The sequence below is a fragment of the Miniopterus natalensis genome, chromosome 8 (assembly GCF_054644295.1).
Source record: "Miniopterus natalensis isolate mMinNat1 chromosome 8, mMinNat1.hap1, whole genome shotgun sequence".
In the NCBI taxonomy this organism is placed as follows: domain Eukaryota; kingdom Metazoa; phylum Chordata; class Mammalia; order Chiroptera; family Miniopteridae; genus Miniopterus; species Miniopterus natalensis.
Genome location: NC_142088.1, coordinates 22,306,630 through 22,578,102, shown reverse-complemented (window position 1 = coordinate 22,578,102; position 271,473 = coordinate 22,306,630). Strand labels below are relative to the sequence as shown.

Sequence of the window (271,473 nt, the reverse complement as noted above, 5' to 3'; positions counted from 1 at the left end):
TTGCAGGTCTAATTCTGTTTAATCCTTCTAAGACTAAGAGGTTGATGGATCAATTCCCCACTTCACAGAGAAGGACCCAGAATCAAATTTAAATGACTAGGATTTGAAAATCAGACTCTCTGAGCCCAAAGTCTGTGTTTTATGCACCCCTAGCCCCAACTCTGTGCCGCACTCTCCAGGGAGGGCTGCTAGGAGAAGAGAGGGCATGGGGACCAAGGCACAAAGAATAGCCCAATACCGAAAACCCAGGGGACAGAGAAAGTCCTTGCAGAGGGTTAAGGGCTCTCACAGAGCAAAGTGGTTGGCCCTCGGCCGGGTGGCTGCAGAGCCAGGGCAAACACATAGAAGCTCAGAGATGCTACTGTTGTTACAACAGGAAGAGCTTTCGAGCAATTTCACTGCCCACCAGTGGAATGAGTTCCACAAAGATAGTGGGCTTCCTCTGCACCCAGAAGATACGGAAAGCTGTGGAAGGGATCCTCATATTGGAGATTGTGTTAGCTGATCTCTAAGGTCCCCTCTTATTCCAAGCCTGTCTAATAATGACTTTTGAACAGCTGTTGACAGACTATACTTGGAATTACAGTAAGACCCTATTGTTGCAAGAATCCATAGATTCGTTTTATTTTTTAAAAGGGATTTTTTAAAAAGTAGAAATTGTCAAAATTATCTTCTTTAATTAATAGAAAGGTGAATTATGCTTATGCTTTTTTCTTTAATTAATAAATTCACTTATTTAAAAGCTTAAAAAAATTATATATAGGAGAAACAAGATGGCGGCGTAGGTAACAGCTGCACCCGCCGCCTCCACAACCACATCAAAATCAAACTAAAATACAGAACCACCATCACTCAGAGCCTCCAGAGATCTGGCTGAACAGAAGCCCCACAACCAGGGAACTGAAGGAGCATCGAGACCCGGAGGACGGGCGGAGATGCGAGCAGATCGGGGCTGAATCGGAGAAGCGGCGGCCGACACCCGGTGCCACGGTTTAAACCCCGGAGGGAATCTCGGCGGTGGGGGTTTCCTGGAGGAGTGAGGGGTCCCAGCCCCACAGAGGCCCCCAGCCCAGGGCTCCAGGGCTGGGAAGAGACGTCCCCACAACTCCGGGCTGTGAAGCCAGCGGGGACTGTCCCTGAGGGTCACGGAGGCTGCGGGAGCCCCAGCAGCTCCTCCTAAAGGGCCCGGCACGGACTCACTCGGACGCTCCCTCTGAGCCCAGCGCCGGGCAGCAGCCTGAAAGGACCCGGGACACTCGGGGAGGAACTAACCTGCCTGAGATCCGGGCGAGAGGTGGAGGCGCTGCTTTCTCCCGGGCAGAAGGGCTGGCGGAGGCCATGGCTCCTTTGGCGAGTCCTCCCCGCACAGAGCCGCAGGCAGGCGCCATATTTGAATCTACAGCACCTGACTCACACCTTTGGCCCCGCCCCGTGTTTCCCGGAGGCCCCGCCCCTCCCCACCTGCGGCTCATCCGGGCCATTTCCAGGGGCTTTTCTGTGCATGTGGCCTCTCGAGCCTCATGCTTAGGACTTTCCTAAAATCTCTCAAACAAGCAGCAGCGGGCCCCATAGGGCTTGATAAGTGGCCCCAGGCCTGGCATTAGCGGCAGCCTGCATTGGCTCATAGCTTGGCCTCTCCTGGGCACCTCCAAGCCTAGCACAAGGAGCAGCCAACTACGGTTTGCTGTGTAGCTCATGCTGGGTGGCCCTGGGCAAGGCACTGGCACAGGCTGACTTTGCACCTCCCGGGAGGCCCCAGAGACAGTGCACCTAGTGGTCAGACTCGACCATGCTAGATTACAACTCTACCACATCCATGAGTGACACACTCAAAGGGCGCACTTGGTGAACACCAAAGCTCCACTGATGTAAATCCTGCTCCATAGGGGTGTCTCTAGCACAGCAGCTCTCTGGTTGTAGTTGCAGCTGGTCCTCACAGCCGATTGGTCTGGGGGTCAGTTTCTCCCAATGACACCAATAGCAACCAAGGTTCAGCTACAACAGGACAGTGCACACAGCCCACACAGGGGAGCACCTAGAAGGTCCAACTCAGGTGACTGGGGAGGCTAAGCCACTGGACCCTACAGGACACCTACTACACAAAGCTACTCTACCAATTCCAGGAGACATAGCAGCTCTACCTAATACATAGAAGCAAACACCTGGAAGCAACCAAAATGTGGAGGCAAAGAAACACGTCACAAAGGAAAGAACAGAAGAAATCTCTAGAAAAGGAACTAAATGAAATAGAACCAAGCAAGCTAACAGATACAGATTTCAGAATAATGGTTATAAGGATGCTTAAGGATATTAGTAAGAGTACAAGGAAAATAATTGAGAAAATCGATGACATAGTAAAGTACCAATTTGAAAGGAAGGCTACACGAACTGAAATGAAGAATAATTTACAGGGAATCAACAGTAGAGTAGAGGACACTGAGAATCAAATCAGCAATTTGGAACATGAAGAAACAAAAAACACCCAACAGAAGAGCAAAAAGAAAAAATAATCCAGAAGTATGAAGATGGCATAAGGAGCCTCTGGGACAACTTCAAGAGGCCCAACTTTTGTATTATTGGGGTGCCACAAGGAGAGGAAAGAGAGCAAGAAATTGAAAACCTATTTGAAAAAATAATGACAGAAAACTTCCCCTACCTGGTGAAAGAAATAGACTTACAAGTCCAGGAAGCACAGAGGGTCCCAAACAAGAGGAACCCAAAGAGGCCCAAAGCAAGACACATCATAATTAAAATGCCAAAGGTTAAAGACAAAGAGAGAATCTTACAAGCAGCAAGAGAAAAGCAATTAGTTACCGACAAGGGAGGGCCCATACGACTGTCAGCTGATTTCTCAACAGAAACCTTGCAGTAACTCCTTTTCAAGGGCTCAGTAACCACATGTGGCTAGAGACTACCATAACGCACGATGCAGATATACAGCATTTTCATCGTTGAAGAAAGTTCTGTCAAAAAGTGCTGACGAGTGCTAGGAATTTTATGAGTTGGTAATGATATCTTCTAACATTTCTTGATATTTTAAGTGTGCATCTAACACCACCTTGGTGTCATTCTTTAAAAGTGTCACCTTTTTAAAATGAAATCTCTGGGAGCATCCGGTGGAGGTTACCTTTGGGAAGAAAATAAGTCCCTCTGAGCGGTTACATATCTTAGAACCAAAGGTCTTTTCCTGAAGGTTACACTGACACAGAGGATTAACACCTTTTCGTTACTCTTGACACCTTTTGTAAATGAATTCCCAGAGTAGTTTTATTTTAGTCAATCCTGTCTGAAACTATTCACATTCTTTACTCCTAACTCTTCTCTATCCCTAAATAGGTTAACGGCTGTGTAAGACCTGAAGGGCTCACTAATGAATTCATCCAAGTCATCATGCTTGTAAAATTGTGTTTCTATTGTAAGAACTACCATTGGATATTACAATAAAATATTGTGGGAACCCAAAACTGAACCAAAACATAAACTAAACTTAGCCATCTATTCATTAATTCATTCAACAAACATCTAGGCACTAGAAATAAAAATTAACAGTTCCTCCAGGGATCCTATAGTCTAATGGAGAGTTAGATGGAAATAAATACAAGAGCCAAGGACAGCATATCAGTGTGGCCTATCACAGAAGAGACGGCAGTTGAGCCTAATCTTGAAGTGAGAAGATTAGCTCAGGCAGGCAGTCGAGGGGTGAGAACAAGATAGCCCCGTGTGAGGAAAATATAGAACGGACGGGATATATTTGGCTGTAAGGAATTGAAAACCCCAATTCAATGGCTTAATCCATGGGAGTATTATTTCACATAAGAAGCCCAGAAGTACAGGTTGGTTCCAGGACTGATTAACTTACTGGGTCAACATCAGGAGCAACCCAGGTTCTTTCCATCTTCACTTCATCTTCAGTGTCCTTTTGCCTCAGTTCTCAGGATGGTCCCTATATGGTCCCAAGATGCTGCCACGGTTGCAAGCATCACGTGCAGGCACGACGGTGACCAGTTGAAGGAGAGGGTATCTCTTCCTGTGTGTTGCTTTCTCAAAGAAAACCCCTTCTCTTCACATCTGACTGTTCAGACTGTCACACTCCTTCCGCCACTGCTAGCAAGGGAAACTAGCTGGCTGCCTTAGAACGGCCAGGACTTACTCCTGATCTGCAGCTAGAAGCACTTCTGAGGTTCCTGTGCCTGAATAATCAGTTTTCTTTTAACTGAGGAAGAAGTGGAAAATGACAACCCATGGAATCTGCCACAGCAACGAAACAACTTACGGTTCTCTTGGTGTGGGGAGCAGTAGGGGGCGTGGGATGGCTGCAAGGTTTCCTGTCTGGGGGCCTGGATGATGTATTAGATCATTCAGAGTCAGGTAATTAGTTTTGGAGAGAAGGGTATGAGCTTATTTTTAGATATCTCGAGTTTGCCGTGTACATCAGACAATTGGAAGTGCAGGTCTGGGACCAGGAAAAAAGGACTGGCTCTATGTGGGCACCACCTACCTAGTGATGTCCTTGAGGTCCCAAAGATGTGACTGCACAAGAGGGCAAAGGGAAGAAGCCCTTCTCTGTGCTTTCATTGCCTCCTTTGTAAAATGGTGGTGATAATAGTATCTGTCTCATTGAGTTGCTTATGAGGATTAGATGAAGTAATAGAAAGTATTTGAAACAGTGCTTGGCAAGTAAGCACTATAAAAATTAGCTAATCATAGTGGCGTAGTGGTGGTGGTGGTGATGGTAGTACTAGTAGTAGTGATGGTGACTGTGGTGGTGGTGATGGTTGTGGTGGTGGTGGTCATGTGGCAGTAGTAGTGCGAGTCATAGTAAAGTGGAAGAAAAGGAAAAGGAGGGAGGTAAAGGTGCCAAAGCCATGGGGCTCTAGCTAGTGAGGTAAGGCGGGAGCCCAGGGGGACAATAAGAACCCAAGTTAAAGAGTAAAGGAGTTAGATTGCAATTTGGAATGAAGTTGCTATGGGAAAGGTGATAATACCTGGTTCTGGTTCTGGTTCTGATTCTGGCTCTGTCTGTGACCGTGGTTCAGCACAGTGAGCCAGGCTAAAGTTATAAGCGCTTTTATAAAAAAGTGTAGTTGGGCTTTATTAATCTCTTACTCTAATAAACCTTCAAAAATGAAGATTAGTGCTTTAAAATATTTTTTTCCTCTCCAGACAAATTTTAATTCCTACAAGCTTGTATGAAATATAATAATGGCATTGTTGGGTTTTTTTGTCTTCTCTGAGATTTTGTCTCCTGTTTTAGCTTTCTAGGTGTTTTGTCATTTATTATGTTTAAATAATGTCTGAAGAAAGATCTAGGGGATCTGAGGCAGAATACACAAAAAGCAAGCTAATAGCACAAACAGAGCCCATACAGTGACCACAACAGGCCACACATCTCTGGAAAAGACAATTCCCCAAAAGTGTGGCTGGGAAGGAGATAAAAGACCCAAGTTGGGTCATGTGACAGGTGTCACTTGAGTACTGGTACTGGGGCCAGAGATAAAAGCCCACTTCTTCTGGTCACATGACACAGCTTCATTACTCTCCCAGCAGGGGGTTAGAGAGTCTGGATGCCATTTTTTACTTATTTATTTATTTGTGTTTCCCCCCCTTATTCTGTGATAATGAGAAAATGTTTAAACTCCTATCTGTGTGTTTAAACATTTCTCCCTGCTGACAGCAGCAGGGGACCCCTTGATCAACTGTCAGATTGGATCGTGCAATTTTTCTGGAAAGTAAGCAGCATGCTAGCTGGTCGGAAACAATTGTCTGTTTATTGGTAGCTGTTAGCCTAGGAGTGATGGAGCCCTGTGACAGCACTTGTCAAGTGAGGAAAGAAAAACTAGAGTGGAAATACCTGTGAGACACAGCTCTGACAGTAAGGCCTTACTGGTTTTTTATAGAAATGTACTCTAGAAAAGTTAAATTTAAGTGGGCAAAAAAACTTTTCCAGTGTCACCAGCCCCTGGAGATCCTTCTGGCAAAACTGACACAGAATCAAAGGCAGACTCATAGAATACTGGAGCTAGAAGGGTCCTTGAGAGTCACAAAATCCATCCCCCCCTTTTTCACCCTTGGGAACACCTAGGCTTAACCTAACGCCTTGAACTCATCTCACAAATAAGAGGCAAACATAATAACTATCAATATATACAAATGGCCCTGGCCCGGTAGCTCGGTTGGTGGGAGTATCTTCCCAATGCACCAAGGTTATGGGATAGATCCCTGGTCAGGGCATATACAAGAAGCAACCAATGAATGCAAAAGTAAGCGGAACAGCAAATTGATGTTTCTCTCTCCCTCCCCCTCTCTCTTAAGATCAATAATATCATGGTCATATTTGCCTTTCAAATTCATGTGTGAAGATAAATGAGAAAAACTGGTGGAGGCAGTATAACATTTGACCTAAGTGTTCTTAATAATTAGGTTTAATGCTTTATGGATAATGTGATTTTTTTTACATGGTGGCTAAAAAGACACCATCATAGCCTTTCATTGATTAGCCATGTTGTCATCAGGGGAAAAAAATGGCTCCAGTAGAAGTAATATATGTTCATAAGCTATATATAGTCATCAGCTCTTACCTATCTTGAATTAGGCTAAATATGAGGTCCTGATTTGTTGCAGAGTTTGCCTCACTTCTTGATAGCTAGAAAAGTATTTCCAGCTGCTGACTAGGTGCCTTCATCTAGATATTTCTAACAAATATGTTAAGTGCTCCATGTCCGAAGGTCTTCTCCCCCATATCATATGCAAAGCAAAAAAGCTTCTTCATCCCCATTTTGGTTAATAGTATCACCATCCCCCCAGTTGACTGGCCCCCCTCTCCCTAGCTCTGAAATACCTTCTGGTCTGTCCTCTCCTCTCCATCTCCATGCCAGGCAACAGACCTGCTGTTAGCAAAGTGGTTTGCGCCAGCAGCAACAGCATCACCTAGGAAATGGTTAGAAATGCAAATTCTCGGTCCTCACCCCAGACCTACTGAACCAGAAGCTGAGAGCTGGGGCCCCACAAATCTGCATTTTTAGAAAGCCTTCCAGGTGATTCTGATCCACTGCAGTTTGAGAACCACAGCCCTGACAGTGTTCTCCAGGACTTGTCCAGGAGTGACTTTACCAGCCCCCTAGCCACCAGTTCTTCCTCTCTGGAATATTCTCTGTACCAGTAGTTCTCAGCCTTGGCTGCACATTGGACTTACCTGGAGAGGTTTTTGTTTTATAATACCTACACTTGGGCCCCACTCCTGGGAACTCTTGTTCCATTGATCTGGTGCTGCCCTCTGGGATCCCAGAGCACTCTGTTGCTATTACATCATAGTATTGGTCCTATTTCCTTGTAATTATTAGTGACACTTCTTTCTCCTTCACTACAAGTGACTGCATCAGGACCAAGTCAGAAGTATGCTTAGCTTTTTAATTTTATCCCCATTGTCTAGTATAGGTTGGACATTTAGAAGTTGCTCAATAAATGTCGGTTAAGTGACTGAACTGAAAACATAATCAACTCTTGCTTCCTTTTGTTGAGATCAAATATTGGTGACCTTCTGCTTTTCTGCCTAGAATCAGTAAAGCGCACATAGCTCATATTATGTATATGACAAGGAGTCTACTAGACCTTTTTTGTCACTTGCTGGCCTTCATTTTATAATCTTTATATTTATTTATTTATTTATTTATTTATTTATTTATTTATTTATTTTATTTTATTTTAATCCTCACCTGAGGGTATTTTTTCCATTGCTCTTCAGAGAGAGTGGAAGGGAGAGAGAGAGGAACATTGATGTGAGAGAGACACATGGATTGGCTACCTCCCTCACGCACCCGGAACAGGGCCAAGCCTGCAACCAAGCTGTGGGCCCTTGGCCGGAATCAAACCCATAACCCTTCAGTCTGCAGGCCGATGCTCTAACCACCGAGCCAAACTGGCCAGGGCCATTTTTTAATCTTAAAAATAGCATCGATAATATGTACTTTTAGAGTACATGGATTCATTGTAAAACATCCCACAGAGTGCTTGACACGGAGTAGGCATTAAATAAAAATTTTTTACAATAATAAGTAAAAAATGTTGAACTGAGAAGCACATCTGTTCTTACATCTGTCTCCCCCTTCAGAGTGTGGGCTCTTGATAGGCAGAAGCTATCTTCTTTATCTGTGTGATCCCTGGGGCTGGGAACCCAGAGGCATTCATTAATTAATTGAGTCCCTCAGTCAACAGCATTTATTAAGCTAATGAATGCAATGAATAATATTTGGGTTAGAACGATGGCTGGCTGTTTGGGGAGCATAAAGAGACTCACACATTTGCCCATCTTACAAAAGAGAGAATTACAATCTTGGCAGCTGGAAGGTATTTTAGAGCTCCTTATTTACAGGTGAGCAAATGGAGATAACCAACCAAGAAAGTCTTATAACTTCAATATTTAATAAGTAATTTCTGGGTTGCTAATCACTGCTGACCAAGTAGGAATACCAGTCCAGGTTGGTAAAAGTCCACCCTAACAGTGACTTGTTGAGTGAGCAATTTGTAGGACAGCACCTGATTTTTCATGTGGTGAGAAACTGGGAGGTTGAGGAGAATTTTAGGTGGAAAATATCACTGGCTGCACCTTTGAGTCTTATCAATTCCAGATTACATAGTTCCTCTGTTGGAAAATAAAACACTTTTTACCCAATATACATTTAAATTCATGTTACTGTGTCCTTTCAAAGGGCACAATTTGGGTCATTTAACAGGTATTATTCAAGCAACAACAAAGAATGGATAAAAGCATTTAGCAGATATAATCACATAAATAAGCCTCTTTAAAAAATGAATCACCTCAATAGACATGTCCCCCAGACCTGAGTCACTCCCAAAAGGTCTGAAAGCAGTTTTGAGCTGAAATGACTAGACTTAGAAGTCAGGAAGGCTGCTCTGGTGGTGCAAAGGTGATAGCCAGGAGCACTGGTCACAGCTGTGCAGGAGAAAAGTCCAGGAGGCTCTTTGTGCCAAACGCTCAGCACCACTGGGCAGGTGCCCTGATCTCCAGAAAGCATATCGATGTAGGACCCTCCCCTAACCCTGTGTGAAGCCTGAAAGTGGAATTTAGGCCTTGCATTAGTTTTCTAGGGCTGCCATAACAAAGCATCACAGACCTGGTGGCTTAAACCACAGAAATTTATTGTCTCACAGTTTTGGAGGCTGGAAGTCCAAAATCAAGGTGTCACGGGGTTGGTTTCTTTGGAGGCCTCTCCTTAGCTTGCAGATGGCACTTTTTCACTGTGTCCTCATATGGTCATCCCTCAGTTTGCGTCCTAATGTCCTCTTCTTATGAGGGCACCAGTCATATTGGATTAGGATCTACTTATATGAACTCGTTTAACCTTAATTACCTCTTTAAAGGCTCTATCTCCAAATACAGTCACATTCTGAGGTACTGAGGATTAGGACTTTAACATATGAATTTAGGGGGAACACAATTAAACCCATAATAGACCTCTTAGCTGCAAGACTGGCTGCTTACTTCTCTTGTGCAGATGAAAGATAATGAATGAATGAATGAATGAATGAATGAATGAATGAATGAGCGAGTGAATGAATGAATGCTCTAGACCAGCCAGACAGTAAGCTGCAGTGTTAGGTTTTCCTCTGGCTACTCAGGATTTTTCTTAATATCACTATGTAGGAAGGCACTGTTTGAGGGGGGTAGGGAAGAAGGAGGGAGTCCCAGGCAGGAGTAGGGGTCAGCAGGCAACCCCCAGCCCCAGATAACGAGCTGCTCTCCAGCAACACGTGTTAGGAAAAGTGCTTGATCAGAGAATCATCTTGTGGGCTGAGTAGGAACACTAAGTGGTTTTGTCTGTCACCTCCTCCGCCCCCACTGGAATTCAGCCATAATCTGATGGAAACACTTTGCCCACTTTCGGGAGAATTTTCCACTATCAGTAAGGCTGTTTTTCATACTTAGGCTATCACCAAAGGCTTTCAGAGCAGCGATACTGCTCTCCCCTGGAGGCATGTACATCTCAAGGGCAGAGGGATGTGGGGCCAAAAGCCACTCTGTGCAGAATGTTCCATTAATTGAGGTTTTCATTCACATTGAATTACAGCCCCGGTTTCCCGAGCACCGCCTCTGTGCTAGATGCTGCTCCTGCAGCATCTCTCTGTTAGTCCCACATGACAGTCGAGAAAACCGGAGGTGACACAGGACAAATAAGTTGTTGAGCTGGGTTTCAAATTCAGACTCAGTCCATGTGGTTCCAAAGTCCATGCTCGTGCCGTCCTCATGTCACTGTGAAGAGGACCAGCAGGCCTTCAGAAGCAGCTGTGAGAAAGGGCTTAAGTGTCGATTTAGGAGTCGGAGTGCCTGCGTTAGAATCTTGATGCCACAGCTCTGCAGCTGAATGCTTTGGGGCAAGTTATTTAACCTCATTAGGCCTCAATTTCCTCATCCATAAAAATGGGTCTAATAATAGTACCTACCTCTGAGGAGGTTCTAGTGAGGGTTGAGAGGGTCTGACCCACCAAGGATGCTCAATAAATGATAGTTACTAGTATCATATCATCACAAATTCAATCACTGTTATGAATTTGCTCCCACCTAGGATTGAATAGGTGTGTTTCTGGCTGTGTGTACACAGTGTGTTGATGAAGAAAAACAATAGCCACTACTTATTGAGCATCTACTATGTATCACCCAGTAGACTAGGTGCCTTATATACATGACCTTATGTTTTACATATATAACTTTATTCCTCGTAGTCATCCTCTGAGGTAGTTCTTATTATAATTCTTCTACTCAGATGAAGAAAATGAAACTCAGAGAGGTTGAGTGACTTACTTAAGGTCACACAACTGAAAAATGATGGAGCTGAACTTTGGTTTCAGTGCTGACTCTAGAACCTGTGCTTCTAACTACTAAACTACAGTGTCTCTCTGAAGTAATCAACTTATTTTTTAAAAATTCCAAAAGTTGCTACCTTCAACTATATAATCTTTTAAAGAAATCTCTATGAAAGGTGCCAGCTTATCCCATCAATGCTGCCATTGTTCTTACTCTTTGGCCCTCAGAGCTATCCACAGCCCTCATGAGAAAACTAGTCTCGTTCAATTATATCAGCCTCATCTTTTAATCTAAAATGGTATTACTTAACTCGATTATTCACCTTACTCCCCAGACTTTGATCTAAATGAATTTTGGCCGTTGTTAAAAATCAAATCCACCTTTAAAGAATAAATATTTGCCCCATCAAGATACTCCGAAGAATGCACTTAAGTATCTAAAAAGAAACGATTCAGAGTGTTTTTAACAGTACCTTTGGAATAAGTGATTCGTCTTCCAAGGAGACTGCTTTGAAGGGGAGACTCATGTGGGATGCATAAGCTCTGGTATGTTTATTTAAAACATACCTTAAATTTCCTTATATATATTCACAAGGAACTTGCCTGGAAGCCCCAGACACCGAGCTCTGCTAAGACAAGGGAAAATGATCGGGTCACCAAGCCCTTTTCAGTTGTGTCCTGTCTGGATGCTTAAACATTTATTACGTGGATTATAAACATAAGTGAAAGGGCCGCCCCCTACCCCAGCACCTAAACAGAGATACCCCTATACATACACCTTGAACCGGCTCCCTGTTCTGCAATACTGAGTCCTAAACCAGAGAGTCCTGGGCTCTGAAAAGACAAATGAGAGTATTGGCTATAGCTTTTTTGATAGGAAGTCAGCAAATTCTCTCATTCATGGAGCTATCCTGAACTTAAATGCCTCCCCATTGCTAGAAGCCTGGTGTTACTTCTGATCCCGGCTAGTGTTGGATAACTTTTGATAAAATTTCTCCATTTGGTTTTTACATGGCCTGCCATTTGATAATCAATTTAATGTCGGCTGTGTGGGACCATTTCAGTCTCCACCATTTGATGAGCCAGGGTGGCTAACTCAGCCCAAAGACATTCTAACTGGGTTTTGTCATTACATCAGATCCTACTTAAAATCCTCCTTTCAAATTTTCTCAAAGCACAGCCCCTAGACTTTTTGCAGTAGGTATAACTTTGATTTCGTTAAGCTCTGGTCCCTTTTAGTTTTGCCTACACTGCTGCCCAGTTTCTTTCAAAGCTCCCCCCTCCACCATTCTGTGCGTCCCAGATGTTCACGATCCTAAAATATCCCAGATGACAAAATGTATACACATTGTAATTGTCCAAGCCAGTTCATCTCCACTTATGTTGGTCTGGTTCCCATTTGTCTTATCAGTTAAATAGTAAAACTTTGATTAGAATGGTAGGCAGAATAATGGCTCCTCAAAGATGTCCACATCCTAAGCCAGGAAACTGCGAATATGTTATATTACATGACAGAGAAGAATTAAAGTTGCAGATGGAATCAATGCTGCTCATCAGCTGACGCTGAAACAGGGAGTTTATCCTGGATTATCCAGGTAGACCTAATGCTATCACAAGGTCCTTAAAAGTGTAAGAAAGAGGCCAAAGAGGAGGTCAGAGGGATGCAGTACAAAACTGGACCCAACATTGCTGGCTCTGAAGAGGGAGAAGGAAGGTCATGAACTGAAGAGTGTGGGCAGCTTCTAGAAGCTAGAAAGGGCAAGGATACAGACTGTCCCCTAGAGCCTACAAAATGGAAGGCAGTCCTACAGAGGCCTCGATTTTAGCCTAGTGAGACCTACTTCAGAATTATGAACAACAGAATTTAAGATAATAAATCTGTGTTGTCTCAAGCCACTGTATTTCTGATTATGTGAGTTGTTACAGCAGCAAGAGGGAACTAATACAGTTAGCCAAGACCTAAATAACCAGAAAATACAAATCACTGATTTTTTTTCCACATCACTTAGAGAGAAATAACCAAATCTCAAGAAAAGTTTAAATCAACAATTTACTTTCAAGCAAGGTTTTATATTGGGTCTCAGTCTCTTGAAACAGACTCTGATAGGTAAAGTGGGATGGGGGCCACAGGTTTATTGAGAAGTGCTCTGGGGACACACACTAGTAAGAGGTGAGGACCTAGCAAAAGGAGACACTGGCCTTCAATGCAGCTGCATCTGAGGCCTCAGCTGATTCTACAAACAACTCTAGAGCTGGGACAGCCCTTCAAAGTTGTCCCAAATTGAGGCAATAGGATTGAACTTTTGTATCCACAGCATCCATTCTGGGAGGGAGTATAACCTTGGGCCAGGCAGTTCCTGGTGGCTGAGGGCAATGCCCAGCTAGAAACACACTGTGGTTCATCAGCAGCTGATATTCCTAGCCCCTGAGGACCAGGTGGGTTGGCCAGGAAGAGGGATCTGGGCAGGCACTATAGTATTCACACAGTGCAAGCAACCAATATTTCTGGGGTATATCCTGAGAATGACCTACATTCCATCTCATATTGATATGACAGATAAGAAGAACTAGTATTGTTTGGTGTTTCTTGTATAGCAGATGCTACTATGCTTACAGACTCCACAATCATCATCCCTAATCCTAGCAGAGTAACTACTACTAGTTCCACTTTACAGGTGAGAACACTAAGGCTCAGAAGCTCAGAATGGTGAAGTAACTTGTCCTAGGCCACCCAGCTCCTTAAGATGCTTAGTGGGGTTTTGACATCAAAGCCACCTAAGCCGGCCCACTTAATCCCAGTCCACCACCAAGCGCACGGAGCTGGTCCTCAGGAAGCGAATCAGTGTGAATCAACGTTTACAAACATCTTGACACTGCACCATTCTTGGCCCCCAAAGAAAGATAAGATTATATTCGGTAAACTCTGTTTCCTAAATAGGAAAAGGGGCCCGAGAGTGGTTCATAAGATATTAAACAAGGGTCGAAATGAAAAAGAACTTCTGGTGGCCCAGAGGGGTGAGCAGATCAAGGTTTGCACTACACGCTGTAAATCAAAGTTAATTACATTTTTGCTCCACGTTGCACATAGTGAACTGGATCATAATTTTTACGTATGCCTCGGCGTTCGCTTTCCGAATGGAAGCTCCTCGGGGAAAAGCATCAAGACAGTCTACCTTTCCTCGGGTGGCCCCGAGCACCACGTCAGCGCGGGACGGCACGTCATAAATACCGTGTGCTGATTTTCCTCCCTCGCAGTCGCGGCCCAGACCCCGGCTAACGGCCTGTAATGCAGCCTCACTCACTGCAGCCCTCTCCCTGAGGGGTGGGTTTAGAAAATACGACATTCTGAAAAAGGCTGCAAGAGCTCTCTTCTTTAATAAGGATCCTGGTGTCCCGTGATGGATGCTATAAAATCGCAGACCAGCTGGGGTGTTCGTTAGCCATGTGGGCCCATTAACAGTGTCTGGTTCTGTGAAAACCTACATCATATCCTGGAAAGGAGAAGGTGGTCACCGGGGTGCAAAAGCGAAAGCATTTATTATAAATAACATGAGGTGACCCTGGAGTAAACACAGCTGTGCCCTTGTAGTGTCTTGTCAGGGGTGCTCCCTCTGTGAATTAAAGAAATCCGTGTTTTAACAGCCATGCTTTATTCTGCGCACACACCGCAGAAGGCTGCTTTGCCCTCAGACCTCACTCGCTGCATGAAAGGCCTCAGGCCCTGGAATTGAATGGAGCAGAGATGTTTCACCAAAACATGTATTCTCACCCTAGCTGTTTTGCTCAGTGGTTAGAGCACCGGCTGGCGGACTGAAGGGTCCTGGGTTTGATTTCGGCCAGAGGCATGTGCCTCGGTTGCAGGTTCGATCCCCTGCACTGGTCAGGGCATGTGTGGGAGGCAACCAATCAATGTGTCTCTCACATCAATGTTTCTCTCTCTCTCTCTCTCTCAAAAAGTAATGGAAAAAATATCCTTAGGTGAGGATTTAAAAAAACAACAAAAAAAGTATTCTCGCATATTCCAATATTTTCACATGGAAATAAGGATTGGTTCCCATTTGTTCTTAAATGATTTGCACAACATTTCTGGCTCTGCACATTTTGTAGCTGCCCTTCCCATTTCTTGCAGACTCTTCCCACAAAGCCCGTGGCAATCCTCCCCTGCAACTGGGGCCGGTGGAATGAGCATAAGACTATCTAGGAAGGTTGAGGCCTGGCTCTGCCATCTTCTAGTTGTGGGTTTGGGGGCTATTCCTTGAACTCCCTGAGCCTGTGTTTCTCATCCTTAAATTGGAAGAATGAGCTATGCTTCCTGGAATTGTGCTAAATTAGATCAGTAGTCCCCACATTTGGAGGCAGAGTGGGAAGGGAGTAGCAATACAGAGTAAGACTCTTTAAGCTACTGGGGAAAAATTAAAATATATTAATATCATTACATTTATATAATATATTATTAAATACATATTAATAACTATAGTTATTAAATATATAAATCTAAATGCACACAAGGTGTTATATATTATAATGTATTATATATGTATGTGTGTGTTTGTATACATGAAACCCTTGTGTGACTTTGCACGTGTACAGTGAGTACAGCACATACACATAGTTTATAACTGCAAGTATATTGGGATGAGCGGCCAGGGACAGGTATAGCTACAGACTTACACTGCAGTGGGTGGTGGTGACCAGCGGCCATGTGGTGGTTTTCTCACAAGGTTTCCCTCACTTCTCCAACCACTTCCTCCTCATTGGTCAGAATTAAACCCAGAGAAACTGTACCTTTCATTCTTCTCTCTATTTCCTACTAACTGAAATTATTTTCAGTTACAAATTTCCCCTCAACGTTGAAGAGGATTATCCTGAGTCAGAGGGAAGAGACATCCCTAATTAGGTGGGTGGTGTGTCTGTATCCCACACAATTGGATTTTTGTAGAAAAAGCTATCATTGGGATCTAACCAAACTCTTGAAGGTTCTGTTTGCACATGAACTTGGTTGCCTCTCCTCCATTCCAAAAGGAAAGCAAGCAAATGTAAGACCTGCTAAAATAGTGCACTGTCACAAGCTCAGGGCCACCGAGCGTTTATCCATTCACTTCTGTCCCGAGGGCCCACTATGTGTCCGATACCTCGCTAGGCCCCAGGAATGAATAAATCTCCATGACATCACCCCTCCCTTGAGGTGCTCTCAGTGGCGCAGATGGACAAGGCAACAAAGCATGTGTCAAGTGGTGGAACTTATACAGAGTTCTGGGCACAAGTACCCTGCCCAGGGATCCAGAGACGGCTTCCCAGGGGTTTTAGCTTCCTAAGGAGTGAGTTGAATTTTGCCAGAGGAGTAGAGTGGATGGAGCAAGACATTAAGGACAGAGGGAACCTTATCTGTGAAGGCATGGATGTGTGAAATTACACCGAAAGACTAGATGGGGAGGGGCGTTGCACCATTCTGAATGACTAGAGAATAGAAGATATTAGGGGAACTGGCCAGAGAGGATCTAGAAAGTAGGGGACAGCCTGTTAAGAGTGGCATATGTTCTGACTTTATCTTGTAAGCAAAGGAGAGGGATTGAAGGCTTGTAAGTAGGAGACAGGCATCTTCGTGCAGTGGGCTACCCCACTGAGGATCAAACATATATTTTCCCCTTTTTGCATCATTAAAAGTATTGGGGATGGACTAGGACACATTAATCACACCTTAAAATATCAGATCAGTGCTATTGAATGTAAACTGCAATTGAGAAAAAATTAGATCAGCCTGGCCGGGCATGGCTCAGCGGTTGAGCATCGACCTAGAATCCAGGAAATCAAGGTTTGATTCCTGGTCAGGGCACATGCCTGGGTTGCAGACTTGATCCCCAGTGGGGAGCATACAGGAGGCAGCCGATCAATGACTCTCATCATTGATGTTTCTATCTCTCTCTCTCCCTCTCCCTTCCTTTCTCTGAAATCAATAAAGATATATTTTTTTTAAAAGAAAAAAAGAAAAAAATTAGATCGGTGTTTAGTTGTGTTAATTACCATAAGGTCATAGGACACTGTAAGATGTTATTCTCCTGTCTCTATCAGGGTACACACACAAACACACAAACACAGCACTACCTTTAACTTTCACGTTGATCCCAAAACTGGAACCTATTCATTTTATTAATTTTTTTTTAATATAATAGCTTTGTTTTTTAATATCTTTATTGAAATATAATTCACATGCCATTTAATTCACTCATTCAAAGTGTACAATGTAATGGCTTTTGGCATGTTGACACAGTTGTACAATGTTAGAACATTTTCATCACCCCAAAGAAGAAACCTCGCCACCCTTAGCCATTATCCCCCAACTGCCCAACCCCCACAGCCCTAGAAAACCACTAACCTACTTTCTGTCTTTATAGATTTGGTTATTCTGGAAATTTCACATCAATGAAATCATATAATTTGTGATCTTTTGTGACTCGTATCTATTTTCACTTAGTATCATGTTTTTAAGGTTCGCCCATGTATGTATCAGTACTTCATTCCTTTTCATGACTGAATAATATTCCACTGAATAGATGTAGCACATTTTATTTATTTATTCCATCAGTCAATGGACATTTTGGTTTCTACTCTTTTGCTACTATGAACAATGCTACTATAAAAATTCATGTGCAGGTTTTCATGTGAACATATGTTTTTATTTCTCTTGGGTGTGTACCTAGGAATAAATTGCTGGGTCATATGGTACCTCTATGTTTAACATTTTGAAGAACTGCCAGACTGTTTTCCAAAGCAGTGGCACCATTTCATGTTCCCACCAGCAGTGTATGAGAGGAACCCATTCATTTTAATGCCAAATTCTCATTAACTCCTATAGGAATTCCCCTTTGGATGAAGGACTGGCTCCTGGCCCTGAGTCCTGAGGGGAGAAGTGGGAAGTGTTTGCCGTGGCTGCTTTTGCATTCAGCCCTGCTTGGAACCTGTTTTAGAGTCTCGAGGCCACCCCCTTCCTTTCAGGCAGCCTCAACCTCTGGACGGCTGGAATGGAATGCTGATTTTTCTGTTTCTTAGGAGTGTTTTGAGGAAGGAAATTCTTTGTGATCCTTGGAATGGACTAGCCCAATTTCATGGAATCTGTGGTCGTGGTTGCCACAACAAAACAAATAGCTATAATAGTTAAAATTATTGAATGTTAGTCTTGGAAGGGAGAGTAAAGAGACCATCCAGCCCAGGCACCGTAAAGAAGCTGCAGCTCAGAAGGCAGCCGGAACAACTGCAGGCGTGTGGGCTGGTGGAGCTCTGTCCAGGCTCAGGAAAAGGGCTGGGATTGATCAGCGATGTCTGCCCTGGTGACAGGAGGGCATCAGCGTGGCACATATGCTACCTATTTGCCCTCCCTGATTGAAGCCAGACACAGTACAGCTGAGGCTGCAGCCAAGGTCACACAGCTGGTTAATGACAACGTTGGAACCAGAATCAGTTCAATGTGTTTTCCTCCTGTTCCATACTGACCCCGGTTCTGAAAAGGACTTCATAAAGGGACCTCTTTAGGGCCAGGACTAGAGTTACCGAGTCAGCAGGTCAGTTTCTGTCTTGATATGTTCAGACACTCCTCCTCAATGCCTGTGGGAATCACTCCATCAGGGCAGCTAGTTAATGATTATAAAGGCTTGGGAAATGCTAACTAATAAAGAGGGGCCATTCCCACCTTCCGAACCCCCATATCTCCAGCACCCTTTGAAGTCTATAAACTTGCTGCATTTGTACACAGGGAGTGTTAAGGGAGGTGGGTTTGGGCCAAAGAAAAGAAGTTAAGCTCCTTCTGATTTGAAAGGGAACGAATGTATGTGTACTTTCCACTTGAACAAAGAGACAAGAAATTCCATCTTCAAACCCCATTTTCCAGGAAACAGTAAGGACCAAGGTCATTCTTGGGAGAAAAATGATTATTCCACAGGGGAGCAATGAATATTGACTGTAAAAGATAATCGTTTTAAACCCCTCAAATGTATTTGAATGGCATTAGAATGTAAAATATGCCTGAGTTTCATATATTTTTTAAAAATTAAAAAAATATATATATATATGTATATGCCTGAGTTCCTCCTTTTCTACGTCATTAATGAATTTAGTGAGTCACAGTCCCTGTGCCTGAGGGGCACACACTCCAGTAGGGGCTGTGCTTGGTCCCTACCCAGGGGACAGCCACAAACTGTACCACAGCCAGAGGAGAAGCTGTGGTACTGGGAAGGGAAGGTCAGGGCACTCCCAGCTAAAGAAGTTAGGGAGGACCCGGGAGACAGGTAGGTTGTCAAGGGGCAGGGAAGTGGGAGAAAGGCACGCCAAGGCCAGGACGCGTCTCTGAGGCCTCCCAGAGCTGCACAAAGTTGAAGATGCTGAAGCAGAAGGCGGACGTGGAGGAGGGACATGAGAGGAGCAGCACCAGTGAAGCTGGGAGAAGGGACCTCTCTTCCCAGGCCCCTGGTGTAGACCTGGCTCCAGACCCCTTCTGTGGAGAAGACTCCTGGTATTTTCATTAAACTGTAGAAACTAGACTTGATATGCAAGCAGGTGTGTGTGTGTGTGTGTGTGTGTGTGTGTGTGTGTATAAGAGAAAGACAGGCAGAGACAAAGCGACAGAAAGAGAACAATTCATTTATGCGTTCATTCTTTGATGGACATTTGGGTTGTTTTCACTTTGGGACTATTTTGAACAATGCTGCTATGAACCTTTATGCACAAGTTTTCGCGGGACCCTATGTTTTCATTTCTTTAGGATATAGGAATGAAATTGCTGGGTCATGTAGTAATTCTGACATTTTGAGAAGCTGCCAAACTGCCTTTTCATATACCTTTTAAAATCTGAATTAGAAGGCAACTTTAAGCCTTCAAAAGGTATGGCTTCCCTCTATCAGTTGTGCACAGCAATCGGTGCTCCTCCAGGGTTGCGTATTTATTGTACGAAAAGGACGTCTTTATGCCTGCAGTCCAGGGCTGGAGCACCCTGGGCCTCCAGGCTAAGCCTGAGGAAACCCCCATCCTCCTGGGGGATCCCAGTTTAGTGCCTCAGACTCATGGAAGAACAGTTTCCTTCCTGCCTGGCCTAAAATCTTTTCTTGGTTTCACAGAGAGATATAAAATAAGGCCTTAGGTCCTCCCTCCCCCCATACGTTGACCAATGTCTACGAGATCAATTAGGTTGAAGACAACGCCCCAGATAGTTATGGGGTTTCTGAATTCCCATTGCAATACAGGGAAGGAAACACCAAGTGAGACCCTCACCATGACCAGAAGATCTGGGGCATACTTCCTTGACTGGTTTGGTCCTTGTAGCCCAAACTGGGGAGGGCGATGGGATGGAGGAGGTGTCATTGAGCCAGCAGCAGGCCTGGGGTGGGGAATGGCCTGGATTGTAGAGCAGATTGCTCACCCACTATGCCGCAAGCCTAGAGTGGGGAATGGCCTGGATAGGAGAGCAGATTGCCCACCTACTATGCACCAGGTGCTCTAAGTCCTGCTTCTCATTTGTTCCCCATTTTTATAGAGGAAGAAGCCAAGAGCTAGGAAACCAAGAGCTAGGAGATAGGAAACCAAGAGCTCAGATGCCCTGCAGCAGTAGAAGGCAAAACCAAACTGAACACAGTATGTGTCTGAGTCCCCAGACTGTTTTCAGAACCCAGCACCGTTCCTGTGCTCTGGAGACTAGAGACTGCAACAGGAGCTAGGGCCTGGCTCCATTTGCCTGGGCAGTTTTTCAGCGGCTCTCAAACACCAGCACCTGGCCCTGCCCGGCAGTGCGGCTGTCGGCTGTCGCTGCTATTTTGGAGGCAATCATATATTTTTAATGACCTGCAAAATCTCCCTGTGAGAAGGGAGGGAGAGTTGAAATTAGAGCCAAGCAATTTGCATTGCGAATCAAGTTATCTTCCCTCCTGCTCTCCAAGAATATGCAGAAATAAATGCCTTCTAATGAACCCTGTGGGGCTGAGGCTTTGATATGAATTCTGCTTGAGGGGTAAGAGTTCTAGCCAGACTGAGACCCAGCGGGAAGTTGGAGCAGGAGGGCCAGGGCAGGCCCCTTCAGAGGAGGGAGATAGGAAATTGGATTATCTTGCTAGCAGTTGGTGTTTTTCTATCTCTTAGAACCATAGATGAGAGATCCTCCCTCCTTCAGACAAGGGGTGGGGATTCAATTTAGCCCTATTTAACCAGCCAGCTCCTCACCCCACTCCAGCCTCCCATCCTGGCCTCCCTAACCTTCAACCTCCTTTCAGACTTCCTGGACCTACATAGAGCAAGAGTCCCAAAGCCTCTGCCTTTTCCAGAACTAAAGGAGACCTATTAAAGATAGATGATAGATAGATGATAGATTAGATAGATGGATGATAGATTAGATAGATGATAGATAGATAGATAGATAGATAGATAGATAGATAGATAGATAGATAGATAGATAGACAAACTTTCTATCTGAAGTCAGGTAGCCTTTTGTTCTAGCTGCCACCAGGACACCCCCCCACACACACCCTCTCCAGAGTCTGTGTTCATTCAGCACAGTGAGGTGTGTGTCTGCAAGTTTATGCTTGTTGGAATAAGCCGTGTGGGGGCTGGCTGAGTGGTGTGGGTCTGAGGGCATGTGGATGTGGTATTTGTGTGGGCTTGAGACTGTGTGGTAATGATGGTTTGTGTGGACTTGTGAAACAGAGGGGGTGGGGGAGCCTGTTCACAGCCTCCCTCAGGGATCTGGTGGGGATGGGCACAAGCCCAGTTTGGACAAAGGGAATCCACAGAAGATCCAGAACTCCGTGCCAGCTGTGCCTCTCTGCTGCCTCCTTGCCCTAATCTTCCCCTAGAACTGCAAGCACATTCTACTGATCAAAAGTTCTCATCTTCCCCTGCTGGTGCTGCCTGAGAGGAGCCTGGAAGCCCAGCAAAGCCCCTGGTGGAAAAGAGACCTTGCACCATGAGGCAGGGCCTCTCCATAGTTAAGCATGTGGGTGAATCCATTAGACAACCTGATTTCAAACCCCAAATCCACTGATCAGAAAGAATAGAACATTTTCTTCTATCCTTCTATGTCCTCATCTGGAAAACAGGGGTAGTAAAGGACCAATCCTAGTGTGTTGTGGTAAACACTTATGTGCTAATAAATATGACTTATTATTGGGGTGAATGGGTTGGTAACTGCAACCAGTATTGGAATAAGATGATTTATCTTAAGATTCATCTTAAGATGTTCTGAGGACAGCAGGCAGGGGCCTGTGGGTTAGAGCCATATGTAAGTGAATAAAATAACTTAACCCATGGTATAAGGAAGGTCTCTGCTGACCAGTGTGCCTTCAGGATTTCCTTGCTGGTGATAGCACAATGAGCACATGTTTTGGCAATTTGTCTACATCAAGGACCCCAGGGGGTGGGGGGTAATACTGTTACAGGTTAAAAAGAAACATAAGAGTCATATTAATCAAATGCAACTGGGAACACTGATTAGATTCTGACATAAGTGAATCAAATATAAAAAAATTATGGGGCAATCAAGAAAACTTGAATACTGACTGGATTTTAGATAATGCTAAGAAATGATTGTTAATATTTTTAAAGGTGATCATGGTACTGTGGTTATGGTAAAGGCTAGGTAGTCTTTATCTCTTAGGAAATATACTGGCATGTTCATCGGTGACGCATAAAACGCTTTGTGTTTTGTTTACAATGGTGTAGCTGGTAGGAGCAGCTCAGGACGCGGGAGAAACAGATAAAACAAGTTGGCAACACGATGATTCAGGAGGTTCCATTATGGGGTTTTTAAATTTTGTGTGTTTGAATACTTTGAAAATTAAAACATTCAGAAGAAAAAGAAGCTCCCACTGGAGCTGCCACTTGGAGGGTGGTTTCTGCCCTCCCACAGTGTCACGAGGACAAGATGATTCAGGTAGGCCCTTGGACCAACTGGGACAGCACAGCTGAGCCGTGCTTTCTGAGCCCTATAAATCAACAAGAACAGCTGAAGCCATTTAGTAGGAAGCTTGTTAATAAGAAAAATCTGGTTTAAATGGGTCATTTTATTGGGGAGAGGGAGCAGAGGATGATGGAGAACAGGGCCGCCCTGGCAAAGAGGAGGTTTATAACTAGTGCCAAGCTCTCCTTCACAGCAAGGATTGGGTTGTGTTAACTCCATCATCACCTCAAACCTTTTCCAGGAGGCGAACCCAAGGTGGTAGCAGCAGGAGTGGGAGATGAGTCTAGAGAAGGTGCAGGGGAGAGGGCCGGTTGGGTTATCTAGCTCGCCACAGATGCGATAGGCCTCCAAGGGGGCGCTGGGAGACCACCCCTGGATGTAGTATAGACTCTCATGCATGACTCAGGGCAGAAAAGTAAAGGAAAAAGCAATCAACATCACAAGAAGGTTTCGAGCTGAGTAACCTGAGCCAAAGGGAGAAGGAAAGCCTCCTGGAGAGGTGGGACTTCTAAGGGGAATCTTAATGGAAAAGGACCCAGGAGGGACCCTGAGAAATAATAATGTAGCCAGCCAAGGTGAGGACAATTGTGATTCAACTGCAGTGAAAAGTGATTGTCTGATGAGAGGTGCCTTAGAGGGTACCTGATTTAGCTTGCTCAGCCCAGGGCCTAAGAAGATGCCTATAGCTGAGTTCAGGGCTTAGGTAATGACAGGTCAAGGCAACGGACCCTGGAGCAACTATGAACTCAATTTTCTCTCCTTTCTTAATTTGCCAGTAGTGACCCAGGGCTGCTGCAGGAGTCAGGGGAGGAGCACTCAATTTGGAGTAAAAAAAAACACCCAAGTTCTAGTTCCAGATTTGCCATTTCCTGGTGGTAAAACTTTGGGCAGTCATCCCTTGGACTCTCTCAGCCTTAGTTTCCCTATTAGCTAATGGGATGAACAGTACCTGTTTCACAGGGTTGCTGTAGAGGGTATTTGTGCAATAAAAAGTGCATAGAATTTAGGATTGCCCTGGCAGGGTAACTCAGTTGGTTAGAGCATCATCCTGACGTGACAGGGTTGAAGATTCGATCCTGGTTAGGACACATACAAGAAGCAACCAATGATTAAAAAAAAAAAGAAGCTACCAATGAATGCATAAATAAGTGGAACAACAAATCGATGTTTCTCTCTCTCCTCCTCATCAACATCATCATCCTCTCTCTAAAAAAATTAAATAATTTTTTTTAAGTGCCTAGTATTTGGAGACAAGGTACATGGAGGCCCACGCACAGCCTCACCAACTCTGAGCCGTGTGCCTTCAAGCCAATCGGTGCCTGCAAACCTCTATTTCCTCATCTGAAAAATGGGAGAGGAATACCAGCTTAACATGAAGACATCAAGAGAAAATGTAAGTAGTTGGTTTAGCATAGTGCCTAGCACATGGCAAGCACTCAATAATGTTAGCAAGTAGTATCAATGATGTAAAATATCAGAACATAAATGAGGTTAAATGGGGGAATTCACTAAGAATGGCAGAGAGAGAGCACTCTGGGGTGAGAGAAGGAAACGCAGATCCTCCCAGACTTCTGGTCACCTCAGCATTTACTTTCTGTACTTTGTTTTTATCTTTTCACTTGGAGCCTAGGGACTGCCTGATTTTCATGCGGGCACCCTTCTGCTCTGACATGAAGTAGAATCGGTAGTGTCTGTTAGATTAGTCAACACTGTTGATTGATTGAGATCTTTCTCCACAGGGGAAAAATACACAAAAACTACAGCATGAGCCAAGATTTAAGAGAAGAGAAAGGGAGCTTAGAAGTTGGGAAAATAAAGGCAGAATATTGTTGTTTTTAATTCTTTTTTATCATCACCCAAGGATATATTTTCTTAATTGATTTTAGAGAGAGGAAGGGGGGAGGAGAGAGAGAGAAACATCAATGTGAGACAAGTACATGCCCAGACCGGGTATTGAACCGGCAACCTCGGTATGTGCCCTGACCAGGTATCGAGCCTGTGCAACCTTTTGGTGTATGGAATGACGCTCCAACCAACTGAGCCACCAGGCCAAGGCTTGTTGTTTTTAGTTTTTAGTTTAACTGGACAGCTTCAGAAAAATCTTTAGCACAAACACAGTGATTTTTTTTAGCCAAAAATCTTAGCACTGAAGAAAAAAAAAAAAAGCCCGATTTGCATTATCAATATTCATGGGTATATATGGATCTTTAAACAAGGGCGTGCAGACAGTCACCTTTCCCAGAGTTTGTACCTTGTGGTTACGGAAGAGACAGTTATAACACTTCCCTTGCTAAATTAAACCTGGTCCACTTCACCCACATTTGTTCTGGCTCCAGCCACCCAGTAACACCCCGCCCTGCCCTGGTCCAGGCCTCCGCCCTGGCTGGTCCCCAACCCTCCCACAGAGCAGGAGGTGACCCCAGCTGGATCGAGGGATGTTTTCCTTCCCGTCTGCCCCATTGGTCCCCTGATGGTAGACGCCCCAGGTGTGAAACTGCACACCTAAGAGTTGGCCTTCTGCTTTGGGAGGCCTCAAGAGGAAATCAACAGCTCCTCCATTTCCTGTAGATGAAGGATTATGTGATAGAAACAAATCGCACCCTCATTCCTTTACCCAACTAAAGCCACCCCCCCAAGCCCGGTGGCTGAGAGTTAACGAGCAAGTGACATCAAATCAAGCCTGGGCTTAGACCCCAGAATTTAAAAATGAGTCTTTGGACTTCCAGATGTTTGTTTGTCTCCTTCAGGCTCTGTCTCCACACTCCCTTCCTGCCTGAACCTTTTCAGCAGGGATGAGAGGAAGAGAGTGGGCTGAAACCAGACCCCGGTGCAGAAAGGGTTAACTCCCTCCTTGGTAGGAGGGGGGGCTGCCACCCCCTCTCCTGTGCTTGCTGCTTTGTTTCTGTTGCTTTTCTTCCTTCTCTCTCTCTTTCTCTCTGGCTGATTAACAACTTTTTGAATTTGAAGGAGTTCGCTTCCCAACAGCTCTGCTGCTGCCAGCTGGGCACCAGGCTGGGAACATGCACCCTGTTGACATGGGACAGCACGGGCCAGGAGGCCCAAGAGCCTGGAGAGCTTTTCACATGGAGATGAGCTGCCACTAGGCTCCTTCTGCAACTAATCACCACTGCTGCTGAAATACTACTACTTCCGTTACAACCACCAGTGCCCCAAATGAAGAGCAGGCGCTTTGGGGTAACATCAAACACAGATGGTCACTTCCCATTTGGGATCTCCCAGCCCTCCTAGTGAACATCCGAGGGACCCCCAATATGAGTGTAGGGGTAGGTTGCTGCCTCTGTTAGTGGAGTTGGAGCAGCGCTGGGATCTGCCTATTTTCTGCTTAAAACAAGGCTTCCCTGATGAAGATTTTGGGGTGCAGAATGTGGAAAAAAAAGGCTTATGGAAGAGTGAGTGCAAAGAGCACAGGCCTCAGAGTCACCCAGCCTGAGTTTGAGTCTTAGTTTCACCCCTCACAAGCTGTATGACCTTGGACCATTCCTTGCCCTCTCTTAGCCATTTCCTCATCAAAAACCAGAAATATTGATAATATCAGGGTTGTTGTGAGGGCTCAAAGTAATGTAGGCAGGCGGTTAGCACAGTGCCTGGCACTCTGTAGGGGCTCTGTAATGAAAGCATTGCAGTTATGTTGATCTCGGTGTGTCATCCCCTTCACAGACACACCCACCCCAGCTCCATACACACACCACTCCAGACACGCCCAGTGTCCCTAGCAAAGTAACTAGCTTATTATTTATACTTCTCTCCACACTGGCCCTGGATCCTGGAAAACCACATGGAGATCGTAATAATGACAACAACCAACATTTGCATTTCCCTTCCTGGTCTGCAAAGCAAACACCCACATCCTGCTCTTTAATCCTCAGAACTGCCTTGTGGAGTGTTGAGTATCTCTCACTTTGTTGTTGTTGTTGTTGTTATCAGAAGAGAAAGCTCAGGCTCAAAGGAGTTAAGTGGGGTACCCAAGGTCACAAGGTTCACAAATGGCAGATCTGGGACTGAAGTTCAGTGTTCTTCCACTCCAAACTCCTTGTTGCCCAGCACCCTCCTGCAGGAGGCAAGCACCCTCATTCCACCAAAACAACACTTACCACCCACCCCCAGGGCAATCTGTTAGGGAATTAACAAATTTACCTGTGACAATGTAGAAACAGCTGTCAATGGGTTACCCCTCCCAGGCTAAATATATATGTTTGGGTGAAGGTCTTCTGTTGACTAGACCTTGACCCAAAGGATTACTGTAATAGGGACTTTCAGCTCTTAACCCCACGGGGGACTGCCTTTTCCTTCCATGTAGAAGATTTGTCACACCTATAGAGGCTGTGACCACATGAATAAAGGGGAAACATCACACAATTATAAAGTTGTCAGCAATCTTTAACTCAGTAGGAAATAGCCCAGTGATTGGGTTACTGTATCCTAGACTTACTCCCGCCTTCTCACCCAGCTAGATTCAGTCACTGGGCTCTGGCTAAAGGGGGCTAGTTTAAAATTGGGAAGAAGTGGTGAGCTTCTCAATGACATCCATATCTCCTTTGATCTTAACAACACCTGTGAGGTTGTGTGAAACAGGTGCCATTTTCCTCTATATAAATAAGGATGCTGAGAGGTTTAGAGGGCTTTAACTAAGGTGCCCAAGATCCCAGACCAGCACACAGGGGTGTCCAGAGCAGTCTCATTCTTTCAGAATGGTGCTTCTTCCACTCCTTCCTGCAGATCCTGCACTTTCTGAGTTTTTACAAAATAAAGAAACCACAAGTTTTTCCTCCCACAAGACTAGGCACTGGCCAATCCCTGACTCTACAGATGTAACAGTGAATCACGAAGACGGGTAGAACACACAGAGACCACCCTGTCCACCGCCATACTGCATTTGGGTGTGGACCCTGGAACTCCTCTATGATGTGGGTTTGGAAAGGACACAGAGACAACGCCTTCCCAAAATGGAAGCAGTGAGAAGTAAGCCCAGCTGTTTTTGTAGCTGGAGGGGAAGTCAGAGGTTGACCTGGTCATTCTGTCTAAGAATGTGAAAGGTTAATTGTGTCTGTCATTTTCCCTAGGATAAGGCAAGAAATTGTGGGTTTTAGTCATAGTAGAAAGATCCAGGATAGACATTAGAAAGAACTTTCTGACCATGAAGGCCACTAGAAGCTGAAGCAGATTCATGAGACAGGAGAGGAAGCTGCTTCTTTGGAGAACTATAGGAAATAGGTTAGCTGCCGGGTAGAGTAGGGTACCCATCATGGATATGAGGAGCTTGAAGTCTGGGATTACTAGATTTCACTTTGAGCCCCATGACTAAAAACTGCTAGGAGATATCATATAAACAGAAAGTGTAACTACACTTATTTTTAATTGAATAATCATTGCTTCCAATTTGGGATGATTTCAACAATGCTTCTTCTTGTATTTCTATTTTGGCTCTCTAGGGGAAATTTGACGTTTCCTGGTAATTTATAATTTTAACCACAGGTTTCCTGAGGTGGTAAGTTTATATGGAAAAATAGTTCACTCTGAATCTTAAAATTTTTTTCTGTGGTATAATTTGCCATCACACTAAACACACATGTCATTATCTCATAAGCTCATAATTGCTGACTCCTCTAACCCTGACATCTCCAGAACAGGTAGTTCTCCTTCAAAGAACATACCATTGCAATACTAATACAAAACTCAGGTGCCCCTGAATGACAGGTAGAGAAGTTTTTTAAAAATGGAAATGACAGCCAAGAAATGGAGAAATAAAGGATGCTCTGTGATCCTGACCTTGCTGCTTTCTCCTCCTTGGGTTGGAAGGTCCCGTCCTTCATCTATGCTGATGAGGGTGCTAACCTGTATGTACAGGGCATGTGCTCCAGAGCCTTTCTGGAAAGTGATGGGTTTACACAGATCCAGACACACACTTGTCCTCAATTCCTGGTGTTTATGAAATGGCTCCCAGAGGAGCGTGTGGAGACTGGGAGACTAAATCACCTGCCTGCAGGGCTAAACCTGTGGCCATATTTTATCCTGAGCTAGCCAGATAGCAGGAACAATATATAAATGGATTAAATAATCCCTTGAGACTATATTACAGAACAGAGCAATGCTTCCCAAACTTTCCCCCTATACAATGTAGTGATAACACAATAATAATAATCCTGGATAAACAGATGACATTGCTTGCAACCAACTAGGTGGCTCCAGCCACTCCAAGCCTTGGCTAGATGCCCAATGGCTAAAAGGCCAATATTTTGTGTCACTTATCGGGAAGTTCCAAGGTGGAGCAACATGGTTAGGGCAGAGTGGCACCAGATGGGAGAGGGCTCTGAAATTAGATGGCTTGGATTTGAGTCCTGGCTCAGTTACTTATTATGACCTTGGGTCAGTTCCCTTGCCTCGGTTTCCTCGAGATGTAATGGGGCTAATAATAGTACATACTTCGTGGGGCTATTCTCAGTATGAAATTAGTTAATCCATGTAAAGTGCTTAGAAGAGTGTCTGGCAAGTACTGGATAAATGGCACCTGCTGAGGTTACTGCTGTGTTTGCTCCACAGTCCAGGGCCTGCTTCCCTGCAGAGAAGAGCAGGCATAAACAGAACCGTGCTCCAAATCCAGTTAGAAATTAGAGTCGGTTGAGTCATTGCTTTCTCAATCTGGGCCTCTACTCTTCTCTCGCCCCACTTATTTCTCCCCTTCCCTAATGTGTCTGTGGATACCTAAGAGGTAGCAGTAAAAGAGAAAAGAGAATTGACTTGGAAGCAGGAAATTCACATCCCAATCCTGGTCTTTCTACCCACTAGTGATTTGTTGTTTTTTTAACCAGTTCTGTGGAGGGGAATCTGGCCCTCATGCTCCTGAATGAATGAATGATCTGCCCCAGTGCACCTTGGGGTGGGGCTGAAGAGTTCATTTGAATCTACCATGACCTAGATTTCTTTTTTTAATTCAGCAGAATAAATTTTCCCCCTGAAGGAAATCATACTCATGGGAAGGAGGAGGGGAAGGAAGGAAGGAAGGAAGGAAGGAAGGAAGGAAGGAAGGAAGGAAGGAAGGAAGGAAGGAAGGAAGGAAGGGAGGGAGGGAGGGAGGGAGGGAGGGAGGGAGGGAGGAAGGGAGGAAGGAAGGAAGGAAGGAAGGAAGGAAGGAAGGAAGGAAGGAAGGAAGGAAGGAAGGAAGGAAGGAAGGAAGGATTGAGAAGTGGAGGTTGACCAGATGACTACAGAAAGTCATTTTTCTACTGTACTATGTCATGGCTACTTTGTGGTGCCAAATTATATAGTATGGTGTTGGATGTATATGGGAGCTGATACCTAGATCTACAGCATCAATGTCCAGCAAAATTAACACAGAACAAGTTCTTTTCTCTGAATCAAAACACCCTAACACATCCTCACCTGCGGTAAAACATACCTTCAATTGGCCACTATTGCCCTCCCAATAGTTGAATTCTAAATTGGAGCCTTTTTTACCTCAAGAATAAATCTGTAAATATGTCTCCTAGGTAACACCCTGTTAGCTTTATTACTCAAAGCTCTTGAAAATAATAAAACTGCATTTCTTTTTTAAAATAGTAATGCAGTCATCTCACATAGGCCTCCTACTCAATTAGTCTGAATTAGGAAAGCATGTTTCTTTCTGCTCAAATGAGGTCACTGGATAAATACGCACAGATTTATATTCATTCATGAGAAATACATGAAACATACCATTTCCCGGCATCTGGGATTATTCTTTTCTAGCTCTATTTTATTTAGAGGTGGTTACGACACATACATCTTTCTTGTTGTAAAAAATTAATCGCTTAGCCCAAATAGTCACTCAGAAATAACAACCAGAGCAACAACTCAATTTAATCCTGATTCTGACAAGAGCATCTTCCACCTTCAGGGTTTGAAGAGAATTTTCCCTCCTTTTCTCCCTACCATCCTGTCCTCCAGAGAGGATGGCCCTCCGAAGCCATTTCTCTCAGCTCCTGGAGGCCAGCCATACTGCTCTTGCAAAGTCATGCCAGAATGGATGTCCTAACAGAGGGGAGCTGGGCAGAGCTGTGTGGCCTGAAGGATTTGGCAGAGCAAAGTCCCACCAAGCTGGCCCTGTGGTTTCACTCTGTTTTCACTGATATACATGCCCTTCCTCCATGAAACCCAGATCAGGCCTGTTTGAGAAAGACTTTCCTGGAGTTAGGACACCTACCACAGGCTCAAAACCCTGCCAGTCCCATCCAATAAGCAGAATGATGTTTTTGAAGCCTTGCAGAGAGCCCTGACCTGCCTCTCAGGAATGCATGGGCTGGCAGCCTGGAGAAGAGCCAGGTTCAACAACTGGGCATCCTCAGAGGCTTCTTGTGGCGCTGTGGGAGCAGGGAGGGGAGCCTGGGCCAGCAGTGGTGGCATTCATGGACCTGGAGGGGGAGGGGAAAGACAAGATGAAGGCAGCCAGGACTTTATTGCCTGCCACCTTTGACAAATGACGATGGTTAGCACAATGAGTTCACCAGCAAAGAAAACACTCGCAGGGCCGCCATGGGGCCCTTTGAGAGAACCACATCTCATCTCCCCTAGTGGCACAACCATCACCAAGGCAGCCCCTGAGTGTGGCCTGAGCCAATCAGGCTTCCCCAGGGCTTGGTTCCTGTGGTCGGCTGAATAATGGCCCCCAAAGGTACCCCAGCCCTAATCCCTAGAACCTGTGAATGTTATCTTTTATGGCAAAAGGGAAAAAAGGACTTGGCAAATATGATTAAATTGAGGATCTTGAGGTGGGGGATTATCCTGGATTATCTGAGTGGTACTTAAATGTGATCAGAGGTGTCCTTAAAAGACGGAGGCAGAGCCCTAGCCAATTTGGCTCAGTGGCTAGAGCATTGGCCTGCAGACTGAAGGGTCCCGGGTTCGATTTCAGCCAAGGGCATGTACCTCGGTTGCAGGCTCCCGGCCCTGGTCGGGGTACATGCTGGAGGCAACCAATCAATGTGTCTCTCTCACATCGATGTTTCTCTCTCTGAAAAGCAATGAAAAAAAATATCCTTGAGTGAGGATCTAAAAAAAGAAAAAGAAAAGAGGCAGAGGGAGAGTTGACTACAGAAGAGGGGAAGGCAATGTGAGGACTGACGCAGAGATGGGAAGTGATGTTCTTTGACAAGGAGGAAGGAGCCTCAAGTCAAGAAATAAGGCAGCTGCTAGGAGTGAAAATGTCAAGGAAACAGACTCTCCTCTAGGGCCTTGAGAAGGGGCCAGCCCTGCCAACACCTTCACTTTAGCCGAATGAAGCTGATTCCAGACTTCTGGCCTCTAGTATACATTTGTGTTGTTTTAAGCCACTAAATTTGTAGTAATTTGTGTCAGCAGCAATAGAAAACTGAAAAAGTTCTTAAGTATGGGGAATGCCCACTTGCAGGGCCTCCTTTCAGGGCAAAGAGACTCCCCGAAAGACAAAAAAGGAACATCAGGCACATCTGGGCAGATATTTCCACAGCCCGAATACTGTGCATCTTTGGCCAACACTGGGAGTGCTCAGGGCAGGAATGGTTGGAGAGAACTGACATTTACTGAACACCTACTGTGTGCTTCACCGTTCATGTATTATCTTATTTAACCCTCGCAACACCTTGTACGACAGATGTTAGCACTCCGTTTTCTGATGAAGACATTGCACTCAGAGACTTCAGGTCATTTGCCCAAGGTTGAACAGCTGGTCAGCAGCATTTCCCCAGGGGCATGTAATTGTGGCTTCTCCCCTCTCCTGTCCTGTGTACCCCTTCCTTAGGGATCCTCCAAAGTGAGAGATTGGGTGAGGCACTTGCTATGGCTACCATTCCAAGGAGTTCATTCATTCATTCATTCATTCATTCATTCATTCATTCATTCATTCATTCACTTAGCCAGCACCTCCCAAGAGTTAGGTCCTATTTTGTGGGAAAAGGAGCAACCTTCTGCCTCAGGTGACTTACAAGCCAAAAACAGACTTTTACACAACTTATGTTGGCACTTCCCTGTAAAAAGTCCACCACCTCTCAGGCAAGGACAACTGGCACAGAGGATCATGCATATTCTACAACGAGAATTACTTTATTTTACCAAGCAGGAGCAAAAGCTTGGCCTTGTTGGTGATTTGTCCAAACAAAGAGAAGAGGAACTGGGATTCTTCATGCATTGAGGATGCCACTCGTTTGCAATCAGAGAGTTTTCCTGGAGATGTGCATAAGTTTGTATTGGGCCCCACCACTCCTGCACACCAACACTGAGTGTTGGTTAGTGCTTAGCCAGTGTAGGGGTACAGGCTGTGGCCTGAAGCAGTTCTGCTAAACTTGATCCAGGGTTTAGCCTGGACTTATCTCTATAGTATCAGGCTGTATGACAGGTAAGAATAGGGCCTATAGCTTACACCTACATCGGCTGCTCTGTACCTGGGGTGTAACATGCAGGCACTGTTGAGTTCTGACTGGGTGTCCCTCTCTTTATGTTCTCTCCCAGCAACGATGCTGACTTTGTTCTCATTTAGGCTTTTGTTGTTAGTTGTTTCAAAAAGGGATGCTTTCAGTCACAAACAGAAAATCCATTCCAAACTGGCTTAAATAATCAAGGTATTTTATTGACTCCATTTAACTGAAAAGTCTAGAAGTAGGGCTGGCTTCTAGGGAGGCTTGTTCTCAAGCCTCAAATAACGCAACTAACTAGGCCTTTATTTCTCTCTCCATTTCTCAGCTTTGTTTCCTCACCGGGCTCTACCCACATGAGATTCTCTTCTCCATGACCCCCAAGATAGCTGTCAATGCCCCTAACTGAGTCTTGCTGGCCTTGATGGGCAGAGTAGGATGATGTTCCCAATGGGGAAGGCCAGGAGAAGTGTGATGCACTGATGGCTCAGAGCTGATCCCATGCTCCCTTCCTAGCACCGGGGGTGGAATCACCTAAGAGCACACAGCTGATTAGGGGAGGAAGCATGATTTCCCTCAGGAAGTCAGGGATGTTATTAAGAAGACGAAGGAGAAATGGAGAGATACTGGGGAGCCAACCAAAATATGTCTATGAAATGTCTACAAAACTGATAGGGTTTTGTTGTTGTTGTTTTGATCTTAAATGAACAAATTTCTACCCTTCTTAATACTCCCTCGGAGTGAATAATCTTGCAAGGGCTTCCTTAATTGGGTACTTATGATATAACATACTCCTTAACACTCGGGTGAACAGATTTCTTCTTCATTAAGGCTCCAGGGCTTTCAGATGCCAGCTCTTCCCTCTGTTCCCTCTCCGTGCTTCCCCTAAAAGAAGCAGCACTGAAATATTGCCCTTGATTAATCACAGGCCAATTATCTAGTCTGTGGATTATCAGGACTCCTTTTTCTTCCCACATCCTGCCTGCCTTTTAGCCGTCCCCCTGCTCATTAACAAGCCTGAATGAAAAGATAGGGTAAAAAAAAGGAAATAGAACTTCAAATCAGCCAGTTTCGCTTCTTACCAACCCTGGTAAAATTTTTGAGGAGGAAGTTGAAAAGAAATGAGGGCATGAGATTATCTTGAATTTCCATGACTTGTGATAATTTTGTTGATTCCTTCCCCATGCCCATTGCACCTCTACCCCCATCCTCCTTAGAGATACTGAACACAAAGCATATGCCTTAGACAGCCAAGAATTCCAAATGGCTTCACTCTTGTTCTCTCATTTCCCAGGTATCTCAATAATTTTTTAAATCATTTTTTTTTTTAAATCAAGGCAATTATTTTTGAGACCTGTTGAAAGGGTAATAGCTCAGCCCTACTGCCCCAGTTGAGAGCTCAGACCCCCACGTCTCCATTTCCTAATGAATAGGAGTCACATAAGCACAGGAGCCCTTGCTAAATCAGGTAGACAAAGGGAAGAGGGTCAGGAGCACAGTGGGGGTACTGGGCACCCCTCCCTGAAGCCAAAGTGTTTCCATCACCTTCAGTGGGCATCTGATCACCATTTCCACCTACCATCCACATCTACTTGACCCCTTCTAACTCTGATAGGCTGAACAGGAATTGGTGATGAACTCCTAGATTTTTGGTCTCCTTAGCAGAATTCAAGCAAAAAGGATACCTCTTCTATTTTTTAAGGAACATTTGTTCCCCCAACATCTAAAAGCAAGCCATTTCCAATGGGATTTGTCTTTCTCCTGGACACACCTGCTGGAACAGAGACTTCTGATTTGGCTATTAGATAAGAGCAGTGAGGATAGTTATTAGAAAGATCCAGCTCCTTTATACCATAATGTGAAAGTAACTACCCAAGGGCTGTAAATTTAGTAATAAAAATGGAGGAAATGTTTTCAAATCCAAGCCACTAGTCCCACATTCAGCCTGTAAGTCTTAGTAGAAGGCACGGGCTTGGGAGCTTGTCTTAGTTTATTCGAGCTGCAATAATAAAATTGGCTAGGTGTTTTACCAACAACAGAAATTTATTTCCCATAGTTTTGGAGGCTGGGAAGTCCAAGATCAAGGCACGAGCAGATTTGGTGTCTGGTAAGCCCCCTTCTTGGTCAATAGAAGGCTGTCTGTTCATCTGCCCACTATGTCCCCTCATGTGGTGGAAGGGGAAGTTCTCTGGGTCTCTTTCACAAGGGCACTAATCCCATCATGAAGGCTCTACCTTCATGACCTAATCATCATCCTCATGACCTAATCCTCTCCCCAACTCCAAATACCCAAGTGGGGATTAGGTTTCAACAGATGAATTTTGTTGAGACACTCACATTTGGTTTATAGCAGGGCTGGCACCTCCTTTCACTAGCAATGTGGCTTGGCCAAAGTGACCTGCATTTTCATAGACAGAGAGTTAAGTCATGCACTGACAACCTCTCCCAGCAATGTTTAGAAGGGTCATAAGCAACCCACACCCTCAGCATTGTGAGTGGTGGCTGTTATGGAAGCATAAAGCGTTGCAGGACTCAGAAACAGAAAAAAACTGGACTCCTGATCCACCTTTGCACCAACACTGTGGCCAGCTGAGGCAAGTAACAACCTCTCTGAGCATCAGTTTTCCCATCCGTAAATGTGAACCTCAACCATCCTCACAGGGTTGCACTGGGGGTCAGATGCACTATAATGTACACCGATGTGTGCAAACTGCACCCAAAATTGTGATACTGATAATGACAATCATGATGCCTGGGTACATGCCCTCCTTCTAGTGGCCACAACAGTAAGAGAATGAGCTTGGAAGGAGGGCAGAGCCCACGCTGGGGAACCCTTGGAAGCCTTCCCTCATGAGGGTAACTGGCCCTCAAAAATCCAAGTCTCAACTCTGCTCAAACTTCGTTGACTTGACAGCTGCCTCCCATCCCCCCTGAGAGACCTGCCATCTCCCCAGCGCCCATCATTTATAGTTCCCTCTGCCAACTGGGGGCTGACAATATCTGCCTTCGGGTGTATGATTTCACTTGCTTCTCCAGTGTCATTACTGGGCTAATGACCATCAGCAGGCACTATGCTAAGCACTTCATTATTTTTTTAAAAAAATATGTCTTTATTGATTTCAGGGAGAGAGATAGAAACATCAATGATGAGAGAGTCATTGGTCGGCTGCCTCCTGCTCCCCCCTACTGGGGATCGAGCCCGAAACTCAGGCATATGCCGTGACTGGGAATCAGACCATGATCTCCTGGATCATAGGTCGATGCTCAGCTGCTGAGTCACTCTGGCCAGGCTATGCTAAGCACTTTATGTATACAACATTATGTAATCTTTATTTGTAGGTGACAATATAATAAGAGTTGTTGCCCCATTTTTACATGGGAAGAATATGAGGCCCAGAAAAGATTGGTGACTGTAACTTTCCCAAGGTCATGTGGCTATTAAGAGACAGGCTGCAAAACTCCCAGGGCCTGCCTGACTGTGTGCATTCTGACCACTGAACTTGACTGCCTCATCGTTCCCTTTGCCCAGGCTCAAGGGAGGGGCCACAAAAGGCTCAAGAGAGAAGTCAGTCCTGCCTGTACGGGGCCCTAAAGGAAGGTTAGAGCTTCCTTCCTGAATTCTGGCACCTTCTCCTTAGGTTGGCTGGTCTCTGAGCCCCACTATGTTTTATGCAGGACCTCTGGATGAGAACCTACTCCCCTGCCCGCACCCAACAGGTTCACAGACAGACAGAAGCTCAGGAAGGGAACAGATCTTCCTATCAGCCGGGTCTCAGGAATCTGAGGATTAATTGCCCTGCCAGCAGCTTGTTAGAGGCTGTGCTGGCAGATGAGGGGAGCAGCAATAGAATCAGCCAATTAAGCAGCCAATGGTGCTGAACTAAACGTGACCTCGAACTTAATTGTGGATGTTGTTTCTCAGCAGTTTCTCACCAATCTGGGTTTGGGAGAAAGAATGGGATGGTAAGGGGAGGGTGAGTAGCAAGAGGAGGGTCCTGTTGTAGGGGACACATCTGCTCATGACTCCTTTCTTTCTTTCTTAAGGGGACAGCAAGGATTCAGTGGTTTCCAGCACAGGAAAGTTGGGGAGGGGCAGCCAGTCTCTGGCCGTAGCCCAGGAGCAGCAGGAAGGTGACAAGGGGACCTCTCCTTGTCAGTTGAGTGAAATATTTCCGAGTAGACCAGAGATCCAAACCCAGGGCCGTGCCTCTAATAGGGGTTTGGGGACAATGCTAGGGGCAGGAGCCTGCAGGTAGGACAGGAGCCTGGGCTATGTTTTACAGGGAACTTACACACAATTTGAAAACTTCTCCTTCCTCTCTACTCACGTCACCAGCTTCATGATTCAGGAGCCCCTTGCTTCCATCCACACTTTCTAAGTATCTGGAATACCATTTCAGAAAACATGTGAGCCTGGAGAACAGTGGGATTGGGGGCTCCGATGGAGATGGAGACAATAATGTCGCCACACCAATCTGTCTACTTCCCCAGTGGCATCATGGAGGTGCATTGTTCGGATCTCCTCTCAAGAAACAACTTGCCATTCAACTGCAAGGAGTGTGGTGAGCTGACACCGCCACCTGTTAGAGTCTTCAGGCCCCACCTCAGCTCTGAGGCCAAGAGCCCAGGCAGCAACTGAGGGTGGAGGAGTACTAGGGCCTGCTGTCTCTGCCTTTAATGGGTGGTCTTGGCTCCAGAGCTCCCCGCTGGTTGTCTGAGACTGTCAGATCAACATTGCATTCCAAGGCTTTCCCTACCCAATTCTGCTGTCTCTCCCTTTAATCTTTCACTGGCATTACCCCCTGTATCAGGCTGTCTAGGCTGTCATAACAAAACACCACAGACTGGGTGGATTATACAGTTACTTACAGATTTGCAAGCTAGAAGTCCAAGATCAAGGGGCCATCAGAGTTGGTTTCTGGTAAGGGCCCTCTTCCTGGCTTATAGACAGCCACCTTCTCATGTGGCTTTCCTCTGTGCATATGGAGAGTCTCTTTCTCTTCTTAAAAGGACACTAGTCTGATGGGGTCTCATTTAACCTTAATTACCTCCTTAAAGTCCCTATCTTCAAATGTAGTTATGTTGAGGGAAGGAATACAATTCAGTCCTTGACAACCCCCAATAAATTTCTTACATATCTGACTGTCTTAGCATCTGGTTCCCAGAAGAGCCAAACCAACTCAGCCTTCTCCCTAGGGGCATGTCCCACACCTAAAGGGCTGTTCCTTTCTCCCCATTTCTTCCTAGCCTATTCTGAGTCCCCTCCCTGCTTGCTCTTGTCCCAGTTCCAAAGAACAGGCAATGTGTGTCCTAGGGCTCTGCCAACCAGTGCCTCTAACGTCTTCTCCCAGATCTCAGACTCCCACAAAAGCAAATAGGATTCCCAGTCAAAGGAGAAAATGTCACAAGCTGGAGAAAGTGTTTTTACCTCTCAAATGTGAGATTCTGAGTCTGCAAAGACTCCTGAAAAAGCATAGACACATTGATTGAGTGCCTCCAAGATGAGTAAGGTGCCAAAGGTAAAGGGTCTGTAGCCCGCCTTGGGAACAGACAGTCCATTGCAGATGGGGTTAGGTGACACAGAAACATGGAGAATCTGAAGCACCAGGGGCACAACCATGGACAAGAGAACCCAGAGGGAGAGATTAATTCAGCTTGGGAGGATCTCAGAGGACTCCTTCATACAGGCAGCATTGGAGTTGGCCCTGCAAGACAGCAAGGATCAGGTAATATAAGCAGAGAAAGGCGCAGAAATCCAGGGTCAGAAAAATGCAGGAGGATTCAAGGCACAGTGACCAGCTAAGCAACATGGAGTGTATGGTGTTTTGAAGATATGGTTAGAATTATAAGGTATATTTAAATAATAGGGGGATTTGAATGCTAAGGTATTTGGATTGTATTCTGTTGGTACCATGGAGCCATGAAGAGATGTTATTATAGGAGTGATGTGATAAGATCAGAGTTTTAAAAATATAAGCTCTTGACAGTACAAAAATTAGGGATTGGAGATGACCAAAACGGTTAAAGGCTGTTCTAACAGTGAAAGCAAGAATGATAAGGGCCCGACTTGGTCAGAGAAGAGGCCTTAGTAAAGAGGGATAAGACTGGAGATTGACTGCAGAGAATCACTAACAAGATGCACATGGGGCAACAGAAGATATTAGGGTCATGAGTCTGAATGATCTGCAAAATGGCCTTAGAACAGGATTGAGCCAAAGAGGAAAAGTATGGATAGAGTCACACTGAGGCTGAGATGAAAGCAGCTGGGTGTGGAGTTTGGAGTCTGGGAGAGCAATAAATTAAAATACAATTTGGAAGTCATTCCCACTGTTACCTCCACCTTGCAGATTCAGTTGCTGAAAAAAGAGAAAGTGAAAAGAAAAGAGAAGCTAAAGCCAAATCTTGGGATTTACTGACCTCAAAACATGGTGGGGCAGAAGTACTGGAAAGAGTTCCAAGTAGAAGGGGATGGTCAACAATGTCAGCACTATAGAGAAGTCACATCACCAAGGATGAGAATACGGACCACTGAGAGATGCCAAGTGGGGTGGGGGTGGGAGTGGAGTTGGCCTTACAGACACTAGTTACATCGGAGAGCTGCAGGCAGGGGACAGTCTTGCTGGGTTGAGGCAGGAGCTGAAGGCAGGGAAGTGAGGTAGACAGTGCTGCTGACTCCTCTCTCTGAAATCTGTCTAAGAACAAAAGGTGAAAGGCAGTCTTAATTTAAGTAAAACAAGGCCCAAAGAGTGGTTAATCTAAGAATGCAAAAGTTTTTAAATCATTTTATTTGAAAATAATTTCAAACTTGAAGAAAAGTTTCAGGAGCATAAATTAGACATAGAATATCTATCTACTTTTTACTCAGAGTCACCTATTAACATTTTGCCCATGTGCTTCATCATCTGCACTCTCTCATATCTATACATATCTATGTGAATATATATGTTTGCAGATATACATGCATATATATATATATATATATATATATATGTAAAACATTTTCTGAATCTTTTGAGTGTAAATACCTATATCATGGCCCTTTACTCCTAAATCTATCAGTGTGTATTTACTAAGAACAAAAGTATTCTCTTACATAACCACAGTATATTATCAACTTTAGAAATTTAATGTTGATACACCCCTTTCTTCAATGGACCCAGTAATGTCCTTTATAACATTCCCCCCCTCCGCCAACTGGGGGGAACATATAAGTAGGCCTTTCTTCCTGTATTCTCAGCAGCTGTAGCCCCTGGGGGGTGGGGTAGGACCTGGGTTCAGAGAGGTAGTCTCCCCATTAGCATCCACTTAAGCCATGTATCAGTTGCCAAAGGCCCTAATTCCTGAGACCATGAGCAGGATATGGGTCCAATCGTAGAGAGGTAAATTAGGTTGACCTCCATGTCTGCTAAGCTCCTGGCCTGTGTATTAGAAGAATTCCTTTTCATTTCCCTTCTCTGTTTTACAAAAGAAAAAACAAAAAACAACATTTGTCAGTCTTCTAAGGCCTGTTCAGTAGCTTAAACAGTTCTGTGTTCTCTTTGAGCAAAGGATGCATTTCTGAGCCTCTGCTAATATATCCTTGTCAATGAAAATGGATCCTTCATGAAATCTAAAGCCATCTCATGGACTTTAGTATTTGCTTAAATGAGCCTCCTGCTGAAGCCTTTCGTGGGTGATGATATGTTTCTTCTCATTTCCCTACAGTCTCTGGCCCATGAGGGATATATATATAGTTTTTACCCCTTTTGAGGCTGTTTACTTCATGAATTGGCTATTTTTAACTCTGAGACAGAATAAACCTGGTACTTTGGGGTGTTTCTGACCTGAATACTGTTAGTAGGATTATTTGGCAACACAGAAATGTGTCCTTCTTAATACTTGTCCTTGCGAATCTTGGCAATCCCAGTTTCTGACACTGGTATGCTTCTTTTTACCAGATGAAAACTATATATCCCACTGTATTTCCTAATTTGGGTTGGCTGCGAGAACTCCCAGAGCTACACTTGGTACTCAATTACAACAAATACATTGGCATAGATTTTTCTTATATTTTTATCTTCATTTACCATATATATGTATTTATTTTATTTTTCATGTATATATCTCTATGTATAACTATCTTATCTACATATGATTTTACTGTAGATGTGTCTTTAACATTAAACATCCTAAAATCATTTTTGGAAGCAAATGGGGTGTGCCTTAAAAATATATATCTCCTCACAGGACACTTGTCTCATTCTGGCCACTTATTCTACCCATTCCACACAAAAATAAGTCCAAAATATTTTTTCATGCCTATTAGCTACCTCTCCTGGTCCCAACTATAAATGGCCTTGCCACAGGCAATTTGGCTTGGGGCAGGAGCTCTTAGTTAAAATAGAAACTTCTCTCCTTGGATTACATCCTGAGTCCTTGTGTTTATTTAATTTCTTCTGAGAAATTCGAGTCTGATGCTGACAGAAGCCAAAGGGAATGCTAGTCCAGAAGGGCACTACCTTCCCAAGCTGATTTTTGTAAGAGAGGAGAGAAAGCCTGACCTTCTTTAGGGAAGCTGGTGCTCCCCCAGCCACGGCAGAGAAAAGAGAAAGGGTGAGAGGGCAGTTTCCTCACAGGTGACCCTTCTTTATAACAATGTGGATGCCTAACTGATTATTGGCTCAGGCCTAAAGAGTGGAACCAAAAACCAAGGACAGACAGGTCTGTAAGGAATCTTCAAGGCATTTTCCTTGTGACACAGAAAACGTCCTAAAGCAGGGAAGATACTTTCTCTGGTGGTTGGTTTAGAGCCAAGTCTACACTGGCTCTCTGCATGTTTCTAAGAAGAACCAGACAAGGTTTAAAATAGATATGTAGGTGGGGTCATAGAAAATAATAATAGTAATGGAAGACACTTGTATAGACTATCCAAGAGCCAGTTATTGATTCAAGCACTTACAAACACACACACACACATCATCCATGAGGTAGGTACATTATCATTACCCCCATTTTACAGAGGATGAAACTGGGGTTCAGGGAAGGTAAATAACTTGTCCAAGGTTACACAGCTAGTAAAGTGGCAGAGGTGGCTCTTCTGCCCCAGAAGTCTTGCTTCTGAGTTTGTATTCCCTACCCCTCTACTATATTCACCCAGTGGCCAGCACACGACTTTCAGGTGGCCCCTATCCCATGTAAGCCATAGGACACAGACCCCTGAGTCCCAAATAGTATATAATATTGGGCTCCAGCCCCTGAGAATTCCAGAGAAAATTTGTTCACTAAAACTGTGTCAGCCCATTTTCTTATCCATGGGCAGAAATGATATAAAGTATGCTGATTTAGAGTCTAGTTACAAGTCTTTTGAAGAATTTCAGAGACATCACTCTTAAACATTCTACAAGAAAGTGAGAATTTCAATCATTCAGTCAGTCAAAACACATTTATTAGGTGCCTACTGCATCCCACTCACTTTGCTGTGTTCTGGAGAGACGATGACTCAGCCCCAGTGGTCCCTACCCTCAGGACACTGCCAGTCCCGGGACAGGATGCAATGGGGTAGAGAGGGAATAGTGCTTCACCAGGTAAGGGAAAGCCTGATTGGGGTCCCATTCTGCCACTAACCTGCTGTGGACTTCGGTTTCCACAGCTGTAAAGTGGGGGTGGTTCTGGACAATAACTGGAGAGTGCTTCTAGCTCTAAAGTTTTATTCTAAGGGCAGTCGCTGTTAATGCTTTTAACTAACATTTGCAAACATCCTTTTCGCAGCCATTGAGTTAGGATCTGTCACATACATCTCTAATTTTTCAAATAGGTGTCAAGACAAGATGCAGTGAAGAATTAAGAAGGTGATTTTATTCAGGTTATTGCAATAAGGGGAACACTCATTCATGAAAAAATGCATCAAAGGAAAGGAGGGGACCTGAGGTTGTACAGAGGCAGGTAGACCAAGGAGTCAGCTCCAAGTCTTACAGGAGTCATACGAAAGGATTATCTGGGCATATTCAAAGGCAGACGTGGTAGTCCTTTGCAGTTACCCATTTCCAGAACACAAAGGGGAGGGATTTCTGAGTGGTTTTCCAGCAACATAAGGCTAAGGTAAAGTTGAATATTGTCACAGGGGCTACATATTTCTGTGATGTACAAATATATAACCAAGGGGTCTCAAAAACCACAAAATAAACATGAAAAATCTTCCCGAAGTATCAATTTTTACTTGAAATTATGAGGCCAGAATTATTATTTTATAGAAAACAAACACCTAAATAAAAGAATGAAAATATTTATGATTTTACCTATAAAATCTTCTAAGAGATTTCATCCTTGAAATAGGCCCCCCTCTCTCTCAACCACTTGGGTACCTCTGTAGAAAAGTCTGAGCAGCACTGGTCATTTATTCTCTTATTGAATTCTCACAACTCTTTAATAAAACATGCATTTTTTACCAAAGCTTCATGGAAATGATGTTGCTTTGTGTCATGTTTTGTTTCTTCATGTGCCTCCATAACTGTCTTTTTTCTAACCTCAGACTGTTTTTAAAAACAAACTTTCTATTTTGGAATATTACAGACACATTGCAAGGACGGTACAGAGTTTCTGTGTGCCCTTTACCTGTATACCCAGTTTCTGCTAATGATAGTATCTTACAACCATGACATTGGTCAAAACGAGTAAAATTAACATTGGCCATTACTATTAACAAAACGACAGGCTTGATTTCCATTCTACCAGTCTTTCCACTAATACCATTTTACTGTTTCAATATCCTAGCCACAATTCCACCTTGAAGTTGACATAAGTGCCTTTTGATTGACTGAAAGAACCTTTCACGAGGACTACGAAGTGCCAGGCATTGCCCTGTGTCTTGGGAAGTTAATGAAACCAACACTCCTGGGTTTGCAAGCATCTGAAGGACATAGTGGGGGAAGTGGCTTGTTGTCCACTCTGTTCTACACAAGCATGAGGAGTCTTCATTACCTAGAACTGTATATTTGGATCTGGAAACAGGTATGCCAGCTCTGGTACACACCCTCAGGTCATCAAGTAGAGGGGCCTCAGCACTGTCCCCCAACTCCGGGCAGCAATTCTGAGCTCATGATGTGACTTCCATTAGTCTGCGTTGGGCTGCCCCTCTGGAGCCCAGTGATGAAAGGTTAGCACCTTTGAAATCAGATAAAGGGCGTCAAGCCACAGCTGTGTTTGTTTTATAAATTAAAGAACGGAATCATTAAAATGACTGTTTTCCTGAAAATAAAGAGATTAAACAGGTCTCGGTTCTCCCCTGCTGCCTCCCTTGTCTTTTTCCAATTTGTCTCCAAAGGACTCCAACTTCACGTTAAAGAGCAAAGAATTATCTCTGTTTCCATCTTGGGGGCTGGGCAGGCTCCGTAACAATTATAATTCTTATCTGAACCCCCTGGAGGCAAGGGGGTCGCTGAAGCGGAATTCTTTCCAGGGTTAACTGCCATTCAAATGGAAACCGGAGAATAACTGAGCTTGCTCCTATAATGCTGGGGGACCCTCAAGAAGATTCTCAAACTGCCCTATATGGAACCTTTCCCCTAACCCTCTTCTGTGAAAGGTTTGATGCGCATTAAGGATTTAAGATTTGAACACAGAAAAGGGGGAAGAGGAGAAAATAAGCACATGAAAAGTGCTTAGAAAATCACCTGGCACTCAGTAAGTACACAATAAATATTAATTATTTTACTGTACTTAAGATGCCCATGAGAGACACTTGTACTTAATTAGGAAGGCAATGGGAATTTTTAGGGTTTTTTAGGAGGATGGCATGGTTAGATCAGAGTGGCGATCCTCAAGGAACTAACAAACTAGAAAGGTCTTAAGTAACGCACACATAACAAGATAGAAAGTAGTGAACACAGTAAGTATTACTAATTATGCAAAGCCTCTTTACCTGCATGATGTCATTTTATTCTCATGTCAAGCCTACTCGGTAGCCATTATTTTATCCCCAATACACAGATGGAGAAACAGATTAAGAAACTAGTAAAAGTAGAGCTCTGAGCCCAGGTGGTGTCGACGCCTTCTCTTCTCCTACCTCCCAACCCACTCCACACGCAGCTTCATCACAGTAGCGGCCACGTGTGCTGCAGTTGCTGGTGTCTCTCTTCCTACTACACCAGGAGCAGTTGAAGGGCAGAGTCCAGCCTTGGTTGGGTAGCTCAGCTGCTTTGAGCATCATCTCAATACACCAAGGTCATGGGTTCAAGCCCTGTCAGGGTATGGGGCACATATAAGAACCAACTAACGAATTCATAAATAAGTGGAACAACCAATTACTCTCTCCCTTCCTCCCTTCCTCTCTCTCTAAAAATCAATAAATAAAATTTAAAAAAAAAACAAGAGCAGAGTCTTTGTCTTCTCAAAGATGTAACTTGAGGGCTAATACAGAGCCTGACTTGTGTGGATATTTAATAACAAAGATATAAAATAAATACAGGAAAGGACTTGAACCCCAGGCATCCCTGCCTAAGAACTCCTTGTGTCCTTGGTGTGTTTACTAAGCTTCTGTTTCCTCTTCTGGGACAAAGGGTGAACCTGTGGCCTATTTTACCAAAACATCATGGACAATTAGCAATGGGAATGCTAAAATGCTCAGAGAATGCAAAAATGCAGCCAATGAAATTGTGGTCAGTTCCCTGACCTCTGTAATGAAAAAAGATCCTTAATTTTTGAAAATAAAGAGCTTTCCCCTTCAAGCCAGCATGGAAGTTGTTGTACTACATGAGAAAACAAGGAGGCAGCCCAGGAGACGAGACTGAAAATAATAGACATTAAGCCTGATGGTTTCAAGAATCAATCTATAAAGACAGTGCACTGTGAGTCATTCCTGTGAACCATGTGAGACTTAGAGAATTGGGGGAAGCCTCACCCACTGTCCCTCACCCAAAAAAGAAGAAAAAGAAGTGACGCTTGCCATTAAAAATAATAACAACAGCCTGCCCGGGCGTGGCTCAGCGGTTGAGCACCAACCTACGATCCAGGAGGTCTCAGTTCGACTCCTGGTCAGGGCACATGCCCAGGTTGCAGGCTTGACCCCCAGTCGGGGGTGTGCAGGAGGCAGCTGATCAATGACTCTCTTAACATTGATGTTTCAACTGTCTCTCTCCCTCTCCCTTCCCCTCTCTGAAATCAATAAAGATATATTTAAAATAATAATAATAACAACAATAATAAGCCTGTAGCATATGCAGTGAACAAAAGAAAATTACCTCTCCCAATAACATTAACAAAATGGACTTTTACAATTGATATTAAAAATTCTTATGTGAAGAGCCAACACGGAGCCCTTGCTCAATTTCTGGAGCTCCCTCCAGGCTTCTGAATTGTCCATCAAAAAATACCTAAGGAGAAATAAGAGAATGAGGAAAATTACTAGGCCCCTTTGTATGGTTAAAGAGCAGTACAGCCCTACATTTTAAAAGTACTAAATGGGCTCAAAGGGAAAGACCAAGCAGGCCTCAGAGAAGTCCTCAAGGCCAGGCTAAGCTGGGCCAGCATCCCCTAGGGAGCGCGCAGCCTCAGCTACCAGAAGCTGGGTGGAAACAGAGAGTAGGTCCCCTTCATTTCTTTTGTTTCTTTGTTTTAAATATATCTTTGTTGATTTCAGAGAGAGGAAGGGCGGGGAGAGAGAGAGAGAAACATCAATAATGAGAGAGTCACTGACTGGCTGCCTCCTGCACGCCCCGGACTGGGGATCGAGCCTGCAACCCGGGCACGTGCCCTGACCGGGAGTCGAACCATGATCTCCTGGATTCTAGGCTGATATTCAACGCCTGAGCCACACCCGGCTGAGCCCCTTCATTTCTTTCTGCAACACTTGACCCCCCTCCCTGGGGCCTGTATTATTAAATGATGCAGAACTTCTCTTTCCTCTGGAACTGAGCTCAAGCTGGGCGATTTCTGGTTCCCACAGGTGTGTGCAAGTTTGAACCACTCTGGCGGCTGTGAAGGCTTCAGGTGGGGCTTTGGAACGAGAGCAGGGCGGGTGCCTCTCTGCTTGTGCTGTGCCCCAGGAGGTAACCCCCTCTCTAGCTCCCCCAAAGGAAGTAGGCAGTTGAACTAAATGAGGTGGATTTTAGCTGAGCCTTTCACATTTGTTTGCTTCTCACCTATTTTCAAGCTAATGTTTTAATGTCAGCTTTGAAGCGTAACTGACAAATAAAATTGTGAGACATCAGAAGTGAACATCATAGTAATTTGACGTGCATATACATTGTGAAAGGGTTCCCCCACTTGTTAGTTAACACATCCAGCCCTTCCTTCCTTCCTTCCTTCCTTCCTTCCTTCCTTCCTTCCTTCCTTCCTTCCTTCCTTCCTTCCTTCCTTCCTTCCTTCCTCCCTCCCTCCCTCCCTCCCTTCCTTCCTTCCTGGATCCTAGGTCGATGCTCAACTGCTGAGCCACGCCTGGCCAGGAGGACTGTTTTATTTAAAGTAAATCAAAGATAACATGTCATTTCAGCCCTACAGACTTCAATATGCATCTCAAAAAAAAAAAAAAAAAAGCTATTTCTTACAGAACCACAACACTATTATCATGCCCAACAAAATAAACAGTAATTATTTGGTATCCTCTAATACTAAGCCTTTCCCTCTGACTATAGGAAATGATACCTCAGGGTTAGAATAAGAGCTAAAGAGAAGGAAAAGCCCCTCCCGGCCCCTATGCTGTTTGCGGGGGAAGAAATCCTGGCCACAAGCTCATTCCAGAATCTCTGCCTCAATCCACCATCTTTGGTTTTGCAAGGTGGATATTTCCCATAAACAACTGCCTTTTGGTCTTTCACAGATGTGGATCTTCTTCTATCCCCCAGCCCCTAAAGCAGCCTCTAAAACAAAAGCTTGGGCTTTTCAGCTACAAGAGTGTTGTCAAGCCCTGGCCGGTGTTGCTCAGTGGTTAAGAGCGTCGAGGTGCGCACCAAAGGGTCTTGGGTTCGATTCCCAGTCAAGGGCACATACCGGGTTGCAGGTTTGATCCCAGGCCCCAGTTGGGAAATGTGCAGAAGGCAACCAATCGATGTGCCTCTCTCACACGGATGTTTTTCTCTCCCTCTCTCTTTCCCTCCCTCTCCTCCTCCTCCCTCCTTTTCACTCTCTCTAAAAATCAATGGAAAAAATATCCTCTGGTGAGGATCAGAATCATCTGGAAGGCTTGTTGAAATACAGATTCTGGGCCCTAACCCCAGAGTTTCCAGTTCAGCAGGTCTGGGGCAGGATTGAGAATATGCATTGCTAACAAGTTCCCAGATGATAAGGATTCTGCTAGTCCAGGAACCAAACTTAGAGAGCCAATCTAGAGCCTGCACGGCTGCCCTCCACTTAATGCCAGCCTGTGGTTGCAGCAGCACCTTGTGCTGGGAGCCGTCTGTGTGCAGGGAGGGACCTGGGATCTCTTTATTACCCTGAGTTATTCTCACTGCTGGCACACTGGGTCTTGATATATCAGTTCCCACTAACTGGGTTTCTGCTACCTTTTTACCCAGTAACTAGTGCATGGCCTTGCTTGGCCATGACTGGGTTCCTTGCCTTCATTCCTTAAGGGACCAGAATTCTCAACCTCCAACTTCAGTCTCTTCTGGTCGAGTGAGCTCACACCAGGTTCATGACTTGTCCCAGGGCTTGGCTGAGTTTCTCCTGGCCTTTCCAGGCCACCTCCAACAGTTGTGAGGAGACATCCTTTCCTTTTGTCTACCCAGAGCAGCACCTTTTTTGAATTCACACAGAGGTGCTGTGCCAGGCCCTAATCTGGTTGTCTGTCAATTGCTTGCTTCACTCTGATTCTTGGATTCAGCCTGGGCTTTTGAATAATGAGTCCTATCTGCCCCCACCTCCAAACAATTCTCATTTCCCGATCCTTCCCAGTCCCAACCCTTGCCTGAGCCTACGGTGCACGTGCTTTCCAGCTGGCTCCTTCCCAGCCGAGGTCACACTGGGGCTGCCCACCCACGTTTTGTCAAAGCCCAGGTCTGAGCCAGGTGGGCTTCCAGAAAAACCACAGCCCTATCCACCGGCTGGCTGTACAGAGGCCAGAAAGAGCTGAACCAAGCTGTCTTCACCTTATTTGTCCATGAAATGTAAGTACATTCAAGATCTGGACCCCAGAAGTTATTCAAATTAAAGCTGACACGATGGTTCATGAACCAATGGCCTATCCCAAGCAGGTGTGATGGTTCTCCTGAGATCAGGAACCTGCCCCAGGACACATCCTCACCCTAGCAGCACCTACTCTGTTACTCAGAATAGCTGTTGTTCCCAAGTAATCAATGCTGGGCCTTGTTTTCCTCCTTTGTTAGGGGGGTTGGGTCACAGCTGGGGCTCAGAACCCTTCCTACACCAAATCCCCAGTTGGCCAGCCAGTTAGTGAGCCAATGTCAACAGACACATTAACCCCCAGAGGAGGGCTCATGGACAAAAACTAAGAAAGCAGAGGTGATGGGTGGGTGCATCCATCCATCCAACCAGTAAACATTCACTGGGGGCCTACGAAACCAGGGTCTGTTCTAGACACTGGGAGCATCACAGAGAACCAAATAGACAAAACCTTTGTCCTTGTGGGTGTTACATTCTGATGAAGGAGACAGATAATAAACAAGTAAATAAGTGAAAAAATATACAGTAAAATAAGGCCCTAATATAACACTGTATTAGAGTCCAAACAACACAACTGTGTAAAATGTGGGTTATTGGAAGATCAATGAAATGTTAGGGTAACCCACTACCGAGGACAGAAACCAATTGCCAATCAAATGCTCTTTGCTCCAGTTAAAGCAAAGTGAGTGTGCTACTTGAAGGGCCTCCAGTGTAAGTAACGTAAGAAGAAAACACAAAGAAAAAATAATAAAAAGAAATCAGGAAGATATAAAATGTTGGGGGGGAGTGAAAATTTTAAATAGCTTGATTTGTATAATAAGTAGAATGTCTCACTAAGAAAGTAACCTGGAGGTGGGGGCACAACGCCCCCAATACCCACAGAGAAACCCAGAAACGCTGAGCAGCTGGAAGGTGCCAAAAGTGAAAGCGAGGAGAGGGAGTGCCTCTGAAAAGAAGGCAGTGAAAATTCAAGGATTCGGTCTTGAAGGAACCAGGAACAGATCCTCTACTTGATGTATTTTCTGGCATCCCTTCAGATAGAGAAGGAAGGGGACAGTCCAGACAGGTGGAGCAAGACAGATGACTCAGAGGTGAGAAAAACCACCTTGTTTTCAGAGGATAAGGTTTTTCTTGGCTGGGTCTTAGAAGTGCAAGAGTTAAGCTGAGCCAGAGAAAGAAGGACTGGGGAATGAAAAGTGTGAAAAATCAAGATCAGGAAGAATGATTTTAATTTTGGCTAGAGGCCCTCGAATGGCATCGCAGATTAGAGATGGGGAGTGGTATCCACAGCTGCATAAGAAAGCCTGGCAGGAGGCTTCTGCAGTCCTTGTGTGCTGTGAGCACCCTGGCCCAGAGCTGGCTGGGGAGAGGGAGAGGCTAGAGATGGTGGCAGCCTTCGGGGGGGCCCCTTTGTCTCTCTAAAGATGTGTGGGAGGCAGCAAGTGCCAGAGGTTTACTTAACTCTGAAGCAGCTCCCCTGTTGCTGTTTATGCCTCTTCCTTAATGATACGGTGAGCTCATGGCCCCAGAGGTGCCAGGAATGAATTAGCCGTTCGGCTCACTTCAGCATTAGGAGAAACCAAGGAGTGTCCTGCAGTAGGTAGGTCTCAGCTGTATGTCTGGGGACGGCCAGATGACAACACCACATGCATATGGTTCCTGCCCTTCTGAAACCAGCTACCTACCACGCCAGCTCTGATGGCCGAGCAGGAGGTGCAGGGAGGGGATTAGGCCACTGGGAGGGAGAGGCCAGTGGCTGCTCAGACCACCAGGGAATTAAATGTTCCACTCCTCCTTGGAGGAAAATAATCCAGTAGATTCATTTCCTCTTTCTTTTCTTTTCTTTTTTCTTTTCTTCTTTCCTCCTTTCTCTCTCTCTTTCTTCTTTTTTCTTTCTTTCTTTTTACTACCCTTGTTTGCTATGGTCACAGACTCTCCAAGGAGAGATCTTTTAAACTCCCTCTTTCTTTTCTATGTCTTGGCTCCTCCACTAGTACTAAATGACACATGCGAATATCCCATCCCACACAAATCTTCATTCCTAACCAGCTGTCCCTAATCTCCCACTGGCTCTTTCTTAGGGGGTCTCTTGACTCCCCACCTTTCCACAGTAGCCTGTAGAAACCTGCTCCATTGTCCATTTATTCTGAATTTTCCCCTCAGTTTAACCCAAACCCGCTCACGCTACTTGACATCCTGCCTCTCACTGCCTCGCCTCATCCCAGGCTTTCACACAAAGGGGAAGGGAGAGCACGTCAAGTCCATGCATGCCATTTGGTCATGCCAGTCAAGTCCTTATCATCTGGTCACGCCACCTCTTCCAGGCCCCTGCCACTTCCTGGTTCACATGTTCCTCTTTTCCCTGTTATCCTCGGTGACCTCAACTTTCATGTCAATGACCTATCTAGTGCCCTGACCACCCTCTTCTGTGCTCTCCTCCACACTGGTGACCTTTGTTCCACAGTATGGTGGCCACAGCTGGACCACATTTCATGGTTCTGCCTTCCCCAAAGACCTTGAGCATGCTTCTGTCATCTCTTCAAAACCAGGGCTTTCTCACCTGCCAACATTCCCCACTTTCCTCACCCCTCATGAATTGGCTCTTTGTTCCCATTGGTCCTCTCATTTCTTGACCGTTTATAACTCACACAGTCTAATAGCCCCCTTTGGTCTACATTTTCAACACACACACACACACACACACACACACACACACACACACTCACATGCACAGCTTTCTGGGGTCTGCCATGCCCTCTCTTCTAGTCTCCTTCCTCCCATCAGCTAGCACTGCTAAACCAGAAGAAAACACTCTCTATGCAAAACCACTTTCTCTTCCAAAATGATAACAATATCTATTGTGTGCTGTGTATAGGCCAGGATTCTATTCTAAGCACTTTGTATGGATTATCTCATTGAAACCTCCTAATAACCCATGAGATAAGTGCAACTATTACCCCCACTTTACATATAAGTAATCCCAAAGCACAAAATAAAAAGGAGCTTGCCCAAGATCATACAGTGGGAGGCAAGATTGGATTCAAACCTAGAATCTACTGTGCTTTACTGCCACCAACCAATTCTCACCCGCCAAGTTACACAGAACAGGCTTTGGTTTTACTAAGATTTTTACGGCAGTATTCTTGTACCTAGAAAACTTTTGTGATTCATTCTAACTTGTATAGTGCTTCATTCGGTGGAGGCACTCAATAAAGATATGTTGAAAGTATTTAAATTACAAAATTCTGATTTGTGCGTAAAATTTAAGACACTCGAGCTGATGAAGTAAGCTACAAAAGGGAGATAGCTAAAAAGAGGGAGGCTTGGATAAAGGCATAAACATGTATATTTGGGGGGAAAAGGGGGTTTTGTTCTACTTGAATTATCAAACTTTAAAATGTTGATGACGCTGTAATTTATCCTCACTCAGACACAAATTTTCAATGGTTGATGCATTTACATACTTTTTTTTTTTTAAATCAACACTTGGAATAAACAGCCTTACAAATATTATCAGAAATTTCTGCAACTCAGATCCTTACTGTGATCCCAGAAAATGTGGTGTTTTCTGTACCTAAGAACTGATCCCTGGAACAAGAGAGCCAAAGATAAAGAAACCCACTATTAACATAAGCACACAAATCTAGGCGTTGGTGCTGAGGCCAAGAACATCTGAGGACTGTATTGGGATATTGAATGGCTTGTGGTTTACCAGGCAGTCATCATTCTCACTGCCATGCGGAACAATGGCATCATGGCACATGGAAGCTATATCATCCTGCTGAAAAAGAAGACGCTCGGCCACTGCCGGCAAGATAGGCTTTGAATTGGAAAAGGAGATACGTGTCTAGACCTCAGCCTCTATCACAGCCTAATTCCTCCAACATCAAGACAATTGCTCTTAAACAGCAGCTGCCCTGGGCCAGACAGATGACCAGCCTGGCAGTTGCCTGGCACATCTCTCTGAACTGGTCAAAGGCAAAAACCAAAATCGACACAAAAAGAAAACAAACAAAAACCTTCCGATATACTGTAAGGATAAACACAAGAGATATGGGGAATGTTTTGAGAAGTGGCTTATGACCAGTGACTACACAGAGTCAGGGAGGGGAGGGGGAGGGGGAGGGGAGGGGAGGGGGAAGGGGGAGATATCTTTTAGGAGTCAAATATCTGAAGGCAATTAACTAATACAGATGGTCCCCAATATACTATGGTTCGACTTATGCTTTTTTTTTACTTTACTGTGGTGTGAAAGCTATGTGCTGAACACTGTGCTTGCTAAACTATCACCAAGTGTCCATCCCCAGTGCCTGCCACCAGCTATTCCCAAGCCTCATCAGAACAGGGAGAAATTGATGACCTTGTCATTGTAGCATCTCCATCATCCAGCAATTTATTTTAGTTCGATTCTTCAAACATTCTCAGGCCCAGTGTCCTTTCAGCAGTGCACATTAATGGTGAGCACCCATAAAGCCATCCTGTTTTTCACTTTCGGTACTGTATTCAGTAAATTACATGAGATATCCAACACTTTATTATAAATAGGTTTTGTGTTAGATGATTTTGCCCAACTGTGGGCTAATGTAAGCTAATGTTCTGAGCACGTTGATGGCAGGCTAGGCTAAGCTATGATGTAGGTTAGATGTACTAAATGTATTTTGACTTGTGGTATTTTCAGCTTATGATGGGTTCACTGGGACATAACCCCATTGTAAGTCACGGAGCATCTGTACTAACTCAGTGGGTCGGGGCACTATAAACTTGTCTGCTTGGTAGTCAGCAAATGCTTTCCTAAAGGTTAGTGGCAGAATACAGTGGAAAATAAGCCGGAAGGTGGAGAAATATGGGGAGACTGGCTTTCCCACCCATTGCTGAGGAGTGTGGATGCCACAACATTTTTGGCAAGGATCAGACAGCACATATTAAAAAAAAATGCACTTGCCCTTGGTACCAGCAGTCCTACCCTGAGAAATCTAACCTACTGAAATGAAAGCACCTGAGGGTAATAATAGTGTCCAGGGCTATTTATTGCAGTGTGTTTGCATGAGCAAAAAACTGGGAACAACCTGAAGATCTCTCAGTACAGGACTGATTGAATAAATGTGTGATGAGTCTCTGTATCTGCCAGTTTATCATCATCTGTCCCCTTCTTCCTTGGTCACAGAAACTCAATTTCCTTTAGTTATCTATTCCTAGGGTAGGAGACCTGCAGCCCCAGCTCCAGGGAAAAGCCTTATTAGTCTGAAGTGAAGTAGACGTGAAATGGACAGTTCCACCCTGGTCCTACCACTTCCAAGCAGTATGAGTTGGGTGTCCCTCCATCTGCTTGAGCCCCATTTCCTCATCTGAAAAATTGCTCATTTCCACATGGTAAGGTTTTTAAGTGAGATGATGCAAAAGCATTTGACAAACTTCTAAACATTCTACCATTTTAAATGACTGTAGATTTTGAAAAAGTCAGCTTCTGGGTGTGTATGTTACATTGTGTGTCTACCTTCACCTCCAGGCCCGCAGTCACACCTGCACTTCCTCTGCCTCCCCACCCGTCCACCCAATGTTCCTACACTTGAGCAGAGGAGCAGCGGGATAGGTTCCTGGGCTGTGCCTGCTTACTGCTGGCCTTTTTCTACATGGGGCTCTAGCCAACGCTTTGATTAACTTCTTTTTTCTTTGTCAAGGACAACTTACATTTATTTGCCAATGACTGACCAAACATACTTCAAACCTAGTAGAAGTTAACAAGTCTGTCAGGTGAAGCCATTTCGTAACAACAGCTAAAAGTGGTCCATGGAGGGTGGTGTGAGCATCATCTCAAGCTGAGGCCCTGGCTCTGGCCAAACAGCTGGTGGGTGGACCTGGTCCTCTGGCCTTGATGGGAGCCTCCGAGGAACCAGTTCTCATACTTGTGCTTGATGTGTTTCCACAGCTCCCCCTAGCAGATGTGTTCATAGATCGTGTCCACGCCTTGATCAAAGGCACACTGGAAGGACATGGCACCCAGGCGATGGGAAGGGTGAAGGTGGAGGTTCTGCAGATAGCAGGGAGTGCAACCTCCCAGTTGTCAGAGCCACCATGTTTCTCCCTTTGATTAACTTCTAATTGGAAAATTATGTCGGCTGTAGAACCCAGCTGCATTTCCTTAGAAGAAATTTCTCTCAGGTTTTCTTGCTCATGACTCATTACTAAGATATTCCATCCATATCCATTATCTTCCCAAGAAGTAACATTTAAGATTTGCTTTCCACATCCCAGTCATCTCCACATTTGCAGTCACAGATGCTGATTTAATATGAGGAGATGTAAACACTCGCTGGCTTTTCTCCATTTATTCCCATTCTTCCATCATTGTCCTTACCCCCTTACATTGCTATGATCTTCTGCTTTTCTTGACACTCACTTGTCCACACTGCCCTGTGCTCCTTTGGTTTTCTCTGAGCACTCAGTTTTTCTGAAATACAGTTTCCCACACTCTCTCTGTGCAGAAAACTTGCTTGCTTCTTTTTTTAATAGATTATTTTAGAGAGAGAGCTTAACATTGATCTGAGAGAGAAACTTCAATCAGTTGCCTCCCACACTCGCCCTGACTGGGGATTGAACACGAAACCTGGGTATGTGCCCTGAGTGGGAATCGAAGCTGCCACCTTTTGGTGCACGGGATGACAGGCCAACCAACAGAGCCACACCAGCCAGGGCACCTTGCTTGCTTCTTCAATGAGCTAGGAATTAGCAAAATCTGCTCCCAAATTATTTCATTTTATTTTTTCCAAACAGAGATGCCAGTCTAGTGTGTGTCAGGGAGGAAGGGTGTGTGCGCATGCAAGTGTGTATTTTTAAAGATTTAGGAGGTGGGTCACTTGGAGATGAGTTGGTATACCGAGATTGTGGAACCAAACTTCACCCATCTGGTTTTAACAAAAAGTTGTTTTCTCCCAAGAGTAGCTTTGAGGTCTGGACAGAGGAACAACATATGGGGAACAAGTGGAAGTGAGAAAGGAATCCCAGGGGACCTGGAAGAAACACTGGGTAAGGCATAGAGTTAAAGGGACACTGGGTTGTGTAGTAGAGAGCCATTTGGCACTGGTATGTGGGACCTCTAGAACCCCTTCCCCTGCCTGGCTTCACAATCCCTGCACAGCCCAAGGCAGAGGACCTACAAAGAAATGTCGCAGAGAGCACATGGGTGGTGGACTCAGAAAAGCCTAGGTTTGAATTTTGACACTGCCCCTTGCTATGACCTGGAGAAAGTCACCTCTTTGGGCCCCAGTGGCCTCCCCTATGAAGAGAAGGGTGAGGAAAACCGCAGATGGAGGCCTCAGAGGGGTTTGTGGTAGAATAAGGGAAACTCATTCTGCCCTCAGGGAGAAAATATGTCCCATTAAGGGAGAAAGCAAGCAAGCCCTATACAGCAGGTAATAGCTACAGCCCTGCTGTAAGAACTAGCTGGGTGACAGGACCTTTGACAAGTTTGCTCTGATTTTCGTGGGCTCCATTCTAACCATCTGACGTTAGGTTTGTATTTCTCGATGAATGGGCACTTATTTCTTTTTTAAAAAGGAATTTCTTCTTTTGTCACGTGGTAGACATAAGCAAAAGCAAACCATTTGTCTCCATCCACTTTACGGACCGCCTCAACAGCTGCCCTGTGTTACCTGAGGATTTGCATGGTGCCCGGAAAGTTCTGGCACTGCTGGTATCCACGGACTGGTCACTTACCCTCCTCTTGGAGCCTTGTTTATTCACATGAAATAAGATGTTGGAATCAAAAGCTATCTACATTTTCTCCCATCTCAGACATCCACTGATTCTGGCCATCAGTGATAAGCCTTGACCTTATCTCCCAGTACTGAACTCCTCTCCCAGGCCTGCTCTCTCCAAGAGTCTGAGTTAACTGTGATATGTCCTGTAAAACCAAAGTCCCAAGGCTGCAGCCACCATAAGAGAAGACACTACAGGCTGTGCTACTTGTCCAGAAACTCTGCCGATAGGTGGCAAGGCCAGTCCTGTGGTGGTGGTAGGATGTGGATCACCCCTCCCCACCCAAATCTTGTCCCACCTGGGCTCCTCCACTTCTCCATGTGAGGACTGAGTCTTGATTGCTTCCAGGTGGATGAGGCTCCTTCCTGCACACCCCAGTTCCTTATTGTCTACAGACAGGTCCCCATACAATGACATTTGTAAATGTGCCCTGAAGGCAAGGTAATCTTGTATTCTAGAGAGAAAGGAACACCCTCCTCAATGCCTGGGATTGGGGGAGCCAGAACCCTTGTGCTCCTGCTGGCTTCATTATAAACAGGTCCATAGAGACAAAGAGGTCAAGTTCCATGGGAGTCCACACATCCCACTGAAATTCACCACAGGCCTCACTGCAGCCCAGCCCCAGAAGGTAATGGCCCATACCCACTGTGAATACATGATACAAGCTGGGCTGGGTGGGAGGTAAACTTTGGCATCACTGTGTCTTTTAGAGTCACAAAACTTCTAGCAACAGGCAGATACTGGTTGTGGCAAGAAAATGAGAGGAGCACAGTGTTTTCATGGATCACAAGGCAAAGGGGAGATGACACTGCTCTTCTGTTGTACGCTGACAGCTAAACCACCCTATCCCACCACTCCTCAGCTGGTCCCACGCCCTGGGCCTCTGTCCACGGCCCCCTTCTCTTCAATAGTTGCCATTGTTCAGGGAATCTCTTCCTTTTGTTTTTCCATCCATTTGTACCTCGGCTCATTTGTTTTCCATTCTTGGGAGCAATTCATCTGCTCTTGGGCCCCACAATGTCTTTCTCTCCTTGAGTCCTAGACAAGATGCTTGGACAGGTCCATTGTCTTAACAGTAGCCGACTCACGACATTTAGTGAAAGTTGTGTTTTAAAAAGAAAAACCAATAGGGATTCCAGTTTCTATCCATGGTAACTTCTGGGAAGTTTGGGAGTGGTGCTGCTGCTGTGTGGCTTGGCCTTTGTCCTCTTGTCTTCATTTGGACTTCAGAACAAGCCAAGTTCCACAGGGAAATCTGCGGGAATTCCTGTGATGCCAAGACAATGGGCAGAGCTCTTCCCTGTTCTTCTCTGGCCCTCTAAAGGCATTATAACGTTATATATATTGATAGAATGAAGGGCAAAGGGGGTGGGGTCTTCTTTCCATTGCCCTGTGGACAGACAGCCCTTCCTGGCTATTCAAGAAAAGTGGATCAGAGGAAAAAGAGAAAAAGTCAGTGGAGTTCAGTGCAGTGTGGACCCAGGCAGGCCTGTATGTGGGAAGGGCAGAGGCTGGCAAGAAGAAGTTTGTCAAGGACCTGGCCTGGAGGTCCCTAATTGTACAGCATTTTGTCAATTCACTAGGCGACTTTGCCTTGGGTGCGTCAGAGAAATTACTGTTGCTGGGATCATTATGCTTGAAATTATCTCAGTTATTAATACGCCACCAATTGTGGGAGGAGTGGGTGTGTCTAGCCCCATCCATGGGCTCTTTTGCTTCAGGTTTTCCTTTCCCCACAGTGCAGGAGGACTCTCGGTTATCTACAGAACTGTAAAGACGACTAACAGCATCTCTTGTCTCCAACAGAAAGTTGCACAGAATTACTAACAGAAGAAATGAGCACAGTAAGAAGTGGTTGTAAAAGTCTTAAGGGTTGTTGGTTCTTCTTGAGGAATAAAATAAAATAAATCCAGCAAGTAGAGAAAAGACATGGCTCAAACGGGAATCATTCTTTTCCCAAGCCGTGGGTTTTTCAGGCAAAATGTGCTACTGGTAAGAAAAGTATTTCCAAACAGAACTTTAGGACTTCATAGAAAGGGTCAGACCCTCCCCCTTCCACACTAGCCTTGGGGCTCACGACATGTATGTACATGTGCGCACACACACACCCCTCTGCTCTAGCCCCAGTGTCTGCAGCAGACAGGAAATGCCGCCGGCCCCACTGATCTGTAGGGTGGCCGCCGCATTGAGCCAGACTACACAAAGGTGCCTCTTCAACATGGCGGAGACTCAGCACTCTTGGCAGAAACACTTGGCACTGGCAGGAAATCTCAGCAGGGCGGCTTGTTTCCGCTCATCAAACACCAGTAGCTTTCACCAAGAGGAGCAGAAAATGGGAGAAATGTGTCTGATCGCATCCGGGCTGTGTGTCAGCACTCTTCTGAGGCAGAGTTAGCTGGATTCTAGCTTTGAAGAAAAGGTTATTACACTCTTCTTCTGCCCCACAGTATCAGCCAACTCAGAAACAGTTGGCAGGAACTTACCTGAAACTCGGCTGCCTTTTCAATACCTCTGGCACAAACTAGGAGGGTCAATCGTTGAGAAACAGAGACTAGTGACAGAGCTCACCCTCTCCCTGCTAATCACGGGGCTCCCAGTTACTCGGGAGAAATGACTGCCCAGGAGCGAGTTACTTGGGCCTCTCTTGTATCTTCTCTCTGACCATCCCCCCTCTAATAGCTTCCTGTCTGTTTCATTCTTCTTGGTCCCACCAAAGGCTGGGGAGAAGCCGATGTAAACCCTATGCATCAGAATGGCTTGCACCTGCTCAGCAGCTCCAAAAGGAAAACTTTGGTGCATGAGGAGATAAAGTCTGTGAATTACCAATGGATCAAGTATTGGAGGACACCAAAACATCCCCCAACAAGTATTTGTTCCTGTGACCACAACTTTCCCCTTCACAAGAACTACCCTTGACTCCTTTCCTTCCACCACAGGTTTCTGCCCAGACTGAGAAGGGAGTGGTTCCTGGGAAGGTCAGGATTCACATTCCACACTTGGATTCACTCCTACAGGCCCACCTCATACATCCGTCAGTTCAAAAGGGCTTCTTTGGAGAGAATGAAGCCCCACACTCTCCAGAGTGCTGGCTTGGCAGGTCAGAACTCTTAAGAAGAGTGAATTTAAATAGACTGCCAATAAACGTAATGGCTGAAATACACTCATGCGTCCTGAAGCCAAGAAGAGGGATCGCGCAGGGCAAATCAAGACAAGTGATTCAAGATGGTGGTGGAGGGCAGTGCTGACCCTGTTTTATGGCTTATTGTTTGTTTTTTGCTTTTTACTTTCTTACTGAGGTAGAGTATACACATTAAAGGGCACAAATCTTAAGTAGACAGCTTGGTGGGGGTTTTTTTACAGTTGCATTCACACAAGTGCCCTCCCCAACGCAGATCAAGCTATAGAAGATTTCCAGTAGCCCAGGGGGTTCCCTCATGCCCCTTCTAAGTTAACACCAAGCTCCAGAGGAAACTACTCTTCTGGTTCTTTCACCATAGAGAGTTTGCCTGATGGAGGACTCTATATAAAATGGAATCCATACATACTCTTTTGCATCTTTCACTTGATAGTTGGCCTGTGACACTGGTTCATGAGGTTGAATGGAGAGGTGGTTTGGTCTTTTTCATTGTTGAGTTGTATTCTGTCGTATGAAAAGCCTTACTCTATTTTAGTCCCTTCTGGCATGAGTGAGAAAAGAGCAAGAGAAAGCGTTATGGGCTTGGGATTTATGCTGGGCAACCCGGGGATGGAGGCCAGAATCAAGGCCTGTAGAAGAGGAAATGAAAGAAGACTGACCTGAGTCCTCAGGAAGGAGGGAGGGGAGCCAGCAGTGCTGTCTCGGATCATTTGTCCTGGGCACTCCTGCTGAGCAGGGAAGGAAAGTTCCTGCTCGGCCTCTCTCCCAGCCCCCAGGAACAGCTGACTGCTCCTAGGCCATCAAGCCCCTCTCAAAAAGTCAGCTCCCCAAGGGACCAAGGGGGAACCCAGGGTCCCAGAGGCTGCTCCACAGACCAGTGTGAGAAGAGGCCCTTTATTTTATTTGTTTCCCCTGGCTGACTAGCCAAACCAGTCGAGCACGACAGCAGCCTGCCCATTAATGCTGAGTGCCAGCCCCAAGCATCTGTTTCTATTTCTCTCCTGTTTCCCGTGGGTGGTGGGCGGGAGCTCACTACGGCTCCTCTCCCCTTTTTCCTCCTAATCATGATCATTTGTTTTAATAGAATTGAGACTGTGGCTACAAAATCAGGCAGTACCCACACAAAGCCAGAGAGCATTGGCCTTCCCCACATCCCTGGGCCAGCCTAAAGTGAAATTAAAACAGCCCACTCTGCCATTACCCTCTTGCTTGTTTGTTTTGCAGGACTTCTGGCTACTTTTAGAATTTCTTTACTGCCTGAGGAGGCCTCCATATATTTGACCATTCCTCCTCTGGTTTCTAAAGACAAATGCCAAGACCTCGTTTACCCATGCCCAGTGCTTTAAAGGTCTGAAGACCAAAGCACTGACCTCTGCAAGGTGGCCTGGCACATCTGCTCTGGAAAGGAGAAAGCACTCCCTCTGGGTCCTGGTCTCAATGAAAACAGAAAATGTGAAAGGAGCTGATTGCAGAGGTAAAGGAGCACCCACAGTCACCCTATCCACCCTCTTGCTTTTCCTTTTTACTCCAAATCTGAGGGTCCTGAGTGGCCACCCTGCACCCAAACCCCCAGCCAAAACCAAGTTATTGGCCTGGCCCCCTTGTCACTGCCACATGCTGAGTCTGACCCCAGGCCCAGCCTCCAAGCCTCTCTCCTTTGATTCTCTATCCAGCATACCCCCTACACACACACCTTGCCCATAAAGCCAATGCTTTATCCTTGAGCTCAACTTTTCCATTCATTCAGAAGCAGAGTTGCTGCTGGTGACTCACACATGTGAGATCAAGAACAGTCAAGTGTGGAATGCTCGCTGCACTTGGATTTATAAAACCAGAGCCTGTCCTGACTTCGATGTGTAATCCATGTGGCCTTGGGCTCCGTCCTGGTGCTGAGCCTATGTTTCTACATCTGCAAAGCGGGGCTATCAACACCCTTCCAGCTTACTCTCATTACAAACTAATACGTGTTTGTTGTAAATGATTCAAAAACCCTGGCCATGAGGAGTGAGGGTGCATGTGAGGGTGAATCTGTGCCAATCTTAATTGCTGCTTTTTTCTGCCCTGGGTTTAGGGAGCTTCTACCTGCCCAAGGTTTTTCTTCTTTGGGGGTTTGGGCCAAAAGGACACTCCCTGACTATTCAGGAATAATAGTCAAGTTCCCAGGCATCAGGCACTTACTATGTGCCCAGCACTATGCCAAGCGGTTACATCTTCATCTCGTTTAATCCTCATAAAAATTCTTTGAGGTAGGTATGATTAATCCCATTGTATCAAGAAGGAAACAGGCCCATAGAGGCTAAGCCACTTGTCTAAGATCACCCAAGTAGGGAATGGAGTAACCAAAATTTAACTTTAGCGCTACTTCTTTCAATCACCAGGTTATACTGCTTTTATGGGATAAATTGTGTTCCCTCAAAACTTTTATGTTGAAGCTCTAACCCCCAGTCTCTCAGAATATAACTATATTTGGAGATAGAGATTTAAAGAAGTGATTAATTTAAAATAGAGCCATTCGGGTAGATGCTAATCCAATCTGACTAGTGTCTTTATGAGAAGTGGAAGAGACACCAGGGATGTGCACACATAGAGAAAAGGCCATGTGAGGACACACGGAGAAGGTGGCCACCTGCAAGCCAGAGAGAGAGGCCTCAGAAGAAAGCAGACCTGCGGGCACCTCGATCTTGGATTTCCAGTCTCCAAAACTGTCAGAAGATTAATTTCTGTTGCTTAAGCCACCCAGTCTGTAGACTCTTGTTATGACAGCTCTAACAAACTAATATAAGTGCCTCCTACCTTCTTTTGAGAATGGCTTAAAACTTGATCACTACTCCAGCTGGCCACGACTGACCAGCACTCAGAGTAAGAATGAAGAGACCTGGGGAAAGACAGAAAGAATGGAGGAAGGGAGCCAACACTGTCACCCAACCCTTACGCACTGCTACTGTCCTGAGCCATTTTCCTGAGTGTCCCTGGGCCTCAATGTCTCCTTTTCACATCTTTGCTCAGAAGTGTAGTCTCCTCTGAGCCCCCTGACTTCGCTCGATGGAAGAAGACTTCCTGTCAACTAGCCAACAGGACCACAGACACATGTGGTCACTTGGGAGCAAGCAGTGCAAGGGCATCTGTGCTGAGATCAACAATCCTCAATGCAGAGCAGATGGTATGAAGCTCAAGAAAGACGGTGTGAAGAAGAAAGACGGCTCCAGCAGGGCTGCTGTGGGTGCTGGGGAAGCCTCTGGAAGGACAGAGACAAGAGAAGTTATCCCGGGCCCCTGTGAGCAAATAGGTTTCAGAGGTGTCCATGTGGCCCCATTTTCTGCCTTATCAGCCACCCTGGCTTTCTCCCTCCCTCACCCCACTTCCAGGCATTAGTCCCAGGCCCTGCAACTCAGTGACATTTACCCCAACCCAGCCAGGTCAAAAACCAGCACTGTAACCCTCCTCAGGTCCATAGCAACATGGACAATAATGTCAAGACTTTTCTCTCCTTTTACTCCTGAGACCCTGTCCCAGGCCTTTTGTGTAAGTTTCTTTTTGCTACTGCAACAAATTACCACACATTTAGTGGCTTAAACCAACACAAATTTAATATCTTTTTGTTCCGTAGGTCAGAAGTATGACACGGGTCTCACCGGCCTAAAACCAAAGGGAAAGCAGGGTTATGTTCCTTTCAGGCAGCTGCAAAGGAGGATCCATTTCCTCAACTTTTCCAGCTGCCCACATTCCTAGGTTCCTGACAGCTCCCTCCCTCTTCAAAGCCAGCAATGACCAGCGGTCCTTCTTGCATTATGTCACTCTGACTCTGACCCTAGTGCCTCCCTCTTTTACTTTTATGGACCCTTGTGGTTACATCGAGCTCTCCCAGATAATCTAGGATTATGTCTTTATCTTAAAGTCACCTTAATTTCCCCCTGCCATATAACATGTATTCCTGAGTCTGGGAATTAGGACCAGGACATCACTGGGAGGTCATTATTCTGCCTATCACACCCCTGGATTTACTCACTTTCCAGGATTTTTTCTGTGCCCCTCACCAATCCTTCTCTTGCATCTCCCACCTCACTTCCTCTTCATAATAAACCCTATAGCCCAGCCTACCCAAGTGTGGAAACAGCATCTGCAGACTCAGGTGTCTTTCTGGGCCCATTGGGCACTGCCTCCAGGATGCCTGTCCATGTAGCCTGTGGCATCCAGATCCAAGTCCCCTGACTCTGAAACACTGGGAAGGGAGGCTAAATACTGAAGTCACTCTGAGTAGGACGACCACAGACTGATGTGGGAAACGCTGCAGAAATGGGACTGCCAGGCGGCTTTAATCACCCACACGCCTGGGGCACTTACTGCTTTCTAGACCCTGGCGTCTTAGAGGCGCTATTTCATTTGCTCATCACACCACCCCTTCACAATCACCCCAGTTTTGCAGATGAGAAACCTGAGGTACACAGAGCAGAAGTGACCTTGACCTTGCCAAGGTCAAGAGGCTGGCAAGTGGCAGATCCAGCATGTGGATCCAGGATCCGACTCCTAATCCCCAGCTGCATTTCCGATTGGGTGCAGAACATTCTGGGGCCCCCTTTTCCCACCCCTTTTCTCTCACCCCTAATCTTCCCTTCCCCACAGAGCTGCCAGGGGGGTGACTCACATCCATTTCTTTGCCCAATCCCCTCCCCCCAGCCTGGCATGCTATTTCTGGAGGGAAGAATCTGGGGAGGAGCCCAGGAGAGGCTGTTTTCAATTCTAAACTCAAAAGCGGCCAAAGCCAGCACAGGGCCCTGCCCGCCTGGGACTTCCTACGTAATGATGAAGATGGCATTGGTGGTGATGACAGTTGGAGAGGAGCAGGAAGGCTGGAACCTTAGGAACAGGGCAGGACAAACTGAGCAAGACTATCATTTGCTAAATCCTACACCAAAATCTTTGCCAGCTACGAAATTGCTATGCTTATGCCCGGACTTCCATTCCAACTCAAAAGCTCTGAGCAGCCATCCTGGGGTCCTTCAGATCCTGGGTATGACACCACAGGGGACTCAGGCTCCCCACGCTCCCACGGAGCTCCTGACGCCTGGAGCCCGGAGGAAGCCACTTCCAGAAGGCTCCAGGCTGCCTGGAGTCGGAAGCAGAGAGAAGCTGTCTGTTGTCCCCACCCTTTGAACCGGTTTCCAGCTTGTCAAAGCCCCTCGGAATTGCCGGGGTAGGCACAATATAAACATTCATGTAGTTACAGGGTAATAATTACACCTTCCATGTACATAACACCTTTCTTCCCCAGAGCAGCCGGCTTCTCACATTATCTCATTAATCCTCCCGTCCCTGGGAGGCAGGGAGGGCCCAGTGTGATTACCTGAATCTCACTGAGGGAGAGGGCGGGGAGGGGAGGAGGGAGAGAGGGAGAAGATGCTCCCCTGGGGTTACGCACTTAGTCACACAGTTTAGGTTTTAGTCTGTGCTGGGGCCTTGGCCAAAAGTCAGAAAAATGATCATGGTTGCCTTCAGCTGAGTGCCTTAGTGAGACTACACCAGGCAGCCATGAGCATGGGTCCCTCAGTCCTCCAAATGGCCTTATGAGACTAAGATCATTATGGTTCCCATTTCACAGATGAGGAGACTGAGCTCAGATAGGTGCAGCTTCAAGCCGAAGGTGTCAGAGGCAGTATGGCTCCACACACTTTTCTTTCTTCTTCCAGCAGACACCAAACAGCCTCCTCCAGAGTCAAGCCTCCTTCCCAGAGCAGTAATAGGTAAACAAAGGCAGAGCACATTAGGGGGAGGTGGTGATTCCCTCCCCTGGCCCCCAGGGAGGTCAGCACTGTCGCAGGCAGGCAAGAGGCCGAAAAAGCAGCTCATTATGTAGCAGTATGGAATCTATAGAAAAGGCCTAATTCACTGAGGGCTGCTCCCCACCCCCACCCCCTCCAGTCCCATTCCTGTTTCCTGGCTCATCCTTTTGACACAGGGACAATTACTGCTATTCATACCCACCACAAGGCCACCTGCCAGAGGCCCATTCTCATGCACACAGAGCTAAAGATCAGGCACAAAGCAGGCCAATCTGGGTTTTCCACCAGATCTGGGAGTGGACCCTCTGGCATACCCCCTCCCCTGCTCAGTACATTCAGGGTGGCGGGGGCCTCTGCAAACCTCTATCCAGCCCACCCTGGGAGACCCAGTCAAGGAGCCTGATACTGGAGACTCCTTAGGCCTACTCACCCACACATGGCCTCACATTTGTGATAGGGGTTCAGCCTTTAAGAAATGGCCTTTGGAATTACAGCTGGGTGGTAGTCCTGGGCAACCATGTACTTTGAGAATCCCAAGTCCTGGCTCCCCCAAGTCTAGTGCCCTGGAAGTGGCTCTAGAGCCAGCTCATACTGGCTTAAGGAAGCAGTTAAATTTTCAGGAATTTTGTGAGATGGTTGATGTCACATTGATGGCTTGAAACCAGCCATGGTGGGAGAATTTAAACCATGTTAATTGGCAAATACTGCAAATCAGCCCCACCTTCTCCCCAGCCAGTTGTTAAACATTTACCAGCACACCACCGCCTGGGCTCAGAAGCAGCAACCTTCCCAGAGAATCTAGGGCAGTCTGAAAAGCTAAGGCCAAAATTTCACGGAGGCCAAGTAGCGAGTGAGTGGCTTTCTTTATTAAACAGCAACGACTGTTGTTCTTCTTGGTGTTTCTGGGCTTATCTTGCTACCTTAGAGAAATGTTGTCCGGTAAGCCCTTTCTTGAAAAGAGATGTCATTTGGACCCAAAGAATGAATTCTCAGCATGGAGAGCTAGTCCATCCTTGGCTGTCACAATAGCCTGGACACCGAGACACGCCACATGTAAAATCATTGCAAATTGTTGGTGAATTAGACTGAACTGAATTTTTTTCAGTTTACTCTAGTTGATCAACTTATAGGTGTCAGAGACAAAGTTTTATAAAGAGAGGAAGGTTTATTCGCTGCCTTTATCAATCGCTGCCTTTGAATTTGAAATAATAAAATGGCCTTACCCAGCTCAGCCCTGAGAGCCCAGCCAGTGCTGAGACTTCATATGGAACTTCCCAGGGTGCATCGGAGTGACTTTAAGTGGCCTAGCTGATTTTATCAAAGCAACTACAATCTCTTAGTACAGGAAACAGGAGGACAAGAGAGAATCATCCATGGGCCCTTTGAAAATAATTTTCATGGGGAAATGCCTTGGAAGACTGAGGACAGTGACAGCCTCCTGGGGTAGATGCTTTACGCTTGGGTATAAACTAATTAAGAATGTGAACAAACATCAAGCTACTGCCAAAACTACCTCCAAACACTATCAAGTGAATGTTCAAAGCATTACAACTGCTATCTCTTTACAAGGTATTTATTTTACCGCATTCATTCCCAACTCTGAGCCCCCCTTACCCATGCAGACACCTCACTTTCCCGACCCAAAGGTCCCTGCAGCTCCCAAACCCTGTGGCCGGGGGAGGACAGCATCTCGCTTCCACCAGGCTTTTCTAGGACCTGGGCCTGCGTGAGCCTTGTTTCTGGGCTGCACACTTAAACATAGTTCTCTCTTCAAGTGGAAAGGAGGAGGCCTCAATGCCATTCATTCATGCAACAAATATTTATTGATCCATCACCTATCATGTTCTAGACGTGGTTCTAGACATCGAGGATGCAGCAAAGAACAACATGGAGCTGCTCAACCCTGGAGGAGTCTAACGAGTAAACAGAATATTGGGGGCACACCCGGGAGGGCTCCCTACCCCACAGTTGGCACATTGACAAAACTTCCCAGGAAGTGTTGGTTCAGATGTGACCTAAAGTATAAGTAGGAAATATCCAGATCGGGAGTTAGCAAACTTCTTTTGGTGAAGGTCCCAACAGCCCCACGATAGGAAGACAACCCGGGAGTAAATGTTCTAGGCTTTGTGGAATTTAGGGTGTCTGTCGTAACTCTCAGCTTTGCTGGTAGCAGCACAAAAGCAGCCACAGGCTATGTGGACACGAATGAGTATGGCTGTATTCCAGTAGAACTTTATTTATGGACACTGACATTTAAATTCTGTATAATGTTCAGGGTGACAAAATATTCTTGTTTTGATTTTTGTTTACCATTTAAATATGTAGAAATCACTCTTAGTTTGTGATCCAGATTTGGCCACAGGCAGTAGTGTGCTGACCCCTGATGTAGATGATGGGTATTGGTATGAAGGTGGAGAGTGGGGAGAGCTCGGGATTTTCCAGGCAGAGGGGTGGCCTGGAGGTGGCAGAGAAGGAGGTGAGCCCAGGTGGGACCCCGTGAGCCCTGAAAAATAATTTAGACTTTACCCTATGGGTCAGTGATAGGTTTTAAATGGGGTTGTCTTTTGTTAGACAAATATTTATTGAGTGCCTACTGAATGTCAGGCACTATTAAGGGGCTATTCTAGATTGAGTAGCCAGGGAAGGTTTTCTGAAGAGGTGGCATTTGAGCTGAGACCTGAACTACAAGACCAGGTTGATGGGGTGATGTAACCCTAATTCTTACAATTAACTATAAGGAAGGTTGTAAATGCTCCTTTTACAAGTGAGAACATGGAGACTCAGCAAGGTTAAGTAAGTTGCCCAAGGTCACAGAGCTAATAGGTGGCACATAGTCAGTATGTCAGCTGCTCTGGGTTCGATCTCTGTCTCTGGCATTTATGAATAATCTAGCCTCAGAGTCTCCATACACTAATTGTGAGTCCCCTCTTTTTTCCATCAAGAAGCATATCTAGTAAAGCTTGTGAATTCCAAAACTGTGTGTGTTGAGGGCTTACTATGTGCCAGCATTGTTCTAGGTGCTTGGGACAATGAATAAAAAGTGTTTAGGACAGTGAAAAAAAAACTAAGATTCCTACCCTCAGAGGGCTGGAATTTTTCGATAGGGTAGTCAGGGTAAACCTCATTGAGGAAGTGGCATTTGAACAGACTCAAAGGAGATGAGGGAGTTAGGTTCAGGGAACAGCTGGGAGGTCAGTGTGGCTGGAGCAGAATAAGGAATGTTGAAAGTGGTAAGAGATGATATCTGAGAGGTGATATGGGGATGGAGGTGAGGGGGATCGAGAAAGCTCACTTTGGTTTTACTCTAAAGTTTATCTCAAGCCTCAAGCCTCTGGGTTCTGTTGAGGGTCCCTCGAAGCCCCACTGTGAGCGTCAGCCAGGCCTGCCTCTGCACTAAGTAGTCACCCACAGAGAGAGACCGGCACTGGGAAAAGACTGGGAGACTCTTCATCAAATCCCAGACCTGAGAATATGAACTAATGGGACAGTTACCTGCAGCATGAGATGGCCTAGGTTACGCAAAGCTCCTTAACTCTGTAATGGGGTAAATTTAAGGGACACATTGGGTTCAGGAATCATGCAGGAATGTTTCGAAGTTGTTGTTTGTTTGTTTTTCCTTCTAATTCTTGATCTTCTGCAAGACTCACCTGGTTCTAGCCCAATCCTAGGGTGATAAGAATACACTGAGAGGCAGGCTAAGGTCCAGGCTACTCTAGAAGGACCCTGAAGATACCCTCTCCCTTCCAGTTCTTGGTTGGAGAGGGTAGGGATGGGGGTTAGAGGAGAGCAGGAGGAAAGCTTTCAGTCCTATTGCAAATCTAGTTTACTCTGTGTCCAGGCCTTCTGAGTTTTCTCTTTGGGGTGGGTTCGTTTATTTTTATTTTCTTCTACATCTGTTTCTGAGTCCAGTTCCTTTGCCTTGAATAGATGAGTAATGGCCTCAGACTGGGTATGAGGTTAGACTTAGACCTCTGGGCTTCCTAATGGCCTCCCTCAGGCTCCTCCTGTCTCCTATTCCCCCAAAGAAGTCACAGAGGGCCCAAGAGCATGGGCCAGCATAAAGGTGAGGTGTCCCTCATGGAACTGGTCTTGAGACAAATATAGAGACAGCTCTTCTTGACTATCCAACAGCAACAGACTCTTTTATGTGAGTCTCAGAGAATTTCTTCTGTTCTTAAGGAATCTGAAACTAGCAAGGTTCCAGTTGTGCCAAGAAATCCACTTTCTAGTCAAGGAAAATTCTTGGAGCCAAAAGCATGCTCTGCCACCCAGCCCCAACATGTACCACGGGCCACCTGTAAATAAATCCATTGTCTCGTTTGAGCTCAGCGTGAATTCCTGGGCAGTTTAAAATGTTGGTTTGTTTCTTCCTGCTCTTTACAGGCTGGTATTTCATTAGATACATTTCCTTCATTCTTTCCTTGCTACCCCCGACTAAGAATCCTTTACTTTCTGACATTCTCCCTTTTTGCATCTCTGAGCTCCTCACAGGGCTTGTTCTAAGTTACCCCCCACAGAGAATTGTCCAGTAACCAAGTAGCCAGTCCATTTACTGTTCCATTTGTCCCTTAACACTCTAGGAATGTGCTCATTTAATTGAGGTTTTCTGAAAACACCTCTGAGGGGGTATGGAGATGCACAAAGAGACAAAGATAGCTTTTCTTCTTTTTTAAAAAAATTATTTCTAATAGCATAAGTCTTTTCTTTCAACATTTAGGATGCAAAGAAATTGATTCCTAGGGAGAAAGATGACTCTTCTCAAGCCAGCGGGGAAAGATGTCACTTTTTACCTTCTTTGTGTGTTTTTTTATCTGGGGCTTAACTAGACCATCTTCCTTTAGTCTTTCAATAGAAAAGGCTCTTGTTGCAAACACCAGAGACCAGCCCTGCAATGGAGACTCAGGTATAAATAAAACCCAACTGAAGTCTTGATTACCTTAGTCATAGAGCCTCACCAGCAAGTGGGGATGCAGCTGCATTCCCTCAGGACAGGAGTCACTACGCCTAGTATGATGGGGCCAGGCGGTCTAGTGATTAAGGGCATGGGTGCCCTTTCTGCCTGTGCTAGCTTGGGTAGGTTACGTAACATCTCTGTGTCTCAGGTTCCTCATTTGTAAAGTGAGGAAAATAAAAGTAGCCGCCTCTTAGGATTGTTGCAAGGGTTAAATTGGATAAACTATGTAAAGCAATTAAAATTGTGTCTGATGCATAGTAAGCATTAGCTATTTCTTATTATTATCATTGCAGTAATATCTGATAATAGATTAAAAACACATATCTCTCTGATGGGCTGTGCAAAGCAAGGGTTGGGCAAATTTTTCATTTCTTCACACACACACACACACACACACACACACAGGCAGAGTGTGGCCCCAAGTACAGAGCCTTTATAAACCCATCAGTCATGCCCAGGTGCTTGTTTAACCCTAAGTCCTCCCTCTGAGCCCATCCCTTTGCTTCCTGGCACTAAGCTGGCAGCCAGTCCCAGCCCCACATCAAGGTCAGAGAGGAAAGAGATGGCGGACCAGCTGCCTCACCATCTTCACTCCAGGGGAGGTGTGGGGCAGGGAGCGGCAACAGTTGGGACTTTGGCAGGAGGAGTGAAGTCCCCAGCCAAGCAGTGACCAAACAAGCGTGAGACAGCCTTGCCCTCCTCCTGTCACACACAGCCCCAGCACACACCCTCACAACACCTCCCACACACACAGCACTCCCAACACTACATGCCTCCCCAATACACACAACACCGCAACACCACCCAGCACTATACAACATGTTAACACACACACAACACCCCAACAATACAACACATTACACAACACCCCCAACACTACACAACACATACAAACTACCTTCACTACTACACAAACATCACCACACATAGTGCCCCAAAACACATACAATACACCCGAACGCTAGACAGCGCCCCAACACACGACACTGACAAAGCTGTTCTGCTCCCCATTCCGTCCCTCTTGGCCTTTTTCTCTGGGACAGACCCTGGCAGGGAAGCACTCTCAGCTCCCGCCTGTGAGCACGGCTGGCGTGGACGTGAAGGAGGCGCAGGACAGCACGAGACAGTGGAGTCCGAGGCACCGTGTGAACCTGGGTGCCAGCTCTGGAACTTGACAGGGGCCTCATCTCTCTGAGCTTGTTTCCTTGTTTGCATAGAAGATTATTGTCGGGATTAACCAAAATAATAACTAGAACACATTCAACACAGGTGCCTGGTGTGTGGCCCTTTTCCTATAAATGGGAATTGTGTTTGTCACTGGGTATGGTTATTACTGTCGCTGAGCATGGGGCCGGCAAAGGAAAAGGAAGGGATGGTGACAAGTTTCGAGGGGAACCACCGACTGGAGGAAATCTCAGGAAGGAGTCATTACCCTTTGTCCTCTCAGGATGTTTCCACAGTGTCCCCAGGAACTTATATCTGTCATGATCTCCACCTTGGGTCCTTAAAGGGAGCAGTCATTAGCAAAGGTATTAATTAGCATTATATTATCAACCCAGCCACTTATTTGAACAGAAGAAGCCTTGCTTTATAGTCCCACCCTCCTGTCAGCAGGAGACAGACTGGTTGTTTTTCACATGACCAGAGAGCCCCCCTCGTGGCCTCACACATGACCGTCCCCACAGCTGAGCCGTGAGGAGGACCCCGATTCACTCAGCAACGACCGTCCTGCGTTCACACGTTCCCCCGGGTTCTCGCTCCTGGCTACAGCTGCCCCACCTTTCTGACCACGGTCCTTCCCTTTCCAGGATCCCAGGCCCCTTTGAGAATCTGGCGAAAGGGACAAGCTCTTCCTTGCAGCTCTGTTCTGACTGCCTCTGGGCCCCCTTAAGGCTGGTGTTCCGGGGGATGCAGGACACCAGCGCCCGCGTCCTGTCTTGGCCGCTCAGTGCAGCCCGACGGGCCGGAGAGTCCTCCCACCTGGCAGCCCGCACAGAGCCAGCTTGTTTAAGTGCAGCCCCGTGCACCGTGCGGCTTTGCTTAGACCTCCGGATTCTGGCAGTGAACCCAAAGAGGGCCGGGCCGGGCCGGGCCGGGCGGGGGGCATACATTCCTTCCTCCAGCAACAGGGGGGAGTTGCAGGGCTCGGTTGTCTGTCTGCACAATTTTGAGATTTGCTAAACTATCCCACATTTCGGGCGGCGGGGAGAAGCATGGGCAATTCCCTAATATTCTACAGCCAGAGAGGGCTATGTGGTCCTGCCGGGTGGGGAGGGGCGGAGGGAAGCTCTCACCTGTGCCACAGCCAAAGTGGGAGCTCGGTAATAAGAACGAACACGAACCGGACACTCATTCTGTGCTGTGAGCCACGGTAATCATTTAACTGAATCCCTTCAACAACCTATGTGGTAGGAACTACTATTATCCTCATTTTGTGGATAAAGAAACAGGAACACAGAGGTGAAAGAATTTGCCAGGATCCCAGAAGGGAGGAGCTGGGATTTGGCCCCAGGGTGCCTGACCCCCGAGCCCCCCCTGCTACCTCTCCACTGCACCCCCTCTGCTATCCTTTACCTCATCGCTGCTGTTATAGATGTGACAGGGGCCACAGGAGCAAAAATAAACTTTCCCACAGTGCTCACCTCTGGCATCCTCTCCAGCGATGTCACACTCCCAGCAGGTTTGAATCTGGGGAAGGGAAGCAACTGTCGAGCAGGGTTGGTCCTCTGGTCTCTCTTGCCCATGAATTTTGGATCCCCAGAAACAAAAGGCACAAGAGAGGGATAGGTGTTGAGCTCAATGCTAAAGGGCTCTCTTCTCTACCAAAGGAGGGCACCCAGGCGTTTCAGACTTGGAAAAGAGGACCTCACTGTGGCATCTCTCTTCACCCACACCAGCTCCTTAGTAAAGTACTTTGTCATGGCTGCAGGCCAATGCCCTTACTATAACCACAATAGTCAGAATAATAATAGCTGGATCAAGACTCCAAACACATATCCTGGTGACCACCAAAAAGTAACCAGAACACCTCCTCTGAGTTATAGAAATTGAGATAAAGCTTTCTACCCAAGAACCAAAAAATAAGATGCTCTGAGCCTAGGCATTACCATATCCTAAGTCACCTGTTGCTCACAAAGGACCTAACTACAAATTCCTGCCCCAAATCTCTGCTATGAACACACTCCCTAAAGTGCAGGCTATGTACAGAAACCCAATAGTATATTTCACAGTCACATTCCAACCAACAATATCATGGTGTTGAAAACAGGACTATATTTTTGACCCAAATCACACACTTGTAGACATCTAATAATTCTAGCAGCAGCTTCTACATTCACAATGCCAGAGGGCGCCTACGCAGATATTGCAAATAGATTTTATAACCATTCTGAATGGTATTTGAGAACAAAATCCACCTTTGTCACCATACTGGGAACCAGAAGCTACTGAGATACACAACTTGATTTCTTCCTATAGTATCACCATGCTCCTGACACTCCTTTGGTTGACTTTGTCTTGTGAAGGACCCAAGTGGGAGAACAGCTTAGAAGATCAAAATAAAACCTAGAGAACAGCTTTCTTCTACAGATTTGGCAAATGAGACCCACCGAAGTTAAATCACTTAGTATCTTTGTTGGTAAGGTCCCTGTGTTCAGAGACAGAAGCTTGGGTTGAAGTGCTAGTTTTGCCTCTTCAGTATCTCTTATGACCTTGGTGAAGTTACTTACAAGCCTCAGTTTTCTTGTCTGTAAAAGGGGACCATAAGTCCCATCTCACAGAATGGACTACATGGAATCCTATAGCATGTGGAAGTGCTTTATAAAATGTATCTGGCTGTGCAAACAGTGTATTATGAAAGGCACACCTGAGCACACCACTCTTGTTCCTTTCTCTACTGAAAGGATCAGAGAAGCAACGGTGGATGTTGGGAAAGTTTGTGCTAGCTCTCCACTCTCAGGTTCTCTTTTAATTAAGATCCTGTCTTTTCTTTTCCTTAGGATGGGATGAGCCTGGCCTGGCCTTAACAGCCTCCAGACCTGCATATGTCACCGCTGTCAGGGGTGGACAAGACCCAAAAGGAGAAGAGGGAAAAATAAATCTTTTGTTTGTGAAGCTAAACAGCCCAAAATACAGCTAGAAAAGTTCCATAAAGGTTTGACTTTCACCAACACAGAGTGGAAACAAAGCTGAGCCCTCCCCTGGCCATGCCCTCTGACCCCTCTGCCCGGAAGCCCTCTGCTCTCTCAGCCTCTGATCTGGTTTCAGGGTCTTCCTCTGGGGCTGAATGCCTTTGGGGGTTGGGGACGGAGTGTTTTAGCAGCAGCCCCCAGTTCCCAATGGCAGCCGAGGTACTGATTAATATTCAAGAGCAGTGTTTTGTGCCTGCTACAGTTTCTCATGCAAGGTGGGTTTAGAGGGAAGAATATATTACAGAAATGATCCTCCTGCCACCACCTTTGGAAATTCAGGGCTCAGGGTTCAAATCGAATATTTGACAGGATAAGCCCCCTTTCCTTCTGTTTTCTCCCCACCACCCCCTACCCTCACCCTGTATGCATAAAACTCACTCTTCCTGTCTAACAAGGGCCGCTGTGTTTCCTCTGGACTCTGTTCAGTTTGGGTCTGTGTCCACAGATTTTCAGAAAACATCCATAAATCCTTTCAGCCACTATAACACAATTAATGGTAATTCTTTGTTTGTTGTTAAAGTTGCCACTGGCCACAGCCCTGGAGCCGGGAAATGCTTTCTCTTTCCTTCAGAGGCAGCCGTCTGTGTTCAGACAGGGGGCCCTCACTTCCACAAGCTCAGGATGAACTCCAGAGCAGATGGATAGAGTAGCAAGGCTGAGATGATTTCTGTCCATTTGTGAAGGAGGCTATTCCCCCTCTTGCAGCCAGTTCCGGCATAGCTGGAATATTCTATGAGCAGCAATATTCTCATTGGCAGAAGGTGGAGACAGAGAGAGGAGAGGGAGCTGGGAAATAGAGGACTCGGTTTTGAGGCCCATCTTTAAGGTTTTCTCATCAGTAAAACGGGAGAAAGGAGCTTTGCCTTCTCTTCCCCCCAGGAAAGCAGGAAGGATGGAAGGGAATAGTGACTTTGGAGGCACTTGGTGAACAGTCACATGTAGATATGAGCTCCGTAGTCCTGGCTCCCAAGTCTTAAGCCGTTGCAGTGGATGTTGTCAGCGGTGCAGCAATAATAAAACTATGATAATGCAGATTCTGAGACGGACGTGAGGAGAGGCCCCACATCGAGCCCTTCACTTGGATTATCTCATTTAACTCCCATGTTGGTCTTGTGAAATAGGCTTTTTTTCTTATTCCCCTTTATTGGTGAGGAAACAGGCCCAGGAAGGTTGAGTAACTGACTCAACACCACACAAGGTAGTGGTGGAGCCAAACCTTGAACCTGGGTTTTCTGTGTTACCTTAGAAAAACTATTTCGGATCCCCAAACCTCAGTTTCTTCATCTGCAAAAAATTAAGGGGCTGCACAGGATAATCTGCCAGACCCCTCAGGCCTAGGAATACTGGACTGCCATTTCCAACAGTTATACCTGAGACTGTATCCACAGGCCAAGTCCACGCTCCAGGGGGGGCGACCCTTAGTAAATATCTGTGGGGTAGATCAGTTGGTGGCTCCGTCAGTCCAGCCCCACACACCCTCCTGTGTAGGCCCCCCATTGGTTGCCCCTTTCAGGGCCAGCAGAGACCCAGCCTGCGGGGTCCATGCCCAGTGACAGCCAAGCTGCTGCATCGAGAGACCATAGGCTGCAGAGCCAGCCAGATGGACACAGCTTTACCCAGGGGAAATACTCTCCCTGGCACCCAGCCTCCCGGCCCTGTGAGCAAACCCAGAAGAAAAGCCACCCTGCAGCCTGCCGACAGGCATCACCGTGGCAGCTGGCCAGCTGGTGCCCACATCCCTCAATCAGCTCATTCTCCCCGCATCCTCCCTGGGGCGCTGCTCGGCTCCTCTCACGGGGTCCCACGGAAAGGCAAGTGCAGAATGAGGCAGCCCTGCTCTCGATCCAGTCTCCACAAGGCGATTTCAAAGGCTCGACTCTGTGGGAGTTGCTGGGGACGCTCCAAAACCGGAATGGCTTCAGAGCCTCCAGAAAGATTTCCTGTCTCACCTTCACCCCCGCCTCCTGCTCTTCCCAGAATATGAGATGCACGTATTCCGGAAAGCTCCTGCTGACATGTGAGATTACCTTCCGAGCTGCCATAAACATACCAGGAGGGAGAGTCATGCTGTGGTTAGAGAAAGGGAGCTTGGCCACCAACTGACTCCCCTGGTGCAGCCTTCAATGGAGGCCTCTGCAACTCTGCCTCGGTTTCCCCCATGGTAAAAGTGAAGCCCGGTCCAATTTGTGGCCAGTTTCTGGGAGTAGCCCACGAACTCTAATACATATAACCAGGTACATGACCCAGGGTCATGTAGACCTGAATTTTTATAGGATAAAAATGTTTTCTATGTATCAACTCCTGTCTGACACTGCGGTCACGACCAATGAGTGCATGATCTGAGTCCTTGAGATTCAGAATAGAGGAAGCCTTAGTTACCATTTTATTGTGCCTGACCCAACTTAGAGAAATTGATTTTTATTTTTTTTAACCTCAACAGAATAACCTGTTCTCTGCAATAGCTGGTAAATGAACTGCACGTGAAAAATATTGATCCCCATGGGCCCCCAGATCCCACGTATAGAGTGCCAGGGAAATTCAGAGTTTTCATTAACAACCTGAGTGGCTTCCCATCAATTCCCTTCTTCCTCCCACAGGATGCAGAATCTTCTCTCTAAAGACAAAGTACGCTAAAGACTCTAGAATGGTTTTTCACACCTTCTTGCTTCCAGGGAATCCCTATTTCCTTCACTGGTTAAGGGCAGGCAGGGAAAGGGTGTTACCAGGTGGGATCTAAGGATTTACAGGCTGCTCTTCTCTGACAAAGCACCTCTGTGGGTGTGAGGACAGCCAGGGTCTGATAAGCAGGGATAAGCAAGGGAGTCATGTGACCTGTCTGCTTCTTTTGTTTCCACCTGTGAAAAAGGAGACGCCCCCTCAGCTCTTTGGGATGATACAGAAGCCCATGAAATACCAAGGCAAGCGTTTGGGGAGTAAAGATAAAACCCTACTTGAGGATTTCGGGGATATTTTAAAGATGTTTTCCTTTTATAACCTGGGGGGGAGGGTGGATTGTGGTTTATGTCCAGATTTGCCTGGGCATCTGCTGACCTTTATATGGATTTGGTAAAAATAAGTGGTCTTGAAGGCCAGTCACGTTTAACCAGGGGAGGCTGGTCAAGGTGAGTGCCACAGATCTAGAGTTGTGGCAAAAACAAAACTGACAGATTCACTCAGGGCAAGAATCTGTGACCTCAGGCACAGCTGGGCTATGATCAATGGGCTGAGCAGACAATCCCCAGGGTTAAAACTAACAGGTCCCAAGACATATTTAGCCACCACTTAAGCTACTGGATAAGGTCACTTTCCTGCCCAGCCCTAGTACTAGAGCTCTTTAATTTTTTTTAAAACAGATTTTGGCATCTTTCACTAAGTGTGATTTCAGACAGTTTCTTTCTTTTACAATCTAAAAAAAAAAATTTGTTTATATACATTAAAAACCCAAGAACAATGTCCAGCACATTAGTATGTGTGCAGTAAATTCTTATTTTAAAAATAAATTCGTTCAGGCCCTGGCTGGGTAGCTCAGTTGCTTAGAGCATCATCCCAATATGCCAAGGTTATGGGCTTGATCCCTGGTCAGGGCACGTACAAGAATCAACCAACGAATGTATAAATAAGTGAAGCAACAAATCAAATGTTCTCTCTCCCTCTAAAAATCAATAAATTTAAAAAATAAAATGAATTCATTCTCTAGAGTCTAGAGAATACATGGCAGAGAAGTAAGAATGGAAGGTGGGAGATCATGGCAAAGTCCAGATGAGAGCTAATGGTGCCTTGGGCCAAAGTGGAAGCAGTGAAAGGTAAGAAGTGGTGACACATTGGACGCACTCTTAAAGTAGAGCCAACAGGATTTACCAAGAGATTGGAATGAATGAATTAAAACTGCTTTGGTTTCTTTAATCTGCCAACAAATAAGTCAACTAGGCCTCTTTGAGCTGAGAGAAACTTCTGTGGTGGCTTTTTATTTATATATTCATCTTATTAATTTTACCCATTTCTTTGGTCATGGATATTTGATTTATTATGGCAGTAAGTAGAGTTTACTTATAGACCCAAATCAAACTCTCCTTGACCATGTTTCTCACACGCCACGCCCAGGAGTTTGGGATCACACAGATTCATTCTTTAGAAATTCCATTACTGATCTGCTCATTCTGTAGCTACCATGAGATAAGTGGGCCTAGGAATATTTAACTTGTCTAGAAAAACATATTGCTAAACTCGAAGACAACAATGAAAAGGATTAATGGGACTTGTGGGGCAAAGGCTGTGTGATTTTTCTAGCAACAAAAACTATGGGAAAACACTTGGTTTGGTTTTTACAAAAACATTTAAAAAATCTAAACACACGAAGGAAAAATTCTATGAGGTTTCAGAATCTAGGAAAAACAAGCAAAAATAAAACAAAACCCCAAAGCCTCATAACTCAATTACCGATGTCACTGTGAATTATCCTCTTTGTCATTTCTACCCACAGCATAATGACAGACAAATTACATGCCTGAGGTCCCGCTCCAGGCTGAGACCAACACCTCTTTTTCCCCTTTTTCCTAAATCGGACACTACTGAGGCAAAATGGACCTAAAGGAAACTCAGTAAGGATTAAAAAAAAAAAAAATTGTAGGCAGCACAAACAGGCTGTTTGTTGGTTTTACGATAACATGCTTCATCTTGCACTTTATATGAGATGTGCTTGGGTGAGAGTGTCAGGGATTAGAAAGAGATCAGATTTTCCCTGCCTGGAATCATAGAATGACAGACATACAAGAATGTTGAGATTATCTGGTCCAAGATATTTGACAACTGGAATGTCAGACCAGAAGGCAGCTGGAACCCTGGGCTGACGCACACTGCTCAGTGTCAGCTCTGATCTTGTCCAGCTCCCTCATTTCCCAAATGAAGAGCGTGACAGGCAGGGAGATGTAATGATCTCACAGGATCACACAACCAGCTAACGGATGAGTTTGTTCAAAAACCAGTGTTTTTTCTACCACAATACTCTGTCCTTTATTTAAAACTAAACATCAAATATAAATACCAAATAATGAAATACCATGGTCTCCAAATAACTTTAGCTCATGTCCTAAAAAGTTTAGGAGTAAGGCTGACTTCAGGTGAAAGCTCAAGAAAAGGACAGGTTTCTCTCTCCCCACTCTCTTGGGTCAGCTTCTGTGGCTTCTTTCTCAGATGGGCACTTCCCTCATGTGACAATGTGGCCGCTTAAACCTTTAGACCTAACATTATCCCCTCAGGTTAAGACCAGCAAGAAAAAGGGTTCTCTGTGCCCCCCCCCCCCCCGCCCGGAACACCCCCCATCACACATATACTTTCTAGCAAAATCCTCATGATGTCTCATTGGCTGTGGCTGGGTCATATGCCCAAATGATTAGGTCCCTCCCTACCCCCACCACCTCCAAACCTGGGCTGAAAGTGAAGTAATAGTAGTTCCCCCAAGGGCAATTTGGGGATTATAACCAGAAGTGGGGTTAAATATTTGAGAGCCGAAGGCAACAAATGTTACAAATTGTTGTTATAGGTGTGGAGGTTTTGGGACCCTTGTCTGTGCTGATGGGTGTGTGGGCTATTGCAGCAATCTGGGAAGTACTCTGGCATATTTGGTAAAATTAAGTACAGGTAGACCTTACAACACAGCAATTCCACTCCTCAGTATAAATCCCAAATGTATTTCCAAACCCATAATGCCAATTGCAGCATTGTTCATGGTGATGGGAAATTGTCAGCAACCTGAGTGTCCGTACTATGAGACTGAGTATGGAAGAGTGGCAAACACACACCATGGAATATTATGCAGCACTTAAAACTTGGTGCTAAGCAAAAACCAAGCAAACAAACCCAAAAGACAAAGTAAGATATGTAGCAATACCATGTATATAAATAAAAAATAGAGGCTCAGAAATTTAACACTGCAACTTGCCCAACCCCTTCCAGTCACACTTCCGATTCCCTTTTTCTGGATTGTTTTCCCCATGGCACTTACCACCTTCCAACAGACTGATAATTCTCTTGTTTTTATGCTTATAAATTATTGTCTTTTTTCCCCGTTAGCATGTACATTCCATGAGGGCAGTGATCCCTGATGGTTTGTTTGCTAATGCATCTCCCAAATGCCTGGCACATAGCAGGTACTCAATGAATACTTGCTGAATGAACCAATGAACAAGACAAGATGAGACAGTGCTTAAATAAGAGCCGGCCAGGAAGGCTAAGAGGGATGAGGGAGCCAGAGGGGCCCTGCTGCACAGAACATCGCGGACCGAGAACCATGTTGGCGGTTTCTTACTTCCATTCTCTCCCACCTCCCAGTGGCTGGCCTGGCCCTGTGATCAGCCATGCCTGGCTCTTTCAAGACATCAGGTCTTGAAAACATAAACCTGATGACACTATGAGTCCTTGTCCTGGGAGACCAGAAGTCTGAAGGGCTCCTGGTGAATGGCTTTCCCCAAACCCATTTTAGGAAAGGTGTTATCTGGAGTAGTCTGCCCTGGGGTCCATTCAGGCCCCTTAGAAGTGCAGCCAATTTTTTGATTTGGAATTCCCAACTGGTTCACATGCATTAGTAGGTTTAAAACAAAACAAAGACTGGAGTCACTCTAGAAGGCACCTCACCACTAGCACAAGAAATATCTGGGAAGCTTTGGAAAATACAAATTCCCATGCTTAATCCCCCAGGAGAGTCAAAAGATCTTAGGGGGCCCAGGCATTTGGCTTGTTTTGTTTGAACTCCCCAGGTGACTGTGGCCTAGCCAGAACCAGAGCCCCACCCTGGGCTGTCAGAATCCTGGTCAGTCCCCAACAGCCACACAGGCTCTCCCCATGGAGGCAAGAAATCTGTGCTTTCCTCCATCCCCCATCAGGAATGCGGGGGGGGGGGGGGGGGGGGGCGCTTCAGAAGCTGAAGCAGTCAGAACTCTGGGTGGAGGTGGGCAAGCAATGGGCCAAAACACCCCCTCAGCCCTGCTCTAGTATCAGCATTCCAGGCCCACCCACCTGGGCCCTTGGTCACCAGGAGACCTCACGCGTATACACAGGCCCTAACCTGCCCTGAGCCCAGATCCGGAGCTTCCCAAACAGCTCTCTCAGCCTGCTTAGAACAAAGGCGATTGTTCCCCCAGGAATGTACTGCAGGGAGATGTCTGTCCATCCTTTCCCTCTCTGTTACCACCCTGGGAGGGAAGGTGTCCTAAATATGATTGCTCTTGGCTACTTTTTCCTCTCCAACTTGAAAGTCACAAGCTCTTGTGTGTAGTTATTTGTGTACGAATCCCTCCAGCAGTCAGAGGCATATTTTCAATGCTGGAGGCTGAGGTTCGGGCAGATGAGGTGATTTTTTTTTAGATACACATTGGGAGTTGCCGACCTTCCTGTGGGAATCGTCCCATTATTTAAAGGATGGATTGTGCCTGTCCCTGCCCCCACTTGATGAAGCAGTAAATTGTAACAAGAGAACCTGGCTAAACAAGTTTCCGATTCAAAGGTTATCTTGTGGACAAAGAACCCTTTGAATATGGTTTCTGTGTTTGGCTTCTTGTGATGGAGTGGAAAGTTGTTTTCACTGTTACTGGAATTCTTTCCCTTTAGCTTGTCCCGCGGTCACTCACTTCAGGCAGCCTTGGGCCAGATGGGGGCAAGGGGAGGCCACGTGGCCAGGAGAGTGTGGCCAGGCCATTTCCTGCTCATTAACACATGGATATTGATAATATTTCTTTCTAGGAAGCTGCCGCAGAGAAGGGGAGTTGTCCCCTTCGGTCACCACATCATCAATAGGCAGAGGGCCCCTTTCTGGAAGAGCCCATAATCCAAACATGCTTGAGGCTGGTGATTGATAGAAAGCTCCTATTTTAAAAGGATTCCAAATCTAAACAGAATGTGTCTGGTTACTGACAAAATTAAATTACCCTCCGCTGGAGGAACTTCCCCTTCCAGGGAAAACAAAGTTATAGTTATAGATAAAATAGAAACCTGGGCATAAATTCCTAGAGGTTTCTAACAGCAAGCAAGTGTGATTGTTACTTGTATGGGCTTAAATTCATTTTCTGTTTGTCCCCCTTTAATATACGTCATAAATGAGAAGGTACAAAAAACTTTTTGTTGTAGTTGTTGAAGGGTCAAAAGTCCCATAGACTCTTTGGTTAAAAGCACCTGGAGGCCCAGGTTTTACTGAACTCTCTTGTCTCCTCTGGGAAATCTCTCTTTTTTCTCCCTAGAAACATGATAACCCCGCTGCCTGGGAGTGAAGAAAAAGGTAGAAACTTTTCCTGTTCTGTGTCTTCTTTTTCTCAAGGAAAGATTACAGTCAACACGCTGCCTTCTTGGATATTTCTCATCGAAAGGGGCCAATACAGTGAAAGGAAGCAGCTTGTAAGGACTTCAGTTCTCAAAGTGGCCAACGAGGGAGCCCTCCAAGTCAGTCATTTTATTTATTCGATTGTCACAATTCTAGGCTCTGAGAGGGGTATAGGAGTCTTCAAGGGAACTAATCTTTGTAAAGTATGAAAGGGACCCAAGTTTTGCCACCCTAAAACTCCCTTTTGAGATACTGATTTTAAGCCAGTTATTAAGAAACAAAAGACTCAGAAAAAACATTTGACCCTCCCCCTTTCCTGTCTAAGAGATTCAGGCTGAAAGACCTTGGCCAGGAAGGGAATCAGAAAGGCTCCAAGCAGGGGCCTGTTAACCAGTCCCCCCCTTTGTCCTATTGTTTCTGAGTTGCCTGGCAAGAACTGGTCTGCCACCCGTGTTGAGCTCTTCCTTAGCTACCTGTAAGTCCCCTACCTCCTTTGAAATCTCAGACTCCTGCCCCCCCACCTTTTCTCCTTTGTCCATAACAGCATAAAAACCTCAGCTGTCCAGGGTGCTTCGGTGTCTTTTTATAAGGCACCCCCGAATGTACTTTCATATAATCAACTCTGTACATTTTCTCCTGTTAAATCTGTCTCTGTTAATTTGATTATTAGTCCAGCTAGAAGAACTTAGGTGAGAGGAAAAGTACTTTTTTAGCCCCTACAAGTACATTCCCATTTACAACTCACTTTCACCCCCAATAACCCAGCCAGAGACTGAGCGGAAGGAAAAATGGCCTCTAGATTTGAAATGCTCAGAGACTCGCGAGGGAGGTCGGATTGCAGAGGAGAAGCCTCCCGAGAATGGCACAAGGCCTCCGTTAATCCAGGCCTAACCGGCGGAGACATATCAAAAGGGCTGCAGCCGGAGAAGAGAGATCAGTAAGACCCGGGCCCCCAGGTGCTCTCAACCAAAGAGTCTAGAATATCCGATTCTGTGGGTTTGGTTTAAGTGTTTCAGCTGGAAAGGCATCTTCCTCTGAGACCCAAACCTCAACAATGACGCCCCTCTCTTTCTTTTGAAGCCAGTCTCGGATCTCTTCCCTGACAGAGAAACTTTATCTCCCACATCCTCTCGGCTCTTCTTGGTTACATCCAGGACAAGGAGCCGGCGAGTCCAGCTGGACCCTGCCACAGCCCTGTTCGAAGGAGGGATGTGTCATCGGCGTGGGTTTATGTTTGGGGGAAATTTGCTTTTATTTTGCTTTTGATTAATGTGCTAAGATGTTACATTAGAGAAGGCCCCTCTCCCTCCCCTCCTTTTGGGGGCCCCACCAAGCTGGGTGGGTTCTGAGCAGAGCAGCCGAGGCAAATGTGAGCGTGAGCGTTCCCAGGGCTTGGCAGGGCTCGTGGCCGCGCGGCGATGGCTCTTCCATCACACTGTCATCGCGCTGCGGAAAACACCCCGAGCGGCGCAGCTGCGCACCGCTGGCAGCGGAGAGCTGACTGCGAGGGGAGGCCCGGCCGGCCCCTCCTGCCCTTCATGGCCTCCCAGTGATGTCTGCGGGTAGGTGACAGGGTCTTCACTAGCCACAGACCACTGACCCAGCCCTGGGCCGGAATAGGTACTGCTCAGTCGCCATGCTGAGCAACCGTGTGAGGACTTTGATGTGCCCAAGTTACCGTCACTGCCATTTATTACTGTAGTACCAAAGCCACCCATCCCTTGCTATGCTCCCACGCAATCCACCTAGGCCCCCTCACAATCAGATTGCTGTTCCTTAAACACCTCCTGTGTAGAAGCTGTAGAGACCTGACTGTTGGTGTGGCTGTGGTTTTAAAATTCAATTCAGTCCTGGCTGGTGTGGCTCAGTTGGTTGGAGTGTCTGAAAAATTTAATTCAGAATAAATTCAATAAGCACCTATTATCTCCATTTATTTCACACTTAGTGATCTGTGTGCCCAGCAATGGGAATACAACAGTGAAAGAGGCTGGTCTTCAAAGGTTAGTGAAGGAGTGCCCAGGACAGCACTTATTGTTCAATCTTCCTGAAAAATCCCCAGATGTCCTCTCCCCATTTATTTGACTCCCCAGCAAAGAGAAACAACCATAACAGTTGGCTAGAGTATGAAAAAAAGAGTGTGTATAAAGTCAGACATGGGTTCAAATTGCAGCTTTCTTACTTCTTTATTATGAGACATTAAGCTACTTCACATCTCTGAGCCCACTTTCCTCATTTGTAAACGGTGATAACAAACCCTGTCTTCAAAGAGTGCCAGGGAGCAATAGATTCAGCAGCACATACACTAAACTCGGACAGGTACAAAGAAGATTAGCATGGCCCCGCACGAGGCTGACACGCAAATCTGTGAGCCGTTCCATATTTTTAACAGTCTGCAGACAGGGAAAAGGAGGATATTAGAAGATGAAATTCAAGTTAACAATGTGGAAAGATTTCGCTCATTGCAATTAAGAAACAAATGATTGCCCCACTTGAAGATAAAGAAACTGTAAACAGAAGTAGAAGAAGCTGTTGGGAAAGTTTTTTCTGATGGCACATTGCCTCTTTGAATAAATCTTTGTGTCAACTTAAAAAAAGAAAAGAAAAAAGAGTGCTATGAAAATGAACAAACCAACAAGTGCAGATTGCGAAATTTGGTGCCAGACACACATAAAAGCAGACCCTGCCAAATGGTAGCTGCTATTGTGGTTGTGGTGGTTACATATTATTACTATTGCTACGACTGCTGTTATTAAGATTTGTCTTTGTGAGGGAGAGCAGCCTTTTAGAGACAAGTAACATGGGGTAGCTTTGGGAGAGCATCCCTTCTAGGCACTAGCATATCTAAGTTTCAAGTGGGGGCATATTACATTGTAACAACTGGATTTTTCATGGGAGGTGACATTCTTCAGTGACAAAAGCAAATGTTTTATCTTTCTGGAGGAAAAACCCAATTGAGTTGTGTGTGTTTTTTAACTTAAATGTGATCTTAAGTTGATTAGTCCACCCCTGGGGATCAGTCTTCTTCAAAAAAAAAAATTAAGGTGTTCTCCACCTAAACTGTCAAGAAGTTCAAATAAAAGATGATGGATTGGAATACTGCTCTGAGTTCCCACAAAGGAGGGAGGGAGGCATCCCAACGCTTTTTCCTTATTTTTCTTTTAAAGGGTTGGCAAATCATAATTTTAAAAAATTATCATCATCTATAAATGCTTTATAAGTGAATGAGTATTGTTTGGCTTTTTGTTTACCTTTTTTAGTTTAGGGAAGTCAGAGAGTGCTACAAGGGAGAACTGTAACTTTGTGTCTCCCTTTTTCATCACCTTAGACAAGCAGAGAAAATAATTAACTTTCTGAAATCACCCAGAAAAGCAGTCCATTTAGACCAGGTCAATAACTGAGCTTACAGTGGTCAGCTAGCAAAAATATAGAAAAACTAATGTCAATTTGGGTTTTATTGTACAGGAAAGACCTTCATTTATAAAGATAATCTCTAGTTTTGGATTATAAGGCCCAAGAAGATAAACGAAACAAATACCTCATGCATTAAAAAAAAGTCCTTCAACCTACACAATAGCCATAGAGTAGTTTTCATGACATTCTTTTTCAGATTTTGGTATTAAGCCCAATTCACAATTTAAATACATTTTTCTTATTTTTATGTCCAATACATTGAGTATATATGTTTTTCACTGTTTAAATCAGAGTGAAAAGTTTCATCTAAAATTATTTATTTTAGCTCTTTAATTTTGATTCATGTGCCTCTGGAGAATATATCTTTTGTATGATTCTAATTCCAAAAATGAAAGGAAAACAGAGCATGAAATGCTATTGGTTACTGCCTTTAAAAGGTTGTTTGGAGGGGTCACTCCTGAACTTTTTTTTTTTGTAACTCATATTTCAAGTCTTTGATCTTGACAACCCTGAAATACTACCTCACAATTACATCATAACTATGAAATGACTTCTGTTGGCTAGTGAAATGACTTTTCAAAAGTTTCCACTAAATACACAAATATTACAGTGAAAGAATGTCAGAGTATTGCAAATGATTAGTGATGGTATTAAAATTGCCAGTATTGCTATATATTATACCCCTAAGAAATTTAGAATATTTATGGCAAGACCCTCAACTAAATAGTCTGGCTTTTTTTTTTTTTTTTTAAATCCTCACTCAAGGATATTTCTTCCATTGCTTTTAGAGAGAGTGTGGGAGGGAGGGAGGGAGGGAGGGAGGGAGGGAGGGAGGGAGGGAGGGAGGGAGGGAGGGAGAGACATCGATTGGTTGCCTCCCTCACTTGCCCCGACCGGAATTGAACTTGAGACCCTTCAGTCTGCAGGCCGACACTCTAACTACTGACAAAAACAGTCTAGGGCTGGCTCCCTTTTTTTTTACCTTTTTTTTTTTTAGAGAGAGAGAGGAAGGGAGAGGGAGAAAGAGAAACATTGATCAGTTGCCTCCCATATGCACCCCAGCTGAGGATCGAACCTGCAACCCAGGTATGTACCCTGACCAGGAATCAAACCCACCACCTTTTGGTATATGGGCGACGCTCCAACCAACTGAGCCATGCCGGCCAGGGCTTTACTTTTTACTTTTTAAAGTGATTGGTAATTTCTTCTTTTAGTTTTTTTCACGTGCTTTGCTGTTACTAAAAGCCATTTAACTATTGGTTTTTTTACAGTGAGGAAAAATAGCTTTCATACAAGAGTCAGTAGAGCAACTGAACCAAATAATATCTACTATCATCTCAAATATTTAATTAATTCAACAAATATTTACTATACAGTCATATGATACAAATTCAGCTATGTGCATTTGGCCCATCTCTCCCCCACCAAAAAGAGAGAGAGAGGAATAACATTTTCAATAGTTGTGGACACTCCAATCACCCATTCACTTAATGACAGGCCCCAGTGTCAGAGAGATGACAGGAAGGACCTACAGTCGGCTGGTTTTATCTTCCTTTAGTTCCCTCAGAGGTGAGGCTGAATGTAAGGCTAGAGTCTGAAATATATGTGTTTGGGATACATCAGGTCCTCCAAATAAGAACCAGCTGATTCATCTGGTTCCCTACCCAAAACAACAAAACAAAATGGCAATCTGATCCATTATTGGAGAAAAACCTGGCTTTGTTGGACCTACGGAGCGCCCTCCTGTATAATCGTATTTCATTAACCATCGGAGAGATTTTTCAAGGATAATCTTGATTCCAAGCTTTATTTGCCCTACCATTCATGGTAGATGTCCAGGACAATGGCATCAAGTAAGTTGCCCCTGTTGTATACAATGCTGTGTGCTGAAATTACAGGGGATAATTAAGGGGAACATTCCTGGATCACTTAATAGGCATTTTAGAGGTATGAGAACAAGATTATTTATATACACATACATATACACACACACACACACACAACTTGAGAATGAGTCATGTTTTTATAGAGTGGGCCAGTCTTGACCTGTCCTTTTACTAATCTAATAGTTTGTTTAATCTTTACTTTCCTTATTAGGAATTGTGAGCATGTCAAATGATATAAATTTAAAATGTGAGGTAATAAGACAGGATACTTGTTTTTAAATTTCTGTTTTTAGAACTAATTTTTTTTTAAATCCTCACCCAACAATATTTTTTCCATTGCTTTTCAGAGAGAGTAGAAGGAAGAAAGAGAGAGAGAAACATTGATGTGAGAGAGACACACTGACTGGCTGCCTCCCACACGTGCCCTGACCCGGACCGGGGACTGAACTTGCAACTAAGGTACGTGCCCTTGGCCAGAATGGAACCTGGGACCTTTCGTTCTGAGGGCCGATGCTCTAACCACTAAGAAAACTGGCTAGGGTTTTAGAACTAATTTTTGATGGAGTTGTAGACTTTGGTGGTGGTGGTGGTGGTGGCAGCGGCAGTGGTTTTTTAGAACAAGCTAATGATTTAAAAACAGAAGTGTAAACACAGAAAGTTTATTTATTTGCTGACCACTGAGATACATCAGCCAGTGGAAGGCTTTTGTGGGCACCATATATAGTATGTATATACTGTGTACTCAGGTGCCCTAACATCAAGCATTAGCTGCTACATACATGCTGAGTCAGGGAAATTGCCTCCCTGTCCCAAAGAGTCACAGTGGCACCAAATCTGAAATGCATCATGACAAGCGTTTCTCGTAATTGTTTTCATAAAGGATATTTTCAAGAAAATTGAATCCACCTCTTTCTAATTCAGCTGAAGCTCATTCCCTTAAGATGTTACCTTGCCTGAGCTAGCTCTACATTTAAAAATCTTTTTACTAACTTTTTTTAAGATTTCTGTGCAAACAGGTAGTCCTTCAAACACCTGGGGGCCTCCCCAGCCCTCAACTCATGTTTGATTCAAGCTCAGAATGAGCGTTGCTTAATCAATTGGACTCCCCGAGAGGTTGGAAAACATACCACCCCATGATCAGGAGAGCTATGAAGCGAGCGTTGAATTTTCTCACAACTCAAACCTAATCCTTCTCTCCCTCCTTATAGGATCACATGGAAATTGCAAAGGTTACGTGCAGTACCTCATTCAAGCTGACCTCTTCAGCTCAAGGGAAGCAAGGGCAATAAGATAAGGACTGTGACTTTTTTTTTTTTTAGTCTTCACCTGAGGATATTTTTTCCATTGATTTTTAGCGAGGGAGGGAGGGAGGGAGAGAGAGAGAGAGAGAGAAACACCGTTGTGCTACAAACAGGGCTCCAGACATTACGGTTAAGAGTCTTCCCAAGGATATTTGGTGGCCACCAACTCAGGTTGAACTAAAGGAACAGAGTCATTGATAAGCTTTGGAACAAGATTTGGGGTGGGTTCCCCCCCCTTCTCTCATAACATAGAAGCTGATTGTCTGTCCTCTGATATAACAAAGATAAATTGGAATAGGCTCTGGCAAAGGTTTTATTTGATCAACAAACACTGCACAAAGAATAGTTGTATATTTTCCTGCTTTCTTGAGCTCTCTCTTCTGTAGGTTCATCCCTGTCCCAAATTTTCCTTTTTCTCCAGCTCTCCCCACAACTTTCCAAGAGGGAAAAAAAATCTCTAAACAAAAGCTCACCTTTCATAGTATGCTAATTATCAGGTGATAGACGTCAGTGGGGTCAGTTTGCGAGCAAGAAATGTTTAGCCAGAGAGAAAGGGAAATCAGCTTGGGCTGGAATCAGCAGCACACATGCCCTTTCTACTGCTGTTCATTTCTCCTTCACACATCTCTCACCCTAGAGATCCCTCAGGCCTGTATCTCAACTCCGCCCCCCTCGCCCCCCAGGTGCTCAGCTGGGTCCTGGTCTGGCTGTAGATTCCACCCACAGCCTGGAGGGTGTCCTGCCTGAACGGCTCTTCTGCTCTTTACTCAAAGCCCCTTGATGAATGAAAACGTGAAACATCCTCATGCTCCCGGTACTTGAATCCCTCTCTAAATGAGTCCAGCATTAAAAAGTTCAGAGAGTTTTTGAAGGAGAAAAGGGGAAAGGTGAGGGAAAAGACAGGAACTCTCTGTCCAAAAAGGAGGTGATGGTGTGTTATATCAGCAGACCCACAAAGGAAACAGTGGTTCCCCTGAGGATGTGAGTTGTGTTTGCACGGTCCCATCAGACACCTCGGGGATTGTTAATATTGCTGCCACCCTTCTGTCCAGACTTTCCTTGTAACATCCTTCAACATTGCTCTAAGTTTGTGTGATTCTAAATCTCTGTGGCTCCATGGAGAGAAATGAAGTCCAGCTGAAGTAGAAGTAAAATTATTTTCTTGTAGTTTTGCTTTTTAGTGAGTATTGGAAATAAAGGAAGTTGAGGGGGTGAGCTGGGCTCTCTGAAGTATCTTTGGGTTACAAGGGAGGTGGACCTAAGGGTAGCCCACCAGGAAGTCCACTGAAGTAAAAGACAAGGTCGTAGTGCCCACTGGAGTTGCCAGGGAATCCGGCCTGGGTAGCCCAGGTTGGGCCTTGGTAATAAATACCTCAGACACACTGTCGCACACAAGTCAGGGGGGCCTATGTGACATGACCAGAGCTACATGGATACAATGAGACAATAAAGACTGGAGTAAGTGTAGAGGGCTGGTTGATGTTGAAATTTGGGGGGGGGGATCTTTCTTTGAACAAATCAACACCATATTCCTGCCATGGAGATAAGAACAGTGGGGATGAACCAGCCCAAAATAATCTCCAAGGGCGCCAGTCTTTTTGGAGCTATCGCAATCTATCTACAAAGTCTCTGACTTCCCAGTACTTCCCTTCTGCTCCTTACAGTGTAGAGTGACATTGATGTATTAAGCCTAAGTGAATTCAAGTTAATTTAATTTTGAGGATTTCTCAACAGACTTCAGCTCCAGGTTGTCATGATACTGAAGCTGGAAGCCCCGGCCATCCCACAAACGTAAGCCTAGAGGATCAGATGATCACTTCAGGACAAAAAGAAACACTAGGACAGAAACCCCCTTTTTTAGGTAAGGGTAAACAACAGTAAAAAGAGGAAGCAATTTTATTTAACAAATGACTTTATGACCTGTGAGATCTACCCTTCCAGGATCCAGCTGTGGCTCACACTGTTGTGTTCTGGTCCTGGAGAGGTGACCTTGCCTGAGCCCAGGGCCACCGTGGAATCAGAGACAGCTGGGGAAAGGCCTGGCTAAGAGCCTTCAAAGGTAAGTCAAGCGAGTTGGTAAGTTTCCCTAAACAAAGAACACACACATGCACCAGTACTTGATAGAGAACAAATTTCTATAAACATTTCCTTCTGAGCAAAGTTCGAGGCACAGGCCAGCTTTTTCCCATAGCAAAGGAGAGAGATGAATGGAGATGATTACACTCACTGGTTTTCTTTGTGAGGTCAGAATTTTTCACTATTTGCCAGGAGTAATCATGCACATGCACCCTGAGATGGATAAGCCATCTAGTGCAAACACCGCCAAGCTTACAGCTCAGTCTCCTGTTAGAAAAGAAGTCTCTGAAGTTCCCCAGCTCTGAAATAAGTCCTTCTTCCTGTGCCCTCAGACCAGGTTTTTCTGAGAGCAGCCAAGGATGTTTTTAATCCCCTTCAGCTCAAGCCTGCATCTAAAGCGGAAATAGACAGGCTCAGCTCCGAACACAGAAGCTGGAGAACAGACTCCTTACTGGGTATCTGTCTGCCTTCCGTGGGCCCAGTGCCACCTGAGGCCCCAGGGGAAACACAGGAACAGCACCCAGCTCTGGTCCTTGAGAAGGTCATGATGCAGTGGGGAGCCAGGTGCCCAGGCTCTTCTCATGGTAGCTGTTCCTGAATGGGGGCCATGGTTGCTAGGCAGCGGGTCCAGAACAGTTATTCAAGTCGGGAAGTCAAGTCCTGCTTTTAGCTCTGCCCCTTGACATGTGAGATAAGTCACTTGTCTCAGGATCCTCTGCCTACGGTGTAATACATATAATTAGGGAATTACTTAACATCTCCTATAATGAGCTGCAGTTACATATGCCCAGATATATTTTAATGGCTCAAATTAAAAGGGAATATAATTCTGTTCCCAGGTCATCTTGAGTAAAACCCAAGCACCTTTCCCACCGGTCTTACCGGTCATTACTATATTTCTTTGGTGTTCTCCAAAATGCCATTCACAAATTCAGTAAGTACTTGCCGAGAAGAAAAATGAGCAAATGACTCAAGAGCCATTTGGATTTCTTTGAGTCGCTCATCGGCTCTTCACGCTCCAGTGTCTAGTGCTGAGACAGCTACGCCTTTCACCCTCTCATGGTCATCTGCCTGGTGCCCATTCCACCGAGCGATCCTTCCCTACTGGATACAGTCTTGGCTGTTCCTTTATGCAAACCTAAGGTAGGCTAGAAACCTAACATCAGAATTTCAGTATTGAACGCTCTTGAGAATGGTCCAAGTTCAACTGAGATCAGGTCCAGTATCCTGAAGAGATTATGTCTTAGTTCCTGCTGCCTGGACCCCAGGACCTACCCTGGCTCCTGTCCTCTCCGAGCCTGTATTTTCTGCTTTTCCTTTAGTTCTGTGACCTGCCTTCACATTCTTACAATAAATATCTTTTGTGCTTAAATTAACTAGAGTGGCTTCTGTTGCCTGCAACGGAAGTATTCTGACTCCTGCATACATTTTAGAAAAAGTCCAGGTACCTTAACTGGGATAACAAAATACGGAAAGAGAACTTTCCAAACTAAAAGAAGTCTTCAAAATCTAGTCCAACTCTTTTTGTAGGACCCAGAGAAGTGAAGTGACTTGATCAGAATTGTAACACTGGTTGGTGAGAGTCCAGCCTAGAACCCAGGACACCTGGCTCCCTGGCTAGGAGCCTATCTACTTCTTCACTCTGTTTCCTTTCCACAGGTCTCCTCTTCTGAGGTTATGCCTGTGGCTGCTTTCATGCCCAGCAGTAGAGTTGAGTAGTTACAGCAGAGAACGTATAGTTCCCAAAGCCTGAAATATTTACCATCTGGCCCTTTACGGAAAAAGTTTGCCTATGCCTGCCATACGCAATTCATAAATAATATGGCTGTGTTCCAATAAAACTTTATTTAAAGACATTGAAATTTGAATTTTATATAATTTTCAAGTTTCTCAAAATTATTCTTCTTTAATTTTTTTCAGACATTTAAAAAATGTAAAAACCATTCTTAGTTCATGGACTATACAAAAACATGCAGCAGGCTGGATTTGACCTACAGGCTGTAGTCTATTGATCGCTGATTTAAGCCGGGTTTTTGCTAGTTGCAATGAAATACAACAACTGATATAATAAAGTCATCATATATTTATTGATCACCACGCAGTAGATCTGTGCTAATCACCTTGCCCCTTAGGTGAATTATTTCATTTAACCTTCATTAACAATACTATGAGATGGCTTATATTATTATTTGTGTTTTACAGATGAAGAAAGTGAGGCTCAGAGAGATCAAGTAGCGTGCCCAAGGTCACCTAGCTAGCTGGTAATAAAGACCTGAACCCAGGCTGTGCAACTCTGAAGCCCCCCAAAACCTCCAGAGCGTGATTCCAACCCACACTATGATCCCCACTGTCCACCATCTGCCTTCTCCTGTTCCATCCTCACAGACTGGAGGACTCACTGTGTCCCACACCTGTCCCACACCTGTCCCACACCTGTCCTGTGCAGCTTTCCCTGCAATGCTGCTCAGCCCTCTCTCCCAGTTCTTTGAACACCCTAACCACCAACTCTTAGTAACTACTTCAGAACACCCACCGCACCTAATGGCAGGATGACTCACCTTGAGCTTATAGAGGGTTTTGGTTGTCATTTCACTATTTCTGTGTTTGTTCTCTCTCCTCAAGCTATACTATTGGTGTGTGGGTGGGAAATGACTCTTGGGTAGCCCTCAGGGACAAGCACACAAAGGCTCAAAGTCAAAAAACAAACAAAACAAAAAAATTTAGCAAAAGAATAAGATAAAAGGAGATACAGCACAGCTATAAAGAACCAATTAAAAACCAAAACATCGTCACTTTCTATAAATGAGAAAAAATAAAGGCATTAAAAAAACACTGCCCCTCCAAATAAAATAAGCACATCTGGGAAATCTTTGAGGTAATAAAAGTAAAAACAAAGGGACAAGACAAAAATTAAAACAATTATAAATAGAGGAATAGAAATAGAAGATAAAGTGGTGTCGATGCCTGAAAGAGAAGCCTCCTTTCCACCCCAAAAAGTAGAACCAAAAAATACTTGAGGACATAATACAGAACAATTTCGTCAAACTCAAGGAACACTGCAGACTAGAAAGGGTTTACTCAAAACTAATAAACTTTGATATAGACCCATCAACAAGGCTTCAAGAATAAAGAAAGATTTCTTCAAACATCCAAGCAGAAAACCTAGGACCCTACATGGGGGAAATGACGAACTCGGCTTCATCCTTCTAAATAGCAACATTCAACGCCGAAAGGTAATGGAAGAATGCCTTCGAGGGTCGGAGGGAAAGGAAAGGGGCCCCAAGTCTTTCCCACTCATCAAGCAGTCGTTCACATACAGAGAGGTAACAGTCAGACATTGTCAAATATGAAGGAATTTGGGGGATATAGCAATGAGTCCTTTTACTGGGGGGAAAGAGGAGGGACAAAACTACTTGACAATAAGACATAGCCTGCCAAGAAACTGATCAAATTACAGAATTAGTAATGTTTGATAAGAGGACTGGCAGTAAACACTGAATCCAGAGAACTAAATCTCAAGAAATAAATGAATGCAAGTCAGAATGTAGGTGTAAAGCCAAGCAAATGAAAAATAGTAGAAGCATAAAAATTGGGAGCCAGGAAGAAGCATGGGAGCATTAAAACATCTAATCACCTGGCAGGAAGGCAATCAAAACAAAGCAACTTTTCAATTGCTTTTCATCGTCTATTGTTTTTTTCTCAACCTGGGAGTGATCGTTTAGGAGTTAATATATCTTGTCATTTAGGAATTAATATTTGAAGTTCATCAGTTTCACCTGAGTGCCTTTCTTCTGTTAAGTTCAGGTAGAACTAAACCTAATGTCCTAAATTATTTTTAAAATCATGTATAGCCCGGCCGGGCGTGGCTTAGCAGTTAAGCGTCGACCTAGGACGCAGGCGATCAGAGTTCGATTCCAGGTCAGGGCACATGCCCAGGTTGCGGGCTTGATCAATGACTCTCTCATCATTGATGTTTCTATCTCTCTCTCCCTCTCCTTTCTTCTCTCTGAAATCAATAAAGATATATTAAAAATTAAAAAAAATTAAAAAAAATAAAATCATGTATAATATGACACTCTTACTATAAAATTATTTTTGTATTCTCTCTCCCTCTCTCTCTCTCAATCTTCCCATACATATAAAGTGAAGTCTGGAATATATTTACTATGTGTTACTCATTGGTTATTTTTGGATGATAATAGTAGCAATTGGTAATTCTTGCTATGTACTATACTATGTGTCAAGCATTATCTTGTGCTTTCCATGCATCTACATTTTTTAAAAATATATCTTTATTGATTTCAGAGAGAGGAAAGGAGAGGGAGAGAGAGACAGAAACATCAATGAGGAGAGAGTCATTGATCAAGCCCTGGTATGTGCCCTGGCTGGGAATCGAACCCTGATCGCCTGGATCCTAAGTCGATGCTCAACCGCTGAGCCACGCCCGGCCGGGCTACATATTTAATCCTCATAAGATTCCTAAGGGACAGATGCTATCATCACCCCCATTTTACAGGTGGGGAAAAAGGGTGTGAGAATGGCTTCCTATGGTGACAGATAGTAACTGGAAGAGCTGAGAGCCAAACCCAGGGCTTCAGACTCTTTAACTATCCCCTATGTGCTTCCCTGCAAGTGGACAGGTAGGTCAGGTCATATGTTGAATTTTAAATTGATAATTATGTATCATTAAAAAAAATTAGCAACAAAATATAAAAGGAATTTTACTTGCAAAACAGAATAAATACTGCCAGGTATTACATAGGCCAACTGAGCAGAACCTAAAACACACCTCTCCACCCCACCACCACCCCTACCCCACCCCTGCAGTCCTCGACCTCTCCCATTTCTCTCTCCCAACTGCTAATCTAGGAGACTCCTTGGAGGGAGAGGGTAGTGTTCAGAGGACCAACTCCTAACAAACTAGCACAGGCTTTGGAACAATAAGTGGTCTGAAACTGTAATGATTATCATTGCAAAGGGGTGAATTGAAATTCAAAACAGCATACCTGTATTATATTGGCTTTGGGCAAATTAGCTGGAGGAAATTGGCATCCTTAAGGGATCGCCTCTGTGAGAGAAGAAAATGTGTAGTAAACAAAAGGTCGAAGCGTCCCAGGTGTATGCAGTCATGCATCCAGGTTACTGTATCTCTGAACAACTTGCTGGACTGACACGGCTTCATCTGAAATGACACGACTTAACCAGCGTGGTGCACTCTGCCATCCAAGTGCAATAAAATAAGGGTGGTAAAGGGGAGCAGCTCCCGAGAGGGCAGAGGAACAGCTGTTGGTGTCACCTGGGAATGGCGCCCACATATAATTCTCATCTCTTTGACAAGGATTCTAAAGTCCCCCTGTCACTGTCACTCACCCACAAAATTAATGACTAAAGGGGAGAAGGAGAGGAAATGCCTGGCCCCGAAACAGAAAGACAGAGAGAGGGACAGAGCAAGTTAATAAATAAAACAAGAGCCTGAAGGGAAGAGCTGCTTTGTCAGAATATAAATATTTCCCTTCTCCTTTTATCTTTAATGTAGTGTGAGAAGCTTATTAAAGGGAAATGCATCTCTGTCCCTGGAGCCCTGGCACAAGCCTTGTGGGGAGCTGCCTGCACAAACGGCTCGCCTTAGCCCCACACTTAGAAACTCTCCCTGCTGGAAGTGAGCGCAAAGTGCAGAGCAATAAAGGAGGGCTGAGGGAAGAAAGGGAAGCCATTGTGGCCGTGAGGATCCTTATCTTGATGGGCCTGGTGTCATGTTATGTTAATCACTGGGAGATGCTGAGAGACCGGGGATGAGGAATGCCTGTCTGCTCAAAGCCTTGGCTGGAGAGTCGAAGGGAAGCTGGCATTGCTAGACTTTTACTCTGCTCCATTAGGAAGAGCAATATCCAAATTTAGACAAAGGGGAATTTGTCTCCAAGAATAAGACAGACGGAAAAGCTGACAGGGGTGGGGGCCTGTGGGCTTGCGAGTACTCCTCCTCTGAGGTGCCCTCTGTGCCTGCAGACCTCACATCACTAAGAAGATAGCCAGGGTGGGCAGTCCCAACACCCAGCCTTCCTGAGCCCAGAGCCATCACTATTCCAATAGCACAGAAGGTTTCCACCCTCTACATCTCCTCCCTAAAAACCCTAAAAATAGGGTAGGACAGAGCCTGCACACCTATTCAGGCTAGCACAGAGCCTTGCCCGCGGTGGGTGCCCCCCAAGCTTACATGGTATGCTGCTGGGACTGTGCTGGTCTTGTGCACCACTGTATGTGTAGGGCCACGCATGAGGCCTGGCATCCGCGGTTTTGGATGGATAAGTGAACACATGCATTTTATTGGCCATCTTTGCTGCCTCTCCAAAGGACCTCTGGTCTGATTAGGATTTGGACTCCACCAAACTCTGGGGCTACCTCATCTTTGCTGACCACTCTGAGATATTCAGCCACATGGTTACACAAGGATAAGCCATCCATTCATCAAGTGTCATAGTCTAGCCAAAGGTAGGGGTGGGAGAGCCCCCCAAAATGCCAAAGGTGCTTCTCATTCAATCCTTTTGACTGGGCTTTCCCAAGGGAGCTAGTCCCACCCCAAAACATACTCATGCATTTTTATTTCTACAATGTAATGAATGGACAGAACAGACATTTTTTAGTTTTATTTTTTTTAATGTTTTTATTGATTTTAGAGAGAGGGTAAGGGAAGGGCTAGAGAGAGAGAAACATTGATGAGAGAGAAACATCGATCGGCTGCCTCCTGCACGCCCCCTACTGGGGATGAGCCTGCAACCAGGGCATGTGCCCTGACCTGGAATTCAACTGGTGACTTCTTGGTTCATGGGTTGGCTCTCAACCACTGGGCACACCAGCTGGGCAAGGACAGACATTTTTAAAATCTGCATTTCTGGCTCTCTTGACAAGGTACTCATTTATCTCCTAGTACTTAGCAAGGGTTTGTGGCCATTTCAGACTCATTGGGCACACATAATGACTCCCACTGCAGAACCTACTTTGCATCTGCACTGAGGCCCTCCCCATTATGATGTCTTTTCTGGCCTCATCCTCACTAAGTTTGTGCATCTGGTTCCCTTTCCCACTGAACCTCATCTAGGTTGGAATAAGGACACAGTTACGAATCAGAGGGCTCCAGCCATCGCTATTGCACTGTGCTCACCACTTTCAGGACCAGTTACACCTTATGGCAATGCCTGTGTTACAGGGAAGGGTGTAATTCAGGGATGGTGAGCCATCCTTAGCTGCTTCCTAGGGAATTCCTGGCCCATGTTCTAAACATTGCCTCTGAGCTATTTACAGTACCCGATTTAACATTCCGCCTCCTGCGTAAGCCTCGTCCAACCTCCCCTCAACCTTGGTTGCTTTGGGGGCCAGGAATCCTGAGAGGGCCTATTTCCAGTGTTCCCACAAACAGTCTGCAGGAGGAGGAGGTGTGGGGGGAGGATGGCACATGCTTATCTGAGGGGCCTTTGTATGGAAGAGAGATTAAATTTGTACTATGAAGATCAATGGAAGCCTTGGAGAGGCAGATTTCAGTTCAATATCATGAAGGACTTTCTAACAATTAAATCTGTCTGTAAAATGGAATGGGAACCCTTTAAGGAGACCCCTGTCTCCCAGGAGTTCAGGCAGAGGTGAGATCTCTCTCCAGCCAGAGCTGCCCAGTGGCCCATGACACACACCTGAGGTTTGTCAGTGTGATCAAGCAAGGCCACCAGATCTTGGGTCTGTCCACCTGAGTTCAAATCCCAGCCCTGAAACTTCCTAGCTCTGTGATCTTGAGCAAGTTATTTAGCCTCTCTTAGAAATGCAGATAAAAACAAATTAGACTTTCTCGGTAATTGTGAGGGTTGGTTTTTTTGTTTGCTTGTTTGTACTGTTTGTCAAAAGAAGCTGTAGTTTTTAACAATAAGGTAGTGTTCTAAGCCTTTGGATGTGCTAAACTCTTACTGGTTTATAGAAGTCATAAAAGAGAGGCCACCGTTTTTCAGGGGCTACAACATAAAACAGCATTTTGTAATCAATTGTTACTTTACATACATGCATCCACACAAACAATGTGTAGGATTTCCGAAACTGTAATGAGGAAAATTCTTTTAAACCAACAAATTGAGCTGCATAGGGTTAAGAAAGGTAGGAAACAACAACTCATTTATTCAACAAATATTTATTAAGCACCGACCTAGTGCAAAGCCTCTTGGGCAATGTGAATACAGCCTGGATGCAGATGCTGCCTGTCGGGGACTTGCCAGGTAGCAAATAACTGCTTCTGACCCTTCCACTTGTGAAAATGGGCAGTGCTCCCCGGCTCTATAAATGAATAATGCTCTGTAGGTTGAATTGGTTTGTATTCTGAATGAAATGGGCAGGGCAGTAACGTCAAGCACGGTGGAAAATGTACTCCTTCACTTCTCCCCGTTTTCCATTAGAAGTTCAGCTTCCTCGAAACTTGTGATCATGTTGGTAAATTCTATGTGCATGTTGTCTGGGAATGAAAAGTAACTTTTCATTTGTGCTTAGCGCCTGTCTTGGTTCTGAAAGCCCTATGCCTAAAGAGGATATGGGTAAAAATAAACATGGGATGCCCCAAATATCTTTTTCTGTGGGTTGCAGGCACCCAGATTTGGGAAACAAAAGCTTTCTCTTCAGTAGCTCCTGCGGTCTGTAGCAACTTTCAGATATCCATCTCTTCGGCTTATTAATTCATTGGAAACATTTAGATGGAAGCATGACTTTGCCCCCGCCCTGCCATTTCTGAGCATTTTGATTCTCAACTGAGCATAGAGGATGTTGGCAGCCTTTTGAGAAACCAGAAACTTTAGCTCCCATCTGCCTAGACAAAATTGTCTCTTTAAACCATTAAAGAACAATAATAATTACCCTTTACTGTGCATTTACAACATGCCAGGTACTAAGTTCATTGCATTATCTCATTTGATCTTCACAATCCTATGAGGCAGATACTAGTATGATTACCATTTTACAGAAGAGGAAACTGAGGCCCAGGGAAGGTAAGTAGCTCATCCAAAGCCACATAACTAACTAGCTACTAAATGGGATTCAAATCCACAGAGCCTATGTTCTCAACTATTACTCTCAAACTGCATCTCCAAAGAAAGGGGAATCTCTACTATACCAAAAATAAGAGCTTTCAAAATAGTTCATGGAAAAATTACTTTACCATTCTTCCTAGCAGAATGAGGAATATGAGATGGTTTCTAGGAGAGGCCCAGCATTCTATCCACAGCAATCCAGCACTCCGTGAATGTCCTGGCCTTGTGATGTCCTCTTGGACAGTTGGCTACAGAGAAGGTAAACAGAAAGGTTTCCTCATAGAGGCTTCCACAGAAAACATGAGCTCACCCTGTCTGCATTCTGGGGCTTTCTCCAAGCCAGACATACTTAGATGCCTCAGACGCTTAGGAGCAGACTCAACTTCCCTTTTCTTCTTTCCTTACTACAAGTTTTTTTTTTCCCCCTTCTTTTTTTAACCCTCACCCAAGGATATGTTTTCATTGATTTGAGAGAGAGAGAGGAAGGGAGAGAGAAACATCGATCCGTTGCCTGCTATACACGCCCCGACAGGGGTTCAAACTCCAAACCTAGGTATGTGCCCTGACCGGGAATCCAACCTGCAACCTTTTGGTGTAGGGGACGTGCTCCATCCAAGTGAGCCACTCAGCCAGGGCCACAGGTTTTGTTTTGTTTTCTTCAAAGAGAGAACTAGGTTCAAAGTCCTGCTCTTTCCTCGCTATCTGTGTGATTTTGGGTCTCTCTACACTCTTTTGGCTTCCCATCTATAAAATGGGTTCCATAGATAGCAGCCACTTCAAAAGGCTGCTACCAGGCTAAAGATTCAAAGAGTGTGGGTTAAGGTCTGAGTACAATGCCGGCCAGGTAAGCACTCAATAAATGTTAGCTGTTAACACAAATAGTAATGACATGACCAATGTCAGACACTGGAGTCCATCCTTGGCTTTCTCTTAACTGTTCAACTACAACTTCAGTCAGGATATCGTCAACCCTGAGTGCTAACACACAGCAAAACTAATCCGGTCCTCGGAACTAAGGCCTTAAAGCAGTGGGTCCTCTCTGGGAGCTGCGGACCCGCTTTATAAATTTTAGGCTAGGGGAAGAGGAGGAGTGAAGTTTCACAGGTAAACCAAAGCCCCTTTTGGTAGAGTGAGAAGTCTGTCGCCTCTTTTGTTGATCTCTTCTTTAAACGTTTCCTCTCCCCCGCCTTCTGGCTGTTTTCAAAACTCCTCCATTTTGGTAGCAGCTCTTCACAAGTCTGCTGGAGGCCACAGGAACAGGCCAACAACCCTGTCCCCAGCTCAAACAGCCAGCAGGAACAGCCCCAAGTCCCTCCCTCTGCTTCTGGGGTCCAGCTGGCCCCCCAACCCCCCTTCCCTTTTCTTCCTGACAAAGCACAGCTGTGGGGGGTCAGCTCAGGCTGTGGCCCAGGAGAAGAGCAGCCACACGCACCAGCATTCTGTGGGTCTCCCGCGCACAAGCCACCCTAGAGCCATTCGCTTAGCCAGTCGCTCTGATCTTTCACTCTGGAGCTCACACAAGCCATTTCCAGTAGAGGTAAATATACATAAATAAAGTTGGGCCATTTACGTACAAAGCTCTTAGACAAAGCACAGGACCAGGAACCCAAAAGTATGGATTCCAGTTCCAGTTCTTTCTGCGAACCCTTGGATAATTCAATCCACCATCCTGGGCTTTGGCTTTCTTATCTGTAAAATGAAGGTGAAAAATTACTGACATCTGATGTCCTTTCTAAAAAGTAAACCCCCAAATCATTCTCCAACTCAGCCCCTCCTCTTTAAATTACAGGATGGGCTGGCTCCCAGCTCAGTGCCAAACTCCCATTATAATTTGGAGACAAACTCAAGGTCACCACACAAACAAAACAAAACACACACACACAAATTCATTGGTTCATCAAGACTGCAAGCTCCTTGATAGCAGGGACATATTATACTCCCAGTACCTGGAGCAGTGCCTGGCACAGGGTAATCTCTAAATACATTTTTTTAAATAAATAAAGCTCATATGGTTTTATTTCATCCTTTCCAACGTAAGATGTGCTGATTCATTCATTCGTGCCTTCATTCAGTCATTTACTGAGTACCCGCTATCTTAGCCCTCCATCCCACTGCAGTGTAACTACCGAGGATTTGAATAAGCTTCTGTGACTACTTAAAAACAAAGTAACTGGTGACTGAGGAGGGGAATTAAAAGCAAAGAGAGATTCCTCCACATGTTAATGAGTTAGCTAAGAAATAAAGGGCTTCCCTGTCCCCATCCTAGAGACTTCTGATAGCCAGCACTCTCATAAAAGTTGCTTTAACCAGCTTTACACTTCCAAAGCCAAAATTAACACCATGCAACGGAAAGCCTCAAATAAATTCAGGAGGTTAAGGTCCAAGCCAGCGAGGGACTTTGATTTACTATGAAAAGGAAATCTCTAAACCCCCTCTAGCCTCAACCCAGTTCCCCCCACCCTCTCTTAATCACCACTTCAATCCACCACCGGGGACCCTTTAGGGACCCCGCCAGGCTGCTCTGGGCCCAGCCACGCCTCAGCTCCTCCCTCAGGTGAGGCCATTCTCAAATTAAATCACAAAAGAGGGGCAGCCAGTCTGCAATGATCTGTGTTTATTTAGTAAATGGGTTGATTGCCCTCATTTGTGGAGATTAAGAGTTAATTTCCCAATGCAAAGAGAAAAGATTTCTCCTAGGGCAGCCCCAGATAATTAAGAGGGAAAAAATAAAATTCAAATACTGCTCCCTGCACCACCCCTTCCCATCCAGGTTTGGCCTTTCAGTGGCCTTGCCTGCAAGGTAGCCACAGGCCCCAGTTTCAGTGAGGTTCTGACCAAGGGGAGGGAGGATTTGGTAAACAAAAGCTTAAGAATTCTTTAGGCCCCTTTAAACTGACATCTGGCAAATTCGAGAGCCCATAACAGTTTCTCTCTCCCCCCTCTTCTGGCTTTGAAAGGCAAATGTTTTGAGGTTTGTGTTCTCTCCCATTCACAGAGTTTTTAATCAAGTGGAGTCAAACCACTTTGTCTACACCTAAATTGAAGAGCCTGGCTCTAGGGTTTAAAGTGCTATTTTACAATAATAAGGAGGAGGCAGGGAGAGGGAAAGGGAAAGGGAACTAAGTGGAAATCTGAAAGGGAAAAAAAGCGATGGGCAAGTGGCCCTTAAGGGCACACTCAGTGTGCCGCGTGCCCAGCTTTCTGGGCACAGGTGGTAAGCCTCAACCGACCGGCCCTCAGGAACTGGACAGAGACTTGCTTGGCTTTGTGGGTAACTTCCACAGAACGCAAGAAAAAGCCCCAACTGTGGAAAGTCCTGGCCCAGGTGAGGAACCCCCAAATACAGCTGTAGCCTCTCAGAGCAGAGGCAGATCACAAAGCCCAGCTTCCTGGCTTTACAAGGTGAAGAAACAGGCTTAGGGGGGTTAACTGACTTGCCGCAGGCCAAGGGGTTAGTGACAGGACTGAGACCCCGAGAATTCTTTTCATTTCCCTGGCTGTAACTGAAGCCTTTCCTCTGTTTGATCCTCAGGAGAGAGAAATGCACCACATCCATCTCAAAATAAACTTTCATATACTTGGGAAGACCGTTAAATGACTTCATATATTTTTCCAAGTGAAACAACCAAATATTTTCACCTTGTCTTTTCATCAGCTATTTTGGAACCTGACTGCACATTAATGCATGTGGGAGCTTTTAAGCAGATTCTCCAGGGGTGGGGGCTAGGAAGTAGTTTTTTAAAGTAGATTTTCTAAACATGAAATCCTTTCACTACCACCCACCCTTTGAGAATCACCTTTCTAACTTACTTGGGTTACTCTTCCTACTGGTTCCCTCATGCCACTTAATTTATTTCATGCATCCCAAATTTACATTAAAAACAATAGCAGGGCATCACTGACACATTTAGCTGTGGTCTACTGTGATTCCCAGGACTTTTGTTCCCTGCCAGTCTCTCACCATCCTGTATTTCTGTAATTTATGGTTTCTTATTTTCACTGGACTTCAACTGACTGATGAATTGCACAATTTGATTGAACAACTAAACATCTACCTTGTGAAAGGCAAAGAAGAAAAAACAAGGCACAGATCCTACCCTCAAGGACCTTTCAGATGAACAGTCAGAAGAATAGGTGGAGGTAAGGTAAGCACTAAAATACAGGGGGGAATACAAATAATATCACAAGAGCTGTAGATCCTTCAAAGAAAGATGGTGAAGAAAACTGGCATTTGATGAATTCCCACTATGTGCCAGGAACTATGAGATAAATTAGGATTAGGTTTGACTGAGAGGCACAAAAAACAAACAAACAAACAAAACCCACCCTAAAAGAATGTTAGCTCCAACTAGACTTAAGTTTACTTTGATCTCATGTTTGAGAAATCCAGAGAGAGTCCATCCCAGGCTGGAAGGGTTCAGGGACCCTTCTATTTTTTTCCCCTTTCCCAAGATTATCTCATGGTCCACAACAACCTCTGGAGTTCCAGCCATCAGGAGGGTAAGAGGACAGGATGGTACGCTACTCCCCTTGTGTTGCTCAGAACACTACTGTCGACATGCCACTGGCCAGAAGTTAGCAGATGGACATAAGGGAGGCTTTTATATGGAGTCTTTATTCCAAGTGGTCATAGTTCCCGCTAAAGACTGGGGACCCTATTACTATGGAAGAAGAGAAGACCATATATTGGGGGACAACTAGCAGCCTCCACACCACACTAAGGACTTATATGCTTTAGAGCATTTACTTTTCCTAACAACTCAGAAGAAAGAAGTCTCCTGGGTCTTTATAGATAATTCCTATCTTGCAACACTTTTGCAATCACTCAATTGAATCAACTCAATATCAACTGCAATCCTAGGAGTTATCTTTTTAAAATTCTTTATATAAAACATGAGCAAGAGGAAACTGGCTGCAAGGCTGAGCCTTGTTAGTCAACCCTGAATGGATGCCTCTCCTGGGCCGTCACTAGTCCTTGGAGGACAGCCTTCCACAACTGTGGGCCCATCCACCAGGAGAAAGTCAGAAGAGACCTGTGTTTTCACCCTTTTCCAGGCTCCGACACTATGGTTAGTGAGATTCTCTCTAGTTCCCAGGAACAGACAGGCAGTCAGGTGGCTTCATCAATGACCATGGTAGGATTCCAAGGGAAGCAGCTAAGAAACAGCTCTGTGATCTGGTCTTCTTGTCTTCTCCTTTTGAAACAGATGTTCCTTCTCTCCCTCCCTCCCTCCCTCCCTCCCTCCCTCCCTCCCTCCCTCCCTCCCTCCCTCCCTCCCTCCCTCATTCATTCATTCATTCATTCATTCATTCATTCATTCATTCATTCATTCTTCCCACAATGGTCCATTATGAGAGGACTCTGCTCTCCTGTCTACCCATCTACTGCTCCTGTTACCACCATTTCTCTCTGTTCACTGCACTGCCTCATGCCTCGTGCCTCCTCCATGTTCCTGCTAACCTGATTTCTGCTTGTTCCATTCTCACCAAATGTCTCTCAGCTTCTGCCAGTATATTTTACACTCAGGACACCCCCCTCCAAAATGAAAGGATCCCATTGGGTGGCTACTCAATACCCAGAGGGCACACCTGTTGGGCAGGGGTCTCATGCCAGACAAACTCAAGACTGCTTACTTGCCTATTCCTGGCTCAATCATCTGAGGTGAGGTATCATGTGATACAAGGTACAAGGATGGCAATGTCAGTCTGAGGAACTGCTGTGAATAAACTGTGGGAGTAACAGCTGTTACAGTATAGAATAGCCACTGTGAACTTGTTGAGACTCATAAATAAGGTCCCAGACTCAACATCACACCATGCAACCAGACATTTATCCAACTACCCCTCCCTTATTCTCTTACCCGTGCACACACACACACTTCACACACACACACACATACACACACCAAACACCTCATTATCCATCATGGTTCCCATTCCATCCTTCAGTTCAAAATGTAATCAAGTAGAGTCAGGACTTTATGCAAGACTAAAGACATTCAATAAGGCATCAGTGACACAGTGCACTGCTCTGGAACATGAGTCTCTGTCAGTGGTTCTCAAAGCTGACTAATGCAAAAGAATCACCCTGTAAGTTTTAAACATTAAATCCCCAAGTCCAGTGTCAGAGATTCTGACTCCTCATGTCTGTGATGGAACTCAGGCTTCTAAAAATATACTTTTTTAACTCTTCAGGTGATTCTGATGACCATCCAGATTTGGGATCAACAGCTCCGGCTCCTACTTTACTCTTCTAGAAGGTTCCTTGAGGGTTTTCATTACTATTGTCTTGCTCCGGCAGCTTCTGCTGCTAGCTCACTGCTGATATACTGCCAAGTTCCCCAACTGTCCTGGTGGGCAAGAACAGAGCACCCATATATCCTAATCTAGATCCCCATTGGGGCAGTTTCAGCAATGGGAATTAAATTGTTTCCTGGAAATTTAGAAAAAATTAGTGGACATTAGCAAGTGAGTTTGAAACCTAGGTAGGTATTAATATTCATGGGGCCATAACCGATCTGGGCTTAATATCCCAAGCCTAGAAATTCTTATGCTTCTTTAACTTTTGGAATGGTTTTTGATAAGACATAGTAAAGGACAAAAAATAGTGATGTTTACCATGGAGACATCAAATAACAGTGCAGTGTAAAGTGAAAAATGTTATCTAGATCTGGGTTTTAGCCCAGTCTTTACTACTATAAAAAGGAGTTTACACCTGGAACCTCAAAGGGTGGTTATAAAATTAGAGACATCATACCTAAAGCACCTGGTACCTTATAAATGGTAGTTATTTTATTAAAAATATTTAATAGATGCTCAAAATTATCTGGGCATCAAAATTTTTGATACTCAATATAATCTGAAGAGAGTAAATTCAGGAAACCCAGCAGTGTGCTAGGGCCAGCTCTTAGAGGCTTGTGAGAGCTGATTATGTCCATCTTTTCCAAACTCTAAATTCAGTTACTCAGCAATCAGATAGTAGCAATATTTACACCATGGAAACTGGCTAGTGTATATAGATCAGGGTTTTTTTTCCTATAAAGCTGGTCATTAAACAATTACTAGCATACCACTGTAAAAAGTCACAGCTTCAGCAAAAAGCCAGAGCCACAAAATATGCAACTAACTTGGTTTTTTAATTTTATCTTTACGATTGCATCCATATAACCAAACCAGGATTCTGCCTTCATGATGTTTTTGCCCATAGACCACAAGACATTTTGTAAATATTATTCCATTAATTCTCACAACACCCTGGGAGGTTAAGTGACTTGCCTGAGGCAAAACAGGAAATCGATAGCGAAAAGAAGAACTAAACTGGTCTGTACTACCTACCTCTGCCACCCTTCCTAAACATCAGTATCCTACAGACTGGCGTTAAAGGCATTGGTAGCAATTACCAACAGTACTTTTACCCCCCAACCCAAATAGCCAAAGTCTCTTTCTACATGCTCTAGTTCCAATACTCTGTACTTTGAGTATAGATTTCACTTCCCAAAATGTCCCACCCTCTGCACTTGGAGGTTTTTCCCCAGGATTGTGTGTGGTCTTCAATTAATCAAATTCCCCTGCATTCTTTCTCCCTCTAGTCCAATGGCATGTGTTTGAAAAAACAGTTGGCCAGGGTTAGAGTTCTGTTCTGACTCTAACAGAGGCAAGTGACATCATAACCAATCAACATATGTTTTTATTTGTGAACCTTTCTCTGGACTCCCAAAGGGCAGAGACCCAAATGTTGTTTCTCTCTCTGGCCTCATCTCCATAATACTTTGGGAGTGAATGAATAACTCTTATAGTAAACAGTCTCTAAATTGGCTTCCAATGATCCTCACCCTCCAATGGATTTTCATGCCCAAGTGTAGTCCCTACTGCCCCTTGAGTGTGGATAGACCTAGTGACTTGCTTCTAATGAATAAAATATGGCAAAAGTGACAGAAAAGTGTCACTTCCAAGATTAGGTTACAGAAAGACTACAACTTCCATTTTTATTGCTCTCTCTCCCTCATATTCTCCCTCTCTTTCTCTCTCAGAACTTGCTATGGGGGAACGAGGTGACATGTTTTGGGCTTTTTAAAAATATGTTTTTATTGATTTAGAGAGAGGGGAAGGGAGAGGGGGAGAGAGAGAGAGAAACATCCATTGGCTTCCTCTTGTACACACCCTGACTGGGGATGGAGGAAACCTGGGTATGGACCCCAACCAAGAATCCAACCGGCAACCTTTCAGTGCATGCGACAATGCTCAACCAACTGATCCACACCAGCCAGGGCACAAGGTGCCATGTTTTAAGTGGCCTTACGAGAGGCCCACATTGCAAGGAACTGATATCTTTGGCCAACAGCTAGCGAGAACCTGAGGCCTGCCAACAGCCATGTGATGAGTTGGAAATGGATACTCTGAGGCCTGCCAATAGCCACATGAGTGAGTTTGGAAGCAGATCCTCCTTAAATTGAACCCTGAGGTAACTATAGTTCCAACCAACCAACATTCTGATTGCAGTCTTGTGAGGGGCCCCAAGCCAGAGGACCTACTAAGCACATCCAGATTTCTGACACACAGAAACTGTGAAATATTAATGTTTGTTATTTTAAGCTGTTAAATTTGGGAGTGATTAGTTATATGACAACAGATAACTAATGCAATCCTCAGACAACAAAGCAAACAGTCAAACGTTTTCATCATATAAATCTCCTCCACTGGGTGGGGCCTAGCACACCTAACAGGATTTTAGCATGCCCTCCTATTCAATCTAGACATCTCTAATGTTCATAACACTTGAAAGCCTGCTTTAGGGAGAAGACTGTTCCCATTTTGAGAATGATCCAACCCCCAAAACTAAACTGAAAAGAAGTCAGTCAATGGCAACTAGAAATTCCAAGTCCTCTATGTTATGAAGTCACAAGTTATCTGTAAAAGAGAGTCCAGAAAGGGAAGTAGATGCTATGCCACAAGCTGCCCTTTCTGGTCTTGCATGAGTAATTCTTGCAGCTGGAGTTTCACTACAACCACAGGATTGTGGCACCACGAAGGTGGCCATTTTCAAATCTGGCCTGACATCAGAATGTAATTCAACTAGATGAACCTGGGACTTGGCCAAAATAAGTAGCATTTAAATAACTGGGGCACATGAACAGCATCACTTTTCTATGGGACCATATGACTATGATGTGAAGAAATAAAAGCCTTTGTTGTTTTAAAGGGCAGGGACAATTGGAAGTTTTACAGTAGACAGTTACAAAATTTTCCACCCTTAGCTCACCAAAGAAGACACCAGTTAGTGGCTTCAGGAATTGGGTGTGGAAGGTGTTGCTTGGAAAAGAAAATTAAATTGATCCTGGACAGAATGTGAACCAATGTTACTACATTTCTCATAGAGCCTAAAACAGACTATTTAGCCCCTTACACTGTGAACTTACTTTCCTGATCTAACTTATCTCCTTGAAATCATAGCATTATGCTGTATCAGGCAAGGCACGGAAGGCTACCTGACCTTCTCACAAACAGCAAATTCTGATTTTCCAGAATAATTTTGGGATGGGTTTTTTAAAAATCATCTTAAGAACAAAACACTGTCCAATAAATTGGGGTTTGCTTCTCTGTTTTTTTAATACTTATCTGCCTGGGACAGAGCAAGAGGACTCCCATCTGTGATATTTTCCACCTGGGATGGGTTTTCTGCATCTTATGTGTAGATTGTTTTAAAAATATTTCATTTATCTTTTGTATTTTTCAAGGGCTCTCTTTTTTTCTTTCTAAATAATTAGCCTTATTACCCAACATCAGGGAGCTGTCTGGGTCTATAATACAAACAGAAGCTCATCAGCTAAACGGATTTTAGTTGTATTTGAGACACAGCATTTTATCCTGTCGGTTTTCATTTTATTTGATGACAGTGCTTGCAGTTTCTCCCTCAATGAGCAAAGATGACTTAGATCAGGGGCCTGATGAGTAAGCATGAAAATTTGATTTAGAAAAGGAGGATGTCCTGAAGCTCGAGGAGAGACAAAAAGGATTTTCAACCCCCCACCATACACACTTTAAATGACAAAGCAAAGCAGCAGCTTTGTCTTTAAACAGCACCTTTTAGCACAACATCAATGCTCCCCAATGTTAGGTGATAACAATAATACTTTAGAAAGAAAAAGAGGAGCCCTTAAAAAAAAAGTACAAGGACGGAATGAAACATTTTAAAAGCAAGTGTTATTAATCCTGCACATTACCCTGAGGTAGAAACCCCCAAAAGAAATTAAAAATGCGGTCGCGGATGTGAAGGGAAAACGGATGCTTTGGAAAAAAATGACGAGGATTCCTGTTGAGGGACCGACGGAGAATGCGGGCGCCTGACGCCCCACTTTGGCCCAAATGAAAGCCCCCCAGGCCCGTGAACAGGAGTGAGAAACGACCGAGAGCTGTGAAGTGGAAGGAAAGATGCCCAGTAAATTTCAGTAATAGAAAATAAAAGAAAAACAGAGGACGCCAAAGTCTCCCGTGGAAGGGAAGGAACCCCATTAATCGTCTTAGATTTCAGGATCAGTTTTTTCCTTGCTGGAGGAGGCTCACCGCGGGCAGCAGAGGCAAGAACCTCTGCGAACGCGAAACCTGATCAGAAGTCCCTGGGGCTCCAGCGCCTGCAACGGAGGCTGGCAGGAGGTAGGGCTCGGCCCGGAGGAACGTTTTTTAAAGCAAAGGCTTACTCTGTGACGGGGTGGGTGTGTGTGTGTGTGTGTGTGTGTGTGTGTGTGTGTGTGTGTGTGTCTGTGTGTGTCTGTGTGTGTGTCTGTGTGTGTGTCTGTGTGTGTGGGTGTGTGTGTGTGTGTGTGTCTGTGTGTGTGTGTGTCTGTGTGTGTGTGTGTGTGTGGGTGTGTCTGTGTGTCTGTGGGTGTGTGTGTGTGTGTGTCTGTGTGTGTGTGTGTCTGTGTGTGTCTGTGTGTGTCTGTGTGTGTGTCTGTGTGTGTCTGTGTGTCTGTGTCTGTGTGTGTGTCTGTGTGTGTGTGTCTGTGTGTGTGTGTGTGTGTGTGTGTGTGTGTGTGTGTGTGTGTGTGGCAGAGAGAGACAGACAGCGATAGAGAGAGAGAGGGAGGCAGATTTTTCCTTTCTCGACAAGGCACCCTCCTGCAGAGGAATTCCTGGTGCTCCCCGCGGTCCCGGGAGAGGGGGGTGCCCCCCGGGCCGCGGTAACTCCTGACCTCGCCTGGAGTAACCCGAGCGCGCGAGCGCCCAGCGCCTGGAGCAGGGCGAAGATTTGACGGAACAAAAGAACGCTCGCCAATCAGAACACGCTACCGGAGAGCAAGGACAGTCTCTCTGTTTCCAAAAACTCTTTAATTAGCAAATGCCCTGGTTTCTAATAACTCGTGAAAACTTTTCTACCCAGATTCCAAATACAGGATCCAATTATTGCCTCTGCAACTAAGATGGGATCCCGAATGACCACACTCCCGAAGCAGCAGGGAAAGCAGGGCACCTGAAGACTCGCTTTAAACCGCAGTGGTCTTGGGCACTCGGTCTCAGGTCACTTTTATAGCCACTAGCCCCCAACCGCTTCCTCACACCTCACTGCAGCTCCACCAGATCCCTACGCTCTGGGCGGCGCGCGCGGGCGGGTGGCCTGGAGCCGGGGTGCCCCGCTCGCGCCGGTCCCGTAGGAGGGGTCGGCCTTCCCCGCGCCTGGAGCCCCCTCCGCTCGCCTCCTGTTTCTCCTCCGACGCGGCCCCTCCTCCTTTTTTACAACCGCGAGCAGGGGTGAGAGGGGATTGTGGCCTCACGTGTTCGGTTTGGGTTTGGGGAGAGAAAAGCGATCGGCGAGGCGCACCCCCTTTCGCCCTATACCGAACCCTACGTGGAGGAGCCGGCGACCTAAAAGTCCCCGCGAAACCCGGCATTTTCAGACCTAGCGGGGCTCCCTCGGCTCGGGCGCTGCGTTCTTCTCGGCTTCTCCCTGCAAAAGCCTATCCCGATGTGCGTTCAGGAATGAGTATTTTTGTGTACCCGGAAGACGAACAAATCTTTCAAGCAAATTCCCTTTCTGGTGTGTGTAGCCCCCATCCCCAAGCGAATTCAGGGGTAGAAGTTTTTCTTAACTTTTCGCTCCTAGCCCCCTGCCCCTCCCCTCAGGAATCCGCCCAGAGCGTCGCAGACCCCGCCTCTCAGGTTCCCTCGCCGGCCCCTTCCGACTTCCACCCAATCCGGCGGCGGCCACGCAGAAAACAAAGGCCACCATTGGGCAGCCCTGAACCTGAGGGCCCGCCCCCGGAGTGGTTTGTGAATGGGGGGAGGGGAGGGGGCGGGGCGGCCCGGAACCCGGCGAGCCTGACGCTTCTTCTGGTGAGTTGCGCGGCTCCGAGGCGTTACTCTGCGCTCCCTGCGGGCGGGCGGCGGCGGGCGCCGGGACTCACGGGCCAGGGCTGCGCCGGGCCGGAGAGGCCAGGCCCAGGCCGCGGGCACCGGGACCTCGCAGCTTCGGACGCAGTGTAACTGGATTTCGAAAAAGAACTCACTGAGCTTTTGGTTCCAAAGCACCGGTTGAACTCGGAGCGAGAATCAGACGTTCGGCTGAAACTTGGGGCCGAGCTTTTGAGGCTGAAGGAGCGGGGAGTGGAAAAGGAGGCAAAGAAGGAGGTGGCGGCGAGCGGAGCCTCCAGGCGAGGAGGCGGAGCAGCACAGCGGAGGCGGCTGCCTCGGCTCGCAGGCGGCGGCGCCGGGCTCTCGCCCGCGAGGGGCTGGACTTGGTGTGGGGGCGCGCGCGTTGCTGTGCGCCGTGAGTCCAGAGAGTTGGGCAAACTTTCAAGGGTAGTCACTGGAGCTTGTTGCTCCTTGCCGTAGAAAAAGGCGCACCGTTACGTCGCGGCAGGAGGAGAAGGCGGCGCCCCCGGCCCACGCCGACGAGTTTGAGCCCCCGGCGGCCGCGCGACTGCTGGGCGGAGGCGGCGGAGGCGCCCCCGCGGCGCGGGCAACCCAGCTACAGTGCCCCCGGCTCCGCGCCGCCCACGGCCCGGCCCCGGCGCCGGGAGGACTCTCATGCGCCGGGCGCGGTGGCGCCTCCCCGGATCCAAGTCTCCTGCTGCTGCCTCGTCGGGATCCTCCAGCTGAGAGCGCCGCTGCACCCACACCCGGCGATGCGGGGCCCCCGCGCAGATACGCCGCGCTCTCGGGTGGGCCTATGCACCCTGATGCTTGTGCTCCTGGGCGCGCTGCCCGCGGGCGCCGGGGCGCAGCCGTACCACGGTGAAAAGGGTATCTCGGTGCCGGACCACGGCTTCTGCCAGCTCATCTCCATCCCGCTGTGCACGGACATCGCCTACAACCAGACCATCCTGCCCAACCTGCTGGGCCACACCAACCAAGAGGATGCGGGCCTCGAGGTGCACCAGTTCTACCCGCTGGTGAAGGTGCAGTGTTCTCCGGAGCTGCGCTTCTTCCTGTGCTCCATGTACGCACCCGTGTGCACCGTGCTGGATAAGGCCATCCCGCCGTGCCGCTCTCTGTGCGAGCGTGCCCGCCAGGGCTGCGAAGCGCTCATGAACAAGTTCGGCTTCCAGTGGCCGGAGCGGCTGCGCTGCGAGAACTTCCCGGTGCACGGCGCCGGCGAGATCTGCGTGGGCCAGAACACGTCCGACGGCTCCGGGGGTCCGGGCGGCGGTCCCACCCCCTACCCCACCGCGCCCTACATGCCCGACTTGCCCTTCACTGCGCTGCCCCCGGGGGCCGCTGACGGCAGGGGCCGTTCCGCCTTTCCCTTCTCGTGCCCCCGCCAGCTCAAGGTGCCCCCCTACCTGGGCTACCGCTTCCTGGGCGAGCGCGACTGCGGCGCCCCGTGCGAGCCTGGCCGCGCCAACGGCCTCATGTACTTTAAGGAGGAGGAGAGGCGCTTCGCCCGCCTCTGGGTGGGCGTATGGTCGGTGCTTTGCTGCGCCTCCACGCTCTTCACGGTCCTCACCTACCTAGTGGACATGCGGCGCTTCAGCTACCCCGAGCGGCCCATCATCTTCCTGTCGGGCTGCTACTTCATGGTGGCTGTGGCGCACGTGGCCGGCTTCCTGCTAGAGGACCGCGCCGTGTGCGTGGAGCGCTTCTCAGACGACGGCTACCGCACGGTGGCGCAGGGCACCAAGAAGGAGGGGTGCACCATCCTCTTCATGGTCCTCTACTTCTTCGGCATGGCCAGTTCCATCTGGTGGGTCATCCTGTCGCTCACGTGGTTCCTGGCGGCCGGCATGAAGTGGGGCCACGAGGCCATCGAGGCCAACTCGCAGTACTTCCACCTGGCCGCGTGGGCGGTGCCCGCGGTCAAGACCATCACCATCCTGGCCATGGGCCAGGTGGACGGGGACCTGCTCAGCGGGGTGTGCTACGTGGGCCTGTCCAGCGTGGACGCGCTGCGGGGCTTCGTGCTGGCGCCCCTGTTCGTCTACCTCTTCATCGGCACGTCCTTCCTGCTGGCAGGCTTCGTGTCGCTCTTCCGCATCCGCACGATCATGAAGCACGACGGCACCAAGACCGAGAAGCTGGAGAAGCTCATGGTGCGCATCGGCGTCTTCAGCGTGCTCTACACGGTGCCGGCCACCATCGTCCTGGCCTGTTACTTCTACGAGCAGGCCTTCCGCGAGCACTGGGAGCGCACCTGGCTCCTGCAGACCTGCAAGAGCTATGCGGTGCCCTGCCCCCCCGGCCACTTCCCGCCCATGAGCCCCGACTTCACCGTCTTCATGATCAAGTACCTGATGACCATGATCGTGGGCATCACCACCGGCTTCTGGATCTGGTCCGGGAAGACCCTACAGTCGTGGCGCCGCTTCTACCACAGACTCAGCCACAGCAGCAAGGGGGAGACTGCGGTATGAGCCCCGGCCCCTCCCCCTCCCTCCCTCCCCCCCTCCCTGGGGGAACGGCGCCGTAGGGAAAGAACTTTTGCTGGGGGGGGGGGGGGTATTTCTGTAACCTCCTCCCCCTCCAATGAGCAGTGACCTGGAAGCGCGAAGACTGATGTAGACGTGGGACGAGGGGTGGGTTTGGAAAGGAGGCCCGAGTGGGAAGACGGTTTGGACGCAGACACTCTGGCCGACTTGCAGGGTAATGACGATGATTCTAACCGCGATGATGTTTGTCGTGTAAGGTGCGGACCGACGTGGGTCTACGGAGAAGACCGAGCCCAGCAGCGAGTGCTGTGAGCTCCTCCCAGCTCCGGCGGCGCGGGGGCCGAGAGCAGTCCCCCTGCTGCAGGACAGGCGGCCTGTGCTCGCTCCCGCGAGGCCGGGTGAAAGGTACCGCTCTGTCTGCGCCGGCCGCTTTGTTGCAAAAAGGGAGGGCTCCCTGCGGCGCCCTTGTCAAGCGGTGGTCAAACCATAATCTCTTTTCACTGGGGCCAAACTGGAGCCCAGATGGGTTAATTTCCAGGGTCAGACATTACAGTCTGCAGTCTCTCCTCCCCGGCCCCCTCCCGCCTGTGTTTTTGCCCCTACTCCTTTCAAGTCTCGTAAAATAGCGTTTGGAAGTCTTGGGAGGCCTGCCTCCTAGAATCCTAATGTGAGGATGCAAAAGAAATGAAGACAGCGTTTCGAGGTGATGCTAAGGAGAAGAGTAGTAGGTATTTCTGCTCCTTTTTTTTATTTTCTGGGGAAGGCAGGGGAACGAAAGAAGGGAGTTTTATTCTTTTTAATACCCTGAAAAGAAGTGATGACTTGTTGCTTTTCAAAACAGGAATGCATTTTTCCCCTTGTCTTTGTTGTAAGAGACAAAAGAGGAAACAAAAGTGTCTCTCTGTGGAAAGGCATAACTGTGAAGACAGCAAATTTTATAGGCTAAGTAGCGCAAATCTGAGGTTTCTCTTTGGATGTTAATTTGGTTGAGATAAACATTCCTTTTTAAGGAAAAGTGAAAGGCAGTGTGCTTCCATACCCCCACTGGGTCAGAGATTCTGACTTTGCTAAAGGAAATGCAAGGGGTTTTGTTGTTTGTTTTATATCAGTTTAATTCAGAACACATGATCCAATGAAATGGGCTCTGTTAAAATGTTAAAGGAAATCTCTCCCTGCAGTTTTTTTTTCTTCCTATAAACCTGCATTTAGGGTTTCTTTCTATCTTTTTTTCTCCTATTTGAATCCTCCCAGATAAAAGGAAGAGCATAATGTCTTCAGCTTCCATAGTACAGGAAAGTAAAATTTTAAAAGTGAAAAAAAAAACAAAACACAAAACATTTTGTCCTGTTTTCGTAGTCCCATAAATCCATTTATAAAACATCCTATGTATGCTGACCCTGTCTTTGTGTGGCTGGGTGGGGAGGTGACCTACAGAAATGATAGTGAATGAAGAGGACAGTTCACATCATGGGCCCCCCTCTTTTAAGGAAAATCATTAAGAGAAGGTAAACTTCAAAGTAATTCTGTAGTTCTTTGAAATGTGCTGGATGACTTAAATTTATTAATCTTAAATCATGGACTTTTTTTTTTTTCTATAATAGAACTCTGATTCTTTTGCATAATGGTCTGAAGCTGAGCAGAGAATCATGGGAACTAACCTTTACTCCACCTTTGACACCACCCTCCAATCTTACAACACTGTCCTATTTCTCAAAACAGTTTAAAAATGCTGTTTTAAACAGTTTTTAAATCATAGAGGGTACTATCAGGAATACAAGTTACTTTATATAATCTAATGTTCAGTTGAGTGGAGCTGCTTTTTATATTAAAGTTATTGGCCTTGTGTTTCTGAAACCTCCAAAACTATCTCATCTGTCAGATTTTTTAAAACTCCCACCACGCAGTTTTTCGGCATCTTTTGTGTTGTATCTCTTGCATGTGAAATTTGTAAAATAGAGACAAGTGCAGTATGTATATTTTGTAAATCTCCCATTTTTGTAAGAAAATATATATTGTATTTATACATTTTTACTTTGGATTTTTGTTTTGTTTTGCCTTTAAAAGTCTACAAGGAAGCCCCACTTTATCACATGTACAGATCACAAATAAATTTTTTTAAAATACCAAGTGAATGTTTATTTAGTTTGCAGTGCCTATATATCCATAAGCCAAAGAACTAAACATTGTGGTATATGGAAACCAGGTGTAGAGGGACACCATTGGGTGGGTCTCTCAAAGAGGAAGAGGCGATGTACAGGGTGTCCCCAAAAAAATACATACACACTTTGAATAATTATTCTAATGGGTTAAATCTGAAAAGAAAGACATCAATTGTGCTATTAAAGTGTGTACACATTGTTTTATTGAGGTCTCTTTTCCTTGCTTTTTAAAATACAGTGCAATGAATGCCTTAACTGTCCCTTAATTTTTTTTCTGTTCTGCTCCCTGCCCCTCTCCTCACCACCCACCACATACTCCTTTTGGATAACTTATTGAAGGTACAGAATGAGCATCTCTTTTAAAGAGGTGCTGTCTGATCCACGTTTTTACTACCCTTCAGAGGTGAAGTACATATTCGAAAGGGGACTAGAGGATATTTTTGGTCTGCTTTTCTTGGGAAGAATTCAGTGAGAGTTTTTCTTTTGTTTTGTTTAAACTGATTGTGTTTTTGTATCCTGATGAACTTTATCTAAATTGTTAATACTTAAGTCCCTTGGGTTCAGGTGGCTGGGAAAGTCCTTAGACGGTTCCAGATAATAGCAGGGGCCTCCCATGTGGAGCATTCCTAGCTATAAGCTTCATTCTACCTTCTAGATCGACTGAACCAGAGGTCAAGTGATTCCCCGAGGTGGCAGTGAAGGTGGCAATGACTCAGCAGCTCTGGCAGGAATAGACTCCATGCCTAACCCCAGGATGGCCTCAGAAGCCACTGATGCTATTCTTTCCTCTTGTCGGAGAAGCTAACTTTGGAATCAGATTAGACTGAGAAGCCTTCACTATCCAGGCACTTTGATATTAAACAGTCCCTCAGGGAAGTGATAAAGGCATTCTAAATACTTCCAATTCCAAGCCTCACTGGTTGGTTTTTTTTTCCACCTGCCTCTCTTCTTTAATTCAGGTGCCTGTTTCCTGGCTTTTCACAATATAGTTGCCTCATTCACCAGTGGCCCTCGAGACCCAGCAGTAGACTGGATGCTGCTGTTTTCCTTCCCTTCCTCGGCTTTAAGTTTCTGTACTTCTAAAGCTCAAGAGAAACAGTTCTGTTTTTGTTTTAATTAACAGGCTCACACACATGGCTGGTGTGTTTTACAAATACACAGTATGAAAACCAGTGACAGACGGTCCTCACCAGGAGGAGGAAGTCACGCTGCTGCACTCTGCAAAGAGCAGCTTTAAGGTCCTCTTGGGTTTTGAACATCACAATGGGTGTGAGGTCATCTTAACCTGTGAAGATTTGGGCATCAAGGAAGGAAAAAAATAGTGACTTGAAGTCTCTTAAGGTTTATCCAGTTTTTGCTTATAAAATGACACCTTTTAGGTTAAAGCATGCCTTTTCTTAACACCACACTAACATCTCCTGTTAAGAATGTTTGCTTTTAGGTGGAAGGCTCCCGACAGGGTTTTTTGCTCACAAATTAACTGCTAAAGGCACTTAGACCCTTCTGTGGGGAGAGCTGAGTGACTACTCCTATAAATGTGTCCCTTTCCTCTTTTCAGCACTGCCTGGTCCTTCGGGGCTTTCAAAGATTGAAGAGCATTGGTCTTTAGTGAGTGAACAAAGACTGTGTATGAATAAATTACTACCTGCTTTTTTGTAAGCAAAGATAAAAGTGCCCAGTTTAATTCCTTTCATATTGTAGTGTATCCTTATATAGTTGATTATTTTTTTCTAAGTAATTTTTATTTTTAAAACAACTTTACTATTTAATTATATTTGTGTAGAAAAAATATGAAGCCAGAAAAATATAAAGAAAATTAAGATAATCCAGTATACGCCCAAAATACAATAACAAAAGATTCTATTTCTAGTCTTTTTTGTATATTTACAAACACAGCAGCCATGTGTGTGGGCCTGTTAATTAGAATTTTAAAACAAAATTAATACTATAAAATGCTTACATATTCTTTTTGCATTTCATATTATTGAGTAACCAATTCTTTAGGACATTAAATATTATATGAAAACATGATCTTCAGTTGGCTGCTTCACAACCCAATTAGAGCAAAACCATAATTTATCTCAAGTTTTTGGATATTCAAATTGTTTTAAATATTTGCTATTAAAACTAACACTGTGTTAAACATCCTTCTTTACATATAATTCTTTGTATGCATTTCTAATTTTTTAAAGATAAAAAGAGTAGAGTAACCAGTATAAAGGATGTAAGTATTTTTAAATCTTTTGATACATTTTACCGAACCGCTCTCCAGAAAGATTGTACCAATTACAGTGACACCAATAAAGAATCTGAAAGTTCTATTTTGTCTTCATAGTCTTGGCAACATAAGAAACTGAATGTCACCACCCACCTTTTATTGTTATGAATTGAATGGGGGAATGGTGTCTTCTTGTCTTTTTTTGGAAGTGTAGAATTTTCCCACATGTTTACTGGTCATTTGCTTTCCCTGTGTTTTTTGAAGCAGCCCATGTCTTTCAGAAGGCATTTTTCACACTGGCATGGTCTTATCACATGTTCTTCCTTAGCAGGCAAAGGCATGGAAGCTTCTCCACATTTCAAATTAAGCAGGAGTTCCCCAAATGGCTAGAATTAGAAAGTCTTCTTGTCTTCTGGGCAGCCATGCTATTTTAACGTCTTGGTAATGAAACAGAGGACTGGGCTATATTCTTCGGGTTATGGAGGGTTTCTGACCATTCCGCGGACCCTGTATAAGGAATGGTAGTGAGGAGTAAACTCTTGGCTTTATTGGCATTTTCTTTCAGGGTCTTTAAAACCCGGTCTAGTGAAACCACTTCTTCCTGCTCCTTCCAGCAATCATCTGTTGCCATGGTGATACTTGAATAGTCAAGTCCAGCCTCCTTAGCAAGAACCACCTCTGGAACTGTGGTCATGTTGATGACATCTGCTCCCAGGTGCGAAACATGAAGTTTTCTACCCGGGAACTAAAACGAGGTCCTTCAATTGTGAGCATTGTCCCTTTTGAGTGGCACCTGAGTCCTAGCTTCTTAGCAGTCTCTATGAGGACCTCTCTCGTTTTGGGGCAGAACTGCTCAGCCGCTGGAATATGCAATGCTCCTCTGGCACAGGAACGACTCCCATCATAGAAGGTCTAAGGCCTCATGGTGACGCTGTCGATGAGCTGTTGGTCAGCAATGATGATATCTCCAGGCTGCATCTCTTCCCTCCAGGAACCGAAAGCTGTGGTCACTATGACATGAGTACAACCTCCTCCTTCAGAGCCCGATGTCCGCCTGATAGCTGACTTTCGAAGGCATGATGGTATGCCACCGCCCATGCCTCGCAAGGAAGACGCAACCAACGTTCTTTATCTTTCCCAAAATTAAGACATCAGAAGACTTGCCAAATGGAGTATCCACATATTTCTCAGTTCTTCCTTCTGAGATTTCTGGATCCTCCAGGCCTGTTCCACCAATTATCCCAGTCTTCACGGTTGTGGGGATGACACCTGAGACCAGACCTGTGCTGGGAGGAGCCTGCAGGGTGGGCCTGCTGCAGGGCGGAGAAGGGGAGCTGGTCCAGCGAGCAGCCTGTAGTTGATACTTACCTAAGGATTTTAGAAGCTCTGGGATTTTTAAGGAGGCGCATCTAAGCAGAAAATATGTGAGGGAGAGTGTTTGTGAAAGGGCACGTGTAAAGGTTAAGAAAAACATTGGCAGGAGTTTGGTGTTAATCCCTAGATAAGGAACAGAAACACTTGTGAAAATCTTCTGCAGTTTATAAAACAAAATTAGTCTACACAATAACCACACGCAACACCTAATCTCTTAAAGTAGGTGTATGAGAAACCTTGGCAAGAAATAAATGTCCTGTTGATAACGTCTTACTGTTAGAGGAAAAGTAAAAAATTTTTTGAATGTGCTTGATAGAAAATAGTGATATTAGAAATTCTCTGGGTAGAACTATAAGAGTGTAACAGCTGTAGGTTTGAACCCTGTAATTATACTGGGAAATTCTCTTGCAACTCTCCCATCTTTAATTTCACTGAAAAGGCAGGTGGCTATTTATAGATAGTATATTTTTATATATGCATATGTGGATGGTGAATACCAGTCTGCTGGGCTCCAGGAAATCCTAGAAGAGACCAAAAGCACTCCAAAGTGGTCTTAAACAATTTGTGGATCTGTTCTTTTTTTCTCTTATTTCACCATCAGTGGCATTAAACTGATTTCATAGAACTTGGTTCTTCAACTCTATTCAATTTGTGATACTTCTTACACCTGAATCTGTGTTCCTCGCATTTCATACAAAAGTGAACTAGTTAAAAGGGTACCTTTAAAATGTCAGGTCTTGCCGTAGCCAGTTTTGCTCAGTGGTTAGAGCATCAGCCTTGTAGACTGAAGGGTCCCGGGTTTGATTCCAGTCAATTCCAATCAAGGGCATGTACCTCCGTTGCAGGCTCGATCCCCCGGGCCCCAGCCAGCTCTCAAATGGGAGGCAACCAATCGATGTATCTCTCTCACATCAGTGTCTCTCTCTCTCTTTCTCTCTGAAAAGCAATGGAAAAAAATATCCTCCAGTGAGGATTAAAAAAATAAACAAAAAATAATAAAGTGTCAGGTCTTTGGTAAACACACATTGTGCTTCTCATTCCCTTTGGTTGAAAAAAAAAAAAATTCAGTCACTTAGAATTTTCTCAATTAATGCCACAGTCGTAGAAAAAACGAAGTTTGACCAAGACAATAATAATTTATTATAAGTGATCCAGTTCAAGTAGTACTGGCCAAGTGACCACTACATAAAGGTGCTATGCAGGGACTGGAGGGATTACAAATAAAAGTAGGAGACACAGTCCACCTGGAAAACTTGCCACATAGCTCAGGGTAAGGATGGCATCCCCAAGGAGAAATAAACGACTAATTATATTTCTAGACAGAGCTTGGAAAGTGTCATTATAGAGCCCAAAAGCTATTTAGAATAATGTTACTTGACATTTGGTGGCATTTACTGTTTTTAAAAGCCACTTTCACATTCATTATTTGACTTTATCCTCACAATTATTATAACAACCCTATAATGTGGAATAATTCTTATTTTAAAGATGAAGGTCGTTGTCCCTAAACCTCTTTCTGATGACTTTAACAAAATAGAATTGAAGCTATTGTGAGGGACTCAAAAGTGCATTAGCTTGGGGCCTACTTCACTTTGCAGGGAACTTTTAGGGAGCTCAAGTCCACCTCTTCTGCTATTTGGCTTCCTTTGATGCTTTACACCTGCAAACCTCTCTATGCGGCTTAGCCCCGGCATCAGATTCAGTATCGCGTTTAAGAAGTCATCTCTGAGAGATGGACATGTCAGGAGAAAAAGGGGCATTTGGAAGGTGGAGACGAGGTGTGCGGGGAGGTGACAGTGAGGCACTAAGTTCCATACAGTCATGAATGAAAACAGGCTGCTCGAATGATCTGGGTGAGACAACAACCTACTTACTACTACTCACCCTTAGGAAATATCCCCAAACTTCAGCTTGGCCTTGCAGATTCCAGGGGACAATTCAAAGGGAAAAGTATCTTAGGGAAGGTATGGCTGCACAGGGAGTAGGAAATACAGCACCAACAATGAAAGCTTGTATGGCATAACTTAGCACCAGTTACACTTCTAATTTCCAAAGGAAAACAAATGGCATGGAGCATTCAGGTCCAGTTTCCAGGTCTGGGGCAGCTGGGAGAGGACATGGGTGGCAGCTGATCCTTGAGTTGCATGCGGCGAAGAGAACAAGTCCTTGAGCTAAAATCATAAATTATCTTCAGTGCCAACGAATTATTTCTTGAGGACCTAGGACGTGCCAGGGTGCTGTGCTGGGTCCTGGATATCACACACTGGCTTCTGGAATGTGTTTTCCTGAGCCTTAGCCAAAGCTAAGCACATACTCCTCACCCCACTTATTTCTCACATCAGTCTCTCAAGTGGAGAGTGGACCAAAATCACCTTCTTCTGTGTTCGCAAACTACATGTTTTATTGTGCTTTGCTTTATTGCACTTTGCAGACACCACATTTTTTCACAAATTGAAGGTAACACCCTCCACCAGCAAAAAGATTATGACTCGCTGAAGGCTCAGGTGATGGTTAGCATTTTTTAGCAATAAAGTATTTTTAAATTAAAGTAGGTACATAGACATAATGCTATTGCACACTTAATAGATTACATTATAGTGTGAATATAACTCTCATATGTACTGGGAAACCAAAAAAATCATGTGACTCACATCACTGGGATAGATACTTACTTTATTGCAATGGTCTGGAACATAACCCACAGTATCTCTGAGGTATGCCTGTATCTTTCTCTCCATGATCTTAAAGTACTAACAACAAATGGATAGCTATATCTTGATCACATTCTAAAGATGGGAAACCATGAGGCTAAAAGAAGCTTGTTCAGTGCCACAAGTAATCACAGGCCAAGCCCCAATAAAGGACCCACGCAGGTCTCCCAAAGACGCTGGCTGAATCTGGTAATCTTTCCCTCAGAACAGCGCACTTTGAAGATGTGGTATGGCTAGGAGACGGGCCTGAGAGGGACCTGAGAGGGACAAGGGAGTGACGGGTGATTTGGACTAGCTTTGTGAAAGGGAGCGTGATTGTACAAATATGTTGCCAAGGGCAGTGAAGACTGGCTTAGTACTTTGGTGATAATGATCATTATCTTTCTAATTGCTCACATTTTTGAGCACTGACTATATGCTAAGCCCTGGGTACAATATGGCCTAGTAGTTAAGATAATCCACGCAAAGCCCTAACCACGGTACTTGGCATCTAATGAATGATAAATAAACATCAGCATTATTGTTAATATTTAATTATCTCATTTATTCTTCACAGCAACCTTATGAGGTAGGGATCTTCGTCCCCCATTTCAAGTTCTGAAAGGTGAGATGAGAGCAGCAAAACTGGCTATATCCTGTGGCTCTAATCACCATGCTACAAATATTTACTGAGGTCTTAATGTCTTCCATTCTGTTATTCTGATCAATTTAGCCCAGGACTGAAGTAAGAATAACTAAGGAAAAGAATTTACATCAGAACAGAATGGAATTGAGGAGGCATTCTCAGTGCTAGTCCCCAGGAAGTATTTTCACCTTTTCAGTGAGAAGCAGAAAGCTCTCTGCCGTATTAATTTGCCATCAGTACCTCCAGCGTGAGCATGGCATGCATTTGCCAGTGCATTCTTCAAAAGCCAAATGGCTTGATAAAGTCAGAAGAACCCCAGAAAACAAGAACAAATGTTTCAAAGAGAAACCAGCCTCTCAAGTCACAAAGAAGTTTTATTTTACTGTTAGCACAAGTGGCTGACAAAAAGAAGGCTAAAAATTAAACTTTCAAGTTCTTCATTTAGGGTCCACTTTAGGGGAGCTCCCCCCACAAAAGTAGACTCTTAATTCATTTAAGGTGGGAATCTGTGTCACTGTAAGAGTTAAATGAAACAGCAAGGAAATTCAGTTAGTTCATCTTCGATGAGAGGAAAGCAATGTACAATTCCTCCATTCACCCAGCGGTTTGGGACCTACGAGTTGTACAAAATGTTTACTTCAGATAACTAAGTCTCCATTCAGGGCACACCACCCCTCTTATATTTATAACTGCTCTGTGCTGTCTCTCAGGATTGTTCAAATCTGTCTGAGCAGTTGACATGGCTGCAAAAACCTGAACACAATCTCTCCCGTCCAGTCAGAATGCTACCTAACTTGTTTTTTCTTCTTGTTAAATTATAAAACACAATTTTCTGCTAGTCAGGACACCAGGTTTGGACCCTGCTTATGAATAGAAATAGTCAACAGGTTCCACCTCCAAAACAGTTACTGGGTGTGTAAGAGTAAACATTATTGTGTCTCTTAATCCTGGCTATTTGATTAAGAAAATAAAAGAATTCGAGCCAGCATTAGCCTTGTGCATAGAATCAGCCTACAAGAAAAGTCAGAATGGAGCCAGCTTCATTCTCCTCAGGGACACTTCTTTTAACCTCAAGATCTTTCTTACCTGTCACTTCACACCAAGAAAAAGGAAACACAAAGATGAAATGTGTTTTTTAAAAAAATAAGATCAAAGGGAAAACCCAGGAAGGGGAGACTGAGAGAGAGCAAGATAGCAAGAAAAAATTCTGAACACAGCCCTGCTTCTGCGCCACTGACACCTGATTCAGTCATTCCTTTGACAACTATTAGTTGACTTTCCATCATTAATCTCATTCCCTGTATCCCAGAGTTATAATAAGCAGTAACATTGATTGAGGGTTTTGATGTACCAGACACATACGTAGAGTATAGTACCCACTCTCCACATCTTTGCTTGATTCCCTCAACAACTCCCTGAGATAGAAACTATTATCCTCATTTTAAAGACAGAGAAAGCTGAGACACCAAGAGGTAAAAAAACTTGCTCAGGACCCCTTGACTCCCATACTGTAGTGCATCCCTCTTCCTGCTGTTTTCCAACCCTGACTACTGAAGTGTTGGTATCTATAGAATCAACTCTCTCTTTATTTGGAATTATCACTAAAATTGTGATTAGTTCTGGGGGGGAGGGAGGTGAAATACATTGATTCTAAGCCAATGTGTTACTTGTCAACAGGGTATCAGACCCTCCTTTTCCATGATCTCTGTTTAATGACTTCACCCTACTTGACAGAGCATCACAGGAGGATCGTGGCCACCAGTGGGGAAGCTGATAGACTTGTGGAGCCAAAGTGGATTTGGATTTAGCTCATCTCATTGTGTTTTTACATAAAAGGGTTTGCAGGGGAGCTCAATAGGAACACCCCCCCTACCCCCACAGGGCAAATTGACTTCAGAATGTCAGCATCCTAGTCCAGATGACTTAGTCAGTGCATATACTTCCCAAATGTTCACTATGTCCAGTCCTCAAAATCCCCCTGAAGATGAGGGATTTGAGAGATAATAACAGGTTCCCTAAGGGATTTGGGAGTTGTTTGGAAAAGATGAGTTGATGACTCCCTCTAAGCATGAAAACAGTCACCATTGTTATTCCAGTTCGGGGAAATAACTAGAGCTCAGTTTTTGAGTGCATGGTGCTAAGATGGTCAAGGGACACAAGAATGTCTCACAGCCAGCTTGAGCTGTGTCACATCACCTTCAGCCTGAGGTATCCCTTTTCCCTACCTGGGCATCCTGGATAAGCCAGCATGAATGTTGAAAAGCCCACCCATCAGCATTGTTGGAAGAAAAAGGCAAAGCAGGCTCTTTTTATCAGAAAGCCAGTTATTGCAGCTCCCTCTATAGACTTGCCTCAGGGGAAAGGGGCAGTTAGCTACAAGGGAAGCCACGCTCCTACCGCCAGTCAGGGACCGGCTTGCTCTACTGCCTCCCCTGCAGCCCTGTAGGCTGTTGGTGTTTAAGAGGCTTCCTGGACTGCTGGGAGGAGGGCAATGGTTTGAGATCCAACAGCTGGTGCTATATATTTTACTCTGCCAGCAACTTCCATTTATCCTTGGCTCTGTCCTCTCCCTTAACCCCTACAATCAGCTGACCAGCCTGGATTCTAGTTCTTCCCCATGGTCACCATCCCTTACTTACATCACCATAATGGCTCCCTAACTGGTCGCCCTGCCTCCGTTTTGGCCTCTCCTCCAATTCGTCCCCACCCAGTGCCAGAAGGAATCATAGTAAATTCGCTATGGCCAAGTCTCTTCCTTGTTTAAAATACTAAGCACAGCATGCGAGGCCTTCCATAATCTCTACCTGGCTCTCCAGCCTCATTTCCCACCATTCCTGCTCTGATCCGTTTACAGTTGCCTACATACTCATGTATCACAGGAATTCATTTTTTGATGAAAGAAAGAATCTGTAGCTATTTCAACTGCTGAAAGCTAATCGAGCCCCTTATTGGATGCACTCCAGCTCTCTTGCTTTCTGCCAAAATGGACAGGAATGCAGATCCAAAAGAAAATCAGAGTGAAGGCATGGGTTTCTACATCATCATCCTGGGACACTCCTACAGCACCTCAGGACAACTAAAGGAATCCCAAGAAGGAGGAATAGTACTGGACTAAAAAAAATAATAATAATAATAATAATAATAATAATAATAAAGATCATTAAGTACTATTAGTGCCTAGGCAGTGATTTGTCTTATATTTCATTTCTAGTGCTCAGCAGAACATCCAGTACAAAGCAATGCTCAGTGTACTGGGTCAGTTAGTGTGCCCCCCAAATTCATGTCTTTCCCAGAACATCCAAACTTGACCTTATTTGGAAATAGGGTCAGAGGTAGTTAATGTAGTTAAGAAGAGGTCATACTGGAATAAGGTAGGCCTTTAATCTAACATGACTGTTGTCCTTATTTAAAAAGAGAAAGAAAAACAACAGGGAGAATGCCTTGTGATGACAGGTGGGGATTGGAGTTATGTGTCTAAAAGGCAAAAAAACACCAAGCATTGCTGGCAACCACCAGAAGTTAGAAGAGGCAAAGAAGGTTCTCTAAAGGCTCTAATGGACAGAGCCTTTAGAGAGAGAGCATGGTTGACATCTCCAGAACTGTGGAGAATAAATTTCTGTTGTTTTAAGCCACCTAGTTTATGGTAATTTGTTAAAGTAGCCCCAGGAAACTAGTAACCTTAGTGATTATCTGTTGGGTAAATAAATAAAATGAATGAATGAATCACATGTGGGAAATTATTTGGAGCCAAATAAAGTATTAGCAACCTTAGAAATATGATTTATAGGTTATCAGTCAAAATCCATGTCTCCTGCCCCATGACCCCATAACTAGATTAGAGCTGAACATATAGTTAGAACTCTGTACTAGTTTTGCTATAGGCTGGCCATAATACCTCACTACAGCTAGACAACAAAACTAAGAACCCAGAGGTTCTTTCCAAGAAATCATAAGTCCTTTTGGAAACCTGATAGAAACTATGGGCTCAGTCCCCAGAAAAATGGAAGTATGGTCATATATGCCCAAGATTGCAGACAATTTCCTCCTACCTCCCCAAACCCACTGAACCAAGATTAAGAGCTCCTGAATTAGAAGATACAGGTAGAATATTTAGAATTTTTCACCAAATCTTCAGACACACTGAACACAGAAAAGGGCAACAGAGTTGTTTTTCCTTTTTAAATGAGGCCATGTCAAACCACGGAGCCCCCATCATTTGGAATGGGCTTCAGTGGCTCATCTAAGAAGGACTACAGGAGAGCAACCTGGCCTGGAAATGTAGAGACCTGAATTTCAAAGCCAGCTTCCCCGTTTAATTCTTTTGTTCTTTTTCTCTTCTATTCAACTGCAGCCCCAGTAAAACTGTGGATGCTTTTAGGGTCAGAGGACAGGTTAATGAGATAATGCTAGTAAAGCACTTTGCCCCCAGGAGAAGGTTCCTATGTAAACATGAGATATTATTAGACATTATCGAACTTCAGCCTGGCCAGCAGTGACCCAGCCAGTGGTGAGACCTCTTCTTTATCTACTGTTTGGCCAAACTGGGTTTATTCTCTAAGGCAAAGAGTGTGGGAGGTCTCCTGTTGATTGGTGTTGGGGACTCTCTGATAAGTGGACCCTATCGCCCCCCCCCCCCCTTGAGCAGTGCAAACAGATCATTTGACTGCATTTGATTAAAGGCTCTGTTCTGTAGTAGCAGTGAGCCCAAATCTCTCTGTGCATACGCATTAAAGCAATAATCGTTAGGGAATTCTTCCTTTCCCATGTGTATAACGTCAATGTGAATTATTCAGATTTATTGATAGAAAAATAAATCTTACTTCATGTTTGGTGGTTGTGATTTTTTTTATTACCTCTTAAGAATGATTACATAGAATTTGTCCCTTTACTTCTGCTGTTCTTGGCCAGTTTGAAAAAAAGGAGAAAACACATCGGTTTCAGGGACTCTGGTTTTTGAACTTACCAAAAGTAACAAAAAGAAAAGAGTAATTTCTACAGTTACTCAATTGTAAAAATTTAAATGTTTCAAACTAACATTTTGTGCTCTTCCCTCCCCCTCCCCTCAGAAAAACGGCCAAAAAAAGGGGGGGGGGGGGTAGCAGTTGCTTGAGTTCTATGGGAACTTGTGGGTTTGGTTTGTTTTTATTTCAATGGAGCTTTTTTCATCATCAGAATTGACAAGGACATAGCGAACTCAGAGAAACCTAAAATGACAGCAGTAATTTTCATCAACATGAAGATGACGCAGAATCTTAACTCAGACCCCTAAGAAATTTCACTACAAAGGAAAAAGAGTTCACCCTCAATTACCCACTCCTCATGCACACACACTAAGGGTACCTGGCATATGATATGAGCCAGTGCTTCAGCATTTGGTCCAACTGCATTTCAACAAATTTCATCAGTCATACTTTTCAGCTAGAAAGATGACTTCTCAAAGAGATTGTTAAATCCTAACCATGTAGAGTATAAGAATTTTCTCTCCTTCCATCCCCCCTCTCTTTCCTTCCTCCCTCCCTCCTTCCTGTTAAGTACCTAACACTGCTAAGTAAAGGCGAATGACACATTCTACTACCTACAAGATCAGTAGTCAAACTATTGGGATTCCACATATCACAACTTTTAGATGGACAGAGAAGCACCTTGGGAAGGAATGTCCGTCTTTACTATGTGAGAAAGACAGGGACAGTAGAGGGTCAAGAGGAAGACAGTTGATAAGGATGAGTGCCCTTGGAAGGGCCTATTTCAGACAAGTGTGAAAGGTGTAGTTATGATCAACTGTTAACATTCTCACCATTTTACTTCCTCCACTTTTCTCTCCAGTGGATCAAACATGTAACAGTTACTCAGAACCACCTAAGATGACCCCCTCCCCAACCTACGATATATGACCTATGCGTTTGTGCCGGGATACATATATTTATATCACAGGCTAAATTATGAAGGTGTGGTATTCTCCCAGCTCTTTTCCTCTCTGAATAATGTGCCCTAGGAACATTCATGCCTCATTAAAAAGCAGGAAGGATGAATGAAAGAGAACCCCAGTAGGTTTTAGAAAAAAAAAATACATTAAAGTTGTTTAAATACATATTTAACTTTTACTAAAAATATCTCTGATTGCAAGAGAAAATTAATTAAAGTAGACAAAAAGCTTCTAATCAGAATTATGCTATCTGATCGTGTAATTAGACCTGGCTTTTCGGCCATCCTAACAAGTTTATTTGAAAAGGAAGAGAGATCACTGTTTATTGGAATGGCAATAATTTGGGTTTCTTTAATTGACTCCTGGTGTGAATACGCTGATGCCTGCTGTTCTCTAAGAGGCAGCCTGGAAAGTTTCCAGGAAAAGTTCACATTCCAAGGGCAGCTTTGGAATCTACTTTCCATCGCAACCCAAGTCTGCCATTGGGACTTGAATTTGTCCCAACAAAATGCCAGCTTTCAAAGGCAGCCTCAACAAGCAGCAGACACCGCAGCTATGCCAGGGGCTAGATAAGGAGCCCAGCTTTGAACTTGGCCATCAAGATAATGGAGGGCATTTCTGAAATCTTACCTTCACCATGTCCTAAAGCACTAAAAAGCACTAAGGTCACCAAAGGCTGTGACTTCAGAAGCTGACCGGGAGGATTTGGAGACAGCATTAACATTCTGACATGAAATGGGGGGGCGGGGGGGTGGCTGCTGCAATGAAGGGGGAGAGCGGAGTACTAGAGATTCCTCTTCCCAGTGCTCCCAAATGTCCAATGGCAGTGTTGCCAGTTGCTTGCTAAAAATTAGTCCACTCCATAGGAATTTAATAAGAAACAAAGTAAAAATAATCCACAACCCACTTGAAAGCAGGGACACATTTTCCAGTCCCTCACTACTCTAAACTCTAGATTGAAAATACCTAATTTTCTTTATAGGGGAGTTTAGGTAAGAAGGGAGATAGAGATTGGAGGTCCTGAAAGAGGAAGTGGGGATTTCAAAGCCTGGTTTGATCCTGAAGGCCTGACAGTTGACCAACTCTTTATACACAGTCGTAACAGCAGCCCTCCTTCCTCCCTCTGAGAACATCCAGATGCACATAGTGACCACGAACCCCACCGTGTTGGTAGAACGTGGACTAATCACGGTCCTTCCCTGACCCAGTCCCCCTGAACACAACTGATTGCTGTGAGGGTAGGTATCTGACCAAAGCTGGGCCAAGTTGAGCTTTCCTCTGGGAATTGGAACTGGAATTGAAAAGAAGTCAGTCTCTCTTTGGGTCTCTGAGCTGTAGGATGTAAGTCCAGGAGCAAATCTGACGGACCTCAGAAACGAGACGCAGCAATAGCACCCTAATGCCTTCTAGGTTCCCGATTATGCTTGATCGCAAGACGCAGCTCAATATTATCATAATAATATTTTACCATTTTTGCTTAAAAACAAATGAACTCTGTTTAAATAAATAATTAGCATGCTAGAGAGAAACAAGATGGCGGCGTAGGTAACAGCTGCACCCGCCGCCTCCCGCAACCACAGCAAAATTACAACTAAAATACAGAACAACATCACTCAGAACCTCCTGAAATCTGGCTGAACAGAAGCCCCACAACCAGGGAACTGAAGCAGCACCGAGACCGGGAGGAGGGGCGGAGACGCGGGCAGATCGGGGCTGAATCCTAGAGACGGGGCTGTAGGCCCACACCCGGTGCCGCGGGTTAAACCCGGGAGGACATCTCCTCGAGGGAGGTTTCCTGGAGGAGTGAGGGGTCCCAGCCCCACAGCAGGCCCCCAACCCAGGGCTCCAGGGCTGGGAAGAGGCGTCCCCAGAACTCCAGGCTGTGAAACCAGCAGGGACTGTCCCTGAGGGTCGCGGAGGCCGCGGGAGCCCCAGCAGCTCCTCTTACAGGGCCGGCACACAGACTCACTCGGACGCTCCCTCTGCGCCCAGCGCCGGGCAGCAGCCTGAAAGGACCCGGGACACTCGGGGAGGAACTAACCTGCCTGAGATCCGGGCGAGAGGCGGAGGGGCGGCTTCCTGTCAGGGAGAAGGGCTGGCAGAGGCCATGGCTCCTTTGGTGAGCCCTCCCCGCACACAGCCGGCAGGTAGGCGCCATGTTTGAATCTCCAGCACCTGACTCACACCTTTGACCCCGCCCCCTGATTCCCGGAGGCCCCGCCCCTCCCCACCTGCAGCTCATCCAGGCCATTTCCAGTGGCTTTTCTGTGCAAGTGGCCTCTTGAGCCCCAAGCTTAGGACTTTTCTAAAATCTCTCAAACAAACAGCAGTGGGCCCCATACAGCTTGATAAGAGGCCCCAGGCCTGGCACTAGCAGCAGCCTGCATTGGTTCATAGCTTGGCCTCTCCTGGGCACCTCCAAGCCCGGCACAAGTAGCAGCCAACTACAGTTTGCTGTGTAGCTCATGCTGGGTGGCCCTGGGCAAGGCACCAGCACAGGCTGACTTTGCACCTCCAGGGAGGCCCCAGAGACAGTGCACATGGTGGTCAGACTCGACCATTCTGGATTACAACCCGACCACATCCATGAGTGACACACTCAAGGAGCGAACTTGGTGAACACCAAAGCTCCACTGAAGTAAATCCTGCTCCATAGGGGTGTCTCCAGCACAGCAGCTCTTTGGCTGTAGTTGAAGCTGGTCCTCACAGCTGATTGGCCTGGGGGTCAGTTCCTCCCAGTGATGCCAACAGCAACCAAGGCTCAGCTACAACAGGACAGTGCACACAGCCCACACAGGGGAGCACCTAGAAGGCCCAGCTCAGGTGACTGGGAGGCTGAGCCACTGGACCCTACAAAACACCTACTACACAAAACCACTCTACAAATTCCAGGAGACATAGCAGCTCTACCTAACAGATAGAAACAAACACCTGGAAGAAGTCAAAATGTGGAGGCAAAAAAACATGTCACAAAGGAAAGAACAGAAGAAATCTCTAGAAGAGGAACTAAATGAAATAGATCAAGCAAGCTAACAGATACAGAGTTCAGAATTTTGTTTATAAGGATGTTTAAGCATATTATTAGGGAAATAACTGAGAAAATTGATAACATAATAAAGTACCAATTTGAAATGAAGGCTACACGAACTGAAATGAAGAATAATTTACAGGGAATCAACAGCAGAGTAGAGGACGCTGAGAATCAAATCAGCAATTTGGAACATGAGGAAACAAAAAACACCCAACCAGAAGAGTAAAAAGAAAAAAGAATCAACAAATATGAAGATAGTATAAGGAGTCCCTGGGACAACTTCAAAAGGCCCAAAATTCGTATTATTGGGGTGCCAGAAGGGGAAGAAAGAGACCAAGAAATTGAAAACCTATTTGAAAAAATAATGACAGAAAACTTCCCCTACCTGGGGAAAAAATAGACTTACAAGTACAGGAAGTACAGAGGATCCCAAACAAGAGGAACCCAAAGAGGCCCACAGCAAGACACATCATAATTAAAATGCCAAAGGTTAAAGACAAAGAGGGAATCTTAAAAGCAGCAAGAGAAAAGCAGTTAATTACCTACAAGGCAGCACCCATAGGACTGTCAGCTGATTTCTCAGCAGAAAACTTGAAGGTCAGAAGGGAGTGGCAAGAAATATTCAAAGTGATAAAAAACATGGAACTACAACCAAGATCACTCTACCCAGCAAAGCTATCATTTAGAATTGAAGGTCAGATAAAGAGCTTCACAGATAAGAAAAAGCTAAAGGAGTTCATCACCACCAAACCAGCACTACAGGAAATGTTGAAGGGTCTTCTTTAAGAAGAATTTAATGAACAAAAGAATTTGGCAAACTAAATAGATCCAGAGACATTGACACATGCAACAGATGACCATATTTCAGAGGAAAGAGGGAAGGGGGTGGAGGGTGGGAAGAGATTAACCAAAGAAGTTATATGCATATTTGCATAACCCATGGACACAGTCAATAACGGGATGAAGGCCTGTGGAATCGGTGGGAGTGAAGTGGAGGGGGTCAATTGGGGGGGGGGATGGGACACCTGTAATACTTTCAACAATAAAGATAAAGGAAAATAAAATAAATAAAATAATTAGCATGCTAAGGAAAAAATAGGATTTCTTGCTAATCATCCTCTAGATCTGCTTTCTTTTCTCCTCTGTACTTTCCTATAGGCACTCCTTACTGCCTATAATATCTCTTCCCTGGAGAATATCCAATAATGCCAACCTCTAAGACACAGGGGCAACGGGGAAAAGAACGGGAAATAGCAAAGCAAATGAAACAGAAGATTGTGAATGTGTTGAGGACACCTACCTGGCACCTCCACAAGGACTGAGTGTCTACATGGGTCCTCCAAGAAGCAGGCACCAAGGCAGGATTGCATATGGGAGAGATTTATTGGGAAATACACCTGTGAGGGAAGAGGAGGGAGCCCAGGAGGACTGTCAGATGGGGGACAGGTCTGACTGGTGAAGGAGAGGGGGAAGGAAGAAAGTTTAGATGGAAGTATCTTAGACTGTTGTGCAGTTCTAAAAACATTCGACAAGAATGCTAGGGCGTCCTTGGGCAAAAGTCACCCACCAGAGAAGTTCTACAGTGTCTCTCAAGAACAAGCCTGCTTGCCTTCATATTTCTGTCACACTGTCATTGGCTAGGAGCATCCTGTGGGAAGCTCAGCCTCAGGGCAAATGCGGAGATGGATTTCAGAATCTGCAACTGGGGCCCTCAGTCAACTATGCTCCTCACAGCTGGAGACCTGAGAGGTGCTTTTTCATGACCACTAAGGTACCTATTTCTTCAAAGTCCGTTTGAATGCCACCTGCTCCTCTATCCTGATTATACAAGCAGAAGTACTCTCTCCCTCTGAATTCCCATAACATTTTCTTCATCCCTCTCTTAACACAACTTAATACTTTTTATCTTGTATTATTTTCTTGTAATACTTCCTACTCTGTATTGTGTGTGTTGCATGCACCACCCCCAGATACAGCTTGAGCCTGGTGAGACCCTGTTCTGTAAGGGGACTGAGGTGGGGGAGGAGGCTGTTGGTCTTATCTGCTTACTCTGGGCAGTGGATTCTTGACTTGGATACTCAGTTTACCTCATTTAGATATCTGCTTTATTCCCTTTCTTCCCAGACTCTTATTTGTTCACATCTTAACATTTCTAAAACTAGGATGCCACTTATAACTTATGTCAAAAGAAATTTGCCCCTGCTGGCAGGAGAGTAAGTTGAGACAGAGCCATTATTGTCCGTCCACGGAAGAACTTAGCGAGGCACATTTACAATAAGTGAAGCAAATATTTACTGCTGAAGGCATGACTGCACTTTCACGTTTTCCAGCAAAACAGCAGCCAAGCACTTCAGAGAACACAGGAGGAGGATTGCCAGACTACACAACAGGCACCGTAATTACATACAATAAAAATTGACAGGTATCTCAGGAGAAATAGCAGAATTTTTAAAGTTAAGGGAGGTTGGTATGATCAACTCATTCATTGCAAAGTCATCCTCAGGTGCCAAATACCTTTCAGAACCTCCTGGATGACTTTCACGAGAAGCTGTTTACCTTCTAGGAAGGAATAATTTAATTAAGGGTAGGATAAAACTGTGAATTTAACCAAACAGGAAACACAAATGAAACTCTGGTGGTATTCTGCAACATGACTAATAATTAGACAGCCTAAACCTATATTTTCTAAGAAGGTAAAAATCACTAGGCCAGGTGGTAGAAAGCAGAGAATCCCCAGAATGCTACGTATAACTGCCAATGGTCACAAATGATTCAGAAGCATCATCCATAGGCTGAGTTTGAAAGGGGTTTATTCTCAAACATTGAATAATGGACTGACAAATAATATGTGGGTAAATGTTATTTCGTGTTCATATAATGGTAGTGGCTTTTTCCCTTAAAACCTGTTATTAAATAATCAGTGTGTCTTAAATGCATGGCATCTTAGATTTGAGGAACTAGGGTTTCTATAATAATAAGTCGTTAATAAAATATCATAAAATGACTTTAGGTTAATACCAAGAGGATTTATTAAGGATGATTAAACCCACATCCTGTGTGAGAATTCTGTAGTGTTTACAACACTGAGTTGGGAAAGCTCCAATTATGTATCACAGTTCACTCTCCCTCACCTATGGACAACATAACTAATCAGCCATGAAACTCTTTTTTGCTAGGCCAGGACTCTGCAGAATTAGTCTCAGTCAAGCGTTTTAAGCAACCACTACCAACTGGATTGGATTTAGTACATAGTAGGAAACCTATTTGCAATCACTATGTTGTGTTTTATATGGAATTTTCTCCAAGGCATATACAAGGGATTCTAATACCAGTCCCCTCTTTCTGCACCCTAAAGAATTAATGAAAACTCATAATAGCATAGCCATAAGAACCATTTGGGGATCAGTTTGGAGTCTTCCTGCAGGTGCTCTAGATCTGGTGTTCCATACTGCCTTGGACCGCCCACCTTGTTACCAGCCACAAAAAGTTCTGTTTGGTTACCAACCCAAAAAAGTTTTGTTTACATATTTATTTACTCTGTATACAGCCATTAAGCACCAAGAATCTTTCCATTGATGTATTCAAAAGATTTTCTTCTTTACAATATGCCCTAAAAATACTTGCTGTCTGTTCTGCTAACTAATAAAAATGGCAGTGTGGTATTTTACAAAGTGTAACACCAAGGGTTCTGTGATTTTTTTCTCTTGGTCTTTAATCAGAGGGTGCTGTCGTTTGCTGGGAATGATAAAAATTGCTTCCCGCTTAGAACCCAAGCTTGAAATGTGTCCCCACCTCAGAGTATCTTGAAACTTCCTGTGTCATATCATCAAGACTCCCCCAGGGAAAAGCAGCTCGGGATATTACTATTTAATCACACCAGTATCATATAGGTTCGCTTATTTTCCCTTGCGAGGCTGTGAGCTTCCTGAGCATTATACTATTTACCTATTTCTCCCTATTATACTACTATATCTCTCACCAAAACATCCATATAGAAGGTGCTCAGCAATTTTTTTCCTTTTTTTGAATGAAAATACTATTTGATTATGACCCATCTCGAAAGGGCTCGAAGGGGAGAGGAGGCCTCTACCACGCTGGGCTGCATCTCCTTTCCAATCTATGTAACTCACAGATCTGAGGAGGCAGTAAGAGAATTTGTTTTTTATCAATATTATCTGCTCATCCCCATTCCTAAGAACCCCTGACATTCCAGGAATTCCTCAGCCTAAAAAACAATCATAGAAAGCCTCATCTGCCGCATCTGCGGTTCTCACCGCAGGCTGAACACTAGAATCACCTGGGGAGCTTCTAAAACTTATCAGTGCCAGGGTCCTACTTCAAATAAATCAATCTGAACCTGTGGGTGTGGGGCCCAAGTACATCATTTCTCCTGGTCCTTGAGACAGCCCATGTGATAAGCACTATTATCCTCATTTTTCAGGGGAGGAGACTGAGGCTCAGAGGTTAAGAATTTTCCCATTACATATCTCATAAGAAATAGAACAAACCCGGTCCCCAGACAGCCCTCAAATGTACGTGTTTTTGTCAAGTGCCCTCCATAACAGATTTTAACATGATCTGAGGTAGCACCACCAAGAGCCCTTACGGTGCTAAGTTGCGGGCAGGCCGGCAGATCAGACACAGAGGGCCTTTCACACACACACCACACAGGAGAGGAGAGGACCTTCGCTTGCCGGAGCAGAGCAGCCACAAACCCAACTGTTGACTGTCCCGCTGCATCTCAACGCTCTGACCAGGATGGCTGTTCTCTCTCGAGGAACCGAAAGGTGAGGGCAGCTCAAATACTAGGGTGGATGGCCAGGCCACAAGTCAACATCTTTTATAAATATTACTGTGGATTCTGAAAACTTTTAGTTCCTAAATGAAGCTATCTGTTTTAGATGTCAGTGAGTATAAATGCATGAGATGAAATTTGACTTGAAAAAATAAATAAAATGAATTAAACAGATGGATAGAGTGAACCAGAAGTGAGAACAGCCTGCCTTCTTCCTCACCTCTACTCTGTTGCTGTCATGTTATTTATTCCCTAGACAAAACAAGGAAACGCAAAGCGATTCTCAGTAAAACCAAAGAATTCACCTAAAAATGCCCATTTCTATTAGAGAATCTCATCAATAATTTTCCCCCCCAAAAGCTGTGTGAAAGAACTACTTTTTCCCGCTATTCTTAGCAAATCTGGAGCCGCTGAGACTTCTTGGGGCGAGGTGGAGCAGCTGTCAGACTCCCCAGGTTCTAGTGGAAGCAGACTTCTTTCCCCAGCTTGTGGCTGACTGGGGACAAGCCTTCCACAATATGGATTTCCTTGTCTGAACTCCCTCAGCTCAACAACGCCCCTTGTCAGAGCACAGAGCCCGCAGTTATATCACAGATCAGCCCAGGAAACGGCTAGTCATGAATCACAGAGGCTCATGGATTTTTGCTGAACAAAGAACTCCAGCTCTGGGAAACTTTTTGGCCCAGCCTTTCTCTCTGTCCCAATGGAAAAGCAGGTAATTTCCAACCGGTCCTATAGGAAACCAGTGCAAGGATCACACAAGGCAGGTGTACTCAACTCAGCCCATTGCTTTATCTGCTCACATCCACAAAAGCTATTTTTCATACCAGCTGCATCCTAAACCTGAGTTAAGATGGTGATTAGTGGTGGTGGTGGGTGTCTCAGTAGGAGCTTTCTTAAGAAGAAAGGGCTTTGATTGAGCCAATGAAAGCTGTTGCCAGGGAACCAGATGCCATGAACAGGCCACTCCAGCAGCGTAAGAATACAAGCTGGGAGTGCTGGACTGAGCATTAAGTGTACTTGGCAGCTGAGTCCTAAAAGGCTGGTTAACCCTTTGTGCACCTAACTGTCTAGACAGTGACTCAAGAGAAGGATTATCGTAAAATCTGAAAAGCTACTTCTGCTATCAGTATCATCATTGGAATGTACCATTTCAAAGGTGTCCCCCTGCTTGATGGATAACTCCCCTGGGACACCTGTTTTAGAGTGGGTTGGTATCAGAGGTGGCATGAGCCAGGGCTGGCTAGGAGCATGAGGTTCTTCAGAGGACACTGCTCATATCTGATAACACTTGTTACATTATTGATGCCTCTCAACTTGTGGTAGAGTTTTATCTGGTCTTTTGGCCTCTGGAGAAGGAACTTTGCTCCCCAAGGTGAGTTGTCCTGTGAGATAAGAAGAAACTATTGCCTTTCCTCCTTAAATGTATACTTACACAGTCTCCTGGGCCAGCCGGAGGTTGGCAGCCTCTGCCCCATTTTAAGGCTGTGGCCTGGAGGAGTGTGGGCACAGGCTGGCTCTCTGGGAAAAAGTGGAACAGGAAAAGGTACTGGGATGTGCCTCCCAACCTGCCTCCTGAGGGATACCATCCTCCATCTTCCCTTATATCTCCCTCTCCCTCATTTCTCCCCCATCGATCCCAAAGCCAGGCTTCCTCTCTGGGTCCCATCCCTGCACAGCGTGGTTAACTCTATCTCTGCAGAGGGACCTGCATCTTAACTCAGCCCTCAGGCAGACCTGAAGACTTTCCCAAAGGAAACTACAATGGTTGGGTAACAGGCAGGGAGGTTACCTGTGGGTTAGGGGCTCCTGGGTTCCCAAAATGAACTGTAGCAATTCATGGGCCTTCAGTGGAAGGTTCTTTCAGAATCCAGGCCCCCTAACTCCCCTTTCTCTTCCTGGGACACCTGAGACTGGCTGCTCCATCTCCCAGACTGCTCACTTCCTGGGGCTGAAGGTGGAACATCAATTTGTACACCAAAACCTCACTATTGTGAGCAAATAATGGGAAGAAAATTTGTGTATATCTTGGGTTATGCAGTATATATAGTCCCTGAAAAGATATGTGTTGTACATCATATTAACATCTCTCTAAAATGATTAGCAGAGCCCGGCAGGGCATGGCTCAGCGGTTGAGCATCAACCTAGGATCCAGGTGATCGGGGTTCAATTCCCAGTCAGGGCACATGCCTGGGTTGCAGGCTTGAGCAATGACTCTTTCATCATTGATGTTCCTATCTCTCTCTCTCTCTCTCTCCTTTCCTCTCTCTGAAATCAATAAAGATATATTTAAAATAAAAATAAATAAATAAATAAAACGATTAGCAGACAGCTCACTAATTTTACTCTGTGGTAATTAGAAAATGTAAAAAATCTTCTCATCATATAGTTTAAAGAGTGAACTGGAAGCCAGGTGCAGAGCAGTGTCTGGTGGTGCAGCCCAGCGACTTACTGTCTACTACACTTGAGATTCCCTAGTGTGAGGAAATAGTTTTCAGGGCATCATTTTGTACAGCAAAACTTCACTGCTGTGTGCTAATAGTGGGGGAATTTGTGTGTTATGAGTTATAGAATGGAATTATTTGGTAAACAAGAATTTCTATTTATTGAGCACCTACTATGTGCCAGGCACTACCCTCAGTGCCTTACATAAATTATTTTAGTTTATTTTATTTCAATTAAATAAACAGTACTATAACAATATTGAATGAAAGTCAAAAGAAAAAACTTTACCCACAACCATACTAATGACATAGATAAAGGTGATCTGCTCTGAGAATTAAAATCACCCCCGTTCTTGTCACCCTCCATAGGTTAGTTCCCATGAAGGTCTGTTACTTTTGCCCCCACTATCTGAGCTGTTAGCCAGACTAGTGATTGATTTTCTTTATGTTACAGAAGAACCAAGAATGTGTGATTTTTATTTCTTCTCCAGCCTTACTATCTCCCCACCATGAATTTAAAAGCTTGCACTCACTTTGAGCACTTCTACTAATAAAATGAAGTCCTGAACTAAAATATAACTCAATAGTTTAGACTCCCAAAGCAAACCTTTCAGAAAGATCCAAAATAAATAGATCTCCAGTCCCCTCCCTCCTGAACTAGGCAGGCCATGTGGTCATAATTTATGCTTAAGGAGAGGAAGGAGGCAGAGAGAAGCCAGTGACACTTTCTCCCCTGCTATGATTCTAGAGTATTCTTTATTGCCTTTTGCATGTTTTTTAAAACCTGACCTGGCTACATGAGAAATGAGCCGTAGTCTCTGAACAAGCCAAGTAACGTATCCTCAGCAAGTCTGGAAGCATCCAACAAGTTTAGTTTATTTTTAAATATCTATATTGATTTCAGAGAGAGGAAAGGAGAGGGAGAGAGAGAGATAGAAACATCAATGATGGGAGAGTCATTGATCGAGCCCGCAACCCCAGCATGTACCCTGACCGGGAATCGAACCCTGATCGCCTGGATCCCAGGTAGACACTCAACCACTGAGCCACGCCCGGCCGGACACATCCAACCAGTTTAGAAGGCTGCATCTTCCACTCTAATTCTCTTGGTGACCTTTCAGTCTTTGAAAATCAAGTTCTCATTAATCAGAATCTTTAACCGGTGGCTCTAAGCTTTGTACTATAAGCAAACTACTAGCTACTAAAACAGCTTTGATGTAATTTTCTTCTTTCATATATCTCACATACTGGCTCAGAGATCAGTACATATTTCTCTGGGCATGCTAAAAAGAAAGTTACAAGTATTTTATTCAGCTGTTATGTTGTGCAAAGGGTGCTATGGGAAGTGCTAAGAATTATAAGATCTAGTCCCTACCTTCCAAACACTTACGGTCTAGTTCAGAGTATAAAACACAAGCAAATGGAAAGCAAGTTTATAATGGAAGGCATTATACATGTGTCATATACATGCCCATATTTTTAAAAATTCTTTGTTTTGACTCTCTCACACAACTTGTCTTTGGTACTTATGGTTCTAGCAACCTCCATTCCACCTTTCCTCCAGTGCAGGAGGTTAGAAATCTAAAAATGTGCTTTCCTGGACTCCCTTACAACTAGATTTGCAAGGGAAAGTGAGGGGAAGCAAGGGTGAGTGTTTCTAGTAGCCAGACACAGATCCAGTGTCCAGTCACTAGCTTCGTAGCTGAAGAGGGCGCTGTGGTGGCTTCGGTCATAGCAGCTTTCTGGCTGCTGGGTATTAGCTATGATGTAGCTTCTTATGAATATATGCTACTGCTCTGTTGCAGAAGTGGGATGAACAGCAGGCTGGGATTAGGACCAAATTAGGACCACTTCACCTCTGGTTCTCTCAGAGGTTTTGCTTAAATCATTAAGTCTCTCTGTGCACTGATGGTTCCTCTTTGGGTAACAAGGACAATATCAGTAGCTCTTCTTGCAGGTGAATACAATTCCTAGAGAACACTATCGCACTGCCCTTTAAAGGGGGTGAGGATCTTGACACTGTTCCCAGAGCAGCATCCATTTACCCCAAGTACTTTGGAGCAAGGGACAAATTACTGGATGCAGTGGGGACATGGCCAAGGAAACAGCTCTTTTCTTTGTCTCATGTGGCTTCTATTTATTTAGAGTGCCATGTGTATTCATGATGCTTTACGATGATAAAAACAAAGTCTCCACCCAATAGAATTTACAGTGTAATTTAAACAGACATGTTGCATGGGCTGACAGGTCAGGCATGCCAGGAGATGGTGTTGGTGTTATATAACGTGGGTGTGGAGGGTTTCTTCTTGAGTTATAAATACTTTCCAGTTACAAGGGCCTTTCATCTGGGATCCCCAAGCACTTTAGAATAGCAATAATCTCGATTGCTTTCTAAATGCACTTTCCATAAACTGCTGTGGGGACTGAGTAAATGCTTTTAAATGTCTATTAATTGATCTGTACATCTGTTCATTGTCCATATTAAACAGAGTAGATGTAAACACGACAGTTTAGGAGAGGCTCGCTTTGGGCTATGGTCTGGCTGCTCATAGGTTATAACCCTGGAGGCCTGGTAGCCTTGCCATGGTGTTGGAGGGGCCTGATGGGCACCTGGATATTTTCCCAGGTGAGATGCTCACTCAATTTAGACTCAGAAAGGTCACTTCCTGGGGGCCTAGTTCACCATTTACGCGTGAGTTCACATTTCCAAATCAGGTGAGCTTAGAGGATGAATTTCCCATGGAGAAACTTGGAGAAATTCTTTGGCTGACAATAGTGGTTCTCCTTTGGGTCCCAGCTACTTTCCTCCTATGCTACTCACTCTCTCCCATGAGCAATGGTGTTTTCAAAATGTTTTCAACATTTATATTTCATTGTAGCTGGTATGGAGTTTCTCCTGCTATGTCTCATTCAAAGGCCATTTAGCAGGTGATTGTTCCTGATCTATCTGACAAATTCATTCAAATCCAAGGGAAGGCTGGCCTGGGTTGCAAGGTCCTGAAAGTTCACCCAGAAGTTTATGAGGTAAGTCTCCCTCCTTTATACTGTTCTATCCATCCTTTATACTGTTCTCAGAGTTATCTTCCTAAAACGCAGATGGAATTACATCACACACACACTCCTCCGCCCACTATAAAAAAAAAAACTACCTGAAGAATAAAGTCCAAAGTGCCTTAGCAATATACACATGGCCTTCATAGCCTTGACAAGCTGTCTCCCCAGCTTCATCTATGTCCACCTGACCTGAGGCTTTGGCTACACCAAAGAAACTACCCTTTCTGCGGAGATCTCAGACTATTCTGTCCATGCTTCCTGCAATATCCTTTCATCTTCGCTCCTTCCCATACACTACTGTCCATTAAAGTTCACCTCCAATATTCCTCATCTTCATAGCCTTCCCACCACCATCCATCTCCCCTCCACACACACACACACACACACACACACACACACACACACACACACACTGACCTTTTTCCTACAGCACCCACTTATCTCAACCTCCGTCATCATAGCTGTCACGTCATCTCACAGGTACTGGTTCACACACACCTATCTTCTCACCCTGCCGGGAGCGACTTGAGGGCAGGGACCATGTCTCAACATAGTTATCCCTCAGTAAAGTTCAAGGGGCAAAGAAGGGTAAGGGAGGAAGCAACTGTAGCTTAAGATCCCTATAAACTATTTGGAACCTCATTTTGTAAGCTTTTGTCTCGCCTGCTGTGAGGAGATCATTCCACAATAATACTAACCAATGGGCTTTCAGATTATAAAGTGCTAAATTCAATATTTTTGTCTTCTTTGCTATCATTTTCTTTTTTAGATTTTAATTGTGGTACATATGCATAGCATAAAATTTGTCATTTTAATCATTTTTTATTTATCTTTATTGTTGAAAGTATTACAGGTGTCCCATTTTTCCCTCCAATTGATCCCCTCCACTTCGCTCCCACCCCCTCCCCAGGCCTTCACCCCATTATTGACTGTATCTATGGGTTATGCATATATGCATATAACTTCTTTGATTAATCTCTTCCCACCCTCCACCTCCCTTCCCTCTTTCCTCTGAAATATGATCATCTATTGCATGCGTCAATGTCTCTGGATCTATTTAGTTTGTCAGATTCTTTTGTTCTTTAGCTTCTTCTTAAAGAAGACCCTTCAACATTTCCTGTAGTGCTGCTTTGGTGGTGATGAACTCCTTTAGCTTTTTCTTATCTGTGAAGCTCTTTATCTGACCTTCAGTTCTAAATGATAGCTTTGCTGGGTAGAGCAATCTTGGTTGTAGTTCCATGTTTTTTATCACTTTGAATATTTCTTGCCACTCCCTTCTGGCCTGCAGAGTTTCTGTTGAGAAATCAGCTGACAGTCATATGGGTGCTCCCTTGTAGGTAACTAATTGCTTTTCTCTTGCTGCTTTTAAGATTCTCTCCTTGTCTTTAACCTTTGGCATTTTAATTATGATGTGTCTTGGTGTGGGCCTCTTTGGGTTCCTCTTGTTTGGGACCCTCTCTGTGCTTCCTGGACTTGTAAGTCGATTTCTTTCCCCAGGTAGGGGAAGTTTTCTGTAATTATTTTTTCAAATAGGTTTTCAATTCCTTGGTCTCTTTCTGCCTCTTCTGGCACCCCAATAATACAAAAGTTGGGCCTCTTGAAGTTGTCCCAGAGGCTCCTTATACTATTTTCATATTTCTGGATTCTTTATTCTTTTTGCTCTTCTGGTTGGGTGTTTTTTGTTTCCTCATGTTCCAAATTGCTGATTTGATTCTCAGTGTCCTCTACTCTACTGTTGATTCCCTGTAAATTATTCTTCATTTCAGTTCGTGTAGCCTTCATTTCAAATTAGCACTTTATTATGTCATTGATTTTCTCAGTTATTTTCGTAATAATATGCTTGAGCATCCTCATAAACAAAATTCTGAATTCTGTATCTGTTAGCTTGCTTGGATCTATTTCATTTAGTTCCTCTTCTAGAGATTTCTTCTGTTCTTCCCTTTGTGACATGTTTCTTTGCCTCCACATTTTGGCTGCTTCCAGGTGTTTGTTTCTATCTGTTAGGTAGAGCTGCTATGTCTCCTGGAATTTGTAGAGTGGCTTTGTGTAGTAGATGTTTTGTAGGGTCCAGTGGCTCAGCCTCCCAGTCACCTGAGCTGGGCCTTCTAGGTGCTCCCCTGTGTGGGCTGTGTGCACTGTCCTGTTGTAATTGAGCCTTGGTTGCTGTTGGCATCACTGGGAGGAATTGACCCCCAGGCCAATCAGCTGTAAGGACCAGCTTCAACTACAGCCAAAGAGCTGCTGTGCTGGAGACACCCCTATGGAGCAGGATTTACTTCAGTGGAGCTTTGGTGTTCACCAAGTGTGCCCCTTGAGTGTGTCACTCGTGGATGTGGTCGGGTTGTAATCTAGAATGGTCGAGTCTGACCACCACGTGCACTGTCTCTGGGGCCTTCTGGGAGGTGCAAAGTCAGCCTCTGCCAGTGCCTTGCCCAGGGCCACCCAGCATGAGCTACACAGCAAACTGTAGTTGGCTGCTACTTGTGCTGGGCTTGGTGGTGTCCAGGACAGGCCAAGTTATGAGCCAATGCAGGCTGTCGCTAGTGCCAGGTCTGGGGCCACTTATCAAGCTGTATGGGGCATGATGCTGCTTGTTTGAGAGATTTTAGAAAAGTCCTAAGCATGGGGCTCGAGAGGCCACTTGCACAGAAAAACCCCTGGAAATGGCCTGGATGAGCTGCAGGTGGGGAGGGGCGGGGCCTCCGGGAATCACGGGGCGGGGCCAAAGGTGGGAGTCAGGCGCGGGCGACTCAAATATGGCACCTGCCTGCCGGCTGTGTGCGGGGAGGACTCGCCAAAGGAGCCATGGCCTCTGCCAGCCCTTCTGCCTGGGAGGAAGCTGCCCCTTCACCTCTCACCCCAACTTCAGGCAGGTTAGTTCCTCCCCAAGGGTCCCAGGTTCCTTTCAAGCTCCTGTCGGTGCTGGGCTCAGAGGGGGCTCGTCTGAGTCCGTGCCGGGCCCTTTAAGAGGAAAGCCTGGGACTCCGGCAGCCTCCGTGTCCCTCAGCGACAGTCTCCGCTGGTTTTCACAGCCCAAAGCTGTGGGGATGTCCCTTCCCAGCCCTGGAGCCCTGGGCTGGGGGCCCAACGTGGGGCTGGGACCCCTCCCTCCTCCGGGAAACCCCCACCACCAAGATATCCCTCCCGGGTTTAAACCGCGGCACCGGGTGTGGGCCCGCGGCCGCGTCTCCAGGATTCAGCCCCGACCCGCCCGAGTCTCCGCCCCTCCTCCTGGTCTTGATGCTCCTTCAGTTCCCTGGTTGTGGGGCTTCTGTGCAGCCAGATTTCAGGAGGCTCTGCGTGATGGTTGTTCTGTATTTTAGTTGTAATTTTGATGTGGTTGCGGAAGACGGCGGGTACAGCTGTTACCTGCGCCGCCATCTTGTTTCCTCTCATTTTAATCATTTTTAAATTACTGTTCGTTGGCATTAAGTCCATTCACAGTGTCGTATAATTATCACCACCATCCATCTCCATCCAGAGTTTATTTTTCCAAACTGAAACTCTGTACCCATTAAACACTAAATTTCCATGCCCTCCTCCAATATCCCCCCAAACACCATTCTACTTTCTGTCTCTATGAACTTGACTACTCTAAGTACTTATATAATTGTAATCAAACAATATTTGTCCCTTTATGATTGGCTTATTTTCTTAGCATATGTCTTCAAGATTTATCCATATTGTATTGCAGCATGTGTCCAAATGCCTTTCCTTTTCAAGACTGAATAATATTCCATTGTGTGTATACGCTGCATTGTTTATGCATTCATCTGTTGATGGACACCAGAACCTTTTTCACATTTGGGCTATTGTGAAGAATGCTGCTCTAAACATGGGTGTTCAAATATCTTTTAGTCCCTAATTTCACTTCTTTTGGGTTATATACTCAGAAGTGGAATTGCTGGATCACATAGTAATTCTATGTTTGATTTTTTTTTTTTAATGTTTTTATTGATTTTTTTTTTTTAGAGAGAGAGGGTGGGGTAGGGAGAGAGAGAGAAACGTCGATGTGAGAGAGAAACATCGGTCAGTTTCATTCCAAACTGGGACCAAACCCGCAACCTGGGCATGTGCTTGACCAGGAATTGAACCGGCAACCTTTCACTTCACAGGACGACACTCAACCAACTGAGCCACACTGGCCAGGGCTGTTAAGTTTTTTGAGAAATTACCATACTGTTTGTTTTCCATGGTGGCCACACCATTTTACATGTCCACCAACAGTGCGCAAGGGTCCCAGTTTCTCCACATCCTCACCAGCGCTGGTTATTTTTCAGGGTTTGTTTGCTGTTTGTTTTTATAACAGCCATCCTAGTGGGCGTTGAGACGTTATTCATCGTGGTTTCACTAAACCCGGTTTTGAGCCTCTGCATTCACTGTCTTGATCCCCCATAATAAATCCAACCTAATTATACAGCATGACCTCTATTTCTTCCTCGTAAGACTGAGCCCGCTTCCTGGGAAAGGCTGAGCCACAGAGGGAGGCCTGAAAGGTAACTGGGCCTGTAGCCTCTTACACTTCTTCACGCAGGTCAGCAGGGGGCACTCCCACAAGACCGCCATGGAGGTCCAGTTGACAGATGACAGGCCAAAACAGGGCCACAGATCAACAGCAAAGGCATCTTTTTTGTTCTCTGACACTCCCACCCTCACCCCTACCTCCTGTCCTCCTCACAGTGTCAGCATCAAGGAGAACCAAGCAGTCCAGGCCACAGCAGTGTTTCTCAAAGAGGGTGCTACTGGCATTCGAAGTAGGACAATTCTTCATTATGCAGGACAGTCCTACATACCACAGAACATTCAGCATTCCAGGCCCCTGCTTGCTAAATGCCTATAGTGGCCTCCAGCCATTGTGACAACCCAATGCCCCCCACCTATATCTCCCAAGTACCCTCACCCTGGAGATGGGATTCACCCAGGTGAGAACCAGGTATGCAAAGGAATCTGGAGATTCCCAGTATCTCACACTCGCTCTTGCAAAGCAACAACTACCATAAAGGGCCTCATGTCCAGTGTAAGAGATGCTGGAGCTCAGCCAAGGAAAATGTCACAGGTCTCTTTAGGTGACCTTGATGACTCCTCTGAATCTATTAATGGTGAGTTGACAGTGAAAGGCTCTCGTGTCAGGAGAAGGCTCTCAAAGCAAGATGAGTACTGTTATATCAGAAAAAATATCTCATCATGGCCTCTCTCACCCCCCACAGTCAGGACTTGAAATCTGAGCCCAGTCTCTTCAAGGTCCATTTGACCCTCTGTCTCCCTGTGTGTGAACACTGCCCTCAGCAGTCTCCGCCTTGCCTGGGCTGGTTTAAGGGACTGCACTTCCCTGTGCTGCCATAGCAACCGGGAAACAACCTGGCTGCAGTGAGAAAGATGGTGTTGTCGCCCAGATCTGTAGGTGCACGAGGCTGGTAACAGAGCAACAGGACCAGGGAACAACAAGGGCCCAGGCAAAGGAGAGAGAGAGGTTGCCCGGAGAGTACACAATCCGGGGCTTGAGGAGTTTGGGTTTGCGGTTTATTTTTTCTCCCGACAAAGACACACACTGTCTAAACTGTGTGGCTGGTTGTTACTAAGAAGCTGCTGTATGTGGGGAAAATGTATTTAATAAAAGGCCCAGTGTTTGTGGTCTTCTTGGGCTCCCTGCTGAGCTCAGGAAATCTTGAGGTGTGACCAGTTTTCAGCCTTCAAAACCAAGATGAACTGCCCCTGAGAAGGGTGGTCAGAGGGAAAACATGTTCACGCTCTCTCCCCTGAGCCGGGGACATGGCAAGTTGGTCCAGAGCAAACAGAAGTTCCAAGTCTATTTTGAACCAGAGGTGAGTTTTACAGCTGAATAAAGGCATATGGGGGGGGGGGGGGGGAAGGAATGCTCTCTTTTTCCATTTGGAGCTGAGCCATGTGTGTTTGGGTTTGTTTTGTTAGTGAGGTGGTGGGGATCAGTGGTAGATCTTCCCTGCTTGGTAAAAGTCAAGAAAATAAGGTTGTTTGCCTGACACACCGAGGTTGCTGCGGGGACCCTCTTGCTTCCCCTTTGTACACTGACCTACAGCCTCATTTGCTTTAGACTGAAGGAGATTCCAGATTGTCTAGGATTTGGGTAGTTTGGTTCAAGACCAGAATTTCCACCTGGGTTCTAGGCAAGCTGATGACTATTTGGTTTTTAGAAGTTTGTGCTCTGTGGTTGAAAGGCTGTGTGTGTTCTTGTCATTTCAATGGCTTCCTTGAACTTTCTGGAATTCAACCCACAGGACTCATATTTAATATACGCAAAAAAATTTTTTAGTTTAGAACATTCTCAAGTGGTGGCAAAATTCCCTTGTACTGCAATTTTACTTCATTGAATTCTGCCAAAAATAAAAAACCCATTGGGGGTATTTTGAAAATTTTTGGCTTACACAGAGATTTCCATTGTCATGGTAGTTTGTCATGATATCTGACCTTTGCTGTATTAAAAGACATATAGAGTTTCAAAGGACCTCTGTGGCCAATGGCATTTACTTACTTACAAGATATGTAACTACTTTATAGGCTCTGAAATAGCCAAATTAGATAAAGTTACAACGCATCTGGAATGCATAGAAATTCTCCCTGTGTACAGCTGGAGTGATGGGTTGGAATGGCTTTCTCCTCTTTAAACTGCCAGCTAGTCCAGGTCTAATTTCAAAGTTATCAGCTGCCCTTGATAATTCTGACTACTTACTTGCATACCAGGAGACTTTAACTGGCCTGTAACCTACACTCTACCCTATTTAAGCCTCCAGGCATGCATGGTTATGAAAGTTACATGGGTAAAACAGGACTGTGCCCGTGGATTCTACTAATTCTGAGATGTGGAAAACAAAATCAGTTACTCAGAAGAGTGATTGTGTTCTGTGCGCCACTGCAGCAACTCAAAGGAAACCAGTTACTAAAAACAAATGTCCAACACCTTGCACAAGCAGTATTTGCTACAAAAGTGCTGTGCACAGTGAATCAATCGAAGTGGTTTCTTTCTGTTGCAGGATTACTTAAACTGGAAGTCTCCAGAAGATTATGTTCTGGTCAGCAAACCACAGGATAAGGGCGACCCCAACCAGCACATATGGAGCCTCTTACTCCCTAAAACTTTCAGCACCAGAAAGGGTGTCCTAATCCTCTACTCTGAAGGTTTAGCCATATCAGCATGGACACCCGAAGAGAGGAGAAAAGGCTCCTACCGCCCCAAAGGCCACAGGAAAAGCCTGGATCCTAACCTACTCACACTTCAGGACCTCAGAGAAGCCATCCTGGCATACGAAAGGAGACAGGTAGGCAGAGCTCTGTTGCACAGTTGGGGACTGCATGTCTAGAAATCCATTTGTAGCTTTGGGCATGAGTTCTTCTCAGATCCCAGGGAAAGCAGGAAACGCTCAGCCTCCATTTCTTCACCTCTCTAATGGGACTGTACTCTTGGCCCTATCCGCCACACACGACTGTCACGAGGTCTAAATGAGGCGATGTGAGTGAAAGGGCTCTGAAAGGCAGAAAGGATTAGATTATCATCATCTTGTGTTTTCCTTTCTGTTAGAGTAACACAAAGTCCTTTTCAGCGTTCAGACAGGTGCAGGCAAGCGAAGGTTGCATCAGCATCCTTGAGAGCCTGCCTTAGAGCGACAGGCAGCAGCATCGCACCTCGGATGTTCATGGCTTCGTAGAAATGAGAGAGAACATTTTAAATATTTACGGTGAGCCCTTTAGCATCTGCAGGATAAGTTAATGACTTCTTTCCATTCTGAATTTAATGTTCAGGAAAAACCCTGTGCTCATTCTTCTGATTCACACTTTTTAATGTCTTACAAGATGGACACATGGCCCCCACTTCACATAGCTGCATGCATCAGCCCTTTGACCGAAGCCATGAGAGATGCTGGGGAAATGTGGCACTTGATGAAATTCTAAGTTGTAGATGATGGGTTACTCCTTAGTTTAAAAGTCTCTGCTGGCTTCTCATTCCCCACGGGATTAAGTCATTCGCTTCTTACACCAGGCCCCTCACATGTGACTTCCTCTTCCATTTTTAGCCATATCTGCCACTTGTTCTTACTGCCACCTTTACTATGGACCCCTCAAAGCTGTACCCATGGTAATAGCTCACCATTCCCCAAACAACTCACACCCGTTCATAACTTTACCCTTTTACACTGCTTGCACAGCTGGAAAACTGCTCACCCTTCAAAACACAACTCAAATGTCATCTCCTTACTGAAGTCTTCTCCCACCGCCGTAGGCAAAGATATCCCATTGCTCCCTCTTCTGCACACATCCTCATACCATCAGGCACTTTGATTTATCTCTTTGCCCATCTCTTGCCATCTCCTTGAATGTAAGGACCATGTCTAAGTCATTTCTAGAAAATAATGAGAGCCCATAAATCTTTGCGGAATGAATGAATTGATCATGTGTGATACTTTCAATGATTCTTACATCATCTTTCAGTATCATTATTGGGCAATATATCACCTATTCCAGTCTAGGCAGAACTTCCAAAAGGAGAGAGTCCTCTGCCCCTTTTCCTTCTTTCAATATATTGAGAACCTGAATGACCTTGACCAAATGCCCAACTGTCCTTTGCCTTAAAATCATATATATTTTTTTTAATATTTTTTTATTTTTAAATTACAGTTGATGTATAATATTATATTAGTTTCAGGTGGACAAGACATTTATATAACTTCCGAAGTGATTACCCCAATAAAGTGAGTACCTATCTGACACTATAGTTATTCCAGTCATAAATTCTTGAATCACAGGAAACCAATTTTTGTTGAATGCTTACTATTATTTTATAGCTATTATTTTATTTAATCTTTATAAAGACCCCACAAGATATCACTTTTCTTGTTCCCCTTTTGTAGAGGAGGAAACTGAGGCTCAGACCTCCATTAACTTAACTCTAAGTTAAGTAGCTTGTCCAAGGACTCAGAGCTAGTAAATGACAAAGGCAGTATTCAAACGCAGGACTGCCTACGCCTCCAGGGCAAGCATGCTTTGCGCTTCACCCTATTATCTGTGGACTTGGAAGGGCCTCCAGAAGTCACTGTGGCAGGCCTTGGCCTGTTTGCATTCACATCCACTCTTCACCCTTACTGTATTCTGCTCTGCAGCACTCTGAGATTGACAACACACTACATATAATTCTATAAACGTCTGTGTCAACTGGCTTTAAAAGGAATTTGCCAATAGAAGACATTGGAAGGAGATTGGAGAAGGAGAAGAGAAAAGCCAGTGTATTTCTCTCCTCTCATTCTACCTGTGGTGGTGAGAAGCACCTGCATCACCTCTGTGGCCCGAGCCCAACAGACAGGCCCACTGTGGCTCCAGGCTCCTCCAGGTGACCCCACCAGCTCCTCCCTCTGTCCTTCAGTCTAAGAGTGGCACTGACTTCCTAATGTTACTAATCTTAGTAACTTCATCATCTTTTTGGTTTTTAATCACTTGTGTAACCAATTCCCTGAATTAAATTTCTTTTTTGTTTTCCTAATTGGACACTGATATGTAGGTTAACTTACTACCCAGAGAAGAATTCCTTCCACAGCTTTCAGATGCTTGTCTATATGGCTTAAATGTTTTGGGCAACAGGGATCTTATTACTTTAGAAAGGAGATGAGTCTTTGGGGGGACTGCTTCATTTTTAGTTAGATCAAGCTCAATGAAAAAAAAGTTTCTATCTCCCTGTAGTATTTATCTACTAGATTTATAATATATACCTGAACAAAATAGAACACTGTAGTCTAACTCCAAATGGGTAGAAGAGAAATGGTGTGAAGAAATCAGAAAGGAAAGAAAAGGTTAGGGATACTAACAGGGCAGGAATTTATGATAGAGACTTAATAGATTAAAATTAGAGAAGTAACTCAAAAAGGGCTTGGGATTTTTAAAAAATGAAATCTCAGAAGAGGAGGGCTTTGGAAACTACAGAGCACTATCTATGAAAACTACAGACTGGCAAGAAAGTTGTTAAATCATAATATCCGGGGCTGGGAAGGCTATGGGGAAATGGGCTGTCTAATATTTTAGGAGCACAAATTCACATGACATATCTGGAAGGCATTTTGGCAAAAGCCTGAAAAAGGGCTGATGCTCTTTGATTCTACTTTTAGTAATTTGCCTTAGGAAATAATCAGAGAGGTGCCCAGAAATTTGTGCACCAGAATGTTTACTGCAGGGTTATTTATTACTATACAAAATATTGAAAATAATGTCCAACAATAAAACATTGATTAAATAAATTATGGTACAATCATAGGATGGATTTAGGGTCAGGCATGAAGTCATGTATCATTCATGAATAATGTGAGAAAATATTCAGTGTATTTTTTAAAAGCAGGTTACAAAATAATATTCACAAACAAAAATACCAACATTCATTAACAGTTTTGTGTATTTACTATGTTCCTACCATTGTTCTAAGTGCTTTCCATGTATAATTTATTTCTGCTTTCTATGAATACTGGGGATACATACTATTATTATCCCATTTTAGAATTGAAGCACAGAAAGTTTGAGCAATTCACTCAAGAGTATGCAACCAGGCAGATAATCACACCAGAACTTGAGACTAGGCAGTATAGAAAACATCTCTCTAATATAATTCCAAATTATATTTGATTTGTGCAGACGGATACATATCAAAATTTAACCACGGTGAAATTATGTCCTATTTTTATTTATATCTCTTTTACCAAATATTATTTTTTAAGTCAGAGAATTTTTTAAATAAAATAAAAATCATGGCTTTGAAGGAGGTAGACAGTGAAAGAGAGAGCAAGGTTGACCCTGGAGAGCCAGGTGGGATCAGGATGGGAAATGGACTAGAAGCTGCTGTAAACTGAGCCCAGCGATAACCATACCATCTGTTCTGCAGGGTTGGTATATCCTTGCCCAACTAGCATAGCTCAAGAGTTAAAAACACCATACTCAATGTAAAAGAGCCAAAATGGGGAGGGGGAAGAAAAGGAGGGGATGGTTAATGGATAAAGTCGTGCTGCTTACAGAAGAATCTATACTGGCTGAGCCGTGAACCAGGAAACCTACAAAATGTAGGCTCCATTCAGGCCTGTGAGAATTGGGGCTGTCACAGAGAGCTGCAATTAAATTTTTAAAGCATCTTACATCACCTCCAGTTCTATATATGAATCTAATGAGATGCGTGTAGCAATATGTCTGGGTTTTACAGCTCAACATACACCTACTCTTTAACTCTCCTGATGACCCAACTTGCTAATGAGCAAAGATAAACGCTAAGTCAAGAGATTAGATGTCAGAGTTCTCACACTTCTAGATACACATAGATATGTTGCTTGGATTTTTTGTTTTGTTTTGTTTTGATGTTTAACAGAAGGACATATTGTTCAAACATTCCCAGAGTTAAAACCATTTTCCCTGAGGCTTTTTATTCTTCAGCTTCCAACAATGGAACACTGACTAAATAGTGAATTAAAAGTAATTTGTTTTAAAATTTCAATTCACAAAGCACCCCACGTCTCTATCCCATTGAGGGATAAACAGGATTTAGATTACTATGGCTGATTTCAGCCAAGATTATATTGCTTTTGCCATGTTCCTCATGGCTAAGGTTACATTTAAGAAGATGGTCAACTCGTTCCTCGGGATGTACCCTGCCCTCTCTACACTGCCCCCTCCTCCCCACGTCTCCGTGCTCTAGGCACTTAGTTCTCGGTGGTGTTTTCAGTCAATGCCCCCCCCCCATGAAGGTGCTTGTGGGCTACTATTTTATCAAGTAATATTGTGAGAAATATATTTTTTATTAAAGTTTAACTTCCCATCCTAAACATAATGGCTCATCATACAAAATAGAAAAACAGAGGGAAGTAGGGAGAAGAAGAATTTATCCTTTCAGCCAAAGATCAGGAGGACAAAGGTGCCTTTGCAAGTGCTTTGCAATGACCTGCCGTTTGTTTGCCAGTGTCCCTAAGAAGTGATTAGTGCTCTGACGGCCATCAACAAACTGTCAAGTAGGCACCAGAGCAATGAAGGGGAGAAAGAATGACTTGACTGTACTCCTTTCGCCCAGAATCCGTCATCTGAGCAGCTCCTGAGCAGTTGTACTTGGAGCCTTTAATAGACCTAGAAATACAAAAGATCAAGAAAGACTCCTGTGTCTACCATGATAATGAGGTCAAAGGCAGTGTCAGTATAGCTAACGCTTACAAGTGCTTAGGGCATTTTATCTCTATAGCCTCTATCTGCTTAAGCCTATGAGCTGGGTGCTAGCATTACCTCCATTTTGTGGGAAGAAAAACTGGGGCTTGAAGTGAATTAATTTGCCCAACATTGTTCCTCTAATTTGTAAAGCTAGGATTGGAGCCCAGGCAACTGATTCCAAGCCCCACTCTTAACCCCTAGAGGGCCTATTGAAGATTCCCCATGCTCTAGTGAAAAGAAGCATCTTCCCTGCTTTAATGGCATTTTTAAAAAGGGATCTGGGTCTTCAACACATCCCTTAAAACCCTTTACAATTCTAGGAAATTAATTCAGATTATCATTAAAGTCAATCAGGGTTACATGTAACATGTTCATAGTAAGTCATATATGTGATCCAGTAGACTCCTATTTCACTTTTTTATTGTTGTAAAATATAACATAAAATTTACTATTTTAATCATTTTAAGTATACAGTTCAGTGGCAGTAAGTACATTCACATTGTTGTACAGCTATTACCACCATCTATCCACAGAAGTTTTTCATCTTGTAAAACTAAAACTCTGTACTCATTAAACAATAATTCCCTATTTCCCCCTCCCCACCAGCCACTGGAAACCATCATTCTACTTTTCACCTGTATAAATTTGACTACTCTAAGTACCTCATATGAGTGGGATCATATAGTAGTTATCCTTTTAGTATTTTGTGACTGGCTTATTTCACTTAGCATAATATCTTCAAGGTTCATTCAAAATTTCCTTTCTTTTTAAAGCTGAATAATAGTACACTACATTATATGCCACATTTTGTTTATCCATTCATTAGTGGATGCACATTTAGATTGCTTCCATGTTTTGGCTCTTGTGAATAGTGCTGCTATAAACATGGGTGTGCAAATTTGTTCATGTCCCTGCTTTCAATGCTTTTAAGTCTATTCCCAGAAGTGGAATTGTTGGATCATATGGTAACTCTATTTTTTATTTTTTGAGGAACCACCATACCGTTTTCCATTGAGGCTGCACCAATTTACAATCCCAAGCGCGCGCGGGGGTTTCCTTTTCTCTGCACCCTCACCAACACTTGTTATTTTGTTTTTTGGTACTTTTAAATAATAACCATCTTAATGGGTGTGAAGTAGTACCTTGTTGTGGTTTTGATTTGTATTTCCTTAATGATAAGTAACATGGAGCATCTTTTCAGAGGCTTATTGGCCATTTATATATCTTCTTTGGAGAATTGTCTACTCAAGTCCTTTGCCCGTTTTTTAAATCAAGTTATTTGTTTTTGAATTATAGGAGTTCTTTATATAGTCTGGGTATTAATCCCTTATCAGATATATGATTTGAAAATAGTTTTCCCATTCTGTAGATTGACTTTTCACCCTATTGATAGTGTCCTTTAATAAACAAAAGTTTTTAATTTTTGTGAAGTCCAATTTATCTACTTTTTCTTTTATTGCCTGTTCTTTTGGTGTCATATTCAAGAAATCATTGCCAAATCCAATGTCATGAAGCTTTTCACCTATGTTTTCTTCTAAGAGTTTTATAGTTGTAGCTTTAATCCATTTTGAGCTCATTTTTCATATGGTGTGAGGTAAGGGTCCAAGTTCATCTTTTTGCTTGTAGGGTATGTACTTCCATCACTCTCATTTGACAGATAAAGAAACCGAGGCACAGATGAGTAATTGCCCCAAAGTCACATAGTTAGTAAATGATGGAGCCAGAATTTAAACCCAGGCAGACTGAACTCTTAAAGGAACTGGAGGTTAATGTTTGCTGTCTTCAATTCTAGTTTCTGCACCTTTTCTTTTGTGACAGATGGCTGATCAAATCTTTGATGCAAAATAGTTTGGTCAGGAATCAAGCCTGTTACAACATTGCAACTATGAGAATAATTCAGACCATTTCATGATTCTCTTCCTAATGGCCTGATATCCAGGGACACATGGGCACCAAAGGCATATAGGAGAGATAGTGTTATTTGTACAGAATCTTAGACATTAAATTGCAGAGAAAAGGTCTGGCTGAGAGTGTTGCACGGCTGATTAAAGTCAACTTTGGGTTGGAGAAGGCTTTCCAGGCACAGCTGCAAGTGGCCACACATCTCTCCCCTCCCACTCCACCCTCACCTCTACTCCCATTGCACTCACCTGGCAGCCCCAAGGCTGCCTCCAGTCACACCTGCACAGGTGCAGCACAATGAACAGTCATCCTCACTTCTAAGGCTTGGCCTTTGGCAGAGCACACTGACTCCGGTAAGGTAAGCCTGACTGAGGGACAGGAGACACAAACTGCCCTCCTCCTGAGAGAAGGACTTCTGACTGGAGGGGCAGCTTGAGGCACAAGTGGTGGGCAGGAAAGTGCAGACATTTCTGGGATTTCCATTCAACTAAGCTAACATCTTGAGTAATTATTAACTAGTTAGTGCCTAGAACAGTGCCTGGCATATGGCAGATGCTCAACCAATAGTTGTTGGATGAACATATTAGCTGTCAGAGTGTGGCAGGGGGAGGCCATAACCTCTACTCAGCAGGGGAGTACAATCTGGTCAAGGAGGCAGATTTGTGCCCCCATGATACTAGATACAAAGTAGCCTGTAAAAGGAGTTAGACTATAATTTATTAATATGCTGTCAAAGTATAAAGAAGGTAGAGATTGTGATTGCTTCTTACTAGGAAAATCTAAAGTGGTGTCTTAGAGGAGGTAGAATTTGAGCTGAGTCTTGTGGTAAAAAATAAGTGGAAAGGGACCTTCTAGGCATAGGTGAGTAAAGACTTAGAGGGGAGAGCAAGCAGAGGAAAGTCAGGGTAATTAGATAGGTGTAGCTCTTAGCTGGAATTGTATCAGGAGAAGTGGGTAGAATCCAACTGTGGAGGGCTTTGCCTGCCAGTCCTGGGATTTCTGGAGTTCTCTCTTCACCCTTCTGTCAACTCCTGCCCACAAAGGCTGGCCACCCTCTGGGGTAAGATGGCAGCTGGCTGTCTGGGCCTTTCTTGGCTTCCTGGGGAATCTGGCACCCTGCCACCCCATATCACTGGGTGGGAGCACAGCCTGCACCAGGTCCTTCCATCTTCCACAGCACCAGGATAGGGTGGACATGACAGCCAGCTCCCGGATGGGGACAGGTGCAGGGGGGTCCTCTTTACCCCTCTGCATACAGAGGCCTGGTGGGCACCAAGAAGGTGGCCAGCAGGAGCAAGTCCCTCATTAAAGGAAGCACTCTCAGTAGAGTATGGATAAGAGGCCTCTCCGTGCACATTAATTATTCATTTTAGAAGAAACCAGAAGCTGGGGTTGATTGGCAAAGCGAAGGCAGGCCCGAACAGTCTAAAACCATCTGCAGCCAGTCTCCTGCTGTTGTTTATTTCCCTGTTCCAGAAACTCCCTTCCCAGCTCCCTTCTCTCTCCTTTTGTTTTAGAGTAACTTTTGGATGGGTGGTTAGTGGTCAGTGATTATGTTGGGGAAGGAATGGAAAAATATGTATGAGAAGATGGTAGGTGTAATAAAATAATTTTTAACACATTTCCCATTTATAAATATAATCTAACCATATTACTGAAATTTTGATTTTATAAAAATGAAGAAACTATCTTATGTCTAACACCCTGATATCACTGTTACTAGCATTATAATGCATTATCTTCCAATTTGTCCACCATGACTACTCATCTATGAAATAAACTTGTATGATATGGTAATTGTACTATACATTCTGTCTTCTACCTTGCTTTTTCTACTTAACATATTATTCTACACGTTGAAAATGAGTGAATAGATTTAATCCTGACTGGTCTTCTTGGAAGCCCTAAGCAGGCCTTGGGCTTCTCTCAATGCTTTAGTTATCCAATGAGATGTGAAATTTATCAACCCACTTCACAGATGTAATTTGAAAAACTACTTAGAGAAACCAGAAAACTAGAAAAAACTTAAAGAAGTTTTTTATTATTCTGTGGTAGGCAGAATAATGCCCCCCAATGATGTCTATGTCCTAATCCCTGGAACCTTTGAATTCGTTAGGTTAAATGGCAAAGGGGAATTAAGGTTGCTAATCAGATGGGTTTAAAACAGGGAGATTTTCCAGGATTATCTGGGCAGGCCCAGTATAATCACAAGGACCCTTATAAATGACTCAAAAGGGAGAGCCAGAGAGATGGCAGCGCAAGGACTCAGCCCAAAATTGCTGACTTTGAAGATGGAGGAAGAGGTCACAAGCCAAGGAATGCAGGTGGCCTCCAGAGCTGGAAAAAGCAAAGGAACAGATTCTCCCCTAGTGCCTCCAGAAAAAACACTGCCCTGTCAACACCTTGATTTCAGCTCAGTGAGACCCATTTCAAGCTCTGACCTCCAGAACTATAAAATAACAAATTTGTATTGTTCAAAGCCACTAAGTGTGTGGTAATTTGTTGTACAAACAACAGGAAACTAATACAGAGGCCAAGATTACCTTTCAAAGTCTAAGCAAAGATGATACCCCAAATTCCAGGACAAAAGAGTCTAACTCTTTTAAGCAGTTCCCTGCACCATTGAGCAAACTACCCAGTAAAGGTCCAGAAACAAGCTGGTGCTTCAGAAATACTCATTTATAAGAAAAATAAGAGGCTCTTGTCCAGATCAAATAGTGCATCATGCTATCTTCACCGAGGCCAGAGCATCTTAGAGGAGATCTAGTCTTGCTGCATTCACAGAAAAGTCATTTGAAGCAAAGATTGACAGGGAGGAAATACAGTTCCAGTTTGCCCAAAAAGGGTCTTGGATCTAATAGCACCATTATTCCAGAGCTTAACACAGTGCCTGGCACATAGGAGGTGCTCAACAAATAGTCATTGCATGACCAAAGGGAAAAATGGAGTGAGTGACTTAAGTCATTTTGCTTCCACTGCTCTCCCTACAATTCTTTCTTTCTTATCCTCTGGAAAAAGCCTCAAAATTTATGTTGGGCTGAATTTTTCAGGCTCTTTTTGCACTTGAAGTACCTGCCACATAAACTATCCAGACATCAAGGACCAGTTGACACTCTGTGTTTGGATTCCAAGCATTCATTTAATTTAGAAATTCCTACAGTGTAAAGCCAATTGAATAAGCCATGCTCTCTTTCATGTGTTACTCAATTTATTTATGAATCATCAATCTGTCTTATTCATCCCTTTTTTCTCCAGTGCTTGGCACAGTGTTTGGTGTAATGTAGGTCTTTGATGAATGAATGAATGAATGAATGAATGAATGAATGAATGAATGAATGAATGAATGAATGAATGAGTGTCCTGGATACCTGTTTCTCTCTCCCCAGCAGAGGTATTCCCTCATCTTATGGACTTGGCTTCCCAGGCCTCTCTATCTGAAGAGTCTCTCTGGTGGCCCTGAATCCTCAGCTACAGATGTGGGCTGACCTTCTGTGGCATTTCCATGTCCTAAACACATCAGAATGGGAGCAAACCACAGCTTTGCTCAGCAGAACAAAGGCCCAAACCTTCTCTCCCCCATCCAGCAGGTTTTATATTTTCATCATATTTTTCTTTTCTTTTTTTTAAACCATAAACCTTCCTTGGTAAATTCTGGCAGGATATGGCAAGGAAACTCAGGCCAGTGGCTTATTGACCTATCCTGAGTAATGATTATCTGGTGGGTGGTGAGGCATTGACCAGAAAGCAGCATGAGAAAACTTCCTGGGATGATGAAACTGTTCTGTATTTTGTTTTGTGTGCTGGTTACAAAGGTGTATACAATCATAAGACTTTATTAAACTGAACAATTAAGCTCTGTGCATGTTATTATGTATAAATTATGCCTCAATTTTTGAAAAAAATTAAAAGAGAAGGATTCTGAGATCACAATCAGTTCATCAGTCAAGAATGCCATAATTAATCGGCGATGTCTGCCATGGACAAAGGGGGTGGGAGAGATGTCAACACAACTATCACATGTTTGCTATTCTTGTGCTTAACTGATCATCCTTAGAGAGTTTCTGCATCATTTAAGTGGTTATAATATTAACTCATCCACCTTAAAGGATTATAATGAGGTGAAAGTTCTTGTACTATATAAATCCCTAGCCAAGTATAAGATGTTACTATTCACATTTGCTCCCCATGATGTCTTGCACGGTGGGACTGAATTTGGCAGAAAATTCTCCCTGGCTGAAATGAAAGTCAGCAGAGCCAGATATTTTTTAAATGCCAGGCTCCCTATGAACATGGATGTAGTTTGTCTGTCCCATTATTCATCTTACAAACATTAAATGACGATTCTGATTTGTCAAGCTGGCTTTCCCATTGCCACACAGGACCACTAAAGTGATTTCCACAGGCTGAACTAAGTAATGTGTTTTCTTTTGAGGCTCTTTATCCCTTTCTGATGCTCAAGCTCAAAATGGGGTCTGGTATTTCTCATTTTTCCTTCTCCTTCCAACTGCAAACCTGTAGGGGACTTTTACAGCTTTTCTCTGTGGGCTCTTGGTTTATGTCTGTTGGCTGAGGCATCTGTTTCTGGTGCCTTCCGGCACCTTCCAGGAGTCTCCTGGATTACTGATGAGGATTGTGCTAACCAGCCTGTATCAGTGGGAGGCTCAGGGCTCAGCCATGCTGTTTCCTGACTGGTGTCCCCACAAAGGGAACAGGATAAAGCCTGGCAACTGTACCTCTGCTTTTGAAGCCAACCAGAGATCCACGCCCTCCGAGGTCTCTTGTAGACATGGCCCCCTGACACCATGTACAGGCTCCAAGGTGCAGGCCAGTGGGGTAATGGGAGGAGGTGCACACATTCTGGTATGAGAGTGTATTTTTCATCAAGGCTTAAAACACCAGAATTTCAGGCCCAATGTTGTGTACAAGCAAGCCTCATACCTTTCACCCTTTGTTCTTACCCACACTTGCAAAGGAACATAAATGTGGGGAGGAAGAGAAGCCTGGCCTTCACTGTAGCTCCTCTTAGCAGCCTTGTACTCCACTTCCCCAGCAGAACTCTCTTCCCAACCTTCCCCACTCAGAGACTTCAGATCCCTCAGTTCAATCCCTGTCTTTTACAAGGTAAGGAAAAAGAGGCCCAGAGGGAAAAGTAATTTGTCCAAGGTTAGTTAGCCAAAAGCAGAGCTGGGACCAGAAGCCAGATACTCCCCAAACCCCTGGCTCCATATTCTTCCCAACAGTCCTTAGTTCCCCTTCCAAGGTGATCTTAGCTCCTCCAGAAAGTGGAAATGTTAGGCCTCTTCCTCTTAAACAGGGCGGCTCTCCAGCACAATCCACTTAGGAGTGAGATGGACACCATTCTGCTGAACAGAGATCCCAAAAGCACTCTGCAAATAAAGGCTTAAAAATGAAAACAGGAAATGGTTGGGGATTAGAAAGAGTTGTCAGATTTAGTGCATACACACACATAGAGACAGAGAGAGAGAGTTAAACTTGCAATATTTGGTACATATTTCTACTAAAAAGTATTCACTGTTTATTTGAAATTCAATTTTAACTGGACATCTCACATTTTATTTGGCAAATCTATTGGGATAAGAGGGGTGTACTGTAGGATCTGCCAGTGTCCACTTGGCGATTTGCTGTTTATTCAGCACCAAGAAACAGACAGGACTAGAGGAAAACTGGCTTTCTTCTTGCTTGATAGGTTTGACTCAGAAAAGGAGAGAAAAGCCTCTCCCCAATAAGTGATGACTTGAAAAAAAGTGAGAGATGTAGGCTTGACTAGTAACTGGTTTTATTTTCATGGCAGGCCCACAGTTACCATTTATTTAACACTAGTTAGAAAGAGCCTCTTAGCCAAAGATGTGTTTATCATTGGGTGGAGCAGAGAGCAGAGCAGGGCACTGCTCCATAGCCTGGGTCCAACATCTTCAAGGATTAGAGACCCTCTTCACATCAAAAACATATCTCACACCCCCCTCTATGGAAGTCATATGGCTACAATGTGCAGTTTAAGAAAAAATCCATCTTAGGCCCTTTGCCATAATTCCTCACCAAAGGCCCTCTGGAGGGGGAAACCCACAAGCTGGAAGGAATGGCAGTACTGTGGTATGAGATCACTGCCCAAATAGCCTGTGCCACCCCCAACCTTCACTTCCTGTGTGGTGCTGGTCTTGTCACCCCTACGATAAATACTCCCCACCCTTCAGGCCCACATCTTCTAAAAAGGCATCTCTGACAACTTCAGCCAATATTGAGCTCCTCATTTTCTGACCTCACATCACACTGACAGTTGAGGCCACACAGTTGAGCACCAGAGAGTTTAGTCCCTTCAACAATTAGTGTCTTTAAAAATGAGCCATGGCTCTTCTGTATCTACCCCACTGCCTAGCAAAGGGGTGAGGCCATTGGTAAGCCCTCAATAAATACTTGTAGAATGACTGGATTGAGAATCATGGGGCCTCCAGAAGCAAGCAGGATACACCTAGGAGAAACCTTTGGATTTTCCTCCTGAGGCAGGAGGAGCCTTTTACCCAGCCCCAAAGAAACAACCATGTTTCTTCCACCAGGGAGACCCAGTTCTTAGAAGTGAAAGAATCATACATGTGGCACAGGACCAGAAGCTCCCAACACACTGAATAGAGGACTCTCTGTGTTCTGTCTGATTTTTTTAATCCCTCACATCTCCTAATTGTCTTCCTTAATGGGCAATGTCCAAAGCTAAGACTAGTGTTCTTATCCATAAGACCTCTAAACGGTTGACCATTATTTCTACCCATAACTCCAGACCTGCACTTCGGGATACATCAAGCATTCTGTGCTGCTCCAAGAAAGTCACCTTAAAGTACCAAAGAATCTGAGACCACAACAGGATTTTTCAGGGGTACCCCCAAAATGCCATCTCCTGCCTGTCTTCCCTCCACTTTGGATTCAATAAGCAAAATTTTTTGAACCAGGTACATGTTGATTTTATATCCAGATCTCAAATATCTGGATTTTAACACCTTAAAGTGGAGTTTCCCAAAATTAAGGTCTAGAAATTCTGGGTTTCATTGTCCTCATCTTTAAAATGGGGGTGTTAATCTAGACCAGCATTGTCAGGCAGCACTTTCTGCAATGATAGAATGTTCTATATGTGTTGTCCAAAATAGTAGCCATTGGCTGCATGTGGCTACTGAGCACTTGAAAAGTAGGTAGTGCAACTGTGAAACTGAGTTTTTAAATTTTATTTACTTTTAACTAATTTACATCTAAATAGCCACATGTAGCTAATGGCTACTGTATTGGACAGTGTAGGTCTAGATTCCAGATTTTAGACGATTTCTTAAGTCTGTTCCACTCTAAAACTCTTTAACCCAATGGTTTTGTGCAATATCATAAGAAAAAGCATAGGCTTTGGAGCCAGAAATCTCTGTTGCAATGGCTGTTATCTCTCTTACTAGATATGTATCTTGAGCAAGTCACTTAACCTCTTTGAGCTTGTGTTTGCTCATCTCTGTAATGAACATAATAAGACTCACCTCATTACTGCACTGAAAATTATTGTGAACTGTCTGTAAGCTATTCAGTACTATGGGGATTCTACTTGCCAACATTATTCTTGAGAACCTGAAGCACTAAAAGAGCCAGAAGTTGCCTTCTCTAAGGTAGATGGGGAAAGATAACTGGGTAGCACTAATGGACAAAGAATAGGGCTTTGGCTAGTACCAGAGTTTTCGAGAAAAGAAAAGGAAAGAACAAAAGCCTAATATAAAGTTAACTTTTCTGAAATTAAAAAGAAAATTTCCAGAAACAATGGTATTGCCTAACCAAGCCCTGTCCTTGGAAAAGGACCTGGTCAGGATAAGTAGAGAATCTAGTCTATTAAATGAGTGGAGAAAAATGGTAGGTTCTCAGAGCCTGGTGCCATTAAATATTCCTGCTGTACACCTCCCTTGAGTCTTGACTACAGCACCAGGGAATTCAGTCATAACCTGATCCCCATGTAATTCATCTACAGGAAAGATGCTGGTCAGGCAATTGTATTTCTCTTTGTAAACTAATACCCTAGTCTATACGCCAGTATCTGTGCACGTTGTTAGTATGGGTTGACATCCCTGCGACCAGCTGATTCGGGGGCACTGAAGAGGTCAAGTTTCTGAGCCATCCATGTCTTGGGATTGATGAACTCACCCAGATAATGCTCCTGTGTTGGAACCCTCTGCCCTTCCCCAGATGGCACCCCACCTTGCCATTGCCTTAAGCCCTCTTTCTTCAAGTACCCTACTGTCTTCAGTTAATATTCTTAGACTTTGATGCCCTCGGATAGAAAAACACTGGCCAATGGACTGCAATATTTCCATTTTGGGGGTGGATCACCATTGTACACCTAAGAGATCAAGTGACTTCCCTAATTGATGCCATATACCAAGGAGCTGTAGCAATCCGGCAAAACCTAGAGCAATATAGAATAAGCGATTAAATATGTGCCATTAGCACCTGCTTCCAAGCCCTGTTACCTCTCTGGGCCTCAGTTTTCCTCATTTACAAACTGGAGATGACCATGCCTACCTTTACCTCCCAGGATTAGATGTGGGAGTTAAAGGGGATAAAGTAGTATCTGCCACATAGTAAGTGCTCAAGAAATGTTAGTTATAGACCTCCCTCGCTTGTTATTTTTTAAAGCATAATTGCTAATTAATTGCAATACCCAACTGCGCATGATCACAGGACCAAAAGTCAGTTTGTTAAGAAATAAGAACAGATCTAAGTCTGTAACTTGAACCCTAACTGATGGTTTTATTGGTTTTAACTTCACCTCCCTTCAACCCCCCTCTCTTTGCCAGACACTCACTCTCTTTGGAAAAGTAGCAAAAGTCCTGGCTACAAATCCCAGATCCTCCAACAATGTGATGTTGGCTAAGTCTTTTATGCTCCCTGAATCCTTAGTTTGCTCATCTGCAGAATGTTAGTAACGGTATCTGCACTCCACCTTCTCTGAGTTATTGTGAGAAATCACAGGAGAGGACAGAGGTTAAAAAAAAAAAAAAAAAAAAGCTATCTAAGAGCTCTACATTGCTACCACAGTTCACATTATTCAGGTAATCTGAATCCATATTTGAAATATAGAGAGACCAAGTTTTGTAGTCTCCTTTCAACAACTGAAACTTCTAATACTTCGCTTGCAAACCTGTTTCTATTAAGCATAAACAAATGAGCCAAGCTGATGTTTACTGAGAAGAATCTTGATTTCCCTGGAATAGATTGAGTCATATAATCAAAATCACCTGGGATACAGCCAAAGGGAAGAATGCCTCTCTATATCCCCTGACCCACAATGCCCCCTCCCCTAACTTAAACAGTCTGCCATGGGGTTGGGCCAATGGCCAGAGTTCTATACCCTCTACCCTCAGAAATTTGTTTCAGGTGATTTGGACCAGGAAGAATAGACGAAGTCTGGCTTAACCCCAAAGGATCATTGTAGAACACACAAAAAGGTCTTTAGTGCCACACCCTGTAAGGAGTCGAGGTCTTCTTAGGGACAGGCCTAATGTGGCCCTGGGCATCCTCAGATTGAGGGGTCCCCAGGGCTCCTCAAGCTTCCCTGGGCCACAAAAACCTGAGCGGACCCCTCTGAATCTGAGCCTGAGTCCTCATCTGTTCCACCAACACTCTCCGCATCACCTCGGCCCCCAAAGAGCCTTAGGAGCCAATGAGCACAAGAAGGAGAGCTGGAGGGAGGGAGAAGCCCCCTGAGTGAACATTTGGCTCTGGACCCAAGGACAGCAAGGATGGGAATGACTTAGGGAATGACGAAGGCTGGGGAGGGTAAAGGGAAGGTGGGGCTGGCTGGGAGCCTCTAGAGGTCCCGCGCTCCAACATACACAGAGACCCGAAGGCTTCCAGAGCCCTTGGTTGAAAGACAACCCCACATTGTTCCGCCGAGTTGCACGCTGAGAATGGAGGTGTTGCTAAAGCAGCTCCATACAAAGACGGTTTGCCAGACTGTTTCGGCAATAAATCTACTTTGAGTAAGTGATGAAAATAGCTGCAGGACCCTTTAAACCATCGATGAAAGATTCGTTAACTATGCAGGAGTCATCTGTTGACTCAGATTCTTCCCGAGGGTCGGACAGGGTAAGTTCAGAGAGCCAAGCAGCCATCCCACCACAGTGCTCTTGGCAGAGGTTCCTTTGCAAGTAAACAACCAGCAGCCAGCCAGGAAATCAAGGGCTTTGGACCCAGTGTCTCAGGGGCAACAAAGCAGGACTGCAGGTCACCCTGCCGTAATCACCACTGTTACCCGCCCGTCCCTCATGGTTTACAAAGGGCTGCCACATTCATTATCTGATTGAGCTCGTACAACTCTGCAAAGAGGTGAGGGCAGGAAATCAGTATCCCCATTTTACAGATGAGGAAACTGAATCCCATAAAGGAAGACTCAACCCCGAGCCTCTAGGAAGGGCAGTTCTGTTCCTCCAACCTGGCTGCCACATCCATGGAGGCACCAGCAGAAACACAGAAAGAAGGAGGGAGGGGGAACAAGGGGCTTGATCAACACTTGTGCTCAGAAAAGCAAGAAGAGAGGCAGCTGTAAGACCTTGTCCATCTCCAGAGTTACAAAACTGACCCACTGTTCACCTTTGCAGGTCAGTAGGGGCTGGATGAATGGGGAGCTGGGGCTGGTGGACGCTGGACCAGGGCTCTGCAGCCAAGAACCATGGCAATCAGGGGACTCACTTGCAGCAACTCAGGAAGCAGCCCTGGCAGGAAGATGAAACCCAGGCAGAGCTACCATTTCTAATGGGCTTCCCTCTGTCATTGTTCTTCTTGACTTCAGGGGGATGCCCCGTCCCTTCACCATTTCTTGGGGTCCTCCAGAGAAGAATAGAGTACTTTGAGTCTACTGACTGATGTTGCCCAAAGTTTCACCTGTGGAACCCTAGCATTGCCAGATACTCCATGAAAAATGAAAAGGGCTTCATGGCCAAATACATTTGAGAAATGCCGCACACCATCTCCTCATGGAGAGTCACATTGCACTTGAATAGGTGCCATTTTCGAGAAGTTCCATAGGTAAAGTAGCCAGTTTAACTTCAACTCATGGGTTTCCAAATTTATTTAATCACAAATCTTCCCTAGAGTCTCCCCCCATCTAGGCAGCTGTAGTCTCTAGAAAAAAGAGCTCTTGGCCTTAGAATTGGAAAAGTCTTGGTTTGAGTCCTATATCTTACTAGTTGTGGTGAGTCTGTCCAGGAAATTTAATTAACTTTGAGCCTGAATTACCTGTTCCGGAAAATGGAGCTGTCATCACACATATCTCACAAGGTTACTATGAGAATTAAATGAGTTAAAATGTAAAAATGCTTTCTAAACTCTAAAGCCTGTGTGTGTATGTGTGTGTGTGTGTGTGTGTGTGTGTGTGTGTGTGTGTGTGTGTACAAGATGACAGGGGTTCAGAGCAACATAGACAGCACTTGCTCCTATCTTGAATAAATTTGACTTATAAGGTCATATGCCAATGAGAACAGGGAAGGGGGAAAAGTACCACATAGTGGAATAGGAGAAGGAAGATATATTTTATGGTCGATAAAGTCAATGATACTAGCATTTCAGTTTTTTAAATTTTTTATTTTTTTCTTTGCACTGTAGGCATGCACAGCTGGTCTTGTAGCCCAGAATCAGGATGAGGGAGTGGTGGGTGCAGGTGGGGTTAGTCCCCCACTTGTAGCCTATCTGCACATCCTGCCCCCACCCCACCCCAAGCTTTCCCCTGGTTTTCACTCATAGAAGTCATCAGGCAAATTTTTTACCTATAAGGGACTATGCATCTTCAACCAAGACTCTGAGGTTTAGTTGGAAGCCCAGAGGTAGTTGTGCTTTTACATGGGTTTCCAACATGCTATCACCCATCCTCACATGATTGATGAGCTTCTTTGTGTTCTCTGGAGGTCTGACCCTAGTTTTTGGGCCATATGCCCGACCCTCTGAGAGTGAGCTATCTGTGGGGACATGTGGGCAGGGATATGCAACAACAGTGGGAACTTAGTTATCAACAGTCTCTTACAGTACATCAACCAGTGGAAGAGTTTAGAAGATGATGAGTGGGAGCTCTTGCCTCTGTAACTATTTCCATTCATTTCATCTGTGGGTCTTTGGATCCGGTGAACCCCTACCTGGAGTCTTTGGAGCTATACAGGAAAATGCTGCCGTGGTTCAGTGTATATTCTGGATGACCACATTAGCCACTACTCACAGCTAGAGGATAACATGGGCTTCTTGAATGCATACATGGGGGCTTCATCAACTCCTCTGTGCTGCAAATTACCTCCTATATTACCTCCCCTACCCCCTTATCTATTGTGTATTCCATCTGAGAAGAAATGCTCCAAAGAGGTCCTGGCCACCAAATACGATTCTCTCACAAAAGTCCACCTGACTCATATTGGTGAACAGCAGAAGCTCCAACTAAGGGTGACCTAATAGTCCACCTCCCATTCATTTGACATCTGATCAAAAAGACTTACCTTTGTCTTCGTGTTATTAGGAAATTCTGATGAACACTATTACTCATTGATTCAGAAAGACAGACATTCTTTTGCATAAAAGTAAAAAAAAAAAAAGAAAGCTCTATATGTCAGGCATGATTAAATGTCATTCTTTCTCTCATCAATAATAAAATATTTTATTGTAATAAACAGAATTAGAGATCTTACTATCATAGCCATGTTTTTCTTCCCAAGCTACAAGGGAGACTTCATCCTTGGAACCACAAGTCTAGCTACAAAGTCTGTCCTGCTCTGCTCCTTTATAAAGCCTATTGACAGAAATATGTACCTGTCATTCCCTAGGACACATCAATAGAGAACCACCATCGTACGCACGCTTCAAAGGAAAACCACAATGAAAAAACACAGCAAACCTCTAGGAGGGCCTTTGGGCATGCCCACATTAATCATCCTGGGCTCCTGAGTGACAAATCCCACATTACATTCTACAGCGACGCCTTCCCCAATAGGAAAGCAGATCTCAGCGGTAAGAAGCCAAAAGTCTTGCTTGTTAATCTGGGTAAACCTAATCATGCAGAGTTTGTTTGAGAACACTGAGGCAGGCTGAGTGTCACTTCCTTATGCCACTCACCTTAGAAAAGAACAGCCAAAGTTCAGTTGGAGGTGGGAATGAGACTCACAGGCTCTTCCTTGCCTAGTACTCAACTGCACACATCCTGCAATCAGACTACCTGGGTTCAAATTACACCCCCACCTTTTCTAGCTGTGATCTTGAGCATGTTATTTAATTGTGCTGAGGCTCAGTTTCCTCACCTATAGAATGGGAATAATGATAATACCTCCATAAATCTACTGTAGGGATTGAGTTAATGCATGTCAAATACTTTGAGCAATTCTTGTCCCATATTTAACACTCAATATATATCAACTATCATTATTATTATTGTTAGCAGTCTCCCCATCACCTCACTCAGTCAGCAAGAACCCAACCAGATAACGAGATTAGGGCTCCTCGAACCTGCCCCACCCGAAGCCATGGCTGTCTCAGTGTGCCAGCGCTCTTTTTTTTTACCTCTCTTCCCGTTAACCCCAAAATTATAAAAGTTGAAAGTCAACCATCCCTCCCCATACCTGCAACTAATAAGTTCTCATTCCTACCCTGTTTCTACAGACAAACAAGGGAATATGAAACTCCACAAGGGCAGAAGCAGCCACTCATTACAGGAGTCTCCTGCTGGAAGATGCCTCTTCCCTCCTGTGGCATCTGCCACTGACCCACCTGGGGAAGTAAAGAAGAAAAAGGTGTGTGTGTGTGTGTGTGTGTATGGGTGTACTTAAAAGATTAATCTCAATTTAGAAACACAGTGACTCAAAAGGACGTCTCAGAGAGAGAACTGCCCTTACGTCTGAGCTCGCCATGCGGAGCTGGAATAAAGCTGCAGTAATTTACTAAATATTGAAAATAGTGAAGTCTGAGGAATTTCAGCTGCCCCCAGTTCTACCTTAAAGCATATGATGTTACTGCATGCTCTAGTGGCAACAGAATCCTTTGTTCTGTTAAGGGGTTGGAGGTTATCTGTAAACAAGTAAGAACAAAATTTGAGTTTGTAAGCAACTGATCCACTTCAAACTGAAAATGCTGGAGATCTCAGATCCAGCAATGGTTTTGCTTAATTGAGAGTCTGTCACCTTTGAAAATGTAGGGTACATTTTGCAGATTTATCAACCCCTTCAGGAGTCAAGTACGCTTTCTTCCTTAGTGATGTCTTTAGCTGTCTCTGGCCTGACCCTGCCTTGCAATTCCATGTGGGTCTTTGGTAGTTTGAAGGCACCTGTACTGAGTGGGAACCAGCGGCGGCTCCAGAATGCTCTACCCCAAAGCAGCTGTGTGAACATAAGCAAGTCACTCATCCCTTTAAGCTTCAGTGACCTCGTCTGTGTGATGGATAATAACACCAACCTCACAGGGCTAATGCAAGGAAGAAAGAACATGATGTGCTTTGGTGAAAGTATCTTGTGTCCGACTGGGAATTACAGCGTTGTTAGTTAATCGTGGGGAGCCGTGTCATCTGAAGTGACCCTGGAGGAGCCATGGGCACTCCAGGTGGTTTTGGTGCCAATGAGGGAGGCTGTTTTCAGTGTGTTCAGGGTTTTCTCAGATTTTCTGTGTCTGCTGATCTTAACCTTTCCAACCACCCCAGAAGGGCATGTGTCTTCCCAGGATCCTCTGGACCAGGAGTAAACAGCAGGCGTGACCTGCAAGAGGCCCTGCAGGCCTAAGGAAAGCCCCCAATCTCACACCCTGGGGTCAGCCCAGAACTGAACCAGGCTCAGAGGACAGGAGTACCTTCCCTCAACCCAGGTATAGGGTTTAGAGAGGAAAGCAATATTTTCCACTATATTAAAACTCTGTAAAATTTTAATTAGAATAAAGAAATTAATGCTTGGCTTGTCAGCCATACCTCACACAAATCATTTGGGTTTCCACATAGATTTCTCAATGCAAACCTTGTCACACAGAATGCACAAGGTCAGTATTCAGAAAAGGGCAGTTGGTGGGCAGCTGGCACCTGGGCAGTGAAGGTCTCCAGGAACATAAAGATCTTATGTGCATGCACAAAAGAAAAGTTCTCTTCTGACATGTATCATGGCAGTCTGAACACCCCCAGAAAACTGTGCCAAAGAGTTTAGAAAACAAATATACAATAAAATAAACACACACATACACACATACAAACTTCAGGTAACTACTTTGGATTGCAAACAAGGATAAATTTAATGTTCAAACAATCTGATAAAATAACCATTTGGGGGGGCGGAAAGATCCTATGTGCATGCATTTGGTTAATCATTTTCTTACTGTCTCAAAATTATAAATATTACTCTGCATATATGTGGTTGAATTTCCTTCATCATTCAACTCTAAACACGTAGGAAGCCTATGTGTGTTTCTGATTATTTTTCTCTTTTTGAGCATTAAAAAAGTGAGAAACATTTTTATTTTTCCTCCTGTGAAATTGAACTCCCTAAAACCCAGCACACATATATACTTCATAGAGCCAAGTTCATATGTTAAAAGCTGCAAACTAAAAGGAGAAATTTTCAGCAACTTCTGAATAATTGGAAACAGGAGGCTCTAAGTACCACTCCTGGTGTCTCTGTCTCTTTCTCTGTATACACACACACACCACATTTTGGACACAAAAACTGGGCTAAAGTTCTGGCTGATTCTGACACATGGTGATTCTTTTCAGCTATGCTTATATTACAGAAGTGTGGAGATACATAGGTATTCTGCTAGTGGTGAGATTGGGTATTAAACCCTAAAGAGAGAAGAGTCTTCTCTCAAAGAAATATCATAGAAATAAACCTAGTTACGAACACTATTGTAACTACATATCATTAGCTCATTTAACCCTCATGGCAATCTTTTGAGGTAGGTGGTATGATTACTCCCATTTTACAGAGGAAGAAATTGAGGTTTACAGAGGTTGCATAAGTTAAGCAGACACAATATGTATTCCTCTTTTCTGCTCTTTCTTACCTAAACAGTTGCATAGTCAATGCTCTGTACCTTGATTTTCTCCCATAACAACATTATGCTGAGATTTCTCCCTCTCCATACGTAGAAATAGCAGCTATATCATTTCACTCTGGTTCAGTTTCCCTAGCTGCAAGAGAAAGAAAGACTGTATTACCTCTCAAAGGCTGTTAAATTGATCACGTGTATACTTCTCAGAAGAACCAGAGGCTGGGTTAACAAGGGCAGAGCCGAGTTCCCACTCTGGTCAGATACCCGGGTCCCAGGTTGGTTAGCTTTACTTCTCAGCTATGGGTACTGAAGCCTCACCCAGCATCTCTTGGTGCTAGAGAAACAATAAGATACAATGCCATTTGTCCTCTGCAGGCAGCAGGGTTTGAATACCTGCCATCTTGGTTTTGTTTTGTTTTTAAATTTTCTTCAGGATTCAAAGGCGTTGAAATTACCTCCTATTTCTGAAGAACCACCCAGAGTCCTGAACCCCCTGGGGAGTCCATTTAAAGCCAGTGAGCCCCCAGAGGAGCTCCTCATCTTCCCAGTGGAGATTCATTTCCACACCCAACACCACTCAAAAGAGAAAGTACACAGAAGAGGTAGGTCCTCTGTGGATGGGTGCTCCTGAGGGAACTCAGGGAGACCAGGAAGGGCTGGGGTGTGGGTCCTGCTAATGCAACCCTCTCCTAAATCATGGCTAACCCTACCTGGGTCATCCCCTTCAGAGAACCTTTTTTAAAAAGAGGGGGAAAAGGTAGAATCTAGTAATAAGTCCCTTCTGATCATAGTCAACTCAATTTTTTAAATATTTACTGAGCCCATCATTAAGCAGTGCAATTTGCTAAACTGTGGAAGAGAAAGGAAGATGCACACAGATAAATAAGTCCGATGCACCACAGGTGTTATAAAGGTACAAGAATTTTCAGGCAGCTTACAAAAAATAAATACAATATCAACTAAAATTGAAAGTTTAAAAAAAGAAACTAGTTAAAAGAAGTAGAGAAATCGATGTTACCAGACATCTGGGATGAATTTTTTACATTAAGTAAGCACTGAATTTAGTTGAGTTTCCTGGCAGCCAAGGTAAAAAGGATATATTTGCATATATGGATCTTCATTTTATAAATGAAAGATAAAGGTTTGTCTGAAGAACTATTTTCCTGATTTTGAATTAGGTCATTATGTAAACATTAGATGATCTCTAAGATCCTTGCCAGAGCACAGATTCTTCGCTTGTAAGCTAAAAGAATATGAGTAAGCGAGAGATCGATTCCAACTGGTAACTTGGGAACCCTATATGGAGCAGACTTCTGAGCGACTACTAACCCTGCGCCCCAAGGAGAAATTCTTTCTGACCTTCCCAAGTCATTCTGCGGCACCCTCGCCTAAGACACAGTCTTGTCTGGGCAGCCTGAAACCAAATGTGACTCCCTAAACAGCCGACTTCAGTTTTGACGGGGCCCTAGTTCTGAGCTTTCTCAGCAGAAACTGCCACTGATTTCTCAGAAAGTTTTGTTCTAAGGCTGTTTGGAGTTCTCACTATGAAGAATGCCTAACTGTTGAGCTTAAAAGACCAGTCAATGGAAGGATACATAAGGGAACTTTCTGAGGGGATGAAAATGTTCTAAATCGTGGTGGTTGTGTGGGTATATACATTTTTCAGCACTCATCAAATAGTACACTTAAGATCTGTGCATTTCACTATAGAGTTTATACTTCAAAAAATTATCTCCTTAAAAAGAAAACCCACACACAGTATTTTAGATGTAGGTTCTGTTATTATTCAGGTGTGGTGAGGCCAACAGATCAGGAGACAACTGCCATTGAAAGGGTAGTTTCCTCACAGTCCCTGAAAGGAGAGGGTATGCCATGCCATGCAGGGCCACATGGGGAAGCATCAGGGTCAGTTAGGAGGCAGAAAGGCTGGGGAAGTAGGATTGAGTAAGAGACTTTATCGTGGTTTTTGCAGGAAGGAATGGGTGAGGCAGGGTAAGCAGGCAAAGTAGGTTTGGGATTGGCTCGTTTGAATAGTTTTGGTGGGTTCTGGGCATAGGGGCCATCCTTCATTGTCTGGTATCTGGCCCTGGTGTGGTTAGGGCAGGTAGATAGTGGCCTGGGTATAAGAGCTCCAGAAGGAAGGTAATTTTGGGTTAGGGGATCTGGATTGTTTGGTTTGCATATAAAAGGCATGCTCCCTGGTCCTTTATTATCTCAAGGAATTGGCTTGCCTTGGGAGGGACAGCCACAGGAGTAAGATCCCAGATGTCAAAACATCAGAATAAAAAGACATGCTTAATATACATAAAAATAGACTATTAGTGGGATTGGGTTAAATCCTGATTACTTACCATGATAATCCTGGCAAGCAGACCACTAGGCCATCATGAACCAGACTCTTAAAACTATTAGATACACTGAGCTTGCCAACACATGGCCAAGTGAAAAATAGGAATAAAGTGCAGAGAAAGTGAATCCACTGAGTTCTTACTGCTTTTGTATGTCAGTGAGAACTCCTTCAGCAAAAAGTTTCAGAAACGTAACTTAAACTATCTTAAGCAAAAAAGAAATGTATTAGCTCATGGAATTGGGTAGTGCCAGGATGATCAGAGTCCAGGCTCAGTTGGATCCAGGCCTCAGAAATTGTCATCTGGGCACTATTCATCTCTCTCTGCTCTGTTAGCCTTTCATCTCAAGCAGGCTGTCCCATGTGGTGGTAAAGATGGCCTCCTGCAATGCCATGCCAGCCTCCTACCTGTTAACCCCAGTCAAAAGGCTATGCCTCTAAAAGCTCTTGCAAAAGTGCTAGAATTGCCTCTGATTGAGTTACGTGCCCACCCTGGGTCCAATCACTATGGCTAAGGCTATAAAGTGCTCTCCTTAACTCGGCTTCAGCCCCATGCCCATCCATGGAGTCAGGAAATGGACACAGTTCCACCCAAACCACATGGTGCAAGCAGGGAAGAGATGGGTCCCTCCAAAAAGAGGCAGCTGGCAAAAACCACAGACATTTACCACAACTTGGCTTTCTACTTGTCTCCCAGGTGCTACAAATGCTGAGTCGGGACCAGAAATAGAAGAGGCCAGTCCTTTATGGAGGCCTCCCGTGAAGCCTGAGTCCTTAGAAAGGCTGAGGGAGTTAACAGTGCATGTCCCAGTGGATACGGGCAGGGACACACCCTCACTTCAAGGTAGCTACTCTCACTCTCCAGCATCCCACAGGAATCTCACTCCAAAGGGAAGCAAGGCAAGATGCACAGGGTCCTCAGCCATGGAAAAGGAAGCTGGAAGGGAGGTGGCCACTTGAAGATGGCTTTTGTTCAGGCAGCAGGTGCCTTAATCAACATGCTGCAGTAAAACCATCTTAGTGTCTAGCTCATAGATTACTCCTTAGATCATCCCCCTGCTATTTTCTGGTTGCAGATGTAAAATAGCACCAAATAACTAAAAATTTGCGTCATGCTCTATAGTTTGTCTTGTGTTTTTAACCCATGAAATTTCATTTCTAATCTGTTTAGGAATATGTATTTACTCATTAAAAAGTCCATAACATCAATAATAAAAATTTTCACTCCAGTCTTTCAATACACCATATGGACATTTGGAATTACACACACAGGTGTGTATTTGTATGTATTGGATAGGTTAAAAGTAACAGGCCATATTTAGAAAGCTCCCCATTTTCAGAAAACGGAACCACCTTTCCAAAGAGCAAATGCAAGATGACAGTATCACACATGTTAGGTGATCCGTAACCAGTGGCAATCAGTAGTAGAAGGCAGGCATTAATATTTAAGGATTTCTTCCTCTGTACTAGGCACCATCCTTAATTTTTAACACATAGTATCTCATTTTCTCCTTACAACAACCCTACCCTCACTCCACAGATTAGAAAACTGGAGCCCTGAGAGATAAGTCCTTTGTTCGAGGTCACAGAACTCTAAGTGGCCCGGCTGGGATTGCAGCTTCTGGTGCCAGAACCTGTGCTCTTCTTACCTGTTACACTCACGGCCTTTTAGAATAAACAAAACCGTGAACTCAGGTCAGGATGTTCTTGAGACATTTGGGTTTTGAGAATCTCCTTTAATTATGGGGGCAGGGGCTTGTTTACTCTGTTAAGTGAGAGTTAATCATCCTAAAGACTATAAAGTTTCCTTTACAAAAAAATCAAATATGGGCAAGGGTCACTGTCTGCAAACAGGTAAGAAAGGAGCTTTCCACCTGGGGGCTATGCCATCAGGTACACAGCCAGAGCCACTGAGATCCATGGCAGTGTCGATGAATTGTGTCTTGGGTATTACTCACCTCACACTGCCCTCCACTTTTGAGCTGCTGTGTCCACCAGGGACCGAGTATCTCGAACCTTTCCACCCTCTGCCACCCTTCCAGGGAGAAGCTAGCCTAAGAAGTCCCTGGTACCTTGTTTCGAGTTAGTTCAGTATACGACCCAACCTAGTAGTAAATGCATAAAGAAAGAGTCCAAGGAGGCAAGATTTTCATGGCAACCTTTCTCACACAGAGTCCCTAGACAAGGGTGCTTAGAGCTGGTGAGACTGGTAAGACGGTCCCATTGCCTCAGAAGTTGCACATACCCATTTACTCACTTAGCCCTGGATTGTTTCACCTCTAATATCATAAAAAATAAAGCCAGGTTTTATTTATGCACAAACACACATGAATATTTTATTGTTGAACCATCTGAGAGTAAGTTGTAGACTTTGTACATTTTATTCCTGATCAGCACATATCTCCTAAGAGCAAGGACATTCTCCCAGATAATCACAATGCAATGATCACAATAAAAAAAAATTAACATGTAATATTATTTTCTAATACATAGTCCATATTCAAATTTCTCTAATTATACCAATAATGTTTCTTATAGTTTTTTTTCCTCCCCAGTCAATCCAGGATTCAACTCAGGGTCATGCATTGTATTTAGTTGTCACTTCTTTTTAGGATCTTTTTATCTAGAACACTGCCTTAGACTTGTTTTCCATGACAATGAATTTTTTTCTGAAGTGATTTAAAACAAGACCCATTTACTAGCTCACAGTTCTACAGGTCAGAAGTCTGGGTATGGTATATTTGGGTTCTTTGCTCAAAGTCTCTTGAGGCCAAAATTGAGGTGTCCAGTTCTCATCCAGAGCTTGGGGTTTTCTTCCAAGCCCAGACACTTTCATTTTTGAAGAGGATAGGCTAGTTGTTTTACAGAACAGCCCTCAACTTAGATGTGTCTGTCTCCTTGTGATTAAATTCTGATCAAACATTTTTGGCAAGAATAGCAGGTGATGTTATGTCCTTCTCAGTGTTTCACACCAAGGGACACAAATATCCCTTTATATTTATTTCATTTGTTATATCTTGTTCCATTACAAGTGATGCTAAATTTTATTACTTGGTTAAAGGTGGCTAGATTTCTCCATTGTAAAGACACCTTTTTTCCCTTTGTAACAAACAAGTATCTTTGAGTCAGTGTAGGAAGCCAGCTTTTACACACAAACAGCAACAGTGTGTTGAACATGAAATAAGGACCACTCTCTCTGAATGAGATTAAGACAAGGTCTCAGTCACTTAGATTACCAGGTTTCACCTCCCTAGAGCAGTCCCTACTAGTTCTGAGCAAGAGTTAGAAAAAGGGAGAACAGAGGTGGAGTATTACCATAAATCCCATTACTCTCTAACTACCATCTGGAGGGTGCTACTTTGTACTCCATGACCTTGAGGAGCTGTGTGATCATTGGTTCTACTTAGAGAAATTGCTTTGTGGTTGGAACTCTGTAGCCAATGATCCCATGAGTTCTCAAGCTGGGGTTCCTCTAGTAAGAACCTTCTGACTCAGGGTTGGGAGGACTCTGTAGCCTCTCTGGTCTTTCTTCTGTATCAGGAGCCCATCAACAGAGTGAGAACAATAACCATCCCAGCTCAGTTCCTCCCAGTTCTTGGAGATTCCCCCAAATGAAGAAAGGGCACTGTTCTAGCCAAGAGGAATTTCACTTTGGCAAAGGGAGTCACCTAGCCTCTGCTCCTTAGCAGGGCTGGAAAGAGGGACAAACTCGAGAACAAGTGGAATAAGCCATCCTGCACACTAGGAGCCACTGACCAAGTTAGAAAAGAGGTTACTTCTCCTTCCTGCTGATTCAAACATTCTCTCATTCATGCATTTTCTCCTTTGCTTTTGAAGATGCTAATGCCCCACTACAGAATGTGACCCCGCCACTGTCCCTGATCAAAGGAAGAAAAAGCCAAAAGGGCCAGAGGGGCTGGGACAGCCTGAGGGCATCTGGCCACAGCAGCACTACAGGCCCCCAGAACATGAGATGGTCCAGGGGTGAACTCCCAGCAGAAGGACAAGGTAATCACGGGGGGGGGGGGGGGGGGCGTCTGAATGCCCCCACCTTGGCTTGTCTGTAGCTTCAGGCTTATTTTAATCACCTTCCAGGGCCACCAGGCAACCATGATGTAAGCTGTCTGAAAGCCACCCCATTGGAAAGGGGAATTCAGCACTGTTTCCAAAATGTCAGTAGGATTAATGTTCACCATGCATATTCCTAAAGAGTCAGTACATGTTTTAAGGGTTTGCTGCACCAACACGCACTGCCAAGCTGCCCTGTGCTCTCCTCACTCCTGGCGCAGCATGTGATGACACAGCTCCCTGCGCTCACCAGGGAGACACGCTACTGGATTTACCAGGCGGCCTCAACATAACCCTCTGGGCCAGGGCGCCTGGTGACACTGACAACAGGAAGAGCCCCCGAGAGAAGTCATCCTCCAGCCCAGGGCAGAGCCTGAGGCCCGAGCACAGAGAGAGAAGGACTCCTGATTTCTATTGAAGGGCGAGGCAGGGCGACGCCACACCCTCTATGACTTAATTCTTACCCTTAAGAGCTGACAGTCTAGGAGACTAAGATGCTTATACAAGTGCAATAATGCAAAGACAGTATAGTAACAGCTTCCACGAGGGCTTTGATCTAAAAGCAGCTCATAAAGCTAAAATTGCTTCAAGTCCAAATTGCCCCTGAAAATCCCATTGGGAAGTGCCATGCTGGAGACAAACTATTTTCTAGAAATTGCAGCCCAGCCAGCTGTCCCTCCCTCTTCACAGCCTTGGGCTGCTTTCTGTGGTTGAGCACCAGATGAAGGAGGTGGTGTGTGTTTGGGCATCAGACAATGTGAAAAAAGTATCTGTTAACAGCAGAATCACACTCAGGGCTGCGGGAAACACTCTGAGAGGCACGCGGGAACTGAGAGGCACCAAGAAAACAACAGTTACCACATCTTTCATTTTCATCTCATGCTCACCCAGAGACAGATGCCTCACTACGTAAATCTCTCTCTCTCCCTCCCATACACCCCTTCCAAGTATGTACACTTGAAGTCTCGTAAGCATAAGTTAAATACATAGATCCACAATTAAACACGTAAGTCCATTGTGTTTACAGCTTCTCTGTTTAAAGCTGAAATGGTAAAATTAAATCTCCTCCCTCCCCCAACTCTCTCTCCCTTTTCCCCCAAAGACATCATTGTCACTTATAAAGCATTTCAGAGACAGAATCTGTTACAATCCGCTCCTTTTCACACTTGCATGGCAGTGGTGTTGTCTTAGTTTTGATACAAATGAACCAAATGTCGGCTACCACATGACGGCACCAAGGGCATTCCTGAGAGGCTGTATAGTTCAGGACAAATCACCACACACACACACACACACACACACACACACACACACACACACAGCCATTCTTATAAAGAGAGAATCTTATTAGAATGAATGCCAGAGCCATGAATATGATAAGAGTGCAGCCTGAAGCCTCAAGTGTGTAGGTTGGGTGTGTGAAGTGAAGGTGTGTATGAGGGCACATGTATGAAGGCACATGCTAATAAGCCTATGTGGGTGCATGTGGGTGTTTGTGTGCATTCATGCGCACCTGTGTACACATGTGTGTGATTACGTAGGTGCATGTCTGCAAACAAGGTGCATGCATTGATATGTGTCCTTGTTCATGTGTGGTACACTTGTGTACATACATTCACACCTGCATGTGTGTGGTTGTGTCTGTGTGCATGCTTGCCTTGTGGGTATGCATGTGTATGTGTGTGTGTTTGTGTACTTGTAAACATCTACTTTTCTGGTAGCCAGTTCTACTCCTGATCCCTTTGCCTTGGAGATGGGGAAGGCTGGGGTAAACAAACACCTTCAATCTTTCTAAGCAACTGAGGGAAATACTGCTTCCTTCTCCCCTTTGGCCTGAGCCCCCTGCAGTCACTAAGCAGTCCCAGCATCAGTCTGGAGGGCATGGCTGTACATGTTGGGCACTGCGCAAAGAAGAGGGAAAGCAGAGGCCGGAATCACCAAACCCTGTGCCCAGAGGCTGAGCTGCACACACCTAGAGGAAGGGGCTCCCTTCCCTTCACACAGGTACCTCCCTCTGCAGCCTCGGTTGGCCCCTGTGGGGCTGCTTGAGCCCAGGGGGGCCACGTTTTCCAGACTCTCACAAAATCATCACATGAGCTAGTGGCAGCCCCACTCTGTTCATCCTGCCTTCACCTCCAGAGAACTAAACAAGGGTCCTGCTCTGCAGAGTCTCAGGAAGAGGGCTGACCTTGGACTCTGGCGGGCCCCTGAGCATGCCAGCATCTTCCCACCAGATCCAGGGAGCACAGTCCAGGTTTGGCCTCCCTCCCTGCACTGGTGCTAACACTGCCCATGTGTGTGCTTATTTTCAAGAAGATTCCAGAGACCCCTCACTGGGACACTTCTTGCTGGGTCCAGATGGAGAAAACGTCTGCCTGTCAATCCCAGGGCCTACCCAAACAGAGATGCTTCTGTCGGGTGAAGGTAAGATGATAAATCCCAGGTCAGCTTCATTTTCACAGGGAAAAATTTTACCTGCAGCTTCCAAAACTCCCCGGCAGCAGAGACATCATTAAAAACAGACGCGAGTCAGCCAGTTTCTCCCCTCTCGCTGACACAGAGGTGCTTCTGTAGCTCAGACATAATAACCCAATGTTTGCATAACAAGTTTGCTCTTGCTAGAGTATCTGGAGAGAGAAGTTCCCGTGGAATGGCTTGGAGGAGGTCTAATGGGCCATGCTGATGCCTTGATGAAAATGATAAAGCCATTTTGGTATTTGCCCAAACTAAACACTACCTTTTCTCTTCTTTCCAAGCACCCTCCAGAGGTGGAGGTGGCTAATTGGTAACCCAATCAGGAATTCTTGTTCTGTGTGTTGGTTCATTGCTGTGAATCATCTGGCTCTTGACAGATATCAAGGCAGTTTCCAAAATCCCTTCTGGCACGTTCACTTTTTGGAAAAGAGATGCTGGCTCTGGGCAGCAGCCATTCTGCAAAGGGGGAAAAAAAAATGAAGTCAGAGGGTGATGAGTGTCAACCACCCAAGAACCATCAGGATGTATATGCATGAGTCGTACAGCCGGCAGGCCTCTTGCTCACGGAGGTTAAAGTCTGCACTCGTTTGGTGGGTTATGTCATGACTGGCTTAATAAAAAGCCCATGGATTCAGAGCAAGAGATTTGAGCAGCACCAGCTTGTCCTCTATGCTGTCAGATGACTTTGGGTCCGTCCCTCTCTGTGTCCAAGGTTCCCCATCCCATCTGAAGTGAGAGGATTGACTCCGCCACTGACAGCAGCTGAAAAGTTCCCTGACTGTTGCTGCATTTTTCACGTTGTGTCTGTTGTTGTTGAACTAGCCACCTAGTACGTGGTTTCCAGAAACTAGACTGCACTTGGTTCCAAATCCAGTGTTAAGAACTTCCATCACCATGATAGAAGCATAAAAATAACTTGGTTCTGACTTGGCAGAAGAGGGAGTCAGACAGGTGGAGGCTGCTGTCATTGTGACACAGCTGGTACAACAGCTGGAAAGCAAATACAACTCTGTTCACCTGCTGCACATTTGTACACTCTGTTCCAGGAAAAATAGCTCCCCTTTTGGCAAAGCGAAAGTCAGAAGCACAGAGGGAAATACTTCAGTTAAATATTTAAGTTTGTTGTCACATTGTCGATATGATGTTTTAGTCATTTTGGTATCTCTGGCCCCTGGCACAGTGCCTGACGCATACATAGGATCACAATACATGTGAACTGAAAATCTTTTAATAATTTTTCTACACAAAGAAAGGGAGAGAGAGAAAGGAAACTTATGCTGAATAAATGGAGACTTGCCTGCCATCTTGTCCCAGTCCCATGAAGAATGATCCTACTTGCCTTTCAAACATAAAGGCATTCACTGTGAGCTTGCTGGATGAATGAATGAATGAATGAATGAATGAATGAATGAATGAATGAATGAGTCAATCAATCAGTCAGTCAGTCATCAGCCTCTCTCTAGCCTTTCCTCCATATACAGTTGATGGGCCTTTAGTTTTAATGGTGATTGGATGGTGCCCTGGAAGGTGAGGCAAGGCCTCAAACCCACATCTCCCTACAAGTGTCCATAGGACAGATCTAGCTTTATAAGAGTCTCTATTAATGGGAAAGATTTGTTGTTTTGTCTTGCTTTGCTTTGCTTTGAGAAGCAGTGTAGTGGAAAAAAACAAAAACAAAAAAACTCTTGCAAAGAATTGCTCCAACCATACCAAACTCTTTGCAGCTCAGTTTGTTCAAATTCATCTCGATCACCATCCCCACCCTACTGGTCCAATCTCATCTCCCACTATATTCAGGCCCACCCTTTTCTCTTCTCTTTGATGCCCAAACATTCAGTCTTTCTTATCTCCTAGCCTCTGCTCAAATTCCTCCAAGTATTTAGAATACATTTAACTTCCAGGGGAAGGCTTATCTTTTCTGGGACATTTTCCTTAATAAATCCACCTCATCACATAGAACTGCCTGGATGTAGCCTCAGATCATTCCTCTCTCTCAGTCCCACTTTTGTGATTATTGCATTTATCCTCATCTGTTTTCTGTTTAGCTCCCAAATGTATGAGTCCTAAAGAACCTCTTATTTTTATCATATGTTCAAGACATGCTTGTTGATTGACCGAATACCCCAGGTGCCACAAAGGAAAGTTTTTTTGGGATCATAGTTGGTTGTGGGGGTTTTTTAATTTAAAAAAAAAAAAATCTTCAGTAAAGAAATGAGTATGATCTGTCTCATCTTTCTCAGACTTTCAGATTTTGTCAACATCTATTTGGAAATAAATTCTTAGGAAATTAGATCATGATATGTTGCTTTGAGACAGAATAGAGAAATGAATATAAACCTTCAGGAAAAAGAAAAAAAAAGATGTGAAGACTAGAGATGGAATTTGACCCTCTTGGTCATGTTGGGGTATTGCAACACTCAGAAAATTCAAATGCTGAAGAAAGGAAAAGTCAACTTGGAAGGATACAAATCAAAACATTGGATATGATCTCTAAACTGCTTATTCTTGATTCAAATCTACTTGAATCTATTCTCCGGCAGCAATAGAAGTTTTCTTTCAAAAGTTCTTTTGTTCAGAAGATTTTTTACTGCAAAAAGTTCAAGGCTATCTGTGCCAATGATTTAGGCCTTCAGGTCCCATGTAAATTTAAATTCCTGATCTCTTGCAGAGTTTCCAATTAGCACTTGTTCTTGTCCTAAATGGACTTTCACCTCCAAACATGTCTTGTTTTGGGTAATTTAATTAGCATCCTTCTTTCTGGCAACTCTTGTTGGTGTAGTGATTTTAAAATATAGGGGTAGGCAAAAGCAGGTTTATAGTTGTGAGTATGCAAAACATTCTATTCTTGTATTATTATGTATTTATTAATTATTGTATTATTTATTATTATTAACCTACTTTTGCCCACCCCTGTATGTCTACAAGCCCTGAGCCTAATTCTCCTCCTCTTGAGTGTGGGCTGGACATAGTTGCTCACTTCTAGTAAATATAGAACATAACAGATGTGACAGTGTGTGACTTCTCAGACTGGATCATGAAAGGCACTTCCTCCTTGCTTTCCCTCTTGGATTACTCGTTCTGGGGAAAACCAACCACCATGTCTGTCATAAGGCCACTCAAGCAGTCTAAGGGAGAGGTCCACATGGCGAGGAACTGAAGCCCCCTGCCAACAGCCAGAATGAACTCTCAGGGATGACTGCATCCCTGGCTGACAATGGGACTGCAGCCTCCTGGGAGACTTTATACCAGAATCACACACCTAAGCCACTCCCAGATTCCCACAGCAACAGTGCGAGATATAATAAAGGTTTGTTGTTTTAAGTCACTAGATTTGAGAGTAATGTGTTTTCAGTAATAGATAATATACTTGGTGTCATTTCCTGGTGGTCTGCAATTTGGTAAACAAAAAGATAAAGGGTCCGAGGATATCCCAGCTGGTCTCAAAACACTGATTATTTGAGGGCAAACATATGCTCAGTGGTTGACTTTCTCTTTGTTCTCCCCATTTGTCATTTGTGATAATGTTGGTTGTGGGGAACCATGGGCTAGATCCTTCAGTGTTGGTGGAATAGTTGACAAAGTATGATTTTCCTGGGGTAGGTTTTCTCTTAGCCGCTGTTGCCTTTGTGAAGATGTGTGAGATTTAAAAGACAAGTCCTTTAGATGAGGCAGCATGAGGAAGAAGAAAGAACTCTAGACTAAATTTTCAAAGTCTTGGCTCTAACACCACGATTTCCATGATCATGGGAAAATAATTTCACCGCTGTGGAACTCAGCTTCCTCATATAGAAAAAGAGGGGTTGGGATTAGATCCATCCTCCCAGCATATGTCCAGATTGTAAAGAACTCCAATTCTTTACAAGGTTAACAAGAGTTACATAAAATAACAAAAGGTTCTGAGGCCAAATAAGTTTGGAAAATCAGTGGGACAAAATTTAGTAGATTCCTTACTGCAGGACTTCACAGAGCTTCTAATATGCTAATTTGAATTATGGCTCTTCGAGATGAAGATAGGCAATGTTTCCCAAATTTATTTGACCACTGAGTACTTTATTGATTTTAGCAAAACATCATGTGGCTCTAAGTAGTTTTGGGAACACACTTTGGAAAATGCTAAACTGATGATTTCAAGGTTCTTTCCAGCTGTAATGCTGTTTGTTACTCAATAAACCCCTTTCCCAAGGAGACTCAATAGGGCAGTTCTGCTATCTAAATCCTGGAGCAGGATCTCAGCCACTCAATAATTCATGACTATTCTTATTTTCATTTTCCAAATATCAGTTCTGAATCAGGGGATCTACAACCCATCTATCTCCTGGTGAGAAGAAGTAGAGGAAGGTAGGAGGAAGCTTTTGTGACAATAAGGCCCTTTACTCAATCGCTGTTTATTAATAATCCATAAGCAATAATGTTGGTGGATGTTAGCAGTTCTCATGATCTCAGGTCAAAAGTTAAAATAAAGAAAAATGTAGCTCCACATGGCACCCAGCATTTCCTTTCAGTGGGCCTTCCTGCACTGCAGAGGCTAGAAGGTTAAAAACTACATTTCCCAGATAACCTGTACAGTTAAAGGGATGGATGCAAATTGGGTTATACCAGATAGATGCACTTGCATAAGATTTGGAGGGCAGAAGTGAGGCAGAGGCATAGAAGCTTTTGGCTGCTATGCCAGCAAGGGAGCTGGTGAAGAACTGAGCATGCCTAGAGGCAGTTGCTGCAGCAGCTTTGTAAGGACCCAGTTCTCTACTGTCACTTCGTGTCTCTCCTTACAGAAATTATGGGATATTCCCATGAGGCTCGGCATGGGGCTAATTGGTCCATCCCATGTGTCACAGGGCAGGTTGTCAAAGCTATGTTTGTCCCAGACTTCAGAAAGAAGCAGGGTTCTTTCCTCACCACAGTGAAACCAGCACAGTCTCAGCAGCCCACACTGGAAGATGTTCCGAAAGCCACCAGCTGAGAGCCACCAAAAAGCACTAGGGGGTCTCCTTTCCTTTGACAAAAACCTCTCCCGAGTCCTATAAGCACAAAAATTCTCCTACCTCATATTTGGCTGAAAATGTGGTGTCATTACCACGTTTTGTCTTTCAAAGAAGGAAAATGTCAAAAATAATTTTTCTGAACCACTAGAAATTATTTTTTTTAAAGAAAAAATCAATATGAAGTATTGAAGAATATTTAATTTCTCTTTATTTTTTGTATATGATGGCACATATATTTTTTACAGAGCCTGTGAAGCAATGACTTCTATCTCCCTTGCATTTGTTCTGTTTCAGAAAACACTAGAGTTGAGAGGAAATGTAGGCATCGCCTTCACCAGTGTTTAAGCAGAGGAAGCATTTAATCAGACTGTGTCCCCCTAACTTCTCCCCAGTCCAGCTAATTCTTCCCCTCCTAAGATGGTTGCTGGGGCAGGGAGTGATATATAGAAAGCCATTAGAGCTATAAGAGCACAGCTTGAAAACCTCTCATTTTATGGATAAGGAAACTGAGACCAAAGAGGTACAGTGATTTGCTCAAAGTCACACAGCCTCTATGTGGCAAGTCTAAGGCTCAAACCCAGATCCTCCTGCACCCACTTAGATCAAAACTCTTCCCACAGTATCACGCTGCACCTCATCCCTCTTGTCCAAGTTTCCAGACTTCAAGGAATAGCTGAAGTCCCATCTTTTTTTCTTTTTTTTTTTTTAATCTTCACCCGAGGATATTTTTTCATTGCTTTTCAGAGAGAATAGAAGGGAGAGAGAGAGAGAGAGAGAGAGAAACATCAATGTGAGAGAAAGACCTTGATTGGTTGCCTCCCGCACTTACCCCGACCAGCACCAGGGATCAAGCCAGCGACCGAGATACGTGCCCTTGGCCTAAATCGAACCCGGGACCCTTCAGTCCTCGAGCTGATGCTCTAACCACTGAGCCAAACCATCCAGGCCTGAAGTCCTAACCTCACTGTGACGTCTCGCCTGCCCACCTCAGCCCACACCAATTGCTGCTGCTTTGGGTTCTCAGTAGGCACTCCCTCATTTCTTTGATCTTTCTTACCCTTTTTCTTCTTGCTTCTCCTAGAGTTATAATTCCTGTGGGTAGATCCCCATCATCTACTTCTGAACGTCTCAGAAAACATAGTAGGTACTCCCAGAACATTGCCCATAAATACTGATTGAACCACGAGTAGCAGAGACTTGTTCCGCAGTATCCATTCTCCCGTTACTCATTTTATTAACAGAAGGCGCCACCCTGACGGTAGCGAAACACATGGCAGCCCAGCTAGAAATTCTATCTCCCAGCCTCCCTTACAAATAGGTATGGCCATGTGACTACGTTTTGGCTAATGAAATGTGACGGGAAGTAATGTGCGAAACTTCCAGGTCATGTCCATAAAAGGAAGCTGCTTGCCCTCCCCCTCTTTCCCCATGGACTTGGTTGTGGTGGTGAAATAGCTTCAACCATGTGAAAAAGGGCGATTCCCCATGGGATGACGGGGCCATAAGGAACCACAGTGCCTGGATAACTTCATGGAGCAGGGCCACCCTGGTCTGTCCACCTCCCTCTGGACTCTTAGCAAAAGAGAAATGAATCTTTATCTTTTGGAGTCTCTTGGTTATAGCAGCTTACCATGTTCCTTAACTCATATAATGCAACTATAATATCTACCATCCTGATTCACATTGCTTGGGACAATCAAACCAGATCATACTTGCCGTACATTTTGTAAAGCATTAATGTAAAATTCCGACATAAAATACCATGGGCCTAAAAGACGGAAGAGCCATTGCATGTGTGTTTGACTCCTTTGATAAAATGTACTGAATACCTACCATGTACAAGAGACAAAGAGGGTGTTAATATTGAGAGTGAACGTTCTCAGGCACTTTGCCACATACGGATCTCGTTCTATCATCCCAATAATCCTAGGAAATGAGTGTTCTCATTCACATGTCATTGGTGAGGAAATGGTAACACAAGGAGGTTAATGCCTACATGCACATGGGTGTCCTCTCGTAAGTGGCAGTGCTGGGATCCATCCCCAGGCCTGTCTGTCCCAGAGGTTGTGCTCTCCTCACCCCACATCCCAAGGCTTGGCACTGGGCCCTGTGGCTACTGCCCTCAAGGACCTCACAGTCCGTGTGAGGACAGATTCACAAGCAACTAACTGCCACAGGGTGGAATAAGATGAGTGCTATAACAGAAGCCTAAATAACACAAGTCGGGGGTGTTCAAGGAAGGAGCGATTAATTCTAACCTATGGGACTAGGATGGGTTTTTGCAGAGAATCTCCATTTGCACTGACTTCTGAGAAGGAGTAGAAGTGGATAAACAGAGAAGATGGAAAGACATAAACAGCTGAGGAAGCAGCACGAACAAAAGCAAAGAAATAGGAAAGTAGAGTATTCATATGAGATGATGTGGAATGAGGAGGGTCCTGGGGGAAGGACTGTGGAGGGGCTCCATGGTGGGGAACAGGGCTTAAAGACAGGCCAGGGCCAGATGAGGTAAGGCCTCCTGTTTCAGGATGGAGTGAAATGCTGCTTTTTAGGCAACAAGGAATCACAGATGTTTGAGGAGGGATGTCATACAACCCAACATGTGTGCCAGCAGGAAGGAACAGGCAAGAGAAAAGGTCGTGCACTTAGTGCACTGCAGAATCATCCAGATAACAGCTGATGAGGACAGTGGACAGACGCGGGAGATGCTGCAAGAGGAAGACCCCCAGGGCCACCCACTGGATGTGGGATCAACCAGCACTCTGAATCAGAGCAGCCAGTGATGAGCCTGTTTGTAGAGCCTCTCAACAAAATTGGCTACAATTCTTATTTCTAATTTTCTACTCAAATTACCTTTTTTCTGTTTTCACTTTCAGTTAAGAGGATCGGTTTTGGGAGAGGGTGTGTGTGTATGTCTTGTATTTTAATTAAGATAAAACAACAATTAAGACCCTGGAGCCCAAGTCACTCCCATAGGAGTCCCTCTCCCGCATGGCACTCAGCTCTGGCCACCTCCCTCGTTGTAAGTCAAACTCCCACCAACACACATAAAAAACAAATTCCAGTGTCATGTGCCTCTAAGCCCATCAGTAATGAAGTGGCTGTTTTCTGGCTTATGTGCTCTTGGGGAAGGGGTTGAGCTTCCTAGCAGAAAACTGTGGTAAATAATGAGTTCTAAGGAAAACCCTGATAGCAAATTTCTTGGGAGCTGTGAGTGAGGCAAAGGGCAAGGCGGAAGCAGTGATGGAAAGTGTTTGTGTAACCCTCCTGTACCCTCTCACCCCAACACACATTGAGGTTTCTCTTTCATGATTGTTTTAGCTTCTTTTTCCCTTCCAACCACTGAGCACTCAATTCTTTGAGGGAAAATTAACATTCATTATGCAATTTATCTCTCTCCTTTTAATCCACAGTGTCTGTCTCCAAGGTCCCTTACTCAATAATTAATGTTTGTTCTCATTTCCCATTCTCCAGAACATCTATTCTTGAACTGAAGGGTCAACAATTAACACTAATTATGGCTTTTCCCTCTCTCCAGTGTTGGTTCTCAAAATCCCAAGCTGCACCGCTCAGCCTAAGTTATGTGCGTGCATGTGGCTGCGTGTGTGCACGCAGAGGGGGAAAAGCACCAAGGAGCAGGCTTTTCCAAGCTCCACCACACTTTTGCAAACCAATAAGCCCAAGCATTCATTTCTGGCAACCTCTCTAGTATAGTTATTATCAGTAATGAGACAGTGAAGCATCCATCCATACATACATACATGTATTTGGAAATTAGTTTTAGTGGGTAGTTAGAGGGATGATCTAGAAACCTTTTCCAGTTTGAATTTTCTGTGATTTCCTGGACCTTTTCTTCCCTATTGCTATCTCCTTGATATCTCACCTCTCTCTCACACACACACGCACACAGACCCCAAATTTCCTATTAAAAACCATTCTTTCCTTTCCCATCCACTCAGCTGACCTCTGCTATCTATTATCTGCCCCCACTTTACTGTCTTTCTCTGGTCTGTCATCCCAATCCTCTTTGGCCATTGCACTGCATTGTTTTAACTAATTTTCATTTTGACTGACAAGGACAGCTAGGAGAATAATTCTCACCCACGGTGACTCTAAGAGATCACACAAAAATTCTTCCAGGCTGTGCAAAAGCCTGTCTGTCTCTTTGGCTGTAATCAGATGAGCTAGAATCCCTCATGTCTCCCTGGTCCAACACTTATATTCAAGCTACATACAGCTGGAGGCTGGGGCTCCTCACTCGAGTCTGTCATCCTGCCATTGCTGTGCACACTGGGCCCCAAGACACACCTGCTATTCAAATCCGGGCACCTCCTCACAGCACGTGTAAAACGTTAACTGTTTTGTGCTTTGCTTTGTCAAAAGTTCTCCTCTCAGAAATTCTACATTGTGGTCCCTGCAGGATTTCACTCTCAAACATCTTAAATAAAAATATTATTTTCTTCCATGCTTTTGAAGCACTAAGTCAACCTTCTCTTCATGACAGCATCTATGAATTTTCAAAACCATCCAATTCATTACAAGGCTTAAGCACCAAGGAATCCTCTTTGTGTTTTGGGGTAAGGAAAATAGCTTTTTTCAAGACTTTTTTACACTCTCAAGTAAAAACCCTTGTTTTTCAGCCTGTGAATCTGTCAGTTCAAATATCAGTCATGAAAGTGAGGGATCTAGTATTTGATGTCTCTTAAACATTTAGATTTTCCCCAAAAAAGTCACCTGTACTTCTCATCTATGTCATTTGCCTCACATACATATTATTTCATACCTACACCTCCAGAAATACACAATTTCTCCCCAAATATAGCAATAAGTGAGAAAGAAGTTTCACTTCTTGGAAAGCCTGAAAAACATGTGTCCTCATGAGTTACTCAGGGCAGCCCTGTGTGCTGTGGTCTGAGTGTAAATATCAGAGGGGAAGAGAAGTTGAGTTGAACCACGTGCTGTGCTTAGCTGGCCCAGGAAGGAGAATTTGCAGGGATGTCCTGTGAGTTCTGCAGGTCATATACAGCACAATTGACATTATAATGAGGTGGACATTGACTCCTAGAGTTGTGCACAGCTCAGCTTGCACAACCACAAACTAGGAAACTATCTGAGAGGATAGTTTCTTCACTATCATCACCACCATCATTAACTGTGCATAACAGTTAATGTTTGCACAACCACAAACTAGGAAACTATCTCAGGCTTATATTTTCAATGGTGCACTGAGGCCAGTTCTGCCTCTTCCAAGCTCCCTTTTATATTTTGTTTCTCCCATAAAGAAATAAGCATAAAGTAGGAGCATAGGCTGACTCTGTAGCCCATCCTCCACCCACAGCCACTGCTGCTTCTGCTTCAGACCAGAGGGAAAGGATGGTTATGTAAAGACTTTCTCTCTGTCCTAAAAATAGTTTTTGATTAATAGGGAAATGTGTGTGGTCTTCCTCACTGCTTATTTTGGGACAGGCAGGAATGAATCCTGAGTGAAGGACCTGCTGAAGGAACAGGAAGCAAGGCCATAGATGGAGGGCCAGAGCCAGAGCTAGGTAAAGGGAATTGTTTTTGCCAGGGACTACAAAACTAGAAGGAAAAAAAGGCAAAATCACCGCTTGCCAATCTCAAAATCTGTAAGCAGAGAAATATTCGGGAGCCTGGCATTCCATATTACCCTTCCTGCCATCCTTCTTGGGTGGACATGCTGACCATGGTGGGAAGAGTTTCGGTGTCAGTTCTGTTGGAAATGGGCCAAAGCAGCTCTTAAATAGGAGCCCTCCAGTAAAGGAGGAGGAGGATGGTGATGATGATGATGGTGATGGTGATGATGATGGTGATGATGATGGTGATGATAGTGATAGTGATGATGATGGTGATGGTGACTGTGATGATGATGATGGTGATGATTGTGATGATGGTGATGGTGATGATAATGGTGGTGGTGATGATGGTGATGGTGATGATGATGGTGATGATAGTGACTGTGATGATGATGATGGTGATGATGGTGATGGTGATGATTGTGATGATGGTGATGATGATGCTGGTAGCTACCATTGTTATCTATCTTTGATATGCCAAACATTTTGCTGAGTGCTTTACATTCATTATTTTACTTCATCCTCACAGCAATGATAGAAGATAAATTCTATTACCTTCATTTTTCATCTAGACAATGTGGCTTAGAGAGGTCAGGTGACTTGCCCAAGGTCACTCAACTAAGTGGTGAAGCTGAGAGCTGAACCATAGAAACCTGCATTTTTTTTACCACTGCTCATGGTTAGTGGTGATGTCAATCTAAATAGGTACATTCCCATCTGATGATATGTGAGAATTTAGGAAATTCCTGACTTAAAATGACCCTTAACCAGCATCAGATAAATTCTATTATCTTCATTTTTCATCTAGGACAATGTGGCTCAGAGTTTGTGGGTAACACTGAAAATGATTTGCAACTTTTAAAGATATGGGAGAAGGAGGGAAGCTGAAAAAAAGAAGAAATTATTTGGGAGAACCAAACTCTTGAGACAGATTTTCAAGCAAGATAAGCCTGTTTATAGGGTAGCTCTCCGGGCCAAAAATATTCTTCCTAATATGACCAATATGTTATAATTTTTACTATTCTACTATTTAAATTTCACTAATAATAGACTTACTTGGGATTCAGAAGTATTCCCTTAAAATACTGATACTGAGAAGCTAATAGTCATTCACATTTTAGTAAAAATTTATTTCATTAGATGGCTATCTTCTTGCAACCTAGATGAAAACAGCTGTGCTGAGGGACTAAAATTTCTGATGGGGTGGAAAGAGAGGTGGGTAATTTTAGGCTACGTAGAGTTTCAAGCGTTGAAACATGTCCGACTGGTACAGTGCCCCAGAGGGCTTGGATTAACAGAGAATGTTAGCTATATGGGGAGGGAGGCAGAAGAAGGAAAAAAGTACAGAAAGGGACATGGTAGAGTCCCAAAGACAAACTATTTCAGAATTGCCCCATAACAAGCTCTATATCCAAGAAAGGGAAAGAAAACGTATTCCTTCTCTATTCCTACTAAAAGACCTTAGGCTAATGCAAATCTCTCTCTCATTTCCAAGCTTTCGGAAATACTGTTCCCTCTGCCTGGAGCACAATTTCTCATCTCCTCCTAACCCCCGACATTTTTTTAAATTGTGGTAAAATACACATAACATAAAATTTGCAGACTTAACCATTTTTAAGGGTACAGTTCAGCAGTGTGAAGTACATTCACATTGTTGTGCAACAGATCTCCAGAACTCTTTTTATCCTGAAAATCTGAAACTCTATATCCATGAAATAAAACTCCCCATTCTCCCCGTCCCCCATTCCCTGACAACCACCATTCTACTTTCTATTATCCCCCGACTTTTACCCTTTTTCCTGGCTAACTCCTACTAATCATTCAGTTCTCAATTCCGTTCTCAAGTCCACCTCCCTCCAGGCAGTTTTTCTGTGCCCCCCGCCCAATCCTCTCCATCGACCAGGTGGCAGGCCTCTCTCAGCTGCTCACACTGCACCCGGTGCTTAGCCCATTGCAGCAGCTCTCTTACAAAACTGTCTACTTACTAGGCTTGTCTCTCCATTAGACGGCAAGCTTTTTAAGGGCAGGGATCTACTAGTACCTCCGGGACCTGGCAGGCTGTTGCTGGCACACACCGACTATAGGTGTTTCATATGTATTGAATAACAAGAGTCCAGTTATAATACAGGTTAAATAGGCTTCTTTAAGGATGACTTGGGAGTCTCGCCACCATGTAGGCCACAGTCTTTGCAGGAAAATGAATTTCAATGGCACTGCCCTTATAAGCACAGAGTACCTCTTTCAGGGCTCAGAATACAGCAAACTTATTTGTTCCCTTGATTTGCTCAACAGCCTTAAGGAAAAACTCTTACGTCTACTTGTGCTTAACATTCTCCATTTGTTTTTAGGAAAATGGATGTAACACTGCTCTAAAAATTCTCCATATCCCCTGGAATTGAGTTCAAAGAGCAATTTAAAACATCTATTCATTGGAATCACCTATAGAGTTTTCACAACTCTTTGTTTTCTTTTTGGTCATTTTGTTTTAATAAACATTTGCAGATAAAAATGATAGGATTCTAAAAAATCAGATAGATGGTGGACTTGGTTATTTGTGGATTGAAGATTAGTTTCAGCTATTTGCAAATGACTTCAGAAGTCAGGGACACATACAATTTGCCATTTTGCAGAAGCAAGAAGTCAAATCTTAGACATCATGAGGGTGGGAGACAGAGACCATCACTAAGCTAATGAGTGCAGTGAGTGCACCCACCCAACCGTTCAGCATCCATTGTAGCGTATATTCATTGTAACATCTCCAATAGCGCTTGTGAAGTTATTTTTTTTTAAAAAGAACATTGATTTGTGTAAACATATATATTTTATATTTTTTTATTATTATTTTTTAATGGCCTTTAAAAGAGAAGGCTGACTGCTGGGGCTGGTGATGGAAGTAAGAGAAAGTGGGCTAACAATCTGATGATTCTCTGCCAAAAAATCATTTTATAAATTACTTTAATCCTTTGTTTATAGACTCATTTATTTATAGACTCATTTTTAGACTCATTAAGAGTCTAAAAAACTCTTCTTTTTTCATTTCTACTTTAGTTTTATTGGGAATATGATATATTATGGGTATTCACAAATCTAAGGATTCTTGAAATTCTCAGGATGTGTCCCTCCCAAAGTAGTCAAGGTCTGCTGTTCACTTAACGTATGATATGCGCGAGGGATCAGGGTACTCAGCATAAGGCCTTTCCAGGCTGGGATGTGTGTATGTGTATCATTTATATTTCTGTCTGTAAAAGGGTTTGGTATATTAATTTTTGTTCTGCCAAGGAGTCAAAAAATTATAATTTTCATTAATAATCTATAAATACCATTTTCTATTTTATCACCCTTCAGACTTTTGTTATCTTCTCATTAAAAGGGCCATAAAGAAGCATGAGGCTTTTCCTCGGGGACCTTTTCCTCCTACTTTCTCTCTTGCTTCTTTCACACATCTCCCTGTGACCTAGGGATTTTCATTTGCTACTATCTTACTTCTTTACAATTTGTCATTTGAAAATTAGTGAAGACACCAGCATCGGAACATGCCCAATGTGAGTCTGTTCTATAGAGCACATAAAAATTGTTCATTCATTCATTCATTCATTCATTCATTCAATAAACACTAATTGACTATCTACTAATGCCAAATACAGTGCTAGGCACAAGAATACAGTTGAGAGACAAAGTCCGTGTTTTAAAGTAATTAAGTGTGCTTAGAACTATGAATGAGCACAGGCTACCTGCACCTGGAGGCTGAGAAGGCTCTTGGACGGAGAGGACACTTGCACTGAGTTTCTAAGGATATAGGTAGGAAGTAGCCAAGTGGAGAAGAGGAAAGGAAGCTTCATGGAAAGAGACCATATGAAGGTTAGAAATAATGACAGCATGGGAGAAATGTGAGCAGCTTGTAATGCCTGGACCCCAGGGCACATGCAGGGGAGGAAACGGTGAGAAACGCAGCTGGAGGGGTAAGCAAGAGCTGAATTATAAAGGGCTATAGACAGAACTAAGGAATTTATCCCAAAGGCTGTGAGGTCCTGTTTACAAAGAATTGACATAACCAGATTTTTATTTTAGAGAAATGATTCTCCCAGCTATGTAAAGAATGGATTGAGCTTTTCTCCCCACTGGAGCTGGGCTAGGACTGCAGGTCTGTGGCGAGCCGTGGACGGTGGTCTGTCTTCTGCAGAATGGGGTTTGTGAAAGTCGTCAAAAATAAGGCCTACCTCAAGAGATACCAAGTGAAATTCAGAAGACGACGAGAGGGTAAACTGATTACTATGCCTGGAAATGCTTGGAAATCCAGGATAAAAATAAGTAAAACACACCTAAGTACAGAATGATAGTTCGTGTAACCAACAGAGATATTATTTGTCAGATTGCTTATGCCCGTGTAGAAGGAGATATGATAGTCTGTGCAGCTTATACACATGAACTCCCAAAGTATGGTGTGAAGGTTGGCCTGACAAATTACGCTGCAGCATATTGTACTGGCCTGCTGCTGGCCGGCAGGCTTCTCAATAGGTTTGGCATGGACAAGATCTATGAAGGTCAGGTGGAGGTGACTGGAGATGAATATAATGCGGAAAACATTGCTGGTCAACCTGGTGCCTTCACCTGCTATTTGGATGCAGGGCTTACCAGAACTACTACTGGAAATAAAGTTTTTGGGGCCTGAAGGGAGCTGTAGGTGGAGGCTTATCTATCCCTCACAGCACCAAACGATTCCCTGGTTATGATTCAGAAAGCAAGGAATTCAATGCAGAAGTACACCGGAAGCACATCATGGGTCAGAACGTTGCAGATTATATGCATTATCTAATGGCGGAAGATGAAGATGCTTACAAGAAACAGTTCTCTCAGTACATAAAGAACAACATAACTCCAGACATGATGGAGGAGATGTAAAAGAGAGTTCATGCTGCTATACGACAGAATCCAATCTATGAGAAGAAGCCTAGGAAAGAAGTTAAAAAGAAGAGGTGGAATCATCCCAAAATGTCTCTTGCCCAGAAGAAAGATTGGGTAGCTCAAAAAAAAAGCAAGCTTCCTCAGAGCTCAGGAATGGGCTGCTGAGAGCTAATAAACCAAACAACAATTTTCTATTAAGATTTTTCATATAGACAATAAACTTATTAGACAAGCAAAAAAAAAAAGTATTGAAGGAGTAAGACTAGAGGCTGGGAGGGCTGGGAGACCAGGTGTCTTTACCCATTTGAGAGCAAGTGACCAAGAACAATATTTTCTGTAGAATTAAGACCACTACATGAATTGAATGGATTGGTCCCTTTGTATGTAGCTCTACCTTCAATCTTTTTTAATCCCCTTCTTCCATACAGTCTTCCACCACAGGCATCCTTATTAATCTTATGATAGATCTTGATTGGAGGTTTTCTCATGTTGCTGATTTTTTGTTGCTGCTACACAAGTCAAATTTAAATTCCATTATCTAGCTTGCCTTCCATTTTGGGCTTAGTAAACTGCCATGTACCACTGGACCTCTCCATAAAAAATAATTTATGAAGTTTTGAGAGAAGTTGGTGTTCCCAAAGCTAAAGCCAGACCCTTGAGACTGAGCTAGCCTTGGTCTAAGAAGACGTAAGTAAGTAAAAGAACTGTTATTCCAAATTGGAAGAAAAATATTGCCCTTGCATTTACTAGGCATTTCCATATTTAAATTCAGAATGACTCATATCTTCTAGATCTGTCTACTTGTCTCCTTTAATAGAGCTCCCTGGGGTATGTCTTTAGCCTGGAGACTTTCTCAGGTCTTGAGCAACTATTTGATATGCCCCTTCTCACCCTCCTCATCATCCAGGAAGATTTAAAGGGAAAACATGGAGCATTAACAAGGTCTTAAATCTTATCCCAAGAATTTGATAATAACAATACCAAAAGGCCATCTTGTGTCTCAGTCTCCGACATTAAACAAGCAGACTTGAGATTTATTATTACACAATAAACACTCTACAGGTCATAGGCGTCTTGAGTCATATCATATAAAATAAGTATTTTTAGATATCATTCTTACGGAAAGGTCAACAGGGCTATATAAAGGAACCAGATTTATCTTTCCTTTTATGGTTTAGTTTATACTGGAAAGAATTGTTTTTAATAATCTGGAATTTGCCTTTGCATCTTCCATTTTTGACCAAAAATACAAAACCATGAAGGTACAAAGGCTGACTTCTAGGCCTCCTCCTATTGGTTTCTGCTGCAAGTCCATGTGCAAAGCTGTGAGAGGGCAATGGTGCTTTCTGAGGTCTATTTGGCAGTGAAGAGATCCCCTCCTCAATGATGACCCACTGCAAGTGTGGGAAGCTCCATGACAGCATACTAACGACCAGAGGCTACTCATGCCTCAGAAGGGTATGTGTGGGAAAAGGCCCTAAACATATTTAGAGAGGCTCCTGCCAGCACCTCCAAAAGCTACTGCCCTTGTGACCACAGAATGTTCGGCCACTTTGGAGCCTATGGGTCTGAAGTTCTTTCCCAAGCCCTGACACGCGTCTATGAAGGAGTCAGATGGCCCACTTTGCCTGATAAGGTGACCCTTTGGAATTCAGTCTCCATTCTGATACCAGATGGGGCCGACCAGAGCACCAAGGAAAATCAGTGGTCTGAAACAGTGGGAGTAAATATGACTATCTTTCATTTTTATCTAAAACTATGAACAACAAACAACTTGGCAATTAAAGTTAACATCGGTTTAAATAGAAGCACGTATTAAGGCATCTTATTCCAGGCTAAAATCAGATGCTTTTTCCTGCTATTCAAGTCTTGAGTGTTTGGTGAAGGATCCCATGATTTGAAGAAGGCAGAGGAGGCTTGGGATGAGACTCCATCTAGTAAGGGTCATCTCTGAACCACCTGGTTATCTGGTGGGAAGGCTATCTCCCTGCTAAAAGCCTGTGGTTAGATTAATGCTGGCATTTGAAAATCTGCTCAGGCCTGGTGGTGGGCTGCCAGGGAAGGAATGTGTTTTCTGTTTATCTCGTTAGTGGCAGAAATGTTCATCACAGAAAGACCCCAAGTTCCAAGTTTCAGGCAGGCCTGGAAGTTGTGCAGCCTGTATCTGTGCTTGTACACATCACCTCGGGAATGATGAAAAAGAACCGGGTCTGTGTTCACAGCCAGTTGTCTGTATTGGTCAATGGGTTAGTCAGTTTCTTCAGCTTGATAACAGGGGTAGATCTTCCCACATTGTTCAAAGAGGAAGTTTTACCACCCCCATTGCTTTATCTGCCAGGAATGCAGTTTGAGTTGTGTCTCTTCCTTGACAGTTTGGACCTCGGTAAATTATCAGGGTCTTGACCCAAGGGATGGAGAAGTCTTAAGCGATTTTTCAGCCTCCTATCTAAAAATGTGTTTACATTTCTTGAACTCTGGCTGACTGATTCATTCTCCTGGTGTTGCAAGAACTTTCCTTATGCGTTAGAATTTATAAGTTTCATTTCTAAGAGACCCATGGTTCCTTTCAAGCCACAGTGAAATGAACCTCATCACAACACAATTCTGCTGGGCTGGATTTGTCCAGAGGCCAAGCAGCTGGGATGTGGCAAGCTCAAGTGAGGCTAACAGGAGGCAGTGTGATGTGGAGGGGAAAGTACAAGATGCTAAATCAGGAGATCCGGTCTTGTGCTATTTCAAGGTATGGCCTTGAGCCAATCACATGAAACCACTCTCTGGGCCTCAGTTTCCCCAGCTGTTTTCAATTTTAAAATGTTTTAAATCTGTGCAGGAGCCATTTTCAAACAAGACAGAAGAGGACAGCTGAGAAACAACAGAAAAGGAAAGGTCAGCCCACAAGGAATGACTAGAGGCTTCAGGTCAAAGAGACAAAGAAGCAGAGTCCCATATGGCCACAGATTCTTAAAAGAGCTACTTATGAGTAGCAAGCATGGAAAGAACTTTTTGTTGGACATTCGTCCCACACAAGAGGCTAAAAGCCTTTGACAGAGGAGCCATGTGCCTGGCTAAATCTGTTCCTCAAATAAACATCCCTTTATAAACATTAAATTTACTTTCTAAGGGGAAGAAAGAAAAACAAAATAAATCCTATCCTTTTGCAGCTTGGGGTTTGGGTCAGGCAGTCTTGGGCTCAAATCCTTACTCAGAACCTCACTAGTTATACAACCTTGAGTGGGTGACTTTACCCTCCAAGTCTCAGTTTCCACACCTGTAGGGAGCAGAGATAGCCAACTGTGCAGGAGAGGCATGTGGATTACATGTCAACACAGTGTCAGTGTCTGTGCCGCACCTGCTTCACGGCGAGCCCCAGGATTTCCATTAGTCCCCTCTCAGCAGCCCCACTTTGGCATCATGTCCCCACCTCTCCTGCTGCCCCACCACATTGTGAGGGAAAAGGGAAGTCTCTGATTGCTCTATTCTGGAAGGTTGCAGAAGCATTTTCCTGCTTCTGTAAAGTACAATCATACAAAATTTATATTCGACAGCATCAGCAGATTTTTTTCCATCAATATTTCCTTTTTAATTTCAGCTTTATCTGAGTTTTAGTAGCACAAAGAATTTAATTTTGTTCTTTTAAAGATAAATCAAAACAAGAAAATAAAAGGTCTTGACACTATGTAACATGGGGTTTAAACTGTGCCTATAGAGGTTATGGGTATTATTTGGTGAGTAAATATGAATGCCATCGGTGTATGTATGTGTGTTTATAATCTTAACACATATGAACTAGGTGTGTATGTTTATGGTATTATAAAAATTCATGAGAGACCTAGATCTGACAACCTTGATTCTTTCTAATTTCTATCATAGAAAACACTGAATCTGGAACTGATCTTCACATGAATCTTAATGAAACCTCACCTTTGATCCAAAAGCCAGAGAAGCAGGTACAGTATTGACTTTAAATGGGCAGGAGGTAGGGAGTCAGAACTTTGGGGTTTTTGTCCTGACTTGCTGTGTGACCCTAAATGAGATTCTTCACCTCTCTGGGCCTCGTTTGCCTCATCAATAAAATGAGACAAATGAGCTATAAAATCACAAAGGTTCCTTAACTCGTAGACTTGGAATGTTTTGTCTGGCTCTTCATGTTCGTGAATAAGCTGAATACCTTTTCCCTCGTTTCTGCAACATTAAAAAGGGAACAAGGAATGAAGAAAGGTATCAGCCGTTGAGGCTGAGGCACTAAGACATTGTGGCAATGGGCCCATTTTTTCCACTCCGATTCTCATTCCTAATGGGGAGAAAAAATAGCTACCAAGAAAAAAATACAAGGATACCTTAAAGAATGGAGATAAATGCCTCATCTGGATGGGTTAGGAACATCTATCAGTGATTCAAAGGCATATGTTCCCAAATATTTACAATTTTGTTCCTTCATTTGAAGCTTTGAGGCTGGGAATGTCTTCCCACTCTCTCTGGAGAGACAACGCAGGGGAATTCCTGCAGCTGCACCGGGTTCTCAGCGAACCTGAAGCAGAAGCAGCTCAGCTCCCGGCCTCTCAGGCCTCTCGCTGCCTGCGACAGCCTGGGGGAGTGAGGGGGCTTGATCTCTATTTCTCTCTTATCTCCGACTTCCTGCCACAGCCTGGCTTTCGCCTCTTTCCTCACACTCATTAAAAAACAATCATGATAAAAGCAGTTTTGTTTTCATCTGTGTAACTAGCTGGGTTCTGTGGAAGGACCTGAACTTTCACTGTTAAAAACCCAGGCCTGGGTCGGCCCTCCACTGAGGTAAAACACAGCTGAGCCATCCCGTCCCACTACTGAGCAACCACAGAACCAATGCTTGCATTTTTTTATATATATATTCCCACTTTGAAGACACTGTTTGTAAGGGATCTAGAAGCTTTTCTCTTTTAAGAGAGTCTGTAACTATGGAAAAGATAATATGCTATATTTTGATAATTCCACAACTCCAAAGGCCTCGCCAATACCTCACACACCCTAAACACACTCCCGTAGCTGTGTTTCAGGAGAACTAACATCACCTGCAATGAAAGGGTGGTTCAGTCCCAGACTGAACTGTTAGCCTTGCAGTCAGAGAGAGGAGCACCAGGCCGAGGGTCTGACACTCTAGCCCTGGGCTCCCCGTGAGGCTGTGGCAAAGCAGCTCCCAGAGCTTCACCAGCCTCCTTAGTGAAAGGAGGGGGTCATTCCCACCAGAACCAGTTGGTTTGTTCAAGTCACAGTAGTCTCATTTCCTTTCGCGGTAGCCCCCAAAAGAAAAGCCACTTAGCAAAAAGTCTAGGGAGCCCCACCAGGCCCTAGACACAGAGAAAATGGAGGTGGAGTGGGGGAGGGGGAGGTAGCCTCCTCGCCTCCCCACCTCTTACTTCTAGAGGCTAATGGCCCTTTATTAGATTAATCACTGACTTCAATTTTAACTACTTCCTCAACCTACTCCATGTAAATGACTAATTTCAAGTTTACTATAAAGCATCTGGAAAGGATTTAGAAACAAATTTCTGCCCAGCAGATTTCAGTTACGTACCTTGATGGATTCCTTTCGCTGTCGCCTTCCCCCTCTGAAGCAGGCTAGGATATCACACAAAATTGATCTTTATCAGCATCAGCAGTTTCTGCTCTTCCTTCCTTTCTGTTAATTCCCCACTGACTCACCCTCTCCCTCCTTTCACTGGGGTCTGACCATATTAGGAGTTCAGTCACATAAAATGCTTTTACTTTTTTATCACTGTGCTAGCTGCGAGGGGAGAAAAAACCCCAAAGGTGGAATATTTTGGCATCACCACGCTTTAAGGAGAAGTCACAGACCCAGATTTGGAAAATAATTTCTGAGGGGTGGGTAAGAAAGAAAGCCAGACGGTGCTTTGCAGACGTGCCTGGGTTCATGGATGTACCAGGTTCTGGAGGCTGCCTCCGGATGCCCCCTACTGGCTGGATTGAAAACACCTCTCCTGTGGTGTCTGCGCTCGGGAAGGGAGCAGAAGATTAGGGGCTCCCGCTTCCAATACAAGGATGGCAAATCCGGGGACTAGCTCCTCAGACACCCCTTCCACGCCTGGCTGAGGATCAGGGCCTCGGAGGTGAATCCATAAATAGAAATGAGAGTAGCAACTGACATCAACCACTTCCTAGGAGTTGGAGGAGGGGGTTAAGTCGGGGGTAGAGGGGATGAAAACTACAAGGGGAAGTGGGGAGATGAAAAGAGCAATGAAAAAAGGAAAGGAGACAAGCAGACATGTTTCAACTCCAAGCTCCCATTTCCTCTTTCAAATGAACTGCCTCCCCACTGTGAGCAGAATCAAGTATTTATAAGGCATTTTTTGCATATTAGTAATAGCTGGGTATGGAACATTGCTAGTTCTGAAGTCCTAAAGGTACAGCGCCCTTTTTTAATGCGGGTCCTTCAGACTCCTCACTGAATGTGATATCCTCCTTCACATTTACTTTCCTTTCTGCCTTGTGGCACCTCCTAAGGCCTTTCATTTGATTAAGAGAAATTCGTTCCTGGGATACAGTCAGAGACCAAGTACTGTTCTTACCTGGGTGGCTGACATCAATCGCTAGAGAAGCGCTTCCTCTTCCCCAGGGCCTCTCTGTATAGAGGCTGCAGCTTGGGTGAGGTGACCAGCACCTAAAAAGAATATTAAAATTGTAAGTGAAAATTCTAGGAGGAAACATTGACATATCTATGCTGCTGGGATGAAAGTAAAACTTTTTTTAAAGTTCAAAAATAATTGCATTAACTATAACAGCATTATTATCTACACTCACTAAGATCACATTCAATTTTAAAAGAAAAACATTGAGAACCAGTTAGAGAAATAAGCAAAAGGCAAATGATTCAGATTTTAAAAATAATAATAGTGATAGAAAGAAAGTATGGAAAAATATTCCTCCTGAGTAGCAATTTAAATGCAAATTGAGGCAAACTGGAGATCTGATTCTATATTTGAGATCTGTGTCTCCTCTCACTGCTTTAAAAGGTAACACCCAGTACTGCCAAGGTTTTGGTAAAACTTGCACACTTCTGGTGGGGAGTAATTTGTTTCAATCTATGTGTAAAGCAAAATGGCAGTATGACTTGTGAAACATGAAAAAATATTTATACCCATTGCTTCAGTGTTTCTTACTTCTGGGAATTTATCCTAAGGAAATAATTCAGCAGAAAAAAAGTGAGTGAAGATGTCTATTGCAGCATTATCTATAATAGAGAAAAATTGGGAACAACCTAATAGTCCAACATCAGAGAGATAAGTTAATTTTGATAGATCCCTCTTAGTGAGAGGTTTAATTCAGGCATTAAAAAGTAAGGCTTGTTCAGACCAGAAATTGTGATCGTTTTTTTTAATCCTTACCAGAGGATATTTTTTCCACTGACTTTCAGAGAGAGTGGAAGGGAGAGAGAGAAACATTGATCTGAGACACATCAATTGGTTGCCTCCTACACACACCCCAACCAGGGCCTGGGATCAAGCCTGCAACTGAGGTATGTGCCCTTAGGCCAGAATCAAACCTGGGGCCCTTCAGCTTGCAGGCCAGCATTCTAACCACTGAGCAAAACCGGCTAGGGCAGAAGTTGTGATTTAATACTAATGATATAACACAGGTTTTCTTAACCTCAACACCACTGACATTTGGGGGCAGATATTCTTTGTTGTGTGGGTTTTCCTGTGCATTGTAGGTTATTGAGCACCATCCCTAGCCTCTGCCCACTCAATGCCAGTAGCACACCCTACCCACCCCAAGTTGTGACAATCAAAAAATGTCTGCAGACCTTGCCACATGTCTCCTAGAAGGCAAAATCACCACCAGTTGAAAAGCACCAATTTAATTTTAAAAGTGGAAATCAAAATGATGTCAACTATGACAGCTGCAATATGTTTTTAAAAGTATAAGGAAAAGATTTCCAATAATGCATTCAAAAAAAGGGTAATCGTGCTAATTTGAAATTAGGGATGTGTTGAGTTGATTTTTTTTTTTTATTCTGTCTTCCTGGTGTTTTTTTGGTTTTTTTGGTTTTTGTTTGCTTGTTTTTCTTCAAAAATCTGCCAGTAAGAAGGAAAAATAGATCATGACAATACCTGGTTTTAAGTCTGGTCTAGGGGTCACAGTAGACAAGTATACAGAGAGCTAAACAAGGGCCAACACCATGGCACCATTATTTTTTAACTACTGTTAGCTAAAATTATTTAACATTAATTAGGTTTTTATTAGAGTATTGGATAGGGCTATCAGAATTCTCCTTTTAAGGATCTCAGTCCCTTTCAGCATTTTATCCCTCTGATCCTAGACGTTGGGGAACAATGAACTTGCCTCTTTTTCTGAAAAGTTTGTATTTCAAAATATAAAACTCTCTTGTCCATCCAGAGTCATCCATGTAATCCTAGGACAAGAGGGGCCCTGAGCTCACTGGTTTATAGAACTGTCAGGGCAGAGGGGTTGTCAGTAAAGAGTATCAAAGAACAAGCTCAAACTCTAATTAGATTTCCCAGGAATTGTTGCATCTCTTTGTTTAAAATAAGAAACCTTCTCACCAGTTTTCACATTGTCCGTTTTCTCTCTGTTAGAGCAAACATCCTTTCTCACATGCTTTATCTTGGGTTTGGTTTTGTTGCTTTGTAGGGATTAGAACTTTGACAGTGTCCTAAAAATCCTGTTAAACTGGACTTATGTCCCTTTTTCCCATTTCACAAAGCCAGTTCTATTTTGACCCAGATTATCTCTTGACCTCAGGTTTCAAGAGTTTACAACAGTATAAATTCATATTTGATCTTATGTGTCCTAAATTTACCTCTTTTGGACTTCAAAGAGTAGCCTGTAATTCTAGCACACTGGGATTTAGGTTGAATAAACCTATGTTTACCCCATCTGTTTCCTTGGTGGTTTCACAGATGGTGTTCATATCGCCTTTCAGCCTTCCTCTTTCAGGACAAAGAAAAAACACACACACACCTGTAGACACACTAAGTTTTTGTACAAAAGTACAAAGATAGCCTTTTGTTTCGGTGTCCTTCCAACCTATACCCTACCTTCTGTTGAACTTTCTGACTGTTACCTAAAAGAACAAGCTACTACTCTTTAAAGGCAGACTTTCCTTCTAAACCGCCTACTCACCTTTGTATCCCATGTGTTTAGCATTTAGCACCGTTCCTGGCACGTGGTAGCTATGGTGTGGGGTAGATAAATCTTTTGTTGACCTTAAGGTCCATGTCCCGGGTAGAAAAAAGTCCCTAATCTTCTAAATAGGATTTGGAGATGGTGCTTGTTTTATTTCCAGTGATAATGATATGGAAGTTCAGCTGCCATTTCTCTAACAATCACACAATCTCCAGATACTTCCTGCTGTTGGTTGCCACAGTTTGGTATTTCACTCTCAGGAAAAGCTTTAGGTTGTATGTAGATTGAAGATGTCATTAAGCACCCTTCTTAGAGATCTTTTTGAGGCTGATAAGATTGGGCCTAGCAATGAACCTTAGGAGAATTAACTCTCTGCATTTCCCCATCTAGAGAAGTATGCTTTGTTTCCCACCCTGTGTTTCTCGTTTCTAAAGGTCTGGTACAGCATTTCCCTGAGTTCCAGGCTCCTTCTCTCCCCTCCCCTCCCCTCTCCCTGGTTTTGTACATAGCTTTGGTTGTAAAATTTTGCAGAGGATTTTTTGAAGATCTAAGCAAACTTCATCTTTTGGTTCAACCACAGGATTACTTTGTCAGCCCAAAAGCTTCATTGACAATTTAAGGATAATTTACAGGGAGGGATTTGTTTCTAATTATAAAATCAAGGCTTTTATTTGTTGAATTTTTACTTAGACTATTATTTATTCCAGTAAGTCTGTGTTTATTGATTTGTTGGCTGCTAGTTCCAACCAGACACATGATATGTGCCTAGTTAATTTTTTTTTCTTTTTCTTTTGTATTTTTATTATGGAAAATTTCAAACACACACAAAAATAGAGAGAATAGTGTAATGAATGTCCATGTACCTATCATAAGCTTCAACAGTTACCTCCCCATTGTCTTGAGAGGGTCTTTTTCTTTTCTTTTCTTTTTTAAATATGTCTTTATTGATTTCAGAGAGAGGAAGGGAGAGGGAGAGAGGGATAGAAACATCAATGATGAGAGGGACATTGATTGGCTGCCTCTTGCATGCCCCCTACTGGGTGAGGATGGAGCCCACAACCCAGGCATACGCATTGACGGGGACTCGAACAGCAGTCAGCTGGATCCTAGGTCCATGCTCATCCGCTGAGCCACGCCAGCTGGGTGTGAGGGTCTTTTTAAATGGTAATAACAGTCAATGTTTTTGAGGTTAACTATGTGAAAGTTTAGGATTATCTCCCTTAACCTTTACAACATCCCTATGAAGTAGATACAGTTATCCCCATTTTTGCAGATGAGGAAACAGATGTCACGACAGCCAGGGCCCCATTCAACACGTGGCCTGTGCTAACAGAGAGGCCTACTGGATTGGGAACCTCATAAAGCTGCATTGAAATCCCAGCTTCTTCCACACTGTCCCTGTGGCTGCAGGCAGGTTCAATTTCCTCATCTGTAAAGGATAATAATATTTCCCTCATGGGGTCCTGACAAGGATTAGATGAAACAACATATGGAAAGGGATTAGCACACTGCTTGTCACTAAGCAATCCCAGTAAGTTACAATAGTAACTATTATACTATTCCCCCCACCCTTTGCCTTGAAAGCCATTATAAAACAGAACTTGGAGCTAGTATACAATCTAAGGGTTCAGAGATGGAAAAAGAGAAGCTTGAACCCTGGCCAGTTTGAGCCAGTGGTTAGAGGGTTGGCCCTCGGGCCAAGGGTCTCGGATTCGATGCCCGGTCAAGGGCAAGTACCTCAGTTGCAGGCTCAATCCACAGGAGGCAACCAATCGATGTGTCTCTTTCACATCAATGTTTCTCTCTCCCCTCTGCTTCCACTCTATCTGAAAAAGCAATGGAAAAAATATCCTCAAGTGAGGATTAAAAGAGAGAGAGGGAGGGAGGGGGAGAGAGAGAGAGAGAGAGAAAGAGAGAAGCTTGAAAGGCAGGACTATGAGCCAGTCCACCAACTGTTTCCCCGAGCCCTGCCCCCAACCCCCAGTATCCTCCATGCTGCCTGGAATTTTATTTCACTGCTTACAGTTCTGCCTATTAGAGATTCCTTTGGGTTTCTCATATCTCACTGTAAACTCTTTTTTAATCGTTTTCCGCCCTGCACCTAAGGGAGCACAGCTGAAGGCCAGGGGGAGGAGGGGAGGCAGGGAATTTTGGGAGCTGGAAGCCTTATGTCCAGCAGGGCCCCAAACCCCACAGCATGTGGCTGCTGAGGAAAACTTAGAGGTCAGAGGACAGCAGGGCCCAATGGAGGGGAAAGGGGCAGGAAAGAAAGGGAAAGGACATCTTTCTTCCTCTTCCAGCCCTCTGCTGTCCCAGCATTACCAAGGCTAGTTCAACAACTTGGTCCAACTAAATTATGGGTTAGATAAGCTTTTATGGGCCAGTGTGGGAATCAAAATACCATGGGTAACATTTCTTTTTCTAGTGAAAATCAACTGATTTTAAATAACCATTTTAGAGTGGAATCAGTTTGCAAGTTGAGATTCGCTATCTCTTGGTTGTCAGATTGGAAAAGTCACATCAGAGCCAAGATATCAAGGAAGTCCCACAATCTGGGGTTAAAGTTTGGGATTAGAAGGAACTAGGGACTTGCCCAGATTTCCCACCCTGCACCCACCACCTCCCATCTCCCTGTCTAAAATAGGGTGCGTCTTCTCTCAAACGCAGGCAAAGTTCCAGCCTGAGTACAGCCAGACGCCCCCTCACAGAAAAAACTCGTTTCTACCTCCCCTGGGGCAGAAGAGATCACTATTTTGGCTTAAAATTTTTCTCCTCCAGCTCCTGCTAAACCAGACAAACAATGATTCTGTTGTGTCAACAAAGCACTTAATTAAACCGAGAACAATATTAGAACTCACAGATAAGACTTATTTCCAGGTAGTAGAAGCCCTGCAACTAAAGTGTCCTGGGTTCCATTACTCAAAAACTCCCAGAGGAGAGCAGTGAGGCAGGAAAACCGAGGCGCGGAAAGCAGAATGACTTGGCAAAATCACCAAATGAGTCCCTCACGAAAGCTGAGGTTGGAGATTACAGTGTTTCTCTTCCTAGTCTCATATTTGCTAGCTATTATGCTAATTTACTAAACACTTAGGAGGGTGTAAAATCTCCTTCCATAGATTTGAGGCATCAAAAAGTGGATGGAGACCAAAATCCGTGACAGGGAGAGACAAAAAAGCTCTTCTCTGGCTTCCAAGCAAACTGTACCTCCACGAGGCCTCCTTGTGGGGCCCTCCTAAAGCTGTCCACTCAGGCTATTTCACCAGTACCCATTGCCTTTCGGAGATGAAAAGTAGGCCAGGATGGCAGGTGGCTAAGAGGAGCATGATGAATCCAGGTAACTGGCACAGGAACTACTGGGCAGACTTGTGCTGAGTGGAACCACGCTGTGGCTTGGGGTCCCTTTCGCTCCTCAGAAAACAGGCCGTGCATACAGGCCAGGTTCTTGAATTGAGAGCCTGCTGTTCCATCTGGCCTCCTGAAGACTAGAGGTTTCCTGCTCCTCCAGGCCAGGGAAACCTAGACAGAGACAAGGTCTCAGAGTGGGGCCTGGGGATGGTAGCCGGCCTTGCACAAGCTGATAGAATATAAGAAACCCCTGGTCCACTCAGATCCCTCCAGGCAGCCCAGTCATAGGGAGCCCAGCAGAGTTACATGCCCTGCTCAGCCCCACCTGTGTCCCCATTCCTACTGCCCATTTATAGTCCCACAGGCTGTCATGGGCAAGAAATAACAGCCTGAGAAGGGCAAGCACAGGGAAGCTTGCCAGGCCCTTCAGCCCATAGCTCCTGGCAGGAGTGGCCCTTTCCAGGATTTGGTCCCCACCACCCAACAAGGGACGTGGCCTGGAGGAAACTCAGGATCCCAGGCCTCCCCCGCCCCCAACACCCAACAACTAAATCTCTCAGATCTATCCATCCCCACTGGGATTCAGAACCCCCATCCACCCAGGGAAGTGGAGGGACAGACTCTCAGCCAAGTAGGGGGCCTAGTGGTCCAAAGAAGAGACTGTCTCTTTCCTTTTGTTTGCTCACAGGAGGGGGACAAATGCCCTGTGAGCACAGAGGTTTGATGTGACAACTTGATAGACCACATAAGGCTTTCAGCAAAGGCCTCCCGCCCCTGCTCTCCATGCATTAAGATAATGGTGGGGTGTGTGCCCCAGCACATTTCAGATCTTGGCCACAAAGGCCCTCCCTCCTCCTGTTTTCTTCCTCCAGCTCGGCTTGCCCACAGGTTCCCAGAGACTCTTGGAGGCTTGCTCTCAGGCAGAATGAAGTTGTGAGCTGCGTGGGCGGCAGTTAGACAGCGAGAGTGTTGCAGCCTTGTTAATGAGGGACAATAGCTCTTCTTGGAGCCATTAAGCCGCAGCTACAGAGATGGGGAACCCCAATTAGAAAGGAGTGAGAGGGGTAAAGGGAGGGCCTGAGAGACGCCTGTAGGACAGATCCATATCTTTGGTGGCTCTGTGGGACCCATGGGTGGAGATCTAGCTGGTTGGGTTTAGAATCTCCTTTCCTTGTAGTAAGATACCCCAGTGACTGTAGAGACAACCCATAGTGGTGACCCTTCAAAATACACAAGTTGAAGGAGGAGGAACAATTGTTGGGGAGAAGCATTTCTCCTTGAGTTTGTAGCTTGGATATTATAATCCAAGAGTAAGAAAGGAAATGATATTTCTTTAATTTGACGATGTCCTCAGTAAGTTCGGCTACTTTATATATATATATATATATATATATATATATATATATATATATGTGTGTGTGTGTGTGTGTGTGTATATATATATATGCGCACACATATATATATGTATGTATATATGTGCATATGGATATTTGTATACAGCTGATAGCTCTCTCTTGTTCTGGCTTTTAACTGAATTACATTAGGTTTACAGCAAGATAATAATCCTGGATTTTCCATGGCTCAGTCTGTCAGAGTATAAGATTAGCTCTTGAATTCATTAGCAGTCATCTCCCCTTAAATGTCAGATAAGGTTTTAAATGCCAAGAACTTACGCAACACCTTCTGTGCAATTCAAATCAGCTTTACCAAATTAGCTCATTAATCTTTATTGTTTCATTTACTGAAGAGAAAGACTTCCAAGTGTCTTTAGCAGAACATAAAAATATTAAAGTATTTACAGTACAATATAGGTGAATGAATGGGTTTTTATTTTCTGCTAAACATTTCACCCTTCCATCGGTTTTGTGATCGTTCCCACTAAAGCATACACATTAAAAACAAAAACAAAAAAGCTTCAGGCACCTCTGATTCCTTCTGCTTCCCTCATCTTCATTCCCTTCTATCTAACCTTGTGTTTTCTCCCTTCTTCACCTTCAGAGACCTGGACTCCTGTTCACTACTTATTCTGCAGTCTTTGCTCCCAAAATAGCCCAAGAGCTGCAAGTGTCCATTATGATGGCTCAGAAAACAGAGGGGTGCCTCACATGGTCAGAGATGGAGCCCAGGAGGCTGGGGCAGAACAGGCATTCAGGAATTCTACTTTCTTTTTCAAAGAATCCCTGCATGGTTTTACCTCTGAATAATCAGATACACTGACTGCTAAAGATAGATCCTTCCAGGACTGGCTCCTTATTGTCCCCAAGTTCTCTGCTCAAATGCCACCCCCTCAGAGAGGTCTTCCCTGATCACCCAAAGGCAAGTCCCACCCCCTCCCCATCAACCTCCATCCTATCACCATTTCATTGTTTTCATAGACTTACCACTACCTGAAATCATCCTACTCATTTATGTGTTTGTTTGTCTGACACATCAGTCAGTATCACCCAATAAATATCAGTTTAAAGAATAAATGAAAAGCCATCGCCAACACCTGGCTTTCTTTCCTGGTTTCAACTTTCTGACTTTTTCTCTTTTCTCACTACCTCTTAGAATCCTCTTTATATATTCCATCTTTTCTTTCCTCCCATCTCCCAAACCCCCTTTCACTATCATTTATTTGTTAGGAGTCTTGAACATGATAAGCAAACAGTATTTCACATTCCAGTGACTACAGAGACTTCACTGAAAACATTTCATTAAGCTAGAATTGATGGCCCCTAGACAGTAGAGAGATGAGCCATATAGTCAAGAGAATTGTTTTATCAAAAGATTTATAGGTCAAGTGCTTTGGAGGGACTTTCTCAAAGCCTCCCAACTCCCCACTCTTCAATCTGAATCCCACATAAGGAGTTAAAGTAATTCCAGCCGTTGGAACTGGTCTTGGCGATGCCTTTTGTCTTCTAGCCCAACACAGAATTGTCTCTTGGAGATAATGGAGAAATTTCCCTTAAATCAATGTTGTCAGATTTCTATTATTCCACCCAGTGATTCATGAAGCTAGAAAGCTTGAAATGCTTTGTCTAATTCTAGCTGGGGACAAAATGCTTTCATTTGATCTAGAAACAGGGAGGGGCTGTCTTACCCCAAGAAGCTAATCCGATATGTGGCTGAGATGACCAAAAAACAAAAAAAAATTGGATATGTGTTTGTCCAGAAACTCTTCATCTCTAACTACATTTCAAAACAAAGGAATGGGGTGTGGATGTTCATTGGAATGATGGCTGCTTGTGGGGACCCACCAACTGTTAATTCATCATTAATACTTAAAAGTAATATAAATGTTAGGGGAGGGAGCGTTTATGACAGCCCAGAGAAACAGACATCCGAGAGTTAGTCTCCTAGAAAATATGGAAATGATCAAGTCCACACCCAGGGTGATCTCATGGAGCACTAATGTGTGCGACCCCAGCAAATCAGCCCTGAAAAATAACTTTCCTCTTTGGGAATGCGGAGCCGGAGCTACACAGGGGACAGGTCAGCACATGCCTCCTGTAACGGTGTCTTCCCTGGCCCTCTGCATTTGAACTGAGCTGGGCCATGGCAGGTAGCTTGTCCCCAGTACAATCGTGATTCTTTTGTTCAGCAAATATGATTCAGATGAGTATGCATTCCCGGACCCTGTGCCAGGCGCCACTGTCACAGGGGGACAGAACGGCCTGGTTCCTGCCCTCGTGGAGCTTACAGTCTACTGGGGAGGCTGGGTAGCTACACAGCATGAGCATCACTGTGGACAATGCGGGGATGCTCAATGCCCTGGGATGCCATGGGCAGGACCGATAGCCAGACTGAAGGATGGGGAGGAATCAGAAGGGAGGAGCGTGTTCCCAGGAGAAGGAGGCGTGTGTCTGGTGGCCTCGTCGGGGAACCGCAAGGTCAGTGTTGATAGCAGCCCTTTGAACTTGCTGCTCCCTCGGCGAGGGAAGCCCGTCCCTGGGAGAGCCCCGCAGAGCCTTCCTTCACTGTCCGCAGAGCTCAAACGTTGCTTTCTCTTTCTCATGGGGCCTTCCCTGGCATCCCCTCTTAAAATTGCAGCCTCCACCGCCATTCCCAGATTCTCCCCACTCCCCTCTCCGCTTTATTTTCCTCTATATCACAAATCACCTCCAGACATAACTCATGTTCCACTTGCTTACTATCTCCTCCCTCTCAGCAGAATGTATGTGCAATTTCATGAGGGTGGAGACTTCTGTCTGCTTCTTCCACCGCAGTATCTGCTCTGCCGGGCCTAGAAAAGGCCCTCAATAAATATTTGTTGAATGACTAAATGAGGCAGGAGAGAAAGTCCAGGGCCAGGCAGGAAGGGTCTTGGAAACCTTTTAAGCTGGTTGGCCTGCATCCTGAGGGCAAGGGCCTTTGAAGGTTTTGAGCAGAGGACTGATACCGGTTTGCATCTTGGAACGATCACCCATGTTGCCATAGGGGGCTTGGGCTGGGGAGCAACTTCAGATCCAGCTTTGTAGTGCACTGAAACATGACACCATTTGCATGTTGTGGCGACAGGAGAAGGCGTAGCCCCAAAGACTGCAGAGCCCCCGGGGCCTCCCAGACTCCTCTATTAGTTCATTCTTCCTTCCCTCTCTGCTCGATGTGTTCAAATCACTCTCCCTAACACAGCAAACAGGTGAAGTTTGGAAATAAACTGGAACCTTGCTATAACTTTATTTGCTGCAAGGCAGATTTCCTAATGATTCATGCTATAGAAGAATCAAAACGATCTCATTAAAAAAGGAGTCTTGGAAAGATGGTGATTTCAGCTCTGTCATTTACCCACTGTGTGGTTTTGGGCAAGTTACTTAACCTCCTAGAGCCTCCGGTTCCTCATCTGTGAAATGGGAATAAGAGTACCTGCCTCATAGGGTTGTTGTGAGGATTAAACAAAGTGATTACAACCCTGAGTGGTGAGGTGCCTTTCTCACTTTCCCATTACACCAGCTCCAGGTATGAATTAATAACCAGTCTCGGATTATTCTGTGTACATATGGTCCCCTGTGTCTTCCATGGTAAAAATAGGTGTTACTATTAGTGTTCCAACGATGAAAAATCACTTTCTATAAATATTTGGGGATTTGGACAAGCTCTGGTCGCACTGTATATCATTCCAATGAAAGGTGGGCTTTCTGCTTCTCTTCACAGGCAGCCCAGCAGTCCTTGGAGGCAGCAGCTCAGAAGACAGAAGAGCCTCAAAGTTGTATAAATAAAGGGCTGATATGTTCAAACAGAAAAGAATTTTACACGCGCAAGCTGCACATCGACATGACGCTGTTCCTGAAGGTGATCTCACACTGAGAAGACGAGGGGTTTTATAGGCACATACACAGGCATCCCAGTTAATATACTTCTGCATGCTACAAAAACAGCTTCAGAAGTCCCTCAGAGTTCCTGCTTTATCAGAAGGGACAGAAAATAGGCAGTTTGTAGCAGATGAAGAAAGAACAAATTAGGACAGTAATCACAGCCAGCTGTTGGGGACAAATCAGTTGGGTAGCTGGTTTGGATGGTAGGGACAGGGAACAGAGAGGAGAAAGGATAACCTTGAACTTGAGCCACCTCATAAAACAGGTAAATATAATTCATTTTATCTTGACAGTATCAGCTCAAATAATTGTTACCGTTTTACCATTGTAACTTGGTAGAGCTGATAGTCCTACTGTAGCAAGACTGATTCTTGAGTTAACTATTTAGAAGTCAACTGCAGATCTTCTTCTGGATGTCTAATCCTGTTTTCTATTCTCCCAAGCTCAGCTTCACATCTAGTTAAGAGTACTGAGAGTTCCTGTTGTAGGGACGTCATTTGTCCATCCTTGCAATACCCTTCCTGCCCCAACTAACACAACACCTGGCACATGGGAGTTGGTCAATAAACACCCCATAAATTGATCCCTCTTTTCATCCCACAGCCCTCTGGCTTAGGGTCCTCTTCCCACCCATTCTTTGCACACCTCAGAGCTGAATGAACTGGAAATAAATGACCATGGAGTAAAGGAAAGTGATCAGGAACAAAACAAGTCTTGGCATGGAAGGATCTCAGGTCCTTCATGCTACCATTGAAGACAAAATCCCAGCTCTTTGATAGAAGCAACAAGGAAAGACAGAAACAGAGAAGAAACCAAATGCTTGTGGCTTTTAGCCAGTGCTGGCAGAGACTTTGGAGACCATGAGGGTCACCCTCCTAACCTCAGCTAATCCAGAGTTCTCATGTGACATCTCTGGGTGACCCCAGTCTCAGCTCTGCAAGGTTGGGCTTTGATTAAGAGCCATGTAGTTGGCCCCAGTCTTTTCTCTGCATGGCTGGGCTCTGCTTTCCCCTGCTTCCTCTTAGATAGGCTCTTTCCCCATGGTGGCAAGATGACCACCGGCTTCTCTTTTCTAGATCATTCCAGAACAGAATCTCATTGGCCCAACTTGGGTCACATGCTCATGCCCAAATGAATCAACGTGGCCGGGGAATGGAACACACTGACTGGCCCAGCCTGAAGCCACAGGGACTAGGGGAAAATTGAATCTTAAAATCTGAGTAAGAGAATGATTCTTGGCAAAGAAAGATATTTGCTACAAGCATTCAAAATAATTTCCTTGATTTATTACTTATAATAATAGTTTGGTGGGGCAACTATAACAAAGTACTATAGACTAAGTGGCTTAAACAACAGAAATTTATTTTCTCACAATTCTGGAGGTTAGAAGTCCAAGATAAAGGTTTCAGCAGGTTTGATTTCTTCTGAGGCCTTTCTCATTGGCTTGTAAATGGCCTTCCTCCCATTGAGTCTTCACATGATCTTCCCTTCATGTGTGTCTGTGTCTTAATCTCTTCTTATAAGGACACCAGTCATAGTGAATTAGAGCCCACTCTGATGATCTCATTTTACCTCTTTAATAACCCTATCTCCAAATGCAGTGACATTCTGAGGTACTGAGGGTAGACTTTAACATATGAATTTTGGAGGAACACAGTTCAGCCCGTAATAGGCTGACTGATCCCTGCTAAGAGCCAGGCCTCTTACATACTCAACCATATTTAATTTTTCCCACCCCCTTCTTGGTAAGTGTACAGAACACCACTGTACAGGTGAGGAAACTGAGGATTGCTGAGATGAGATGATGACTGGTGACAAGGCTGGCAGTGGAAGGAGCTAGGATTCAAAGCCACAAAACCTACAATACCTTATGTCGATGAGGTCTCCCTATACTGTTCCTGTGAAGAATTTAATTGTACATCTTTGTTCTGGCTTCAGAACCTGGGAGAGGAGTGGAGATTTAATATATTTTAATATTAATCACACAAAATACCTTATAATTTTTCATAAATCATTTTTCTTTTTTAAAGAAAAAGTATGAGATCTTTTTAATACACATGAAAAGTTGTATTATCTTGAAGTTGAAACTCTCAAATGAGATACTGATTCTCTTCCATCATTAAGAAGGTATTGAAATTAGTCTTTTGGATGCAAGTGTTACATGGTGTTACACAGAATTTCCTAATGTATTTTCCTAATTAAGCCCTTTTAAGAATTCTGTACAATATTTATTATCACTCCCATTTCACAGATGAAAAGGCTGAGTTCAACAATAGGTCATACAGCCGGCTGACAGCCAACTGGAGCCCCATGCCTGACTCCTGCACCCCATACTCCTCCATCCTTCCCACAGTTCCTTCTGAAAGCCCGCTGTGGGCCTAGAAGTACATGCTCAGATGGGGCGTTGTGCATGAGGGGAGAGGGCAGGTGTGAGGTTCTCCAAGGACAGATGAGAATTTAAGGTCACCTGGCCCACCGCTGCCAGTTGAAGAAACTAAGGCTCAGAGGTTACGTAACTCGAATTATCTGTAAGGCAGGAGGGTAGGTGAGAGTCAGGGCTTCAGCGCAGGCAGGCAGGCTCCCGGATCCCCACCCCAACTGTCTCTCTGGTTTCAGTGCTGCAGTTTGTGTTAACAAAATGTTTGTTTCTATCTTCACCCACCACCCACCCTCCCCAGCCCTACAATAACAAACTGCTGCCAGTGCTTTTTCTAATTCAGCTTAGTCATATCCCTGGTCTGCTTGAGATTTCTTACCATGTCCCCATTAGCCTTCAGGTTAAATCCCAGCATCAGAGATGTATTTCTTTTATAAATAGAAAAATATAACAAATGCAATTTTTTTTAAAACTCCAAACTGCATCATGCAAGATCTGGCCTATGTCTGATTCACACTGTCCATGCGCTGCAGACACACCAAACTACCCCCTAACCCGCACGCTGCTTCCTCCTCTGGGAAGTGCCCTACCTCCCCTTCCCTGCAAGACGTAGCACCAGATCCACTGCTAAACAAACCTTCCCTGGCCTAATTTAGCTTCACCTCTTGAGGTCCCGCAGAAAACTATCATAATCTCTCACAACATTTATCACACTGCCTTGCAACGGTTGAGATTTCCTGTTGTTTTTCTGCAAGTCAGTGAGCTTCTAACAAATAGGTCTTTCAGTTTGGTTCCCCCAATGCCTAGCACAGTGCCTGGCACACAACAGACACTCAATAAATGTTCATAAGCTGAATGAGCAGATGAAGAGCAAATGATTTGGCCAGAAAAATAGAGCTGGGATTTGAATTTTCAGTCCTTTAGTTTGTTTCACTCACCAAATAGTCAATCACTCCTTTTAGCCATTGCATTTGTAACTCATATTAAAAGTGACAGATAGCATTTTGTTTGGTTTTAGTTTTCAATTCAAATTCAGAATCCAAAATACACCCAGAAGGTTTTAAAATTTTAAGTATAAAATGATATGTCTCCCAACTGCTCAGTTCCCTTACCCTGGGACACTACTGTTGCTAGTTCCTGAGTTGTAGTATGCATATATAAGCCAATACAAACAGATAAATACACAGAGAGGTAGATATTTTGAACACATTTTAACATATTGCACACATTGTTCACAGTCTTACTTAGTTTACTTAATATATCTTGGAGTTTCCTCCATGTTAATTCGTAAAAAGATGCTTTTTAACAGTTGCATAGTATTCCATTGTGTGAATTCTTATAATTTATTTGACAAGTCCCCAATCAATGAGACATTTAGGTTGTTTACAATCTCTTGAAATGAATGACCTTATATATAAGTCATTTCACATGTATGTTTGTATATGTAAAAATGATAGCTTTTTGGACACTCGTCTAAGCAACAGACAAAATTCTAAATCAAGGCTAATTCTTTTTCTAACAGGGTCTCACCAAAACATTCTTTCCAAACCCCTGATTCTCTCTTCCTCCATCTTCCCATCTGTGAAATGAGGAGAATATTTCTTGCCCCTGAAGGCTCACAGCTGCATGTTAAGATTCAAGGTTTATCCTTCTTGGCTTCAAAATTCTTCTAAAGGGGGATGCTTATTTCTTCCTTTTAACCCAATTTCCTGTTAGATTAAGAGGATTTATAAACAGGAACTTTTTAAATGTATCTTCTTTCTAGTCTTCTAACTCAGCAGTTTACTATGACTAAGGCAGGTTTTTCTTGCAATAATTTTCTTAAAACCTCTCCATTTATTCAGGGATTAATTTTTTATTGCCTTAGGGCAAATCTGCTTTGTCTCCACAATGAGAAGTACAAAAGAAAATTACTTAACTGCTCTAGCTTTTTTATGTCAGAATATCTCGTCAGCTACAAATACTAAGTTAACAAGTAAGAAACATGCAGGGTAAAACGCCCTCCAGTGAGAAGAAAATGTCAAACAAATTAGCAGGTAATTAATCATCTCTTCCCAAAGCAGTTTGGGTATTTGATAATAAACTGAAAAACTGATTGTCACTAAAGGGACTTCCAGGGCCCTCCACATCAGATTCCTTCTCTATAGCTGAAAAGAAGCTGTGGACTAATTAGAGATCCAGGGGACAAAGGCCAAGAGCTGGCTTCATCAGACACACAGGGCTTTACTTGGGGTCTCGGACTCTACCTGGCACATTTCTTTGGCTACTAAAGAGCTGCTATTCCAGCACTTTAGAGAAGATTCGTGATTCTCAATTCTAGCTACATATTGGAATCATCCAAGAAGCCTTAAAAATGCCTGAGCTCCAGAAAGTCTGATTTTAATGTTTGGAGTTAGACCCTGGGAATTATATTTTTTAAAACTCCATGAAGAATTCTAATATACGGCCAGGATTGAGAACCACTGTTATGGAGATTTCTGGACAGTGGGATTGCAAGCAGCTTGTGTGACAGAGAAAGAAAGAAGAGGGGATTAAATGTTATAAGAAACCCAACCTGTGATAATCTTAGAAACTCCACAAAAGGCCAATCTCACCCTTTTGCTCCCCTACTTTAAACCTTCAGTGCCTTCCATTGGTTCCCAAGATAAAGACCGAAGTCCTTACCCTACTCTCAAGACCTAGGAGATCTGACTCCTCCCCACCCTTCCCACTTCTCTCAGACTCTGCTCTCATCACACTGGTCCTCCCTCAAGTCCTTGGAGGTACCCTGCTTCCTTCCACCAGTTGGTCTTAGCCTGTGACATTCTTCTCCCTGGGACCTCCCAACCCCCTCGCCCCACCTCCACTGCAGTTAACACTTATAAATGCCAGGCATTGGACCCTGCACAGATACACGAGATGAACCTCCTACAAGAGGACAACTAAGAACCTAAAAGTGCTCAATGCTGTGGCTAAGCCGCCTTGCTTTTCAGCTGTTCACAACGGTAGCAGATTTCTTGGACACTTAAGTTAAAATAAGATGACAAAGAAAGAGAAGAAACAACTAATAAAATTGGATTCCTTTTTACCAAAAGGCATGGACCACAAGAGTATTTGCACTTATTTTGTCTGATGTACTTTTGTTGTGTGTTAACTGAACAGGAAAGTGGAGATGAACTGGACTATCATGAAGAATCAGGAGGACCCCTCAGAGAAAATCATCAAGACACCCAAGGTAGAGACAGCTGGCTTGGGTTTTATAATCTTCTTGTGATAATTGTTGGGTGAAGTTTGCTCTGCTCAAAGATGTTCATGGGGAATGACCCTTCCATTTTCTCTCAGGTCATGGGATGGAGTCAGAATACAGACCACAGTGCTGAGTTCTGACTCTGATGTGTTCCTAGCACATCACTAGCCAACTGATGAGTACATGCTTTGATGGCCTTGCGCTTACTGAATGATGTCTTTCCTGCCAGTGGCTGCAGATGGATGGAAGAGAGTGGAGACTTTGGGGTCATTACAAAAATACCTCACAGGCACTTCCATCTTTGTTTTTCCTGCTTTTACAGGGGCTTGGATATGCAGGTGAGGGAGCTGAGGTTCCCTGCCTAGAGGGATAATATTCCAACAGATGGGGAACAGCATCTTTAGAGACCCCACCCACAGCTCGAGGTAGCCAGAGCTGCTCGTGTGGCTTCCTCCAAAAATGATGCTCCATTTGATAATGATGATGATTCTAGGAAATATTGGGCCCAGAACTGGGCTTTTTGGCATAATTCATATTCCCCAACTCTGAACGAGACGCTAAGCTCTTCCCTGGGGTATCTGGGTGTGCTGCTGTGTGATGCTGCAGTTGGCTAGGCTCAGGTAGCAGAGCTGTCCTTTCTCCTTGCTGCTTCGTGCAGGAGTGGAAATGTGTGACTCTTGAGGTCTCACGGAGTGGATGCAGGGTGACCAGCCAGGACGGGGCTTATCATTTGCTATACAAAGGTGTCCAGCAGAGGGAGCAAGTACAAGCTAAAATCCTGCTCTCCCTCCTAAACCAGGCACCCAGCCCTGGGTGCAAGGGGCTCCTTTTCCCACCTGGCTCTTCTACTGGGGTGCCTTTCTCTAATTCACATGAGATGCTCTGCAGGCTAACAGCAACAATCTGAGCAGCTGAGTGGAGAACATGGGCTCTGGAGTTGGACTACCTCCACCTTAACCTCTCTGTGCCTCAGTGCCCTCCACTGAAGCTAAAAACAGTACTCCCTTCATAAGGCTGCCTGAGGAATAAATGAAGCAATTCCTGTACAATAGTCCTTTAGTGAATATTCATCTCAAGTTGGATATCACAATGATTACCAATCTGAAATGAGACCACGGCTCCCTATAGCATCCTGGACTCCATGGGTGACAGAGACCATACGAGCTCACTGGAGATAAATGTGCAAAGTCATGGACTTGGTTTCACCCTAAATGTGATCTTTTTCTGTTTTCATCTTTTACTATTACTTTCACTTGACATTTTAGACGAAAATAATTTTCATATTCATTTAAAAAGATTCCACTGCTTTTGGGTATCAGACAATAAAATATTATGGCAGCCCAATCCCTGGGTTTGGCCAAGCTTTTAAGCAAGGTTTCTGCTAACATAAGTATCCTGTCACCCCCATTTTCAAAACTGAGTGACAGGGAAACGCGTTCCAGTCCTCCGATCTTCTGTATCATAAATCGCATGTGCAGAATGTGAATACTGACAAGGCTCCCAGGTTCCAGCCAAGTGCAATAGAGGTTTAAACAGCACAGAACACAGCCAAATCTAAGCAATGACCAAGTCAGTCAAACAGATTGCCTGTCTCATGACAGCGGGACAGGCTGAGACTGAGTTCCATAAAGGTTATTCACACAGTCCTTCATGCAGTGAAAAATCACTGCAGAAAATTAAAGAAGGCATTTGTCTGTCCTGAATGATAAATGCTAATGTTTAAAAAGAATTTTAGCCTGGCCGGGTGTGGCTCAGTGGTTGAGCATCAATCTAGGAACCTAGGATCCAAGAGATCATGTTTCAATTCCCAGTCAGGGCACATGCCCGGGTTGCAGGCTTGATACCCAGTCGGGGGTGTGCAGGAGGCAGCCAATCAATGACGACTCTCTCATCATTGATGTTTCTATCTCTCTCTCCCTCTCCCTTCCTCTCTCTGAAAGCAATAAAATTTTTTTTTTTAATTGTTAAAAAGGATTTTAAATCTTTTAAAAAGAATGGGTGTGGAAGGATTGGAGGTCACCGTTTAGGCAGTATTACAGTGATTGAGAGCGCTGACTCTCAAGTCTGATTCCCTGAGTTTAAACCTTGACTCCACCACTTACTGTGTGGACTTGAGTAAGTTACTGAACTTCTCTGGGCATTTTTTCTTTCACCATCTGTAAAATGGAGACACTAACAGTACTTATCTCATGGGGTAGTTGTGACATAAAGGAGTTAATACGTGAAATGTGCTTATAAGAATGCCTGGTGCCAAGTAAGTGCTCACTAAAGATTAGCTGTTAGTCTGTTTAAGACTTTTATTTTAGTAGTCATAAATTGCACTTTGTCAGGAGGGACTTGCTCTAAGTTGATAGCATAATGATTTCTTTACTTTCCAAATCGGCCTCAGTGGGGTGGGGCTTGCTCTTGGAGGACTGACTGAATCCCTGTGTAGGCCATTTTTTGCATAAGTCCAGGTATGGGCAGGAAGCTCAGCCTGAAGGAAGCAGCCTCGCCAGCCTCTACATTCTGTGACAGGTTATGTGCCAGTTTCTCTGGTTTTATTCTCTCTGCAACCTTACAAGGTAAAGTACATTATCCCTGTTTCACAGATACGAAAAGTAAGGCTCAGAGAAGCTAGATAACCTACCCAAGGTAACAGCCAGTAAGTGGGGAAGCTGAGATGTGAACCCTGGTTCCCACGACACCAAGGCGCTTGTGAGTGTTTAGTTCAATTTAGTTTTGTTCTCAAGGCCTTTCCTCAGGGGCGGTTCCTGGCTCAGGAGTAAACAGCTCCAGAAGAAACGAGTGTAATGACTGCCCAACCTGTGCGAAAAAGTAAAGGCTAGCCAGTGTTGGAAAAGTTTCTCCTAAAGCTGGGGAGAAAACAGGGAGACCAGAAGTGTGTACCCGGAAGGTGAGGCGGTGCCCCTGCCCCAGAATCTACAGCCTGGAAGGTGGCACCACTGTAGAGTGTCGCCTCGTGGTGTTGGTCGGGGCTCCTTGCTTCTCGCATAGCTGCGTGCGAGGCCCACGCGGCCACTGAACACGGCCAGGCTCTGCTGCCTGGAGCCCCGGCACTAGGTTCAGAAGAGCCTGCTACTTAGCACACCAGATGACCTACACACTCTGTTGCTGCTTTATTTCTCCCTCTGGGAAGCATTTCAGGGTACTCCAGAGTGGGAACTGGTGCCTCCTTAAGAATGTTTCTGGCTCGCTCCACTCAGCCCAGGATGGAAACCCCAGGGAAGTCCCAAGAATCCCAGAACACAGCTATTGCCCCTTGATCCTAAAAAAGCTCTTCACCTTCCAGGAAGTAAAGCTCATTCCTAACTTGAAACCAAATTCTTCAAAACCAAAAGCAGTTGAAACTAGAGGCAAGGATAACATAAGAAAGGAAATTTATAGACCAGTCTCACTTATGATCAAAGGTGTAAAACTCCTAATAAAATATTAGCCAATTAAATCCTTAAGCATAGACATATATACATATATATGTATATATATAATGACTGAATTCAGTTTGCCCCAAGAATTCATAAAAGATGGTCTAATATTAGAAAATCTGTTTATATAATTCACATCACGAGGTTAAAGGGGAAAAACCTTAGTGTCCTCTCAATAGATGCAAAAGGAAAAATAAATTTGTAAAGTTCACCTATTATGGAACTAGGACTAGAAGAGGACTTCCTGATTTTGATAAAGAGTATCTACCAAAAACCTGCAGTAAACATCACACTTCAATGGGAGAACCTTAGAAGCATTCTATCTCCAGACAGGACTGGGATAAAGATGCCCCCTCTCACTGTTTCTGTTCCAACACTGTACCAGCACAGTAGGGAAAGCAAAAGAAAGGAAAAGTAAAAGGATGGAAAGGAGGAAATAACAGTCATTATTCCCAGAAAACAATATTACTTACATGGGAAATCTGAGGGCCTCTACAGATAAGCTATTAAAAGACAAACCAAGAGCAATCAGCAAGATTACTAAATATAGATCAATAAATAAAAATCAATGGTGGGGGAAATCGTGCTTTAAAACATAAAGCATGATTCATAATGCAGTTTTGAAATAACTGTTATTATGGAAAACCCCAAACATACACAAAGGTGAACAGAACAGTACAGTGAATCCCATGTCCCCATCTCCTGGCCAATGTTGTTCACCTACATCCCCAACTCTTTCCTCCTTTCCATATTATTGTGAAACACATTGCAAGCTCATATCATTTTACCCATATACACTTGAGTAAGTATCTCTAAAAGATAAGAAAAAACTCTTTTGACATAACCACAGCTGCATCACTATTTCACCTAAGAATTAGAACTATTCTTTAATGTAACTAAATATTCAATCATTTTTATCAATGTCCTAATTGTTTTGTAATTGTTACAACTGTTTCAGAATTCATTTGCAATGGGTTGTATGACATTTAAGTCTTATTTCATTTATAGGTTTCCCTTTTAGTTTATTTTTAGGAAATTGGGTCATTCGTTCTGTAGAGTTTCCCGCAACTAGATGTTGCTGATTGCATTCTCATGGTGTAGGTCCACAAGTTTCTCCGTCTTCTATGGTTCCTTTAAGTTAGTACTTAGATCTAGAGACTTGATTAGACTCAGATTCGATTTTTCCTTTTGGCAAGTCCACTTCGTAGAGGGCGTTGTGCTCTTCCATCAGGAAACATAATATTTGCTCGTCTCTTCATGATGCCAGTAGATACATATCCATTAATCCATGAGAGGCTGCAAAATAGTGATGTTGGAATTCTATCATTCTTTCTTCACTTATTACTTGGAAAACTCTTTTTTTTTTTTTTTAATTTATCTTTATTGTTGAGAGTATTACAAGTGTCCCATTTTTCCCCCCAGTTCACCCCCTCCACTTTGCTCCCATCCCCAGGCCTTCACCCCATTATTAACTGTGTCCATGGGTTATGCATATAACTTCTTTGGTTAATCTCTTCCCACCCTCCACCCTCTTCCCTCTTTCCTCTGAAATATGATCGTCTATTGCATGCGTCAATGTCTCTGGATCTATTTAGTTTGTCAGATTCTTCTGTTCATTAGCTTCTTCTTAAAGAAGACTCTTCAACATTTCCTGTAGTGCTGGTCTGGTGGCGATGAACTCCTTTAGCTTCTTCTTATCTGTGAAGCTCTTTATTTGACCTTCAATTCTAAATGATAGCTTTGCTGGGTAGAGCAATCTTGGTTGTAGTTCCATGTTTTTCATCACTTTGAATATTTCTTGCCACTCCCTTCTGGCTTGCAAAGTTTCTGTTGAGAAATCAGCTGACAGTCGTAGGGGTGCTCCCTTGTAGGTAACTAATTGCTTTTCTCTTGCTGCTTTTAAGATTCTCTCCTTATCTTTAACCTTTGGCATTTTAATTATGATGTGTCTTGCTGTGAGCCTCTTTGGGTTCCTCTTGTTTGGGACCCTCTGTGCTTCCTGGACTTGTAAGTCTATTTCTTTCACCAGGTAGAGGAAATTTTCCGTCATTATTTTTTCAAATAGGTTTTCAATTTCTTGGTCTCTTTCTTCCCCTTCTGGCACCCAAATAATATGAATGTTGGGCCTCTTGAAGTTGTCCCAGAGGCTCCTTATACTATCTTCATATTTCTGGATTCTTTTTTCTTTTTGCTCTTCTGGTTGGGTGTTTTTTGTTTCCTCATGTTCCAAATTGCTGATTTGATTCTCAGCGTCCTCTACTCTACTATTGATTCCCTGTAAATTATTCTTCATTTCAGTTCGTGTAGCCTTCATTTCAAATTGGTACTTTATTATGTTATCAATTTTCTCAGTTATTTCCCTAATAGTCTGCTTAAACATCCTTATAAACAAAATTCTGAATTCTGTATCTATTAGCCTGCTTGGATCTATTTCATTTAGTTCCTCTTCTAGAGATTTCTTCTGTTCTTTCCTTTGTGACATGTTTCTTTGCCTCCACATTTTGGCTGCTTCCAGGTGTTTGTTTCTATGTATTAGGTAGAGCTGCTATGTCTCCTGGAATTTGTAGAGTGGCTTTGTATAGTAGGTGTCCTGTAGGGTCCAGTGGCTCAGCCTCCCCAGTCACCTGAGCTGGGCCTTCTAGGTGCTCCCCTGTGTGGGCTGTGTGTACTCTCCTGTTGTAGCTGATCCTTGGTTGCTATTGGCATCACTGGGAGGAATTGACCCCCCGCCCAATCGGCTGTGAGGACCAGCTGCAACTACAGCCAAAGAGCTGCTGTGCTGGAGACACCCCTATGGAGCAGGATTTACTTCAGTGGAGCTTTGGTGTTCACCAAGTGTGCCCCTTGAGTGTGTCACTCGTGGCTGTGGTAGGGTTGTAATCCAGGGTGGCCGAGCCTGACCACCACGTGCACTGCCTCTGGGGCCTCCCAGGAGGTGCAAAGTCAGCCTGTGCCAGTGCCTTGCCCAGGGCCACCCAGCATGAGCTACACAGCAAAGCGTAGTTGGCTGCTACTTGTGCTGGGCTTGGAGGTGTCCAGGAGAGGCCCAGCTATGAGCCAATGCAGCTGCCGCTAGTGCCAGGCCTGGGGCCACTTATCAATCCATATGGGGCACGCTGCTGCTTGTTTGAGAGATTTTAGGAAAGTCCTAAGCATGAGGCTCAAGAGGCCACTTCATAGAAAAGCCCCTGGAAATGGCCTGGATGAGCTGCAGGTGGGGAGGGGCGGGGCCTCCGGGAATCACAGGGCGGGGCCTCCGGGAATCACGGGGCGGGGCCAAAGGTGTGAGTCAGGTGCTGGCGATTCAAACATGGCGCCTGCCTGCCGGCTGTGTGGGGGAGGACTCGCCAAAGGAGCCATGGCCTCCGCCAGCCCTTCTGCCCGGGAGGAAGCTGCCCTCCGCCTCTCTCCCGGATCTCAGGCAGGTTAGCTCCTCCCCGAGTGTCCCGGGTCCTTTCCGGCTGCTGCCCGGCGCTGGGCTCAGAGGGAGCGAGTCTGAGTGAGTCCGTGCCGGGCCCTTTAGAGGAGCTGCTGGGGCTCCCGCAGCCTCCGCGACCCTCAGGGACAGTCCCCGCTGCTTTCACAGCCCAGAGTTGTGAGGACGTCTCTTCCCTGCCCTGGAGCCCTGGGCTGGGGGCCTGCTGTGGGGCTGGGACCCCTCCCTCCCCCAGGAAACCTCCCTCGAGGAGATGTCCCTCCCGGGCTTCAACCGCAGCATGGGGTGTGGGCCCGCGGCCGCGTCTCCCCAATTCAGCCCCCATCCTCCCGCGTCTCCGCCCCTCCTCCCGGTCTCGGTGCTTCTTCAGCTCCCTGGTTGTGGGGCTTCTGTGCAGCCAGGTTTCAGGAGGTTCTGAGTGACGGTGGTTCTGTATTTTAGTTGTAATTTTTATGTGGTTGAGGGAGGCGGCGGGTGCAGCTGTTACCTGGGCCGCCATCTTGTTTCTCCCAGAAAACTCTTAAAAAAGAGACTTTTTCTTTTCTATTATTTAGTTATCCGGTGGTATAGTTTATGGAGGAGGCAGGATCAATGTAATTTTTAAATATAACATTATATATATGTCCTAGCAATAAATTTTAAAAAGGGCATGTCAGTTTTATGAAGAAATTATAAAGCTGTATTAAATTAAATTAAAATAGGCCTGAATAAATATAATTTTCTATATAATGCTGTATATAGTGTTCATACATAGGAAGATTTCACCATCATAAAGATGACAATTCTCCCTAAATTAACCCATAAATTCAATGCAATTTCAGTTTTTAAAATACTCCAGTAGAGATTTTGGTGGAACATGGGAAGTTGATCCTGAAAGTCATAAAGAGGGGTCAAAAATGCCAATACAATTTTGAAGAAAAACAAAGTGGAAGAGTTTGCCCAGCAAAATATCAAAAATTACTTTAAAGGTAAGTGATATTGCTTAGGAACAGACAGAAGAATACAGAGAATCCAGAAAAAAAAAAAAAAAATGCACTCAAGTATGGCAAAAGTGGCATTCTAAACAGCCGGGAGAGAATGAGCTGTCTCCAGAGTTAAGGATGCTCCTTTCTTAAAGGGAGGGCCCCTCTCACATGACCTGCTTCAGGGGAGAACAGGGAGGTGAGAGTCCTTTCTGCACCTGCCTTTTCTCAAGTTCCTTTGGCTTAAAATATTCTATATGCCAAGGCACCATATATTGGAATCCATAGCATGTCCTAAACCCTGTCAACTGATAAATACCAAGTTTAAGAGAATGGTTATCTCTGGGAGAGAGGGAAATAACATTGTATGTGATAGAATGAAGAGTTGGACTATTTCTGAAATATTTATTTCTTTGAAAAAATGTGAGTCAAATGTGGCAAAATGTTAAGATTTCACAAAGCTAGGTGGTAAGTACATGGTTAATCATTATGCAGTATTTTTTTCTACACTCTGCATTCTTAAAATATTTCACAGATTTTTTTTAAAAACCTAAAACTTATAAATATTATTCAAAATACTGACCTGCTTCAGGGGAGAACAGGGAGGTGAGAGAGTCCTTTCTGCACGTGCCTTTTCTCAAGTTCCTTCGGCTTAAAATATTCAATATGCCAAGGCGCCATATTTTGGAGTCCGTAGCATGTCCTAATTTCAGTACTTCCTAAATATCAGGTTATTTTCCTAGAGGAAAAAAAAAATCACCCTTCTGTGGTTCCCATCCCAAAACTGACAGGATTTCAGTTCTAGCTAAGTTACACCAATGTAGAACCTCAGCTTTTGGTCAATACAAACGCGCCCTCTGCTGGTCCTATCATGCCCTTACCCAAAGTTCAAAATAGCTGTGAAGGTCAGTGAATATCCAATGAGACAGCTTTTTCTGAGCCAGCCATGTTAAAGAAAGAAACCCTCACAGAACCCCGGTATCATGAAAATACTATAGTCAGCTCCCACACTCTGCTGATATTACATAGTATTCAAGACAAAATAAATTCCAAGATACCACTGCAGTCAGCTTCTCAGTTTCCTCAACTACCCTGTGCATTAACAATTACGTACCCACTCCCAAGTCTGGAGGTTGGTGTGTGAGACAGTGCATGCCACTCTCAATGTTTGGGAATAGCAGAAAGGAGCCCAAGTTGAAAAAAAGGCTCTGAGGTGGGGGCTGGGCAGAAGGGGGGGGGCTGGGACAACAATTGAACACAGAAAAATTGATTAACTGTATTATTAAGAGAATGATGCTGGTAGAATAAGTGAACTTTTTCTTTTCAAATCGTTCTTTAAATTATAATACCTTTAAATAAGTTTGAGGAGAAATAAAATTAATTTGTATGAGAATCAACTGCTCAAAGAGAATGAGAGAAAAATGGGATTGAATATTAGTGTCTGACTTTCAAAGTTTTTTTTAGTTTTAGTTTTGTTTTGTTTGGTGTTAACATCCATACCCCCACTAGACCTTAAGCTCCCTGAGACCAGGGTGTGTGTTCACCCTCCTCACCACTATATTCCCGGCACCTAACACAGTGCCGGCATGTAGTATGTATTTCATGAACAAGTGAGAAATGAAGGAATGAATGGCCACTTCCTTGGACTGTAAATTGGTACAAATTCTCTAGGGAACAATTTGGCAGTAGACATTGTTCCATAAAGACTGTATATCCTTTAATACTCATAGATGTGGACAAAAAAGTAAGACTTTAATAGTCAAAGGCATTCCTTTCAGGGATATGCTATGCAAAGTTCTTTATAGTTATAAAAACTTTGAAACAATCTGAATTTCAAAAGTTACATGTTTGGTTTTATTCAATATAGTACATGTATATGATGAAAATATGTATCTTATATCTTTAATTTTAAATGTCAAATTAATGCATTATAAACTACTTCCCTAATCCCATTGTTGACCTGATCGCCCCTTATTGAGCTGTTTTTAATTTTTTACTATTAATAATAAGCGTTGTAATAAATAAGTTGGTACAAAAAGCTATTTCTTCCTTTGAATTATTTCCTTATGATAAATACTCAGGAGTGAGATTCTTAATCAAAGACCAGACATTTTTCTGGTTCTCAATACATACTGTCATTGCTTTCCCAAAGGGTCTTACTAATTTTAATGTCACCTGCCCTGTGCCAGCACTGATTTCTGCGGCATTTGCTAATTTCCTAGGTATAACTTATCTCACTGTTCTAATCTGCATGCTGTCGACTACTCGCCAGCTAGACATTTTCCTATGCCTGAGATCACTGACTGTTGTCCTTTGCTGATTAAGGATGCTCTCTGTTTTCACAGACCCAGAGCCAGGGAGTGTGACCCTGAGCCCTCTCAGCGCTTCCCGGGCTGAGCACATCCAGAGGCCTGAGGCAGACACTGTCCATAAGGCGTAAGTGTTCAAAGTTGTAATGACGTGGACTTCTCTGCTTTTATTTTGTTTTTGTTTATTAATTCATTTCATTTCTGTTTTTTCTGAAGATCCTCAGTTAATAGCATACTCTGACAGCCAGAATCAAACTGCTATCTAAATCCAAAGATTCTTGGGAAGACTGTATGGTGATGTGTTTCCTATTTAAACCAGACTCTTTGGGTGGGTGGGTGGGTGGGTAGGTGATTAGTGAAATTTAACTCTAACAGTGTGGAAGCAGCTTTCTCCATTTGTCCTTTTTTTTTTTTTTTTTTTTTTTTTTTTATATCTTTATTGATTTCAAAGAGAGGAAGGAAGAGGGAGAGAGAGATAGAAACATGAATGATGAGAGAGTCATTGATCAGCTGCCTCCTGCAGGCCCTCTGCTAGAGATCGAGCCCACAACCCGGGCATGTGCCCTGACGGGGAATCGAACCCTGATCTCCTGGATCCTAGGCCAACACTCAACCGCTGAGCTACACCCAGCAGGGCTGTCCTTTTTTAAAAATAAATAAATATATATATATTGATTGATTGATTGATTATCAATTTATTGATTTCAGAGAGAGGAAGGGAGAGACAAATAGAAACAGCAATGATGAGAGTTATTGATCGGCTGTCTCCTGCACACCCCCTACTGGGTATCAAGCCTGCAACCCAGGCACGTGCCCTGACCGGGAATTGAACCTCGATCTCCTGGATCATATGTCAATGCTCAACCACTGAGCCACATCAGCCATGCCCTCTGTTTGTCCATTTAACTGAGATCTACAGATATGCCAAGAAAACTGAGGGTCTGTCCAATCAGCCTAGGTTTCTCCTCTTGGCAATCACTCAGCTCTGGGTAAAGTAAATAACACTAATAATACCAGTACTTATTGCTAGCATATATTAAGTGCTTCCTTTGTCCCCGCCTCCATCTGGAACTGTAACCTACTGTGGCCTCCCGTGAGCCTCGGTGACTTGAGAACCTGCCTTGTGGTACAGGGGTTTCCTCTTGAGTCAAAAAGACTTTGTGTCCTAGCAACAAAGGGAGAAGGGCACTTGGATGGTGAGGCAACTACCTGAAGAATTCCATTCTTTAACTTCTATACCTTACCTTTGCCCACAATGGATTTAAACCGCTTACAACAACAAACCATTACCAAAAAGAGAGAGAGAGAGAGATCAAAATTTTTTTAAATCAGGGAGTAAAGAAAAAAGAACACCAGCACTCCACCAAAGTCATTGTAGACATTGTGATCCAAGAGCAGGCTTTCAGACTTGGTACAGAGATTCCTGACAGTGAAAGAAAATAAAAAAGCAACACGATCAGGTTTGTCGTTCTCATTTGCAGCACACCTGCCCCTCAGGGGAAATAAATGTTTTCCCAGCACTGAATTCTAAAGGATACTTCTGTGTGTTTTTATAGAGTGACACTGAATGATTTAAAGACTTATATATTTACAAGAAATTCCATTTACCTCATTTGACAAATATTTCTGAAGTTTCCATAGTAAGGTCCCGTGCTAGCTCAGCACAGTAAATATAATACTGATGCAGCTAAAAAATAAAATGCCCAGAACCAGGCCTGGCACACAGGAGCTGTAGCTGCCGCTGTTACTGAAATCCATATGGCGTTTCTTAGCGACCTTTTTACCCAGAGAAAATAAGTGAGTTATCCCCAATGCACACCATCAGTGACAGCAATTCTACAAGGGCTCAAACTAACACAGCACATGACCTTTTAGTGGCTGAATTTGATAAGGAATAGAATTCAGAGGGCATAAAGGAATGGATGGATAGTTGCATCTTCTTACACAATCTTTCTTAAAGGTCACCTTATTTTTCAGCTATGCCTTTGGTAGAAGAAGTTTCAGTTAGATAATCCTATGTCATTCAGTAGAAGGGGTAAACATCCAATCCCAGAGAGGCAAACTATTTTTCCTGCTACCTAAGTTTTAGAATTTAGCCTGAGACAACCCCAAAAAGGAAGACCAAACTTTCTAACCTTCCTTATTCGAAAAAAGAGGGTTGACCAAGCATATGAAACGGCAGAGAACAGGTGCTCAGTCAGTGTTCACTTTCCCTCTTCTTTGTCCACTGGAGTTTTTGTCTTTAGTTTGGTCCTGTTGGTTTGCTTTTTTCCAAGGGGCAAAGATTATGACATATACCATCTGCAAGGAAGACTCCCAGAACCTGGGCCTGAGTCCCCAGAGAGGTTGGGTCCTGTAGACACATCTCTTCTTCCAAAAGAAAGAGAAGGGAAGACTAAGCCAAGATTGTCCAAGCAGCAAACACCAGCCAGCATGAGTCATGTGAGTGTAAACACCTAGGAGCTTGGTCGAAAGGCCCCACCTGGATCATGCTCCCATCAGCGCTCCCATGTACTGCTGTGTAGACTGCTTACTATACAGAGGCACCTAACAAAGCGAGCAAGTTGGAGCTGAAATCCAGTCTGTGGCCTGCTCACCGTGTTCTGCACTCCAGCACTGGGCTGCATCCTCCTGAAGGATGGGGTGCCCGTTTCTAATTCCTACTAAGATACTAGAAGGAAGCTTCAGTTTTCCTACACTTACACCACCTCTGACACCAAATGGGTTGTTCTCCCACAACCACCAATTCTCCAACTCTCTCTAGGACGCCAACTGGGTGTCCTACAATTCAGTTCTGACACTAACTACCCAGAGTCAGTGCAGGCCCTACAGGTTAGAGCCTCAGTCCCAGGGACCGCCCCCACTTTAGACATCAATCACAAGTCTCAGGTCGTTGCCTGTACTTCTGACCAACGTGCTTTAAATGGGGGATTCCCACCCTCAACTTCCCATCAGATTTGATAATTTGCTAGAATGGTTCACAAAACTCAGGGAAACATTTACTTGCTATTACGGATTTATTACAAAGTTTATGATAAAGGACACAAATGAATAATAGCCAGATGAAGAAATACATAGGACGAAGTCCAGAATAGTCCCAACTGAAGGAGCTTCCACAGAGTTTGGGGTATGCCACCCTCCCAGTATACGGGTGTGTCCATCAACCCAGAAGCTCTCTGAACTCCTTTGGTTTGGGTTTTTATGGAGGCTTCATTACACAGGCACTGGTGATTATATCATTGGCAAATGGGATTAACTCAGACTCCAGCCCTCTCTCCTTCTCGGAGGTTGGGGGTGTGGGGCTGAAAGATTCAACCCTCTAATCATCTGGTTGATTCTCCTGGCAACCCATTCCCCGTCCCTAGGGGCTTTCCAAAAGTCCTCTCATTAACATAACCCCAGTTGTTGTTGATAGGAGCCTATTAAGAATAACAAAATATACTCCCTTTATTCTCCAGAAATGACAAGGGTATTTTAGGAGCTTTGTGCCAGGGACTGAGGACAGAAGAACAAATGTATATTTCTTATTATGTCACAGTATCACAGTACTGAATGGGAAGCCATGACTCTGCTCTGCCATCCCCTTTTATTTTTATTTTTATTTTTTTAAATATATCTTTATTGATTTCAGAGAGAGGAAGGGAGAGGGAGAGAGAGAGATAGAAACATCAATGATGGGAGAGTCATTGATCGGCTGCAGCCCGCAACCCGGGCATGTGCCCTGACCGGAAATCAAACCCTGATCTCCTGGATCCTAGGTCGACGCTTAACCACTGAGCCATGCCCAGCCGGGCTGCCATCCCCTTTTAGAAGGAACCTACCTCCATGTTGGCCCAGCCCACAGGGAAAGGTTAAGGCTTCCCGCAAGTTAGCAAATGCAACAGTGAGTAAAGCTGGCTTTGATTTAAACCACGTTAACCATTCATTGTGGCAACAGCAATCTATCAAAGGTGAAAACTGCTTCACTTTGATCCAGCTCTGCAGACCATGATTTAGCAGCAGAAAAGGGGACGGGTCATAAAATGTATTCTATTCCTCTTTTCTCCTATGAAATTATACCTAGTAGTTTAAAATCAAAAGCTGAACCTTAGGCTCCACACTCTCTAAGACTTGCTCTTCTGCTTCATCTGGAACCCACACAAATTCCATTCAAAGCCATTCTATCTTGTTCAACATAATCTTCCTTTGATTTTTTTTTTCGTTTCCTACATATATCATGGTCCCTTTCCTTAAATGTTCACCCTTAGGAGGAGAAGGAGTTGATTGACAATGCAAAGAGAAAGAAAAGTACCAAGACAGACAAGTCCAAGGTGCCCAAGGCGGGGAGAGAAGGAAAGGTCCACATGGAAACAAAAGCTGCTGTCGGTAAGCAAGTGTGCCCACAAGGAATGACCCAGAAGACACCTATGGGGGACTGGGAGGTGTCACCAAGAATCAGTGTGAATCCTATGGAACAAGTTCTGTTTTGAGTCTCCTAGACCACCACAGCTAAGACAGTGCTATGTCAATATCTTAGGAGACAGGGATAGAGGAAACTGGTTTGCTTAGAGACCTGTGATCACCAGGAGAGAAAATGATAATAATATTAGCACCTGTTTACTGAATACCCACTGTGTTAGGAGCTCTGAATACATAGTATCATGAAATCCCCACAACATCTTGATAAAGTAAGAGCTATTATTTTATCATGTAGCAGTTGAAGCTGAGATAGGTTGAGTGACTTGCATAAGATCAAACAGATCGAACAGTATAGTGGTGGACCCAGGACCGGACCCTCCCATTTGATTCCACACACATGCTATTACCACTGCCTCATGAGCTAATAACTATATCATAATCTGAGAAGTGGGCAGAAAAAGCATTTGAGAAGGGAAAGGGTGCAACCAGCTCTGAGTGATTACCCCTGCTACCATTTTTCTTGGTTCCCTATGTTGCACCTTCCAAGGAATTCACATTCCTGTGCTTCTGAAAACTTTTTTTTAGCCAAAAAACTAGACCTGTTCTTCCCTGGCCACATGATTCAGAATCCCTCCAAACAAATCAAAAGATACAAGAAAGGATGACATTAAATAGTCTCCTGGGCCAGATTTATTCTCATGGTCTGCCTTTTAAAGTCTTACTGAGTTCATGTTGCTGTGGCCCATGACTTGGACAGCATTGACAGGACTGGGAGAAGGAAATATGTGTGGCCCCCAGAGGTGAATTGAGGAAGAGTTCTGAGAGCAAGGAAGGCTTAAACTTTGCCAGGTTACAAAGCTGCAACATCAAGCCAGACTCTGGAGGTGTGACCATCCAGCTGTATCCACAGGCCTCCCCTTCAGAGAGTCTTGCCCAAACCATTGATTAGGGTGAAAAAGAACTTTTTTAGTAGCAAGATTGCTGAATTACTGTTGATCCAAATAGAAGAAGGCAAGTTTCTCAAAGGGTAGTCTGTGGACTGCCCTTCTTAAAACACTTGGAGTGGTTAAAATGCAGATTCCTACCAAATGAGGCTCTAGGAGTGGGGCTTAGGAATCTGCATCCCATGTGATTCTGTTGCACACTGGAATTAAAAGTCACTGAAAAGGATGCACAAAGGTCACATTTACTTAGCTATACCTCTCTCCCTGATTATTCTCACCCAGGAAAGTCAAAGGAATCAAAGGCTAAAAAGAAATCAGAGCTAATTCCCAAAGAAAAACAAACAGGAGCCAAAAGGAAAAGGGCACAGAAGGAAAGGAATCTGGAAATAGCAACAGAGTGGAGTGGGCCTGACGTCATTAACGCTAAGGGAACAGAAGGCACCTCAGATACAGGTTTCTTTCCTTTAGGCTCTGTTGTAGAAGACCCTCGGCTTTCTCCCAGACACGATGCTCAGGAGAGCCAAGTTTCAATAAGTGGAAGATCATCGCCCACCCAGATTGTAACTGTCACAGGAAACATGGAAAATGAAGGAGAGGGAAGCCATGAGGTAGGATCCAATGTTCTCGCTTTGGCCAAAGGGGTTTTGTCCTCACTGGTGCAACTGCAGGGATAGGAAAAGCTGCCCCAAATTATACTGCTGTTACAGAAACAGCTTTACTACAGAATGGTGTTATTTATCCTGCTTTAGTACCTACTGACTTTTTGAAGAAGCCAAACCTGATCAAAGTCATAGGGTGGCATGATGCATTCTGAGGCTCCCAAACTTCCATGGCATGTATCCACCCCTTGAAGAGCAGGAAGTTGGTACAACAAACATCTGTGGAGGATACAGACCTCAAAGTTACAGGGAAAGGTGGGTTTGTGCCATCAGGGCCATGCTCATGCCTTGCTTGCCTCCAGAGACACCCTTCTCGTAAACTGAGAGAAACTTTCACAGAAAAAGTGGGTTTGAAATTAAATGTGAGTCTGACCCCATCTATGCCTAAGACTGCCTCTGGTAAAATAGCCTTTATCTAGAACCTGTGGTTCCAAGCCCTGGCTTCACCATACAAGCTTTTTTAAACCACAGATGCCTCCCACCTAAATTTTCTCATTTAATTGAACTGGGTGGGGGCTTGGTCTCAAGAAATTTTAAAAGCTCCTTGGGATATTCTATAGAGCAGCTTGGGGTGAGAGCTCTAGACATACAGTGTACCAAACATTATGTTGACACTTTCACTACTCCAGTTAATCCTGATAATAGCACCAAGAGAAAGATGGTATCAGAGAAATTAAGCTGTGATCTCCAGATCCTGAAGCAAGTAAGAGAGAGGCTTGGATCCAGGTCAGTCAGACCCCAGAGCCCAAGCTGGTGGCAGCAATTTATGTGGCTGTGGTCAGAGTGTGGAAACAATTAATGATTCCATCTCAGATTAGTGACAACCTCATCTGGGGTGGAGGAGGGCTCACTGCTGAGACAGGCTCACCCCTGGTCACCAGGTTGTCCTTTGCACTAAAGTCTCTGGTTCCTTAGGACCTCCTCGCCAAGAGGGAGCAGGGGAAAGCTTTCCGGGACAGGCAGCGAGCAGAGAGGGCCGAGATGAGACGGCTGGAGGTGGAGAGGAAGAGAAGGGAGCAGGAAGAGCAGAGGCGGCTCCAGCAGGAGCAGCTGGAGAGGGCAGAGATGATGAAGGAGGAGCTGGAGCTGGAGCAGCGAAGACGCGCGGAGGAGATCCGGTGGGTCCAGTGAGCAGCTACAGAGGCCATGGCTATGTCAGGAAGCAGGAGAGAAAGGCAGGGGTTGACCTCCACCAGGGGCAAGGTTTGGTTCTGAAGCTCATGTCCTGAAGTAAAGCAGCATGTCTCATTTTTCTCTGTCCCCAGCTATCCTAGGAACAAACTGGACCAAAGAGAAGATGCAATGTCTTGACCATTAGGGTTACTTCAGGTAGATGTTCATGGCATCTTCCTGGCAGGGCTTGTGATTCAGTCCAGAAAACATTTTTGAGGCCCTACCACATTATCTGCTTTACACTAGGCCCTTTCATAAGCTTTGATTCATTTCATTTTATCTTCATGACAACCTTGAGACGAGAGTTTTAAAATCCATTTTATGAAAGGGGAAAAGGAAGCTCTGGGAACTTGAGGCCCTTACCCCAGAGCACAGAGTTGTGGTGAAACAGCTAGGCTTCTAGTTCCAAGTCCACTGTGTTCTTGCCTCTGCCCCTCAAATGGACGTCCCTTGAAAATCCAAGGCTCCTCTGAGTGGGATGTTCTGTGTGGCCTGAAGCCTGCAAAACCTACAAGGATGCCCGTTTCTTCTGCCATTTCCCTGGTCATTTTTTTTTTAATATCTTTATTGATTTCAGGGAGAGGAAGAGAGTAGAAGAGAGAGAAACATCAATGATGAGTCGTCATTGATTGGCTGCCTCCTGCACACCCCAGACTGGAGATTGAGCCTGCAACCTGGGCATGTGCCCTGACTCGGAATCGAACCACGATCACCTGGATCCTAGGTCGATGCTCAACAGCTGAGCTACGCCCAGCCAGGCTCCCTGATCATCTTGTGTTTTCTCAGCTTGAGGAAACAGAGACTAGAGGAAGAACGGCAGTGGCAGAAAGAGGAGGAAAGAAAGCAGTGGCTCCAGTTGCAAGCAGCCCAGGAGAGAGCCAGGCAGCAACAGGTGGAGTTCCAGAGGAAAATGCAGGAACTGCAGAGAAAAAAGCAGCAGGAGGAATCTGAGAGAGCTGGTGAGGGGGATTCTGGTGCTCTCCACCTCTCATCTGGGCAGAAATACCTTCCTCCCACTGTGGGTCTTGATTTGAATCTCCCACAAGTTATTCCTATCCTAGCTCTTAGTGTGTGAAGCATGCTAAGTGTATGAGCTTTTTTTTTTTTCAAGGTAACTGATATGTGTGACTATAGTAAGTTGAAATAGATCAAATAAGACTCACTTGTGGAAATGCCTCTTGGCTCCTGCTCCGAATTCAGTAATCCCCTGAACAGGGCCCCTCCTATTGCCCTTTCCACATTGCTCAGGAGCTGCCTAAATTAGAGACAGCCCTGCTCCTAGCTTCCTTCCCTAGCAGATGGAAACAATCAAACATCTGGATAGCTTCAGGGCAGCCTTTCAGGTGCTGATGTGGGGAATCTCTAAAGCCTCACTTTCGAGGAAGAGAAACTTTCAGCAGATGACACTCCTAAGACTGGACAGTCCAGCTGAGTGAGCACCAAACTTCTCCAGACCCTGATCTGATCCCCACTCCTCGGCCCATCTGCATACCACCCCATGAGCACACTAGGCTCTGGAAAATTCTCCCCCAAGGTTTTGTTAATTGCACAGTGTACTGCACATAGTAGGTGCTTGATAATGGACTCTTAGTCAATTCACCCCAAAGTAATCCCCACAGAGGATGTGGCAGCCTGCTGGCAGGTAAACTGCAGCATTTCTCATGGGGAATCCCTGGGAATCACAGACTTGAGGTGGATCAGAGAATTGTTTTCTCCAATAGAGACCCCTGATGAGGCCACCCCCTTTTCTATTCTGCAGAGGCAGAGAAGCAAAGGCAGAAGGAATTGGAAATGAAGCTAGCAGAACACAGACACCTGATGGAAATGGCTGAATCAGAACGGCTGGAGTACCAACAGCAGAAACAGGAAGCTGAAGAGAAGGCTCGGCTGGAAGCGGAGGAGAGAAGGCAAAAGGAAGAGGAAGCAGCAAAGCTGGCTCTGGAGGAAGCCATGAAACAGACAGAGGCACTAGCCAGGTATCGGGCATTTGGGCAAGTTACCACACGGGACTGTTCAAGGGCTTCACTGCCCAGCGCTAGCACTTGCACTGCATTTGAGCAAGTGAGGTTTTCCCACTTCCCTGAGCATAGTTTGGAAGAACTAAAAAACAAATATTCTTTCTGCAAATGTCGCTATTTATAACTTATAGAACCTGTACGGAAACTGGGAGTTTAGAGATTACTTCAGCCCTTTGGTTTACAGATGAAGAAAACAAGTCCCGAAGATGGGAAGGATCTTGATCAGGGCCAGACGATGAGTTAGGGGCAGTGCCAGGACCAGATCTAAGACTCACTGATTCTGAACCACTTGCCTTTCTCAGGAAGTATTTATTGGGTACCTATGCTGTGCCACACCCTGTTCTGGACACAGGGAATTCAGGAGTAAGCAAGAGATGTCTCTTCTACCATGCCGTTTACATTCTAGGGGTGGGGGCTGGGGGGAGTTGGGAAGAGACTCTGAACAAATATATTTATAATTTAGCTAGCAATAAAGGCTATACAGAAAAATTTTAAACCTGTGATAGGATTGCAAGCTTAGTTTAGATTGGTTGACCAGGGCAAGACCTCTCAAAAGAGGTGATCTATAAGGTGAAATCTGAATGACATGGACTTAGCCACATAAACATCTGGGAGAAAAATATTCCAGCAGGTAAACAGTAAGTGCAAAGATCCAAAGAAAGGATGAGACTGGCATGTTGGAAGAATAAAGTCAGCATGGCTGGAATGAAGTGAACAGGGCCCAAAGAACACTTCCAGAGGAGGTCGTAGAGGTAGACTCAAACCAGATGTCATGAGGGCCTGGTTAGGAGAAAGGACACAGGATCAGTCATCAGGGGCCAATGGCATTTCCCCCCTTTACTCTCATACAATAGTAATGATTGTTGCATCTTTATAATAGAATCTGAGTAATATGGTTTTGACTCTTTAAGCTACCTCTAAGCTAATACTCTAGGGGACCAGAAAGAGAAGGCAGCCAGAATTCTATTTCAAGGTTTTCCACCAACCTTGAGCTGCTCCTCTCCTGGATTTTCCTCATCTGTTATATGAAGTACAAAATGGATCATTACTGAAATCTTGATTCAATTTCAAAATTATGGACTCTGAGTGTCATAGCAGTAGGGCTGGATTTGTAAGTGTTGAGACCAAAAGCAAGCTAGTGGAACTCCAATTTTTCACAAAAAGAAAACTGATGGTTATATGAGGGGAAATTGAACAATTTTGTAAGGCTTAGTGCAAGTAGCTGAGAGCAGAAAACTAAGTAATAAAGGGATGTGTGAGTAGAGCCTCACTCCACCAAGGGTTAGAATTTAATGCCAATTAGCTGTATTTCATCTTCACTGTGTGACACTGGCCCAGGTACTTTAGTTTCTCTGGCCTGTTTTTTCCTCTAAAATAAGGGAGTCCCTTCCAGCAATAGAAGTTTAAGAACTGTAAGTTATGCCTTTCCTTTTACTTTCCCAGTAGGAAGCTCATACTGTAAACCTCATATGTAAATAACTAAATGAACAGAGTATGATGTAAGATGCACACTAAAATGCAAGGTCAGTATCCCCAAGTCTAACTGATGATTACTCAAGTCCAAAGTTCTACTAGCTTGTAAGAGGCATTTCCAGGATGCTTAATCAGTATTGGGATTGTGGGTGGGGTTGTCTCCTCAGGCAAAAGTCTGCTTTGAAGAAACATCTTCGTTTCCATCAAGAACTCCACAAGGAAGCCAGTGGCCTACAGTGGGCACACAGAATTTCCAGGCCATGGGTCTACTCTTACTTCCAGTTCCTACGAACACCCAAACCTTAATGCTAGAAGAAAACAAAAAAGTAAGTTGGGAGGTGGTAAAAGAAACTTCCTTCTACAACGAAGTTCCATACTGAGCCCAATTAGTTCCATCTCATCTTGTTCAGCTCAACCCACAACCAGCTTCACTCTGCAAAGTTCGTTCCATTCCCACCAACCCTCCCCGCCACTAATACTTTACTCAACCCAATTAAACTCTTCACTCACCTAAATCCTTTATGTTCTCTAGCATAAATTCAGAAGCTTTGGTACCTAAAACTGACCCCAAATTTCATTTGTTTGAATTTCAGAAATTTTCAGTTAGTAAGACACTAACAGTCTTAGGCTAATCCAAGTATTTCATTTTCATCAATGTGTCTGAAAGAGTTGCAGGTAAATGGAAATTCTGTAATGCGAATAATTCTAATTTAGCTTAGAGGAGCTAACTCATATATTAAGAATTTTATTATATTGTCTTTATAAAGCAAAACCACATCCATTTCATCCTAAGAATCTAAAATCTAATGTCTACTTAAAACAAGGTAATCACTTGATAAATGTTCACTTGAGCAATATGAGCTCTTTTGTGAGGGTAATCTCACACCCTCAAATTATAGATTCTAGAACTGTGGTGCCCAATAAGCACCTGTATGTAGCTATTTAAATATAAGTTAAAACATTCAATTCTCCAGTCACACTAACCACAATTCAAGTGTTCATAACCACATGTGGCTATTGGCTACAATGTTGAACAGCCCAGATATAGAATATTTTCATAATCACAGAAACTTCTATGGAAAGCAGTGTTTTGGAGCCCTGAAAATTAACAAATCTTAAGGTTTTGCTCCTGTGATTTGAAGAACCAACCACTCACATAATTGCCCCATTTTAAAATTTACACTATCAAGGAAGACTTGATAAGATAATTTGTCTTTAACATCTATTTAATATCAATAACTATCTAGTATCTATCATAGAATGATTATTAAAAGGGATCAGAGCCTCAGCAAAGATCTGTAAGAGGATATTAAAGCAAGCATTATCTAACCCGAACTTTCCCACAAATTTCCTTTGCCCCAGCTATACTTCATGTCCACAGCTGGCAAACTTAGTATGTGCAGATGATTTCCTCAAATTTCCCACTAATGCTTATAAGGTATTTGCTTCCCACAGGAAGTGCACTTCTACAATCCAGAAGTCAAGCTTAATTTTGCTTCTGTATTGCTGTTACTGAACTTAGATTTGATGCTTATTTTTAACTCCTTGTTTTATGTAAAACAGAAATAAAATAACCTAAACACTGGCTATCAGTCATATTTAATTTAAATGTCACAGTTTCTTAAACCCGTTGACCCTACTTACTCATTTACTCATTCATTCATTAATACTTTATCAGATGAGAAAGAAGCATCTCAAATAATTCAATCAAGAACAAAGACCACTCAAGGAAAACATCCCTGTGATGGAAATTACCATTACTGACTTTATTTTCTCCCTTCTTTTACAAATTTAGGATGCTGCAGTCAAGTACCATGTAGAGTAGCTACACTAAATGTTATTCAAGGTCCCTTCCAAATCTGATATTCTATTAAGTTTTTGCTGTGAAAGGCCTATTTTATTGACGCTACTACACCAGATAAGCACAATTTTAAGTTAACCATAGCATGCAGTGAATTTGGAAGAATCCAATTAGCTGCAAACAAAAAGATTATTTCCCCAGTAGCTAAGCTCTACCACCTAAATGCTGAGAGCCTTCAGAGAAGCAAACAAAAATAACATACCAAACTGCATATTTACGCATTCTGGATAGCTCAAACAGCCTATCAGGTTTGTTACTCAGGCCTGATACAAATGTGAAATTCAATGAGTATTTTCTACAAATAGGCCTAATTTCTAGTCACTGTTTAATATAATGTAATAAATGCCAGGTGACAGTCTAAAAGCTCTAATTCACTTAGACTATATAATACAAATAATTTTTCACGTAGGAGCAGTTATAGGTTTATAAAGCAAGCCAATATTTTTCAACAGGTGACCTGGTTAGGGGATTTATAACAGTTTATAAAATGCATTCAAGATAGGTTTCATTTGCTCTTCTCAAATGCTCAGATAGCATTCTATTTGGGATAACATGAAACTGGATTATGTGTATTCATAGATATACTTAATTCTGTGCTTCATTAAAAAGTTAAAAGGTTAAGTCCTCTAATAGAAACTAATTTGGTATTTTAATTTTATACAAGTTTAAATATATAAGATATAAAGAAATAAAAGAAAAATATACCAAACCTTAAGTAAGCAGAGAACATTTTGTTAAATGAAACACTGAAATTATCAATATAAACCAATTAAGAATTTTTGGCATGCCCATTTATTCAATATGATTGGGTAACTGTCATATATATGCACCATACAGAAATATCAAGTTTTTTTAAAAAACAGAACACTGAGTATCTAAGAAGGTATTGTGGCCTTAATTAAATCCTTAATTCAGAAGGCACTTCAGTAACTTTCAGTGCTTCAAAGTCATGATCATCATCACTGTACAGTACTGAAGAAAAAATTTATTTGTACCATATACAATAATTTCCAGGATTATGCAAGAAAATCTTGTTTCAGCCATTTTTTTTCTTTCTTTACAACTAAAAATAAAATGGAACATTAGTACGATTTTTACAAATATTTTGTTTATTTTAATGAAGCTGGTACAGACAATGTCCATTTAAAACCCATATCCCAGGCCAAAGAGTACAAATAAAATCAAAAAGAGCAGTGTTCTGTTGTACACACTTCTGCATGAGTAACTTTATTAACTGCTAATGAAAATTAGAACTTTTCTGGGATCTTCTGACAAGATTTTTCTTTACTCTTAAAATGCTTTCTCTTCATGAAGCCATCTTTGGAGTTAGTCTTTACTCTCACCTTATCTGTCATCTTGACTCCAACCTGATATTCCTCTTCTTTTGGTCCAGACCTTCAGAAAAGTAGCTTCAAGTTGAGGAAAGATCATTTTTCCACAGTTCAGTTCTCTGAAAAACTTCCACCTCCCACTGAAAGTCATAGTCCAGGAGTGAAGCAATCACATGCTAGAACTTCAGGGCCAATTAGAAGTCATTATGAACACTCGCATTGGTCGACCTTATTTATCACAAGCCTGAAAATGCACAGTCCTGAAACAGGTGGCCTCCCTGTGCACACACGTAATATTTCAAAAGGAGAGGGCAACATGAAGGGGGCTGAGGTTTGATCACCAAAAATCAGCACAATGAAAACAAACAATAATGAATAATGGGCACTAGAATTCAAATTACCAGATGTTTTAAAGAGATGGGGGGGTCAATTTTCAATTCCATTTTGAACACCACATTACAAAAGAACTATTTTTAAAAATAAAAAAGGACTGAGGGAAAAGAAAAGAAAAATAGTATCTAAACTGTTGAATGACCCCCTGTTTGTTCCTGATAAACTTCAATCACATCTTCTTCCTCCATTCCCAGCTGTAAGAGGAAAGAAAAGTATTTTAGTAGAATATAATAGCACTATTTTTTTTTATTGCCTGCAATTATGTGGCCACTGTTTTAAAGTACAAAAAGATACAAAGGTGATCCATAGTTACACTGTTCTAAGATTAAGAATCCCAATTCCTTTCATCTAAAGACACATAGAGATGTGTGTCATTAAAGTCATTTATTATTTTGCTGAGTCAATTTCACTTCCCAGCTTATTCACTATATAAAACTTAAGTGTTTATTGAAAAGGAGCTTAAAGGAGTTTAAAACCTAATGGAACATGTACTTAATAGTTTAAATAAGCCCGGCCGGAGTGGCTCCATTGGTTGAGCATCGTCCTGTGCACCAAAAGGTTGCTGGTTCTCTTCCCGGTCAGGGCACATATCCAGGCTGCAGGTTCAATCCCTGGTCGGGGCACATATAGAAGGCAGCCAATCATTGTTTCTCTCTCAATGCTTCTCTCTCTCTCTTCCCCCCACCCCCACCCCCTCCTCTCTCTAAGCATGTCCTCGGGTGAGAACTAAAAAATAATAATAGTTTAAATAATAGTTTGATAGCATGTTTTCTAGAAAGCATTTTATTTCTAGATACAACTACTTGGTAAAGTATTTCCTTTTTCAAAAAACCTTATCACTTTGAAATGTATGTGGTTTTAGAAAAGTGTGCCTAAGGATTCGTTTCTAAGTGGTTTGCTTGTCATCTATAATTCCTTCTGGCATATAACTATTATTTTCTTTGATAGTGACCACTCTCGATGCAGAAAAATTATCTATATATCTACTCTTATTCAATTCCTCCAGTTTTAATAGCTAAATTATTTCTCAGCCCATCCCTACTCAATTCTTACAGGAAAGGGGGGGGGGATTGTTTAAAATGCCTTTTACAGAACATAAGCAAAGTATATAGGCAATTATCTTTTTTCTAATGTGCTTTATATGCATTGGAATATTCTGGAATTTTTTTTTTCTTCCAGACATTACAGTAGTCCCCACTTATCTGTGGGGAATATGCTCCAAAGACCCCCAGTGGAGGCCGGAAGCCACGGAGAGTACTGAACCCTATATATATTGTTTTTTCCTATACGTATATATTGATTTTTCTTCTTTGGCATATCCAAATTGCCAGTATCACTACTATTGTGATTGGGGCCATTATTAAGTAAAATAAGGTTACTCAAACACAAGCACTGAGAGACCACGACAGTCAATCTGATAACCGAGACTAAGTGACTACGGGTAAGCAGAGTACACAACATGAATACACTGGACACAGGGGGCTTCACATCCGGGGCAGGACAGTTCAGGACAGTGTGAGATTTCATCATGCTACGCAGAATGGTGCACAATTTTTAAACCTATGAATTCTTTTATTTCTGGAATTTCCCATTTAATATTTTGGAACCATGGCTGAATGCAGGTAATTGAGACCACGGAAAGCAAAACTGCTGATAAGGAGGACTACTATATTAATAATGGTTGCCTCTGAGAAATGAGAATGTAGATACACTCAGAGTATATTTTCCATTTTATATGCTTTGGTAGTTTGGCTTTTATTACTTTTAACTATGACAATTCTTTTTTTTTTTAATCCTCACCAGAGGGTATGTTTTTATTGATTTTAGAGAGGGAGGAAGGGGCAGGGAAAGAGAGAGAGGTCAGCAATGTGAGAGAGAAACATCAACTGGCTGCCTCCCAAACCTTTTGGTGTACAGGTTGAGCTCCAACCAACTGAGCCACCAGCCAGGGCATGAGAATTCTTTATATAAAAAGAAAAGACTATGTAAAGGGGCACAGTGACACACAGTAACCCAGGTGTTACCACCTGCCGATTCTTGTGTGCTGCCAGGTTGAGAAGCCATGTAAGAGGCAGACTGAAAGAAAAACACTAGCATTGTGCTCTGGCTTGTGTGGCTCCAGCGCTGTCCCCTGCAACCATGCACCCAAAGGTTGCCGGCTGGAAATCCAGTCAGGGCACATGCCCAGCCTGCGAACTGGAGGCAGCTGATGGATGTTTCTCTCATTGATGTTTCCCTCTCCCTCCCCCTTCCTCTCTAAAATCATTAAAATCATATTTGAAGAAAAATATTAGCACTGTGTCCACTGAACTACAGTGGAGCACAAAAACAAATGAAAAATAAAATTTAAAAGTCTAAGATCGCTCTTTCCCTCTCCAGCTGCTGCAAGGAGACTAGGTGCTGCCATGTCTGCCCACCTGCGATGAATGGTCCTACGAACTGCTCCAGCTTCCTGATCAAGAGGAACAAGCACATGTACAGCACCGAACCCAATAATTTGAAGGCCCACAACTCCTTTCACCACAACAGGCTGATTCACCACAAGACTGGGGGCATGGAGCCGGCGGCCAACAGCAAAGGTGTGGTAGTCGTCATGAAGTGGAGATCCAGCCTGTGAAAGCCAGCCACCTACTACCTGTGGACCACCATCAACAAGAACACCCGGCCACCCAGAGCAGAATCCGGCCTATGATCCGCGAGAACAAGTACCACCCCGATCTGCACATGGCACCATCCGCAGAACCAGCACCACCCTGCGCAGCCAGGAGTGCGTGACGGTGAAAAGGAAGCCGACACCCCCCATGAGCTCCTGAGCACCCACCCCTCCCTCAATAACCTCCTCTAATAAGAGGAGTTTTATATTTTATAGGTGATATTTCTGTGCAGGATTACAAAATATTAAAAAGCAAAATATGCTAAGAAAACTAAAAATAAAATATAGGTTTTTGTGGACTTAGAATTTTTAAGTGATTGTGTTATATTTACCTTGGCTGTAGTACATATGTGAATATTAAATTATTAAAAATGCTATCATAACTTAATTTTAATTACACATATAGCCAATTAAATACTGCAAAGAATAAAATTCCTACATTACAAGGGAACCTTGAAATCATGAAGGTAACACATGTTCTCAAACTATATACTTTAGTAGAGGTGAAAGTACAAGGCAAGGAAGTCTCGCCCTAAATATCTACTCTTTCCCACTGTCCCATTATTCTTCTGAAAAGATAATCTCTTAATGATAGTAAGAAAGGTGTCACTAAAATGTGGTTAGTATATATTCAGTATTCTGCATTAGGGGATTACTCCAAGAGAGGAAAAATATGAGTGTGGAACATCTTACTGTGACTTAAAAGGAAGGAAATACTCAAGAAAGTAGGTGGATACACCTCAGGGAGAAAGTTTGATGATATTCAAAAGTATGTACCCACAAGTTTCTCAATTACAAGAGGAAAACTAACAACTGCACAGTAAAGGAAAAAAAAAAGTTAAATTGAATGATAAAAATTAACATCACCCATAAAGGGCTTCATGTGCTCCAGATACTACATTCTGCAAAACACACATCACCATTTATGTAGTATTCCAGCCAAAAATACATAACCAGAAGCCAGGACTTTCTAGAAAATAACTGATTTGTATTCTTCAAAACTGTAAATGTCAAAGAATGGCTGAGGAAATGTTCCAAATTAAAGATGATTAAAGAGGCACTTGAATAAAGTATGTTGACACTGAACTAGATCCTGGACGGGGAGAAAATTTATTATAAAAGACATAATTGGGACAAATGACAAATTTAGGTTGTAGCTTAAAGTATTCTAACAATATTAAGTGCCTTGAATTTGATTAACAGTACTGTGGTTACATAAAATACACTTGTTAAGAAATACACAGTAAAGCCCTGCTGGCATGGCTCAGTGGTTGAGCATCGACCTATGATCCAGGAGATCGAGGTTCCATTCCCGGTCAGGGCACATGCCCAGGTCTGAGGGCTCGATCTCCAGCAGGGGATGTGCAGGAGGCAGCCGATCAATGACTCGCATCATTGATGTTTCTATCTCTCTCTTCCTCTCTCTGAAATCAATAAAAATATATTTAAATTTTAAAAATAGAAAATACACACTAAGATATTGAGCAGTAAATGACCATGGTACGTGCAACCTACTCCCAAGTGGTTCATGGAATACATATAAGTACATATACATGGGGGCGCAGGGAAGTAATAATTAGCAAAGGTAGCAAAATGTTAAAACAGGTGAATCTAAGTGGGAGAAAGTACAGTCTTTTGTACCACTTGTGCAACTTCCCTACAAGTTGAAAATTATTTCAAAATAAAAATTTTTTAAAAGATAGAGACATGTCAAAAAGAACACAGATGCCAACCTAAAGGGGCCCTCACTGGCCAATATCTCAAGAATGTTCACAGTTTCAAAGTATTTCCCCACAGCCCTGTCCGGTTTGGCTCAGTGGTTAGAGAGTCGGCCCACAGACTGAAGGGTCCTGGGTTGGATTCCAGTCAAGGGCACGTACCTCGGTGGCAGGCTCGATCCTGGCCCCAGTCTGGGGCACATGCGGGAGGCAACCAATCAATGTCTCTCTTTCACGTCGATGTTTCTATCTCTCTTTCTCTCCCTTCCACTCTCTTTGAAAAGCAATGGAAAAAATATCCTCAGGTGAGGATAAAAAAAATTTTTTTTTTAAGTATCTCCCCAGAGATTAATTACAAAGAAAAATGATAATTTCACAATTGATAAATCTGGCAGTTACCACCTTAAGTGACCAAAGTTAGTATTTCCCACAAGACAAATGGTCAACATGTACTTCCTGGTGTGAGGCACTCGCAAGTACACAGCTTCACTGTGCCACTTGTACCAAAAATCCAAAACTGAATCTAATAATGAGGAAACGTCAGACAAACCCAAACTGAAGGAATATATAAACAAAGAAAACAGTCCATATAATAAAACAAAGACACAGAAGCAGCATTAAAAAACATAAATCAATATGACAGAACCAAATATATTAATATATACTAAGCTTCTGTATCAAGTTCTCAAAATGGGTCAAAATCAAACCATAAAGGTCACTATAACCATGAAAGTGTACCAGAGCCCTGGCCAGTGCAGCACAACTGGCTGGGTGTTGTCCCATGCAACGAAAAGTTGCTGGTTTAATTCCCACTCAGGGCACATGCCCAAGGTTGCAGGCTCAATCGCAGGGAGGGGGGGCGTGCAGGAGACAGCCAATCGGATGAGTTGCTCTCACAAAGATGTGGTTCTCCTCTCTCCCTTCCTCTCTCTATAAAAATCAATAAAAAAAAATTTTTTAAAAAGAAAGTGTACCAGTAATCTGCCAAATTTGAGGAACATTTTCCATCTTCAAAAAGACATAGTATGTGCCTTATGACAATCTCAGTACCCCATTCTACTTTCAACTTCTCTTTTTACTGGCACTTTTGAAGGTAATATATGAGAAGTCAACTCAAAAGATTATTTTTCTCTCTGACAAGTGATATACCCCTTAAATGAGAGAATATTTAAGAAATAGGCAGTTTAATACCGGTGAACCAAATCATTCAATGCAGAATTTAAAATTTTTCTTTACTCAAAGAAGAAATTTTACTCACTTCTTTTGGAGTGTGATTATCAGCAATTCTCTGACCTTCAAAGAGAAACCTGAGTGAATTCATTGGAACTCCCTAAAAAAGGCAAAAAACATATATATATACACACAAATCTTAGAAAATAAGAACTTCGGTGCACAAAAAGAAAACATGAAAGCCTCAACAGAACACATATAACATAAAACTAAGACAGCCAATTCTATCATCACAAATACAATTTATTGAGTACCAACTATTTGCTAGGCCCTCTCTGTTCCAAGTATTTTACATATATACATGTTCATCACCTTATCTTCATTTTACAGCTAGGGAATCAAAGGTATAGAGAGGGCACACAGCTAGCCAAGAATTTAAGGCCATATCTGTTCTAAGCCTGTGCTCTTAACAACTATTTCACAGTGTCCTCTGAAATCTGTAAGATAACATAAAAGATAAAATCAGAAATTGGATGAGCACTCTCACTAGCTTCCAAATGTATAAGCAAAACTGGTTTTAAAAAAATTAAATCACAGAAACTTGGTAAAGCACAGCAGCTAGCCAGATAAGCTATAATAAACCTGTACTGGCATAGATAGCACTAAAGGTATTAAAATATATTTTTCTAATCACTCATTCAACAAAATAGCTACAAAGGAAGAGATGACTCATTTAAAGAGAAATAACTTCACTAGTAAGTATAAATCAAGAATAATTTATATAGTTCAAAAGTATTATGAAAGTTTTGCTCAACATACCTAATATATTAACATTTTCACTGCTTAAACACTATCCTAAAATCATTCCAAAAATTAGACCTTTCAATATGTAATACACATATGTACATAAGATCATGTACACTTACCCTTCATTTATTTTAAATTCTTTCCAAGGATATATTAAATAAAATAAATATAACAAAGGCAGAATATGCTTTGATTTTCATTTAATTAAGGATCCCTTAAAAAGGAAACATATTGTGTTGGGGTCAAAGAAGTTTCTATAAAAACCAATCAATAAACTCAAAATGGAAAAATTATTCAATAAATATATACTTTTTATACTTTTCAGTCTCTATTGGGTGTTGCACAGCTCCAACAAATTAAGTTTCCTATTCCTTGCATATCATTAAATAAAAAATTTGTCAAGTCGCTGTGAACTAAATATAAAAACCTTTTCTAAAGACTGTAAAGTATACTATGAAACATAAAAAAGAAGGTTGGAAATGATTCTAAGTTGATGTTATATTTTAATTATGTCCCCAAACCTAGCACCTTCCATAAACTTTAGCTTTGTGAATTACTTCTTTACTTTGCACTGTTTTTCCTTAATAATCAACTCCCTGGCCTATAAGTGGGGTGAAAAGACTATAATTTTCTTCAGAATTGTTGTGAGAATTAAATACAATGTATCTTCGTACCTAGCACAGATAGTTAATATATGTTCCTTTTCCCTGGTAAACACTCAATATTAGCCCTCATCAGAATTACAAATGTGAACTAGCTGAGCCCCAATTAATCAGATTTTACTGAGTTTAACAATTAACATCAAAAACAGAACAGACAGAAATCTTTACTGTTTTACTTATCCTAAAACCTAAATAGTCTTTTTCTCCTAGCAAAAGTGATTTTTACATAAGTTACAAATTTAAACTGTAAAAAGAAACCTTCTAAAAAACCTACAATACCTGAGTTAATATCATGTAACACAATTCAGTTATTAGAATATATCTTGGTGCCCAGCTGGCAGTTGAGCATCGACCTATGATCCAGGAGATCTCGGTTTGATTCCCAGTCACGGCACATGCCCAGGTTTCAGGCTCGATCCCGAGCAGGGGGCATGCAGAAGGCAGCCAACCAATTACTCTCTCTCATCACTGATGTTTCTAACTCTCTCCCTCTCCCTCCCTCTCTCTCTGAAATAAACGTATGTATATACATACACAATATCTTGGTGCCCTAGCTGGTTTGGCTCAGTGGATAGAATGTCAGCCTGCAGACTGAAGGGTCCCAGGTTCAATTCCAGCCAAGGGCACGTACCACAGTTGCAGGCTCAATCCCTGGCCTCAGTCCAGGCACGCATGGGAGGCAACCAATCGATGTGTCTCTCACATTGATGTTTCTCTCTCTCACTCTGAAAAAGCAATGGGAAAAATAGCCTCGGGTCGGATTAAAAATATACATATATGTGTGTGTGTGTGTGTGTATCTTTGTTGTCTCCTCTATATAGATTTCTCCAAATTACGATTTTTTAATTTACGATGGTTCAACAGCAGTATGTGTGCAGTAGAAACTACAGAGTTCAACCTTTAACAAGACTGGTTTGAGCTGCTTTGAGTCCACTTACATACAGATTTTTTTCCAATAAATGTGTAAATGTGTGAACGTATTTTCCTTATGAATTTTCTTCGTATCTTCTTCTCTAGCTTACTTTATTGTAAGAATACAGTATGTAATACATAAACATAAAAAATAACCTGTATTGTTCATGGTTCAACTGTACTCAAATTTTGAATTTTGATCTTTTCCCAGATTAGTGATATACATTACAATACTCTCTCACAATGCTGGGCAGCAGCAAAAAGCTGCAGCTACCAGTCAGCAACGTGATCATGGGGGGTAAACAATCAATACTCTACAGTGTACTGTGTTGCCAGTATTTCTGGATATTGTGTTCTAAGCATGTTTAAGGTAGGCTAGGATAAGCTACGAGTTCCAACAGATTAGGTGCATTAAATGCATTTTTACTTACAACATTTTCAACTTATGATAGGTTTATTGGGACACAACCCCACTGTAAATTGAGAAGCATCTGTACACTAATTCCAGTACATTTATTTAAAAAATGTGTTCTATTAATAATCATAATGGGTAACATATATTGAGCATTTTTAAGCATCATGTTATGAGCTTTGTGTAGGTCACCTTATTTCATCTTCATTGGGTAGACACTGTAACATTCCCATTTTTCTAAGGGGAAAACAAAGCACATAACTTATTCTTGGTCCTACAGTCAAACAGTGGTGAAGTCCAAATTTGAATCTAGAAAGGTTAAAGGAATTTGTTATTGAACTAATAATCTAGCTCGTGAAGGCCAGAATCTGTGAGAATTTGGTATTACTAAATTAATTAGACTTCTATATGATTTTTTTTTTAATCCTCACCTAAGGATATTTTTCCCGTTTCAGAGAAAGTAGAAGGGGGGGGGGGACGGACACGAGGGCGAGAGAGAAACATCAATGTGAGAGACACACATATCGACTGGTTGCCTCCCATACGAGCCCCGACCAGGACCAGGGATCCAGCCTGCAACAGAGGGCCATGCCCTTGGCCGCAATCGAACCCAGGACCCTTCAGTCCATAGGCCAACACTCTAACCACTGAGCCAAGCTGGCAGGGCTATATGATTTTTTAAAAAGAAAATCCCTTCATATTGAAAGCGTAGTATGCAATTAACAGTAATATGTAGTACTATGTATAAAGATAATAAATGTAGTACTTAAAGATAGTATTAGTACTTAAATTTAACATATGCCTAAACATTCATGTTTACAAATAAGGAAACTCCATAGTGATCACCAAAATTTATTTGCCTTCATTACATATACTGGTAACCCATAAAGATAAAATTACCGAGATATAGAGCATTGTATTTAATACAATAACATACAAACCTGTCTTTGACAGTATGATTCTTTGAGTTTCTTGAGATGTGTTGTCATTTTCACTTTGAAGTGAATCTCACTGCTATCCTAAGGAGATACAAGAAAAAAATTATCCCTCTTTGTGTAAATTATCTGCTTTGCTTGAAACAAATTATTTAATTACACAAATAAAAACAAACTTTTTCACCTGTATTTTCCCACCAAATACTGTTTTAGTACTCGTAACAGGTGTTACTAAAACACTCTAATTATTGCTTTGTACCCATTTCAAAAGAAATTAAAACATAAAAACAGTCTTGGGTTCTAAAACTAGCAGTATAAGTAAAAGCATGTATGTCAAAAAACGCATTCCTTCATAATTGCATGTCCATTCTATATTTAAAAAAAGGTGAATTATCACAACCCCCTCCCCCTGCCAAAGCAACTCAAAACAAAAAGTACCTCCCCCACAACTGAAGTGTCATTGAAGGTAGTCAAACCACAATCGAGACATATACCATAAAATAACAGACTGAGAAATTTAATCCTGCCATAGAAAGTCACCTGGTTTCTCTCACATGATAAAATAAATAAGCACCTGAATCAGTCAAACAGATTTGTGGGACCACAGATTCTTTTTTTCCAGCTAGACTGTCAAACAATCGTATCAGGCAAACATCAGAAATAAATACTGACACTTGCATATTGTAAAATTTCATTGCTAATCCTTATGATTGCATATCATGTTCACAAATTATATTAGTGGAAGTTGAATGCTTACAATATTTTCGTGTCTATAATTATAAAGAAAAACAAATTCTCTTCCTATGGATAATTTCACGAACAGACAAAATTTCTATAGCATAACTTCATGCCATACACTAAAATCACATCCAGATGAATTAAAGCTAACACTTTTTTTTATTTTTTTAATATTTTCTCTTCTTGAGAATTTTTTCCCTAATCTTCACATTGAGAAATCCCTATTCTAAAGCAAGATTTTAGCCTAGAAGCCATTTATTTAAAAAGGAGATTGATAAACTTGACTTAAAGAAAAAGTAGATTTGTGATCTCTAGAAGCTGAGGGGAGAGGAGAAAGGGGAGTTACTGCTGAGTACAGCAGTAACAGGGATGATGATATGTTCTGGAATTAAACAATAGTAATGGGTGAACAAACTTATAAAAATACTAAAGTCACTAAATTATGCACTTTAAAATGGATTTTATGGTATGTGACTTGTTATCTTAATCAACATTTTTCAAAATAAGATCATCACAGTAAATGAGAAAAGCAATATGAACACATAATCAATAGAATATAAACATAGTGGACCAAAAATTACACCTCACTGATAATCAGAGAGATGTAAAATAATCAAAACACTCTTACCTATCATTCTACCACAAAACTGAAGGACAGTAATATCCCATGTTTGGGAGAATGTGGGGAAATGGAACTCTCACACTGATGGTAAGAGTCCACCAATTCTGTCTTTTACCCATTAAAAACAAACTATGAAGATGCTTTCTTAAAACGATTTTCACCAAACCTTAATTATCAGTTAACATTTCAAAAAAGGTCAATAAAACATAGGCCACAGTCTGGAGAAATGAGGTGCCAGGAAAGGGAAAAGGGTCACAAAAAGAGCTGAGAGGCCCTTTTGTTTAAGGTGGGCCCTAGCCTTATCACTCAATAGTATTCACTGTATTTGCCATTGAAGCATGCTAAGGAAGAAAAAGCTTTTATTTGGAGAAATCAAGGTGACCTAAATCTTCCTCTCCTTTCCCCCCCAGGCACGTATGTCCTAAACTCCAAGGGACCCCACAGACTTGCAACCAGGGGCAGCTCGCCCGCAGCTAACCCCCTGAACCTGTCTCCAAAGCCCCTTTTCTCTGACTTCCCAGTGAGCCAGAGCAGCCCAGCCCAGGCTCTCCTGCTGCTGCTCCTATGCACTTCCTTGTTCCTTAGGGCACACACTGCCCTAAGTGTGGTCTTGCTGCGGTCAATAAATTCTTGCTCTTCTACACTTTGTCTCTTGATTGAAATCTTTCCTTCAAGAAGACAAGTACCAAGATCATCATCTCGTCAGTAACAATTTTTCCTGTGTCAGAAATTATTCACATATTCAAGGAGAGTCAAAAAAGAAAAATAACGAAACTCACCTGTCCAATGACTTTGAGTTTAATGTATTCTCCTTCCTTCTTATCCCCCAAATCCTCAGTTGAAGGTTTTGCCTCCTGAAAGAAAAGTACTTTTAAAGATAAAAGTTCCTACATGCTATTTTCATTACTCACTTATGAATACCCATTACTTTAGCTCAGGGTACAAAACATGCACCTGAGAATACAAAGAGCATTTATTTTCTTGGCCAGTCAATTAAACAAAATATCCTAAGTCAATTACTGGCCCAAACACCAGTTCACTAGAAATCAAGAAAAAGGTCTCTTATCATATCCTACAATAGCTTGGAAATTTTCACTTGGCCACCAAGTTATCCATTTATTTAAATATATACTTTATTATTCGTAACAATTTCAAGGGTTAACCCACACTTGATAAGAATATAACCAATGGTATTGTATTGTACAAGTAAAATCACAGGGCCATTACCTATGTATCTCATGGGAGTAACTTAAAACTAATAAGCTCTCTTTGACATTCAAAATTTAACCAAACCCATTAAACTAAAAGTAGCTGTTAACATGAAGATGCAGGCTGGAGTCTAGGGAAACGCTTAGGTAACAGAATTGACTTCCTTAGTGTGAATCCTTGCCTACTTTTCATTCTGCAGAACTTGCAACATTTGCTGACTACTGCATAATATGGCAGCAGGCAAAATTAACCTTTAGTGAGACAGTATTTCACCTGAAAACTAGAAGACTCTTCAAATATAGCCTCACCACCACATTTCTATGAATTTGTATTCATAGTAAACAGCTGCTTCTTCCTTTTAGTATCTACAGAGGGCAAGGAGAGCTTATTCCATGCAGTGAAGGGCAACAAAGAGCACCAAAGCCCCAAGTTCTCTTTAACTGGGAGAAGGAGTGTTAGTAAAGGAGCTTTGTTTGAGTTAGCACAAAGAATCCACCCCCAACCCTAGCAGCAGTACATCAGCACAATAGGGATCATTTTGCTCCAGTATTTACTAGATAGGGTAGCTATAGAGGCTGCTCAGGACAAGAGTTCTTTCCCCTCCATCGTCCACACTGCTTCAGAACTCTTTCTAAAGCTTCTCTTATCCTATAACTACCCCGATCAAAAGTAAGAGCTTCCAGCCCAGCCAGGCATGGCTCAGCGGTTAGAATCCAGGAGATCGAGGTTCAATTCCCGGTCAGGGCACATGCCCATGTTGCGGGCTCGATACCATCATGGGCGTGCAGGAGGCAGCCGAACAATGACTCTCTCTCATCATTGATGTTTCTATCTCTCTCCCTCTCCCTTCCTCTCTCTGAAATCAATAAAGATATATCTTATAAAAAAAAAAAAAGAAAAAAAAAGAGCTTCCAGCACTTTAGGGTGTAGAATCAAACCCCACAGCACCACACTGAGTTCCTCCATTACCGAGCCCAACTCTCACTTTTTTCTCTTACCACTTTCTTTACAAACCCAAGGATTCAGTTAAATTGGACTATTTACTATTCCCTGAATATGCCCATCGGCATTTTTCCACCTTCAGCTCTTTGTGGTCTCTGTTTCCTTTACCAGTAATATATATCTTCCCTTAGCCTCTCTTGAAATTTTAGGGAAATCCACTCCACTTATCATCTGAAGTCCAAAATTTAAAAAACTCTTCTAGGAACCAAAGCATACCTCAGCGTTCCAAATGGGATTAATATTTTCATGTTCCTATTTGTAATATATTCATATATTTTATAGCATTTATTCTCAATTAAAAATACCCCCCCCCAACTGGCTTCTAATTGTTGTCCTCTTTTTCACCAAACTTCTTACAAGAATACTCAGCATTTGCTATTTCCACTTTCACTCTCAACCCACTGTCATCTGGCTTATCCCTCACCATTCCACTTGACACTGCTCTCATCACCAAGGTTACTATTTCAATTCCTTATTGCTAAATCCAACAGACAATTTCAAATCTCATCTTTAACTCTCTAACACAACAAACACTTCTTCCTTGATGACTTCGTTCCTTGAAAATCTCCACCTTTGGCCTCCAGGATTCCATTCTCTCATCTTGGCGATTTCCTTAAATGCTGGTGCTCCTCTGGATTCCATGTCTCCAATTCCCTGCTTTTTCTTTGTCTCCCTGGGTGACCCATGATTCCAATTACCTCTAAGACACAGGTGTACCTTGCTCTATTGCACTTTACAGATGGTGTATTTTACAAATTGAAGGTAAGACCTTCCACCAGCAAAAAGATTACAAGTCATTTTACTTCAGTGGTCTGGAACAAAACTGGCAATATCTCCGAGGTTTGCCTGTACTAATAACTGTTAATTCTCTACAACCTGACAATTTTCTGAGTTTCACACTCATTTATACAAGTGCCTGAATATCTCCACTTTGGATGTCCCATGGGTACCTCAATGTAAATGTCCAAAACCAAATGCTTTCTAACTTCTGTTATGTTAGCTTTAACTCCTGCTCCCAAAAGCCAAAATCAAACAAAACGCCTACAATTCCTCCTGGATTCCCAATTACAATAAATGACTACCATGCATTCAACTGCCCACAACAGAAACTTGGAGGTCATCACTGGCTGCTCTTCCTCTCTTAAATGTCACAATCATTCATCATTCTGATAATTCTATGACTTAGTGGCTCTCAAGTCTATCCCATTCTCTCCAAGCCACTGCCTTAGTGCAGGCACTCATTTGTTGCCCATTAACATTAGTGCAATAAAATTACAGACATAACAGTCTTGCTCCCTTCAATTAATTCTCCAAACTACCACCAAAGCCATCATTCTAAAATGCAATCCAACCTGCCCAGAAACCTCAGAGTTGTTTCAAACTCCTTAGCTGACATACATTGGTCATGCATGTGCTGGTCCCCGCCTAGAACTCCAGCCTTATTCTCCTCTCTCTCTAGCTAATGCTGTCCTTTGCTCTAGCCAAGCTGAACTATCTACAATTCCTTGAACGTCGCACACTCTACCTTATCTCCACTATCTCTGTACATACTAATCCCCTCTGCTTGGAATGCTCTTTCCTATGCTATTCCCCTTTCAAGACCACTCAGGCATCACTTCCCTGATCACTCTCCTAAATGTTCCCACACTACTTATTTTTATCCTTTATAACTACATATTTATATATCTGTATCTCCAAGCAGGTTGAGCTCCTACTGGTATGCCTTACTCTTCTCTTTGTATTTCTGGTCAAGGGCAATGTCTGAAACTTTGAAGATATTCAATATGTTTGTTAAATACATTAATGTCTTCTGTGCCTGTTTTGTATGTCTTCCCTACAAGTTTACAGGGAGAAAACCCAACTTTTTTCATCTTTATAATCTCTATAGTGTCAGGCAAATACTAAGCAATTATTTAATGTTGTTGAATTAAGTTGGACAGCACTATTTTCTGTATCGTACCACAAAATCTTACTAATGCTTCATACTTTTGTACACAATAGTCAGCCCAAGCAAAAGTCCTTTCAGTTTTTTATCTTCACAGCTGGGTAAGAGATAATTCACTTCAATTTCATAAGAACATGTAAACACTAGGATTTGAATTTTCCAAAAATATGCTGCCAATTCCCCTACATCACTATTTTGGTGATCTCTTCCCAACCGTGAAGCACTATAACAATGCCATCTGTATCACTTGTTTAAGAGCCCCATGCTTGCCTAATGCAGTCATCCAACTTTTCGTGTGCTTTTTTCCTTTGACAAACTAGTCTGGAAAATGAGATGATCTTGGACAAAAAAGGTCAAAGTCTGTCTCCAGTGATCTCAGTGTCTTTTGTATGCTGCCTTTACTTCTCTCACCTGTAAAAAAAGGAACCAATACAGAATGGTATGGCACACTAGTTACAAAACAGTGAAAGCATTCAGCACTGGGTCTGGGACACTAGGTCATCAGAGAAAAGAGAATCCCGGAGAGGGCTGGTTGGTTTGGCTATAAAGGATACACAGCCCCAGAGCAGAAGAAACTGGTAATGGAAAGATTAAGTAAATATATATGCAAGATCAAAGAGAGGAAATGGAAACTTCCACATTTTCAGGTATGTGTCATCCACAGACTGAATCACGGTAATTGGAATAATAAAGGAATTTATCAGGCACCAGGCACTACCAACGCTTCTTTCCAAGACATAGCTGGAACAGCATGGAAATAGAAGATAGCTAAGGATCTAAGAAGAGAACTAGACTGGAAAGGGTGGCGAAGACAAAACAAAATTCATGAGAAGGATTTTATTGTGCAATTTCAAAGTCAAAAGAACAAGAGCTCTGCTTAAAAACACTCTGGCAATCAGTATGTTGACAATTCAATCAAATGGAGAGGGCATCACACTTAACTGCCCCAATCTGTCACTGACCCTTCCAGCTATACATGGATCATTTGTTTAGAGAGAGAGGGCAACACACTTAACTGCCCCCAATCTGCCACTGACCCTTCCAGCTGTACATGGATCGTTCGTTCTTCTGAAAGAGGGGTGGTTTCGGAGGAAACCCAAAAACAAAGAATACGTTTACTCTTATTTGATGGCATTAACAGATCTGTTCATTTTTTTTAAGTCTATTTTTTTTTAATGTTTTTATTGACTCTAGAGAGGAAGGGAGAGGAACAGAGAAAGCAGCATCAATCTGTTGCCTCCCGTATGAACCCCCGACTGGGGATCTAACCCACAACCTGGGTATGTGCTCTGACCAGGAATCAAACTGGTAACTTTTCCATGCATGGGACAATACTCAACCAACTGAGCCATGCCAGACTGAGCAGATCTGTTTATTTTTCAAGGTGTGATAACAGTATCCTGGTTATGTTAAAAGAAAAAGTCCTCTTTTAGAGATGCATATTAAAATATTTATAGATAAAATGATGTGACGTCTGGGACTGGCCTCAAAAATAATATAAGGGAATGAAATGGGGCAGTATAAACAAAGTAAGATAGGCCAAGAGATGGGTATATGGGTACAATTATACATATGTTAAAATTTTCCATAATAAAACATTTCATAAAAAATACAAAGTTTCCAAAAATTCTGCTAACCATAGGTTTTATTATAATACATCAGTTTATTTCATTTAAATTTCCTAATGAAGAAAGCTCAACAAGGATTAAACTGGATAATTCTAATATTTACATCCATTATTAAAAGATACAAAACCCAAAATTGTAATTTCTCTCATACTTCAGCGGATATACCACAATTCTAAAAACACAAAAATACATATATACGTTCATTTTTATGCTGCATAAATTCATTTACACTCGATGAGACAGTACTAGAGATCTGGAATGGAACTAACCAGATCGAGCTCCATAACCTCAAGGTTTAGTCAAGCTGTCAAGATACTGGGTCTTCTGAAAATTTACATGCAATCTTAGAATTGTGGTTAAACCCTAGATATGTACAGACAACTTTTCAGGAACTAAAAATTACAACTGAAAATCATACTGATTTTGTAAAACCTCCTCTTTGAGCCTAGGCTATGGACCTATGCAAAACCTGGAACAAATCAGTTTCAGTGTATCCAAAAGTACTAGCAAACAAGAGGTATGGCGGACTTTGATAATTACTATCCAATATCCATTTTCTCCTTCCTTACAAAGGGAAGCCTAAATCTGACCAGCTAAAAAAACGTAATTCTCAGCTTCTCTTATGGCCATGTGACCCAGTGCTGGCCAATGAAATATAAGATGATATACTTTTTGCTGGTACATACTTTTTGGCATACTTTTTCCTTTGCTCCTTCCCTTTCTCCATCCCTTTCTCTTGCCTGGAAAAAGGCACAAAGTAACCTTTTTTGACTGCAAGGAGACAAGCATGAGAGTGAAGAACATCTGTTAAGGATAAAGAAGAAAGGAGTATGAAGGCATTGTGGAACTGCCTCACCAGCCCTGAACTACTTATGTCTAGACTTCGCCTTTCATAAGAAAAATAAGCTGCATATTTGTTTAACTTAATACATGAGACTTTCTGTTATTCGGTCCAAAAGCAATATGAACTGACATAGAAGGTGCTGTAAATAGGTATCATTTATCTTTATGTTAAAAATAGGTCCTAGAGCCCTGGCTGATGTGGCTCAGTTGGTAGGAGCATCGTCCTGTATACTGAAAGGTCTTGAGTTCGATTGCCGGTCAGGGCACATACCTGGGTAGCAGGTTCAACCCTCAGCCCCAATTGGGGCACACGTGGGAGGCTACCCATCAATGCTTCTCTCTCACATTGATGTTTCTTTCTTTCCTTCTCTCTCCCTCTCTACCCCTTCTCCTCCCCCTAAAAAAAAAAAAAAAAAAAAGTAAATATATAGGTCCTAGTAAACTACCTCAAATGTACATCAAAAGCAGAATAAGCAAATCATGGTACAGTCACACAACGGAATGCAACACAGCAATGAGGTTTAACAACATACAAATCTCTAAACAATCCTGGGCCAAAGAAGCCAGACACAGAAGTACTATATAATTCCACTTACATAATGATATCATGTATAAAACAGGCAAAACTAATCTGTGTATCAGTAGGTAGTTAGGACAGTGGTTCTTAATCTGGGTGCTGGCTGCATAAATATGATCAGTTTGTGAAAATTCAGCAAACTGTACATTTATGTGCACTTTTTCACATATATATTAAATCTTCAATAAAACCTTTAAACCTTTTTAAAGCCTTTAAAAATAACTGGCCCTAGAATTAAGAACAACAAGTCTTACAAACAGAACTCCACCCTTCCTTCCTTCAGACTTTCCTTCAGATTATCAATAGCTCAGTAAAGGCAACTGAATGCAAAAAGAATGGTCAAAATAAAAACGTATAACAAATACAACATATCTAAATAAATCTAAGGTCATGTTGCAGAATTATCCAAAAGGTAAACTGTAAAACTAAGGTGCTCAATAATAGGATCCATGTGAACTTACCCACGTGACTTTTTTTAAATTGATTTTAGATAAAGGTAGGAGAGAAAGGGGGAGAGGGACAGAGAGAGAGAGAAACATCCATCTGTTGCTCCACTTATTTATGCATTCACTGGTTGATTCTTGTATGTGAATGCTAAACTTGGGATCAAATGCTAAACTTGGCGGTTCAGGACTACACTCTAACCAACTAAGTTACCTGGCAAGGGCCCACATGACTTTAAAAAAAAAAAAAAAATTTTATTGATTTTAGAGAGAGAAAAAGGGAGAGGGAGAGAGATAAAAAGCATCAATGAGAGACAAACATCTATCTACTGCCTCCTGCATGGCCCCCACCGGGGATGAAGCCAGCAACCCAGGCATGTTCCCTGACAGGGAATCGAACTGTCGACCTCTTGGTGCCTGGGACAACACTCAACCACACAGGCTGGGCCCATAGGACTTTTTTAAGAAGTAGAATATCAGAGTATTATCCACACACACAAAAAATCATAATTTCAGTAAATTCCAAAATGAGATACTAAGCCAGTCTTAAGAGAAAATTATCCATAACAAGCCCAATGTTCTGGAAGAAGCAAATGATTCAGTCTTGGAGATGAAGTTACCAGGTTAACTATTGCTAATAGAATTAAAGATCAAGAAGGTATGCAAAAACATCAGAAAATGAAAAGGACTCCATTACAACCCTTAATGACAAAACATCATGGGAACTGAAAGTGGAAGAAGATACTTGCTTTATTTCTTGAGGCAACCTTCCAATTTTAGGGTCTAGAATGTTGCCTTGAACATACTGGCATTCAATAGAAACTTGTTAAATGAATGAATCCAACACTTCAAGAACTTATTACTAAGTATCCAGTCACTGTACTGGACACTTCAGAAATAAAGAATGAATAAAGGCTGATGTCTGACACTCAAAAGTGAAGAGTCTGCCCTAGCCAGCTCGGCTCAGTGCTTAGAGCATATCGGCCTGCAGACTGAAGGATCCCGTGTTCAATTCTGGCCAAGGGCACATCTCAGTTGCAGGCTTGATCCCTGGCCCTGGTTGGGGTTCATGCAGGAGGCAACCAATTGATGTCTCTCCCTCCCCCCACCTTCCACTCTCTCTGGAAAGCAATGGAAAAAATACCCTTGGGTGAGGATTAAAAAAAAAATAGTGGCCCAGCCAGGCATGGCTCAGCAGTTGAGCATTGACCTAGGATCCAGGTGATTGGGGTTCCATTCCCAGTCAGGGCACATGCCCAGGTTGCGGGCTCGATCAGTGACTCTCTCATCATTGATGTTTCTATCTCTGTTTCTCCCTCTCCCTTCCTCTCTCTGAAATCAATAAAGATATATTTAAAAAAAAAAAATGTGGATGGCAATTTTTTTAAAAAATAAAAATAAATAGTGAACAGTCTAATTGAGAAAGGTACTTAAATAAATAATTGTTAACACTATATATAAAAGCTATAATAAAAACATTCTAACTGCTATAGGTGTCAAGACATACTATATAGCCGCTTTACAGTTTTGAAATCAGAAATATTCAACTTACCTTCATGAGCACTCTAAACATATTCTGTTTTCAAAATACTATGAAATATTGTTTAGGTCACATTTTCTTTGAAATGTTTTATTATAACCTATATATTTGCAACATCTACTAGCAGCATTTCATGTATCTATCAGAAAGAAGATATACTATATCATTTCTCTCAAAAGCATGAAATGCTTAATTATCATTACACACTCAAGCCATAGCTCCAGTTCAACACAGTTATTCTATGACATAAATAATAGTAAACATAATTATGAATTTTAATATACACCCAGTTCATCATATTTCCTGCTATCTCAAACTTACAGTAAGATCAATAAACATCAACAGGGAAATATAAAGAACACTGCAGGGAATAATGCTATACTGACAGAATACAATTAATGTGGTGTATTACAGTAACTGCAAATTCTTTGTTACTCTCCCATTGAGAAAGAGAATCTCAAATGTCTTTCCCTTGGTGACTACAGTTAATAATACTGATTTGTATGTGTATTTATAAGTTGCTAAGAAAGTAGATTTTTTTTTTTAATATATCTTTATTGATTTCAGAGAGAGGAAGGGAAAGGGGGGGAGAGAGAGAGAGAGAGAGTCATCATTAATTGGCTGCCTCCTGCACACCCCCGACTGGGGATCAAGCCCAAAACTGAGCATGTGCCCTGACCACGGAATCAAGCTGCTATCTCCTAGATCCTAGATCAATGTTCAATCGCTGAGCCACGCCCAGCAGGGCAAGAAAGTAGATCTTAAAAGGTATCACAAGAAAAAGAATTGTAACTGTATGGTGATGGATATTAATTAACTAGACTTATTGTGGTGATCATTTTACAATATACACACATATTGAATCATTATACTGAACAACTGAAACTAATATGTCAATTATATCCCAATAAAAAATAATTCGGTCAGTAAATAAATAAATATATAAATGCTTCCCCTTGAATTTGGGATGGCCTTAGTGATTTGCCTGACCAACAGAAGGCAGAAGTGACTTCCAAGGATAGGTCCTAAGAGACTTGAGGTTTCCACCCAGGGTTCTATGGGAATACTCTCTCTCTCTGTGTGGGACCGGAGATGGTATAAGTCTGAATATTCTGGGGTCTCCATGCTGAAAAGAACACACGATGAGACCAGACCTTGAGACTCCATGAAGAGCCCAGTCATGCCAACACCCAGCCATTGGAGTACTGTAATCCCAGCAAAGGCCCCACACCAAAGAGCAATGATGAGTCCAACTCAGAGTCCTGCCCAAATGGCAGATTTATGAGCAAAACAGAAGACTGTTGTTCGAAGCCACTAAGTTTTGAGATAGTTTGCTAGGTACCAATAGGTAACCAGAATTACATAATGCTTTCAAATCCTTGACTAACAATAAAAGAAAATCACCCAATCAATCTCTCTGTCTGAGATGGCGATGGGGAAAGTGAACCCTGTTATAACAGATTCAGTTAGTATTTTAAGCAAATCAGTCATCTCATTATTACAAATTAACAGACCTGAACTGAAGAGCTGAAGCACTCGCTGCCATTGATGATTTTGGTATAGAAAAGAAACACTATAAACTTGAATACTGGGAAAGAAAAGGGGAAAATATTTGTACAAATTACCCTTACTTGTTTGATAATAAGCTCTGGTTCTATATACGTGCTTATTAGTATTGCTGCAAGGTGAGATTATGCTAAAGGAATGCACCCAATCAGATCTGTCATTTGTTACAGGCTAGTACTTAACTTTTTGAGGGATTATGTACTCCTGATGAAAGCTATGTACCCTTTCTCCCTAAAAAATACACATGCACACATACAAAACACTTCATACAATTTCACTGGATTTTCAGCCTTTAGGGTCCATGAACCTTGGGCTTGAGAACCTGTTTTAGATTACTCCTTAATGGTCCAAAAATCCACTGGATAACGCTGGAATTGTTAGAATTATAACAAAGTATATCACTCAATTCCAAAAATAATCATATTTTCATTAATTAATGGAGAACCAGAAATTTAAGTCCTGTGTGAATTTAATGTCTACCTAATTTAACCTGAAATTATTACTCAATTTCAATATCTTAGCACCAGACAGTAACCTCGGAGAGGTACCTCAGAAAATACATCATTCTAATAAAACTTCCTTTAAAGAAAGATTGTCTTTTGGGGACAATGGTTCAGTTTCATGCTGCTGACATTGCACAGTAGTAACTTACTCCCTTTCATAAGTCTCTTAAGGGTAAGAGTTCAGCTTCCTACCTTCTTAAATCCTTGGCAACCAACATGAAACTGTACTGGGTCCCAATTTTTAACAATGATACTGGTCTATCAGGCTAGAACAACAGTTCTCAAACGTTTTGGTCTCAGGACTTTTACGCTCTTAAAAATTATTTAGAACCCCGTAAAATTTCTGTTTGAGATTTACAGTATTAGACATTGAACCTGAGAAATGTTTTAAATATTAACTTACTTAAAAATAACAATAAGCCCATCATATATTAGCAAATACTTTTTATTAAAAATAGTGTTCAAGGCCCTGACCAGGTAGCTCAGTTGGTTAGAGCGTCATCTGGATACAGCAAGGTTGCATGTTCAATGCCTGGTCAGGGCACATACAAGAAACTACCAATGAATGCTTAAAAAAGTGGAACGACAAATCAATGTTACTTTCTTTCTCTTTCCCTCTCTCCCCCTCACCTCCCACTTCCTCCAAAATCAGTTTAAAAAATAGTTTTCAAAACAAAACTACTGAGAAGACTGGCACTGTTGAGCATTTTTCAAATCTCTTTAATGTCTGGCTAAATAGAAAGGAGCTGGATTTTCAGATCTGCTTCTACACTTCAATCTGTTGTGGTATCACAGTCATGTCAGTCTTCAGGAAACACTGAACACTCATGAAAGAATCAGAGTGAAAAAGACAAATAATGTCCTAGTATTATCATGAAAATCGTTTTGGCCTTGAGGACCCCTGCAAAAGAATCTAAAGACCCTCTGGCCTAAAGCCACCTGTTAAAGCCCGAGGTCCTTTTTGTTCCATCAAGTCTTTCTTAAATGACCAGAATTAAAACTGGAGCAATAAATTCTATACTTTACTTTATAATTATTTCTGTACATTGTTCTTTCACCCAACTAGTAAATTTCACCATGCTTCCTAGCCACTTCTGAGCATCAAAATAAAAGGCTGATGAAACTAAACATTTACACCTGTTCTCTCCTCCCTGGCAACCAAGTAAACAGCTATCTAGGGAGATACTTACAATGCCATTCCCATACCAACTTGGGAATTAATCTAGACTCTTAGTAATAAGATCCACCCAAAACTAATCTATATTATAGTTAAGCTTTAAAGATGTAAACCTACATTTCCCACAACAGTACAAATCCACAAAAGCCTCACTTGCTATGGCCAAGAGGCACAAAACTGAACAAAGTTAAAAGCCCAGGGAATAAGTGTGTTAAATCTAAAAGTTCAAGTACACTATGGAGTTGAACAAAAAACAGTTTTCAGATAACGATCACTAAACAAGGTAAAGGTCCAAAAATACTTTAAAAAGTCAAAGTAGTCTTAGCAAACAAAACGCAAAGCCAGACACAAAAAAAAAACCTTATTAATTAAAAAACTAGCTATAAGCGTGGTTAACTAGAAAAGTATAAAGAAAAACTTACCACGGACAATCGGACTCTCCTGATTTGAGTACTTTAATACAATTAAAACATTGACATGATACAATGATATTAACACTGAGATGGAGCATCTGCCATAATAGGCAGCTTTCTGCCAATGTTCTGTAGCTGCTCTACACACAAGAAGCTTTCCTATCTTTTCCTCAAAAGTATTAGTCATCTTCAGGTTAATGCCCAGAGGGAAGGTTTTCTGTGGCTCAAGCCGTTTTGTTCTACTTTTGTTTCTCGATTATTCTGAGTGCTCTGTTACAACAGGAAAGTTGCTGAACCAATCGCGAGTGAGAAGTGGAAAAGCACAAGAAAAGAGGCGACGGCTCTACATCCCCACACGATAAAGACTCAGAAAAGTACGGCTGCGGCCCGTTGCTAACACCAATCCGAACCGAAAGCGGAGCTTTCGAGGATCCCAGCAACACCCGACGACGTCTCCCTCCCCCGCCCCCACACCCCCACTCCCGGACTATGCAAAGATCGAGAACCAAAAAGTGGAGTCCACCCGCTTTTCAGGGCCACGGAGCCTCCCGGGCAGAGGTTCTCTCCCGTTACATAACTGGGGCCTTAGGGCCCTGCTTCTGCAATCAGTCCTCCAAAAGGGGAGGCAGACGGGTTCCCCAAAGACTCACCCTCCCAGGAAGGTGGAAGCTGGGCTCTGCAAGGGGGACGACTCGAGGGAGGCCGCGACCAGAGGCGCTGGGACACGGAGGGTGATGTGCGAGCTGGAGAGGGGCAGGACGTTTCCCCGAGGCCCGCGGGAGGCCCCGCCGCCTCCGGCCCTGGTCCACTCCCCTCCCCGGCCCGCCGAGTCCCCACCGGCCGCCCCCTCCCCCAGCCTGCGCTCCCCTCCCCCGCGCTTCCAGCCCCCCCAGCCCCAGCCCAGCAGCAGGCGAACCTGGGGAGCAAGGCCCCGGCCCCGCCATCAGACCGCTCCCGGCCCAGTACCTGGTCAGACATGGTGACGGTGGCTTCACCCGGGGTCTCCGCGCAGCAGCGGCCTCGGGTAGGCAGAAGCTCGCTCCGGGGTTTACAAACCCGTCTCTCTTCCCCACAGCACAACACCGCGTCTGGAGGGACTTCCGCTATGTCTCGCGTCACTTCCGCTACGCGCTGGGAGCGGGGCTGGGGGAGAGGCGCGGCGCGGCGCGGCGCGGCGGGGAGGCCGGCGGGGGCCCCCGGTGCGCGATCCGGCGCTGCCTGACGGTGGTTGTGCGAGTGAATTAACAACAGTCTTGTCTGCTCAACGGAAGGCCAGGCCCTGCACCTCGATCCCGAGCCCAGCCGTCGGGGGAAAAGTCCCCGGTCCCCAGCCTGGGCGCCCGGGACCGTACTGACAGCCCAGACTCCTCCCTCTCCGACACCTTGCGCGGTGCTGCAGGCTGACCCGCGATATTTCTGTGTCTCCTGGCCTGGCTCATCAACCTCCGGAAATAAATTGGACCGAATACCAGCTCTCCTCACCCTAGAGCTAAC

General features: G+C 43.8%; 3 protein-coding genes, 1 non-coding gene and 4 pseudogenes across 4 annotated transcripts; 5 read left to right on the top strand and 3 right to left on the bottom strand.

Moving 5' to 3' along the window:
- Window positions 1-55,027: 55,027 nt before the first annotated feature.
- On the bottom strand, window positions 55,028-55,295 carry LOC148092577 (cytochrome b-c1 complex subunit 9 pseudogene; annotated as a pseudogene).
- A 30,324-nt stretch (window positions 55,296-85,619) lies between these two features.
- On the top strand, window positions 85,620-85,725 carry LOC148092576 (U6 spliceosomal RNA). Its single transcript, XR_015714972.1, has one exon. It is a non-coding gene; the product is annotated as a U6 spliceosomal RNA (small nuclear RNA).
- A 28,257-nt stretch (window positions 85,726-113,982) lies between these two features.
- On the top strand, window positions 113,983-118,046 carry FZD7 (frizzled class receptor 7). The gene has a single exon (XM_087819665.1). It carries the CDS (start codon window positions 114,184-114,186, stop codon window positions 115,906-115,908), a length of 1,725 nt encoding a protein of 574 aa, XP_087675791.1. The 5' UTR covers window positions 113,983-114,183; the 3' UTR covers window positions 115,909-118,046.
- A 2,684-nt stretch (window positions 118,047-120,730) lies between these two features.
- Window positions 120,731-127,657, bottom strand: LOC107533928 (S-methyl-5'-thioadenosine phosphorylase pseudogene; annotated as a pseudogene).
- A 22,338-nt stretch (window positions 127,658-149,995) lies between these two features.
- KIAA2012 (KIAA2012 ortholog) lies at window positions 149,996-243,225 on the top strand. Its single transcript, XM_087819664.1, has 20 exons — window positions 149,996-150,079; window positions 151,265-151,549; window positions 171,182-171,365; window positions 172,011-172,141; window positions 174,805-174,973; window positions 177,416-177,562; window positions 180,556-180,726; window positions 183,100-183,210; window positions 202,610-202,686; window positions 216,359-216,496; window positions 222,038-222,119; window positions 231,472-231,477; window positions 232,291-232,381; window positions 234,531-234,696; window positions 236,502-236,619; window positions 237,879-238,216; window positions 239,171-239,373; window positions 240,215-240,387; window positions 241,188-241,404; window positions 243,087-243,225. Exons 1-20 carry the CDS (start codon window positions 149,996-149,998, stop codon window positions 243,223-243,225), a joined length of 3,030 nt encoding a protein of 1,009 aa, XP_087675790.1.
- Window positions 198,019-198,911, top strand: LOC107533953 (large ribosomal subunit protein uL18 pseudogene; annotated as a pseudogene).
- A 2,324-nt stretch (window positions 243,226-245,549) lies between the features above and the next one.
- SUMO1 (small ubiquitin like modifier 1) lies at window positions 245,550-271,068 on the bottom strand. Its single transcript, XM_016208857.2, has 5 exons — window positions 270,946-271,068; window positions 257,913-257,987; window positions 255,780-255,857; window positions 252,134-252,205; window positions 245,550-246,698 (listed from the first exon to the last, which is right to left on the bottom strand). The coding sequence occupies exons 1-5, from the start codon at window positions 270,955-270,957 to the stop codon at window positions 246,630-246,632; spliced, it is 306 nt and encodes a 101-aa protein (XP_016064343.1). The 5' UTR covers window positions 270,958-271,068; the 3' UTR covers window positions 245,550-246,629.
- Window positions 248,910-249,317, top strand: LOC107533951 (large ribosomal subunit protein eL28 pseudogene; annotated as a pseudogene).
- Window positions 271,069-271,473: the final 405 nt, after the last annotated feature.

Bases quoted from the DNA above. Each gene is read 5' to 3' on its own strand.
- FZD7 (XM_087819665.1), top strand. From the start codon at position 114,184: ATGCGGGGCCCCCGCGCAGATACGCCGCGCTCTCGGGTGGGCCTATGC.
- KIAA2012 (XM_087819664.1), top strand. From the start codon at position 149,996: ATGTTCACGCTCTCTCCCCTGAGCCGGGGACATGGCAAGTTGGTCCAG. The intron at 171,366-172,010 runs GTAAGAAGCCAA...CTGTTTCTACAG, and splicing joins TAGGAAAGCAGATCTCAGCG to ACAAACAAGGGAATATGAAA. The intron at 177,563-180,555 runs GTAGCTACTCTC...TTGCTTTTGAAG, and splicing joins GGACACACCCTCACTTCAAG to ATGCTAATGCCCCACTACAG.
- SUMO1 (XM_016208857.2), bottom strand. The intron at 255,858-257,912 runs GTGAGTTTCGTT...GTATCTCCTTAG, and splicing joins AACTCAAAGTCATTGGACAG to GATAGCAGTGAGATTCACTT. The intron at 246,699-252,133 runs GTGAGTAAAATT...TTCCTCTTACAG, and splicing joins ATAATCACACTCCAAAAGAA to CTGGGAATGGAGGAAGAAGA.